The sequence below is a fragment of the Amblyraja radiata genome, chromosome 27 (genome assembly GCF_010909765.2).
Source record: "Amblyraja radiata isolate CabotCenter1 chromosome 27, sAmbRad1.1.pri, whole genome shotgun sequence".
NCBI classification, from domain to species: domain Eukaryota; kingdom Metazoa; phylum Chordata; class Chondrichthyes; order Rajiformes; family Rajidae; genus Amblyraja; species Amblyraja radiata.
This window is the reverse complement of record NC_045982.1, coordinates 27,144,876-27,433,233: the sequence shown is the minus strand read 5'-3', so window position 1 is coordinate 27,433,233 and position 288,358 is coordinate 27,144,876. Positions and strand designations below refer to the sequence as shown.

General features: G+C 47.0%; 3 protein-coding genes across 8 annotated transcripts in view; 1 reads left to right on the top strand and 2 right to left on the bottom strand.

The window, feature by feature from the left end:
* map7d1 (MAP7 domain containing 1) overlaps window positions 1-94,574 on the bottom strand; it is a 185,238-nt gene extending 90,664 nt beyond the window's left edge. For 3 of the 4 annotated variants that reach the window (XM_033045441.1, XM_033045442.1, XM_033045443.1), the window contains exon 1: window positions 94,394-94,574. In XM_033045441.1, coding sequence (XP_032901332.1) covers window positions 94,394-94,559 — 166 coding nt within the window. In that variant the 5' untranslated portion in view covers window positions 94,560-94,574. Of the gene's footprint in view, window positions 1-35,151; window positions 35,652-94,393 lie in introns of those variants that run through there. The other variant, XM_033045444.1, reaches the window with a different exon arrangement.
* A 7,208-nt stretch (window positions 94,575-101,782) lies between these two features.
* Window positions 101,783-231,783, bottom strand: LOC116988586 (mitogen-activated protein kinase kinase kinase 5-like). The gene is made up of 29 exons (XM_033045440.1): window positions 231,353-231,783; window positions 209,933-210,072; window positions 208,898-208,921; window positions 207,749-207,936; window positions 205,463-205,631; window positions 193,807-193,913; window positions 191,134-191,304; window positions 160,129-160,241; window positions 156,428-156,587; window positions 154,554-154,707; window positions 152,856-152,963; window positions 149,982-150,031; window positions 147,148-147,243; window positions 144,818-144,902; window positions 140,788-140,921; window positions 138,376-138,503; window positions 136,598-136,734; window positions 134,090-134,195; window positions 132,983-133,140; window positions 132,494-132,659; window positions 130,232-130,394; window positions 129,363-129,522; window positions 127,328-127,510; window positions 126,029-126,134; window positions 124,402-124,645; window positions 118,314-118,426; window positions 116,543-116,643; window positions 115,401-115,477; window positions 101,783-105,256 (listed from the first exon to the last, which is right to left on the bottom strand). The coding sequence occupies exons 1-29, from the start codon at window positions 231,687-231,689 to the stop codon at window positions 105,190-105,192; spliced, it is 3,945 nt and encodes a 1,314-aa protein (XP_032901331.1). The 5' UTR covers window positions 231,690-231,783; the 3' UTR covers window positions 101,783-105,189.
* Window positions 231,784-283,183: 51,400 nt separating this feature from the next.
* The window catches only part of LOC116988585 (cornifelin homolog), a 12,477-nt gene continuing 7,302 nt past the window's right edge, over window positions 283,184-288,358 (top strand). The window contains exons 1-3 of one of the 3 annotated variants that reach the window (XM_033045437.1): window positions 283,184-283,288; window positions 284,931-285,058; window positions 287,114-287,250. In XM_033045437.1, coding sequence (XP_032901328.1) covers window positions 284,950-285,058; window positions 287,114-287,250 — 246 coding nt within the window. In that variant the 5' untranslated portion in view covers window positions 283,184-283,288; window positions 284,931-284,949. Of the gene's footprint in view, window positions 283,289-284,900; window positions 285,059-287,113; window positions 287,251-288,358 lie in introns of all 3 variants that reach the window. The other 2 variants (XM_033045438.1, XM_033045439.1) reach the window with 2 other exon arrangements.

The window sequence follows — 288,358 nt, the reverse complement described above, 5'->3', positions numbered from 1 at the left end:
ATGGGATGATTGATCGCTGGATAGTAGTCAATGGTGGTCACATTTGAAGGTACCTCACCTGTTGCTGAGACAAATCCAGCCCAAGCTGGAAGCTCTTGACCTTTCTCACTACCCTCTTTCCGGGAAAGCATCCACGCCAGATCTTTTCGTGTACACTGTTTGAATGCTTCATCCCCACCATCACCCTTGCAGTGCTGCACACGGAAATCTGGATTTGCTTTCCGGCTGACATAGGATGATGGAAGAGGGCCCTCACATAAGGGCCTGTCCCACTTGGCCGTCATTTGCGCGCCATTTACGTGACCTCCAAAAATGTGGTCGTCGCGTTGTGACGCACGGGTAGCATGTGGATAGCGCGGGACGGGCGCATGGAGAGGCGTGGAGGAGTGTGGAGTTGTGCACGGTATCGCACGGCGCTCCAGGATTTCGTGCTGCATGAAATCCTCGCGTGCCACCAGCGTGACGTATCGCGTACACACACTGACACATTGGGTACGCACGCTGATGCGTTGGCGTTGCACGCTGGCGTCCCGACGTCTCACATGTATCGAATGGTGACGCATGGTTACATCACCGTGCGTAACCATGCATTGCCGCGCGCCGCAGGGTATTCTAATGACGTCACGCGCACCAGACGGCTGTGTTGACGCGTGTGGGACAAGCCCTTTACTCCAGTATTCTGCCAACAAACCCCCCCCCCCTCACCTGTATCCACCTATCACTTGCCAGCCTTCGCCCCGCCTCCTCTCTTCCAGCTTTCACCCCCCTCCTAAAGTCAGTCTGAAGAACGGTCCCGACCCGAAATGTCACCTGTCCATTCCCTCCACAGATGCTGTCTGACCCACAGAATTCCCCCAGTACTTTGTGTGCTGTCCACAAGTAAATGCAGTTTAGCCAGCACTCCTGAGGTGCCACTTTATGAAAATGATAATCTGAAATAAAAGCAGAAATCCTTGCAGGAATTATAACCTTATTAGTTTCACCAAAACTGCAGGGAGAGAGGTGAGGAAGGAGGGGAGCACATCACTACAACAATGTTAACATTAAGCAACGTCAGCACAAAACATTCCCGGTCGCTCTGTCAGCAGGGCAACTGCGTCATTGCACAAAGTATCAGAACATAGAACAGCACGGCACAGGAATAGCCCTTTTGGCCGACAATGTCTGTGCCGGTCATGATGCCAAGGCAAACTTTAACTGCTGTACATAACCCATGTCCCCCCATTCACTGCAGAGCCATGTGTCTGTCCAAAAGTCTCTTAAACACCACTATCGTGTCTGCCTCCACCACCACTCCTGGCAGCATGTCCTCGCACATCTCCTTTAAACACTGTCCCTCTCATCTTAAAGCTATGCTCTCTAATCTGACATTTCCACCCTGGGGAAAAGGTTCTGACTGTCTACCCTATCTATGTTTCTCATCGTTTTACATACGTCTCTCAGGTCTTCCCTCAACCCGTGTCGTTTTCAGAGGAAACAATCCAAGTCTGTCCAGCAATTCCTTGTAGTTAGTGCCACCTAATCCAGGCAGCATTCTGGTGACCCTCATCTGCACCTCCTCCAAAGCCCCTCCATCCTTCCTGTAACGGGGGAAAGCTGAACTACACGCAAGACTCCAGAAGCTCCTGACCAATATCCCATAAAGCTGCGTCATAACTTCTATCTTTTTATTTCTAAACACGTTTTCCGTTTACAAAACAGGCCGTTATTCGGTCCCTGTGTGGTGCAGTAAGGAGCTAATCAGATCTCATTCTCAGCTTGTCTGCACCCCCTTCCCTCCCTCCTTAACCTGCACCTTGGCCAGAGAGAAGGGATTAGCACAAATTCCTCGACAGCTATAAAACCCAGAGGTGGGAGTTGCCTGAACGAAGCCTTGGATCGTGTTCCCATCAGCGGCAGGTCTAATCTCCCCCATCTCACCAAGTCGCCACAGCCGCTGTGCTTTGAACACAGGAGTGAAGCAGTGACCGGGTGGAGAGGCGTGCAGAGCGGAAATGACTTTCCACGCTCTAATGGTTTAGGAAATTGAATCTGATTGCAGCCGGGGAAACACATCAACTGCTCCATATCAGCCTGGGTCATCATGAACTAGACAAACAGAAGCTTTTCCCATTGTGCAAATACAGACTAGAGGGCACAGCTTTAAGGTGAGAGGGCAACAGTTTAAAGGAGGTGTGAGGGGCAGGTTTTTACACGGAGGGTGGAACGTTCTGTCAACGGCGGTGATGGAGGCAGATACCATAGTGGCGTTTGAGGATTTTCGACAGGCACTTGGATTCTGCTGGTGATCTGTGGTGTTCGAACAGCCTGTGGGAATTCTGCTGGTGTCCCTGATGTAGGGTCTTGGCGTAGGTAGGTCTGCTGGTATTCTGTGGCATTGGGTCACTGTGTGGGCTTTCTGCTGGTGTTCTGTGGTGTGGGGTCATATGTGGGGGGTTCTGCTGGGATTCCCAGATGTTCTGTCACCCTGTGGGCATTCTGCTGGTGTTCTGTGGTGTGGGGTCATATGTGGGGGGTTCTGCTGGGATTCCCAGATGTTCTGTCACCCTGTGGGCTTTCTGCTGGTGTTCTGTGGTGTGGGGTCATATGTGGGGGGTTCTGCTGGGATTCCCAGATGTTCTGTCACCCTGTGGGCATTCTGCTGGTGTTCCTGTTGTGGGGTCACAGAGATGCCATTCCTCTGGCAGTCTCCGGCAATTCATTCACTTTCTCAGTCCTCAATGCCTGTGTCAGTGACGTAGACCATTTGCCGCTATAAATACACCAGCTAAATTTAAAACATTCCTCAGACTCACTGCAGAACTTGACCATGTCACCTAATCTGGAGTTACGTGGAGAGGTGACAGAGCGTTGAACACAGTTTGCAGACCAGACTTTAATGCAAGACCGTCTCTCTCGCCTCTCCACTGAACTGGAAAGATCTCTTGCCTTTCTCTGAAGAGGCGGCACGGCTGCGCAGCAGTAGAGTTGCTGCCTCACAGCTCTAGAGACCTGTGTTCGATCCTGACTACAGGCGCTTGTCTGTAACTTCTCTCCGTGACCTGCGTGGGTTTTCTCTGGGATCTCGTCCCCCCCCCCCACGCTCCAAAATCTCCGCTCCAAAGATTTGTAGGCTCATTATCTTCGGTAAAATTGTAAATAGTCCCATATGTGTGTAGGATCGTGTTAGCGTGTGGGATCGCTGGTCGGCGCGGACTTGGTGGGCCGAAGGACCTGATGCTGAGCTGTATCTCTAAACTAAACTAAAAAAAAGAGGGGGATTTCCACCCTGGTCCTACGTAAGAAACAGAAGTAGGAGGAGGCAAGGATTTGAATTGAATTGAATTGATTTTTATTAGGGACAGTGCATATTAATAAACATTTGCATGTAATATGCAAGATTGTAGCCAGTAGCTAATTTCCATCTTTAGTCCCAACACAAGGTAAACACATCCCAAACAAGGTAAAAACAAAAGACAAAAACAAAAACAAAACAAACAATAAAGTAAAAAAAGTAGCAATTTAAGAGTACCATAGGTTATTTTTTATGTAGATTATGATTGCAATTTTGATTTTGCAGTAACCATATTTTTAGATGTTTGGTAAATGAGGTAAGGGTTGGCAGATCCCGTATGACGCATGGTATCGCGTTCCAGGCCTGCGACGCTCGATATGAAAATACTGACTGCCCAAAGGCACTTTTCCTAAACGGGACTGTACAATCACCCCTGGAGGCTGCTCTTGTCGACCTATTTGTGTTTTTCTTTATGAAGTCCTTTAACGGAGGTGGGGCTAGTCCACGGAAGATTTTGTAAACCAAAATCGAGTCCGAATATTTTATTACGTTTTCCCAGCTCAGCAGATCAAATGTCTTCAGGATGCTACTGTGATGGTACATTCTGGGCTTTTTGTCAAGAGTTTTTAGGGCTTGTTTATAAGCAATTTCAACAGGCTTTAGTGTGGACTTACATGCCAGTGACCAAGTTGTTATACAGTAGGTCATGTCATAAATCTCCTCCAGTGAACCGGGATCAGTCCTGACCTCCAGTGCTGTCCATATGGAGTTCGCACGCTCTCCCAGGTTTTCCCTCACATGCCAATGATGTTGGTTGGCAGATTAACCGGTTGGCGTAAATTGCCCATTGTGTCAGTGGTTATGTGGAGAACCAGGGTGGAGATTACAGGTTGATGAGAGACACTGAGGGAACCACGTAGACAGTAGCATATACTTGATGGAACGAATGGCCTCCTGCCATTACAAATTACAAGAATATGAGAATTCATATCTCACCTGTCCGATTATTCAATAAGTTCATACATACAACACAGAACAGTACAGGAACAGACCCATTGGCCCACAATGTCCATGTCAAAGATGATGCCAAGAAATACTAGTCTCCCCTGCCTACATGTGATCCATATCCCTCCATTCCCTGCACATCCATGTGCCTATCCTAAAGCCTCTTCAATGCCCCACTATCGTATCTGCCTCCAGCGCCTTCCAGGCACCCACCATTTTCTGTGTAAAAAAACCTGCCCTGCACATTTTAGACTTTGGACTTTATAGATACAGCACAGAAACAGGCCCTTCGGCCCATCGAGTCTGCGCCGATCTGCGATCACCCTCTATATATACTAGCACTATCCTACACGCTAGGGATAATTTACAGTTTACAGAAGCTAATTAATCTACAAACTTGCACGTCTTTGGAGCATGGGAGGAAACCAGCGCACCCAGAGAAAACCCACAAGGTCACAGGGAGAACGTGCAGACTCCGTACAAACAGCACCATAGTCAGGATCAAACCCGGGTCTCTGGCGGGTTCTATACCCTGGCCAATATTCAGCCCTCTGGACTAACCCTAAAACCAGATGAGGAGGTCGCTGCAAGGTTGGCTGTACAACCATGCCTTGAACAAATGGTCAAAGTTAAAACAAGAACTACACTTCAGAAGCAACTTTGACTGCGTGTTGAGCTTTGCAATATTGTGAGACATTTTATAAATGCAATGGCATTTTCCTTTACACTCCCTCAACAGTTTCTCAATAGCCTCAAACCCACAACCATCTAGAATTCCTAACAGCTGTTAGCCTGTTTGTGCGGCATGGTGGCGCAGCATTTGAGTTGCTGCCTTACAGCACCAGAGATCCGGGTTCGATCCTGACTACAGGTGATGTCTATACGGAGCTTGTACGTTCTGCCCGCGACCGCGTGGGTTTTCTCCGAGATCTTCTATTTCCTCCCGCACCCCAAAGACGTACAGGTTTGTAGGTTAATTGGCTTGGTATAAATGTAAAAAGATTGTCCCTAGTGGGTGTAGAATGTGCGGGGATCGCTGGTCAGTGTGGACTCGGTGGGCCGAAGGGCCTGTTCCCGCGCTGTATCTCTAAAACTAAGTTTTGAACCTCCTCAGTGATACATGTTACTTTCAGACTCCAGATCAAAACCAGGCCCACAGGAGATACAGGCAGGCTATAGGAGAATGAGGAAGGTGGAATAACACAGTTAAAGTGAGCTGGGCTGGGCTGGGCTGGGCTGGGCTGGGCTGGGCTGAGCTGGGCTGAGCTGGGCTGGGCTGAGCTGGGCTGAGCTGGGCTGGGCTGGGCGTAGCAATGAGCCAGACAGTCTTTGTTCCACGCATGCCGACATTGCAGCAATATGTTCACAGACACGCTTTCGTCACAGACAGGGTGTGGAGCCTCCAGGTCTTTCCTAAGCAAGTCCTTTTAAAAGGAGCTGCCAGCAATTAGTTGGCATCAAGCCGTGGCCTGCACACTATGAATCAATGTGCAGGCCCAGTCAAAGTCAAAGCCAATCAGAACATGCTGAGATCAGCTAGCTTCCTCACACAGTCCCTCACGCTTAACTCTAAAGTGTCCTCACCAAACTACTGCAAGGCGATTAAAGGGGGAATAGTGTAGGATTAGTGAAAATGGGTGCTTGATGGGCTAGCGCAGACTCAATGGGACGAAGGGCCAGTTTCTGAGCTCTACGATATTCCTTGTTCCTTGGAGATACAATGGCCAGATACAATGACATCAATAAAAAACACTTGGACAGGAATAATTTAGAGGGATGCGGGCCAAATGGGACTAGCTTAGACAATAGACAATAGGTGCAGGAGTAGGCCATTCGGCCCCTCGAGCCAGCACATCATGGCTGATCATCCACAATCAGTACCTAGTTCCTGCCTGATCCCCATATCCCCTGACTCCGCTATCTTTAAGAGCCCTATCTAGCTCTCTCTCGAAAGTATCCAGAGTTCCGGCCCCCACCGCCCTCTAAGGCAGAGAATTCCACACTCACAACTCTGTGAAAAAGCGTTTCCTCATCTCCGTTCTAAATGGCTTAAACTGTGGCCCCTTATTCTTAAACTGTGGCCCCTGGTTCTGGACTCCCCCAACATCTGGAGCATGTTTCCTGCCTCTAGCATGTCCAAACCCTTATATGTATGTTTCAATAGGATTCCCTCTCATCCTAAATTCCAGAGTATACAAGCCCAGCCGTTCCTTTCTCTCAGCGTACGACAGTCCCGCCATCCCAGGAATTAAACTTGTGAACCTACGCTGCAATCCCTCAATAGCAACTGTCCTTCCTCAAATTTGGAGACCAAAACTGCACACAATACTCCATGTGTGGTCTCACTAGGGCCTCGTACAACTGCAGAAGGACCTCTTTGTTCTTATACTCAACTTCTCTTGTTATGAAGGCCAACATGCCATTTACTTTCTTCACTGCCAGCTGTACCTGCATGCTTACTTTCATTGACTGATGAACAAGGACCACCAGATCCTGTTGTTTAAGAAGGAACTGCAGATGCTGGAAAATCGAAGGTAGACAAAAATGCTGGAGAAACTCAGCGGGTGAGGCAGTATCTATGGAGCGAAGTTATGGCTCCATAGATGCTGCCTCACCCGCTGAGCAGATCCGTTGTACTTCCCCATTTCCTAACTTGACACCATTTAGATAATAATCTGCCTTCCGGTTTTTGCTACCAAAGTGGATAACCTCACATTTATCTACATTAAACTGCATCTGCCATGCATCTGCCCACTCACCCAACCTTAGATGGGACACAAAATGCTGGAGTAACTCAGCAGTACAGGCAGCATCTCTGGATAGGAATGGGTGATGTTTCAGTTCAATACCCTTTTTCAGACTTCAGCAGTCAGAAGAAGGATCTGGACTCAAAACTTCACCCATTCCTTCCATCCATAGATGCTGCCTGTCCCGCTGAGTTACTCCAACAATTTGTGCCTGTTTTTAGTTTAAACCAGCATCTGCAGTTCCTTCCTACACAGCTTAGATGGGACATCTTGCTTGGCATGGGTGAGTCGGGCCGTGAGTCGGGCCTGTGGCCGTGCTGTATACACTATGCAGGAATCTTGAACAAAACACAAAGTGCTGGAGAAACTCAGCGGGTCAGGCAGCAGAGGAGGAGAGAACGGACTGATGATGTTCCAGGTCGCATGTGACAGAAGTATATAAAGTTGTGAGAGGCATAAATATGGTAGACAGTCAGAACCTTTTCCCCATGGTGGAAATGTAAAAAACTAGAGGGCATAGCTTTGTTTTTACAGAGATGGGGGTGGGTGCCTGGAATGCGCTGCCAGGGGTAGTGATGGAGGCAGATACGATAGGGGCATTTGAGAGGCTTTTAGAGAGACACATGGGTATGCAGGGAATGGAGAGATGTGGGCCATGTGCTGGCACTGGAGATTAGTTTATGTTTGGCATCATATTCAGCACAGACATTGTGGGCCAAAGGGCCTTTTCCTGTGCTGTACTGTTCTATGTTGCATTGGACACAAACCAGCATTCTAGATTCAATAATGAATTAATTTAACTTGAGATCTTTCTTCCTGGTATCAGAGCTGGCCATCACAGTCAGTCATGAATATGACTCAGTTCTTCCAAGTAGTTGTAGTCTGTCCTGCTAGGCATCAGCAACATATCACTCACAGACGCTAGATATGATCTGATCTCCTCCTCCTACTGCCTCGTTCAGTTGACTGGCCTCATCCTATCCGAGATATTCCCCTTTCTCCTAACTATCCTGGCATGGTGGCACAGCTGCTAGAGCTGCTGCCTCACAGCGCCAGAAACCCCAGTTGGATCCCGACCTCGGTGCTGTCTGTGTGGAGTTTGCACGCTCTCCCCGTGACCGTGTGGGTTTCCTCCGGGTGCCCCGGTTTCCTCCAGCATCCCAAAGACGTGCAGGTTTGTAGGTTTCTCGAAATTGTCCCCAGTGTGCAGGAAGTGGATGAGAAAGTGGGATAACACAGAACTAATACGAGCGGGTGATCTAAGGTTGGCGTGGACTCTGTGGGCCGAAGGGCCTGTTCCATGCTGCATCTTTAAACTGGACCACTCCTCTATTCATTAAATACAGGCTGGTGACGGTTTCCTGTTCTGTACAGGACAGGCCAGCTGGTGGGCCCCACCACCACCGGGCAAAACCTCATGCATGGGAGCCCGAGTCAAACAGAGGTCTCAGCCACAGCAGCAGCAGAAGCAGCTCTGCGTGCACAGGGGACTAACCAGAGGAAGTAGAAACTCCATTACTCAATGTTTAATTACACTCTCTGACTGTGTGGCCAGAATCTATTCTAAAGTTCCCATTCATTCATCCCTCACTGTCATAGAGCCGTACAGCATGGAAACAGGCCCTTCAGCCCAACTTGTCCATGTTAACCGAGCTAGTGCCACGTCCCTGGCCCTCATTCCTCCAAACCTTTCCGACCCATGTACCTGTCCAAGCATCTTTTAAATTGCATAATTGTACTGGCCTCATGCACATATCCCACCCACTGTGTCAAAGAATTGCATCTCAGGTTCCTTTTAAATCTTTTTCCCCCTCGGCTTAACCTTGTGCCCGCTAGTTTTAGACCCTCCTATCCTGGGGAGATGACTGTGTCTAATCATCTTATCTATGCCCTTCATGATTTTGTTCACCTCTATAAGGTCAGCACTCTGCCTCCGACATCCAAGGGAAAAACAACCCTATCCAGCCTCTCCTTATAACAAAAACCCTAATAACTTGGGTCACATCCTCATAAATCTTTTCTGCGCACTTTTCAATTGAATGACATCTCTCCTCTAGTAGGGCAATAGGAACTGTACACAATAGCCTGAATGAGGTTCCACAGATGTCTTGTACAGCTGTAACATGACACCCCATCTCCTGTACTCAATATATGTAGTTTACATGGAAGATAGACACAAAATGCTGGAGCAACTCAGCTGCTGCACCCGCTGAGTTTCTCCAGCACTTTTGTCTACCTTCGATTTTCCAGTATCTGCAGTTCCTTCTTAAACACTGTACTTCTCTACATTCCTTCCCCCTTCTCTATATTCCTTCTCTCCAGAGATGCTGCCTGTCCCAGCATTTTGTGTCCATCTTTGGTTTAAACCAGCATCTGCAGTTTATGTTGATCTCTAACATCTGGACAGACAACGACTGACGCCATGGCAACAGTGCTGACTGTGAATCATAGCTTGTAAATTAGGAACTATAGTGAACTACTTTCAGTTCAATATTTCAAAGCAGAACCAAGGCAACAAAGAGGCTTGAATTATGCAGCGTATACGTCACGCAGCCTGCGACACGACCTAGCAAGGTTGCAGGGATGTTCACGTGATCTTACAGCGGGACACTGAAGGCCAAGCAGCTCATCAGCTGCAGCTAAAGCCCGAATATCCTGGCCTGGGACTCGGCAGCTGCTCGTCCAATTACAAGCGGCGTGACCACCCCGCGGTGCTCCTCCAATCACACGGTGAGGAACCCACGATGTTTGTCCAATCACACAGCGAGGAACCCAGTGCTCACCCACGGTCCCGACCTGAAACGTCGTGTGTGCATTCTCTCCACAGATGCTGCCTGACCCTCTGAGTTACTCCAGCACTTTGTGTCTGTCACCCAACTACCTGCTAATGCTTCAAATGGTAGATAAAAACAGCAAACACTGGAGATGCTCAGCCTGGCGGGCAGCATCTGCAGAGGGAGAACCAAAATCAACAATGGGTTTTCCTCATCCCACTGCCGCATCCTTGCCTGTTGGATATCTCCAGCACTTTGGTGTTTCCATAAGACAGCAGGCAGAGGAGAGCAGGACCTCATGGATTCTACGCTGACATACCCGTGACATTCGGGCCCCATATAGATTCTACGCTGACACACGAGTGACATACAGGGCCCATATAGAATCTACACTGACGTACCCGTGACATACGAGGCCCATACAGATTCTATGCTGACATACATGTGACATACGGGGCCCATGTAAGATTCTATGCTGACAGACATGTGACATACAGGGCCCATATTGATTCTACACTGACATACGAGTAACATACGGGCCCCATACTGATTCTATGCTGACATACATGTGACATACAGGGCCCATACCGATTCTATGCTGACATACATGTGACGTACAGGGCCCATATTCTACGCTGACATACGAGTAACATACAGGCCCCATACCGATTCTATGCTGACATACATGTGACATACAGGGCCCATATTCTACACTGACATACGTGCACATCATGCGGGTGGTTTACTAACTGCAGCTGAACCCTGAGATATTGTGGGCTTGGACACACCCCAACCTGGACATTTAATCACTGGCGGTGTGGCATCACAAGCTGATAGAAGTATATACAAGTACGAGAGGCACAGATACGATAGACAGTCAGAACCTTTTTCCCAGCATGGACATTTCAAAGACTAGAGGGCATAGCTTTAAGGTCAGAGGGGAAAAGTTTAAAGGAGATGTGCTGGGCAAGTTGTATTACACAGAGGCCGGTGAGTGCCTGGATCACACTGCCTGGGATTGTGGTTGGAGGCAGATACAATAATAATGTTTAAGAGGCTTTTAGATAAGTACATGGATATACAGGAAATGGAGGGATAAGGATCATGTGCAGCCAGAGGAGATTAGTTTAACTTGGCATCATGTTTGGCACAGACATTGTGGGCTGAAGGGCCTGTTCCTGTGCTGAACTGTCCAATGTTCTATGTAACAGAGAACTCTCTATGGGCAGATATGGCCTCAACTCTGACCATCAAGCCCTCATCTTGAGATAAATTTTCCCAGATTCACACAGCATTTAATCCCTCTAAAATATATTTAAAACCTCAGCTTTGCTCAAGCTTTCGATAACCTAATCTAAATTTCCTTAAGTGGATTAATATCAATTTCCATCTAGTTTAGATTAGTTTCTTGCGATAAGATATTCTAAAAAGACAGATCACTGTCAATTTTAAATGATACCCAAGCACTAATATCATTAGGATAAAATGAAGAGATGCCATGGCAACATCATCGATTCAGTGCCGCCTCACAGCGCCAGAACCTGGTTTGAACCTGACCTCAGCTGCTGTCTGTGTGGAGTTAGCATGGTCTCCCTGTGACTGCGTGAGTTTCGCCAGGTGCTCCGGTTTTCATACACGTCCCAAAGACATGCAGGTTAATTGCCGCTATAAACCCTGTAAATGACCCCTAGTGTGTAGACAAGTGGTTGAAGCTGTGTGGTGTGGGGTGGAGTTGGTGTGGGCATGTGAGGACAATAAAAGTACAGGGTTGATATGGATTACTGTATATTGGTGACTGGTTGCCAGTATGATCATTGATTAATACCTCGTTAGAGGACCATGGGGACTTGGTATGTCAGCAAATACTCTCTTGAGCTTTTACAGGTGTACAGTAGAGAACATGTTGACTGGTTACATCACGGCCTGGTTCGGCAACATTTTGGTCAGCCGACGTTTTGCAGCTTATGCGCAAAATTGGAACCTCAACCCTAACCCTAGTTACAGTCGCAGTGACAGAGAGACAGATGCAGAGACAGACAGAGACAAGAACATTTGAAATATGTTTTGTATCTTTCCCTTGCTCAGCCTCAATCCTCATCCATCAAATTCCCTGCTACCAGTGCGGGTTTATAGGTTAAATATTCCCTGTAAATTGTGTGCAGAGAGTGTTTAGAGAGTGATAGAATCTGGGAAGGAATGGATAATATGGAGAGGATAAAGTTGGATTAATTTGTGTGAATGGGTGATCGATGGTCAGTGTGGACTCAGTGGGTCAAAGGGCCTGTATTTCTCAATATAAGGTAAAAGGGCAAGCATTTGATAGTAACATGAGGGTTAGCTTTTTCATTCAGAGAGTGGTGGATGTATGAAACAAGATGCCAGATGAGGCAGTTGAGACAGGTACTATAACAGCATCTATGGATAGAAAAGGGATACGAGCTAAGTGAGGCTAAATGGGACTAGCTTGGATCTGCAGGGACCAGTTGGGCCTGTTTCCATGCTCTATGACTCTCTGACTCCCATATGAACAATACAGAACATTGCCTTCAATGCTACCCTGGACCTAAATTCCCTGAGGTCTGCTGCTGAGGACAGGCATCTCTCTTTCTGCTTGCCCTCATCCTCTGATATGTATTTAGACAGCAAAAAACAAGTTGCATGAGAAACTCAGAGGGGCAGACAGCATCTGTAGAGGTAGAGGGATAGTGAGTGTTTCAGGTTGAGACACTGCATCAGATTTTTGCTCCACCTGCATTGTCTCTGTATCGATACAGCTTCTTATCAAGTGCCAGAGTTCCTCAGATACAAAGTTATTTTTAAATGCCCTCACCATTGTCCAGGAGAACTAGCCATTCTGCAAAGTGGAGATAAGGGTGAGGAACATTGATCACCCACTCTCCACCAACAGACGTCAACAGTACACTTGAAGAACATGAAGATGCGAGGAGGAATTTTTTGTAAATCACTGGGTGGGGAACCTGTGGAATTAATTGCCACAGATGGCTGTGGAGGCCAAGTCATTGGGAATTTTTAAAGCAGAGATTGACTAGTAAGGATCTCGACTCTCAAAGGATATGGGCTGAAGGCAGGAGAATGGGATTGAGAGGGAAAAATAGATTGGGCATGATTGAATGGCAGAGCAGACTCAATGGACCAAATGGCCTCATTCTGTTCCTATGTCGTCTGGTCAGGGTAAATACAAGGTGCTGGGAGAACTCAGCGGGTCAATTAACCGGAGTTCCTCCAGCACTTTGTGTTTTGCTCAAGCTTCCAGCGACTGCAGTTCCTTGCGAGTCCTGAAGAACTTTGTGTAGGAGCACCATGAAGCTGCAAACCGTTCAATGGATCATGTGAATCGCTACGGTACAAGCCCTGTCCCATTGTACGAGGTCATTCAAGAGTTCTCCTGAGTTTTTGCCCTGATTCGAACTCGGAGATTTACGGTAATGACCGCTCGTAGGTACTCGGGGCTCTTGTGGACATTTTTCAACATGTTGAAAAAACTTCACGAGCTTACCGCAACCTGCCGTTATCGTTACGAGCCGCTAAGAGACGTCCCGAGCTCCGATGTACCCACTACGTACATTCTACGGACTTACCACGAGTTTGATTTTTCAGGAGAGCTCTTGGGTAAACTTGTATAGTGGGGCAGGCCCTTAATTCGCTCTCTCTCTCTCTCTCCCTTCTACCGGGGCAACAAGGCTCCGTGGCTTTCTAACCAATCCAGGGATGTACAGAGTGGAACTGGGCATCGCAATAAGTGAGGGAAATGTAGATTGTTCAGGTTAATAGACTTTAACAGTTGCATGTAAAAATGTCAAAGAATTACTGAAGCGAATGCCATTAACATTCATAAACAATGTATTGTCAGAGTCAGTGGCACCAGTCTGATGGGTGTTGCAGACTAATCATCACTGATGTGCAGCAATGCGTACACAGAGATTGCTGCAGACAATGTATTAGAAGCAGAGCCAGAACATGGCGGTATTTCCTGCAGCCTCTCTCCCCCCCCTCTCTCTCCCCCCCTCTCACACCCTCACTTCCCTGCCCCAACCCTTTCAATCTTCTGTCCCCCATTCCATCTTAACCTGATGTCGGGACAACAGACATTTCTCTCAAATATCAGCAAGACAAAGGAGATGGTGATCGACTTCAAGAAGCGAAGCGGTACACTTACACAAAATTGCAGAGAATCGTGAACACAGCCGAGCCCAGACCATCACACAAACCAGCCTCCCATCCATTGAGCGAAGGAGATAGGCATGTTTCGGGCCGAAACCCTTCTTCAGACTGAAGATGGGTTTCGACCCCAAACGTTGCCTATTTCCTTCGCTCCATAGATGCTGCCTCACCCGCTGAGTTTCTCCAGCATTTTTGTCTACCTTCGATTTTCCAGCATCTGCAGTTCCTTCTTAAACAACTCGCATCCATTGATTCCATTTACACCTCACGCTGCCTCGGCAAGGCCAGCAGCATAATCAAGGACGAGTCGCACCCTGGCCACTCCCTCTAACCCCCCTCTCCCATCGGGCAAAACGTATAGAAGTGTGAAAACACACACCTCTAGACTCGGCGACAGTTTCTTCCCAGCTGTTATCAGGCAACTGAACCATCCTACCAACAACTAGAGAGCAGTCCTGAGCTACTATCCATCTCATTGGAGACCCTCGGACTATCTTGGATCGGACTTTACTGGACTTTTTTTGCAATAAACATTATGCACGTAATTCCCTTGATCATGTATCTGTACACTGTGGATCGCTTGATTGCAATTGTACATTTCCCTCCTTAGTACACGTGACACAGGCACACTCTTGAACTGAATGGCGAGACTGACTTGGAAGACTTGAATAGGGTTGACACATTTCCCAGGTTAGCTGCCGTTGGACAAGCTCTTCTTCCCTTGTCTGGATTTTGAACCACTATCTTCTCGACTATCATCTTGCACGTGAAACCTAACAGCAGGTGTGATGTGGGCTTCCTCCAGGGTTGACAGGAGCTGCATGCCTGAGCGGGTGAGCAACTGTGCATGGGTGAGTGTGCGACCCGACATTCGCTCTCCCTTGGCAACAGGGTGGGTCCATGTCATTCCAGATGTCTGAGGCAGTTTCCAAGCCCAGGAGCAATAGGCCAGTCCTGGGTGCCACCCATTCGAGCCGGGCGTGACTAAAACTCTTTAAATACAATACGTCCGCTTTTATTTTGAGCTGTGGTTCATCAGAAAGACAGAGACTCCATTTCAGGCAATCTTTTTTTTTGCCAACTGACTCTCGTGCCCCAAGACTTTCACGGGAAAAGACACAGATATATCACGATGCATGTCCTTCAGAGACGCTGCCTGACCTGCTGAGTTCCTTCAGCAATTTATGTTTTACGCAGGGTTCCAGCATCTACAGTTTGTATGTCTGCAGTTTTCCCAGCCTTGAAATCACGTATTACAGATAATGACATATTCTTGAAATAAAGTTACTAAAAGCACAAAGTGCTGGAGTAGCAGAACAGGTCAGGCAGCAGCAGGGAACGAGGCTACGTATTAGGTCGAGACCCTTTTTGTTGTAATGAGGGAAACATGATGGGCATCTTGCACAGAGTGCGATCGAACAAACACCCGAGATAATGACCACATCAATGTGATTTTAGGGGTGGGAGATTGCAACCTAAACGTGGTCCGCCCTGTTTCGACGAATGCAATCAACCCGGCGTGCACAATCAAATAAGATCAAATAGAACAAGTTGTCCAACAACTTTAGGCTGTGCACGCCATTCGCAAGAAGAAGAAGAAGAAGAATGTGATTTTAGACGATGAACATCGTCGGGGCAGGTCCCAATCTTCTCCAAGATATCTCCTCTGGCAGCTCGTTCCATATACCTACTACCCTTTGTATAAAAACGTTGCCCCTCAGGTTCCTATTAAATGTCCTCTCGTACTTGATTCCACTGGGTTAAAGATCCTGTGTATTTACACTATTTATTCCCCTATACACCTCTATAAGGCCACCCCTCATCCTCCAGAGAATAAAGCCCCAGCCTGTCAAACCAACGAGCTCAGGCCCTCAAGTCCTGGCAACATCCTTGTAGGTTTTCTCTGCACCCTTTCCAACTTAACAAGATCTTTCCTATGACAAATTGATCAAAATAATGAGCAGATTTACAGGTTAATTGCCCGATGTAAATTGGCCCGAGTGTGTCGGGAGTGGATGAGAAACATTGAACTAGTATGAATGGGTGATCGACGGTCTCGGTGTGTGGGTGATCGGCGTGGGCTCGGTGGGCCGAAGGGCCTGCTTCCATGCTGTATCCTTTAATATAGCTGGTGTTGCAATGTGGTCTTGCCGGGATTATCTGAACATGGACGGTAAAAGGAGACTTCCCTCCCTCCGTGAGAGCAGCTGCAGAAGGGGCCCGTCACAACTGTCTGGGTAAACAGCCATGGCAACACAAGATGAGCTGCTTCCAACTGGACTGCTCGCTCCCTCTCATCCACCTCGCCCATTGGCTGCCTGAAGACCTGCCCACCACACATTACCATCTGAATGCCAGCAACACTATGCAGTGTCAATTAATAAACTCTTCTCCCGCACTGTTTGCTGTATGTCTGGCTACTGAGAGATACTGGGTGGGTTGTCGAAACATGAGGAGACGGTGCATAATCAATGAGTGTGCCTGTGTCACGTGTACCAAGGAGGGAAATGTACAATTGCAATCAAGCGATCCACAGTGTACAGATACATGATCAAGGGAATTACGTGAATAATGTTTATTGCAAGATAAAGTCCAGTAAAGTCCGATCCAAGATAGTCCGAGGGTCTCCAATGAGGTGGATAGTAGCTCAGGACTGCTATCTAGTTGTTGGTAGGATGGTTCAGTTGCCTGATAACAGCTGGGAAGAAACTGTCGCCGAGTCTAGAGGTGTGTGTTTTCACACTTCTGTACCTTTTGCCCGATGGGAGAGGGGGGTTAGAGGGAGGGGCCAGGGTGCGACTCGTTCTTGATTATGCATCTATAGAGCGAAGGAAATAGGCAACGTTTCGGCCCGAAACCCTTCTTCCTATTTCCTTCGCTCCATAGATGCTCCTGCACCCGCTGAGTTTCTCCAGCATTTTTGTGTACCTTCGATTTTCCAGCATCTGCAGTTCCTTCTCAAACACTATAATAGTCATCGGTCTGCAGTTTTATCTTCACATGGCTTCCTGGAGGCTATAATGAGAGGCGGTGAACAAGCATAATTCAGCATGAAAACATCCATCCCAAATTAGCAGCAAGAACGTTCACCAGTCCACTCTCACAGACAAGATTAGCCACTCTGTTATGCCATGACTTCAGCCGCCTTGGCTCTTCATTAACTTTGCCTGACCCTTTCTCCACAGTGGGTCATTGATATACAGTGCCGAGTCCCCACCTCAGTTACATGCAGTGGAAACCTGCAGCTCCAGACTGCAGCTCGGTGACGTTCATTAATAAAGCTCGGGCTACGTCCCAGTGAAGTTCAGACCTGCATTCTCCAAAACTGGGTCGCAGAAAAACACAGGAATCGTCCAGAAAAAGCAAGCCAAGTGCTTTTCCGAACTTCCAAGTAACAGATTTAAACGACCCGGTCGGTCCCTCAAGGCAGTCGTCTGGATCGCTGCTCAACTTCACCTCAAGTGCCTTTAACTAATGATACACAGTGATAGACGTGTATCCTCTGAGCCACAACATTGGGTCAGTGCGGCACAGTGGCGCAGGTGGAGGTAATGCTGCCTCACGCCACCAGAGACCCGGGTTCGATCCTGACCGCGGTTGCTGTTTGTGTGGAGTTTGCACGTTCTTCCTGTGACCGCGTGGGCTACCACCAGGTGCTCTGGTTTCCCAAAGACGTGCGGGTTGGGAGGTGAATTGGTTATTGTAAAATTGCCCCTCGTGTGTAGGGAGTGAATGAGAAAGTGGGATAACATAGAACTACAGTGAATGGGTGATCGATGGTCGGCGTGGACGCTATGGGCCGAAGGGCCTGCTTCTATGCTGTATCTTTCAATTCAATCATCTGCAGAGTCCCGACCCAAAACATCATCTATCCGCGTCCTCAAGAGATGCTGCCTGACCCGCTGAGTTACTCCGGTACTTTGTGTCATTTGTGTAAACTGGCACCTGCAGTTCCCTGTATCTCAAATGATCCAAAGTAACAACATACAGCGAGACTGGTGTCCCTCTCTGTTACATTCACTTGTACCCACCGCACTACACTGCAGTGATACACACTGACACATCAGTGCAGCTCAACGACATATGATAACACAGCCATAGCACACTGTGTGATCCACACCCAAACACCACACCCCAGTGAAAATCAGTGACTGTCCTGCATTCATTACCTCACACAGTGAGAATCCTGCAATGTGATATTGAGCATATAATGATATGACTTCTCTGTGGATTGTCACATTGTCGTGGTGGAGAAGCTTGTGTGGACCTGAGATCCAGAGAGCGATGCCGTCTGGAGCTTTGCTCCTGGTAGGGCCATCCATGGCGGTAAGGTCGAGGGGGAGGTCGCTGACAAAGAGCAATCCAACCAAGACCTCAACGGTGGAACAGGTGGAGGATGATGGCTGACCTTAGTGGAGCGTCACAACGGCTGGGAAGGCGGATGAAGGCTGCAGCGGAAAAGGGTCTCCGGTCGTCTTGGACTCCATGCCACTGGATCCTGACCCAGGACCGTCAAGGACCGTGGGGTGGCTGCCTGTGCACCAGTCTCCCCACGTTAAACAAAGTCACGCACTGGCATCCTCCATATAGGGAATAGCACCCTAGAGACACCCATGGTCAGCCATGACCGAAGGGGGGGTGGGCCTATGAATGATATGAGGAGTCCCGGCCCGTTACGCCACCCTTCCATGTTCTCCACAGATGCCGCCTGACCCACTGAGTTACTCCTGCACTTTGCGTCTTGCAGTGACATCCAGCAGTGGCCCTGTCCCTCCGGTCCACAACTGCCCTGATATATAGTGACAGCCCTGTCCCCTCCTGTACCACATCCCCAACACAGGGCATCACATCCTTGTTCCGTCCACACCATCTACACACTGTGACCCTCCCACACCATCCAGTCCTGCAGCCCACTTGTCCACGACTCTCCTGGGATACAGCGTGACACAGCATCACACCCCCACACTCTCCTGTACTGATTCGTAGTGTTAGATCAGACAGACTTATACCGCAGTGCAAGCCCATTGTAATGTGGCACCATTGTACCGTACTTCCTACAATGCACTCCAGTGACCCATAAATCAACATGGTAACAAAACGATAAGATAGTTACAGATGACTACCCTCCAGTAGAGCATCCCAGAGATGGGCCCAGGACATCTACTGTTGCATTCCAATGATGTACAGTAACATCCAGGGTCAATACACTGTGACAGAGCTCGGCGATATTCAGTGCCGTCACCACTCTGGTAATAAGGTGTCGTACAGTGAAATACTTCCAACACAGTGTTTTAAAATGGAAGCCTGCTGATGCCAAGTATGTAACTCAGCTTATATAACGCAGACAAGTACTCCTCTCCGCATCTTCACAGTATTGTAACCAGTGACATACCTGCACCCACGCACAAGTTACACCACCCACAGTGAAGTGTTTTTTAATTTAAAGATACAGCCTTCGGCCCACGTGTCCACACCAACCTTCGATCACCAATTCTCAATAGATCTATGTTATCCCACTTTTTCATCTGTCCCAACAATTTAGTTTAATTTATTAGTTTCGTTTATTTTAGAGAGACAACACGGAAACAGGCCTTTCTGCTCACTGGGTCCGCGCCGACCAGGGATCCCCGCATATTAACACTATCCTGAACACACTAGGGACAATTTTTACTTTTTACCAAACCAATTTACTTACATAACTGTGCGTCTTTGGAGTGTGGGAGGAAACCGAAGATCTCGGAGAAAACCCACGGGGTCACGGGGAGAACGTACAAATGGGTACAGACAGCACCCGTAGTCGGGATCGAACCCAGATCGCTTGCGCTGTAAGGCAGCAACTCTACCGCTGCGCCACCGTGCCGCCTGTGATACACTGTCACGTGTACCAAGGTACAGTGTGAAGCTTTTGTTGCGTGCCAACCAGTCAGCGGTAAGACAACACAGGATTACACTCGAGCCTTCCACACTGTACAGACACAGAAGGGAACTTCATACACACAAGGGGCAATTTACAGAGGTCAATTAACGGGGAAAAACCCGCACATCTTTGAGGTGTGGAGGAAACCCACGCTGTCACAGGGAGAACGTGCAAACTCCACACAGACAGCACCCGAGGTCAGGATGGAACCCAGGTCTCTGGCGCTGTGAGGCAGCGACACAAGCCCCAGATTGCTCTGTGCTATTGAGGTGAATGAGCCAGCACCACAGCGAGGGAGTGACGGGAAGGAGCAGAGAGAGGGAGTCGGGCAGACATCGCCCTTCTGACTCTAGTGGGATCGGCCAGCACTATCACAATGCTGCATCTTTTCAAGTCTGTCAGCTGTCACAGGCGCTGACCTTCAACTATGCTGCTCAGTGCCCTAGACCTTGGCAGCTGCAGCCCGGGCTGGCGATGGGGGAGGGGGTCAGCTCACTGCTCTGCCTGCCTGCCTCGCCCAAGTACTGACTACCATATGCACCAGTGTTCACCCCCTAAACCGCCCACAACTCTTTTACTGTGCAAGAGTTTGCTACTCAAAGAGCACGATGCATATTTAACTCCGCCCACTGCTAATTCTTTCATCCAGCACTTCAGACTTTACTTTAGAGGTACAGCATGGAAACAGGCCCTTCGACCCAACGAGACTGCGTTAACCAATGATCGCCCACTACCACTATCCTACACACACTTGGGACAATTTACAATTTTTACCGAAGCCAATTAACCTACAAACCTGTACGTCTTTGGAGCGTGGGAGGAAACCGGAGCACCCGGAGGAAACCCACGCGGTCACAGGGAGATCGTACAAACTCCATACGTCAGTGCCCATAGTCAGGATGGAACCCAAGTTTCAGGCGCTGTAAGGCAGCAATGTACCACTGCCCAACTGTGCTGCCCCGACATATTCCACTCTCTAGCATTTGCAGAGCTGGGTGTATACTGTGGCATGCGATTTGTAACAGGATCCAAGTCTAAATTGACTCATTGCAATGATCTTTGGAAAAGCCGCATTAAGCTTATATCCTATCGAGCGGTGGGGTTAATGAAATTGTGAGACTCAGCTAGAGGCTAATCACAGCTTAATGACCCCACTTTATGAATCAACACTCCTCGAGTTGCAAGGAATAACTATCCGTTGTAAACGGACTCACAAGTCCTGGGAGAAATGGCAACACAGTGCACTTGAACCCATTGGTGGTGGCTGCCATTTGCAAAGCAAAACGCTGCAGATGATGGAAATCTGATATAAACAGAAATATTCAGCAGCTCAGGCAGTACCTGTGGAGAGGGGGATAGAATTAACAAGCTCCCAATTCTGATGAAGGGCTGTTGATCCAAAACTTTCACCCTTCACAGTTGCTGCCCAACCTGCTGAATATTTTTGGCACTTCCCATATTATTACTGGTCTTATTGAGCATTGTGTTATGCTTTATATTAAAGGGGACACCCACAAGATGGCGAACGTTACATGCAACAAAATGAGTTTACGAGTCTTCACCTAAAATGACCATGGAATCTGACCCGTGATTTATACACAGAGAGGAACTGGGTAGGTCCCTCCCGGAAGCCATGCTCCTATTCAGAATCAGAAAGGGCCGAGAAAACACAAGAGACTGCAGGTACTGGAAAACACAAGGTGCTGGAGGAACTCAATGGGTTAGGTAGTATCAGTTAGATGCTGCCTGACCCACTGAGTTTACTTTAGAGATACAGCGCGTAAACAGACCCTTCGGCCACCGAGTCCACACCGACCAGCGATCACCTCTTAGACCAGCACTATCCTACACAGTGGGGATAATTTACAATATACAGAAGCCAATAAACATACAAACCTGTATGCGTGAGGAGTGTGGGAGGAAACTGGAGCACCCAGGGAAAACCTACGTAGTCACAGGGAGAATGTACAAACTGTGTACAGACAGCAATCATAGAAACTGGGTCCCTGGCTCTGCAAGAGCGTGCCACTGTGGCGCCGTACTCCAGCACTCTGTGTTCTTTCCTAATTACAATCCCTGGCTATGGTCCATTTCTCACAGTGGTTTAGTTTAAAGATACACCTTTGGAACAGGCCCTTAGGCCCACCAAGTCCATTCCAACCATCGATCACCTGTTCACATTAGTTCTATGTTATCCCTCTTAGTCATCCACTCCCTGCACACCAGAGGCAATTTCGCACAGGCCAATTAACTTACAAACCCGCACGTCTTTGGGATGTCGGGAGGAAACCTCGACAATGAGAACATGTGGCAATGAGAACATACAAACTCCACACAGACAGCACACGAGGGTCAGGATCAAACCCGGGTCTCTGGTGCCATAAGGCATCAGCTCTACCAGCTGCTCCACTATGGTTTATGACGACATTTCCCAGCTTTCAAAACCAACAACTCCTCGCTTCCATGTAGTGTCCTCAACTAAACAAAATAACATCAGGCACTTGATTGGGACTATTCTCTGACAGATATTTCACCAAATCATGGAAGATTCAGGGCGGAGATTGGCCAAAGATTGGTTTAGGCATCATCCTAAAGGACAAGTACTGAGGCCGATGGATTTATACAGAGTTTTGGATTCTTGCAGCCAATAGAAACAACTTTAGGCCCTTCCAATGTAACAAACCACCCGCACAGACTGAACGCCCAGGTACAAAGGAGATTGCAAAAACTGTTGGGACACTGCCTGGTCCATCACAGGTACTGATCTCCCCACTATCAAAGGGATCTACTGGAGGCACTGCCCCAATAAGGCAGCCAGCATCACCAAGGACTCACACCACCCTGGCCACACTCTCATTTCACTCCTGCCATTGGGAAGAATGTACAGGAATCTGAAATGTCCAGGCTCAGGAACAGTTTCTTCCCAGCAACCCTCAGGCTTCTCAACACTCCGAACACTAACGTAACTTCAAACTATGAATCGCCTTGGTTGCACTATGAAATTTGGGCTTTCACATTGTTTTTATTTATTTATTGAACTTTTTTTTGATTGTTTATTACGTTATTGAATTGAGTACCATGTTATTCTGTTATGACCCGTTATGCTGCTGCAATTAAGAATTTCATTGCTGGGCCATTCTTTGGAAAGCGAACCGAAATGTCACACACGTGACCAAATGGCATCACATAAAGTAATACATTAAAAAAATTATTGTAAAAGATTGATCTTGTTCATTGCTATTTTCCTACCTACAGAACTATAATGCATGTCTGCTAAAGACATGGACATTCTAGCTTTTTTAAATTCACAAGAGTTTGTAAGATTAAAAAGCGAGTCATGAAAAAAACGCTTCCGTGTGAGGTCACACACGTGACCAGTCATATTTGACCTCTGACCCTACACAAACATTGTCGGCCTAACATAAATATTTCACTTGATAAACTTCCAAAAAAATATGAATCATATATGCAGTACAAAACAATATACCTGTAATGCTTTTCAGAATTAGAAGCGATGTATTCCACAATTTTTCACATTTCTGGCCACACACGTGACTGAGAATGGGCCTGCTGCGTTTCAGTACATGTGACAGCCAAACACCCTTGACTCGAACAATGCTGCTTATTTTGGTCAACTAGGGTAGCCTTTTCACATCCATTCACCAAAGGGTGCACTGAAGATGCCTGAAGAAAGCTTCTGACCCAAAACATTGTCTGTCCATTCCCTCCATAGATGCTGCCTGACCACCGAGTTACTCCAGCACGTTTGTGTTTGTTTTGCTCGAGATTCCAACGCCTGCAGTTCCTTGTGTCTGCAAAAAATCAACCCACGTGTCTTTGGGACGTGGGATGAAACTGGAGCACCCAGAGGAAAGCCAGGAAGAATGCGCAATGTCCACACAGGCAGTTTGCACACACCTGTCCACAAACTCCTGATCCAGAGATCAGGATTGAAGGGGTGTCACTGGAGCTGTGAGATTGCAGATCTACCAGCTGCACTGGTGAGCCACATTTTATAGCCCACTTAAGGGCCTGTCCCACTTACGCGATTTTTTTCGGCGACTTGCCGGCACCCGTCATAGCCGCAGCAGGTCGCCGAAAATGTTCAACATGTTGAAAATCCCGCAGCGACCAGAAAAGGTACGACGCTTTGGGCGACTACTCACGACCATACAGGCGTCACACCGCGACATGTCGACACGTGACGCCTGTATGGTAGTTAGCTGTCACCCAAAGAATCGACCTGTTTCCGCCACCCACAACAACAGTAATTCGTATTTATAGAGCACCTTTAAGGGCCTGTCCCACTTACGCAATTTTTTCGGTGACTTGCCGGCACCCGTCATAGTCGCATATGGTCGACATAGTTTAGTGTCACTATGACGGGCGCCGGCAAGTCACCGAAAAAAATCGCGTAAGTGGGACAGGCCCTTAAAGGTGCTCTATAAATACGAATTACTGTTGTGGTGGCGGAAACAGGTCGATTAATGGTAGTTAAGGGGCTTTTAGAAAGGCACAAAGGTAAGCAAGGTATGGAGTGACATGGATCACATGCAGGCAGAGGAGAATAGTTTATCTTGGCTGTATGTCAGCACATTGTTGGCAACAGGGCCTGTTCCTGTGTGTTGCTCTGTTTTACATTCTATTTCAAGGTGATTCATCCTTGGTAAAACAGGATTGGGAAGCATATTCAGTGATAACTTTAAACCTGAAGAGGCCAATTCTGCAGGAAGGAACTAGGGCATGGTGATTGCTTTCAAAGAACTGTTATGGACACAAAGGCCTTAGTAACCTCTTCCTGTTCTGCACGTGATTCTACAGCATTGTCCCAATTGAGGATAATCTGTCAGTGAGACTAATGATGCACTTTAATAGACAATAGGTGCAGGAGTAGGCCATTCGGCCCTTCGAGCCAGCACCGCCATTCAAAGTGATCATGGCTGATCATCCCCAATCAGTACCCCGTTCCTTCCTTCTCCCCATATCCCCTATCTTTAAGAGCCCTATCCAGCTCTCTCTTGAAAGTATCCAGAGAACCGGCCTCCACCTCCCTCCGAGGCAGAGAATTCCACAGACTCACAACTCTGTGTGAAAAAGTGTTTCCTCATCTCCGTTCTAAATGGCTTACACCATATTCTTAAACTGTGGTCCCTGATTCTGGACTCCCCCAACATAGGGACATGTTTCCTGCCTCTAGCGTGTCCAAACCCTTAATAATCTTATAAGTTTCAATAAGATCCCCTCGCATCCTGGATTCTTCACTGTTATGCAGCAGCATGGTTACCAATAATAGAAAGGTGCCACAGGAGAAATAAGATTTAATAACACCTCACAACAAGGGCCCTTGGACTTGGTCAGTTTGGGTAACACAAATCATTAAATGTGCTTCAAAGTGAGTGGCTTCAGAGGGGGCGATTCTGTCAGTGAACCTTTAAACTTGAACCCAGGATGAAGATAGAATGGGATTGGGAGAGTAAACTCATGCAGCATGTCCTGCAGAGCTGATGGGAAGTCAGCAATACAGCAGATTAGAAGTGGCACACACTGCCTGCCACACTCCGCCAGAATCTGGGGTGCTGACCCTACACTAGGATCCCCCCCCCCTCTCTCTCTCTCTCACAGTTTCAGTTCAGTTTAGTTTACTGTCACATGTACCGAGGTACAGTAAAAAGCTTGTGTTGCCTGCTAACCAGTCAGTGGAAAGACAATACATGATTACAATCGATCCATTCACAATGTACAGATACATGATAAGGGAATAATGTTTAGTGCAAGGTAAAGTCAGTAAGATAGTACGAGGGTCTCCAATGAAGTAGATAGTTCAGGACTGCTCTCTAGTTGGTGGTAGGATGATTCAGTTGCCTGATAACAGCTGGGAAGAAACTGTCCATGAATCTGGAGGTGTGTGTTTTCACGCTTCTGTAACTTTTGCCCAATGGGAGAGGGGAGAAGGAGGAGTGGCCAGGGTGTGCCTCATCCTTGATTGTGCTGCTAGCCTTGCCGAGGCAGCGTGAGGTATAAATGGAGTCGATGGAAGGGAGGCTGGTTTTGTGTGATGGTCTCTCTCTCTCTCTCTCTCTCTCTCTCTCACAGCATTGGTAAAACAGCAGTTTGTATCGAAAGTAAACTCCCTCAATTGTGGAAAAGCCTTAATCATACTCGACAGGATGCCAGCTCCACCTCACCAGGAAGCTCGCAGTGTACAGGGCTTGAGCTCACATCCCGGCCCCGCTGAAGAACACTGATCTTGTTGCCACACTTGTTGTAACATGGTTATATTTTATTAGCAGCAGGAAAAGGATGCAGAGGGAGGAATGAGGAAAGAGATGCGGAGATGAAGAGGAAAATGAGAGGATAGTGGAGGAAAGTGAAGGGAGACGAACAGAATGGGAAAGGAAATGAAAGAAGATAAAAGGCGGTTGACTGAAAGTGTGGGGAAGGTGGTACAGGAGTCCACACTATAAAGTCTTCAGAAATTATTCTTCTAACTTATTATCTGTACAACTTTAAAATACCCCATGCAAGGCTGATCCAGAAGATTAGGATGCATGGAATCCACGGTGACTTGGTCATTTGGATTCAGAACTAGTTTACTCGTAGAAGATGGATGTGCAGAGTAGGTTTTTTTAACAGAGGGTGAAAGGTACCTGGAACACAGGGGCGGTGGTCGAGGTAGATATATGATAGAGGCGTTTAAGCAACTATTGGATAGGTTCATGGATGTGCAGGGAATGGAAGCATATGGTTCATAACTTCATGTTCATAAGTCATAGGAGCAGCATTAGGCCATTCGGCTCATCGAATCTACTCCACCATTCAATCATGGCTAATCTATCTTTCCTCTCAAACCCAATTCCTGTCTTTTCCCCATAACCCTCGACACCCTTACTAATCAAGAATCTGTCAATAACTGCCTTAGAAATAACCTGCCGGTGTAGGGCATCACATGGGGCCAGAGGACATTAGGATAACTTGGCATCATGTTCGGCATGGACATTGTGAAATGGGACACTTGGCTGCTCACTATAAGCTGTTGTGTTTCCCACTGCAGCAGTAACTCTTGACTGCCTCGAGAGATGTGAATTGTTCAGCAATTCCATCATGAGAAAGTGGCAAGTAGATAGGGGGGTAAAGAAAGCATATGATATGTCTGCCTTCTTCAGATGGGGTATTAGGTTTAAGGGTGCGCAACACAGTGGCCACATATTTAGGGCAGACGGTCAGAATCTTTTTCCCAGGGTGCAAATGCCAAAGACTAGAGGGTAGAGCTTTGAAGGAAATGTGCAAGTTAAGTTTTTGTTAAGAGGGAGCAGTGGGTGTCTGTAACACACTGCCAGGGATGGGTGGTGCAAGCAGATACGATAGTGGCATTTAAGAGATGTTTAGACAGGCACATGGAATGGAAGGATATGGATCAGATGCAGGTAGAGAATATTAGTTTAACGGCATCATGTTCAGCAGTTGTGGACCAAAGCGCCTGTTCCTGTCTCTACTGTCTATGTTAAGCAGCATCTTTCATGTCGCAAATTATCCTAAGAACTCAGCAAAGGAGGCTTGATTTTGATCATGAAAGGCAAGGCAGAAGATGAGAGGAAGCTGGACTGCAAGAATTTTCAATCTCTACATAAAAGATGGAATGGGTTAGTAAAGGTGAATGTGGGCTCCATACAGACAGAGACAGGAGGGTTCACAATAGGAGCCAAGGACGTGACAGGGGAACAGCCGTCCATGGAAGACTCACAAACCCTGCTTCATATAATCGAGTATCAAGGATCTGGTGGAAACGAGGGACCAAGGAAACTGGAGAGTTTGAATGCTGATAAATTCCTTGCATCCAAAGATCTCCATCGCAGAGGTTTGACAGAGATAGCTTCGGAGAAAGCAGATGCTCTATTTGCCAACTTCCAAACTTCCACACATTCTGGGTTTGTTTCTGTGGATTTGGAGTGTAGCAAATGTGCCTCCAATTTTTAAGAAAACAGGGAAGAGAGGGAAAACGGACAACTAGCGGCCCGTGAGCCTAATGTTAGTAGTCAGGCAAGTGCTGGAATCTATATTGAAGGATGTAATAACAGAATAGCTTGAAAAGAACAACAGGATTGAACATGGATTTATAAAGGGATTGGCTAATCTGCTGGAGTTTTTTCAAGATGTGACTCATAGATTAGATAAAAGGAAATAATAGACATGATGAACTTGGATTGTCAGAAGTTCCTACAAAGGAGGTTGTCCAACAAGCTTAGAATATGTGCAGTTGCAATATGACGTATTGTTTTCAGACGGAAAGGGTGGGAACAAATGGACCATTCCAAGATGGACGGGCTTTGACAATGAGGATCCCAGGGATCAAAGAATGGACTCAGCTCCTCACAATCTAAGGGCCAACTCCTGCCTCTATTTCTGATATTCCTATGGTCAAAACATTTAACTGCACCACAGATAAACAACATTTGTCTGGGACAATAAGGAGGCTCTGGAGAAGATGACCAAACGTTTTATTAAAAATGAAGGTTTGTAAAGAGGGGAGTTGGAGGGGTGGAGATTTAAAGAGGGATGCCCCAGATGAAAGCTTGGCTTACAAAGTTGCAGCAATCAAATCTTGGGGTAATAATGGAAAGGCTGAAGAAATGTGAGTGATAAGTGGGCCATGGGACTGTTCTCAATCATCCATCATCGGGGCACTTCCCTGCTCCATCCCCATAGTCCTCGAGTCCCATCGGTCTGTGTTCTGGATGAAGTCAATAAATGAGCCACCCTCACCCGCTGGGGCAAACACATTCAAAGGCTCACCACCCTCGCGATGAAGAGATTTCTCCCCATCTTAGTGCTAAACAGCCTATCACCTTTTGCATGATCTTCTCCCTGTTCTCACCCTCCACCCCACCTGACGTAAACTCCGCACTTAAGGGAAAAATTTCCCTCATTTACAACCTGTCAAACCCTTTCAGAATTTTGTATATTTAACAAAATCTCCTCTCAGTTTTTCCAAACTCTACAGGATCCAATCCCATTCTCGTTCACCTCTCTCCTCCACCCCAGCAACCTGTCTAATGAAGCTTCACTGCACTCCCTCTGTGCCATGTACATCCGAGATGTCCAAACTCTACACAGAACTCCAGGTATGGCATGTTTAGAGATACGACATGGAAACAGGACTTCAGCCCACCGAGTCCACACTGCCAATCACAATAGATTAATGTCATCCCACTTTCTCATCCACTCCCCACACATTAGGGGCAATTTACAGAGGTCACAGGGAGAAAGTGCAAACTCCACACAGACAGCACCCGAGGTCAGAATCGATTCCGGGTCTCTGGCATTGTGAGGCAGCCGTGCCATACTATCACCATGTACAGTACATTATTGCAGTAAGATATCTTTACTCATACATCTAAAACTTCTCATATCAAAGGCTAAAATATCATCGGTCCTCTTACTCACTGGCTCCATATGCATTTGGGCATTCAGTGACTCATGGCCCACACACCTAGATCCCTTAGAACATCAACATTACACTATTGCCCCACTGTTCTGCATTTGTGCATGAAGGTGTTTGCCTACGTTAAATCGTAGTTGTCATGTTCCCTTCCACTCTCTCAACTTGCCCCCTGATCTCCGGGTGTCTGTTTACAACTGCACCTAGTTTATCACTAGTGAACTTGGAAATATTACGGAGGAACTCAGCGGATCTGGCAACGTTTGTGGAGGGAAAAGACAGATGATGTTTCGGGTCAGGACCCTTCTTCAAACATTTTACTGCAAAATCTCCTCAAGGTATGTTGTTTTGCACAATCCTGCAGGCATTGCCACTTTCATTTCACTGCACATCTTGTATGTGTATGTGACAAATAAAGTTGACTTGATTCCTTTAAAGACTCCTCCTCTATTCTAACAGGAGCACCACGAGACCCTCTCTCACTGCTCCCCCTCTGATTCCTGCTGCTCTCCGTGTGTCCAACTATGTTCTCTGTCTGTAGAAGGACCCCCACCCAAATCGTCACCGATCCATTACCCCCACTGATACTGCCTGACCCTTTGAGTCCCTCCACCACTTTGTGTTTTGCAGCATCTGCAGTTCCTGTGTCTCCACTGGCAAGTTGACTTCTGATCCCTTCAGCCAGATCGTTGATATAGATTGTGAAAACGAGAGCTTAGCTATTTCCGTGCACATAAACAGGACAGTGGAGCAATGGTGAGAGATTGGGTACTATTGAAGTTCAAAAGCAGCAAGCTTTGCGACACACTTGTAATCACAGCCTGCCTGCCTGAACCATTTATTCCCACTCTTTGCTGGTTTATTTGGGGGAAGAAAGGTCAGAGCCGATGGCAAGACATGCAAGTGGAAGGGAGGAGAGGGACAACAGTGAAATGTCATGCTCTTGTGTCAGTGACGCTTCCAAGGAACAGTTTGCTAAGACAGGTTTAGAAGGACCAAGGGGCAGCGTGCAGCGGACATAGATATTACTGTTGAGGAGAGAAACCATTGTGGGTCACACTCTGCCCGTGCCTAGATGGGTAAACAGGTGAACTCTACCCCGCTGAGTCATGTGGGAGATGTTGGTGAAACATGGTGTGGTCTGTACTGTCAATGTGGAGATGGATAAGAGTCATAGTCAGAGTCATAACAGACTCTTTGGCCCAACATGACCATGCTGACTAAGATAGTCCCATTTAGATCTTATAACATAGAAGAGTGCGGCACAGGAACAGGCCCTTCAGCCCACAATGTCTGTGTCGACATTGATGCCTAGATATACTAATCTCATCTGCCTGCACGTAATCCATATCCATCCATTCCCTACATAATCACGTGTCTATCTAAAAGCCTCTCAAATGCCAATATCGTACCTGCATCCACCACCACCCCTGGCAACCACGTTCCAGACACCCACCGCACTCTATATGAATAACGTGCTCTGTACATCTCCTTTAAAGATTGCCCCTCTAACCTTAAAGCTTTTGCCTCTAGTTTTTGACATTTCAATCCTGGTGGGAGTTTATTCGATATAGGCCTCTCATCATTTTCAATACTTCCCCCCAATATCTGGTGTTCAGGAGAAAACAATCCGAGTTTGCCCACATTTGGCCCATATTCCTCTAAACCTTTCCCATCAATGTACTTGTCCAAATTTTACTGGCACCTGCTTCAACTACTTCTTCTGACAGCTTGTTCCATATACTCACCACCCTCTCTGTGAAAAAGTTGTCCCTCAAGTTCCTATTAAATCTTTCCCCTCTCATGTTACACCTCTGGTTATTGATCCCCTAACCCGCCTGGATTATCGGAATTATTTCATTGTTGAGGTGTGTGACTGGATCCAAACAAGGAGTAAGATGGATGTAAAATTGGGAAGCCTGCAAGTTGAAGGGTTTTGTAGATGAGAGGGGAGAGGGTAAGTGAGGAGAATCACATTTTATTGACCATGTAGCATTCTAAATCCTTGGAGACATGAGGAACTGCAGATGCTGAATTCCTGAACAAGATACAAAGTGCGGGAGGAACTCAGCGGGTTAGGCAGCATCCGTGGATGGAATTGATGGATGACGTTTCGGATCAGGACTGGAGAAAAGCCCCAACCCGAGACGTCACCAGTCTGAGACCTAAAATGTTGTCTGTCCATTCCCTCCACAGTTGCTGCCTGACCTGCTGAGTTCCACTGGCACGTTGTGTTTTTTGTTCATAAGTCTCTATTTCACTCTGCCTGCTGAGCACTTGATTGAAAGTTACCAAGTCAGGTCTTTTGTTCCCAAGGCTTGTCCAAAGCATGATGTGTCAAACAGGAGCAAGACTGAGCACTGATTTGACCCCTTGTCTAAGAAGGAACTGCTGATGCTGGAAAATTGAAGGTAGACAAAAATGCTGGAGAAACTCAACAGGTGAGGCAGCATCTATGGAGCGAAGGAAATAGGCAACGTTTCGGGTCTGAAGATGGGTTTCGACCTGAAATGTTGCCTATTTCTTTTGCTCCATAGATGCTGCCTCACCCGCTGAGTTTCTCCAGCATCTACCACTGATTTGCCCCCAGCCTGCCCACCTGTAACAAGGACCACTGGGCATCAACAGCTAGCACAGAGAGGGGATTCAGTGCACAACTGCAGCCATTCTGTGTAGGAAAGATCTGCAGATGCTGGTTTACACCGAAGATGGACACGAAATACTGGAGTAATTCAGCAGGTCAGGCAACATCCTTGGAGAAAAAGAATAGGTGATGTTTCAGGTCGAGACCCTTCTTCAAACTGTAACACAGTCTGAAGAACGGTCTCAGCCAAAATCTTGCCTATTCCTTTTCGCCAGAGATGCTGCCTGACCCACTGAGATACTCCAGTATTTTGTGTCTATCTGCAGTCATTCTGTGCCCTTTAACCATCCATGGATGAAGATAGCGGCACGTGAAAAGCAAATGGCAACATGTAATGAACCAAGTTTCAAGGACAAGGTGAGGAATTAAAGTGTGTGTGGGGAGCCCCAGGGCAAGGGTTAAACTGGAGGGGCAGGTGATGCTATCAGCAGAACAGGAAAGGACCAGCATCAGCAGTGACTCGATCAACGTCATAGCTTCAGGAGAATAAACTCACCCCTGAGTCAGAGTGCCTTACCTCAGCGGGTGCTGCACTACACAGATGCCACACTTCGGGAGAAACCATAAACCCAGACAAAACACAATGGCAGAGCTCCTGCCTCACGTGCCTGAAACCCAGGTTCATTCTTGACCTTGGGTGCTGTCTGTGTGGAGTTTGCACGTTCTCCCTGTGATTACATGGGTTTCCTCCGGGTGCTCCAGTTTCCTCACTTTTCCCAAAGATGTGCAGGTTTCAAGGTTAATTGGCCTCTAACTTGTCCCTCATGTGTAAGGAGTGGATGAGAAAATGGGATAGCATAGAACTAGCGTGAACAGGTGATTGGTCGGCATGGACTAGGTGGGCCGAAGGGCCTGTTTTCCTGCTGTATCTATAAACTAAACTCGGCGGGTCAGGCAGCAAGGAATGGACAGACGACGTTTCAGGTCAAGAACCACCTTCAGGCTGATTGCACAGCTTACTCCTCCCTACTCCAAACAGTCTGACGATGGTTCCTGCCCGAAACATCACCTGTCTATGTCCTCCAGAGATGCGGTCCTGACGCGTTGAGTTACTCCAGCACTGTGGGTTTTGCTCCAGCATCTGCAGTTCCTTGTGGCTCCATTAAATCCTGGGCCGGTCAAACCACTGATAGAACATTTCAGGGCCGAACCCCAGAGGCGGACGGGGAGTTGGTTTCTGTGTCTCGACCCCCATTGCCGGCAGATACCTGGTGACAACCATGCTGCTGGTTCTGGGACCTAGTGTACAGGTTAGTGTCTCGAATTCCAACATCACAACTATACTTCAAAAACACTGCATTGGCGGGAAAGGCTCACAACCTTGTTGAGATCGCGAGGTCAAAGTGATAGGTCAAAAAACCAACAACAACTCAGCACTAACACAGATGAATCAATCCTGAGGTCCTTGCCTCTGTGGATTCCAACCACATAGTTCGCTGCAGTCAGTCCCCACCAGATGTGGTGCAGATGTTAGGCCTCATTCAGAACAGCCGAACGAACTTCCGTGGATGGTCAATGACCTTCAGTTCACATTGAGCGACAAACATGGACTCACACCTCTGTTCACACAGTACGTGCTAAACCAGGCCTACACTGGCTCGTTCTACATCACTGTCCCACACCGCACCCCACAATAACAGCAGGCTTTGTGCTACACACATTTCTATGGGGGGAGGGGGGGGCATGGGGAGGGTCACTGAAAACCACCAGCAGGAGGAGGTACGAATTGGGGTTGGGGGAGGGAGGGAAGACTGGGGGGGGGGGGGGGGGGGGGGGAAAGAAATGGGTAAAGAGGGAGATGACGAAGGTCACGGAGGGACAGAGGGGAGTCAGGAGTAATAGAGTGGGAGAGATGAAGCGAGGCAAGCGGCGGAGAGGGGGCAGAGGGAGAAATGAAGGTTGGAGGGGGGGAATGAGGGGGTCAGAGTGGATGAAGCTCACAGGTTCAGGGATCTATACACAAGGGGCACATAGGGGTAGAGAATGGAGAGAAAGGGGAGCGGAGAAAGAGAGAGAGAGGATGGAGGAAAGCAGACGTGAGGAAAGGCTTTGGACTGAGGAGGGGGTGGGGTAGAGGAGAATGAGAGAGTGGGGAGGGGCAGTGGGAGGGGGAGAGTTGATGGGTGCTATAGATTATAGGTTGGAGAGTGGAATGAAAGGGGGGGGGGAAGAGGGGATGAGTGAGGAGGGCTGGAGGGTGGGGGAAGCAGAGCGGAAGAGGGAGGTGGGGAAGAGGGGAGAGGGTCAGAGGGAGGGGGTGCGGAGGAGGGGAGAGTTGATAGTGGCCGGTGTTTTGTGCTCCGGGGTTATGCTGGGATCAGTGTGCCGGCCCTGGGAGTTTTCACATCCTAACTGTTGGAAGTTCCGGACACACAGAATCTGTGCGGGCCGGGGGGGGGGGGGGGGGGGGGGGGGGGGGGGGGGGGGGGTGACCGCATCGTCCGCCTGGTTCTCTCCTCTCCCTTTCCCCGGCGCCTGCAGACCAGTGACCGCGGGAGCCCCGGACCCCACATCGGCCTCTAGCGGGGGCGAGGCCGGGGACTGAAGTTCGATCCCTCCCCTCCAATACACATGGGAGGAGGGGGTGGGTGCAGGGGGGAGAGGGGTCTGGATTGGGGGGGGGGGGGGGGGGGGGCCGCCACAGAATCAGCAGCCGCAGGATTCCGATGCGATGAGCGATGAAGTTTAACGAGGCGAGGGCGGCGCCTAGGGCCGGGGGGGGGGGGGGGGGGGAGCCGGCAATCTACACGGTTGAAGACCCCCGGGCCGCCGCTCCCCTCCCTCCCCCCCCGGCCCGTCCTCCCCCCTCACTGCGGTGTTTCTGCAGAGGCTGCCAATGCGCACGTCCATCACGGGCGGATGGAGGGAGGGAGGGAGGGAGAAACGATGGGAGAGAAAGGGGGTGGGGGAGGAGAGATAGAGGACAAGAGAGGGAGGGGGATAATGGGAGAGGGGGTGTGGTAGACAGGGATGAGGATTAGAGGGGTTAGAGGATAGAGGAGGGGTAGAGAGGGGGGAGGGAGGGGTAGAGAGGGGGGGAGGGAGGGGTAGAGAGGGGGGGAGGGAGGGGAGACGGTGGGAGGAAGGATAGTGGGGGAGGAGGGATAGTGGGAGGGGAGGAGAGGTGAAATCATCCCCCGCCTCTACGCACAGGACGGGCCGACAAACTTACCCTGCGCCGGGACTTGTTGGTTGTCCATGTCGAGCCGGCCGCCGGCCGTTCACAGGGTGGGCGATCTCCTCGCTGCGGGGACCGGGGTCATGCCGGACCCCTCCCTCCCTCGATGCGTCCCGGTTCCTCGCTGGCACCGACTCGGCGCGTCCCACCGACTGTCTGTCTGTCTGTCTGTCCCACACCGACCCCGCCGGCCCTCCGGAAAGTGCTGGATGACAAAAGATTCCGCAGCCCAACCAGCTCCCGGCTCCCCCACCCCCCTCTCTCCTTTCCCCTCCCTATCTCTCTCTCTCTCCCCTCTCTCTCACACACACACAGCCGGTCGCGGCTCTTCAGCGACTAGAAGCTGGGAGCGGCAGACTTCCTCACCCCTGCTTGTGTAAAATGCGCTTGGTCCGGGTGGGAGCCGACAGCAGCGGAGCAGCCGGATTCCAGCACAGGGCGAATTCCTCGCTTCCTCGCCGGCTGTCCGCTCCAGCCCAGCCCAGTACCGCCCACCTCTGGGATCTCACCCCCTCCCCTCCTCTTCGCTCCCGGTCTGGGACGTGTTACAAGGGCCGGCGGGGAGGAGAGAGAGGAGGGGGAGGGGGATGACTTGTTGACTATAAGCAAAGATCTTCTGCTCTAAGATCTTTGACTATAAGGGCAGCCGTGGGCCGCACCAAAGCTCCAGCAGAGACAGTCCCGGCCACGATTCCTCCCCCCGACACCAGAGGAAAGTGAATCTCTGAAATCCCTGAACTTTCCATTGTCTCCTCTGCTGCGGAACCACGTTCACTCCACACACACACACACGGCCCCGCACCTGCTGCTGCAGTGGAAACATGTATGGGAATGAAACTGAACCAAGCGGGGACCATGTCAGCGTGTTGCAGCCCCCCCACCCCACCCCCACCACACACACACACACACACACACACAAGCAACTGCAGATGCTGGAATCTTGGGCAAAACACAAAGTGCTGGAGGAACTCAGCGGATCAGGCAGCATCTGTGGAGGGAATTGACAGGCGATATCCCGGGTCTGGGCCCTTATTATTCACACTATTCAATGTTCACTAAATATAATTAGTTATTTATGTTCAATAGTTTCACTGCACGTTTTCAGAAAGGGACACAGAGATACGATACAATATGTACTGATAAGCTGTGCACAGTGCGACACAGCTCGGAGTGGGGGGGAAACACCATTACATCTGCATTAGATAGAAATTGAAATAAAACAGAAAATGTTGACAACCACGATCAAAGATTGCAGGTCCGAAATCTTGAGCAAAACACGAAGTGCTGGAGTAACTGAGCGAGTCGGGCAGCATCTGTGGAGGGGAATGAACAGGCGACGTTTCAGGTCCGGGCGCTTCTTCAGACTGTGTAGAAAGGAACTGCAGGTGCTGGTTTATACCGAAGATAGACAAAGTGCTGGAGTAACTCAGTGGGTCGGGCAGCATCTTTGGAGAACATGTTCCTCCAGCGACGTTTCGGGAAGAAGGAAGAAGTCGCCCATCCTTTTTCTCCAGAGATGCTGCCTGACCCGCTGAGTTACTCCAGCACTTTGTGTCCATCCGATATATAGACTTTCCACAAATCTGTCGAGTTTTTTGTTCCCCGCCGGCATTTTATCATTATCACAGCTCAGAGTATTACAGGGTGAGGCGGATTGCCTGTGTAAATAATGGTGAGTAACAGTGTTGACGGATCGTGCTTGAGATACAGAGTGACTATCAAATCAGTGAATTGCCCTGATTACGTGCATATCAAACGGCGCAGCCAGCAATAAAAACAGAACATGCCAGTAACAGTTAGCCGGGCGGGCAGCATCCGTGGAGAACGAGAAATAGAATTAGCTTTTCTGGGCTGTGACCTTTCATTAGTGGGTGAGACAGGCACTTGTGATCCCACATCAAGGCATCCGTTCCTCCACAGATGCTGGAATAGTGTGAAGATGGGTCTCCACCCGGAACGTGGTCTGTCCATTCCCTCCAGCACATTGTGTGTTGCTCAGGATTGCAGCATCTGCAGTTCCTCGTGTCGCCAGGTCAAAGCTCGGTTGTCCTTCCATGACCATCTGAGATAGATGGTTGATGGTTGGGCGGTGAACAATAAGGGAAGGAACTCAAACATCTCCAGTCAGTAGGGGTGGTGGATAATTCATCTCATCCTCCTGATGCCCCCACCCGCACACAGGGTAGCTATGGGAGTGTTGGATGCAGCAAAGGGTCAGGAGCCTTGGCAACGTCGCACTGTGGTTCTGAAGGGGTGAGGTTTAGAACAACCCTACACCTACAATCACCAGAGGTTCATGAGTTCTAGGAGCAGAATTAGGCCATTTGGCTTATCAAGTCTACTCCGTCATTCAATCACGGTTGATCTTTCTTTCTCTCTTAACCCCGTTTCCTGCCTTCTCCCCAAAACCCTTCACCCATACTAATCAAGAATCCATCAAACTCTGCCTTTAAAATTTCGATTGATTTGGCCTCCACTGCCATCAGTGGCGATTAATTCCACAGATTCACCACTAACTAAAGAAATTCCTCCTAATTTCCTTTCTAAAGGTACGACCTTTTATTCTGGTTATGGCCCCTGGTCCTAGACTCACCAACTAGTGGAAACATCATCTCCACATCCTCTATCCTGGCCTTTCACTATTTGGTAAGTATCAATGAGGTCCCCTCTCATTCTTCTAAACTCCAGCGAGTACGGGCCCAGTGCTATCAAATGCTCATCACATGTTAACCCAGTCATTCCTTGATTCATTCTCATAAACCTCCTCTGGACCCACTCCACCGCCAGCAGATCCATCCTCAGAAATCAAGTGCAAAAATGCTCACAGTACTCCAAATGCGGTCTGATCAGTGTCTTATAAAGCCTCAGCATTACATCCTTGTTTTTATATTCTAGTCATCTTGAAATCAATGCTGGCATTGCATATGGCTTCCTTAAGGACCTGGCCCACTGTACGAGGTAATTCAAGAGCTCTCCCGAGTTTAAAAAAACCAAACTCTTGGTAAGAACGTAGAATGTACGTAGCGGGTACGTCGGAGCTCGGGACGTCTCTTAACGGCTCGTAACGCGTACGGCAGGTACTCGGGAAACGCGGTAAGCTCGTGAAGATTTATCAACATGTTGAAAAGTGTGCACGAGAGCCCCGAGTACCGACGAGCGGCTATTACCATAATTCTCCGAGTTCGAATCAGGGGAAACTCGGGAGAACTCTTGAATTAGCTCGTACAGTGGGACAGGCCCTTAACTACCGATTCGACTTGCAAATTAACCTTTTGGTAATCCTGCACCAGCATATCCAAGTACCTTGGCACCTCCAATTTCTGAATTCACTTCACATTTAGAAAATAGTCTACACCTTTATTCCAACTACCAAATTACATGACTCCACACTTTGCTACGTTGTGTTCCATCTGTCACTTCTTTTCCAACACTCCCAACCTGTCCAAGTCCTTCTGCAGAGTCCCTACTTTTGCTACACTACCTGTCATTCCACCTATCTTCGTATCATCTGCAAACCTGGCCACAAAGCCTTCAATCCCCAGTGGAATTGTCAGTGTGAAAACAGAGCCTTTATCCCATTGGGACCGAGAACAATTTACAGCAGTCTACAAATTTGCATGTCTAAGGGAAGTGGGAGGAAACCAGCGTATCCACAGGAAACCCCCGCAGACACAGAGTGAAACTCCACACACACACACACACACACACAGCACTGGAGGTCAGGATTGAACCTGAGGCACTGGAGCTGTGAGACAGCTGCTCTACCAGCTGTGCCACTGTGCTGTAGAATCAAGGTGCTCCAGCAGATATACCTGGCGACGCGGAGCTCACACAGATATCCCAGTCCTGCAAAACATCAGAACAAATGAATGCCCACCAACTCCCACCCCCTCACAATAAACCAACCTTCAGCAGGGCAACGAATGTGCAAGCAACTGACATTGACCAATGATCTACATCCTTTCATCACTTTTAAATCTGCCAGTACCACCAAGCTCCACATCTCTTTACAACCTTAGAGAAAAGAAATAGGTGACATTTCAGGTCAAGATCCTTCATCTGATGAAGGGTCTTGACCCAAAAGTCACCTGTTCCTTTTCTCCAGAGTTTCTGCCCTACCCGCCAAGTTATTCCAGGACTTGTATCTATCGACGGTGTAAACCAACATCAGCAGTTCCTTTTTACACTCTTTACAACCTTAATCCAAGCATGGATACAGGTCTGAATTTCAGAAATGGAAGTCGTAGTGTCATAAGAAGGGTCTCGATCCAAAACAGCACTTATTCTTTTTCTGCAGAAATGCTGCCTGACCCGCTGAGTTCCTCCAGCAATTTGTGTCTATCTTCGATGTAAAACAGCATCTGCAGTTTCTTCCTACTCATTGAGTCATCGATCAGGGAGACAGGCCCTTCGGCCCAATTTGCCCATGCCAACCACAAATGGCCCATCATTCCCAGTCCCACCTCCCCCTGTTTGGCCCATATCCCTCTAAACAAATGAATTGTTGTCCTTGACATCATTTGACCAATGGCAACATGAAGACATCCTTGTAAATTTGATTCAATGGAAATCCTTAACAATTAAATGTGTTAGTTGGTTAATTGCCCTCTATAAATAGTCCCTAATGTGTAGGGAGTGGATGAGAATGCGGGATAACATAGAACTAGTGTGACTGGGTGATCGATGGACAGCTTAGACTCAGTGGGCTGGCAAGGGTTGTTTGGGACTTATGTGCCACATAAGAGACTATTGCTAAAAATAAAAAATTATGGGATTGGGGGTAATATATTAGCATGGGTAGAGGATTGGCTAACAAATAGGAAGCAGAGAGTGGGGATAAATGGTTCATACTCGGGATGGCAACCGGTAACTAGCGGGGTTCCGCAAGGGTCGGTGCTGGGACCCCAGTTGTTCACAATTTATATAAATGATTTGGAGGAGGGAACCAAGTGTAATATATCAAAATTTGCGGACGATACAAAAATGGGAGGAAAAGTAGGGGATGAGGAGGCTAGGAAGAGTCTGCAAAAGGATATAGATAAGTTAGGTGAGTGGGCAACAACTTGGCAGATGAAACTGTACTAATAAATGTGAAGTCATTCACTTTGGGAAAAAAAATGATAGGGCAAGTTATTTTCTAAATGAGGAGGAGCTGCGTTGTAATGCAACGCAAAGGGATCTAGGGGTAGTAGTACATGAATCACTAAAAGTTAGTACGCAGGTGCAGCAAGCAATCAGGAAGGCCAATGGAGTTTTGGCCTTTATTGCTAGGGGGATTGAGTATAAAAACACGGAGGTCTTGCTGCAGCTGTACACAGTATTAGTGAGACCACATTTGGAATACTGTGTACAGTTCTGGGGTCCATACTTAAGAAAGGATGTACTAGCCCTGGAGGCAGTGCAGCGAAGGTTTACAAGATTAATTCCTGCAATGAGGGGATTGACATATGAGGAAAGGTTAAGTAGGCTGGAACTCTACTCTTTGGAGTTTAGAAGAATGAGAGGCGATCTCATTGAAACGTATAAGATCGTGAGGGGCCTTGATCGGGTGGATGCACCGAGGATGTTCCCAATGATCGGGGAAACTAGAACTAGGGGACATAGTTGCAGAATAAGGGGGGGCTCTTTTAAAACTGAGATGAGGAAGAACTTCTTCACCCAGAGGGTGGTTAATTTATGGAATTCACTGCCCCAGGGAGCAGTGGAAGCAGAAACATTAAATATATTTAAATCTAAAATAGATGGTTTTTTAGCTGCCAAGGGGATAAGGGGCTACGGGGAGAGGGCAGGGATATGGACCTAGGTATGGTTAGTATAGTAAGACCTGAGTGATCTCCTGGACAAGTGTCGATCGCCTGGATTGGGGTCGGAGAGGAATTTCCCGGATTTTTTTCCCGAATTGGACCTGGGTTTTTATCCATTTTTTTGCCTCCCCCAGGAGATCACGCGGTTCTTGGGGTGGAGAGGGGAGATAGAGGTATAAAGGGGAGGGTAGTGTCTTGTGTTCTGTGTCTTGTGTCTACTGTTTGTGGGTAAGGGTGTCTGTTTAGTGTTCAGCCATGAGCGAATGGCGGTGCGGGCTCGACGGACCTGGTGGTCTACTCTCGCACCTACTTTCTATGATTCTATGATTCTATGATCTCAGTCCCAAAGCATCAATTACAGGAGTTCTTCAGGGCACTGTTTTGGGCCAAGATATCTTCAACATTGAACTACATTTTGTGATTCTTACATTAAACAATTTCTTTTTATTTGCACCCAATCAAAGGAATAGCTGTGGGAATGTACATGCTCTGTCCCTAGAACAGTCCTTACTACAAATCTCACTCAGCCCTCCCCCATCACCCGAGGTCAGGATCAAGCCTCGGCCTCTGGCACCATGAGCTCTGCCAGCTACCCCACAGTGCTGCCCTGGTACTTTCCGTGATGTTCACTCTGTTTCTGCCTCCACAACTTTCTATCTGATCGGCTGAGTAGTTAGCACTTTCTCTCTTTATTCTTTCCATGCTACTCAGGTTTGGCCCATTATGTTTCCTAATCGTCCATATCAATCTGATTCAAACCCACCCCCACCTCCTACAATCCAGTCACTCTAACTAACCTCCCCCCTGCCTCTTTCTCTTTTCTCCCCCACACCCCTCTCTCTTCCCCCCTTTCCTCCCCTGGACCCCACCCTGGACTCCCACCTATTTCTCCCCTCCACCACCCACCCCCCCAATCGCTGCTACTTTCCTCCCCTCAACTCTCCATACCTGTCTCACACCTACTGTTCTTATCTCTGGCCTTTGTTCTAACCATCTACCTATCAAAACCCCGCTTCTCCTGTGTCAACCTATTACCTGCCATGCTTTGTCCTGTCTTGCCTCTCTGCTTTTCCAGCCCCTCGCCCCCCCCCTCCCCCCCTCCACTCCCCTACCTTCAGTCTCTTTGTTCCCATATACCAAGATTCAAGAGAGTTTATTGTCTTGTGTCCCAGATAGGACAATGAAATTCTTGTCAAGACATAATGTACCAGACTAGTGTGAAACAACTGCGCTGCACGCCATTGTGGATCTCTGTGAAATACAGTGCCATATATTGCGATCTCACCCGCTAATGTTGGTATAGCTCTATTTAATTATATCGCAGTCTGTGCCAATAGGCAGCAAGACCTGGACAATAGTGCAGTTGAACTGATAAGAAATCATAACTGAAAAATAGCCCCAAATGTTGTGTTTATCATCGGTATAAACCAGCACCTGCAGTTCCTTCCTGCACAGAAATCTTTAACGTTTGTCTCTATGACTCCAGTAAGAGAGAGCCTGCCCACCAATTCCCTGTCATCACCTAATTCCCCACCAGTTATACGACCAGTTATACGTTCAAGGCCATCATTGATCAGTAATTTAACTGAACCAGTCACAGAGCAGATCAAAGGTTGTGTCTCCTCGAGGGGGGATTCACTACTTACTCCAACAGCTTTCCATCATCCACAAGGCACATGTCAGGAGTGTGCTGAAATAGAGGACTAATTATTGTCTAGAGGAATTAGTCCTCTATAACATTCAAGAGAGTATAAGCATGTTGACTGGTACCTAAGATACAAATTCCTCGGGGTACACATCTCGGAGGATTTGTCCTGGTCCCTCAACACCTCCAAGCTGATCAAAAAGGTACAGCAGCGCCTTTACTTCCTGAGGAGGCTCAAGAAAGCCCACCTGTCCCCCCAGATCCTGACCAACTTCTACCGGTGTACCATCGAGAGCATCCTGACCGCCTGCTTCACGGTATGGTACAGCAGCTGCACTGTTGCGGACAGGAAAGCACTACAACGGGTGGTGAAAACCGCGCAGCACATCATCAGTGCCCCGCTCCCTGCCATGGATGCCCTCCACCGAAAACGGTGTCTGAAACGAGCTGGGAAGATCATTAAAGACCCCTCCCACCCCAACCATGGACTGTTTGCCCTCCTCCCATCAGGGAGGCGGTACAGGAGCCTCAGGTCTCGTACCAGTAGGATGAGGAACAGCTTCTACAATCATACCGTCGCATTGCTGAACTCGGAGTCCCGCCGATAGATTCCTCCGGTCCCTCCGTCCCCATTGTTTAATTATTCTGTATTTTTTATTATTCTGTATCCTCTTTTTTTTTTTTAATTTCTATATTGCACTACTACGGACTGACGCAAAACTGCATTTCGTTGTACCCATACTCAGTATTTGTGCAATGACATTAAAGTTGAATTGAATTGAAAAAAAAAAAAAAAAAGATAGACACGAAATGCTGGAGTAACTCAGCGGGACAGGCAGCATCTCTGGAGAGAAGGAATGGGCGCCGTTTCAGGTCATGTCTCGACCCGAAACGTCACCCATTCCTTCTCTCCAGAGATGCTGCCTGTCTCACTGAGTTACTCCAGCATTCTGTGTCTATCTTCAGTTTAAACCAGCATCTGCAGTTCCTTCTTACACATTTTGACTGGTGTCCATAAACATTCACTCACTCTACACCAAGGCTGCAGTCTGTTCCATCCAGAAGATACATCTTCACACCTCAGTATGGGGGTTCCTTCACACTTGCAACTTCTCTCATACTCCTTGGAAAGACCCATAGAAATACCACCATCATGGTCTCCTGTGTCATACACTGCTTGTCATAGAGTAACAGAGTCATATGGCACAGAAACAGGCTCTTTGGCCCAACTCATCAATGCTGACCACGATGCTCTATGTAAGCTTGTCCTGTTTGCCTGCATTTAGCTCATATCCATCTAACCCTTTCCTATTCATGTACCTGTATAAGCGTCATTTAAATGCTGTTATCATTCCTGCCTCAACTACCATTGGTACATGCTTCAACTATGTTCGGTACACAGATATGAAAGCTTTAGAGGGATATGGGGAAATGCTGGCAGGTGGAACTAACGTAGATGGGGTATCTTGGTCAGCATCGGCAAGTTGGGCCGAAGGGCCTGTTTCAATGCTGTATTACTCAATGACTCCTATGACCTCATTTTGCAGCTCGTTCCATATTCCCATGGCCTTCTGTGTGGAAAAGTTGCCTCTCAGGTTCCTATTAAATCTTTCCCCCCTCACTTTAAACCTATGCCCCCTAGTTATTCATTCCCATACTCTGGGGGGAAAACTGTACATTCATCCTGTCAACCCCCCTCATGATTTTATACACCTCTATAAGATCACCTCATCCTCCTGTGCTCCAAGGAATAAAATCCTAGCCAGCCCAACCTCTCCCTGTCGCTCAGACCCTTGAATCCTGGCAACATTTTCTCTGCACTCTTTCCAGCTTAATCAATATAAATTGAAATAGATCTATATTGTGTCACCATCAATGGGTCAAAATCCTGGAATACATTTGATAAAGCTTCGGGAATTCTCATAGGTTCTAGAAAATACTCATGGGGCCACCTCGAGGGGAATTGGGAAAGCAGAGGAAATGCTCAATTGCAATTGGTAGCCAAAACCTGAGAGAAAAACTTTGAAAAATCATTCATTCATACAGTGATCTGTGATGTTCCAGATTATATTGATATCGTGCAGTGAATCAAAGCATTCCTGTTTTGTTTTGTAGTTCTCATATTCAACATAACAGTGCGTTCCAGATCCACATGAGACACAGTGCTGCGCTTGGTGGCTAGAATAAAACAACATGTCCCGCATCAGTGGGCTGCCACGTACTTATTGGCAACTTCATCTGCAGCGCCGCGATATGCAGAGAAACCAAATCAATGCGATAGAAATTGAGAAGCAATATTCCAAGTCAGTGAGATAGATGATGGGAACCAGTGTTGTGAATCAGGAGGAAACACTGTTGCTGCTGAGTTACTCCAGCATTTTGTGTCTACCTTCGTAATATACTGAGCCTCGCTGCTCCATATCGCCCGTGAACTGATGCAGACAAGATGTTCCAGCTCTCTGAGGCTTGACACTATGTTGCAGATCAAAGTGATGTGCAATTCCAATCAGTGCATTGCTCATTATTCAGTTTCAGTGTTGTGACACAACCTCTAATATTGTGTCAGAGTCGTGTAAATCCCTGCATTACAATCTTCTACATGACTGAGAATACAACATAGAACAGTACAGCAGATTAACAGGCCCTCCGGCCCACTCTGTCTATAGGATCATACAACATAGGAGCAGAATTAGGCCATTCAGCCCATCGAGCCTGCTCATTCAATCATGGCTGATCCATTTGTCCCTCTCACTCCATTCTCTTGCCCTCTCTCCGCAACCTTTGACACCCTTACTAATCTAGTCTCTCAATCTCTGCTTTGAAAAATACTCGCATCAAATATGATGCCAAGTTAAACTAATCTCCTCTGCCTCCACATAGAAACAGAAAATAGGTACAGGAGTAGGCCATTCAGCCCTTCAAACCAGCACCGCCATTCAATACGATCATGGCTGATCATCCAGAATCAGTACCCCGTTACCAGTTTCTCCCCATATCCCTTGATCCCCTTAGCCCTAAGAGCTCTATCTAACTCTCTCTTGAAAACATCCAGTGAATTGGCCTAGGTACACAAAATTGCTGGGGGAACTCAGCGGGTGCAGCAGCATCTATGGAGCGAAGGAAATAGGCGACGTTTCGGGCCGAAACCCTTCTTCAGACTTGGCCTCCACTGCCTTCTGTGGCAGAGAATTCCACAGTCACAATTCTCTGGGTGAAAATGTTTTTCCTCATCTCAGTCCTAAATGGCCTTCCCCTTTATTCTTAAACTGTGACCCCTGATTCTGGACTACTCCAACATCAGGAACATTTTTCCTGCATCTAGCCTGTCCAATCCTTTGAGATCCATATCCCTCCATTCCATGCATGTCCATGTGCATATATAAAAGCCTCTTAAACGCCACTACCTGAGAATGGGGTAGAGTGGGGTGGTGGTGGGGGGGTATAATAGTGATAGGGAAGTCATTGTTCCACTGTTGGTACATATGACAATTAAACACCCTTGACTCTTGATTAACCTTGTCACACTGGCCAAGATCAATGCGATATATTCACAACATAATGAACCAGGCCAGCGTGATGTTCAGCATGTTGCACTGCTCCAGCCAACATCATTTCCAATAAGACAAAATGTACTCTCAGTAAGGTAAACATTGTATCCAAGATCAGTGATAAACAGTATATAAAACACAGACAATCATTATCGTTTACACCGAAGATAGACACAAAAGGCTAGAGTAAACGGGTCAGGCAGCATCTCCAGAGAAAAGGAATAGGTGACATTTCGGGTCTAAGATTAAGGGTCGGGGCAAGGGAAATTAGAGATATAGATGGTGATATGGAGAGATGTAGAACAATGAATCACATGGTATGAATATTAATATCTCTCTTGGATAGTAACTCTTGGATTCCCTCTCTCTCTCCGTCCTGTCCCCACCCTAATTGCCATACTAGTTTGACAGTTGCCCTGTTTGTATAACTCATTCTCACATAGCCCGGAGCCAACAATGGGCTCCACATTTCCTTGATCATTGTAATTTTTTGCATATCTTTCATTCATTTGTTCGACATCTCTCTATATCGCCGTCTATATCTCTCGTTTCCCTTTACCCTGACTCTCATTATGAAGAAGGGTCTCGACCTGAAACATCACCTATTCCTTTTCTCTGGAGATGCTGCCTGACCCACTGAGTTACTCCAGCTTTCTGTGTCTATCTTCAGATTAAACCAGCATCTGCAGTTCTATGGGTTGTAGTGTACACCGTGGGTTTCAATAGTGCAGAAGTGTTCCAGTATATATGCATAGTGTTCCAGTCGCTGTGATGTGTTGCTGAATGGCACATTGTGATCCTGTAGCATAAAAAACAGGTGTGTAAACAGCCCGTCAAAGTCGTTCCCATCAACTCCATTTGTTTCTCCTCCACCCCTTCTGCAAACACGTCCCTGTGATCATTGGATAAAGCAATGGGTATATCTCTGCGAATGGGGGTGAACACGTGGCATGATGGTTATGACGTGTGCAGGTAACATGGGCTGGGTCAGACACAAAGTGCTGGAGTAACTCAGCTGGTCAGGCAGCATCTCTGGAGAAATGGAGCAGATGATAGTTTTCAGGCCTACAATGGCCTGGGGTTGGAGCCCATGGAAACAGCAGATCCTGTTTGTGGAGGTTGGTGCAAAGATGGCCTGAAGCCCAGTGGTGGTGTGGGATGTGGAGGGGGAAAGAGAACTAACACAAAGTTCAAATTTGTAGAGTAGGACAAATCTAGACTAGCACGAGCCTCACCAGTTGCTGGTTTCTTCCTGATGGTGTCACTCTAGATGGAGACTACACTATATGCAGACATTGGAAACACAGGGAACTGCAGATGCTGAAGTCATAAGTAAAATACAAAGTGCTGGAGGGACTCGGCGGGCCAGGCAGCATCTGTGGAGGGAATCAACAGGTGATACTTTGAGCAAAGACTCTTCTGAGGCTTGATAGTGTTTCGGGTCAGGACTCTTCATAAGACTCTAAAGAGGGTTCTGACCGGAAATATTTCCTATCCATTCCCTCCACAGATGCTGCCTGACCATGGAGTTATCCAGTACTTTGTGTTTTGTATATGTAGACAGCTGGCTGTGTGAGTTGACTACAGACTGCACGGGAGTGTTTCATTCACATCCCATCAAGCTCAAGGAAGTATCAGAGAGCTGGCCAAAGGTTCACCATCATCTTGTGCTTTGTGAAAGGCAAGACTTCCTTTCAATGAGCCATCACAGAGAGAATCAACAGGGTGGGATTGAAAAACCAGACACTTGTCAGAATTCCCTGTTCCAAATGCCTAGAGAGTAGACCTATTATTAATACTTACCAACTGGTGCTCAGCGGATTGAGCAGATTGTGTATTTTAAGTCCCACTCTTGGGATGATCACAAAATCCAGGCCAACAGTTCAGTGGGGTGGTGTAGAAGCGCTGTACAGTTGTGGGGAGAACATAGAACAGTACAGAAGAGAGAAAGCCCCTTCGGCCCACAATGTCCGTGCCGAACATGATACCAAGTTAAACCGATCTCCTCTGCCAGCACATGATCCATATTCCCCCATTCCCCGTATATCCATGTGCCTATCCAAAAGCCTCTTAAACACCCCTATCAGATCTGCCTCCACCACCATCCTTGCAGTACATTCCAGCCAACTGTGCAAAAATCCTACCCTCCTTTAAACCTACATCTCTCATTTAAACTTTTCCCATCTCACCTTAAAGTCTAATCTTTGATATTTCCACCCTGGGGAAAAAGGTTCCGACTGGCGACCCTATCTATGCCTCTCTTCATTTTAAATACTTCCATCAGCTCTCCCCTTAAACCAAGGTCGCACCTGCTCGAAAATCTATTTAACACCAGAAAAAGCTTGAAATACTCGGGAGATCAGGGAGCATCTGTGGGAAGAAAGACACTTGACCTGAAACATTAACTCTATTCATCTCTTCACAGATGCTGCCTGACCAGATGATTGTTTCCACCATTTTTTGTTTTTTATCTCAGATTCTCCGCATCTGCAGCATTTTGATTCTCACCAGCATTCTCCAGTTGATGTAAAATGTTGCATCTTTTAAACAGCAAAACCATTAGTGCGGGTGTCAGGGGTTATGGAGAGAAGGCAGGAGAATGGGGTTAAGAGGGAAACTGAGATCAGCCATCATTCAATGGCAGAGTAGACTTGATGGACCTGAGCTTCAAGTGAAGAGGGAGCAGGAATAAGGAACCTACAAAATGCTGGAGGAACTCAGCGGGTCGGGCAGCATCTGTGGAGAGAGTGCACAGATGATGGTTCGGGTCGGGCTTTCTTCAAATTGAGGGGGCGGGGGGAGAAAACCGGAAAAGAGAGGTGGGGGCGGGACTAAGCCTGGCAAGTGATAGGTGCATACGTGAGGGGGGGTTTGATTGGCAGATGGGTGGAGTAGGTGACAAAGGCTAGAGAACATCAGATATGAAGAGAAGGTAGACATAGAAGTAACTCAGCAGGACAGGTAGCATCTCTGGAGAGAAGGAATGGGTGACGTTTCGGGTCGAGACCCTTCTTCAGAGAAGAGGAGAGATCATTTAGGAGTGAGATGAGGAAACATTTCTTCAATCAAGGGGGTGAATCTCAGATTCAGATTCAGATTCAATTTTAATTGTCATTGTCAGTGTACAGTACTGAGACAACGAAATGCATTTAGCATCTCCCTGGGAGAGTGACATAGCAAATGATTTGAATAAATAATAATAAGTGTCCGGGGGGGGGGGGGTGATTGGCAGTCACCGAGGTACGTTGTTGAGTAGAGTGACAGCAGCCGGGAAGAAGCTGTTCCTGGACCTGCTGGTTCGGCAACGGAAAGACCTGTAGCGCCTCCCAGATGGTAGGAGGGTAAACAGTCCATGGTTGGGGTGAGAGCAGTCCTTGGCGATGCTGAGCGCCCTCCGCAGACAACGCTTGCTTTGGACAGACTCAATGGAGGGGAGCGCGGAACCGGTGATGCGTTGGGAAAACTAATCTCTGGTTAGTTTAGTTTAGTTTAGTTTAGTTTTGAGACACAGCAGGGAAACATGCCCTTCGGCCCTCTGAGTCCATGCCGACCAGCAATTACCCAGCACACTAACACTAGTACACGTACACACCAGGGATAATTTACTATTTTTACCAAAGCCAAATTAACCTGCAAACCTGCACGTCTTTGGAATGTGAGTGGAAACCGGAGCACCTGGAGAAAACCCATGTGGTCACAGGGAGGATGTACAAACTCCGGGTCTCTGGCGCTATGAGGCAGCAACCCTGCTGTGCCACCGTGCTCTATCCTGGATAGGTGTGGAGGGTAATTCAAAGGGAAGGATCGATACATTTCTGGATGTGAAGTGAATTAAGTAGTGCTGGAATGGAACGCAGGTGGGAACTAAGCCGCAACCCTCATAATGGCTGCTCTTGGTCCTGCATACTTAGGTTCATGTAAGGCTAAACCGTATGTTGTCTCGGGTTTGTTCTCACCAGAGGACTAGGGCAGCACTATGATGCAGCGATCGAGTTGCTGCCTTCCAGCGGCAGAAACCTGGGTTTGATCCGGACCACAGGTGCTACCTGTACGGAGTTTGTACATTCTCCACGTGACCGCGTGGTTTTTTTTCCGGGTGCTCCGGTTTCCTCCCACACTCCAAAGACAAACAGGTTTGCAGGTTCATTGGCTTTGGTAAATATTGTAAATTGTCCCTGGTGTGTGTAGGACAGTGCTGGTGTGCAGGGTGATTGCTGGTTGGCACGGGCTTGGCGGGCCGAAGGGCCTGTTTCCGCGCTGTCTCTCTAAACTAAACCCAACTAGACTATATCGTGGCAGTGTGATGAGAATGGCAGTCATGGTAGCAAATAGCACCGATACATTTGCAAAAGCTGTGAATGCAATTGAAAATCTTCCCCACACTATCGTAATTCTGTGTTACAAATGCCAGGGTGTTTGATCTAGAGGGGCTGTAGGAATGTTAGCAAACCACAGGCCGATTCCTGGCAATTGTTCAAACATCTCACTGGCTCTGCCAGAGAGCCTGAGCTTCATATGTGTGCAGAAGCTCCCTCATCGTCAAGCGAGTACCTCAGCTGATTTCCATGGCAACGCCCTTGCCGCTTCTCACAAATGAAACAGAGGAGCATAAGGATCGATGTTTGAAGAAACAGCTGGCCTGCCCATCCAGATGTTGAGTGAGCACACACACACACACACACACACCTGCTGAGAGTTTACTCCCGGCCTAAGGAGAAAGGCCTGGAGTGTGAGCACATCGCAGGGGTCCGGTTGCCACAAGCTCAGTCCTCAGTAAAACGTCAGGCTGGATTTAACTGTGTGAAATATTGAAATAGAAGATTCAAATGAATAACAGAGAGCAGTAATCACACTGATTTAAAGAGACAGGCCACATTTCCCTCTGTGCTTTTCCGCATTCCCAGAAGAAAGATGGAATTACCACAGCAGAATGGGGGGCTGTCCGAGGTCAATTGTTGATCAACGATTGAAATGAAAGGGCAACACAGTGGCTCAGTGGACAAGAGCCGCTGCCTCAGAGCGCCAGAAATTTGGGCTCAATCTGATCTCAGGTGAAGTTTGCACATTCTCCCCGTGACTGCGTGAGTTACCTCGAGTTCTTCTGGTTTCCAGCCACATCCCCAAGACATCAGGTTAATTAGCCTCAGTAAATTGCCTCGGGTGTGTAGGGAATGGATGCGAAAGTGGATTAACACAGAACTAGGGTGAACGGGTGATCAATGGTCGGCCTCTTTACTACATCCCCTCAAATTACTTCAGTGGCTATTCCCAGCCGAATCTCATGCTTGTACGTGATCCCATAGGTTTGTGCCATGAATTGAGGAGTTTGGTTGAATAAATGTCTCGGGAGCTATCTATTCATTTCTTATCAATGAATTCCACTGGTCAATGGTACAGACTCTGCCACTGAGCGCGGCTAACAAATAAGAATCACAGTCAGAGAGTCATAGTGCCATACAGCATGGAAACAGGCCCTTCAACCCACCTGGTCCATACCGACCAAGGGACTAATCTGCCTGCATTTGGCCCATAGCCCCTCTAAACCCTTCCTATCCATATATCTGTCCAAATGTATTTTAACTGTCATAACTGTAGTTCCGTTTCCATGAAGAATGTTCACGTTCCAAATCACAAAATAAGATTTTTAAAGATTAATTTTCAGGTTACAACCATTGCTGACAGGGCCACATTGGAGGTCCCCCCATCCTTAGTAACAGTTAGTTACAACCGGGATACTGGGAAGACTGCTCCCGAGGACAATTAAGAGTTATCTCAGTGTAGAACGGGAGTCACAGAAACCTAGACCAGGTAAAATGGAGGCACAAGGAACGGCAGATGCTAAAAATTGACACAAAGTGCCGGACTAACCTGCTTCTGAACGGTCCTTCCATAAGCTAGGGCACTGCCCTTCTTCTTGCGTATGATGTGCACAGCCTAAAGTTGTAGGTCAAGGCTAGACATCCAGGCCAGTACAGCATCAGTTACTGGGTGGATGGCTTTGATGCCACCAGGGGAAAGCCTCAGTGGGCTGTCATTCACGATGTGTGGGATGGTCTTGTCTGGATGTCCGCAGTCGCAAGCAGGGCTGTCTGTCATCCCCCACTTATGCAGGTGATGGGCTGTTCTTGCATGGAGGGTTAGGGGCACAGTCTGACTCACCTCTACTCCATTAACATCAGACTTTGTCTTTGGGACTGGTGCGCTACAATGCTGAGTACTATTTTCTTTATCTACCTATTGTATTTGAGGTTTGGTTTGATTGCATTTTATGTATAGTATGATCTGATCTGTTGGACAGCATGCAAAACAAAGCTTACCGCTGTAGCTCAGTGTACGTGACAGCAATAAGCCTAAACCTGAACCTTGTGTTCTTTGGTTACCCTTCTATCCAGCTAGGCTTTGCACTTCTGCTCATCTCCTCAAGCTGCATTTCGTATGAGGAACTGAGCTGAACCGAGCTGGATAGCTGGAGAGTTTGCAGGTCAGGTTATGCCGAGTTAGCTGCCCTCAGACAGGGTGATTGTGCGGTTGACCGCAATGCTGTTGGACTTCCAGGAATGTGGGCTAGAATGGATCAGTGCTCCATTTCTGCAGAGTGGCCAGTGCACAGGAGCACCATCCTCAAGGGAGAAAGGAACGAAGGAGCTCCATACCTTGTGTAACGTAACTGTGGGAGCTGGGGACTGAACAACTCACTTACAAAGAGCTGAGAACTTGAGGAAAATAATGTGTAATTTTTTTTATTGTGTTCTTATAGGACAGGGTAGACATTTTGTGTCTGAAGAAGTCGAGTCAAGTCAAGAGTCAAGTTTATTCATCGCATACGCATACGAGATGTGCAGAGAAATGAAAAGTGGCAATGCCTCCGGATTGTGCAAAAAAAAACTACAAAACAGAATGGAACAGAATCAGTAATTACATATTTGTGGAAAGAAAAAAGAAAAAACAGCAATTTTAAAAAGACACCACACAACAGTAAATTGGTACAGTCCCTGGTGAGATAGGAGTTTACAGTCCTAATGGCCTGTGGGAAGAAACTCCTTCTCATCCTCTCTGTTTTCACAGCATGGCAACGGAGGCGTTTGCCTGACCGTAGCAGCTGGAACAGTCCGTTGCTGGGCTGGAAGGGGTCCCGCATAATGTTGCTGGCTCTGGATCTGCACCTTCAGATGTATAGTTCCTGCAGGGGGGCGAGTGTAGTTCCCATAGTGCGTTTGGCCAAACGCACTACTCTCTGCAGAGCCTTCTTGTCCTGGACAGAGCAATTCCCAAACCAGATTGTGATGTTTCCGGACAAGATGCTTTCCACAGCCGCTGAGTAGAAGCACTGGAGGATCCTCAGAGAAACTCTGAATTTCCTCAATTGCCTGAGGTGGTAAAGGCGCTGCCTTGCCTTATTCACGAGTGCTGCAGCGTGTGATGTCTATGTCAGATCCTCTGAGATGTGGACTCCCACGTATTTAAAGCAGCTCACCCTATCCACAGTATCCCCATTTATCTTTAGTGGAGTGTACCCAACCCGAAACGTTCCTATCCATGTTCTCCAGAGATGCTGCCTGTCCCGCAAAGTTACTCCAGCACATTGTGTCTTTGTTTTTGTAAACCAATATCTGTAGTTCCGTGTTTCTACATGTTACTGCTCCACTGCAAAATCCCCTCAAGGAATGTCTACAGTCGAGCCTTTCCCCGTTCTAGTCTGAAGAAAGGGCCTGACCCAAAACATCACCGATCCATGTTCTCCCGAGATGCTGCCTGACCCGACGAGTTACTCCAGCACTCTGTGTCTTCTTTGGTAAACCAGCATTGCTGTTCTTAGTTACTACTTCTTCATCTGGACTTCCTGTGCTCTGCGTATTTGGGGCCCGGCCACTTTGATGATCTCACCAGTACTAATGCCATTGTCCTGCTAAAAGCATCAGGTGATGAATTTGTTGAAGAGGTGAGTACAAACTGTGGCAAGACCTACTTTGTCCCAATCTCATTCATGTTTGGGTCGTGGAATCATGGAAACAAAAGGGGAGACTGTCCTCCTGTCAAACCTGTGCCAGTCCGGTCATTTAATTCACATTGACCCAGCTGGCAGTGAATTTGATCCTAGCCTTGGCTCCTGTCTGTGTGCAGTTTAGCCCTTTCTCCCTGAGACCAAGTGGGTTTCCTCCGGGTGTTACGGTTTCCTTCCGCATCCCAAAGACATGCGAGTTTATAGGTTAATTGGCCTCTGTAAAATTGCACCTAATGTGTAGGGATTGGATGAGAAAGTGGGATAACATAGAACCATTGTGAATGGGCGATCAATGGTCAGCATTGATACAGTGGGCTCAAGGGCCTGTTCCCATGCTGTATCTTTCAATCAATTCAATAACGGGTCTTCAACCTGATACATTAATGCCGCTGTCCCACTTAGGTAACCTAAACGGAAACCTCTGGAGACTTTGCGCCCCACCCAAGGTTTCCGTGCGGTTCCCGGAGGTTGCAGGTGGTTGCTGGAGGTTGCAGGTAGTGGAAGCAGGTAGGGAGACTGACAAAAACCTCCGGGAAGCGCACTGAAACCTTGGGTGGAGCGCAAAGTCTCCAGAGGTTTCCGTTCAGGTTTCCTAAGTGGGGCAGGGGCATTACTGTTTCTCTTTCCGCGGATGCTGCTTGACCTCCAGAGTGTAACTGGTGTTATCTGTGTTTATTCTCCAGTATACATCATCTATACTTTTTATGTTTAAGGAGGAACTGCAGATGCTAGAAAATCGAAGGTAGACAAAAATGCTGGAGAAACTCAGCGGGTGAGGCAGCATCTATGGAGCGAAGGAACTAGGCAACGTTTTGGGCCGAAACCCATGTTTGATTTTCAGTTGTTTGATTCCCTGCTCTTTGTCTGTAATCCTGCATTTTTGCCTCTTCATTGTATCTATCCCATTCCTTGTGACAGGCTGGTGTATTCTGCCCCTCCACAGTTCTAGGGCTGGTATTCCTGACTGTACCAGCTGGCTGTGTTTCTCTTTGTCTCCACCTCACCTCTAGCTCGTTGTTCATCAACATGTCATTCCCTGCTTTGAATGGCAAAGACATTTTGGAGTCTAATTGGTGGATGATAAATGCTTGTAACTCTGATGCATTTGAATATGCTTCAAGGTGATTCACAGTACAAACACTGGCAAACCAGTCTAGAGGCACGAGCTGCTCAGGTGTATAATTTAGATTACATATGCCACTCCAACAACAGTTAAAAAGCTTATTCAAATGCAAAGTAGTCAGCATGAATCATAGTCATACAACACAGAAACTGGCCCTTCGGCCCAACATTTCCATGCCGCCCAACATGCCTCATCTAAGCTAGTCCCATTTGCCTGCATTTGGCTCACATCCCTCTAAATCTTTCCTATCCATGTGTCAGTCTGAGAGTTGGCAAAATGAGTTCTGATCATCATAACTTTGCATTAGTTGGTTATGTTTAGTTTAGTTTAGTGTAGTTTGTAGAAACAGCGTGGAAGCAGGCCCTATGGCCCACACCAACCAGCGATCACCCATACACGCTCGGGTCAGTTTACAGAAGCCAATTAACCTACAATCCTGCACATCTGGGGGGGGGGGGGGGCAGATTGAATAGAAATCACTTGCCATTTATTGGCAAAAAACAGGCTATACTTAGGTTTACTTGTTGGCACTATATTCATATTGCCTTATGGCATAGAGGGACACAATCCACTTCACGCAGTCCATGCCAGCTGTCAGAGCACTCCATTCAATGTTATTTCCCTGTAACCTGGTCTCTTTCACAAGCCCATTACCACCCTCCTGAATTTCTTGCCATCATTCTACACCAGAGGCAATTACAGCAGGCAATTAACCTACCAACCAGCACCCTTTTGGGATGTGGGAGGAATCTGGAGCACCCGGAGGAAACCCACGTAACCACTCTGCACGGAACATAGAACATAGAAAAGCACAGTATAGGAACAGGCCCTTCGGCCCACAATGTCCCTACCGAACATGATGCCAAGTTTAACTAATCTCTCAGCATGTGATCCAAAACCCTGAATATTCTTGTGCCTATCCAAAAGCCTCTTAAATACCACTATCTGCCTCCACCATCACTCCTGGCAAAGCGTTCCAGACACCCACCAACCTCTGTGTAAAAAACTTGCCCCACTATCTCCATTAAACTTTCCCCTCTCAAGTTGGAGCTGCGACCTCTAGTCTTTGATATTTCTATCCTGGGTAAAAGATTCTGACTGTCTACCCTAACTATGCCTCTCATAATTTTATCTACTTCTATCAGGTCTCCCTTCAACCTCTGACGTTGCGGAGAAAACAATCCAAGTTTATCCATCCTTTCTTTATAGTTAAAAGCCCCCTAATCCAGGCAACCTCGTGGTAAACCTCTAATGCACCCTTTCCGTAGCCTCCACATCCTTCCTGTAATGAGGCGACTAGAACTGGTTACAATACGTCACATGTGATCCATTCAAAGTCTTATTGAGCTGTTAATTACTTCCCAACCCTTATACTGAATGCCCCAACCAATGAAGACAAGCATATTGTATGCATTGACGACAATGGTCAACATTGAACCACGATGGCAGGAGCTACGAGCTACTAACTGCAGTGTTATTGTGTCATCATGTGACATTAGTGTTTTGCGCATGATCTTTTGACGATAAAGCAATTGCAGGAACAAAAATCTAACATCTACTTAAATTCTGTTGATCTGAGGACAAACCACATCAGGAACAACACCAGTCTCATGACGGTGATAGATTTTTTTTCCAAAGGGAAGAATATTAAGTTAAGAGCATCGTGGGGGGGCGGATGTAGGTAAGAGGCAGGAAAGCCATCGATCTTGTCTGGACTGCGGAACGGTCCAAAGAGATGAGTGACATCTTCCTAATGTGCGATGCTTGGTGTAATGGAGCTTGGAAATTGTCATTGAGGTGAGATGGTACACGTGTCAACCTTGGCTCTGGACAAGAGAAGATCAGGGCTGCAAACCTTGCCCGTGCACCAGGCACCCCATGTTAATAGATGTCGGGTACAGATGCCCGCAAGGAGGGAGCCCAGATAAAGGACACACCAAGAAGACAACCATACTCAACGTTGAGTGATCGCCATTGATGTTGATGGTGACATCTGACCTCTGGCACGTTCGGTACCTCTGCACAGATGCAAAAGTGAGGAACACAAACACACATGTTCACACTGAAGCTAGCGGGTGTTACTGATTGGAACTGCTAACTAGAACATGCCCATTGCAGTATCAAAGACGCCTTCTTTGTGCAAGCCATGGATATGAGGAAGCTTGCCCAGTTACTGAGAAGCACGATATTACATACTCTTTGAGAATGTTACGCATATGTCTTTTAAAAGGAATGGAGTTTCACGATGTTAGGAAAGTGAAAACGGTTTTCTACAAAGTGGAAATGCATGACACTGGAGAGAAGAGGTGAAATTAGACAACAGGGAGAGCACTTCATCCTGTTACTCTTCATCACACTCATGCTTAGCCTTGGAGAGAGTGTCTGCCATTAGAACATTCTATACAGGAAGATACCTCCCTGAACCCCTCACCCCTCTTCACACAGTCTCTAATCTGCTCCGGCCATGCCAGTATCTGTGTGAGCCAACTCTCACTTGCTCTACAAACCTCAGCAAGCTAGGAGCGAGCACAGGACATTTCTGTCTCTTCAAATCGACAAACAATATTGCAGCCAAAGGTAAATGAAGAATGGACATTTGCTTTACACCATGATCACTTTTATACCTGCGATGGACTGATGGGATTATTTGGCATTACAATCTTCAATCCTCAATCCTCCCGGTTTTGTGTGAGAAGACTGGAGATAAAATTAAAACATTTAATCCAGGCTTTAGGAAGGATCAGAATTTCTTCCGAAAATCACCATTATATATCGCCACACACTTAACTGACTAACATTACTCAATGAATGTGATCTATGTTAATAATACTAAGCAGCTTAGCGCATCCCGTGATAGCCTCTGCTGTGAATTAGAAGGTTCATGTGGCATTGTGATCTTAAGCTGAAGGTAAGGCACCACTGAGGGAATGTCGCAGGGACAGAGGGACAGGGACGTGGTTGCGTTCCATCAGATTTGCTTTGAATCAGACATTAAACTGCAGGTAATGTAAAGGATCAAACAAGGCCATCTGAGAAAGAGTTGAGATGTCTTCGTCAATTCATAACCGTCCATCTTAAAACACAGCAAAAAAACTCATTTCGACCAAATTGTTGTTGATGGGATCTGGCTGTGTAGATATTCACTGTCACTTATACATCATAAGGTCGTAAGTGATAAGAGCAGAATTGGGCCGTTCAGCCCATTAAGTCTACTCCGCCATTCAATCATGGCTGATCTATCTCTCCTTCTTAACCCTATTCTCCTGCATTCTCCCCACAACCGCTGACACCCGTACTAATCAAGAATCTATCTATCTCTGCCTTAAAAACAAACATCCATTGACGGCCTCCTGTGGCAATGAATTCCACAGATTCACCACCCTTGTTCCTTATTTTCATGTAGCAAAATGGCAACAGTCCTTCACTGCCTGAGAGACTGACAGAGATGGCATGCAAAGTGCCCCATGAATTCAAGACCTTGTATTGCTCTCAGAACCCCAGTGTTTAACAGTGGAGAGCATTTTTGACACTGCCCTTATCACTGGAAATGAAGAGAAGTCCAAAATCATCAGGGTTTCACTTATGTCCAGCGGTTAGCCCATTCACAGAGGATATGGTGACAAAACATCGCAATTTATCGCATGTTCCCGATGTTGGGGAAGTCCAGAACAAGGGGTCACAGTTTAAGGATAAGGGGGAAATCTTTTAGGACCGAGATGAGGAAAACTTTTTTCACACAGAGAGTGGTGAATCTCTGGAATTCTCTCCCGCAGAAGGTAGTTGAGGCCAGTTCATTGGCTATATTTAAGAGGGAGTTAGATGTGGCCCTTGTGGCTAAAGGGATCAGGGGGTATGGAGAGAAGGCAGGTACAGGATACTGAGTTGGATGATCAGCCATGATCATATTGAATGGCGGTGCAGGCTCGAAGGTGCTACTCCTGCACCTATTTTCTATGTTTCTATGTTTCTATGTTTACCAGAGGGATTGAGATTCAAGATTCAAGAGAGTTTATTGTCATGTGTCCCAGATAGGACAATGACATTCTTGCTTTGCTTCAGCACAATAGAACACAGTGGACATAAATAAATACAGAACAGATCAGTGTGTCCATATACCAATGAATATATAAATACACACAGATAAAGTGGAATGGGCTATTTAACGATCAGAGTTTTTTTTGAGTTGAGTTTAATAGCCTTGTACTTAAGAAGGAACTGCAGATGCTGGAAAATCAAAGGTACACAAAAATGCTGGAGAAACTCAGCGGGTGCAGCAGCATCTATGGAGCGAAGGAAATAGGCAACGTTTCGGGCCGAAACCCTTCTTCAGACATAGCCTGATGGCTGTGAGGAAGTAGCTATTCCTGAACCTGGATGTTGCAGATTTCAGGCTCCTGTACCTTCTACCTGAAGGCAGCGGGGAGATGAGTGTGTGGCCAGGATGGTGTGGGTCCTTGATGATGCTGGCAGCCTTTTTGAGGCAACGACTGCGATAGATCCCCTCGATGGTGGGATTGGAGCCAAAATCAGAAGCTCCTGCACTTGTACCAATGTGGATTGGGGGAAGGAAGATAGAACATGATTGAGTCAAAGAGAATGGAAATGGGTCCCTCAGCCCATCAAGTCTCTGCAGAACCTCAAGTGCCCATTTACTTTAAGTTGATGCCAACACATTTTATTCTCCTGCGTATAGATTTATGGTTCAATAGCCGTGATCCCATTGAAGTGGACCCTGGATGGTATGGCACTGTCATGATTCTGTGCCTCGCGTTGTGTTAGGATTGATAGCCAACAGAGCGGCTATCCAACAAAACGGATATCCCTCACTTCAGAGTAGTTAACTGGGCAGTATCGTACTCCCTGGGAGAAGGCCGAGCCGACAATACTGGCCTGTGTGCTCTCTGCACTGTCAGTGGAGAGCTCGGGCTGAGTGGACAGTTCCATCTGTACCAGAGGCATTGTCTCTTCCTGCGTGTATCTCAGAAGGTCTGGGACATGGGAGTGAGGAAGGCCTGGAGGAGAGGAGAGGCTTGGCTGTGTGAGGTAGTAACAAGGAACACAGTGATGTGGCGACACTTGCCCAGGACCAGAGAACATCTCTCATGTTCAGAGAACAAGCTGAGTGAGCAATGCCAGTGTGGGCGGACAGCTGCACTGCTGGATCCTCTCCCTGCCGGGGGACATATTCCGGGCACAGCCCACCCGTCTTTTTTGGGCGACACAAGTGACTGCGATCTTGAGCAAAACAAGCCTCACAGCCAAACTGTATCATCATTTAATTCTCCAATTTCAACTAATGTTCCTCCACCCCCAGCGCTCATTTCACCCACCATCTCCATTCACCCTGCTCCTTTTTACCTCCTTTGTCCATTCATCAGCTTTCAAGAGAGAGTTAGATTTTACTCGAGAGTTAAATTTTGTTAGAATGGTGGTGCTGGCACGAAGGGCCAAATGGCCTACCCCTGCGCCTATTTTCTATATTTCTATCTCCCATTCCCGAGTCCCCAACTCTCTTCTATCCCCTCTTTTCCCTCCCATCCCTTTCCACCCATATATCTCCCTCCGACTACATTTCACTCCTCCTCCTCTCTCCATCCCTCCCCCATCCTAGATCTCTGTCCAGTTGCACTGTCCCCCTGATTACATTTTAATGACTGTTTTCACCTTCCCCTCAGCTAACAATGATGTATACATTTTCCTTGATCAGCATCCCCTTTGATCTCTCGTTTTCACACCTTACTCTTCCATATCTCTATTTTTCCCTCTCCCCTGACTCTCAGTCTGAAGAAGGGTCGCGACCTGAAATGTCACCCATTCCTTCTCTCCAGAGATGCTGCCTGTCCCGCTGAGTTACTCCAGCATTTTGAGTCTAACCAGCATCTGCAGTTCCTTCCTCCAGTTGCCTCTGGGTCCTACACCACAATGCAAGCTGTACTGCACGGACTGAGAAGTCCTTGGGACATCCCATGGCTGTGTGAGGTTGTAAGTAAATGCACGCTCCTCCTGCATGGGTCTGCACGGTGCAGCATGGAGAGGATGCAAGGCTGTTGGCTCCTCATTCCGTCAGCTGGACCCAGCCCCACTTCACATTTACACGCACCTCCCCTCTCAGCGTGTTTGCAAAGGGATATGGCCATTGATTTTGTTTGGGTGGCCTCGGCTAAGGGAGCACATTCTTCAGCTGACAATCCTCGGCAGCGGGCTCCCTGTGTGAGACGTGTTGTCAATGCGGTCTCAACAGCAGAACAATGCCTGGATCAGCGATGAATATGCAGAGCAGCAGCTGCTGTCCCTGTGTCGGAGTGGAAGTGTTTCACCAGGGGAACGGGCAGAGCCTTGTTTACCCGGGTGGGCGGGCGGGCGGGGCAGTCCCTGGCTTTAGCTGCTTCACCCCACGTCAGATCCAGGGTTCAGCTGCTTCACCCCACGTCTACTGTTTATTATTGTTGCTGTCATTTTGGATGGCACAGTGATGCAGCGGTAGAGTTGCTGACTTACAGCGCCACAGACCCGGGTTCGATCATGACTGCGGGTGCTGTCTGTATGGAGTTTGAACGTCCCCCCGTGACAGGGTGGGTTTTCTCCGGGTGCTCCGGTTTCCTCCCACACTCCAAAGACACGCGGTTTTGTAGGTTAATTGGCTTCAGTAAAATTATAAATTGTCCTTAGTTTAGTTTAGATATATCAGAGAAACAGCACGGAAACAGGCCCTTCGGCCCACCAAGTCTGCGCTGACCAGCGAGCCCCCCACCTTAACACCATAATACACACACCAGGGGCAGTTTACATTTACGCCAAGCCAATTAATCAACAAACCTGTATGTCTTCAGGCTGTGGGAGAAAAGCAGAGATCCCGGAGAAAACCAGACAGGTCATGTACAAACTCCGTACTGACAAACACCCGTGGTCAGGATCGTATCCTGGACTCTGGCGCTGTAAGACAGCAACCCTAACACTGTGCCACTGTGCCGCCTAGTGTGTAGGATAGTGTTAGTGTACGGGGTGATCATTGATTGATCGGCGCAGACTCGGTGGTCGGATGGACCTGTTTCCGAGCTGTATCTCTAAAGTCTAAAGTGTACTGAGGTAAAGTGAAAAGCCTGTGTTTGCGTGATATCCAGTCAAAAAATAGACTTACATGATTACAATCAAAAATGCTGGAGAAACTCAGCGGGTGAGGCAGCATCTATGGAGCGAAGGAAATAGGCAACGTTTTGGCACAAAACGTTGCCTATTTCCTTCGCTCCATAGATGCTGCCTCACCCGCTGAGTTTCTCCAGCATTTTTGTCTACCTTTGATTTTCCAGCATCTGCAGTTAAACATGATTACAATCAAGCCGTCCACAGTGCAAAGATAGTGGATAAAGGGCACAACATTTAGTGCAAAGATATAACATCGAAGTCTGATAAACACCTTGTTGCATTCTGCATTATGATCACTCATGGCTGAGCCCTTCCTCCAGCTCAGCTGTCCTTCCCTCGCCCCTCGACACAAAGTTTAGAAGCCCCCACTCTGTTTCAGGATCTGCCTGCAGAGCTTTTCATAGACGAATGCAAATACCGCTTGTTCATTAGCGTAACAATCGGAGGCTGGGAAAGGCGCCCCTCGCCACCCACCAGTGCTCTGAGCGTCACCGCACACAGGGCCCTCACGCTTCACCGCACACGGCCAATGCCGCTCTCCCCACTCTGTGACCACAAGAATGGGCCCAGTGTCACCCCGCTAAAGCGAGCTCTCATAGGCCATGCCTGACACTTCTAAAGTGTATCAAGCTCCACTGTTTGAGTGTTACATCAGGATGAGCAGCCTAAGGCCAGAGGGCACAGTCTTCAGCTGGGAGGGGCGATGTTTAAAACAGATGTGTGGGGGGCACATGTGTTTTTTTTTTTGCACAGATGGGTGCCTGGAACGTGCTGCCAGGGGTGGGGGTGGAGGCGGATAGGATAGTGGCGTTTAAGTGGCAGATATGATAGTGGCGCATGGCCGTCCGAAGCGGGGGGTGCGTTGGGTGCGACCGCACCCCCCTTTTTTCCTCCAAGCCACCCCCGCTGGGCCCAAGCCACCCCCGCTGGGCCCAAGCCACCCATGCTGGGCTCACTCCACCCCCGCTGAAGTTCTCAGCTAGTGACTCTTCTTCAGTTTGGAAGCGCATGCAAGAAATCACCAGCTATAAAAGGAAAGCCCCCCGCTCTTTGGACAATCGTCAGCTGATGAACGACCTGAATGAGTTTTACTGCAGGTTTGAAAATCAGAAACGTAACTCTGGTACCCCTTCCCCAACAAACACAGCCAGACCCCAGTCTGCAAAGAATGGACCCTGCACCCTCTCCTTCCCATTCACCACCTCACACCTACTTAAGGCAAGACTCCAGTGATGAAAAGAGTGGACCCTTTCCCACCACCACCAATACTTCACACCCAATTACTCATTTTTAACCAGTACCTGCAAAGATGCACTGTCCCTGCCTGCTTCAAAGTCTCCACTATTGTCCCTGTACCCAAAAAGGTAAAGGCTACTGGTCTTAATGACTACAGGCTTGTCGCACTGACCTCTGTAGTCATGGAGACCGTTGAAAGGCTTGTGCTGGCCAAGCTGAAAAATATCACAATCCCTCTGCTGGACTCTCTGCATTTTGCATATCGGGCCAATAGATCTGTGGATGACGCAGCCTGCACTTCATCCTCCAGCACCTTGACCGCCAGGGGACCTATGCGAGGATTTTGTTTGTTGATTTTAGCTCTGCATTCAACACCATTGTGCCAGAGCTACTACGCTCCAAACTTTCTGAGTTGACTGTGCCTGAACCCCTCTGTCGGTGGATCACCAGCTTTCTGATAGACAGGAAGCAGCATGTGAGGCGGGAAAGCATATCTCGGACCCGCAAACACTCAGTATAGGAGCACCGCAAGATGTGTACTCTCCCCACTCCTCTACTCTCGCCACACCAATGACTGCACCTCCACAGACACCTCTGTCAAGCTTCTCAAGTTTGCGGACGACACAACCCAGATTGGACTGATCCAGGATGGGGATCTCTGTACTCTTTTCAATTTGACATCTTTCCTATAACATGGTGCCCAGAACTGAACACAATATTCTAAATGCGGTCTCACCAATGTCTTATACAACTGCAACATGACCTCCCAACTTCTAGACTCAATACTCTGACTGATGAAGGCCAAAGTGCCAAAATACTTTTGACCACCTGATATACCTGCGACACGACCTTCAAGGAACCATGCAACCATCAACCATTCCACTGCCCACCTGGCTAATTGATCCAGATCCTGCTGCAATCTTTCACAACCATCTTCACTATCTGCAAAACCACTCACTTCTGTATCATCAGCAAATTTGCTAATCTGTTCTGTGATGTTTCACAGAGTGCTGGAATAACTCAACGGGTCAGGCTGAGTATAGAGGTTGGGAGGTCTGTGAAACGTCGCCTATTCATATTCTCCGCAGATGCTGCCTGACCCACTGAGTTACTCCATCACTCTGTGACATGTCACCTATCCATGTTATCCAGAGATGCTGCCTGACCCACTGAGTTACTCTAGCACTTTGTGACTATTTTCCCTTCACCCATCTGCCCAAGCCACCTCCCACCTCCTTTCCTATGTTCCTTTCCACCCATAAACCTCTCTCTGCCTTTACATTTCAATCCTCTTTCAAATCTGCTCTACTTATCTACATGCATTTTTCTTCTTCGCTTTTAGTCATAGAATGATGCAGTGTGAAACAAGCCCTTCAGCCCAACTTGCCCACACCGACCAACATGTCCCATCTAAACTAGTCCCACTCACACGCGTTTGGCCCATATATCCATCTAAATCTGTCCTATTCATGTACGTGTCCAAATGTCTCTTAAACAGTAGGATAGTCCCAGCCTTAACTACCTCCTCTGGCAGCTCGTTACATACACCCAGCACCCTTTGTGTGAAAAAGTTACCTCTCAGATTCCTGTTAATTTCTGAAATATTGGTCATAAATTTGGTGCAAAAATGCTCCAAAATAAGGCTCAGAATGCATCAGAGAGCATCTAAAACCCCTAAGCTTCCAGGGCCCTTAAGCAGGCCCTGGACCCTGGCATCGAGGAACTTCACGCTTCGCGCTTGTGATGTGCACAGCGCGCACACTATTTCACATTACATTTTTTGTAATCCTGTCATGCCACTCCCCTTTTTGGAAAGCTTCGTACGGGCCTGTGGCGTTTAAGAGGCTTTTGGACAGGCACATGGATATGCAGGGAATGGAGGGATGTGGATAGACATTAGGTGCAGGAGTAGGCCATTCAGCCCTTTGAGCCAGCACCGCCATTCAATGTGATCATTGATACAGAGTGACATCCCCAATCAGCACCCCGTTCCTGCCTTCTCCCCATAATCCCCTGACTTTGCTATCTTTAAGAGCCCTATCTAGCTCTCTCTTGAAAGTATCCAGAGAACCTGCCTCCACCCCCCCCCCCCCCCCCCCCCCCCCCCCCCCCCGGCAGAGAATTCCACAGACTTCCACAGATCATGTACAGACAGAGGAGAATGATTTAACCTAGCATCATGTTCGGCACAGACATCGTGGGCTGAAGGGCCTGTTCCTGTGCTACACTGTTCGATGTGTAGGAAGGAACTGCAGATGCTGGTTTACACCGAAGATGGACACAAAATGCTGGAGTAACTCAGCAGGTCAGACAGCATCTCTGGAGAAAAGGAATGGGTAGATACAATTAAAAAGCTGCAAGTTGGGTTAATGACCACTGCTGTGTACGTGAGTGCTAGAATCTGGGGGCAATGATGAGGGTGTTGGGAGTATAACATGGTGTAAATCAATACTAGGGTCAGCACAGACATGGTGGGCCGAATGGCCTGTGTAACTTTTAAGACTCTACGTGTGAAATGCTGTAATGTCCAAAACAGCCCACAAAACAAGGAGCACCAATTCTAAAATGATGAGATAAATTGTTAAATGATCAACATAGTGCAGGACACCACAGATACTGTAACTCCCTTGTGCTCCTTTGAACGAACAGGGAGGAATCCTTAATGTGCCTTTGGGAACTGACTATGAGAGAGAGCCTTGGTTTATCTTCAACAGGAGAATACACCTCCAGTGTTCCAGTGATGGGTTATGTGTGCAAAAATAGAGGGACTTGATCTATTAACTGTAATCTCAGGGCTACAGACTGAAGCTACATTAAGCGCCTGTCCCACTTTCACAACCTAATTCACGACCTCTGCCAAGTTTGCTCTTGATTCATACTCGCAGCATGGTCGTCACGAGGTCGTGGGAGGCCGTAGGAGGTCGTAGGTCGCAGGTAAGTCATAGGTAGGTCGTGGCATCAAGTAGGTCGGGGCGTTTTTCTAGCCCGATGAAAAATGTCCACTAGTAAAAAAGGTCATGAATTAGGTCGTGAAAGTGGGGCAGGCCCTTTATAACCCATCAAATATATATATATAACATAGAACAGTACAGCACAGGAACAGGTACTTCTACCCACAATGTTTGTGCCCAACATGATGCCCAGCTAAACTGGTCTCATCTGCCTGTACATGATTCATATCCCTCCATTCCCTGTCCTATCATGCGCCTGTTATACACTCTTATACACCACTATCGTACCTGCCTCCATCACCACCCCTGGCAATGCGTTCCAGGCCCCCATCACTCTGTGTAAAAAACTTGCCCCCGCATATCTCCACTAAACTTTCCCACTCTGACCTTATTGATGTGCCCTCTAGTGTTGGACATCTCCACCCTGGGTAAAAGATTCTGACTGTCCACCATATGTCTCTCATGCATCAAAGTTAGTTGTAATAGAAATATAATATAATGGAAGTCAATAAAAGTGTGTATGCTGGAAAGGTGAACTATAACATTCAGGTAATATTCAGCAGGGCAGGCAGCATGTGTGGAAAGGGAAACATGTCAGTGTGGGTCGGATACAAAGTAAAGGCTCTTCTATGTAATCTCATGAAAATACTTAATAGAGCAAAAACATCACCTTGTGCAGAGATTAAATACACAGTACACCCTCCTCTCCCATCAGTATGATGTACAGTATGATGATGAGCGGTCCTTAAATCTTCACCTGCCATCGGCACAACGGTAGAGTAGATGCGTAACAACGGCAGAGACCCAGGTTCAATCCTGACCACGGGTGCTGTCTGTACTGAGTTTGTACGTTCCACCAAGCTTGCGGTTTATCCACTCTAACTTTCATTATTTCATCAATGACATTATTCTTGCAACCTCCTTCAAATCTCCTGCCGTGTTATGCTGGGATCACTGAACCAAGTAACATGAGAACAAGACAAGCAACACACGCACAAGGCATGATTAGTACATTTGCAAATGACATTTAAATGGATGTTGCCCTAGATAGTGGAGATAGTTATCAAGAATGACAGCAGCTTCTTGATCAGGCGACGGTGTGAGGCAGGCCAGTGACATAAGGCAGGGAGACCTGACAGACGTTTATAAAATAATGAGAGGCATAGATACGATAGACAGTCAGAACCTTTTTCCCAGCGTGGAAATATCAAATACTAGAGGGCATAGCTTTAAGGAGAGAGGAGCAAAGGTGGAGAGCAGGAGATGTGTGGAGCAAGTTGTTTACACAGAGGGTGGTGAGTGCCTGGATGGTGATGCCGGGGGTGGTGGTAGAGGCAGATATGATGGTGGTTTGTAAGAAACTGTTAACAGACCCATGGATAGGCAGGGATTGGACGGATATAGGTTTTGTGCAGGTGGGTAGAGTTGGTCTTGGAATCATGTTCCTGTGTTGAACTGTTCCATATTCTACAGTAAGTTCTATATATCATGCACTATAATGGAGGCATTCACAGCACTGGGTATTTCTTGCCCTTGGATTGCCAGATATGGAGCTACATGGTGTGTTGTGCTTGGGCAGTCACGGTGGCGCAGCGGTAGAGTTGCTGACTTACAACGAATGCAGCGCCGTTGACCCGGGTTCGATCCCGATTATGGGGGCTGTCTGTACGGAGTTTGCACGTTCTCCCCGTGACCTGCCTGGGTTTTCTCCGAGATCTTCTGTTTCCTCCCACATTCCAAAGACGTACAGGTTTGTAGGTTAATTGGCTTGGTAAATGTAAAAATAGTCCCTAGTGGGTGTAGGATTGTGTTAATGTGCAGGGATCGCTGGTCAGGGATCGCTGAGGGAGTTAGATGTGGCCCTTGTGGCTAAAGGGATCAGGGGGTGTGGAGAGAAGGCAGGTACAGGATACTGAGTTGGATGATCAGCCATGATCATATTGAATGGCGGTGCAGGCTCGAAGGGCCGAATGGCCTACTCCTGCACCTATTTTCTATGTTTCCATGTAATGTTTCATGACTGCCTCTTGCCATGGAGAATAAACAACTGAAGTCACTTAATTCCACACTGGTGTACATGCCATATATTATAGTGGGAACATCAGGTGGGACGTTCATAAAAACCTCCCAGCAGTAAACAGCGTGTGATTTTGATCCCACCCCATCACTTGCCCTGCACGTGTTGTGCCTGTCCCTGAGCCACCTCTTCCTCCTCAGCTTTATCCTATTCATTAAGCCCAGTGGCTCAGCAGTTAGTTCTGTCGCCTCACAGCTCCAGAGACCCCGGTTCAATCCTGACCTCGGGTGCTGTCGGTGTGGAATTTGCATGCTCTCCCTGTGACCACATAGGTCCCACACGCTCCGGTTTCCTCCCGCATCCCGGATCGCACACAAACTCAGCGTTTCACTGTACCTTGGTACGTGTGGCAATAACTAATGCCCCTGAATGAGGGTTGGAATCCAGGGAGAGTTGATGGGAAAGTGGGAGATGAGGTAACAGAGAAAAAATAGAGGGGAATGGGATTGCCCCGTGGGCCGGCACAGACTCGATGGACAAAAATGATCCTTCCATGTTGTACGCAAACATGGCAATTATTTTGGTTTACTTGACACAGAACATAGAACAATACAGCACAGGAATGGGCCCTTCGGCCCACAATCTTTGTACCGTAAATGATCCAATCTGCCTGTACATGATTTATATTCCTCTATTTCCAGCACTTCCATGTGCCTATAAAAGCCTCTCAAATGCCACTATCGTCTCTGCCTCCACCACCACCCTTGGCAATGTGCTCCCCTCAAACTTCCACACTCATACCCCGCACACTTTCATGGAACTTTCTGTTTCTCACCTCACAGCCATGTGTTGGCCATTTCCACCCTGTCCACCTTTTCTATGCCTCTCATAATTTTTACATTGATACATTAATAATGAATCCTTCTGGGCGTTACAGCGCCAGAGACCTGGGGTCAATCCTGACTATCGGCGCTGTCTGTACAGAGTTTGCACGTTCTCCCCGTAACCTGCGTGGGTTTACAGAGAGTGCTCCGGTTTCCTCCCACACTCCAAAGACGTACATGTTTGTAGGTTAATTGGCTTTGGTGAAATTGTAAATTGTCCCTGCTGTGTAGGATTGTGTTAGTGTGCGGGGATCGGTGGTCGGTGCGGACTCGGTGGGCCGAAGGGCCTGTTTCCGCGCTGTATCTCTAAACTAAACTACTAAGTTTTATATACTTCTATCAAGTCTCCCCGCAACATTCCGCAGAAAACAGTTCATATTTATCCAACCTCTCTTTGTAGTTCAAATCCTCTAATCCAGGTAACATTTTGGTAAACTTCCTCTGCACCCTCTCCAAAGCTTCCTCATCCTTCCTGCAATGGGATGACCACAACTGCGCGGCCTAACCAAATGCTTCTAGAGCTACTTCATGATATTAATCTGCCATTTCTCTGCCCATTTCTGCAGCTGATCTATATCCCGCTGTACCTTCAGACAGCGTTCCTCACTGTCTGCAACTCCTCCAATACTGATGTCATCAGCAATCTCACTCACCAACCCATCTACATTTACATCCAAGTCATTTATATGAAACAGGCTTTCTAATTAACTTTTATATGTGCAAAATATAAAAGTTCATCAAATACTGCCTCAGCAACCTCTTTAATCTCTTTTGAGTTTAAGTGCATACATTTCCAGCTGCTCATCCACTCTACTCTAATTATTCCATCAATTTTATTATTCTTGATCACTTGTTTCGAATCTTGGCCTCACTGCGTTAGTTTCCCAGTAACCACTGAGGCAAGGAGGCGATTTATTATTTCTGCCACTCTCCTGTTATTACCTCTGAGTTTAGCATTAAATCGATGCTGCTCCTATCCATATCACCATTTTCCTTTTGTTAGTCGTGTGTCTCTGACATCAAGATGGCGGATGTGCGGGAGTGGGCGCCGTCTGTGTATGGCAGCCTGCCCGCAGTCCGTCTCTTCACCTTTTTTTTATTTTAAGTCCTGTCCAAAATGTTAGTGGAGGTCTTCTATGTGGTGGGTGGGGGTGGGGAAGGGGGAAACTTTAATTCTTAGTCACCTACCTGGTCGGAGAGGCAGCATCCCTCCGAGCTGCTTCTTCGCCCCGTCCTCGCGGCCTACCATCGAGAATGGAGCAGCGTTTCCTGTCGGGACCGGCCGGGACTACAGCTTCGGCGGCGGCGCAGCGCAAGGACATCATCATGGAGCGGAGCCACGGAGCGGGCGATGCCTTACCGGGTCGCCGTGCGGTAAGCCCCGGAGCGCTGTGGCCGCCGACTCCCAACATCGCGGAGCTGTGGCTGCGGGCGTCCGGCCGCGGGCGGCGCTGGATTTGGAGCGCCGCAGAACCTGGGATCGAGTTCGCCGGGGTTGGAGCTCCAACCGGCGCGGCCTGAAGTCTACAAGTGCCCCGGTCTCCGGTCTCCGGTCTCGAGGCAGCCGCTCCAGACTTTCCAAGCCGCTTGAGGAATTGTTTCACCCGACGCCAGAGCTCCATCTTCACGGCAAGAGGGCCCTGAAAATCATCGGACTGGTTGCAAGGCCACAAATGGGCCCCGACCTCGGGTGTTTCAGAGGAAGAGGACTTAACTTTCTGTTGCCTTTCCGCACAGTGGAAAATTTTGATTCTGTTGTGGGGGGATGTTTGTGTTGAACTCTATAATGTGTTGTGTCCATTTTCTTTCTTTATTTATTTTTAACCTTTTTCTATGGTTTGTATGGAAACTTATTATTTAATTATGTAAAGCACTTTGGTGTCAATGCAAGTTGACTTAAAACGTGCTATATGAATAAAACTTACTTACATAGCTGACTATTCGCTTTAACTTGGAGTTCCATCTTGCTTTCCTAAATGTGTTTTGATGTCTTTTTGGTGTCTCTATAAAATGTCTCTATATATGTAGTATTTGCTTTTCCTCTTTAGTTTATATTTTTGCCAGTCATCCACATTAATTATTTACCAATTTATTCATGCTTTTTGTGATATTTAGTGTCAGTTTTCAAAATGCAGGCCCTTCCACCGAACGTCGATCACCCCGTTCACACTAGATCTACGTTTTCCATTTTCTCATCCACTCCTGACACACTAGGGACAATTTACGGGAGGCCAATTAATCTACAAACTTGCGAACCTTTTGGGATGCGGGAGGAAAAACGGGGCAACCGGAGGAAACCCACGCGGTGGCAGACAGGACGTGCAAACTCCACAAAGGCAGCATCCGAGGTCAGGATCGAACCTGGGTCTCTGGCACTGTGAGGCAGTGACTCTACCAGTTGCGCCAGTGTGCTGCCCTTGCTCCTACATTCAGTTGTTTAAATTCACTGATTTAAGTATTTTCTGCTGATGTTTGTATCTTTATCAATATTTTAATCCTGTTTATTTCCATTTTATCCCCATAAAAATAATGCCTTTACCAATTCAGTACGTTAGGCTTGAGGCTGTATGGAGGCAATCCTCCTCAAAGTCACTGGGCCTTGCCCGTTTTATTCCTGTCCACGACACTTCTTCAGCAAATGATCAAATGTGAATAGATTAGGCACGGCCCAAATGAATGTGGAGGAGGGACTGAGAGCATCGAGCTACCAGTTTATCCACTCTAACTTCCATTATTTTACCAGTTATATTATTCCTGAGACCTCCTTTAAATCTCCCGCGCTGCTATGTTGGGGTCACTGAGCCAAGTAACACCAATACAAGGCAACATTAAATGGATGCATGTTGTCATAGATAGTGAAGATGGTTGTCAAGAATTACAGCAGCTTCTTGATCAGCTGAGCAAGTGGGCTCAAGGCAAATGGAATTCAGATAAGGGAGAGGTGCCCGAGTCAAAATATCAACTGTCCATTCCATTCCCTCCACAGAAGCTGCCTGACTCACTGAGTTCCTCCAGCACTTTTGTGCTTTGATCAAGATTCCAGCACTGTCTGCATTGTGGAAGCCTGTGGCTGAGGATTCCCATCGTGAGCTGAACGACTGAGGCATAACTTCGACCAAACCAGCAGTGACACAGGGTCTCCCTGGCCTGGTTTTATTCCCTGGGGATGGCGCCCAGCCTGAGGTATGTGGTGACCTTGCTCATTATTGGAACTATCTGGAGCCACCTTGCTCCACGGCAGCTGAGCTGGATTTATAACGGGGCTAAATATAATTGGGACGACAGATGGCACAATGGGCTAAGTGGAAGGTAGCCGGTTCGAATCCCGCTTGGAGTGCATACTGTCGTTGTGTCCTTGGGCAAGACACTTCACCCACCTTTGCCTGTGTGTGAATGTGTGTGAATGTGTGTGAGTGATTGGTGGTGGTCGGAGGGGCCGTAGGTGCAGATTGGCAGCCACGCTTCCGTCAGTCTGCCCCAGGGCAGCTGTGGCTACAGAAGTAGCTTACCACCACCGAGTGTGACTGAGGAGTGAATGAATAATGCGATGTAAAGCGCCTTGAGTATTAGAAAGGCGCTATATAAATCCCATCCATCCATTATAACCAGGAGACGACTGCCTGCTGTGTTAACGACTTCGCTCGTGTAGGGACGGATGAGGTCCATCATGAGCTGCCTGGCAGGGTTCAGGGCACAGAGATACAGAGCATCCATATCCCTTCTCTAAACTTCACAGACTGAATCCAGAAGAAAGGCAGAGCCCTCAAATATCCATCGCCAATGTTAGACGGCAGAGGAGGTTGCAGGCTGTGGAAAAGTGAGAATAATTCTGCAGGGTCCTGTTAATCCGTTCAGATGTCGGAATGTTAAGGGCGGCAAGGTTGCAGAGCGGGAGAGTGGCAGCCTAAAGGGCCTGTCCCACTTTCCCGAGTTATTCACGAATTCTCCCGAGTTTTCAAACTCGCAGAATGTTCGTAAGGAGTCCGTAGGAGTCCATGGATATTTCGTAGCGGCTCGTTATGTTAGCCGTAGGTACTCGGGGCATCAGGTAAGTCGGGACGTTTTTTCCAGCCTGATGAAAAATGTCCACGAGTAACAAAATAGCCCTGAGTACCTATGGCTGGCATAACGAGCCGCTACGATATATCCACGGACTCTTTACGAACATTCTGCGAGTTTGAAAACTCGGGAGAATTCGTGAATAACTCGGGAAAGTGGGGCAGGTCCTTTACGGATAACTAGGTCTGATCCCGACTACGGGTGCTGTCTGTACTGAGTTTGTACATTCTCCCCGTGACAGCATGGGCTTTCTCCAAGCTATTCTGCAGTAACTTGGCCAGCCACGTTCTTGAGGCTCTGACTCCAACTCATCAACTCCCCTCCGGTTCAAGAGTCAAGAGTCAAGCCAAGAGTGTTTCATAGTCATATGTCCCAAAACGGAACAATGAAATGCTTCAAGTCCCTCGGGTTCCCTCAGTTCATTGTGATCCATCGTGAGCAACAGATGTGGTCAGCCTGGATCACAATGGCTTTCCCCAGCTCACATCCACTGCATCTGCAACACATCCCATGCTGTCCATCGCCTGCCCTGATGTCATTTGATCAGATAGGGTTGTCATTCTTTCAATACAATGCTGCCCTGATTCTCCTCCCTTGGCCAGGCCTCAAACACAGAGCAGCCACACTCCATGTCCTCTGTACCCAGCAGGCACGGCACACTGTGCACAGGCCCCCCCCCCCCGTAGGGCTGCTGCCCGACCCGACCCGATCTCAGTGAGCGGAAGGAGAAGCCGCAGGGCAGACAGTCTGACTGCCTTTTCTAAAATGGGAATCGGTTTTACATTGCCGTACATAATTACGGGCGATTGGTGTAATTAGGGCCGAGTTTAATTCTCTGTGTGTTGTGAAACAAAATGATGTTATTTTGCTGGCAATTCTGTTTCCAGGTTATTTAGAGTTTTCCAAATTGCGATGTTTCTTAACTGCCCACAACTTGCGTAATTATTATTTTGCTTGGGTAGTTTACACCCCAGTGGTATGAACATTGACTTCTCTAACTTCAGGTAGCCCTTGTTCTCTCTCTTTATTCTACCTCCCCTTCCCAGTTCTCCCTACACTCCGCCTACATTCTTTCTTTGTGCTACCCCCTCCCCTGACATCAGTCTGAAGAAGGGTCTCGACCCGAAACATCGCCAATTCCTTCTCTCCACAGATGCTGCCTCACCTGCTGGGTTTCTCCAGCATTTTGTGTCGACCTTATTATTATGCCGGCTCATTGCACCAGGTCCCAGTGTAGGGGTGTCCCAAGCGGCAGAGAGGGGTTTGAGGGAGGAGCGCTTCAGTCTCATGCCGTCAACTAATAATTAAGAGTATTAGGTACAAGGAGAGATTGGACAAAGTTGAATTGTTTTCTCTTGATCGATGGAGGTTGAAGGGAGACCTGATAGAAGTATATAACATGAGAGCAATAGATAGCGTAGACAGTCAGCACCTTTACCACAGGTGGAAATGTCAAAGACTAGAGGGCATGGCTTTAAGGTGAGAGGGGCAAAGTGTAAAGGACACCAAGAAAACATTTTTTACAGAGAGTGGTGGGTGCCTGGAGCACCCTTGCAGGGGTGGTGGTGAAGGCAGATACGTTAGTGGTATTTAGGAGGCTTTTAAATAGGCACATAGATATGCAGGGAATGGGGATGTATGGGTCACATGCAGGCAGATGAGATAAGTTTAAGTTGTTGTCACATGCAGGCATTGGACATGTTAAGCCAGTGGGCCTGTTTATGTAGACAAAAGTGCTGGAGAAACTCAGTGGATGAGGCAGCATCTATGGAGCAAAGGAAATAGGCAATGTTTCGGGCCAAAACCCTGTTTATGTGCTGTTCTATGTTCTACAGTAGCATAAGGAAGTGGTTGCATTGAGAACTGGTCCTGTGGCTGGGGACAATTGACACCTGAACAACATTCAGACTGGGTCGATGGGTTTAGTTTAGTTTACAGATACAGCACGGAAACAGACCCTACGGCCCACCAGGTCCGCGCCGAGCAGCAGTACTCGCATATTAACACTATCCGACTCACACAGGGGACAATTTTTATATTAACCAATTTAATTAACCTACAAACCTGTACGTCTTTGGAGGAAACCGAAGATCTCAGAGAAAACCCATGCAGGTCACAGGGAGAACTTACAAACTCCGTACATAAAGCACCCATAGCCGGGATCGAACCCTCCGATGCTGCAAGCGCTGTAAGGCAGCAACTCTACCGCTGCGCCACCGTGCCGTTGGAGATGTGCCAGGCATTGCTCTGCTCCTACAAGGGATCCCCACCCCCTACACTGACATTGTTGTGTATCCCACCATCGACATCCCAGGAGGCACCAGCACAGCAGACCATATCAACACTATGGCCAAGCACGGGAACTGCATATCTCACCTCCTCACACCTTGGGGCATTCATTCCCACCTCCTCACACCTTGGAGCATTAATTCCCACCTCCTGCACCACAAGCATGGAGTGGGAGGATACTCTCTTCTCCAGAAACTTTGGAATTCTATGCCCCAGAGACTTGCAGAGGCTAGACCAATAGAAGCAATTAAAGTTGGGCAAGATAATTTTATGAATATTGGCCTCTGTAAATTGCCCCTGGTGTGTCGGGAGTGAATACGAAAATGGGATAATACAGAACCAGTATGAACGGGTGATCAGGAGCAGCTTCTTCCCTAAACCATCAATGCAACAAAAACCTTTTTATTTGCAATTTAGTAATAGGGTTATCAATTTATTGATTTTTTTGTTAATTATATTGATTGATTGAATGATCGATTGAATGACCGATTGAAAAATACAGCATGGAAACAGGCCCTTCAGCCCACTGAGTCTACGCCAAGCACCGATCACCCTTTTACACTAGCTCCATGTTATCCCACTTCCTCTTCCACTCCATCCATATTATCTATGTGTATTATGTCCACGGGCCCTCGATGCTGCTGCAAGTAAGAATTTCATTGTGCCGTTGTTGGTACACGTGATCCTTAAACACTCGGGACTCTTGCCTCCAAGCAAGAAGATGGAGATTGAGCTGTACATGTACAAACACACCATGCCTGTCTGAGTCATTGCCTCACAGAAATTCCTGAATTGTTGTCAATGTGGAGGATCTCTATCGTCCTGGGCAGAAGGAACCCTTCAGTTCTTTGAACTAATCAAATGTAATGCTTTGGTAGAGAAACACAGCATTCTTATTTTATCTCCTCTACCTCAGCTGCTGAGGAAGCTCTCGCCCGGCTCACTGGCTCCACACAACAGACTAACAGGGCGGTATAGAAATTACATCATCTTGCTGTGTGTGGTCCAGATTTAACCCACCATCTATTTCCAATCTCTTTACATAACGTATTATTTAACCAGATTGCTTTGATACAATTTGGTCTCGGTCACACCTAATTAAAGTCGTCGAAAGTTGGAACACAACCAGTAAGTCACAATGCAGAGTAGGAGAAATGGGTGGCTGCGAAAACGTTTTTCTTACAAAACACAAAGTGCTGGAGGAACTCAGCAGGTCAGGCAGCAACTGTGAAGGGAATGGACAGACAATGTTTCGGGTCGTGACAGAGGGAAGGAATTAGATGGAAGAGGACAGTGGGGGGGGGGGGGGGGGGGGGGAGGGATAGTGGGAGAAATATATGAGCACCAGAGAGGGGGGTGGGGGGTTGTGGGAAGGGAGGAGGTTGTTAGGCCACAGGAAAGAGCGGGGGAAGGGGGAGTTCGGCTGTGATTTAAAATTGGAGAATAAAATGTTCACATTTTTGGGTTGTAAACTACCCAAATGAAATAAGAGGCTCTTACACCAGACGCCATTTTTATTTGTTACCTTGAAAATTCAGTTTTAAGATCTCTGCAAAAATGTTATTTTTCTCTGGAACGTCAGAGATTGGCTAGGTTGGTACATCTGCAGGTAGAATGTAGAACAACACAGCACAGGGACTTTAGCCCACAATATCTGTGCCGAACATGATGCCAATTTAAGCTAATCCCCTCTGTCTGTCCATCCTCTCCTTGTCGCTAATACCCAGTAATCCAGATTGCATTCTGATGTGGGTTTGAAGCTCTGTCTATAAAGTGGAGGATAAACTTTAAGATGATGCTACTGTGTTCCAAAACTTTAAGATGATGCTACTGTGCTCCAAAATTCAGTTGGTGGTGCTAAATACACATGTATAGCATCAGCTGCATGTTATACTTTGGTGTTTAAGAAGGAACTGCAGATGCTGGAAAATCGAAGGTAGACAAAAGTGCTGGAGAAACTCAGCGGGTGCAGCAGCATCTATGGAGCGAAGGAAATAGGCAACGTTTCGTGCCGAAACATTGCCTATTTCCTTCGCTCCATAGATGCTGCTGCACCCGCTGAGTTTCTCCAGCACTTTTGTCTACCTGTTATACTTTGGTGATTTAGTTCCATTTAATTCAGTGGAGTTGAAGTCCGTAGGCAGTCACTTGCAGTTAGATGGCTGATGTGCATTTAGAACTTCAGCCTGGTACAAATGTCAGCAAGAGTGCAGGAGGCGCAGTGGTGCAGCTGCTGCCAGACAGCAGCAGAGGTTCAATCCTGCCCTCGAGCTCTGTCTGTGTGGAGTTTGCACGTACTTCCCGTGACTGCGTGAGTACGTGATCTGGATGCTCCGATTTCCTCCCACATCGCAGGCACTTGCAATTCGAAGACTTTGGGCCTGTACTCATTGGACTTTGGATGAGGGGGGTTCTCATTGAAACCTACTGAATAATGAGGCCTAGATGGAGAGGATGTTTCCACCAGTAGAGTAGAGGACCAATCGGCACAACCTCAGAATAAAACAACCTGCCTTACGAATGAAGACGAGGAGGAATCTATTTAGACAGAGGGTCGTGAATCTGTGGAATTCATTGCACAAGTGGATGTGGAGGCCAAGTCATTTGCTATTTTTAATGTCAAGATTGCTAGGTTCTTGATTAGTAAGGACATCAAAGGTTACGGAGAGAAGGCAGGAGAATGGGTTTGAGAGGGACAATTAGAGCTGCCATGATCGAATGGTGGAGCAGACTTGATGGGCCGAATGGCCAAATTCTGCTTCTCTGTCTCATGTCTATGTCTTATGATAATATATGTTAATTAGCCTCTGTAAATTGCCACGAGTATGTGATCGAGTGTCTGGAATAATAGCCGGCAAATGTCACTTAATTTTTAATTGATATGTGTATCGGCTTCTTTTAGTCGACAAGAAGGAAATTGATACATTTAACTCATGGCAAACCACACAAAACAAATCACTGTGTAGCATTTTGGAGCCTGTCCTGCAACATGTACTGTAGAGGGGCCGAGAGCCACTTCCCCATGGCACCGCTCTTTCAGCAAAAGAATTGGATGCTTATCCTCAGCTTTGACAATTTCTACCCGAGTATTTTATGAATGAGGATATTCTAAAGCACACACTCACATCGCAACATTATCCAACAAGAAGTGGGATGGCAGAGGGATTGGTGAAATCCTCCAGAAACAAACTTACCTGGGTGTTATAGAGTCTTACAGCCCTGCAGCCCAACTTGCCCACACCGGCCAACATGTCCCATCTACACTAGTCCCACCTACACTAGTCCCACCTACCTGCTTTTGGTCCATATCCCTCTAAACTTGTCTTATCCATGTATCTGTCTAAATGTTTCTTAAACGTTACGATAGTACCTGCCTCAACTAACTCCTCTGGCAGCTCGTTCAATACACTTATCACCCTTTTCATGAAAAAGTTATCCCTCAGACTCTTATTAAGTCTTTTCCCCCCTCATCTTAAACTTATGACCACTGGTTCTTGATTCCCCTACTCTGGGCAAGAGTCTCTGTGTCTATCCAATTTATTCCTCATGATTTTGTACACCTCTATAAGATCACCCCTCATTACTCCTGCGCTCCAAGGAATAGAGTCCCAGCCGACTCAAACTCTCCCTGTTGCTCATGCTTTGAGTCCTGGCAACATCCTTGTAAATCTTCTCTGCACCCTGTCCAGCTTGACAAAATCTTTCCTGCTACATGGTGCACAAAACTGAACACGACACTCTTAATGCGGCTTCACCAACGTCCTATACAAGTGCAACATGACCTTTATACTCTATGCTCTGACTGATGAAAGCCAACATGCCAAAAGCCTTTTTCCCCCCACTTTCAATGAACTATGTAGCTGTCGTCCTAGATCCCTCTGCTCTATAACACTCCCCAGAGCCCGACCGTTCGTTGTGTTTTTTAAACATTTAGTTTAATAAGCTGACATCAGCATGAAGCCACATTGGCAAACCGTTCACTCTGCTGCTGAATAATGAATGTGTGGAGACTCATGACATGAACTTGCTTCACTTGCATCTTGAGAGGGAAATGGAAGAGAAGTTAAGGCTAAAATGAGATAATGATCAAAGCTAGAGAGAGAAATACGTAAGCAGCACAATAGTGTTTGCATGTAAACATCATCTAACAAATGCAGCACTTAGTGTGATTGTGGATGTGCTACAATGCGATAACATGAAGATGGGAGATACCATTAGAAGATAACATAGAACATAGAACAGTCCAGCACAGGAACAGGCCCATCAGCCACCAATAACTGTGCTGAACAAAGGTTTCAAAGGTATTTTATTGTAACGTGTACCAATTAAGGTACAGTGTTACGCGAATTACCGCACAGCCATACGAAAAAACAAGCAACAAGACACACAACTACATAAAAGTTAACATAAACATCCACCACAGCGGATTCCCTACATTCCTCACTGTGATGGAAGGCAAAAAAGTCCAATCTTCTTCCTCTTTATTCTCCCGCGGTCGGGGCAGTCGAACCATCCGTCGGGGCAATCGCAGCTCCAGCGTTGGGGTGGTTGAAACTCCCACATCGGGGCGGTCGAAACTCCCGCGGTTTGGAGTTCCCGATGTCAGTCTCTGACCTGAGACATGATGCCAGGTTACCTCCATTCCCTGAATATCCATTTCCCTCTATTCCTTGAATATATATATATGCCTATCTAAAAGCCTCCACCACCACTGTGGTATCTGCCTCCACCACCACGCCTGGCACCCCACCCTCTGTGTGAATACTTGCCCCGCACATCTCCTTTAAACATTGCCCCTCTCACCAGTCAAGTTGATGCCCCAGAGTGCCTGGGGTATCAATTTAAAAAAAAGTTTTACACAAGCCAATTATCCTGCAAACCTGTACATCTTTTGGTGTGGGAGGAAACTGGAGTAACCGGAGAAAACCCACGTAGTCACGGGGAGAACATGGAAACATTGCACAGACAGCACCCGTAGTCGGGATCGAAGCCAGGTCTCTGGCATTGAAAAGCAGCAACTCTACCACTGCACCATCATGCTGCCCACCAGCTGTGGTCCAATCAATGTTTTATATTCCATACCCTAGCTGTTTTCATGTTCTATGGCCTAACTAATGGACCCAAGTCCATTTCAGAAATGCCTTCTTGAACACTTCATCCATCTGCGCTGCTGCTTCAGGGGTTCTTGGTTCACCAAGTTTAAGGTTCCTCTGTTCCTCAATATTCTCAAGGCTCCTACCATTCATTGTGTAGATTGTAGTTTTATTTGCCTTTGTAAATCAGATTAACTCACATTTTACAGGATTAAAATCATCTCTCTGCCCACCTTATCAACTGCGCAATATTGTTTTACCCACAACACCACCACGTTTCACAAAAGGACATCAAGTGCTGGAGTAACCCTACCGGTCAGGCAGCATCTCTGCAGAACATGTATAGGTAACGTTTCAGGTCGAGACCCTTCTTAAGACAGAAGATGGCTCTCCACCCCAAAAGTCACCTCTCCATGTTCTCCAAAGATGGTCCAGCACTGTGTGTTCTTTTGTGCATGAACCAGCATCTGCACCTCTTTATTTCTATCACCTGAAAACCTACTAGTCACAGTATTCATATTCTCATCCAGATCACATATAAGTAACAAACATTAACATCCCATCAGTTATCTGTGAGGTTCCTCACTGATCACTATACAATCAACCTGGTTTTGTATCTGATTTGCCAAATTTCCTTGGCTACCTTGACAAGGGCCAAACAAGGTTCCAGACCCAAAACATTTCTGTCAAGTTCATGTTCATATGTTATAGGAGCAGAATTAGGCCTTTTGGCCCATCAAGTCTACTCCTCCATTAAATCATGGCTAAAGTTAGACACAAAATGCTGGAGTAATTTAGCGGAACAGGCAGCATCTCTGGAGCAAAGGAATGGTTGACATTTCGAGTCAAGACCCTTCTTCAGACGTCCGAAGAAAGGTTTCGACCCGAAACATCACCCATTCCTTCTCTCCAGATATGCTGCCTGTCCCGCTAAATTACTCCAGCATTTTGTGTCTATCTTTGGTTTAAACCAGCATCTGCAGTTCCTTCCTACACATTCAATCATGGCTGATCTATTTTCCCCTTTCAACCCCATTCTTCTGCCTTCTCCCCATAACACCGTGAAAGTACTGAAGAACAAAGATCTTTGTATGCATATCCAAGGATCACTGGAAGATCAACACAAATGTTGAGAGTGTTTAAGAAGGCATAGTAGATACTTCCCTCCATTTGCTTGGGCTTGGAGCAAGTGAAGGCAGTGGACAGACGATGTTTCGGGTTGGGACTCTTCCCAGACTGTAGATATTTTCTGGGATGCAAGATGTATCCCAGGCTGACGTGGAAGATAAGGGAGGCGATTGTTGGGATTCAACGAGAACCTTTCACATAAGAGGTGCCAGACAAATGGAGGCCAATCAGGCCGAGGTCCCAGTGTGCCTCCAACTGGTTGTTTAAGAAGGAACTGCAGATGCTGGAAAATCGAAGGTACACAAAAATGCTGGAGAAGCTCAGCGGGTGCAGCAGCATCTATGGAGCGAAGGAAATAGGCAACGTTTCGGCCCGAAACATTGCCTATTTCCTTTGCTCCATAGATGCTGCTGCACCTGCTGAGTTTCTCCAGCATTTTTGTGTACCTGCCTCCAGCTGGTGTTCAAGATCTGAAACCTTGCTACCAATCTCACCACAAGGACCATCTTGGAATTCCCACAGGAAGACCTTACAACACATGGGAATGAGCTCCTGACAAACACATAATTTATAAAACCACCCCTGTGCTTAAAAGATAATAGAAAAGTACAAAATAGCTTAACCTCCCTGTTTTTATAGTCCGTGCCTTGGTTAATAAATGAACCATTGCGCCTGCTTTCTTAACTCTATAATTGAGCTATTATGCTACCTTTTATACATAGATACATACATAGAAAATAGGTGCAGGAGTAGGCCATTCGGCCCTTCGAGCCTGCACTGCCATTCAATATGATCATGGCTGATCATCTAACTCAGTATCCCGTACCTGCCTTCTCTCCATACCCCCTGATCCCTTTAGCCACAAGGACCACATCAAACACTAAGGGGCAGAAAACGCTGGTGGGTGTTGTGTACAGGCAACCTAACAGTAGTAGTGAAGTTGGAGATGGTATCAAGCAGGAAATTAGAAATGCGTGCGACAAAGGCAAAACCGTTATAATGGGTGACTTCAATCTACATATAGATTGGGTGAATCAAATTGGCAGGGGTGCTGAGGAAGAGGATTTTTTGGAATGTATGCGGGATAGTTATCTAAATCAACATGTAGAGGAACCAACGAGAGAGCAGGCTATTTTAGACTGGGTATTGAGTAATGAGGAAGGGTTAGTTAGCAGTCTTGTTGTACGTGCCCCCTTGGGCAAGAGTGACCATAATATGGTTGAGTTCTTCATTAGGATGGAGAGTGACATTGTTAATTCAGAAACAATGGTTCTGAACTTAAAGAAAGGTAACTTTGAGGGTATGAGACGTGAATTGGCCAAGATTGACTGGCAATTAATTCTAAAAGGGTTGACGGTGGATATGCAATGGAAGACATTTAAAGACTGCATGGATGAACTACAAAAATTGTTCATCCCAGTTTGGCAAAAGAATAAATCAGGGAAGGTAGTGCATCCGTGGATAACAAGGGAAATCAGGGATAGTATCAAAGCGAAGGATGATGCGTACAAATTAGCCAGAAAAAGCAGCATACCGGAGGACTGGGAGAAATTCAGAGACCAGCAGAGGAGGACAAAGGGCTTAATTAGGAAAGGAAAAATAGATTATGAAAGAAAACTGGCAGGGAACATAAAAACTGACTGCAAAAGTTTTTATAGATATGTGAAAAAAAAGAGATTAGTTAAAACAAATGTAGGTCCCTTGCAGTCAGAAACGGGTGAGTTGATCATGGGGAACAAGGATATGGCGGACCAATTGAATAACTACTTTGGTTCCGTCTTCACTAAGGAAGACATAAATAATCTGCCGGAAATAGCAGGGGACCGCGGGTCAAAGGAGTTGGAGGAATTGAGTGAAATCCAGGTTAGCCGGGAAGTGGTGTTGGGTAAATTAAATGGATTAAAGGCCGATAAATCCCCAGGGCCAGATAGGCTGCATCCCAGAGTACTTAAGGAAGTAGCTCCAGAAATAGTGGATGCATTAGTAATAATCTTTCAAAACTCTTTAGATTCTGGAGTAGTTCCTGAGGATTGGCGGGTAGCAAACGTAACCCCACTTTTTAAGAAGGGAGGGAGAGAGAAAACGGGGAATTACAGACCAGTTAGTCTAACATCGGTAGTGGGGAAACTGCTAGAGTCAGTTATTAAAGATGGGATAGCAGCACATTTGGAAAGTGGTGAAATCATTGGACAAAGTCAGCATGGATTTACAAAAGGTAAATCATGTCTGACGAATCTTATAGAATTTTTCGAGGATGTAACTAGTAGCGTGGATAGGGGAGAACCAGTGGATGTGGTGTATCTGGACTTCCAGAAGGCTTTCGACAAGGTCCCACATAAGAGATTAGTTTACAAACTTAAAGCACACGGCATTGGGGGTTCAGTATTGATGTGGATAGAGAACTGGCTGGCAAACAGGAAGCAAAGAGTAGGAGTAAACGGGTCCTTTTCACAATGGCAGGCAGTGACTAGTGGGGTACCGCAAGGCTCAGTGCTGGGACCCCAGCTATTTACAATATATATTAATGATCTGGATGAGGGAATTGAAGGCAATATCTCCAAGTTTGCGGATGACACTAAGCTGGGGGGCAGTGTTAGCTGTGAGGAGGATGCTAGGAGACTGCAAGGTGACTTGGATAGGCTGGGTGAGTGGGCAAATGTTTGGCAGATGCAGTATAATGTGGATAAATGTGAGGTTATCCATTTTGGTGGCAAAAACAGGAAAACAGACTATTATCTAAATGGTGGCCGACTAGGAAAAGGGGAGATGCAGCGAGACCTGGGTGTCATGGTACACCAGTCATTGAAAGTGGGCATGCAGGTGCAGCAGGCAGTGAAGAAAGCGAATGGTATGTTAGCTTTCATAGCAAAAGGATTTGAGTATAGGAGCAGGGAGGTTCTACTGCAGTTGTACAGGGTCTTGGTGAGACCACACCTGGAGTATTGCGTACAGTTTTGGTCTCCAAATCTGAGGAAGGACATTATTGCCATAGAGGGAGTGCAGAGAAGGTTCACCAGACTGATTCCTGGGATGTCAGGACTGTCTTATGAAGAAAGACTGGATAGACTTGGTTTATACTCTCTAGAATTTAGGAGATTGAGAGGGGATCTTATAGAAACTTACAAAATTCTTAAGGGGTTGGACAGGCTAGATGCAGGAAGATTGCTCCCGATGTTGGGGAAGTCCAGGACAAGGGGTCACTGCTTAAGGATAAGGGGGAAATCCTTTAAAACCGAGATGAGAAGAACTTTTTTCACACAGAGAGTGGTGAATCTCTGGAACTCCCTGCCAGAGGGTAGTCGAGGCCAGTTCATTGGTTATTTTTAAGAGGGAGTTAGATGTGGCCCTTGTGGCTAAGGGGATCAGAGGGTATGGAGAGAAGGCAGGTACGGGATACTGAGTTGGATGATCAGCCATGATCATATTGAATGGCGGTGCAGGCTCGAAGGGCCGAATGGCCTACTCCTGCACCTAATTTCTATGTTTCTATGTTTCCATGTTTAAATATAGCCAATGAACTGGCCTCAACTACCCTCTGTGGCAGAGAGTTCCAGAGATTCACCACTCTCTGTGTGAAAAATGTTATTCTCATCTCGGTCTTAAAGGATTTCCCCCTTATCCTTAAGCTGTGACCCCTTGTCCTGGACTTCCCCAACATCGGGAACAATCTTCCTGCATCTAGCTTGTCCAACCCCTTAAGAATTTTGTAAGTATACATCCACTGACATACTCTCCAAGGTTATGCACCAATCAATATCCTGCCATTTATTGCAGATTTCCTTGCCCTATTGCACCTTCTGAAAGGCATCACCTCACAATTCCAGTTCCTATTTTCCTTCTCCACTGACCACACTACTCCACCTCCGCCAGTTTTTGTATCACCAGCAAACCTCTTCATTGTGTTCCCCACATTTCTGCCGAAATCATTTGTCAGAGGATTCACACTGCACGGAAACAGGCCCTTCAGCCCAACGCCCATGCTGACAAAGATGCCTCATTTAGGCTAGTCCCATTTACCCATATCCCTCTAAACTTTTACCATCCAAGTACCTGTCCAAGTGTCTTTTACATGTTGTTATTGTACCTGCCTCAACTACCTCCTCTGATAGTTCGTTCCATACACCCACCACCCTATGTGTGAAAAAGTTGCCCCTCAGGATCCTATTGAATATTTCCACTTTCACGTTAAACCTATGTCCTCTAATTCCTGATTCCCGATTCCCCTACCCTGGGTAAAAGACTGTGCATTCACTCCAACTATTCCCCTCATGTTTTTACACCTCTATAAGATCACACCTCAGCCTCCTGACCTCAGAGGAATCAAATACTAACCTGCCCAACCTCTCCCTATAGCTCAGGCCCTTGTTCCAGGCAACATTCCTGTAAATCGTCTCTGCACTCTTTCCAGCTTAATGCCAGTATTTCCGTGGAATGGTACCAAATCTCCAAGAGCGCCCACACCAACTTATCGTACGACTGTGGCACAACATCCCAACTTCTGCACTCAATTCCCTGACTGATGAAAGCCAGGATGCCCAAAGCCTCCTTCATCAGCCGATGTTGATCATGGCTGACCTCCTCCAGCTCCTCCTCTGCCCCAGTTCCCCAGGGCCCTCACTTCCTCGATCTTTCAAAAATATATCAACCTCCACTTTAAATTCCTCGAATAATCCAGAATGACGCAAGTGCTAAACAAGCAATCTCGAAGCTTCCAACACATGCTCTGATCCCATGTGGGTGGCATTGTTTGACAATGAGCCACAGGATTTGAGACTATTTATTTTGCTGTTGTTTTTTTCCTTTAGCTTCCTGTTCTCCTCACGCCCTTTTCTGTTCTCTTCTTAATCTGATGCCCACTCATGATGCCCTGCTATGTAAATCTTCTTCTCACTTTATCCATGCTCCTCCACAAAGCAAATGCTTAGTCTATTTCCCAGGGTAGAAGATTCGAAATGTAGGGGGCATAGGCTTAAGGTGAGAGGGGAGAGATTTAAGAAGGAATTGAGCGAGAACTGTATTCACTAAGGGGATAGACACAAAAAACTGGAGTAAACTCAGCTGGACAGGCAGTATCTCTGGAGAGAAGGAATGGGTGACGTTTCGGGTTGAGACCCTTCTTCAGAAACGTCACCCATTCCTTCTCACCAGAGATGCTGCCTGTCCCCTGAGTTACTCCAGATTTTTGTGTCTATCTTCAGTTTAAACCTGCATCTGCAGTTCCTTCCTTCATCGAGGGGATAGTACATATCTGGAATTAGCTTCCAAAGGAAGCTATGGAAGTGGAAACAATTATGACTTTTAACAGACATTTCAACAAGTATATGGTTAAGAAGGGTTTAGAGGGCTATGGGTCAAATGAAGGCAAATAGGACTTGACCAATGTGCGATACTTGCAATGTGGAATAATCAGGATGGTGGTATGGACAAGGTGGGCTGAGGACCCATTTCTGTGTTGTACAGCTTTATGACTATGACTTTGTTTTCTCTCACTCTCTCTGTCCCTCACTCTCTCCGTCTCTCACTCTCTGTCTGTCTCTCACTCTCTCCGTCTCTCACTCTCTGTCTGTCTCTCACTCCCACCGTCTCTCTCTTGTTCTCTCTGTCTCTCACTCTCCCTCTCTCCCTCTCTCTCTCTCTCTCTCTCGCTCTCTGTCTCTCCCTCTCTGTCTGTTTCTCACTCTCTCTCATTCTCTCTCTCCCACCATCGGCCCAGACTCTCAGTCTTTACGTTGGCCTTGAGCAGAGCCTGAAGTGATTACAGAGGCAGGAAGGGGCAGAGCAAGTCGGCAGCAGGATGTGGTTGGTCCAGGTTGTCCGTGGGGCAAGGGGGCGGACGGGGACGTGCTGTGAGATTTTGATCATGCACTGCTTCATACAATGAAGGCAAGCTGAGAGTGCAGGCGCAAGAAATCTATGATGTAAACAGATGATTTAACCGAGAAAGTGTAAGCACAAAACCAACACCTAGATGTGGCACTTTGGTGTGAGATAAATAAGTCACAGCACACACAGAGTTCTGCTATCAATCGGTGTTATAATGGAAATATAAAGACCATCTTCCCAATGCATTATATATAAGCAGACCCCTGATACAATGCTGTCCCCATCCTATTGTAAGTATGTGACAGCTTCTACCTGTCATGTTACTCATAGCATTAATGTGCACGTGTCAGATGCTTTTCCAGAACAAAGTCCAGCAATGTTGATTCATATTTCCTCTCCTATTTGTGCAGGAATTATTCAAGTTAAATATAGTGTGGGTTTGCAGGTTAATTGGCCTCTGCAACTTGCCCCTAGTATACAGGGAGTGGATGAGAAAGTGGGATAGCATAGAACCAGTGTGAATAGGTATAGACACAAAGTAACTCAGCGGGTCGGACAGCATCTCTGAAGGAAAAGGATGGATGACGTTTCGGGTCAGAACCATTTAGTGTGAATGGGTGATTGATGTTCAGTGTGGACTCAGTAGGCCGAAGAGCCTGTTTCCATGCTGTATCTCTCAAAAACAGTAAATTGGAGGAGCAGGCCCTATTATATGCCTTTAGACTTTAGACTTTAGAGACACAGCATGGAAGCAGGCCCTTCAGCCCATTGAGTCTAGGCCAACCAGTGATCACTCCGTACACTAACACTATCCTGCACATTAGAGACAATTTACAATTTACATAAGCCAATTAAACCTACAAACCTATACGTCTTCGGAGTGTGGAAGGAAACCGGAGCACCCGGAGAAAACCCGCACAGTCAAAGGGAGAGCGTACAAACTCCGTAAAGGCAGCACCCATATTCGGGATTGAACCCGGCTCTCTGGCACTGCAAGGCAGCAAATCTAACGCTGCGCCACCGTGCCACCCTTCCCACTCTCCTTCCCATCTGGTTGTCCTATCATCCTACTTATCTAGTTTTTGTTAAATCAACCTATGACATTCACAGTCACAAACAGATGCCCTTCAGACCATCGTGACGCCTGTATGGTGTTGAGTAGTCGCCCAAAGAGTCGTACCTTTTTCTGGTTGCCGCCGGATTTTCAACATGTTGACATTTTTCAGCAAGCTTCTGCGACTATGGCAGGTGCCGGCAAGCCGACGAAAAAAATCGCGCAAGTGGGACAGACCCTTTACTATCATTGTGGGGTACACTAAACTCGACTTGATCTCACATAATGATACTGGAGAAATATCATGAAGATTTCTTGAAGACCCCATACATCCAAGGCGGAGAGTGCTGCACAAAAATGTCACCATCCCCACTGTAGCCATTGTCACCCGTACTGAGGCAATGAACTCCATGTACCAACACTGGTGTCCGTCAGAATCTCGTCTCCCTCCTGAAAGAAACTGCGTTCCTTAGCTCACCCATGGTCAGTGATTCCCTTGGTACTCAGGAGATACAAGATTTAGTTTAGTTTAGATAGACATCATGAAAACAGGCCCTTCGGCCCATCGAGTTCACGCTGACCACTAATCACTCCGTACACTACACAATAGGGACAATTTACCATTTTACCAAAGCTAATTAACCTACAAACCTGCACGCGTGGGAGGAAACCGGAACAACCGGAGCAACCGGAGAAAACCCACTCCGTACATCCAGCACCCATAGTCAGGATTGAACCCGGTTCTCTGGCGCGGCAAGGCAGTGACTCTACTGCTTCGCCACCGTGCCACCCCTCTCCTCTCAACGCTTATGCCTGGGTTAGGTTTAGGCTTATTATTGTCAAATGTAACAAGGCGCAGTGAAAAGCTTTGCTTGCTATCAAATCGAAGCAGATAATACTGTACATGAATATAATCGTCAAACTCAATAGAAAAGAGCAAAGGGAAAGATACAGCGTGTAGGATGTAACTTTCAGCGGCGTAACCTATCATTTGTCAGGTGCTGGCACAGATTAATCGCCGGTTACCAGGTGAATTGTTTCAACAGATCGGTTGGTCTTCTGTTGCCAAAGTGCGGCAGGTTCTGAACGGATATCTAACCTGCCTTAAAGCCCTGTCCCACTGTACGAGTTCATTCAAGAGTTCTCCCGAGTTTGCCCTGATTCGAACTCGGAGATTTATGGTAATGGCCGCTCGTAGGTACTCAGGGCTCTCGTGGACATTTTTCAACGTTGGAAAATCTTCACGAGTCTTCCTGAGCTTACCGCGTTTTCCGAGTACCTGCTGTTAGTGTTACGAGCCGCTACGAGACGTCCCCGAGCTCCGACGTACCCGTTACGTACATTCTACGTACATCCACGAGTTCGATTTAAAAAAAAACTTGGGCGAGCTCTTGAATGAACTCGTACAGTGGGACAGGGCTATTAGTATGACACAAAAAGCTGGAGTAACTCAGCGGGACAGGCAGCATCTCTGGAGAGAAGGAATGGGTGACGTTTCGGGTTGCGACTGTTCTTCATACAGGCTCTCTCCAGCCCCTGATCCTGAGGAAGGATAAAAGGTCCCTTCTCAGGAAGATTGCTTGAGGACTGTGCTGTGTTAGCTCTGCCATTGAGCCATGGATGGACCCATAATGCAACTGGGCTAGACGGGGGGGGGGGGGGGGGGGGGGGTGAGTGGGCGATGACCAGATGCTGGGGAGTTGTGTAGGTATGTCACTAGCTTGGCCTGGAGCTGAGCTATGCTCCCAACTCTGAATCAGACACAGGGATTGAATATGTTTAAGAAGGAACTGCAGATGCTGGAAAAATCGAAGGGAGACAAAAATGCTGGGGAAACTCAGCGGGTGAGGCAGCATCTATGGAGCGAAGGAATAGGTGACGTTTCGGGTCTCGACCCGAAACGTCACCTATTCCTTCGCTCCATAGATGCTGCCTCACCCGCTGAGTTTCTCCAGCATTTTTGTCCACCAGGGATTGAATATGGTCTCCAAACACGGGACTGATGTCCACTGCAGTACATCTGGATAAAGTGACCCCCACCCCCCGCCACGCCTCTGGCTGGATCAGGTGCCTGGTCTCTACTCTCACCCGGCCAGTCCCAACAAGTGTAACCCAGAGCACTGGCCCTAATACCCAGTATTGACCCTGCATCCTGTCAGTACAGATGCCCAACATCGTAGAGGATTGGAGAGCTTCAGCTGCAGCCTACGGCAAAGATAAACCGGATACCATCAGACACTGATCCCTGCCTTCTCCTCTTCCCCGGGAAGTTGGGGCGTGCGAGAGGCAGTGACAGTCTATGCTGGGGTAGCCCTGCAGCTCTTGCCTTATTGTGGGATGTAGCAACCCTTCACGTTGGACCCCCTCCCCCCCCCCCCCCACCCACCACAAAAAACTCAGCAACTGCAGCAAAAACAATATTTGTGCAAACTCTGGCAATTAGAGCAGTGGCTTGGAAGATCTGTCAGCTCATGTACTACACCAGAACAGTCAGTGCTCACACAAACTGTGTACAGGCTGTGCCGAGAGATGACATGATGCTCGCCAGATGGAGGGCCTGAGCGCAGTCTGTTGACACACAAGGACTTCTGCAACAGCTTTCACATGGTTTACTCAGTTTCATTTTCTAGAGCACCATTTGGTGAATTTTTATTTTGCAACATTCCCACAACCTCCAACACACCGCCTCACCCACACCAATCCCCAGCCCCCTGCACAATCCCTGTGCCCTCATATAAAGTACCCCAATCGGTAATGCACTGCATAGTTCCCCTAAAGCCCAGTGCCCTCCCGAGTCACTGTACCGACCAAGGCAGGCCATTGCCAGCCTGGTCATTCTCCATCACACACAAGCCTACCTCAACACCAACAGTTACACCATCATCCGTCCCATCACCACCCGTCCCATTACCACCTGTCCCACCGATGCCCACTTACACACACCCACCAACACACACACCCACCAACACACACACCCACCAACGCACACGCACCCACCAACACACACGCACCCACCGACACACGCACCCACCAACACACACACCCACCAACACACACACCCACCGACACACACACCCACCGACACACACACCCACCGACACACACACACCCACCGACACACACACCCACCGACACACACACCCACCGACACACACACCCACCGACACACGCACCCACCGACACACACACCCACCGACACACACACCCACCGACACACACACACCCACCGACGCACACACACCCACCGACACACACCCACCCACCAATACCCGTCTCACATGACCCACGCCATTAGCACCCATCCCACCTCCGCCAGTCCTCCTCCCCTCAGGACATCCACACCCACTGAATGCCCATCCACTCACTCAGCACAATAAGACGGATCACAGTGCGGGCTGTAATTGTGAGCCTCACACCAGGGGGTTTAGAATAACTGAGCCATCGACAGAGGAGTTTATCGCTTCCATCCAGTCCCACCTCCCTGCCCGCACTCCACTTCCTCAGCAATCGTTCCTCCGGCATGGCCTATTTCTGAATGGCAGCCCTTGACAGAGACAAGGAGATCCCATCGAAATAAGACCTGCATTTGTAAAGCATCTTCCAAGCTGCAGGGCATTCCAAAGTCTGTACAGCTCACCAATACTGTGAAAGAAGTTACCACAGGAGTAAACATCACAGGCAGTGGACACCCAGCTCATTTTCTCCCTTAGAAATGTGATAATGGCCAGCTAATCTGTCCTTGTGACGCCACTGATTGCTGCAAGAATTGATTGTCCTGTTCATCACAAATGCATTGGCATAACAGGGAGAGAGGACTTCATTTTAATGTGTTGTTTGAAACCCTCAGTCCAAGTCTCCCTCGGTTCCAGACTGCAGAGACAGCTGAGATGTTATGTTCAAACTCTCCTGGGATAAATAAAGTTCCATCATATCGTAAACCATGTCAGTGTGGACATGGTGATTTGAACCCACAACCCTCTAGCTAAGAGGCAATAGCTCTGCCAATGAACCATGGCTGAGACCTCACACACTCCCTGTTTTGGAGCGAGCCTTGTAGTAGTGGCTAACCACCAGTTCTCCAACTCAAGCGGAAGTAAAGCCAGCACCTGTACACACACAGGGCAGCCGAGGCCAGCTGTGGTGTTGCACCCTACCAACAATCTCTGGTTTCCTCTGGATTGTGTTCTCTGGAACTCCAGAGGTTGAGAGAAGACGAGGTGGAGGATAGAAAGTCATAAGAGGCATAGATGGGGCAGACAGCCAGAACCTTTGTTCCCCAGGGTGGAAATGTCGATGACCAGAGGCACAGCTTGAATAATAATAAGAATAATATATTTTATTGTCATTGCACATAAACACAACGAGATTTGGTTTGCAGCTTCCATCCGATGTCATAACATAAATAACTAATAACATTTAGATTTAGATACCCCGAGAACATGGATTGTAAAAAGAACAGTAAAATAGTCAAAACAGTTCAAACAGACTAAAGTGCAGATGTGTCTGTGCGACATGACCATCCGAGGGAGACAGTCCAGGGGGGGGGTGGGGGGCACTCAGCAGGGCCGGTTCAGAGCCGCTATAGCTCTGGGAATGAAGCTGTTCCTGAGTCTGGAGGTTCGGGCGTAGAAGGCCTTGTAACGTCTAGGTGAGAGAAGGTGAGAGGGACAAAGTTAAAGGAGATTTGTTTTTTACACAGAGGGTGGTGGGTGCCTGGAATGAGCTGCCAGGGATGGTGGTGGAGGCACATACAATAGTGGCATTTAAGAGGCATTTATAGATAGGCACATGGTTATGCAGGGATTGGAGGGATATGGATCACGTGCTGGCAAGGGGGATAAGTACAGCTTGGCATCATGTACAAACGAGAAACTGCAAATGCGCTTGTTTACAATAAAAAACACAAAGTGCTGGAGTGATTCAGCAGGTCAGGCAGAATCTCTGGAGAACATGGATAGGTGACATAAATGCTGGAGAAACTCAGCGGGTGAGGCAGCATCTATGGAGCGGAGGAAATAGGCAACGTTTCGGGTCGAAACCCTTCTTCAGACTCTCTCGGTTCCAGACTGAAGAAGGGTCTTTTTAGTTTGGCATCATGGCCTGTTCCTGTACCGTACTCTTCTGTGTTCTAAATCTTTCCAGGGGAGATCTTGTCTGAAAACTTCCAGGGAATGTACAGAGACCCGGCCTTTTACTCTGAATATATTGATTGAATTGAAAGATAAACAATGGAAACAGGCCCTTTGGCCCACCATGTCTACACTGACCATCAATGCCCTGTTCACACTAGTTCTATGCTGTACCACTTTCTCATCCACACTCTATACACCAGGGGCAATATACTGAGTCTTGCTCCCACCTCATGCCATGCAGCTAACGTGAGTTATGCTGTAGAATAGTCAGTGAAGGTTTTTCTGCCCCCGCTGCGTTTACTCACCACTCATCCTCCTGAGGGCTGCGTCTCTCCATCGCTCTTCCTCCTCGCTGATAGTGAACAGGCCCCTGAGACTCGGGGTGGAGAGGCAGTACCTGTCGGACGTCCTCTTCAGCCGCTTCCCCTGCCGGCCCCCAGCAGCCGCCGCCGCCGACCGCGGGCGAGGCATCCCCGGCAGAACAGGAGCGAGCGAGGGGGCGGCTCAACCATCAGCCTCCAGCTCCAGCGGGGGCCGCACAAAAGAACTCATTGCAAGAGAGGAATAAATAATAGAAGCAGAGAGCCGTCTCCCCGAGTGTTGCAGACAGAGAGAGAGAGAGAGAGACGTCAATGCTGCTCTTTAAACATTCACCCGCCCGCCCGTTATGGTGGGTTCAGCTGACAACAAACGGTGGCAACACAGTCCACACCTCATGCTACACAGACTGCTGCCAGCCTCAGACTGCCTCTACTGCTCACACACAGGCAGTACCACTGTCTGTACCTCATGCCAACCTCAGACTGCCTCTACAGCTCATGCTGCAGCTACAGGCACTGCAGAAGGTTACTTTACTCCACTGGTTTCCCTGGCAACACCCGGAGCAAACAGCACACTTCATGTCTGAAGAAGTTGTCTCGAACCAGAAATGTCACCCATTCCTTCCCTCCAGTGATGCTGCCAGTCTCGCTGAGTTTACTCCAGCTTTTTGTGTACACCTCATCAGATCTTTAGCTGTATCACTGACTCTGGAATGCTCCACTGCGGATTGAGGTTTGCCTGCCCTGCCCAGCATCACACTGCAACCCCGCTTTGGGGATTCCTCTGTGGGATGTGTGTTGGCCTGGGGAGAGGGAGTTCACCAGGGGCCAGGGGGGAGGTGGGAAAGTCTCACTAGATGCCAGGAACGTCCCACACCAAGGGTTAATGCAGCTGGTTACAGGTTAAAGATGCCCCTCCCTGTTTTAGACTTTAGAGATACAGCGTGGAAACAGGCCCTTCGGCCCACCGAGTCCGTGCTGACCAGCGATCCCCACTCTCCTGCACACTAGGGACAATTTACAATTTTACTGAAGCCAATTAACCTACAAATCTTTGGGATGTGGGAGGAATCCGGAGCACCCGGAGAAAACCCACACAGTCACAGGGAGAACGTAGAAACTCCATACAGGCAGCACCCGTAGTCAGGATCGAACCTGGGTCTCTGGCGTTGTAAGGCAGCAGCTCTACCGCTCCACCACAGTGCTGCCCTTTATTAAAAGAAGTCGACCTGTCCACCAGTCTGACTCACCCACGCTCCCCGATCACTGGGACTAATGGCAGAAACCGTGTTGCCGTGCACATCAGGACCAGGGCAGGAAGCAACGAGACGTGGGGAAGGTAGCGGAGAAAATGGCATCTTAAGAAAACACAAAGTGCTGGAGTAACTCAGTGGGTCAGGCAGCATCTCCGGAGAACATGGGTAGACAACGTTTTGAGTCGGAACCCTTCTTTAGACTGACTGTAGGAGGGGGATGGCAGATGGTTGGATAAAGGACAGAGATGAAAAGACAAAAGGTGGTGAGAAGAGGCATGAAATGTGAAGCTAGAGGGGGCTCCTCCCACCTTTATTCCTTCATCTGGAATATGGGAATGGGAAGGGGAGTTAAGTGGTTAGCAACCTGGAGATCCAGTGGGCCGTGGCAGCCTGTGCGTAAATGTTGGGCCTGATCTAGTCTACAAAATCATGGCCTAGTCTCCGCTTGATCACGTACTGTTCTAGCTTCTATATTCTAGGATCTGAGGAAGTGTTTTTTCTACCTCCACATGGGGACATTACCATGGGCCAATTATGTTCCAGACAAAATGTGCAACCTTACACAATCGAGGCAACGTTGACAATACGAACAGCGACTGCTACAGGTCAGCACTTGGTTATGGAAGAGACGTGACTGACCTGCCACTTCCCTCAACTCCCACTGGCTGATCGCACCTGCGACAGATGGAAACGCCTGATTCACGCGTGTTCATTTACAACATTGCAGCTTGGTCTCAGCGCCAGTTTTACATCATCCCTCGCCGCTGTGACCAAGTGGAGCGTTGTTTATGTTGATGACTGCATCCCTGAGAAGAACAGCGGGCCAGGTTAGTCCCACCAAACATCTGGCTGGCAGCAGCCGCTGAGTGGTGGTCCCCACCTCTGCCACTCACTCTGTGCCACTCGACAATGATGTGCAGGACGCAGGTCACATCTTTAACCTGTTACCAGCTGCATCCAGGGAGAGGTTGGATAGTCTCGGGTTGCTTTCTCCAGATTGTCACAGGGCTGAGGGGCGGCCTGGTAGATATGTAAAATTATGAGGTATAGATAGGGTAGACAGTCAGAACCTTTGCCCTAAGGTGGAAATGTTGTTTCTTTAACCTGCTTTTAATACCATTATCCCATCCAAGTTCATCTCCAAACTCATGGTACTTGGCGTCAGCTCCACCCTCTGCAACCCACCCCCTGCGGCACGGTGGTGCAGCGGTAGAGTTGCTGCTCTACAGCTCTGGCAGCGCGGGAGACCCGGGTTCGATCCCAACTACAGCCAGGTGCTGTCTGTACGGAGTTTGTACGTTCGCCCCATGACCGCGTGGGTTTTCTCCGAGATCTTCAGTTTCCTCACACACTCCAAAGACGTATGCAGGCTTGGTAAAATGTAAAAATGTCCCTAGTGTGTGTAGGATAGTGTGTGTAGGATAGGCCCTTTGAGGAGGAAACCAATGATCTCGGCGGAAACCCACATGGTCATGGGGAGAACGTACAAACTCCGTATAGACAGCATCTGTAGTCGGGATTGAACCCGGGTCTCTGGCGCTGTGCCACCTGGATTTGTATTTTATTTTGACATGGAAAGATATAGCGTGGAAACAGGCCCACAGATTCCACACCGACCATTGATCACCCGTTCACGTTAGTTCAATGTTATCCCATTTTCTCATCCACTCCCTACACACGGGGAAATTTACAGAGGCCACTTAACCTACAACCTTGCATATATTTGGGATGAAGGAGGAAAACCACGCAGCCTTATTTGAGGAGCCATCCAGGATATCCTCTCACAATACTAATTAAAGCTCAAAGTCGGAAGGATTATGTTTTGACTTATTTTGACCTCACAGTCAAGCATCAAGCTGATTGAGAGATAGATTCAAATTCACACATATGCCCGGAAATTCAATTGTATAAAACTGCTTTGTTCAGCAGTTTGGAACCAGTGATTGATTTGCTTTATGTGTAATATGATAATGGCCATCTCATTGCTGCCTCTTTGGAAATTCAGACACCTCTACTTCCGTCTTTGGACCCTACTGTGACCAGGTACGATCGCCATGGCAAGGTGCTTGGGAAATGCTTGGTGAATTTGGACAACCAAGGCTATGTTGGGCAGGACTACGGTCGAGGGCCCTGCCTCCACTTGACACTGAGGGGTCAGACTCCCTGTAACAGCCTCTCAAATGCTTCACACATTCATTATTTAAACAGGAAACATGAGTGGTGTTGGCACTTTGTAAGGGAATGCACTGAATTGTTGCGACAGCTCATATGTTCAAAAGTTCTAGTAGAATTAGACCATTCTGCCCATCAAGTCTACTGCCATTCAATCATGGCTGATCTATCTTTCCCTCTAAACTCCATTCTCCTGCCTTCTCCCCATGACCCCTGAGACACGTACTAATCAAGAATCTATCTATCTCTGCCTTAAAAATATCTATTGCCACAGAAGGCCCTCAATGAATTCCACAGATTTACCACCCTCTGACTAAAGAAATTCCTCTTCATCTCCTTCCTAAAGGATCGTTGTTTAATTCTGAGGCTATGCCGCCCGGTCCTAGACTCTCCCACTAGTGGAAACATCCACTATACTGATAGTGAAAGTGATGAAAAGTATCCCAATTGTAATTACTATTTGTGACGTACAGTGTATTGTGAACAAAATATATTTTTGAACAAAAGTGTATTTGTTTTACTAGATGTGTGGTCACTGTGCAGGCCTGGAGCAATCTAATTCTACCAGACTGAGATGCACCAGATTAGTTCATTACTATCTCCATCTTCATTACAGGTGCTGACCTCCCCACCATCGATGGGATCTATAGGAGGCGCTGCCTCAAAATGACAGTCAATATCATCCAGGCACACCACAGGCTATGCTCTCATTTTGCTCCTCCCATTGGGAAAAGGGTGTCGGAGTGTCGGAGTGTCGGAGTCTGACAACCATGACCTCCAGGTTTAAGAGCAGCTTCTTTCCAATAACCACCAGACTCAACTCCTCTTCCCAATCCCACACTGGCCTTTCTGTCCCGGGTCTCCTCCATAGCCAGTGTGAGGCCACACACAGAGTGGAGGCACAGCACCTCATATTCCGCTTGGGCAGGTTACAACCCAATGGTGTGAACATTGCATTCACCAATTTTGGGTAAACTCTACAAAATATTCCCCTCTCCTCTCACCTTGAGCCATGGCTGACCTTGCACCTATCTCTCCCTCCCCCTCCCCCTCCCCCTACAATCCTAAACAATTCACTCCCTCATCAATCCACTCGGGGACCGTCTCTTCCCAGCTGTTATCAGGCAACCGAACCATCCTACCGCAACCAGAGAGGCGTCCTGAACTACTATCGAACTATCTTTGATCGGAAATTGCTGGCTTTACCTTGCACTATTCCCTTACCATACATCTGTACACTCTGAATGGCTCAATTGTAATCATGTATTGTCTTTTCCGCTGGCTGGTTAGCACGCAACAAAAGCTTATCTCTGTACTTTAGTACACGTGACAATGAACGAAACTGAACTCTAGCTATTCAGTAAATCGCAACTCTCAAATTATTTTGTCTCACACCTTGTATGTGTTCATCGCTGGCCTTTATCCAACCATTAAAACCCCTCCTCCCGTGTCCACCTATCACCTGCCATGCTTTGTCCTGCCCCTCCACTAGGGAGTATAGTAGTTGGGAGGTCATTTTGGTGAGGCCGCATTTAGAGTACGATGTTCCGTTTTGGGCACCATGTTGTGGGAAAGATGTTGTTAAGTTGGAAAGGGTCCAGAGAAGATTTATGAGGATGTTGCCAAGACTAGAGGGTGTGAGCTATAGGCAGATGTTGAGCAGGCTGGGGCTCTATTCCCTGGAGTGCAGGAGGATGAGGGGTGATCTTATAGAAGTGTATATGATCATGAGAGGAATAGATCGGGTAGATGCGCAGAGTCTCCTGCCCAGAGTAGGTGAATCGAGGACAAGAGGACATAGGTTTAAGGTGAAGGGGAAAAGATTTAATAGGAATCTGAGGGGCAACATTTTCACACAAAGGGTGGTAGATGTATGGAACAAGCTGCCAGAGGAGGTCGTTGAGGCAGGGACTATCCCAACACTCAAGAAACAGTTAGACAGGTACATGGATAGGACAGGTTTGGAGGAATATGGACCAAATGCAGGCAGGTGGGACTAGTGTAGTTGGGACATATTGTGTGGGCAAGTTGGGCCAAAGGGCTTGTTTCCACACTGTATCACTTTATGATTCTATGAGTTGCTCTGATAAAGAGCTGAGATGGAGACAACGGGCCAAAGGGCCTCCGTTTGTGCTATAACTTATCTAGGTTTCTTTGAATGGACTCTTTTTAGATTTCATCGAGTGGTGCCATAGTTGCTGCCTCGCCAACAGTCTGTCTTGTCCTGTTCTTCTTTGTTGTTTTTTAATATATGTTAAATGTATGTTTTAGTGTTCTATAACTTTGTTTTATGTGGTGGTGTTACCTAGACGGAGATGCAATTTTTTCCGTATGGTATCTCCGTCCGCACTGCGGCCTAACATCACGGAGCTGGCAGTCTCTTGCTGGGGATCGACTTTGGGAGCTCCAACCTCGGGAGCCTGCAGACTTTAACATCGTGGAGCACGCGCTCCCTGGTTAGGGACCGACTTCGGGAGCTCCAACCGCAGGAACATCGACCGTACCGATCGCGGGGGCTTCGACCGCCCCGACTGCGGATTGTTCGACTGCCCCGTCCGCGGAAGAATAAGGAGTGAAGATTAGACTTTATTGCCTTCCATCACAGTGGGGAATGTGGGGAATCCGTTGTGGTGGATGTTTATGTTAACTTTGATGTAGTTGTGTGTCTGGTTGCTCTTTTTAGTAATGCTGTAATGGCAAATCGAGTATCACTGTACCTTAATTGCTACACGTGACAATAAAATGCTCTTTGAACCCTTTGAAAATAATTGTTTTCATTTAAAAAAAAGTTTTAAGTTTGATGGCCCTCAATCATTAGCCATTGACCATTGGCCTGAAATGTCACCCATACATGTTCTCCTGAGATGCTACTTGACCTGTTGAGTTACTCCAGCACTTTGTGTCTATCTTTGTTATAAACTGGCGTCAAATTAATTCTTGTTACCAAGACTTCACCGTCAAGACCAGTCTTTATTGATCATCCTTGCTGGAAACACATCAGACAGATGCTTCGGTTAATGGTCAAAGAATGCTGTAGATTGGAGGCATGATCCAGATGGGCCTGGGCCAGAAAGGCATCCTTTCCTAACCACATCAGAGATATTGGTCATTTTATTGACAATCGAATAGCTTGGGAGGCACAGTGGGACAGCTGGTAGAGCTGCTGCCTTACAGTGTAAGAGACCTGGGTTTGATCCTGACCTCGGCTGCTCTCTGTGTGGTGTTTGCACGTTCTCCCTTGACCACGTAAGCTTCCTCTGGCTGCTCCAGTTTCCTTTCACATCACAAAGACGGGTGAGTTTGTAGCTTAACTGGCCTCTAAATTGCTTAGTATAGGAAGTGGATGCGAAAATGGGATAACATAGAACAGGTGTGAACGGGTGATCAATGGGTGGGGTAGACTTGGTTGGTGGGCCGAACGGCCTGTTTCCATGCTGTATCTTTCAATTCAATCAATTAATTCCAGACCACGTTTGCTGACAGCAGTATTTTATTTCCTCCTTGTCGAATTACTCATAGTATATAGTACAGGAACAGGCCCTTCAGCCCACAATGTCCATGCTGAACATGATGCCAAGTTATACTAATCTCCTCTGCCTGCATGAGATGCATATCCCTCCATTCCCTGCATGCTCATATGTCTGTCTAAAAGTCTCTTAAGCGTCCATTCAATCTAAATGCACATATTCAAGCTTCTGTGTTGCCGTCTGAAGTAATATTCAACTTCATTGTTAGCCCCGTCTAGTAAATTATTAGCCAGGGGAGGGGAACTTGTGTGCTGTTTACCAGACCACTCAATTAGACAGGGACCTGCTTCACAAGGTCCCCACACGCCGGCAACTGCTCTGGGTGGTTATGCTCGGACACGACAGACAGGAGAGCAACTTGGTGGCACTGACTCCACCGAAATAGTGTCTGGTCTTAGAAATCCCACAAGACCAAAGGCTGAAGAAAAATAATTTTATTTACAATAAGTTCAATGAGAAAAATGTGATATTACTACAGTGAGGGAAAAAGTAAGTGACATTAGCAACTATCGTTTGAGGAGATAGAACTGGGGCTTTCATCCCCAGTTTTCATACAAAAAATGTACATACAAATTAGAAGCCATGTAGGTTATCAGCCCTTTGAACTGCCCCAGCGTTCCTCTACCCCGCCTTACTGCCAACTCTTGGGGTTGTAAGTCCAGGGTTTTTCAGTGCCAACAAGCTAATTTTAGTATCAGTCGCTGACACGGAGAAACACAGCGCTCAGTTCGTGCATAGTACGATCCAAGCAGTAGTGAGATAGCAATGATAGTGTGTTCAATGTGGACAAGGAATGGGGAACGTTCCCCTGTTCTTGTTCAAGTAGCAGTGTGAGATTTGTCACATTGTTGTGAAAGATCAGGTATAAAAAGTCAGGGGAGCAAATGATGCATTTGGTGCCCCATTTCTGGGACTGGGTTGTAAAATGTTCAAACGAGTTTGATTAGATGCCCCATTCGAGGGACTGCGCCTGTAATAGACAATGCAGACTACCTTTCCGACTGTGTTAACAAAGTGGGCCTGGATTATGTCTTCAAATCTAGCTTGAACTCACAACACAATCAGTGGGGCTTGTACTCACAACTACAATCATTGTTCTGAACACAAATAGATACCTCCCTCCAGTCCCCCAACGCTTCTCCCTCAGTCCAGTTATTAAATGGTGGAACGAGCCATTTATTTCACTATGTCGTGAGATCCCACAGTGCATTCTTCTAGAATCAAGGCAAGAATTGACTTGATATTCTCACTGATGCTATCAACCAGCAACGGGTCACTGGTATTGAAAGGGATACCTGGCCATATGGATGGGTTGCTGCGCTTCATAATAGGACATTAAATTAGTGTTGCGATTCTTGCATAGGTGTTCAGAAGAAAAATGAGAGGAAATGAAAATTCTTCATAGAAAACGTTTAAAAAATGTATATGTCGCAGTTCCTGTGATAATGGATTTGGAATCAACTGAGATGTTTAGAAACAAAATGTAGATTTAACCTGGGAAAAGTGAGTCATCCCCCCCAAAAAATTAATCGCAACCATAAAAGGAACCTGACTCTATATCTGTGTAGGAAAGAACTGCAGATGCTGTGCTACCATACTCTACAGTATATCCCACTGGCAGTGAAGTACAGACGTGTTAAGGTGATGCTGTGTTTGCACCAGGCTTTGGTCAGACACATTAGGCTGGCACAGTGCAATCACCTGGAATACATCCCTCCAGAAGGGTCTCCGCACCCTGGCTTGGGTAGAATGGAGATTCACCAGAATGTTACAAAGGCAAAGAAAGCAACATCACTAACGGCTACATCAACCTGCTTTGATTTGGTTTCAGTTTTGAATCTGAAGATCTGATTGAGGTGCAGATAATATTGTACATGAATACAGGCAAAGCAAACACAAGTACAAAAGCTAGAAAGATACCAGAGTGCAGAGTATAGTTTCTCAACATTGTAGTGTAATAGTTCCAGAGAAAAGGTCCAATGTCCACAATGAGGTAGATTGGAGAATCGGCACCCTGTTTATGGAAGTACCATTCAGAAGTTCGATGACAGACTGATAGGGTGGATGGGGAGATTTCATCAGAAAGAGGGATCTAGTACAAGAGAATGCAATATTAATATCTAGAGCTGGATCAATTTGACGTAAGAGGAGGATAAAAGGTTGGGATAATCCCAGAATTACAGAGAGTGGTGGACACTGCCCGGTTTATAACATTCCCACCATTGAAGGGAATTATAAGTGGCATTGCCCCAAAAAGGCAGTCAGCATCATCAAAGACCCACACCACCCAAGCCACACTCTCATTTCACTCCTATCATCGGGAAGAAGGTGCACGAGTCTAAAATCCGTGACCACCCGGCTCAAGAATAGGTTTTCCCGAGCAACAATCAGGCTCTTGAACGCTACGCATCACGAACCTCAGCAACTATGAACTTCTGTGGACCGTCTCGTTGGTTGCAATACGGACCAGTTATTTTGCACTAGTATTATTGTTATTTATTTATTACATTTTTTTTTACTGTATCTCATCTGAGTATATTGCAATTATCAACCTGTTAAACAGAGACTTCCTGTGCTCAAGAAGAGCCGACTCCCCCTGGTGACACGGTGGGGTAAGACAATCTACCAGTTTACTCCAGACCAAAGATCCTATAGCGGAGCATAGGATCTTTGCTCCAGACACCATCGAGGTCAAAGGCAGCACTTCTTCCAGGACTGTTAATCAACCCCACCTCATCTGTATCTACCTATCACCCCCCCTATAATAATCAGTCTGATGAAGGGTCCCGACCCAAAATGTCGTCTGTCCATTCCCTCCATAAATGCTGCCTGTTCCGCTAAGTTCCTCCAGAACTTTATATTTTAACATTTAAGTAACAGGCAACTCGCTATCATGGCAGGAAGACAAATGCTATTGTCATGTGTCAATGCCATTAACAAATATTTATTCATTTATAAAGTATAGGCATGTAATGTTTTATATATTTACCAAAAATAATTCTCACTTCTACTGATGTATCTCGCTGTGAGGAGTATCAGTGCAAGATAGTCTAGAGTTAGATTACTCTCCCAAACATTGGAGGCTGCAGCCCTGGAAAAGAACAATCAAAGATGATCACTTGTCTTTCCAATTCCTTTGAACTCTCTAGTCTATTAATTATGAAACAGGCAAAGGTGCTGACAAAGGCACAAAGGATGACTAGGAAACCTCTGATAAAATCTGTGGGAACGCATCCTTGCAAAACCAGGCTGAAGCAAGGAAATGAGTGATCCAATCTCGTAGGAAATGACTTCCCTGTGAAACCAAATGAGGATATAGTTTTCCTTCACCCACCATGTTGTGGAGAGCGTGGCTGTAAATATTCCAGCCCAGCGATGCTCTCGGGCTGCACGGACCCACGGTTGGTTCATAGCCAACGTAAACGCCTGCACCAATATTACACAAGTGTGTCGGCTGGTGAGCCTTGTATCGAGTGTCACACGTGAGCATAAACTGTGAACATGGTATATCATATGTCAGTTGTGAACATTTGCGTCCTTAGAGGTTGCACACCAAACTCATCCGGTGTGTGACCGAGAGTTACACTTGCAGCAATCCCAGATGCACAATTCCTGGTGATGGGAGACAGGCCAGAGTTGAAGCTGCTGGAGATGCAGACTGTCACTGCCCCATAATCTCTCCACAGCTGTCACCCCGTAGCCCCTGGTGCTCCCAGCAGCACAGGTTTCTGTCCATTCTGCATTGTGCCCTTTAAATTTGTAGCCAATGGTAGATGGTGTCCTTGTTTCAGAAGCACAGCGCGTCTGTCCAGCCAGTGCCTGCTTCCTACTGTGCCTCCTGGACCCCCCTGTGGGCACTGATGGCAGCCCAGAGTCTGCACAGCATTCCGCCCCTGGAATAGCAAGAAAATGTTAGCGACTTACAGGACACAGTACAGTACAGCACTTTTTCTCCAGCGGGGACACAGTTTGTAAAATATAAATGCATGCACATTTTTTTTTAAACTGCTAAAAGACTAAAGTGGAAAAACAGAAATTGCTGGAAGCACTCAGCAGCCCAGGCAGTATCAGCAGAAAGAGAAACAAAGCTAAAGTTTTAGATAAAAAACATATCGTCAAGACATACATACGCACTCCATACACATTGACCCAGGGCAGGTCAGCCTTCCCACCATGTCCTTCAGCTAGGACACCCTTGCATCACTTCAACAGCACAACTTACAGGGTTATTTGTCCCTGAATAACAATGCCCACGTTCAACCATCTTGTACATTACATTAGTTCCCATCATCTACCTCACAGAGCTAACGGCCCGCGTTCAATCCTAACCACAGCTGCTGTCTGTGTGGAGTTTGCACATTCATTCTGTGACTGTGTGGGTTTCCTCCAGGTGCTCTGGTTTCCCCCCACCCCCCACACCCAATAGTCATGCGGGTTTGTAGGTTGATTGGCCCGAGTGTGTTGGGGGTGGATGAGAAAGTGGGATACCAGAATTAGTGTGCACAGTGATCGATGGTTGGCATGGACTCGATGGGCCAGTTTCCATGCTGTATCTTTCAATCAATTATAACGATGCACACATTTAACTAGTCCCCCCCCCCCCGCACCTTATAATGGAACCCCCTCCCCAACATTCCAGACAATCGCTTGTAACGCACTACTGATGCCGGCTGCTTGTCACTGGAATGGCTACTAATGACAAGTGCACCTCAAGCAGGAAGGAGCTGACTTGTTTCATGTGGTTCCAGCAGCTGCACAGCTCTGGTTAACACGTAACCACCTGGCATGTAGTCCCTTCTCCGCACCCTGAGGTTCCTGCAGCTTCTGGCGCTGCTGGAGGCAATTTTAAAATTGCACAGCAGCTCCCCAGAAGTTGAAACCTCTGCTCTTTCATTACTATCAGTTGTCCTGTTCAGAATCTTGGACTTCAGCACGACTCCTTTTCCTCAAATCAGACCAGCGGTGAACACTACAATTTCTGTTTCATCCTCAATCACTGGTGTCCGTTCGGAGTTTTGTCTCAATAGGGTGATTTCACGAAAGGTCACTGGAGCGTAAATCCCCACTCACGTGACCGAAAATTTTAACTGGGGGACAAGCGTCACTTCCGGTACATGTTAGTGGATGGGAAAACACGCACTTTCACACCCGTTAAAAACATCGAAAACGGCCAGGTTTTGAGCTGCAATTAAGTGAGCCAGTCGGGGTGACCGTGAGGAACAGCTATCTAAATTTACAGTCCAAAAAAATGATGGAAACTAAGGTAAATACAAGAGGGAGCTGAAGGTGTAAAAACGGCGGAAGTTGATTGCCGACATTTTTCGTGGAGATTTAAAGATCCAAAACATCGGGAATTATCGCGTTTGCTCGCTGCATTTCATCAAAAGTGGCATTATTGACTTTGTTATCTTTATTCATTTGTTAGATGAAAAGTATTAAAAGTTAGAAACCCGTCAGTAAAATTGCAAAATCGCCCATGGTTCTCGGGTGGGTTTTAACATGCAAAATGAAAACGCTTCTGAAGCTCCATTCACCATTTAAATAATCGTAAACTCTCAATGCGTTTGGAAATCAATTTTACTGAGATGCAAGTTTACGATTATTTAAATGGTAAATGGAGCTTCAGAAGCGTTTTCATTTTGCATGTTAAAACCCACCCGAGAACCATGGGCGATTTTGCAATTTTACTGACGGGTTTCTAACTTTTAATACTTTTCATCTAACAAATGAATAAAGATAAAAAGTCAATAATGCCACTTTTGATGAAATGCAGCGAGAAAACGCGATAATTCCCGATATTTTGGATCTTTAAATCTCCACGAAAAAATGTCGGCAATCAACTTCCGCCGTTTTTACACCTTCAGCTCCCTCTTGTATTTACCTTAGTTTCCATCTTTTCTTTGGACTGTAAATTTAGGTAGCTGTTCCTCACGGTCACCCCGACTGGCTCACTTAATTGCAGCTCAAAAACGGGCCGTTTTCGATGTTTTTAACGGGTGTGAAAGTGCGTGTTTTCCCATCCACTAAACATGTACCGGAAGTGACGCTTGTCCCCCAGTTAAAAATTTCGGTCACGTGAGTGGGGATTTACGCTCCAGTGACCTTTCGTGAAATCACCCTATTGCTGCTTGCAAAAAACATTATGGGCGGCACGGTGGAGCAGCGGGTAGAGTTGCTGCCTTACAGCGCCACAGACCCGGGTTCTATCCCGACTACGGGCGCTGTGTGTACGGAGTTTATACGTTCTCCCCGTGACCTGCACGGGTTTTCTCCAGGATCTCCGGTTTTCTCCCACATTCCAAAGACGCACAGGTTTGTAGGTTAATTGGCTTGGTATAAGTGTTAATTGTCCCTAGTGTGTGTAGGATAGTGCTAACGTGCAGGGATCGCTGGTCGGCGCAGACTCGGCGGGCCGGAGGGTCTATCCTAAACTAAACTAATCTACACATATATTATTACCAGTCGTTAGCCTCCACAATTGTAACTCGGAGGTTGAGAGGGGACCTGGTAGAAATGTATAAAGTTATGATGGGTTAACAGAGAGAACCTCTATCCTAGGATGGACGTGTCAAAGGGCAGAGCTTTAAAGTGAATGGGGCAAAGTTGAAGGGAGATGTGCACGTTGAATATTTTTCACACAGAGTGTAGTGGGTGCCTGGATCGTGCTGCATGGGGTGGTGGTGGAGGCAGATACAATAGTGGTGTTCGAGGCTTTTAGATTGGTACGTGGATATACAGGGAATGGAGGGATATGGATCACGTGCAGGCAGAGGAGATTAGTTTATCTCGGCATCGTGTTTGACATGGACATTATGAAGCAAAGGGGTCTATTCCTGTGCTGTTGTTCTCTGCTCTATATTCTATGTTTCAGTTCCAAATTTAATTTTATTTATACAAGTATACAAGAAATACTAAAAGTGCACGACTCCCCTTACATTTATAGTTGTTCAGCCTACACATGGATTTGATCAATTCTATACATTTGTATTGTTAGCAATTTCTACGTTGCCTCTCATGAATCCTCCTTGGTCCATTCAAGCGGCTGGTGTTTGAGAGGCCCTGGGCCCCAGCTCCTCAATGGCCAGTGGCATCAGGACCACACACTGTGTTCCTTCCCCACAGCATTTGAAAGTCACCCACATCACACTTGGCTGCGTCCCTCAGCGCGTACTGCTGCAGCACAGAATGTGCCCACACCTCCTGGCACCGCCAGCCCTCTTATGCCCGCGTCCCTTCTGATGGGTTCAGCGAAGAGTTCTCTGCAATAAATCCACAAGACGGGAGAGTGGGCGACCCTGCCTGAGCCCAGACTTGATGGGGAAGCTTGCTCTCCCACCCATTGATTTGGACAGCGCTGCTGTAGTCTGTGTAGAGCAGGCAGACCCACTTCCTCATTCCCTCCCCAAGTCCCTTCTTGGAGAGGACTTGCACCATGTACGTGTGCAATCTCCTGTCAATGGACTTCTCCTGGACCATGCTGACCAGGCAAGTGTCCATCCCCATCCCACACATGGCCGGCAGTATCCATGTGCAGCGCAACATCGCACTTTAGAATAAATTTCAAGACAATGAATTCATGGGATAGTTTTCTGATCTAAGTGTGCGGACAAGGCAAGATGGGTTTGCAGGAATGTGCACTGTGGTTCCAATGTCAGAATGAGGGCACAGTTGGCAAGGCCAACACTTGCTGCCCATATGATGGTGGTATTGACGGGCCTATTCCTTGAACCCTTGGTGTTGACAGTTCCCAATGCAGTGAGGTTGGGGATTCACCATAACACAGTGGCAGGGAGGGTATAAATCCCAGCGTCTGACACACTTCAGCGATTCACAGGCTGCTGGGCCAGCAGTTGCCCACACTTGACTCATCCTGTTTTTGGTGGATAGAGCAGGCCCTGGGCAGCGCTCCACGTCAGCGAGCAGACGCCAGCCAGGAGGGTTGGCTTCATCACAAATGTCTGGTGCTTCTGGGAGGATCTAAATGTCCTCATTCCTGCGGAATTGCACAGTTTACATACACATTGACACATTCGCTATCAGTTGTCGCTCAGCTGGTAACACACTGAACACTGCGAGTGTGTTACTGACGGAGTCACTGCACGCACACTACGCATACACACACTCACCCCGCACAAACATACATGTTCATGTGTGTACCCTTCCTCAAGGTGTGCAAGTTGTGCCAGTGAGTGCTGCACTATCTGCTGGGTCGGCTGAGTCCCTGCTTTCACCCCTCTCTGCTGGCTCCATTAAGAGCAGAGACTATTCCTGGAGTCCTGGCCACCGTTTATCCGCAGTGATGTAAGTGAGGCAGCCGTGATTCCAGCAGCAACAGACTGACCGGACATCAGAGGTATTTCATTCACCAGAATGGACTTTGGAAGATCCAGCCATTGTAAAATGACAGATATTTCTCATTTTAAATCAGCAAAATGTACAAGTACTGATTAATCGATTTAAAAAAGGCATTATTTCAAGATCTCATAGTGCCACAGTGGTGTAGCAATCAGAGCTGCTGCCTCCCAGGGCCAGAGACACGGATTTGATCCTGTGTGGAGTTTACACATTCTCTCTGTGTAGAGTTTACACCTTCTCCCTGTGACTGTGTGGGTTTTCTCCGGGTGCTCCGGTTTCCTCCTACATCCCAAAGACGTGCGGGTTGTGGGTTAATTAGCCTCCGCAAATTGTGCAGTGTGTAAGGAGTGGATGCGAAAGTGGGATAACATCGAATTAGCGTGAATGGGTGATCGATGGTCAGCGTGGGCCGAAGGGCCTGTTTTCATGCTGTCTCTTGAGAGATTCAATTCAATCGGGACGTTGAACATTGTGGATGGTCACACACACACGCGCACGCACACGCACACACACATGGTTGCACACGCACTCCCACGCACTCACACGCTCGCACATGCATGCACATAGTGTATATTCCTAAATGTACTCACACATGAACACACCACACGCTGTGTGGCACATACATGAATTAGTTCAATTACCCTGGGTGCAAATGTCAAAGACTAGAGGGCACAGGTTAAAGGTAAGAGGTGCAAGGTTTAAAGGAGATGTGCAAGGCAAATCTTTTTACACAGACGGTGGTGACACCGGCAGCAGATACGATGGCGACGTTTAAGCGGCTTCTAGATGGATATGTAGGGAAGGAATGATATGGATCGCCTGTAAGCAGAGGGGGCATCATATATGGCACAGACATTGTGAGCCAAAGAGCCCTCTCTTGTCCTGTTCCGTTCCATGTCCCACATGTAAATATATAATCCACGGTGCAGATGGCACGTACAAAGGTTTGGCAGTGTGAGGGTTAAGCTGCCCGTCCACCAGATTGTGATCTGGACCTTGATTGCGAGACATGAGCGTAAATTTCAGGACGGCAGCTGCGGAATTTGATCACGTGTTGAGCAAATCTGGAATAATGCTGGCGTCTGTCCGAAACTCGGGGGGGAAAACACATCAGGCTCACCGATATTCCTCAGGGGGAGAAATCTTCCACCCTGTCCCAGTCCCTAGAAGCTACCAATGAAGGTGACTCCAAAATGCCTCCTCAGTTCAAGGGAGGCAGAATGCATGTTGTCAGTTTCCCCTATGCTATGAATAAAAACAAAGAACAGACTCTTTACACACACTGCATGTCGGTGCATGCATATATAGAGCATAGAACAGTGCAGCACAGGAACAGAACCTTTGGCCCACAATGTCCATGCGCCACATGGTGTAAAGATAAACTAATCTCCTCTGCCTGCACGTGATCTGTCTCCCTCCATTCCCTGCATATCCATGTGCCTATCAAAGAGCCTCTTAAATGCCTATCGTATCTGCCTCCACCACCACCTGTGGTAGCATGTTCCAGACTCCCACCACCCTCTGTGTAAAACACTTGCCCCACACATCTCCTTTAAACGTTATCCCTTTCTCCTTAAACCTCCTCCCTCTAGTCGTTGACATTTCCACCCTGGAAAAAGATTCCGACTGTCCACTCTATCGATGCCTGCCATAATTTTTATAGACTTTTATCAGCGTCTGATGGTCCAGAGAATACAATCCAAGTTTGTCCAACCTCTTCTTATAGCTAAAACCCTCTAATCCCGGCAACATTCTGGTCAACCTCTACTGCACCCTCTCCAAAGCCTGCACATCCTTCCTGTAAGGGGTGACCAGAGCTGCACGCTATACTCCAGTCTACCTTTATACAAATTGCACAAACCTACATCTTAACACGCACTCACAGTCTGCAGAATGTATTAACAGAATGTATATTTGCTGACACTGTAAATTAAAGAGTCTTGCCCAACAATTTTCTCAACAGGCACAGCAGCTAAACTGGTGCAGCAATGAACAAATTACCACTTGCAGTTAATTCAGCGCAGCATTTAATAACAGTGCATGTTGCAGTTAATTCAGCGCAGCATTTAATAACAGTGCATGTTGCTATTTAGTGAGCAGCCCGTCATAGCTTTGCATTGTCTCTCTGACAACCTCAGATTCCAGGCTGCTTCGTAATCTAAAGGACCAAGAAAAATCAGAGGGAAGCTATGGGAATCAGTGTAAGGAGGAAGGATGTATCTGGCAAACTCCACAAGTACACTTCAAATTTACACCTTTCTTCAAGGAAGGGGCACAAACAGCGGAAGATGGTGGGGGGGGTGGGGGGGGGGGGGGGGTGGGGGGGAGATCACCGCGTGGGGTCGACATTCTACTCTAAATCCCAGCAACTCTTCCGATTGTCCCACCATGTCCGTGTGGCTGCCTCTCTTGCTCCTATTCAGTCATACAGCATGGATACAGGCCCTTCGGCCCAACTAGACCATGCTGACTATGATGGCATACCAAAGTCAGTCATATTTGCCCTTGTTTGGCCCATATATCCCTCTAAATCTTTCCCATCCCTGTACCTTTTAAATGCCCTCATGGTACCTGCCTCAACTACCTCCTCTGGCAGTTCGTCCCATAAACTCATCACCCGCAGTGTGGTCAAAGGGAGCATCACTGTTGTGGAGAAAGGAACTGCAGATGCTGGTTTATATCAAAGATGGATAGAATGAACGTTGATTTCTCTAATTTGAAGTAACTCCTGTATTCCCTCTCGCCCCCTCACCTCCCCTCCCCCACCCTAGGCATCCTACTAGTTCCACTGTTCGCATTCATATATATCCCACCCCCAGCCAACAATGGGCCATTGTGGGCTCCACCCTTCCTTGGTCATCTGTTGCCGGCCTCGATTAGTTCTAGCCTTCTCCTACCTCTACTTCCCTCCCCTCTACTTTCAGTCTGAAGAAGGATCCCGACCCAAAACGTCACCCATCTGTTTTCTCCACAGATGCTTCATAAAAGAGAAAGAGGTGAGATCAAGATGATCGTAGTGGTGTGAGATGGATGGAGCAGATATGTTCTGAGCTCACATTGCACCTTCCTTCAGTCACTGCCGTGAGGGTTCTGAACTTCACTCCACAGTGTGTTGCCTTTGCAGAGTTCCTGTTACTGTGGATGGTTTGGTTTAGTTTAGAGTTAGAACATGGAAGCATACCCTTTGGCCCACCGAGTCTGCACCGACCAATGATCACCCTGTAAACTAGTTCTATCCCACACTCTAGGGACAATTTACAGAAATAAGTCAATTAACCTGCAACCCCGCATACCTTTGGAATGTGCGAGGAAACTGGAGCACCCAGAGAAAACCCACGCGGTAACAGGGAGAACGTGCAAACTCCACACAGACAGCACCCATAGTCACAGTCAAACCCAGGTCTCTGGCGCAGTGGCTCTACCATTGTACGGCACAGCTCTATCACTGTGTTGTACATCAGCTTCCACACAGTGCAAGGCCCTGACTCACTGGCAGAGGGAAGAGTCTGAGACGGCTGGAGACCATGTCCTTCTACACTGACAATGACACTCACTCCCTGACGTGTGGGCCCAGCCACAAACGCCTCTGACCACTGCCCCCCTCCTCTACAGCCAGCTGAGGGCTGAGGTTCAACAGAAAACCTGTGATCCAAAGAACATGCGATGGGTGGACAGAGTGCAGGAAGTCCAACAACTCACTGGCGGCCAAGGCACTACACAGTGCCGCAGCGTTAGAGTTGCTGCCTTACAGTGCCACAGACGCGGGTTCAATCCTGACTATGGGTGCTTGTCTGTACAGAGTTTGTACATTTACCCTGTGACCCGTGTGCTTTTTCACCAGTTTCCCCCCACACTCCAAAGACGTACAGGTTTGTCGGTTAATTGGCTTGGTATTATTGTAAATTGTCCCCAGTGTGTGTAGGACAGTGTTGGTGTGTGGGGGATTGCTGGTAGGCACGGACTCGGTGGGCCAAAGGGCCTGTTTCGGCACTGTATCTCTAAACTAAACTGTACTACAACCTGCACGGATTCTTAAGAGTCGCCGGGAGCCACTGGCAGCCCAAACACCCTGGGCCCACTGCAAGTCAAGTCAAGAGTGTTTATTGTCATGTGTCCCAGATAGGACAATGAAATTCTTGCTTTGCTTCAGCACAACAGAATATAGTAGGAATGAATACAGAACAGATCAGTGTGTCCATATACCATTGTATAAATATATACACACATCAATAAATAAACTGATAAAGTGCAAATAATTTAGATGGATTGGGTGGGAAGGGTTTAGAGGGCTATGGGATAAATGCAGGCAAATGGGACAAGCCTAATATGACAACTTGGTCAGCATGGACAGAGTGGGCCGAAGGGCCTGTTTCCATGCTGTACTACTCTATGACTGTACTACTGGACTTTATCTTACACAAAATGTTATTCATGTTATTCTCTTGGATCATGGATCTGTACCGCACTGTGGACGGCTCGATTGTAATCACGAACAGTCTTTCCGCTGACTAGTTAGCACACAACAAAAGCTTGTCACTGTACCTCAGTATACGAGTGAATAAACTAAACTGAAATACAAGTGTCGGCATGCTGCAGCCCGACAGCTGAGACTTGCTAAATGATAAACCAGTTTAGCTCTATTATTTCCTGAGCCATTGCCAACATGTTGTGCTGTACAACGAGCAGAAAGAACTGGAATGTCAACACAAAATGCCAGAGTAACTCAGCGGGACAGATAGCATCACTGGCGAGAAGGAATGGGTGATGTTTCGGGTCGAGACCCTCATTCAGACCCTTCTTCAGAGAAGAGAGAACTTCCGTATTTACCCTATTTCTCGTCCGCAAGTGCCTTACAACAAACTAATTACTTTTTTGAGGGTGAAATAATTGATGTGGTGAAAAGAGTGCTGTCAATGTTCACACACAATGGGATGTGACAATCAGCTGGGCGGTAAATGACCAGGCGATCTGCTTCTGACGTTATGTGTTTGGGAATACATATTGTGCCGAGGCACTGAGTGAATTCTGCCCCCTTCAGATAACGCTGCAGGATATATAATGTCAATCTAAGCAAAGAGTTTAGACACAATGAACTGCAGATGCTGGGTTACAAAATAAGGCACAAAGTGTTGGAGCGTGTCTGAGGAAGGGTCCCGACCTGAAACATCACGTCTCCATATTGTATAGAGGTTCTGCCGGACCCACTGGGTTAATCCAGCACTTTGGTCTAAACCAAAGAATTGAATGTAAAGATAGGCACAAAGTGCTGGAGTAACTCAGCGGGTCAGGCAGTATATCTGGAGAAAACAGATGGGTGACGTTTCGGGTCGGGGCGTGAAGAAGGCGTAAAGAAGGGTCCCAACCTGAAATGTCACCCATCCTTTTACTCCAGAGATGCTGCCTGACCCGCTGAGTTACTCCAGCACTTTGTGTCTATCTTTGGTATAAACCAGTATCCGCAGTTCTTCGTTTCTACAAAGAGTTTGATGTCGCAGCTGAAAGATGGCAAGAGTTCTTGGCTTCATTAGTAATGCGCAGAAATCGCAGCATGAATCACACGATCAAGTCTCTGCGCTGACCCACAGACGGGCAGCCACGGAGCCACTGCTGACCGGGGAGGCTTCTTCAAAACACATGGCGAATGCAGGATCAATACAGAGAGCAGAATCCCACCGCAATTACCTTATCTGGCTGTACCTCAGGTCATCCTTTGTTACATCAGTCTGTAGATCCTCAAGTGTGTAACCGTTGGCAAGAATCTGTAACAGAAACAGAGCAGACATATTGAGGACCTTTATGTAACCTTACAGTTCATTTTAAACTGTGTGCACACGTCCATTCCCCTTCTATCCTGAATGTATCGTCTTTGCTTTGGTTTGGATTAGTCCAGGACATCCTGGTGTTTTCATTCTCAACTAGTGGGTTAAGTAAGCAGCGGCAGTGGCTGGTTGAGGACAAAGCTGAGGCCAAGACCTCCCCTGACACCTGTCTACCCCCAACCAGTGTGGCCCCACTGTCTACCCCCAACCAGTGTGGCCCCACTGTCTACCCCCAACCAGTGTGGCCCCACTGTCTACCCCCAACCAGTGTGGCCCCACTGTCTACCCCCAACCAGTGTGGCCCCACTGTCTACCCCCAACCAGTGTGGCCCCACTGTCTACCGACAACCATCAGTTGGATCAAAACTTTGTTGGAACTTTCCGTTTACGGCTAACTGTGGGAGCTCAATTGTGTCCATGGCTGAGATGCATTGGGTCAGGAGATGGGTTGGGTTAGAGGAGAGGGGGGCAGCCTCTATATATTCACAGAGACACAGGGCAATCTGCCTGTGATGTTATCCTGCGGACATCACAAAGTGCTGGAATAAGTCAGCAGGTCAGGCAGTAACTGTGAGGGAATGGACAAGAGACACAAGAGACGGCAGATGCTAGAACCTGGAGGGAAACAAAACAAAGCTGCTGCACTCCATGGGCTGCACTACGTCGGGACGGGTGAAGCAGGGCCAGGCACGGCGCTCTGACCCGACAGTCCCCTTCGACCCGAGTAATAGCAGTCAACTACGGGACAAGGGCAGTCCCGTACGGGACAAATCACTAGCCCAATATACGGGATATCCCGGCTAATGCGGGACAGTTGGCAACCCTAGCCGGCCCTCTTGATTTACTGGGTAACTTACAAATACAAGCATCTCCACAGAAGATCGCCATTTGTCCCCTGCCCCTCACTAAGGTTCTTAGGGCACCACATTGCAATCAATATTCTCACTCCCAGTGGCGCCCTCTATAAGGCCACAGCACTGTACAGACCCCGGCACTTGATCTCACCTTGCCAACTGTCCGCTGGTCAACGTGTGTTGTTAGCAGCCACTGTGTGAGTTCTTCAGTTTGGGAATCCACAAGAGTTGACTGGAAGCTGAGATTATCATCTATGCATGGACATTAAAGAGAAGGTTAACCAGCGGTCATTGAAGGAATGTTGCCTTCACACTCAACACACACTAATATAATATTCCTCTAAATTGGAACAGGAAAATAGTTAGCAAGCCCAGTCTCGCTAACAACACGTATCTCATTCTAATCTCACTCCAGGTATTTGTTTGGTGTTATTTAATATACCTCACATTTGGAAGCTCACTACTGTATTGCACCTTATGTAAAAACAAATTCTGCAAATGTATTTTCCTCCTCATGTCTCCTGGATCTGAAGCCTTGTCACCAGAGAACACTGTCTTCAATCCAGTCACTGGAAATCTCTTCCATGGTGAAACATAGAAAATAGGTGCAGGAGGTGGCCATTCGGCCCTTCGAGTCAGCACCGCCATTCATTGTGATCATGGCTGATCGTACCCTATCAATAACCCGTGCCTGCCTTCTCCCCATATCCCTTGACTCCACTACCTCCTAGAGCTCTATCTAACTCTCTCTTAAATCCATCCAGTGACTTGGCCTCCACTGCCCTCTGTGGCAGGGAATTCCATAAATTCACAGTGAGCAAGTCCAACTCCTCATATCTCAGATTCCCAATATTTGGAATTTAGTGAGATGCCAGCACCTTCCTCTCGTTATAAAGGACAGTATTACACTCAATCATCCTTCTCTTGGTCCAATATGCAGCATTCCTAAAGGAATGATCTTTATTTATTTGTCTTTGAAGATATAGCATGGAAACAGGCCACTGGTTTAAGGCGACTATCAAACACCCATCACATTAGTTCCAAGTTATCCCACTTTCTCATCCACCCGATATACTAAAGTAATTTGCAGAAGGCCAATTCACCTACAAGCCTGCACAACTTTGGGATATGGGAGGAAACTGGAGCACGCAGAGAAAATCCAGGGAGAACGTGCAAACTCCACACAGGCAACATCCGAGTTCAGGCTCGAACCGTGACGCTGTGAGGCAGCAGCTCGACCAGCTGTGCCACTATAAGATAGAACATGATAGCACCAAGGTTTGTCAGATGAGGAAGATATTGAAACATTATCCCTCAGGTCCAACCTATATTCACTTTCTGTGGATATTACTGACTGGGTAAATGCTGAGGAAGGAACTGCGGATGCTGGCTTAAACCGAAGATAGACACAAAATGCTGGAGTAACTCAGCGGGACAGGCAACCTCTGGAGAGAGGGATGGGTGACATTTCAGGTCGAGACCCAAAGTCTGTAAAAGGGTCTCGACCCGAAAGGATTTAGAAACTGACCATGGTTGGACTCACTGAAACATGGAAAGAAAAGGTTGCTGATGAGGCAAGAATGATACTTTGCCATGGGTAAGGGGGCAGTGATGTTGGGCATGGCTAGTCTTGTCTGCCCAGTACAGCTGGCAAGATTGCCTGAATCTATGATACCATGCCAGGCAACATATTCAAAATCACAACCATCCATTGACAGCTGTTTGACATAACACAACTGTATCAACATTGATTTCTAACCATCTTACAGTCACAATCACCGCAGTGGAGGATTGGGGTCCAATTTGAAGATTGACGAGCAACTACAAACCCATCTTGGAATGGAGAAGGTCCAAAGCTTTTCATCCCCTTGATATTCCTGTCATCTGTGTTTCAATCATCTAATGTTGACTCCCTAACTTACCCATGGATCCTGATCTGTTCCGCAGCAGCACAATGTCGTTGTTTTTCTGTTGAAGGGTGTGCAACAGTAGCTCATGGCATTCTCTCTCCCTCTCTGCAAGGTCCTCCTGAAGGCTGCAAATGAGATGTTTAATACAGATGACATGTCCTTATTTCTCAACCCCTCCCCTCTTCATCTCTCTGTAGCTCGTATTCTGCACCTGATAAGAGCACCCTGACCATACGTCAGGCATCGAGTACAAGAGTCAGCAACTCGTGTTGCAGCTCTGTAGGACTTTGGTTAGGCTGTGTTTGGAGTATTGCGTGCAGTTCTGGTTGCCTCATTGCAGGAAGGATGTGCCGCTTTGGAGAGGATGCAGAAGAGGTTTACCAGCATGTTGCCTGGTTTAGAGAGCTTTAGCTATAGGGAGTGGTTGGACTCATTTGGATGATATTCTCTGGAATACCGGTTGAGGGGAAACCTGTTGGAAGTATCTAAAATTATGAGAGGCACAGAGAGGGTAGACGGTCAGAACCTTTATCCCCCACGGTGGAAGTGTCAAAGATTAGAGTGCATATCTGAAGGGTGAGAAGGGGAAAAGTTCAAAGGAAATGTCCGGGGCAAATTTATTACATGGAGGGTCTTGGGAACCTGGAATGCATTAAGGAATGGGGAGGCAGATATAATAATGGCATCTGAGATGCTTTTAGAAAGGTGCTTGGATATGCAAGGAATGGAGAATCATAGAGTGATACAGTGTGGAAACAGGCCCTTCAGCCCAACTTGCCCACACCGGCCAACATGTCCAAGCTACACTAGTCCCACCTGCCTGTGTTTGGTCCATATCCCTCCAAACCTGTCCTATCCAGGTACCTTTCTAACTGTCTCTTAAATGTTAGGATAGTCGCTGTGTCAACTACCTCCTCTGGCAGCTTGTTCCATACACCCACCACCCTCTGTGTGAAGAGGCAATTAGTTTATCTTGGCGTCGTGATAGACATGGGCATTGTGGGCCGAAGGGCCTCATCCTGTGTTGTACTGTTCTATGTTCTCTGTTCTTGGCCCAGCTCAAAGGTGAGTGCACATCCATATTCAGCTCTTGCAGGTAGGAATTTGCATGCATATAGCCAAACGGACAGAGCAAAATGTCCCGATGTAGTTTCACAGATGCGTTGTCAGCAAAATTAGACTCCGAGACAAAGTAGACATTAGGGAAAATTGTCACAGAGTTGGTCAAAGAAGCAATGTGTATGAAGTATCTTAAAGCACAAAGGCAGGAAAGGGAAATATAAAGGGCCTGAGGAAATGAAATTTGAAAACTTGGTTAATATTTAGAATAAAGAACAGTACAGCACTGGAACAGGCCATTCGGCCCACAATGTCCGTGCCGAACATGATGCTAAGTTAAACTAATCTCCTCTTCATGCACGCGATTCATATACCTCCATTCCCTGCATATACATGTGCCCAGCTAAATGCAATGGTGTGATCAAAATTAGTAGTGTGATTAAAATTAAGAAGGAGTGCAGAGATCTCAGAGTGTTGGAAGAAGTCAGAGATGGGATGAGAGTGGAGAAAGCTGAACTCAGGAGCAGCGACGTGTTCAAAGTGTTTAAAATTCAGATTAGCCCCCACTTTTCACAGTCCAGCCCCAGTCAAGGAAATGGGAAGTGTGAGGTTAGAAACATCAGCGATTGCCTGAGGTTGTGACTGAAGTATCTCCTGGGCGGTGGAAACTGAATATTACATCAAACTTGACATTGCTACAAGGAGCTGCAGATGCTAGTTTACAAAAAAAACTACAGTAAGTGCTGGAGTAACTCAGCAGATCAAGCAAGGGTCCCGTCTGAGCAAGGGTCCCGAGTTGAGACGTCACCCATTCATGTTCTCCAGAGATGATGGCCAACCCGCTGAGTTACTCCAGCACTTTGTGTCGTTTATTTTCATCGAGTGTAATAGTGGATTTGATCCTGAAACAAAGAAATAGGGATTTCACACCGGCCATTGCAACTGGAAATTGTCAGTTCACTTAAAAATTGTAAAGCTTTATCTCTGGCCTTTACGCAGATGTAGGTATTTGTTGAGTCAAATCTAACGTGTGTTTACAATAACTGGTTTAGCGAAACTTGAGGCTTTTGGAATTCCCAACCTGATGTGTATGTGTGTCACTGTGCATTCTACATGTGAATCACTACCTGATGTACATAGGAATTCACAATCACACTTCCTGCACACATGTACTGTCGCCTGATGTAGACACCATTCACCTCCCATTGTACACGCAATTACTGCCTTGTGTATACATAAATTATAGAAACATATAAAAATTCTTATGGGATTGGACAGGGTTGATGCAGGAAAAATGTTCCCGATGTTGGGGTGGTCCAGAACCAGGGGGTCACAGTTTAAGAATAAGGGGGTAGGTCATTTAGGACTGAGTTGAGGAAAAACTTTTGCACCCAGAGAGTTGTGAATCTTTTTGCCACAGAAGGCAGTGGAGGCCAATTCACTGGATATATTTAAGAAAGAGTTAGAGATAGCTCTTAGCGCTAATGGAATCAAGAGATATGGGGAGAAAGCAGGAACTGATTTTGGATGATCAGCCATGATCATATTGAATGGCGGTGCTGGTTCGAAGGGCTGAATGGCCTACTCCTGCACCTATTGTCTATGTTGCTATGTAACTTGGTGCCTCATTCTCTGGTAAACATATGAATCATTGGCAAAGGTGCAAATCTCTTGCAAACTGCAAAAATAAAACTCCAGATGCTGAAAATCTTAAATGAAAACAAAAGTTGTTCTTACGACCAAAACTTTTACAACTAATAAGCAAATCTGTTCAGAGAAAATTATAACTTTCATCCCGACTATTGCCAAGGCCAGATTTATCTAGGTCAGTACAGCACTGTCTGGGAAATTAATCTTCAGTTCCTGGCATCTCCATGGTCTGCAGCCTTCCGGAATCTCCAAGCCTCACTGCCAGACCTGTTTCAAAGCCTGATGTCTGGCCTTAACTAGGGCAACGTATGAAACCCTCTATGTCCTTAGTGGAGACATATGAGATTGCAGATGCTGGAGTCTTGAGCTAAACACAAAGTGCTGGTGGAACTCAGCTAGGTCAGGCAGCATCCGTGGAGGGAGTGGACAGAAGATGTGTTGGGTCGGGTCCCTTCTTCAGTTCTGACTTAAAACGTTGCCTGTCCATTCTCTCCGCAGATGCTGCCTGGCCTGCTGGGTTCCTCCAGCACTTTGTGTTTTACTGTGTCCTCACTGGCATGGATTACCTCATGGGAATATTGTTCCTGGAGTAATCCCACATTAAACACACTGCTTTGGGATAGTCTCACATGTCAGATTCAAATGGCTGGGTTACTTTACCAGTGATATTCTTTAGATAGGTTATTTGTTAGAAAAGGCGGCAAAGGTTACGTGGAGAAGGCAGGGGAATGGGGTTGAGAGGGAAAAGTTGATCAGCTGTGATCGAATGGCGGAACAGACTCAATGGGCCGAATGGCCTAAATCTGCTCCTATTCTTAAGATTTTATAGATGAGTGTTCTTTTGTGGACAAAAAGGTGCTGTAATATACTAAGCTATGGCCACAATGCTATCGTCTCCTGAACATCTATCGAGTTTTTTACTTTTCACAGGTGGCAGTAAACGGTCACAAAAACACCACTTCATGAATTATTTACAATCCAATCCACACACAGAGCCCGACAGTCGCCATGCCAACTGCTTCAACGAAGCATTCAAATTCTTAAATTTTGACACAAGGAACGGTAGATGCTGCAATGCATAAAACAGAAGGGTCCCCAATCCAAGACATCACCAATCCATGTTCTCCAGAGTTGTTGCCTGATCCGCTGAGTTACACCTGCATTTTATATTCTATGCAAGATCTTTAGATGATCGTTGATCAAACTCGAACATTTACTCTGTAACTTTGGTTCAGGTTCAAAGCCAACAGAAATTGTCCCAGTGATTCAAGTATCTGTAGCCGATTGGACAAGTCTGGAGCTAAAGGGCATGTCCCACGTTCACGACCTAATTCACAACCTTTTTTACTCGTGGACATTTTTCATCAGGCTAGAAAAACGCCCCGACCTACTTGATGCCACGATACCTACAACTACATCACAACCTACCTACGACCTACCTATAACCTCGTGACGACCATGCTGCGAGTATGAGTCAAGGGCAAACTCGGCAGAGGTCGTGAATTAGGTCGTGAAAGTGGGACAGGCCCTTTAGGCTTTGCTGTTGTAGGGGTCACTCCAGGTCATCTCATTCTTCCTGAGATTCTTCCCCTCACCCCTGACTAACTCCTCCCACCACCCCTCATCCTCATCCCCATCATTCATCCCCCCCACCAACTCCAGCTAACTCACTGCCTTAGCTAACAGGCTTCCAACTGCCTGGGTCAAATTACAGACAGGTGTGATCATTTTAGCCCACATACCAGCGATTGAAGGGTTGATCCCAACTGGGTTGTTTAAGATGTTGAAAAGGGCAGGCATGGAAAACATATTTCTCCCAATGTGGAATCAAATATAAGGAGAGATAATCATAGTCAAACAGCAGGAAAGCAAGCCCTTCATCCCACGATGACCAAGAAGCCCATCTAAGCTAGTTCTATTTACCCGTGCCTGGTCCATATTCCTTTAAACCTTTCCTGTCCATGTACCTTGCCAATGGTGTTATAGTACCTGCCTCAACTATCTCCTCTGGCAGTTTGTTCCATACACCCACCACCCTCAACGTAAACAAGGTGCCCCTCAAGTTTCCATTAAAATTTCCCCCTCTCACCTTAAACCTATGCCCCTTACTATTTACCTGCACCCCTAGATCCCTCTGCTCTACAACACTTCCCAGATCCCCACCATTCTCTGTGAAGGCCCTGCCCCGATTCGACTTCCCAAAATGTAACATCCCACATTTATCTGCCATTAAACCCAATTTGCCATTCCTCAGCCAACTTGGCCAACTGGTCAAGATCCTGCTCGAATTCCCAATAACATTTCACTGTTAATGGCACCGCCTATGTTTGTGCCGTCTGCAAACTTACTAACCATGCCTTGTACATTCTCATCCAAATTGTTGATGTAGATGACAAACATCTATGAGCCCAGCTCTGATCCTGGAGGGACACCACCAGGCACAGGCCTCCAGTCTGTAAAACACCATCCCAAAAAACCTCAGCTTCCTTCCATGATGCCAATTCTGCATCTACTTAGCTGGCTCTTCCTGAATCCAATGCAATCTAGTCTAAATAATTGAGCCTGATCACACACACAATGCAATCTGGACGATGTGGTCCATGCTGGAGGAAAACTGAAACCTTCCCCCCGGTTAAGATTGAAACTAAGGCTGAAGGTTCAGTGGGCTGAAGCTGAGTAAACAGAAGCAAGTGGCGATGGGCCTTGATTTGACATGGTGGTGCCCACTCAAAGGGCTCACTGCAGAAGTCATGTTGCAGTTACATAGAACCTTGGTTAGGTCACGTCTGGAGTACTTTGTGCAGTCCTGGTTGCCCCATTACAGGAAGGATGTGGAAGCTTTGAAGAGGGTGCGGAGGAGGCTGCCCAGAATGTTGCCTGTGTTAGAGGGTATAGGCTCTGAGGAGAGGTCGGACAAACTTGGGTAGACACAAAATGCTGGAATAACTCAGCAGGTGAGGCAGCATCTCTGGAGAGAAGGAATGGGCGACGTTTCGGGTCGAGACCCTTGAGGGACACACTTGGATTGTTTTCTCTGTATTGCCAGAGTTTGAGGGGAGACCCGATAAAAGTATTTAATATGATGGGAGGCAGCGATAAGGTAGACAGTCAGAACCTTTTTACAATGATGCAAATGTCAAAAGACTAGAGTGCATAGCTTTAAGCTGACAGGGGCTAAGTTTAAAGCTGATATGCAGGGCAAGTTTTTTGGTGGGTGCCAGGGGTGGTGGTGGAAGCTGATATGATAGTGGTGTTTAGATCGGCACATGGATATGCAGGGAATGGCTCCCCGCTGCTCCCGTGGTCAGGCAGCAACCCAACACAGTTCAGGTTTATGATGGGGAGCTAGCTGTGTATTTTCCCCACCCACGTTCCTTCCACTGCCTCGTACCGATTAGTTTCAGCCCGTAGTCGGCTGAGCTGTGTGATGAGAGGGGAGATGTTCTGCTGGGAGTCGTACGAGACCGAGCGGCTGAGTGTGCTCACGCCCGAGGTACCAGCGCCGTCATTCTGCAGCTCCAGTTCGTCCGTCTCCCGCACGTCTCCCAGGCTCCCCCTCCATTTGCCCGGGTGGTCCTCGGTGCCTCGATCATCCTTGTCCTGGTCAGACGTGGTCTCCATCTGTAGCTTCAGCTCTGGAGGAAGGAAGTCAGAGACGCTTGCTGGGAAACAAAATACAAACTGCAGACACTGGAAACCCGAAATAAAAACACAACTCAGCCGGTCAGGCAGCATTTGGAACAGTTCATTTTTTCTCTCTCCACACAGATGCTACATGACCTGCTGAGTTTTTAAATTGTCTCTCTCTGTATCATGTTTTTGTGCAGTTTAGCTGATTCGGTAGATCAGGCCTGCTGGGCAAGCCCCATCATCTCAACATTCACAACACACAACACCGCTCAAGAAGCTTAATGTGCTGGTACAGGCCCGTACAGTGGAGCTGCTGGTAGAGCTGCTGCCTCACAGGACCACACATCTGGGTTCCATCCTGCAATTCCTCGTGTCCCCACCAGCTCTGATCCTCTCGGCTCCCTCCCCAATTCCCCACTGCCATGGATACCCACCTTTGATTAATTTGTCTCACTCTGTATGATCCTGACATGCAGCTGTGGGCACTGGGTACAGTAAAGGCTGTGACCCCCCCACAGCGTCTGATGTATCGCTGAATGTTTCTGCTCCAGATCCAGCCTCATCTCGGGCCGAGTGGCCACAGGAACGCTGAACACCTACGCAGGGACTCTCCCCCTCTACATCGGGGACCTGGGGTGGAGGGTACTGCACCAAGGAGTCCCGTGCAACCCATTTCTCTCGCGGTTCACAGACTCGGCAGCCGCCTGCCGCTTTTGCGGGCTGGAAGAATCTGTGGATATGGAGTGTGTGAGGTTGCAGCCCACGTTCCTATACCTAAAGGGGCTGCTCCTTGCCCTCTGGCTGAACTTCACACCCACCATCCTCATCTATCCTTAAACATATAAGATTATTAAGGGTTTGGCAACGCTAGAGGCAGGAAACATGTTCCCGATGTTGGGGGAATCCACAACCAGGGGCCACAGTTTAAGAATAAGGGGTAAGCCATTTAGAACGAAGATGAGGAAACACTTTTTCACACAGAGAGTTGTGAGTCTGTGGAATTCTCTGCCTCAGAGGGCGGTGGAGGCCGGTTCTCTGGTTACTTTGAAGAGAGAGCTAGATAGGCCTAAAAATAGGGGAGTCAGGGGATATGGGGAGAAGGCATGAACCGGGTACTGATTGTTGATGATCAGCCATGATCACATTGAATGGCGGTGCTGGCTCCAAGGGCCGAATGGCCTACTCCTGCACCTATTGTCTATTGTTGGACACCCTGTGCGTAGGGGAGAGTGCGAGGATGAAGATGTCCTGGGTGGGTTGCTCCTGCTCACCTGCTCTTGGCTATCCATGGGAGGCTACAAAATAAGCTCCAATACGCCATTGGAAAATAACTGCTTGCAATGGAGATCCTGGTTGTGGGTACAATGAGCATTCGGCCTCTCACATACCTGGCATTAGAACAGTAAAGGCTATCTGCATGGCCTTACAAATGATATTGTCCAGAGCAAACATCCAGTGTGGTTTTATCTGATGCAATCGAAGAACTTTTCTCACCTAGAAAAAAGAATGCTATTATTAAGGGATAAATAACATCCCTGTGAGAAGATTCCACCTCCAGCCATTCTTATTTCAAGGACCATTCAATGGCCAAAAAATAAATCAGATTCCTACATTCCCCTCCGTAAAATGCTGATGGCCATAACTTTTAGATTAATTTAGTTTATTGTCACGTGTACTGAGGTACAGTGAAAGCTTTTTAGTAATGTGCTTTCCAGTCAAGGGAAAGACTGTACATGATTACAATCAAGCCACCCACAGTGTACAGATACAGGGTGAAAGGGGATGACGTTTAGTGCAAGATAAAGTCCAGTAAAGTCCGACAAACACTGACCAAGAAATTAAATCGTAAAGTGCTGTTTTTCCATCGCATCTTATAATTGAAATTGTTCCCATTCTGGAGTGCAACATGATACTGCCATTTTAGAACAGAGTACATGAGAAATAAGATCAAGAGGTGGTCATTCAGCCCTTCAGGCCGACTGGCGGGCTAACACTGGGAAAGGTCTGACAGGAACAGTGCAGATATAAGCTAGTGATGGCATTACAATGGACTCCGGGACCGGTAGTAAAACATGGCAGCTCTTTGACCACACTTGTCTCTTCCAGTTTCTACTGATGTCGGAGTGGAGGACATTGCTGGAATGCCAGGCTTCTGCCACGGCCAGTGCTGCCTTCCATTATCATTGACCACTTCAGTGGAGAAATTAAAGCCAACGCACTGTGCGGGTCCACAAATAGGCTCAGGTTAGCCTCGGGATAGGAGGTGTAACGGACAAAAGTGAACCAGATGGATACCATGAGAGCACTAACAATTACACAACTATAATGGTCATACACCAGTTCTATACACAGCTGCAGAAGGGGGTTAAATGCACAGTAACCCACCACACAGCAATCCCCTTGTTACAGGGTCTCACTATGATCGCCCAACCTGCACAGAACCACACCATCACACCCACAAACCATAACCCCTCTCCCACCCTGGCACGTCACTCCCTCTCCCACCCCTACAGACGTTACCCCCTCTCCCACCCAATTCCTCAGCAAACCGCTCTAGTTCCTTACTCATTGAACCAAAAAGAACTTTCAGAAGTCACTGCAGATCACCAGGGGGGAAGGACCCATTGGCTCCAGAGAGGCAACTCCAACCACATGCCAGGAGTATTTATAATCATGTTCCAACTCACAGCATCCTGGAAGCTGAACAGGACAATCTGGATCTCACTGAGCGCCCCCTTGTTGATGTGCAGCTCAGCCTTCAGGCTGGACAGGGCTTTCCCTATGAACGCACGGTCCGGGGAGCGAATGTAGTTCTTCAGGCAGGTCACCAGGTGCCTGATGTGTTCGCTCGTCAACTTGCGCTCGGAGCTCTGGTTTCAAAGGAAAAGGAAGAATTGTGTGGGAACAATACAAGAGACAACACAAGGGGGCGGCACAACTCGCAGTGCCAGAGACGCAGGTTCCATCCTGACCTCAGGTGCTATCTGTGTGGAGTTTGCACGGCCGCAGGGAGAACGTGCCGGGTTTCTTCCCACATCCCAGACGTGTGGGTTTATAGGTTAATTGGCCTCTGTAAACAGCCCCTAGTGTGTAAGGAGTGGGCGGGACAGTGGGAAAACATAGAACTAGTGAGAATGGGTGACCGATGGTCGGTGTGGACTCGGTAGGCCAAAGGGCCAGTTTCTATGCACTGAAACTAATAAAGGCCATGGAACAATTTTTTCATCAGAAGAAGCAAATAGAGAGTTAACATATTCCAATGCTCAAATACCTTGGCCAAAGGCATCATTACAGCTGGTAGATCATACACATTGGAGCACAAAACAATGGGTGATGGGAGAATCCCGTGGCAGGGGTTACTCAGCTACAGCTGCACTGTGGGCTGTGGGAGAGTGAGTGGACAGGCTTTGTTCCACATCTAATCCAAGGTGGACTTTAGTTGCTGAGCTGATGCTAAAAATGGGTTGGGTTCTCCTCCCTTTAAGCCCTCTCCTACAAGATAAATAGTACAAGTGTATAAAAGAGAAAACAAACTGATACAAACAGAGGCTGTGTGATCCACTGAGTTCCTCCAACACTCTGTGCTTTGCTCCATATTCCAGCATCTGCAGTTATTTGGTGGGCACTATGGAACAAGGGACTGCTTCACATAACCCAATGGAAACACCGGCAGAGGTGAATGGGGTAATGGGGCATGTGAGGTGTCCTGGATGTAGGGGGGGGGGGGAGGTACTGGACAGGAGGGAAGGGGGGACAAGGCAGAGTTGAGCCCTGAGGAGATAGCTTCAGTGGGATGAGAGCAGGCAGAAACAATGGGCTTGCCTGGACAGTCCTGTTTCAGGACACGCTAGAGGCAGGAAACATGTTCCCGATGTTGGGGGAGTCCAGAACCAGGGGCCACAGTTTAAGAATAAGGCGTAAGCCATTTAGAACAGAGACGAGGAAACACTTTTTCTCACAGAGTGGTGAGTCTGTGGAATTCTCTGCCTCAGAGGGTGGTGGAGGCAGGTTCTCTGGATGCTTTCAAGAGAGAGCTAGATAGGGGATATGGGGAGAAGGCAGGAACGGGGTACTGATTGGGGATGATCAGCCATGATCACATTGAATGGCAAATGGCCTATTCCTGCACCTATTGTCTATTGTCTAGGATCTTGGGTTGGAGGCAGAAGTGGAGGTGTGGGGTCGGGGCACTCTGAGGTTGGAGGCTGAGGACGGGGAGTTCTCCTGATGTGGGGAGATCTGTGACAGTGTGGGATCCAGTGGGCTGGCCATCGTTGGTGGGGTCCCGGGTCTAGGGGAGGGAGGTATGAGGAGAGGTCTAGCTGCCATCTGACGTCCACAAGGTAGAGGCCAACCAGCAGACGACAACGGCAGCCTAATGGTCAGAACGCACAGCGTTCCACTCGTTCCGCATCAATCCCAGCCGTGACATCGTGAAGGTGAAGATGGAGTGAGTGGGGACGGGCAGAGAGAGGAGGCAATTGATATCACAGCAGCAATTGGGAATGAACAGGTCCCGAGAGAGTAAAAGGCCTGAAAGGGTGTCCGAGAGGTGGGAGAGTGTTGAAGACACAAGGAGGGGTCATCGGTGGTGGGCGAGGACTCCTTGCCAGGGAAAGAGGCACAAGGCAGGGGCAAAGGAAGGGGGGGGAGCGCTTCATCACCACGGGCACGGGGCATGCTGCGGTGCGGAAAGGCGAGGCCTGTGAATGGTTTGTGTACCTGAGCCTGAGCTTCTAGAATATTCCAGACCACGGTCTCGCAGTCGTCCGTCAGTATCTTGAAGAGTGTGTCCCGACACTCGCTGTCCTTCTTCAGCAGGAAGAGAGCGGCGTTGTCTTCTGGCGAGGAGGGGATGTCATCCACCTGCTCCTCAAGCACGCTGGGGGGGGGGGGGGGGGGGGGGGGCAGGGACACGCGTTAGATCAAGCCCAGTGGAACAAACCACTGAGAATAAACACTGAAGGGCGGTCATGGTGGGGCAGCGCTCGCAGCGCCGGAGACCCGGGTTCCATCCTGACTACGGGCGCTGTCTGTACGGAGTTTGTATGTTCTCCCCGTGACCAGGGGGAGGGGGGGAAGAGGGGGGGGGAGAGGGGGGGGGGGGAGGGGGGGGGAGAGGGGGGGGGAGAGGAGGGGGGGAGAGGAGGGGGGGGGAGAGGGGGAGAGGGGGGGGAGAGGGGGGGGGAGGGGGGGGGGGGGGGGGGGAGGGGGGGCGGGGGAGAGAGGGGGAGAGAGGGGGAGGGAGAGAGGGGGGAAGGGGGGGGGGAGAGGGGGGGGAGAGGGGGGGGAGAGGGGGGGGAGAGGGGGGGGAGAGGGGGGGGGAGAGGGGGGGGGAGAGGGGGGGGGAGAGGGGGGGGGAGAGGGGGGGGGAGAGGGGGGGGGAGAGGGTTTTCTCCAGGTGCTCCGGTTTCCTCCTACTCTCCAAAGACGTACAGGTTTGCAGGTTAACTGGCTTGGTATAAATGTAAAAATTGTCCCTAGTGTAGGACAGGGTCGGAGTGCGGGGATCGCTGGTCGGCGCAGACTCGGTGAACGAAGGGCCTGTCTTTGCACTGTGTCTCTAAACTAAACAAAAAAGGTGCCATTACCTTAGAAACTCCTGCGGGGAGCCACAGTCGATGGGCAGCACTGGGATCGAGCAGCTTCTTGACAGCACTGGCTGGGTATGCTTGAAATCCAAGGGATGACGGCTCTCAGCCTCGTTCTTGCGGTGGGCCAAGGCAGGCACAGACAGGCTGTGATGAAATTCACCTGGAGAGAGGGAGAGGGAGAGGGAGAGGGAGAGGGAGAGGGACAGGGAGAGGGAGAGGGAGAGGGAGAGGGAGAGGGAGAGGGAGAGGGAGAGGGAGAGGGAGAGGGAGAGGGAGAGGGAGAGGGAGAGGGAGAGGGAGAGGGAGAGGGAGAGGGAGAGGGAGAGGGAGAGGGAGAGGGAGAGGGAGAGGGAGAGGGAGAGGGAGAGGGAGAGGGAGAGGGACAGGGACAGGGACAGGGACAGGGACAGGGACAGGGACAGGGACAGGGACAGGGACAGGGACAGGGACAGGGACAGGGACAGGGACAGGGACAGGGACAGGGACAGGGACAGGGACAGGGACAGGGACAGGGACAGGGAGAGGGAGAGGGACAGGGACAGGGACAGGGACAGGGACAGGGACAGGGACAGGGAGAGGGAGAGGGAGAGGGAGAGGGAGAGGGAGAGGGACAGGGAGAGAAGGAGAGGGAGAGGGAGAGAAGGAGAGGGACAGGGAGAGAAGGAGAGGGAGAGGGAGAGGGGGAGAGGGACAGGGAGAGAAGGAGAGGGACAGGGAGAGGGAGAGGGACAGGGACAGGGACAGGGACAGGGACAGGGAGGGAGGGGAGATCATCAATGCAGGAATGGCTTCTCTGTTGCAAGAGCAGGGGCTGAAAGGCCAAAGGTGGGGAAAGCACATCAAGATCTGACCCCAAAGTGTCTGGATGTTGGTTGGGACCTGAGTGTAGTGTGGTGGTGACAAGTGAGGAAGGATTTCCATCCAGTTAGCACCTATTGTCTCAATACATTACTGTGGGAGGCATGGTTGGCCCAGTGGCTCAGCTACTGGAGCTGCTGCCTCAATGCTCCTGTGACCAGCATTCGATCCTGACCCTATGTGGGGTTTGTACGTTTTTGTTGTGACTATGCAGCTTTCCTCGTGGTCAGTCATCAGTTATCTACAGAAACATAGGCCATTCAGGGCCCGTCCCACTTGGCTGTCATTTACGCGACAGGCCGGTAGTGACATCATCATGCGCCCGCACAGACGTCTGGAGCGCGTGACGTCATTTGAATATAGACACAAAATGCTGGAGTAACTCAGCGGGACCGGCAGCATCTCTGGAGAGAAGGAATGGGTGATGTTTCAGGTCACGACTCTTCAGTCTGAAGAAGGGTCTTGACTCGAAACGTCACCCATTGCTTCTCTCCAGAGATGCTGCTGGTCCCGCTGAGTTGCTCCAGCATTTTGTGTCTATCTTCAATCATCTTGGCCCCGCTCTGGGAGTAGGAGTGGGGGCGGATCCGGATTCGCAATGGCCGTGAGCCCCAGGTCGAGCTCGGCGATCGTTTGCCTGCTTCTGCTGCTGTTGGAGGTGAGACGTTGCGCCACACCAGGGACTTGGGCCTGTCCCACTTTGGCCATCAGTTACACAACAGGCCGGTGGCACGACAAAGTCCACACTGCTCCACGCCACTCCATGCGCCCGTCCCGCGCTACCCACACGCTAGCAGTTCACGTAAATGGCGCGCGAATGGTGGCCAAGTGGGACAGGCCCTTTCAGCCCACCATGTCCATGCCAACCATCCAGACCAATCCCATGCAATCCCTTTCACCAACACTTTCCTGTTTGTCTAACCCCCCGCCACCCGCATCACTTCCCAATCATCATGCCGCCTCCCCAGGTTATTTCCCATTGGGTCCATTGCCTGCTTTCTAATTCTGTTCACTCCCACTACGCCACTTTTCATCAAAGACACAAAGTGCTAGAGTAGCTCAGCAGCTCAGGCAGCATCTCTGGAGAACATGGATAGGCGATGTTTCAGGTTGGGACCTTTCTTCAGTTCCCTTTGTGCACGACACCATTCCTTCAATTCCCATTCTGCGATTCACTTTCATACTTGTTTCCATCGACTGATTGCTTCTCTTTCCGATTCAGTCCAATTCCTCCCCATTCCTTCCAACTATGTCAACTGCATCCCATTCCAACGCCCCCCAATTCCACGGCCTCCCCTTAAACATTCTTCCACTTAGTCCTCTCTGCCACCGGACCTGACTGCCACTGCCAGTTACATCCCACTCAGCTCCGTGTCCCTGGCACCCAGTTCATGCTCATACCTGGCTTTGGGGGCGGTTTTTTCTTCCGACTGAGGAAGGTGTCCTTGAGGAGCTCGGCAGCCGTGGCCCTTTGATCAGGATTGGGCTCAAAGCCGTGGAGAAGGAAGGTCTTTGCCTCCATGGACATGGACTCTGGGATCTCCGGGTGGATCTTAAACATTCCCACCTGCAGCCAAACAAGCAGCAAGTCAAGACACGCGAGCCGGTGGGCACTGGAATCCGCAGCTACAAACACGCTGCTGGTGGAACTCAGTGGGTCGAGCAGCATCTGCGGGGGGGGAAGTGAACAGGCGACGTTTTGGGTCTGGACAGGAATTGGAAGCTGGTCAGCTTCAGTCTGAAGTAGGGTCCTGACCCGAAACACTGCCCATCCACACCCTCCACAGATGCTGCCCGATTGGCTGAGTTCCTCCAACCTTCTGCTTTTGTCCCAAATCCATCTGCTTTCCTTGTTTCTGTACAACTGGGTCACATCATCAGTCAGGTTACCTTAAACATAGCAGCCTGCGGCTCTCCCAATTCAAAGAAAGGTGGTTTTCCTGTGGCCATTTCAATGACAGTGCAGGCCAGAGACCAGATATCTGCAGGCATCCCGTAGCCTCTTGGTCCTTTGTCAATGATCTCTGGGGCCATGTACTGAAGGGTTCCTGCAGGATGAAGGATGCGTGGAAATGAAACAGTGACCAACGTAAACCCAGTTCTGTCACACCCAGTGTGGTTAGTCCAGCCCATGCCACTGAACCCAGCCACGCCACTGCGAGCGCATCACATCACATCACATCCAGCACACAGGTAGACCTTCACACTTCACCGCAAGCGCCATCACAACCCACGCCACCAAACCACACCCTGACACGCCCAAGATGCCCGGTCTAGTGCTGTAGCACCCCATGCCCTCACACCCAGCGGCACACCCTCACGCAGGCAATGCCACCGGCACCAGGCCATTGGACACCAAAGGTACATCACGAGTACTCACCTCCCCACCAGCAAAGGGATCTACAGGAGGATTTGCCACAAAAGGGCAACCGTTGTCATTAAAGACTCACACCACCCTGGCCACACTCACATTTCACTCTTCCCATCAGGAAGAAGGTACAGGAGTCTAAACACCATGACCACCAGGCTCTTGAATAGCTTCTTCCCAACAACCATCAGGCTCTTGAACACCGCACAACACTAACCTCAATGATGAACTTCTGTGGACTTCCTTTGGCTGTACTAAGGACCCTACGCTTTTCACACTAGTATTTTGATTTATGGATGCTATTATATATTGCCGTTGTGTGTTGTGTTTACAGGCCTGTTCTGCTGCTCCGAGCAAGAATTTGATTGTTCTGTTGTCGCACATTTGACAATGAAACACTCCCGACTCTGGATAGTGTAACCCCGGCTCAGACACCAACTTTCACCAACACATGGAATAACACCACTGCCAAACTTGGAAATGCCTAACTACCAATGGGCAGCCCCAAGGAACCAAGCCTACATGTACCAAACCCAGCCACACATTCACTGGTGCTACGGCACTGAGGAGCTGGGTAGAGGGGGCAGGACACTGAGACCAACCCCCCTCACCGACCTCAAGTCAGTCACCTGTGAACGTTTCCGTGCAGGGATTGATTCCCGCAAGCCTCTTCGATGTCCCGAAGTCGGAGATTTTCAGCACTCCGCTGTAGGTGTTTATCAGTACGTTGTCTCCCTGTGGAGAGAGATTTTATTCAAATTAAAATGTCAGTGCGGAACACGGCCGAGAACTACTGTCAGCAAGTCACAGGTGAGGACAAGGAACTGAGCACCAGAAGCGATGGCCAAGCACCTGGCTGGCTGGTTGTCCACTCCCTCCCTGCTCATTGTAATCCTCCTAATTATCACTGTAGCCCATTGCCTGATAGGTTGGGGAGATAAGCTAATAGGACAAAGAAGCACTGATGTGCTTGGTGCCATGATGAGTCTCATTGTCTATAACTCGTTTTCACCCAAACCACAGCTAACAATGTCTCCTTTATCAGCAAATAAGAATTTAATTGTCCATATCCCTCCAAACCTGTCCTATCCATGTACCTGTCTAACTGTTTCTTAAACAATGGGATAGTCCCAGCCTCAACTACCTCCTCTGGCAGCTTGTTCTATACACCCACCACCCTCTGTATGAAAAACTTACCCCTCGAATTCATATTAAATCTTTTCCACTTCACCTTGAACCTATGTCCTCTGGTCCTCGATTCCCCTACTCTGGGTAAAAGACTCTGTGCATCTACCCGATCTATTCCTCTCATGATTTTGTATATCTCTATAAGATCACCCCTCATCCTCCTGCGCTCCATGGAATAAAGACCCAGCCTATGCAACCTCTCCCTATAGCTCACACCCTCTAGTCCTGGCAACATCCTTGTAAATCTTTCCTGAACCCTTTCAAGCTTGACAACATCTTTCCTTGTTTGGCCCATATCACTCTAAACCGTTCCTATCCATGTACTTGTCCAAACATCTTTTATATATTGTTTATAGTACATGCCTCGACTACCTCCACTGGCTGCTCATTCCATATACTCATCATGTATAAACGAGCAAGTCCCAGACTTGCTGCAATTGTCCCCAGGGTGTATCTGACTGCACTCTGACACGGGATGGAACCCAATGGCAACGTAATAATGGGCAGCGATTCCCCTATCTTACGTTGTGGGAATCCCCCCCAGCATGTTGTGCCACGGTGGGCCTGCTACTGTAACCATGGCTGTGCCACGGTGGGCCTGCTACTGTAACCATGGCTGTGCCATGGTGGGCCTGCTACTGTAACAATGGCTGTGCCATGGTGGGCCTGCTACTGTAACCATGGTTGTGCCATGGTGGGCCTGCTACTGTAACCATGGTTGTGCCACGGTGGGCCTGCTACTGTAACCATGGCTGTGCCACGGTGGGCCTGCTACTGTAACCATGGCTGTGCCACGATGGGCCTGCTACTGTAACCATGGTTGTGCCACGGTGGGCCTGCTACTGTAACCATGGCTGTGCCACGGTGGGCCTGCTACTGTAACCATGGCTGTGCCACGGTGGGCCTGCTACTGTAACCATGGCTGTGCCACGGTGGGCCTGCTACTGTAACCATGGCTGTGCCACGGTGGGCCTGCTACTGTAACCATGGCTGTGCCACGGTGGGCCTGCTACTGTAACCATGGCTGTGCCACGGTGGGCCTGCTACTGTAACCATGGCTGTGCCACGGTGGGCCTGCTACTGTAACCATGGCTGTGCCACGGTGGGCCTGCTACTGTAACCATGGCTACCTGCCAGAGAGCTACGGTCGCGTCACTTCTTCACATATGTTGTCATTCGATTATTTTTGCAATCCTTCAAGTGTAATTCTTAATCAGTTAAAAATTCTAATAGTATTATTTATCTCAGCACTTCTATTGGAAGCTTTTGCTCTGGTCCTCCTGCGTGAGATGCATTAATGCCACAAGACTTCCGGCACTTTGCTCAAACTTCCCACGGGGAGGTGCCCGGAGTAGGTGCGAGCTCTTTCCATTGGTACCGATGCCTCACACCTGACTATTTTATCGATAATGGGGCGGCACAGTGGCGCAGCGGGTAGAGCTGCTGCTTCACAGCGTCAAGAGACCCAGGTTCAAGCCAGACTATAGGTGCTGTCCTTGTGGAGTTTGCACGTCCTCCCTGTGCCAACGTGAGTTTCCTCTGGGTGCTCCAGCTTCCTCCCCCATCCAAAAGACGTGTGAGTTTGCAGGTTAATTGGCCTCTGTAAATTGCCCTTAGTGTGTAAGGCGTGGATTTAAAAATGATATAACATAGAACTAGTGTGGTTGGCATGGACTGGATGGGCCAAAGGGCCTGTTTCCATGCTGTATCTTTCAATCAATCAAATTCTATATATAAATAATCCTCCAGACTTTTACTACCCGCGGGCAGTACCATTGAGCTCCTACCCTCTCCAGTTGGTAGGTCCTGTAAGCATGCTGGTCGCCAAGACCCTGTCCCCTTTAACATGAAGAACGTTACCCCACCCTGCGGTTTGTGTTGGGATCTGAGGGATGGCTGGGTTTAACAACACTCTCCCAATCCCACCCACCCCCAAGTTTCCCCATTACCTTAATGTCTCTGTGTACAATCTGATTCTCATGCAGATACTTCAGCCCTTCCAGTATCTGCCTGGTGTAGAAGACGATGGTGGCTTCATTGTCTTTCAGGGGCCCCCACTTGGAGTGCAGCAGGGCGGAGAGACTTCCTGTGTACAGAGGGTCCATGCGGTCCATCACTTTATCATTGCTCAATGAAAGAGAAAGACTACAGACTACGGGCAGCGGAAAAGACCCAGCGAGTGTGCACAGCCTGAGGGAAATGTGAGCGCTCGGATCTGGAGGGAAACTCTGGGAAGATCAAGAGTTGTGGGAAAGCACTGAATGAACATCACACATGTAGTTTTGGAGAGGGTGCAGAAGAGGGTAACCAAGATGTGGCCTGGATTCAGGAGTATTAGCTCAAAGGAGAGGTTGAACACATTTAGATTGTTTTCTCTGAAGCATTGGCAGTGGAGGGGAGACTTGATAGAAATATATAACATGAAAGACACATATAGGGGAGGCAGTCAGAACCATTTTTCCAGAGTGGAGATATCAAAGACTAAAGGGTTTAACTTTAAAGTGAGAGGTGCAAAGTTTAAAGGAAATGTGCACGGCATTTTATTTTACATACAGAGTCGGGAACACGCTGCCCCGGCTAGTGATGGTAGAGGACTACAGATGCTGGCTAATATACAACAGAACACAAAGTGCCGGAGTAACTCAAGGGCCTGTCCCACTTACGCAACTTTTTCGGCGACTGCCGGCACCTGTTATAGGTCATCACAGGTCGCCGAAAATCCAGCGGCGACCAGAACAAGGTACGATTCTTTCGGCGACTACTCACGACCATACAGGCTTCACCCCGCGACATGTCGCCTGTATGATCGTGAGTAGGCTCCTCCATCGCCCAATGAGTCGTAGCGTCTTTCTGGTCACCGCTGGATTTTCAACATGTTGAAATTTTTCAGCGGCCTATGACAGGTGCCGGCAGTCGCCGAAAAAGTCGCGTAAGTGGGACAGGCCCTTCAGCAGGTCACTTACCAACTCTGTAGGTGTAAACTATCCATGTTCTCCAGAGATGCTGCCTGACCCGCTGAGTTATTCCAGAACTCCGAGTCCTCTCAGATCATATATCAGTCCTTCCATAAGCTAGGGTACAGTCCCGATACTCCAACCTACCTCATTGTGGACACTGGACTTTTCTCTTGAACTGTTATGCTACATTGCTGATAACGGATATTCTGCACTCTTCATTCTATCTCTGGTGCTTGTGTTTCACCTGATTATATTATGTACAGTATTGCCTGACTGGAATGGATAGCATGGAAACAAAAGCTTTTCACTGTATCTGTTCACGTGAGCATAAGCACAAGCCATTACACATATATGTTACAGATTTGCAGCTGATTCATCAGCAGGAGGCCGGCACACTGCCACACGTCCAGGAGCACAGGAATTACTTGATGGAAAGAAGGTTAACACCGCTTCTGATAGTCAAAATGGAGTTACTGCCTAATCCCAATAACTAATCTCAATGGCCCTGCTGTGAGGAAGGGAATCTCCAAATTGTGGATAGTTTCGGGAACCATGGATCTGGAGTTTCCCAAGATCTGACATATGCATCCTTTCCACTCCTTTCCCCAATCCTTTCCACTCGTCACTTTAATTTCATGTTCCATGTATCTTGGTTGGCCGATCAATTTCCCTCCTGGGATAAGGTTCTATGGTATGGTATCGTATGTATTGCATTCTGAATTACCCACACGTTGTTCCCCAAAGCGCCACTTTCTGAAAGAAGGACTCACCTCCCGGGACCTCCTCCATGAAGATTTTGATGAAGCCGTCCTGGCTAACCGATCCCAGGTACTGGACAATGTTGCGGTGTTTCAGGCGCTTGTGGAGAGCGATTTCTTCATGAAGTGGTTGCGAGTATCTGAGTGGGGCGGAGGAAAGGTCACAGAGTCATGAGAGCCAGGATCGAACCCCAGTGCGCTGCAGATGATGTCGGAAGCACAATCTTTCCCTTCTCATGATCTACTGCATCCATCCACTGCAACCCAGACATTACACGCTGGATGTAACAGGGGGTACAGCATACAGTGGTGCAGCCAGTAGAGCTGCTGCCTCACAGTGCCAGTGACCCTGGTTCAAGCCTGACCTCAGGGATGTGGGAGGAAACCAGAGCACCCGGAGGAAACCCAGGCAGTCAAAGGGAGAATGTGTAAACTGCACACCGATAGCAAACGAGGTCAGGATGGAACCCAGGTCTCTGGTGCGGTTAAGCAGCAGCTCAACCTGCCGCATCGCTGTGCTGCAAATATCCCTGGTGCGCATTCCTGCGGGAAGTGCGTCCAGCCGCAGCTGGTGTCCGACTGCATAGGACAGCTGGAGCCAGAGGGCAGGACTGGCTGCTTGGTGGTCTTGGAGGGGAGGATGCTCCTCAAACTGCAGAGCATCTCGGACAATACAGCTCAACCCCCTCCGTGACACTGGTCAACCTGAGGAGCACCTTCAGCAACAGACTGGTTCCACCAAGATGCAGGACAGAACGCCACAGGAGATCCTTCTTCCCTGTGGCTATCAAACTGTACAACCCTACCTCCCTCTGTCGTGGGGCAGACTGACCCCCCCCCCTCCCCATTCTTTGCACATCCCCAATCCTTTCCACTTGTCACTTTAATTTCATGTTTCATGTATCTTGGAATCACGTATCATGGAACAGGAGATAAAACTTAGCACAAACATAATTCAGTTTAAAAAGATGTAAAAAACACTTTTTTAAAAGGATATTGGGATGAGGATAGGTGATTGTGTGGGATATTTGTTATACTGATCATATTGGGAAGGGTGATTATAGGGTGATGGGTTGTATATATGACTAAGAGATACTGTATAGTATATGAGGGGTTTTTCTTTTCTTTTTTCTTTTTTTCTCTCTTTTTTCGTATGGCAGTAAATATTTGATTAGTGTATAAATGTAAATAATTTGGTGTACATATAGCTGCTGGTGTACATATAGCTGCTAAATTTGTATAAGATAATTATAAGCAGTTGAATAAGGGGTGGGAATTAATAAGCTTTGGCTTCTTCCTGCTCCTTTTCGGACACATACGATTTCATTTATTTTATAGATATTGTTTATGACACTTTATAAATATTCTTGTTTTGTATTTTTGTTTTTTGTATGCTGTTTCACACTTGCTTTTGATTCTTTTATTCTGTTCAAAATAAAGAATTTTTAAAAAAATTAAAAAATTAAAATCTTGTGTTTTATGACTGTTGGCAGATTAATTTCCCTCCTGGGATAAATAAAGTTTATCATATTGTTCTGGGGCACAGGTGAGAAGGGGTGGGATACAAAGAGGTGGTGGTTCGGGTCACACACCAGATTAAAGAGAGCATCAGTGCAATATGTAGAGGGATATCCCAGAGGGCTTGGCCGTCAAGGCCATGTGCGCAGTGTTTAGGAATAAGAGAAGGGCGATCACTTTGCTGGGGTTACATTCGAGTCCTCTCAAAAATAAGCAGGAACAGACACATGGGTAAATGACAGAAACACATAAAAGCGATAGAGATTTAAGGGCCTGTCCCACGGGCGTTATTTGGCGGAATCTACGCGACATCATTTACGCGTCACGACGCATTACGCGCGCACGGTGCGTAGTGACATAGGCAGTGATGCGCGGTCACGTGTGGCGCCCCAGGATTTTGGGATGTACAAAATCTTTGCGCGTCATCTGCGTGATGCGCAAATGACGCCCAAGTGGGGCAGGCCCTTTAGTAGTCAGGGATATTAGCATCCCATCATTGATTGCCTCAATCGATTCCCTCATAAATCTAAGCTTACAGATCTCCATGTTTGATACACCCACAGAGTTCCTATCCCCATCCCAGCATCTCCCCTCCTGATCTCCAAGATCTCTTCCAGGACAGCAAACCTCTGAGATCTCGGGACTCCTCCAATTCTGCCCTCTCTGTCTTGATCCTCAGCTCTGTAACTCCCTCACTCTGCCTCTCTTCATCTTTCTGACACACTTGTTCGATCCAAGTGCCTGATCATCCACCCTGATCTCTCCTTGCATAGCTTGAAGCCGGAAGAATCCTGCAAGCATTTGGGAATGGTTTACGGTGATGAAGACACGTTGTGAATAAAACTTGTTCGTACACTGGGGTTGCACGGGCTGCCCCGGCCCAGAGTCAGCAGTGTTGGTTATTACCTGTTGTCTCTCTCTGGAATCTCTTTGATTGCAATGCGGACTTGGTTGTTGATGTCCCGGCCAGCATAGACCACACCATACGTTCCCTTCCCGAGGATCAGCCGCTCCCCGTTCTCAATGTACTCATAGCTGTACTGTGCAGGAAGCAGGAAAGGTTCATTTACATGGACTTTCCGCAGTCAGGATGGTAGTCCCTCCCCTCCCCCTCCACACACCACGAGAAATATGAAATACTATGAAATATGAATTCTGAAATACCTCGGTAGGACAGGCACAGTTAAAATGACAGCCTGTCTGCTGCACACAGCAAGATCCCACAAAAAACAATGTGCAATATAGTCTTATCACTGACTCTAGCTCAATGAGATCCATTATAGGGATGATGTGGAGGTTTAGGACAGGGCACAGAAGATATTCACCAGAATGTTGCCTGCATCAGGGGATGTTACCTATAAGGTGAGATTGGACAAACTGGGATTGTTTTCTCTGGAATATCGGAGGTTCGGGAGAAGTGTATAAAATTGTAAGCGGCATAGATAGGGTCGACAGTCAGAACCTTTCTCCCAGGGTGGAAATGTCCAAGACTAGAGGGCACAAGTTTAAGGTGAAAGGGGCAAGGTTTAACGGAGATGTGCAAGGCACATTTTTTACATATAGGGTGATGTGTACCTGGAACACGCTGTCAGCTGTGGGGTGGAGGCAGATATGATAATGGGGTATTGAGAGGCTTTTAGATAGGCACATGGCTATGAGGAGATTGGAGGGATATGGATCACGTGCAGGCAGTGGAGATTAATTTAACTTGCAACAATGTTCATTGGGGACATTATGGGTCAGAGTACCTGTTCTTGTGCTGTACTGTTCTATGTTCTATGAGACCCAACTACATGCATCAGATCAGTACCCTTAAAGTTACACATACTCTGCGGACAGGATGGGTTTTAATTATGAAGCAGTAAATCTCCAATATATTCAGGTAACCCACTTTCCTTGATGAAAACACAAGGAATTGCGAGCAAAATACAAAGTATATTTAATAAATTAAAAAGTACTTTATCTCTGAGGGGACTGTTCGCCTCCAAATGATATTAATGTGAGAACTCTTTGCATTAAATGTAACAAAAAATGTTTTGAACTACAAAAAATATTAAACTTTAGAATGCCTGCAGGATACATAGATGGCCAAAGGGAATGTACAACACAAAAATATTGGTTAAGACAGTAGATGCCATTTACAAGACTGCAACAAGGTTTTTAAACCAACATTTATTACAGCAAATAACCCGCTGAGTTACTCCAGCACTTGCTGAGTTACTCCAGCACTTAGTGTTTTGCCGTCTCCATTGATAATGGTTGTTAAGGGCCTGTCCCACTTACGCAACTTTTTCGGCGACTGCGATCACCCGCCATAGGTCGTTGCAGGTCGCCAAAAACTTTCAACATGCTGAAAATCCAGCGGCGACCAGAACAAGGTACGACTTTTTGGGCGACAACTCACAACCGTACAGGCTTCACCCCGCAACATGTCGCCAGGGTGTCGCCTGTAGGTCGTGAGTCGTCTCCTCAGTTGCCCAAAGAGTCGTAGCGTCTTTCTGGGCGCCGCTGGATTTGCTTTTTTTAAATATTAAAAAAAAAAATTTCCATTAATAAATCAACACAAAAATGAAAAAAGACATGTTAATAAGAAACACTCAAATAATACACAAAAGAAAAATACAAAAATATACAGATACATAAAAGAAATAGAAATAATAAAATAAAAAAATATATATATACAAAACATAATTTTTTTTTTAGATATAAATTTTTTTCATATAATGCAACCATACCATCAGTCACACACCCCACCCACCCCACCCTGGCTAATTAAGAGTGAACATGTTGAACATTTTCGGCGGCCTGCAATGACCTATGACGGGTGCTGGCAGTTGCCGAAAAAGTTGGGTAAGTGGGATAGGCCCATTAGTTAAACAGTGCTGCCACCAGGGAGAATTCCCCTTCTCTCTTTCAAAACAATGCCATGGGGTTTTTTTTCAGCCTTACGGAGTGACCCCCATGTGAACATCTCATTGGAAAGGCTGCCCCACTGACATAGAGCTGCCTCTCAGGACAGCAAGGGAGAGTTCACCTGGTTACACACTCGCCTCTGCAATGGGAGCTTCACCCCGCACCCTTCTGAAGTAGCCGAGCTCAGGCCAACAAAGCAACAGCTTAATCACAGAGGCACAAGGAACTGCAGATGCTGGGATATTGGGCAAAATAAAAAATTGCTGGAGGAATTCAGTGGACCATCTGTGGAGGGTGTGGGGTCCCGATCTGAAAGGTCGTCTGTCCATTCCCTCCGCAGATGCTGCCCGACCCGTGCAGTCTCCCGGCACTTTGTGTATTGCATCGGCTTCATAATTTGTGCACCTCCAGCCAATCGATTCACTTCTCCCTTCGACCCCACTCCCTTCTTCCACCCCCTTCCCCTCACCCTCTGAGCTGTCCTGTCCGCCATGACCCCACTCTATCTATTTCCCCCCCCCCCCCCCAGAAACGTCCAAGATCTATTCCTTGGTGCCAGTGACTACTGATGAGATGTTTTTATCTCTCTGTCGCTCTCCCCTCAACATATCTGCTCCTCCTCCTTGGCCCAGCTCCCAGTCATCTCTCCTTATCTCTAATGTGTCTGTCTATCAAGTTTAGCTTGATAAATCATCCTGTGAACCATACACTAAAGATGTCGCGGAACCAGTGCTTTTTCTGTGACGGTGGAGCAACTCCTCTATAAAGTCTAAATGTAAAGTTATGTACAGTATCCGTAGCTTTGTGAGAGCTCTTCAATGCATACTAGCATCTTTTTTGTCAGCAAAAATAGCACCAAGTATATCTGGAGGCACAAGGAACTGCAGATGCTGGAATCCTGAGTAAAACACAAAGTGCTGGAGGAACTTAGCAAGTTAGCAGCATCTGTGGAGGGAAATGGATTGGCAATGTTTCAGGTCAGACTGTCAAAGAGCCATGCAGCACGGAAACAGACCCTCCAGTCCAACCCACACATGCCAACCAAGACGCCTGTCCATGCCTGGCTCACCTGCCCACATCCAGTCCAAATCCATCCATGTACACATCCAAATGTCCTCCAAAGTTTGTTGTAGCTTTGCCACAGCCACTTCCCCTGGCAGTTCGCTCCACACACCCACCACCCTCTGCATGAAAAAGTTGTCCCTCAGGTTCATACCATATCCTTCCCCTCTCAGGCCAAATCCACGCCCTCTGGTTCATAACCCTACCCCCCACCCCCCCTCCCCTACTCCAAGCATTCCCCCCATGATTCTACACACTTCTACAAGTTCCCATCCTAGCCTCCTGTCCTCCAAGCAATAAAGTCCCAGTCTGCCAAACCTCTCCCCACAACTCAGGCCCCTCAAGTCCTGGCAACATCCCCGCAAATCCTCTGTGCACTCCCTCCACCCAGCTCAATGACATCCCTCCTGCAACACGGTGACCAGAACTCAATACCACACTCCACATGAGGCCCCACCAACATCCTGCAACGCAACATCCCAACTTCCATGTTCAATACCCTGACTGATGAAGGTCAATGTACCGACGGCCTTATCCCTTGTGACACCACCTTCAGGGAACTATGCGTTCCTAGATCCCGCTACTCTACAAACACACCCTGAGCCCTGCCATTCACCGTGAAAGTAAGGCCCTGGTTCGACGTCTAAAGATGCAACACCTATCTGCATTAATCTCCATTAACCATTCCTCAGCCCACTTGCCCAACTGAGCAAGATTCGGCTGTAGTTTGGTGACATTTGCAATTTTTAAAGTGGCAAATTAAATCATCCCATTAAATGGAGGTAGCGATTGTGTTTAACTACAAATTGCTGTTGTGTTTGGGTTTGCTGCCCTTCTGTAATGAAACATACAAATGATTTCTAGATCTAGTTCTTCGGGTTCTGGTGGCACAGGAGTTGGCGGCCTGTTAATGTTGGTCAACACTGCGGGCTGTGCCCCACCCACTCTGTGCCCCACTCACCTCCAACTGCTCCTCTGCCGGTCTCAGCCCATCATCGGCGGCCAGCTTGGTTTTGTCAGTGAAAGAATTCAGCAGCTCGCAGAACCTGACGAGAGAAGAACAAGCACGTCACCAGGGACATCTGTGACCAAAGAGGGTCCACCTGCGTCAGATCCCATCTCAGCAGAAGTAGATTTTACCCTCGCTCCTGCTGGATTACCTGGAAGATCGCAGTGGAGCACCATAATGTTTGGGACACAGCAATGTCATGTAAATGAAAGTAGTCATGTTTAGTATTTTGTTGCATATCCTTTGCATGCAATGACTGTTTGAAGTCTGCGATTCATGGACATCACCAGTTGCTGGGTGTCTTCTCTGGTGATGCTCTGCCAGACCTGTATTGCAGCCATCTTTAGCTTATGCTTGTTTTGGGGGCTAGTCCCCTTCAGTTTTCTCTTCAGCATATAAAAGGCATGCTCAATTTGGTTCAGATCTCGGTAATTGACTTGGCCACTCAAGAATTTACCATTTTTTAAGCTTTGAAAAACTCCTTTGGTTCTTTAGCAGTATGTTTGGGATCATCGTCTTGCTGTAGAATGAACCACCGGCCAATGAGTTTGGAGGCATTTGTTTGAACTTGAGCAGATAGGATGTGTCTATACACTTCAGAATTCATTATGCTACTACCATCAACAGTTGTATCATCAATGAAGATAAGTGAGCCAGTACCTTCAGCAGCCATACATGCCCAGGCCATAACACTGTGTTTCACAGATGGGGTGGTATGCTTTGGATCTTGGGCAGTTCCTTCTCTCCTCCATACTTTGTTCTTGCCATCATTCTGATACAAGTTAATCTTCGTCTCATCTGTCCACAAGACCTTTTTCCAGAACTGTGGTTGCTCTTTTAAGTACTTCTTGGCAAACTGTAACATGGCCATCCTATTTTTGTGGCCCAGTGTAGCCTCTGTATTTCTGTTCATGAAGTCTTCTGTGGACAGTGGTCATTGACAAATCCACACCTGACTCCTGAATGTTTCTGATCTGCCAGACAGGTGTTTGAGGATTTTTCTTTATTATAGAGAGAATTCTTCTGTCATCAGCTGTGGAGGTCTTCCTTGGCCTGCCAGTCCCTTTGCAGTTAGTAAGCTCACCAGTGCTCTCTTTCTTCTTAATGATGTTCCAAACAGTTGATTTTGGTAAGCCTAAGGTTTGGATGATGTCTCTAACAGTTTTATTCTTGTTTCTCAGTCTCATAATGACTTCTTTGACTTTCATTGGCACAACTTTGGTCCTCATGTTGATAAACAGCAATAAAAGTTTCCAAAGGTGATGGAAGACTAGGTGCTGAGAGCTCTCTTATACCTGCATTAAGGAGGCAATTAAACACACCTGAGCAATTACAAACACCTGTGAAGCCATGTGTCCCAAACATTATGGTGCCCTGAAATGGGGGGGACTATGTATAAACACAGCTGTAATTTCTACATGGTGAAACCAAAATGTATAAAAATACCATTTAATAAAATCTGACAATGTGCACTTTAACCACATGTGTTTTTTTTCTATTACAAATCTCAAATTGTGGAGTACAGAGGCAAATAAATAAATGATGGGTCTTTGTACCAAACATTATGGAGGGCTCCATGTATGTTATGTGTGTATATTATATTTACGAGCCTAATCAGCTGCTGCAGGTTAGAATTTGATTGTTCTGTTGTCGGTACATATAAGCATGAAATACTCTTGACTTTGATCGGAAGCACTTTCTTTGCACAAAGCGTGTCGGAGATCTGCATCAATGGGTCCGAGCTACTCGGAGGTAATGACAGTTTTAAATGCGAGAGAGTTACTACTACTACTTAATGTGAGCTGTTGGGGAAGGAAATCAGGCGATTATGAAGTTAAGACTCAGACAGGACAAGTTCAACTGAAGGGCAGAACTACAGCAAGGAGTTAGAGTGCCCGGTCTTGTCCCAGTGAATCATGCATGACCTGTTGAAAGAGTGGAGTCTCAGCTGCGGTACCAGAGGTGGACGACAGGTGGCAACAATGCCAACCACCTGCAAAGCCTTCTGAGCCACCCTGATAAATGTCACGTAATACCTGATGTGGCAGCAAGCCATGGTTAACATTATTTAAAACTTCTAACCAATAAATAATAACTGTTTATTTTCCTGGGAAAGTGCAAATGAAATGAGGAACACCATGCACGCCAATTTGTAAATTCCGTTGAGTAACTCAGCGGGACAGGCAGCATCTTTGGGGAGAAGGAATGGGTGACGTTTCGGGTTGAGACCCTTATTCAGTCGGGCAACACTGTGTAAACCTTCAGCACCCACTCACTCTTACCTTTTGCAGTGCAATTCTGTTGGAAAGTAGAGCTGAAAATCATCTGAGTTGTGCAAGACGTACAGGAAGCAGCAACGCTCATCAAACTTTGACACACTGGAAGAGAAGAGATATCATGTCTCCCGCATTCCTGACAGCGAATCACAGCCACCACTGTTCCAGTCCGCCTGAAGGAAGGCTGAGACATTTTAGTGGTGGACTGAGTGATCACAAGTTAAGACCAATTGGCCAGCAGGGTTTGTGTAAAGTCAAGGGCCTGTCCCACGAGCATGCGACCTGCATGCGGCAAGCGCGACCAAACCGGAAGCGGGGGCCGCGCGGAGGTCAAGTGATCCCCAAACAGGGCCGGTCCCACCAGAATGCGCCTGCATGTGGCGAGCGCGACCAAACTGGAAGCGGGCGCCGCGCGGAGGTCGAGTGAGTGAAGTTCGAGCTAAGTCCGCGGGAAGTTCGCGCGTGACGTACGGCGTCAAGACGTTGCGTACGGCGTCGAGACGCTGCGTATGGCGTCGAGACGCTGCGCACGCCCGTCGAGGCGGTGCATACGGTGTCGAGGCGGCTGCGGGCTGGCAGGCCGTTGCCGCGCGGTATTTTTGAACACGGTCAATCTTTCGGAGCCCCGCGCGATGTCGGGACCAGCTCCGCACAACTCCATACGGCTCCGGCGATTGAAGTGGGACCGGCTCCGCGAGGCCGTACGGCTCAAACGACCACGTTAGGTCGCGCTTGCCGCATGGAGTCACATGCTGGTGGAACAGGCCCTTCAGGTGCTAATACCACTGAGTAAGTATATTGCATGTTGCGGCACTAAAAATGTATGAGGAGTTTCTCGACAATTTGTATATATTTTTTATTCTGAATAAAGGTTCTGACCGAGGATAGACACAAAAAGCTGGAGTAACTCAGCGGGACAGGCAGCATCTCTGGAGAGAAGGAATGGGTGACGTTTCGGGTCGAGACCTTTCCTCACACTCGAAACATCACCCATTCCTTCTCTCCAGAGATGCTGCCTGTCCCGCTGAGTTATTCCAGCTTTTTGTGTCTATCTACGGTTTAAACCAACATCTGCAGTTCCTTCCTACACAAAGGTTCCGAACGTCTACCTTATCGATAGGTCTCTTTTGAAATTAATTTTTGAAATTTAAAAAGATAAAACAAATTAGGTGCTGACAACATATGGAGACACAAACAAGGCCTGTCCCTCCCCCATCATAATTGCTTATGGATTCTACACTGAATCAAATATTGACCATATTCTTCCTCCCTTCAAGACCAGCTCCTTGCTTCTGCTTTATCTGCCAGCAAGCTGTTGACAAAGCTCCAATTAAAATGCAGTTTGCAAGATGCACTTCCAATTCCGAGGGTGAGCGTCACAGCCAGGAGTAATCGCTGGCTCTTGTTTGACATTTCACGGGTTCCCAGCGCTTATCTCCCATTCAAGGACAAAATGCCTCGAACAATCACATTCTTTGCAAAAGTCTGGATCTTTTCCAAACTCGACTAATTAATGACGATCATGATGAATTATTAATCTGCCAGACTTGGCTGCGAGCAATCCTGAGAGAAAGGTCAGGGAGCCAATTAAATACTATGTGCTTCTTAATCCCAATTTGGAAAAAATGCTCATTAAGTATGAACATTTTGTAAACAGGCTCTTTATCGCATGGAGGTTGTGGAGACTGGTGGTCACATGATGAGACCACCAGGAATAGACACAAGTAGGATTGGTAACTTCACCTGAAGTGTTCTCATTGCAAGGCCACAGCCTAGCTGTTGCAACAAAAGCTTCCATTTACATAGCACCTTTCCAAGCACAACATCCCAGGCGTTCCACAGGGCACATTATCAAAAGGGAGAGCAATCCATGTGGAGTCACATGAGAGCACATGTGTCCAAAGTAGCTCCCAAAGGGCCTGTCCCACTTAGGTGACTCTTTAGGCGACTGCCAGGGACTAGTTTTAATGGCATTCACCTACGACACCTGGCGACAACCTACGACAGCAAAAATTGTCACCACTGTCGCCCAAAAACTTTCAACATGTTGAAAATGTTGCGGCAGTCGCCTGTAGTCGTCCAAAAAAAAAAAAGCCTGTGGGACAGGCCCATAAGGGGCATATTAAAGGCAATAAATGAATTAGAGAGAGGGGGAGAGGGGGGGGCACTTTCTCTGAAGCATCAGAGGTCCAGGGAAATCCTGACAGAAGTCTATAAAGTTATGAGAGGCAGAGATAAGGCAGACAGACAACCTTTTTCCCAGGATGTAAATGTTAATGACCAGGGGGCAGAGCTTCAAGGCGGGAGGGGCAAAGTTTAAAGATGGGCAGGGTAAGTTTTGTATACAGAGGGTGGAGGGCGGTGGATGCCTGGAGCGAGCTGCCGGGGGTGGTGGTGGGGACAGATACGATATTGGGGGTTTAAGAGATTTTTAGGCAGGCACATGGACATGCAAAGAATGGAGGGATTTGGATCACATGCAGGCAGGGATTAGTTTAATTTGGTATCACGTCCAGGCTGGACATGGTAGGCAGACGGCCTGTTCTTGTGTTGCACTGTTCCATGTTCCATGCAGATATCTGAGAGGATTATAAGGCAGGCGGACATCATGACGAAAGAGAAGGTAGGGATTTTAACAGCAGGGTATGGTAATGTAAGCCGTGGGCACTGGGGTGGCAGGCGAATAGGATTTGGTGTTGGAACATTGAGTGCAGAGTCTATTGGAGAGGAGAATGGGAGAGGGTGCCCAGGGCTATGCTGAGGTGGCCTCCACTGTTAGCTAAGCCAAGCATGAACAAGTATATCCAAGTCCACGCCAGTCACCATCACCTCTCACTTACCTCACACCACGGATGGAGGAGGCGCTGAAGGTCCACGTATAGATCCCATTCTGTCAATAAAGCAAACGTCATGAGTGGCCCTGCTCACACTGACCCAATGCCATCCCTCATCACACTCAACTGCTTCACAAGTGAGACATCGGAACGAACTATCAAAATGAAATCTGTTCATTGTTCGGCCCCAAAGAGGAAAATTAAATGGAGGGACAAAGAAAACTGTAGTGCAGGTGACTCGCTCCTCAAAGCCCTGCAAAGGCATGATGGGTCAACTGACATTGTTCATTGGTGGTGTAAAGAACTTTCTAGAACATTGCCATGATCCCCCATCCTAGTCGTTGTACTAGTTTCACTAACGTCCTGTTGAGTTTCACCGTTGGTATAACTCGTTATCACCTACTACACAGCCAACAATGGACCATTGTGGGCTCCACCTTTCCTCGATTATCGTTGCTTTTATTCATTAGTTCTATTTACTGTCTATATCTCTCGTTTCCCTTTCCCCTGACCCTCAGTCTGACGAAGGGTCTCGATCAGAAACATCACCTATTTCTTTTCTCCAGAGATGCCGCCTGGCCTGCTGAGTTACTGCAGCTTTTTGTGTCTAGCTCAGATGACAACATGTCCCAAAACCGTTTATAACCAACATATTTATGATGTTATAGATGGGACAGTTTATTGTTGAAGTTTCTGTTAAAAATGTTGAAGGTTATTTTGCATTGGCTGCAGTTGGTGCATTAATAGAGTCATAGAGTGATACAGTGTGGAAACAGGCCCTTCGGCCCAACTTGCCCACACTGGCCAACATGTCCCAGCTACACTAGTCCCACTTGCCTGCGCTTGGTCCATATCCCTACAAACCTGTCCTATCCATGTACTTGTCTAACTGCTTCTTAAACGTTGGGACAGCCCCAGCCTCAACTACCTCCTCTGGCAGCTTGTTCTATACAACCCACCAACCTTTGTGTGAAAAAGTTACCCCTCAGTTTCTTAAGGGAATATCTTTTCCCTTCATCTTCAACCTATGTCCTCTGCTCCTCGATTCCCCTACTCTGGGCAAGAGATTATGTGCATCTATCCGATCTATTCCTCTCATGATTTTATACACCTCTATAAGATCACCCCTCATCCTCCTGTGCTCCAAGTAATAGAGACCCAGCCTACGCAACCTCTCCCTGTAGCTCACACCCTCTAGTCCTGGCAACATCCTCATAAATCTTCTCCTAAACCCTTTTAAGCTTGACAATATCTTTCCTAGAACACAGTGCCCAGAACTGAATACGATATTCTAAATGCGGTCTCACCAACATCTCATACAACTGCAACATGAACTCCCAATTAGACCTCCTAATCTGCATTCATAGCAAATCCACCCTCTCCAGACAATTTACAGAGACCAATTAACCTATCAAGCTGTCTGAAGAAGGGCCTCGACCCGAAGCATAATCAAGGACTATTTACAAGCCGGTCATTCCTTCTTCTCGCCTCTCTCATCGAGCAAAAGATACAAAAGCCTGAAAGCATGGACCACAGGATTCAGGACCAGCCTCTTCCTCGCTGTTATTAGACTGCTGAACGGACCTCTCATAAGCTAAGGGTGCAATCACGACCTCCCTACCTATCTCATTGCGGCCTTTGCACTTGTTTTAACCTGCACTTTCTCTACAACTGCAACACGTAATACTGTGGCAATTTTATTCTATACACTACTGGTACTTCTTTATGTCCTGATTGTACACATGCAAAGTATGATTTGACTGTATAGCATGCAAACAAAGCTATTCACTGTGTACTGGTACTGATTGAACCTGACACGGTGAGACGGTGCTTCGACCAGTTGTGCCACCGTGCCACCCATTTTCTGCTTAAAGTATGTGGGAACACAATCTTTCACCCAATTTCTTTACTCAATGAAAGCTCCAGGCCAGTTTCCAACAATGGCGGTGGCTTGCATTACCCATCAGTTAGACCCGAGCAATGAAAACTGCGACCACCAGCTTCAAGGACAGCTTCTTGCCGACAGCTATCAGGCTCTTGAACACTTCACAGCACTAACCTCAACTATCAATATGGACTGTCTTTGGTTTCACTAACGACTTTGGGCTTTTATACACTAGTATTGAGGTTATTGAGTTATTGAGGGGGTTTTTTGTTTACTACAGTATATGTTATCTGTATGTATTGTGTTTAGGCGTGTTATGTTACCGCAGGTAAGAATATCATTGCTCCATTGTCTGCAGATATCTCTCATGTAAGCTCATAAGTTCATGTGATAGGAGTAGAAATAGGCTATTCAGCCCATCAAGTCTACTCCATGACTGATCTATCTTTCCCTCCTAATCCCATTCTCCTGCCTTCTCCCCATCACCCTTGACACCCGTACTAATCAAGAATCTATCTATTTCTATCTTCAAAATATCCATTCTTGGCCTCCACAGCCTTCTGTAGCAATTCCACAGATTCACCACGCTTCGACTAAAGAAATTCCTCCTCATTTCCTTCCTAAAGGAACATCCTTTTATTCCAAGGCTATGACCTCGGGTCCTAGATTCCCCCACTAGTGGAAACATCCTCTCCACATCCACTTTATCCAGGCCTGACAATATCTGACATTTAATCGCTTTTGATTCTTTATTCTCGAAATAGGAAAGAAAGTAAGACTGAGGCAAGATGAAGCCACCCAGTCACAGTCAAGTCAGCTGTGACATAGAATGGCTGATGGTCACGTGGTCAAACCGAGCTCCTATTTCTCACGTACAGATTAGCTTCTGACTGACCCGTAAAGCATGACTCACGATCCACCAATATTTCATAAAATTTATTCTGCTTCTTGCAGTCAGTGATGGAGGGAAGAGCGTGGATTTGATGTTCAGATACCTTCTCCTTGGGTGAGACGTGGCACATCTTCACAGCCTTGTCTGTGTCACTCTCGTTCACAAGGATCCGGGTGGGTTGGAAGATCTTGGTTGGCTCCAGGATGAGGACCTGTTGGTAAAAGTAATGGGGAATAGATGAGTTGAAACAGGCCCTTCAACCCGCCACTGACCATCGATCACCCGTTCACACTAGTTCTATGTTATCCCACCTGTTGCATCAACTCCCTACACACTTGGGGCAATTTTACAGATGCCAATTAACCTACAAACCCGCATGTCTCTGGGACGTGGCGGAAACCCAGGGCGCCCAGAGAAAACTCACGCAGTCACAGGGAGAACATTCGAACTCCACACAGACAGCACCCAAAATGAAGATCGAACCTGGGTCCGTGGCGCTGTGAGGCAGCATCTCTACCAGCTGCACCACCATGCCAACCTTTATTTATTTACCAAATTCTCCCCCTCCCCTACACCCACTGGGGGTTGCAATGCATGCGGCCGATTAACCCACCGACCCCACAACGACCTCATCAGGTCCTAGGGATTTATTAACCCTTATCTTCTTCTTATCGAGTCCACACACAAGATTAGAAGTTGTTCAGCCAGAGATGAACACACATCTCGGTATCTACACACAATGGTGTCTGTCTTTTCGCTTCTTGTGCTTCGTGTGCGTGATGGTGGAAAGATTGGTGGAAACAGGGACGCAATGTGAACGCTCTTTCCTTGACCCCATCAACCCTTATGATCCCACTACATCTAACACCATCTCCCACTGACTTGCTCCAGTTCATTCAAGTACACCTCCCCTAACCCACTATCACCCATGCCCTTCTCCTTAGAAATAGGAATGAAAAGTATTCACTTGGGATTTTGCACCCATCCCCCGATTCCACTCTTTCCCTACCTAACCTCCTGTTTCTGATATACTTATAGAAACACTCGGAAGTCACAACCTAACTTGCCACGGGTATTTCATTATCCCTTTTTGCCCTCTAATTTCTTTCTTATATTCTCTCCTGCACACTCTATATTCCTCAAGAGACTCCCTCAGTTCCAGTTGCCTACATCTATCATATGCTTCCTGTTATTGTTCTAATCAATCCTTCAATAACCTTTCTCATCCAAGGCTTCCTGACCTTGCCTTCGTTGCCTTTCACCTTTACTGGAACAAATTATCCCTAAGCTGATACTAACTCTTTTTTTCAAAGGTGCTTGCTTGTCAGGTGTCATTTTACCAGCACGCATCTGCTCCGAATCTACTTTCACCAGGTCCTCTCTCAAGTTATTTAAATCACCCTTCACCCCCAATCTTAACTTGAGGTGCAACAAATCCCGTCCCAAAACTCCATGAAACTTCTAAATTATGCATTATTATGATACTATTCCCAAAGTGCTCTCCCATTAACATTTCCACCACTTGCCCAGGTTAGATTCCTAAGATAAGGTCAAGTATTGAGCCATCTCCAGTGGGAATATGGTGGAAGACTGCCCAGTTGCTAATGGAATGCAGTAACGTCCAGGAGGAAGTGCGTTACCAATCATAGAGTCATAGACTCACACAGCACGGAAACGGGCCCTTCAGCCCAACTTGTCCAAGATTCTCCATCCAAGCCTCCCATTTTCCTGCGTTTGGTCCATGTCCCCCTCAGCCTATCCTAACCAAGGAGAGTAGGTTGTGTGCTGTGGGTGGCCTCACCAGGAATTTGTCAGTGGGTGCTTTGTTCCTGCAGATTGAGAGAAGGAATTCCATCCAGAAATCCACCAGCTCCTGTCGGGCAGAAGGCTGCTCACTGACGTCGGTCTTGAAGCGTTTGTAGAGCAAGTAGGTTTCCATCGCTGATGCCAGGTACCTGCGGGGCAACAGAAAGGTGGAAGATAGGACGATTGAGATCACAAGTGTACACTGGGTTTTATTAGATCATGAAACTCTTTCACACATTGTGGGAATTGAACAAGTTATTAGGTTGCACAATAAGGGAATGGGACTAGTTATTAGATCACACAAAGGAGAGTGACCCGTTATTCAGCCACAGTGAGGCATTGGGGACTAGTTTTTAGGTTACACTGTTAGGGAGTGGGGACTAGTTATTAGGTTACACTGTGAGGGTGTGGGGACTAATTATTAGGTTACACAATGAGGGAGGGGGACTAGTTATTAGGTTACACTGTTAGGGAGGGGGACTAGTTATCAAAGACCCTATAGCGAGCAAGATAGACCACTCGACGAAAAAAATGTAGTACGGTCATGGGCAAATTCATGGGTAATCTTCGGCCCCATTTCAGTAACCGGCTTCTGCCTCCGCACCAAAGATCCCATAGGATGATAGTGCGGAGACGGAAGCCGGTTACGGAAACATCCTCGTAAAAATAAATATTATTTGGTAAAAATCTTCTCCTCATTTTCAGAATTATAATTTATTAACACAAACTGTTCCCCCGCCACGTTGATTGCACTGCGAGTCGGGTCCGGTTACGGAAATGGATGAAAAAAAGGCTCACGTTACGCTCCGTTGCGTACTACACGTCAGCCCATTGCATTTAGCAGGAGTGGTCTATCTTGCTCCGCTATAGGATCTTTGGTGGGGTCTAGTTATTAGGTTACACAATGAGGGAGTGGGGACTAGTTAAGAAAGTGTTTACTCATTCTCGGTTGTTGGTGCAGGACTTGGACCACGTTGCTCTGGGACATCCAAGGGGTGGACAGGATAGTGCTTCATTGCGGTGCTTCCTGGGTGTGCTGTGCAGTGTGTCACATGCGCCTCTAGTGCAGAAATACATGGGATCACTGGGGCTTCTTAGTCAGACTGGATGTAAATGTAACTTACCCCGGTTACAGTCAAAGTTCTAGCCACAATTGAATGACGCATCTGCCAGACTAAGACAATGACAACAGGCCCTTCAGCCCATCGTGTCTATGCTGACCATGATGCCAAGATAAATAATCGCCTCCATCTGCACACGATCCATATCCCTCCATTCTCCGCATATCTATGTGCCTATCAGAAAGCCTCATGAACGCCTCTATCATGTTTGCCTCCATCTCCACCTGTGGCAGCACGTTCCAGGCACCCACCAACCTCTGTGTAATAAAAACTTGCCCCCGCACATCCCCGTTAAGCTTTGCCCCTCATACCTTAAAGCCACACCCTCTTGTCATTGACATTTCCACTCGTGGAATAGGTTCCCATCTACCCAACTGATGAAGGCAAGTTTAGCATCCGCCTACTTTACCACTCTACCCACTTGTGTTGCCACCTTCAGGGAAGTTATTTGCTTGGACCCCAAGATCCCACTGTTAGAGGTCTACCATAAACAGTATATACTTTCCCCTTACATTTGACCTCCCAAGTACAACACCCACACTTGCTCGGGTCAAACTCCACCTCTGCAGCTAATCTTTCTCCCGCTGGATACTTTGATCGCCTTTCTACAGTATACAGTTGCATACAAATATTTATTAAATACTCCACACGAGGCAATGGTGTGGACAGAATTCATCTGCTTTCTAAATGACACAATGGGCAACTTTGAAACACAGCAGGCGTCTGTTGGATCGAGGCACTGACTTACCAGACAGGGGCGTTCAGACGGTACAGCTTCTCCGAGCCCTGGATCATTTTGAGTTGGTCATTGAACAAGATGCAAGTCCCAAAGTAAAAGCCCACGTCCCAGTAAAAGTGCATCTTCTCCAGGCTCCCCTGCCGTCCCAGCAAGCTGCTCAGCTTGATTCCTGTGCACACCCAAAACAATGGTTTGTTAAGGAAACCCCAGCATAATAGACATCCCTAGAATACATGTACAGACGGAGGCGTGAGAGACTGCAGATGCAGGAACCTGCAGCAAATAACAACCTGCTGGAGGAGCTCGGCAGGTCAGGCAGCATCTGTGGAGTCGACCCCAAAAACACTGACGATTCCTCTGCCTCCACAGATGCTGCCTGGCCCGCTGAGTTCCTCCTTGGGAGGTCAAATTTAGGTTTAGGTTCTTGGTTTATTATTGTCACGGGCACCAAGGTACAGGGAAAAGCTTTGTTGTCATGTTATCCAAACAGATCAGATACACCATACAATCGTCAAACTCGGGTACAATAGATGGAGCAAAGGGGAAGATACAGAGTGCAGAATATAGTTCTCAGCAGCACCATCAGTTCCCATAGACAAAGTCCAATGTCCGCAATGTGGTAGAGTACCACAGCTTAGTCAGACAGCACCCTAGCTTGTAGAAGGACCATTCAGAAGCCTGAAAACAGAGGGGAAGAAGCTCTTTGTGAGTCCCGTTGTGTGCGCTTTCAAGCTTCTGTGGATCTTCGATGTTAATAGCTGCCTTCTCGAGGTAGTGCTTCCTGTAGGTCTCTTCCACAGTGCGGAGGTCAGTAGCCTTGATGTCCACCACATTCTGCAGACCCGTCGTTCTTGGTCACTAGAGTTGCCAAACCAGACGGTGAAGCACTCAGCCAGTATTCTCTTTACTGTGCATCTGTACAAGTTTGATGGCGTATTTGGTGATATGTCGAATCTCCTCAAACTTCTAAGGAAGTAGAGGCATTGATGTGGTTTCCTTGCGATTGCCTCAATGTGTTGGGCCCAGGACAGATCTTCAGAGTTACGATGACCCAGGTGACTTGAGGCTGTTGAGCTCTCTCCACCACGACCCCTGTGATGGAGGCAAGGTTTGTGGATCCCCGGCTTTCTCTTCCTGAGGTCAACTGACAGGAAGTCATCTTGGTCTTGCTAACGTTGAGAGGAAGCTCGTTGTTCTGGTACCACTCAACCAGATCATCGATCTCTCTCCTGCACTCTGACTCATCGTTACCTGTTAGCAGTCCACCAGTGGTGGAATCATCGGCGAATTGAAAGGAAGCGTTGGAGTGGTTTCTGGCAACACAGTGTAGAGAGCATCTTGTCCGGAAACATCACAATCTGGTTTGGGAACTGCTCAGCCCAGGACAAGAAGGCTCTGCAGAGAGTAGTGCGTTCGGCCGAACGCACTATGGGAACTACACTCGCCCCCCTGCAGGAACTATACATCAGGAGGTGCAACTCCAGAGCCAACAAGATCATGGGAGACCCCTTCCACCCCAGCAATGGACTGTTCCAGCTGCTAGGGTCAGGCAAACGCCTCCGTTGCCATGCTATGAGAACGGAGAGGTTGAGAAGGAGTTTCTTCCCAGAGGCCATTAGGACTGTAAACTCCTATCTCACCAGGGACTAACTTTACTGAACCACTCTACTGTTGTGTCTTTTAAAATTGCTGTTTTCTTTTCTTTTTTTCCTTCCACAAATATGCAATATGTGAATATGTGTTTCTGTTCCATTCTGTTTTGTCGATTTTTTTTGAACAATCCGCAAGCATTGCCACTTTTCATTTCACTGCACATCTCATATGTGTATGTGACGAATAAACTTGACTTTGACTTTTTGAGAGTAGCAGGGGGCTGAGCACACAGTCTGGAGATACTGAAGGCCGGGAGGGTGGGGAGGTGGTTGTGCCAAATCGTACTGATCTGACTCTGCCGATGAGGAAGGTATGGCCTCTTCAAAATTGCCAATCGGTACTCTTACAATGGTCCAAGGGTTGAATAACAGTCACACGATTCATACAAGATGCTGGAATAACTCAACGGGGCAGGCTGCCTGCATTTTGTGTCCATCTTCAGTTTAAACCAGCATCTGCACTTCCTTTCAACACAGTCACACTATTATATTCATGGCCTATAAATGCCGGGCTGTGATCTAGTCTACTCCGTCAGATGGATATAAAATGGCAGAATACAGAAGAGCAGGACTATTAGCTTTCAGTTTATTATTGGCGAGACACAGAGAAAAGCTTTTGTTTGCATGGTATCCAATCAAAGCAGATAACACTGTACATAAATAATTCTGCAGCAAAAACACACAAAGTGCTGGAGAAACCAAGCAGATCAGGCAGCATCCCTGGTGACCATGGATAGGTGATTTCAGGTGGGGACCCTTCTTCAGACTGAAGAAAGGTCACCTATCCATGGTCTCCAGGGATACTGCCTGACATGCTGAGTTGGAGTCATGGAGTTATACAGCGTGGACAATGCCCTTCGGCCCTAATTGACCATGCCAACCAACATGCCCCATCTACCTACTAGTCCCACCTGCCTGAATTTGCCCATATCCCTCCAGCACTTTCTTCTTCTTTTTTTGTAAACCAGCACCTCCAGTTCCTTGCTTCTATAGTCAATCTGCAGAGTCAATTTTCCTTTGGTAATGTCATGCAAACAAGTTTCTGTTCAAAGAAAGTTTGTGTAGAGGCACTTCAAGGAAAGAACATTGAATATTTCCACCATTGGAGGGAGCGTATCAGGGAGAAAGGAGGGGTGTGGGCAGGGACCTCATGATACACTTGTGCATTGCAAAGGCCAGGACTAACAGGGCTGCCGACCCAGACTAGGTGACGTTTCCTTCGCTCCATAGATGCTGCCTCACCTGCTGAGTTTCTCCAGCATATTTATCTGCCTTCGATTTTTCCAGCATCTGCAGTTCCTTCTTAAACAGAGATTAGACTAGGTATATGTGTAGGAAGGAACTGCAAATGCAGATTTAAACCAAAGATAGACACAAAAAGCTGGAGTAACTCAGATAGACAGGCAGCATCTCTCTCGAGAGAAGGAATGGGTGACGTTTCGGGTCGAGACCCTTCTTCAGACTGGATCCTTTGACTGGCACCACAGGCTGAATGGCCAACTTATCCTTTGCCAATTTTCAATGATTGTGTAAAAGGGATATGAATTTTTTTAGCTACAAATAAATGTTCTCGTTTCTTTTACACTCCTTGGGAGCAAAATGGTAAGAAGGAAGAAAGCTATTGTAACAGGTTTGAGTCATTCTCAAAATTCAATCAAACAGCATCATAAGAATAATGCTGGAGTAACTCAGCAGGTAGTGTCTGGAGAGAATAGGACAGGACGTTTGGGGTGGGGACCCTTCACACTGAAAGAGGGTTGGGGGCAGGACAAAGCCCAGCAAGTGATAGGTGGATACAGGTGATGGAGGTTGATTGGGAGATGGGTGGAGTGGATCCTGCTCATTCCCTCCACAGATGCTGCCTGACCTACTGAGTTCCTCCAGCACTTTGTGTTTTGTCTCAAGATTCCAGCATCTGCTATTTCTTGCGTCAGCATTGTATCAACGCTGCCTTTGCCTTCAACAAATTCAGAGCCCGGGCGGTCGAGCTCATTCAATATTAATGTTCGTTACTGATACAACCTGTCCCACGGAGATGATTAGCGCAGGAAATGGTACCTATTTTCCGGAGATCAGATGACGTGTCGAAGCGATGTCCGGCGGCCATGAGGAATACGGCAACATTGATGCCCGAGTGCAGGGTGGGTTCGTGCTCGAAGGCCATCCGGTACCTGCAGCCGAAAGGAACCATCTTATTCACAGGAGTTTACACTCTCTGGCCGTTTTACTGATTGATTGAAACATACAGCACGGAAACAGGCCCTTCGGCCCACCGAGCCCATACGACCATCGATCACCCATTCACACTAGTTCTATGTCATCCCACTTTCTCATCCACTCCCGACACGCTAGGTGCCATTTAACCCACAAACCCGCACGTCTTTGGGACGTGGGAGGAACCACGAGTACCCGATGGAATCCCTCAGGGTCACAGGGAGAACGTGCAAACTCCACACAGACTGGACTCGAGGTCAGGGTCTCTTTGCTTTGCAAGCAGCTGCTCTTCCAGATGCATCACTGTGCCACCCTTTATTCCATTGGAGCAAACTAGGCATTCATTTTGTAGACTTTGAGATATAAATGTAAGGGCGTGATTAAGAAAATGATAGATGATAATCTGGCCTTGGTTGTGACAGTGAGCAACAGTTGCATGCTGGAAGCTATCATTAGACTAGTTGGGAGAATAGAAATGAGGGAAGTACAATTCTAGCCAGAGAACCGTTAGTCCGGGGAATAGATGATAAAGAGGAAGTACAGAGGGAAAAGGGAACGTTGGAAATGGAGACCACGTTCCCTTAAGGTAGACCTGGTGGATAAAATAGCTCATGCAGCAGATGTGATGGGCAGATTTATTTGGCCTCTGTGACATTGTTCACTTTCCTTTAAATCAGTTCAGTTCAGTTCATTGTCACGTGTACCAAGCTACAGTGTAAAGCTTTTTGTTGCGTGCTAACCAGTCAGCAGAAAGACAATACATGATTACAATCCATCCATTTGCAGTGTATAGGTACATGATAGGGGAATGTGTAGGAAGGAACAGCAGATGCGGGTTTAAACCGAATATCGACACAGAAAGCTGGAGTAACTCAGCGGGGCTGGCAGCATCTCTGGAGAGAAGACATGGGTGACGTTTCAACTCGAGACCCTTCTTCAGACTGGTCAGGGAAAAGGGAAACGAAAGATATAGACGATGATATCGAGAGATAAAGAACAATCAATGAAAGATATGTAAAAAAGTAATGATGATAATGGAAACAGGCCATTGTTAGCTGTTTGTTGAGTGAAAACGAGAAGCTGGTGCAACTTGAGTGGGGGAGGGATAGAGAGAGAGAGGGAACGCCGGGGTTACTTGAAGTTAGAGAAATCAATATTCATACCACTGGGCTGTAAGTTGCCCAAGCAAAATATGAGAAGCTGTTCCTCCAATTTGCATTTAGCCTCACTCCGACAATGGAGAAGACCGAGGACTGAAAGGTCTGTGTAGGAATGGGAAGGAGAATTAATGTGGTTAGCAACCAGGAGATCAGGTTGGTTCACGCGGACTGGGCGAAGGTGTTCAACGAAACAATCGCCCATCCGATGTATAATAGTCCCCATCTTGAACAACGGATACAGTAGGTGAGGTTGGAAGAGGTACAAGTGAACCTCTGCCTAACACGAAAGGACTGTTGGGGTCCCTGAACAGAGTTGAGGGAGGAGGTATCGGGACAGGTGTATCTCCTGTGGTTGAAGGGGAAAATAGCTAGGAAGGGGGTGGTTTGGGTGAGAAGGGATGAGTTTACCAGAGAGTTGCGGACGAAACGGATAAGGGATTAAAATTTAATCCAAGATAAAGCCATCAAAGTCTGGTCAAGGATAGTCTGAGGGACATCAAAGAGGTAGATAGTCACCTCTCTCTGGTTGTGGTAGGACGATTTAGTTGCCTGATAACAGCTGGGAAGAAACTGTCTCTCATTCTGGTGGTGAGCATTTTCACACTTCTGTACCTTTTGCCTGATGAGAGAGGGGAGAAGAGGGAGTGGCCAGGGAGCGACTTGTCCCTGATTATGCTGCTGGCCTTGACGTGGCAGGCAGCGTGAGGTATAAATGGAATCAATGGATATTACTCCATTCATGAACATGATCCCCGAGACAGTGATGACAGTGGATTCCTCAGCCTACGGAACATTCCGCATCCAGTCATTCTAGTCTCGTCAGAAATTCTTACAGGCCCTGTCCCACTTACACGACTTTTTCGGCGACTGCCGGCACCTGTCATAGGTCGCCGAAAATTTTCAACATGTTGAAAATTCAGCGGCGACCAGAAAGACGCTACGACTCTTTGGGTGATGAGGAGACTACTCGCGACCATATTGGTGGCATGTCGCAGGGTGAAGCCAAAATGGTCGTGAGTAGTCGCCCAAAGAGGCGTACCTTGTTCTGGTCACCGCTGGATTTTCAACATTTTGAAAATTTTCGGTGACCTGTAACGACCTATGACGGGTGCCGGCAGTCGCCGAAAAAGTTGCGTAAGTGGGACTGGCCCTTAACTTCCGATTACATCACCTCTCGTAAACCCTAATAAACACAAAGCAAGCCAACTTCATATCTTCTAATACAACAATACAGCTGTTCCAGGAATCAGCCTGGTGAACGTTGCTCTCTCTAGTTAGTAGGCGTATCCTTTCTTAGTTACGGAGACCAAAACTGCACACAATGGAACATGGAGGACAGAATAATACAGCACAGGAATGGGCCCTTCAGCTCACAATGTTGTGCTGAACATGATGCCAAGTTAAACTGATCTCATCCCCCTGTACATGATCCATATCCCTCCACTCCCTGCACTTCCATGCCCGATCTGCAAACCTCTTTAATGCCACTACGGTATCTGCCCCCACCATCACCCCTGGCAATGTTGGCTGTGGACGAGGTGATAACAAAGGGATCCGAACAGTGAAACTAACAGGATGACTAGGGTGGGGGCGGGAGGGATGGAGAAAGAGAAAGAATGCAAGAGAATTCAAGAGCTACTTGAAATTAGAGAAATCAATGTTATATCGCTAGGTTGTAAGCTGCCCAAGTGAAATATGAGGTGCTGTTCCTCCAATGTGCTTTGACAGTGGAGGAGGCCCAGGACAGAAAGGTGAATGTGGGACTGGGAAGGTGTTCAGTGTATTTTTAACTGATTCAGTGGCTGGTGTACAAACACAACCAAGAATGCCTGTGCTTCCACACTTGCCAATTCCATAATACACTCCCTTTCTCTCGTTTCAACTGAATTGGGTAACGTCACATTTATCTACATTTCACTGCATCTGCCAAGTTCCCGCCCACTCACCAAATCTGTTTATGTCCTTTTGAAGCCGCCGTGCATCTAACCTCACTATTCTCACCCAGTTCAAGGAAGTGGGATTAGTCTGGATGGCACATTTTGTCCGTGATTCCCCGCTGTGCCCCCTTACTCTGTGTTACAAATGTGTTGTGTGTGAAAGTCAGGGCAGCCTGTTGGCATGAAGGAGCACTGTCACTGTCAGAGTGACATTGTCATGTGTTTGTTACAGGAAACCTTGGGAAGGTTCCAATTATCAAGCTTGGCGGTAACCTGACAACATTTAAGAAGGATCTAGAATAGTCTATCAAACTTCTTTAAGTGAACAGTAAAAAAATGGTCGCATCACCGCCTTGTTTGGCAACTTGAATACCCAAAAACGAAGGGGACTTCAGAGAGTGGTGGACACTGCCCAGTCTATCACGGGTACTGACCTGCCCACCATCGAAGGGATCTACTAGAAGTGCTGCCTCATTAAAGGCAGCTAGCATCATCAGGGACCCACACCACCCTGGCCATGCTCTCAAGTCGCTGTTAGAAGAGGCAGGGTACAGAGATGATTTACGAGGATGTCGCCAGAACTAGAGGGTCTGAGCTACAGGCAGTGGTTGCGTTTGGCTGGGTCTCTACTCCTTGGAGTGCAGGAGGATGAGGAGTGATCTTCTCGAGGTGCATGAAATCATGAATAAAACGAGTAGATGCACAGAGTCTCTTGCCCAGAGTCGGGGAATCGAGGACCAAAGGACATTGGTTTAACGTGAAGGAGAAAAGATTTAATAGGAACCTGAGGGGTAACTTTTTCACACAAAGGGTGGTGGATGGAACAAGCTGCCAGAGGAGGTCGTTGAGGCAGGGCCTATCACAACATTTAAGAAGCAGTTAGACAGGTAATGGATAGGACAGGTTTAGAGGCAGGGTGGGAAGATATGTAATCTAGATAGCTGTGGGAGTCAGTGGTTGTCAGTTGATAGTCTGTCTCCTGTGATGGAGACAGTGAGATCAAGAAATGGCAGGGAGATGTCAGAGATGGTCCAAGTGAATTTGAGTGCAGGATGGAAATTAGTAGTAAAATTAATGAAGTCAGTGGGTGCAGGAGGTAGCACTGATGCAGTCACCAATATAACAGAGGTAGAGTTTGGGGATAGGGCCAGTGTATGCCTGGAACAGTGATTGTTCGATGTACCCAACAAAGAGGCAGGAATAGCTGGGGCTCATGTGGGTGCCCATAGCCACGCCTTAGATTTGGAGGAAGTGGGAGGAGTCGAAGGAGAAGTTGTTGAGGGTAAGGACCAGCTCTGCTAGGCGGGGGAGAGTATTAGTCGACAGAAATGAGATGGTTCTGCGGTCGAGGAAGAAACGGAGGGTTTAAGACCTTCATGGTGGGGGGTGGAGGTGTAGAGTGACTGGACATCCATAGTAAAGATGAGGGAGTGGGGGCCTGGAAAACGGAAGTTATTGAAGAAACAAAGTGCGTGTGAGGTGTCTTGGACATAGGTAGGGAGGGATTGGACCAGGGGAGATAGGATGGAGTTGAGGAATGTGGAAATTGATTCAGTGGGACACGAACAAGCAGAAACAATGGGTCTGCCTTATTGAGTTACTCCAGCATTTTGTGTCTATCTTCGATTTAAACCAGCATGTGCAGTTCCTTCCGGCACAAAAGGTTAATTGGCCACCTTCCACTCAGTGTGTTTGTAGTTATGAAGACTCGTAAAAGAACAAAGGGCAAAGGTAAACAATGACAACAGTGGGAGATATGGCTCTGGTTCACAGCATGCAGTAGGTTACTCTTATGTAATGTTGGCCTTAGAGAGCAAGCAAGGGAGAGAAGGGGAGTGAGGGAGTGAGGGGGGAGAGAGAGGAAGAGAGAGAGAGACGGGAGAGAGGGAGAGAGGGAGAGAGAGAGAGAGAGGGAGGGAGAGGGGGAGAGGGGGAGAGGGAGAGAGGGGGAGAGGAGGGAGGGGGGGGAGAGGGGGGGGGAGGGAGGGGGGGAGAGAGAGAGAGGGAGGGAGAAAGAGAGAGAGAGAGAGAGAGGGAGGGAGGGAGAGAGGGAGAGAGGGAGGGGGAGAGAGAGGGAGAGAGAGGGAGAGGGAGAGGGAGAGGGAGAGAGAGAGAGGGAGAGAGAGGGAGAGGGGGAGAGGGAGAGGGAGAGAGAGAGAGAGAGAGAGAGAGAGAGAGAGAGGGAGATGGTTGAGAGGGGTACGAGAGGGGAAGTGGGGGAGAGGGAGAGAGGGAGGCAGAGAGCAGGGAATGAAGGAGAAAGGGGGCAAGGAAGGGGGAGAGGGAGAGAAAGAGTGAGAGAGGGAGGGAGGAGAGAGGTGGAGAGAGGGCGGATAGAAGGAAAGTGTGTGTAATCATGCAGAAGGCTCTCCAACATGTCTACTTTGATAAAAGTTTAGATTCGGCATGCCGCTGAAACTCTAACAAACTCCCACGATGTATTGTACGAGGCATCCTGAATGGTTGCATCAAGGCCTGGCGTGGCAATTGCAATGCCCAGAAATGCAAGAGGCTGCAGAGAGTGCTGGGTTCATTCTTTGACCATGACGGACACAGCCGTGTCCACCATTGACAGTATCTCTGTCGGGCATAACTCTGCTCCCTGCTATCATCGGGCAGGAGGGACAGAAGCCTGAAGTTCCACACTATCAGGTTCAGGAACAGATACTTTCCTCCAATTATCTGGTTCATGAACCAACCTGCACAACCCGGCTTCTTGGAGAGTGTGGTACAAGGGTGATTTTGCGAGTGGTGGCCTGTGACGACTAGTGTGCCTCAGAGCCAATTGCTTGTGGCTCATATCAATGACTTGCATGAGAATGTACAAGACACGACAGGTACGTTTTCAGATGACATTAGAGCGAGTGGCATTGTAGATTGTGAAGATGGTAATCAAAATTTACAGCAGGCTCTTGACCAGCTGAACAAGTGGGCCGAGGAATGACAAATGGAGTTTAATTCAATAAGTGCAAGGTGTTGTATTTATCTGAATGTCCCGGAGGGCCACACGCGCGGCGGGAGCATCCCGGGGAGTACAGGAAAATAGCATCACAGGTAGATCGGCTTTTGGTTCATTGTCCTTCATCAAGAAGGCTTCTGGTACACTGGACTTCGTCAGTCGGGTACTGAGTGTAGAAGTTGGGGATGTGATGTTACAGATGGAGAAGACACTGGTGAAGCCGCATTTGGGGTATTGTGTTCAATTTTGGTTACCCTGTAATATGTAGGATGTCATTCAGCTGGAAAGATTTACGAGGATGTTGCCAGGACTTGGGGGGGTTGAACTATAGGGAGAGGTTGAGCAGGAGTAGCTTTATTCCTTGGAGCTCAGGAGGATGAGGAGTGATCTTATAGAGGTGTGTACAATAATGAGGGGAATAAATAGGGTGAGTGCACACAATCATTTAATGCAGGGAAGGGGAATCAAGACATTTATATATGGTGAGAGGCAACAGTTAATACCAACCCGATGGGCAACCTTTTCAGCTCGAGGGTGGTAGATATACGGAACGAGCTGCCACAGGAGGTAGTTGAGAGGTCATTTAAAGGACAATTGGACAGGTACATAGATAGGAACGGTTTTGAGGGATATGGGCCCAACGCAGGTAAATGGGACTAGCTTAGCTGGGTCATCTTGTTCAGCATGGACAAGTTGGGCCGAAGGGCCTGTTTCCGTGCTGCATGAATCTCCGACTCTGCCTTGAACCCCACTCCAGCAAAGGAACTATATGAAGCAGCTCTTGCACTTGGGTTTGTGTTTCTCAGATTATGTTTTGCATTAATATCTTGTGTTTTCTGCAGTTCGCTTTAATTTCACTACCTTGCATAACGTCTGAGTAATTTGTGTACAATTGATATTTTTGCATGGTCTGGGGCTGCGCCTGTGATGCTGCTGAAAGCAAGATTTTCATTGTACCCATATCTCACTGTGCATTTATGCTGAAGATCAGACACAAAAAGCTGGAGTTACGGGCCTGTGCCACTTTCACGACCTAATTCACGACCTTTTTTACTCGTGGACATTTTTCATCATGCTAGAAAAACGCCCCGACCTACTTGATGCCACGAGTACCTACGACTAGCATCACGACCTGCTATGACCTACCTACGACCTCGTGACGACCATGCTGCGAGCATGAGTCAAGGGTCTTGAATTAGGTCGTGAAAGTGGGACAGGCCCTTAACAAAGCGGGTCAGACAACATCTCTGGATCTTGACAATAAATTCGACACAAGCTGAATAGCCTCTGACATCAGCCTCAGACATCCAGGGAAGATGTGTCACTATTTATGCGATGCTGATCTGGGCCAGAGATGTGATATGTTTATATTAAGGAGTGATTGCTGGTGATGTAATTCATCACATAACCAAGTTACATCATCTACTGTGTTGAGTAACTAAGTGAAAGTGTAGATACAAGAACTCCAGACACAAGGTGTTGGAGTAACTCAGCGGTCAGGCGACATCTCTGGAGAACATGGATACGTGATGTTTTGGGTCAGAACCCTACTTCAGACTGATTGTAGGAGGGGAAAGAAAGGTGGGAGGGGGAGGACAAAGCCTATCAGTTAATAGGTTGATACAGGATAGGACAGGTTTAGAGAGATGTGGGCCAAACGCAGGCAGGTGGGACTAGTGTCGATGGGCATGTTGGTCGGTGTGGGCAATTTGGGCCGAAGGGTCTGTTTCCACACTGTATGACTCTACGAAGTGAGGGGGGGGGGAGTTGATAGGCAGATGGTGGATAGATAGAAGGTGTGATACATAAATATTGAAGCGTTGGGGTGGGAGATTGCAACTTTCACATGGTCCACCCTGTTTCGACGAATGCAATCAAATAGAACAAGTTGCCTTACAACTTTAGGCTGTGCACGCCATACGCAAGAAGAAGATTGAAGCGATGTGAATTGTGAATCGAGAGAAAGGAATGTAGTTGGAAGTGGAGGGGGAGGGGAGAAATTGCCAGTTGTGATATCTCTTAAAAAATGCAATAATTTGTTTATTTTGTCATTGCAATTCCCTTCAGCTGGATATTGCATTTCCATCTTCCATTGGTAATAAAACAGTGTTCAGATTCTTCCAAAGTTCAGCCAATGCATCAGTTCATGAGTGCGTGCAGCTCGACCCGCTCCAGGGAAGGTGTGGGCTGAACATACGCTCCCCACAAAGTACCACCAACGAGTGAGACTCCCACCTGTGACATCCAAAGGCAGTACATCTCCACGTCCTCTTGAGGCCACCGGCGACTAGAAACTAAACTAGGCCAGTTCATCTTACAGCTGCAAGAGCAGGTCAGAGGCTAGCTATCCTTCTACAGCGGATTCTCCTCCCGACACCTCAAAGCCTTTCCACCATCTGCAGTGCATAATGTAGGAGTGTGATAGGACACTCTCCATTTAGTTTAGAGATACAGCACGGAAACGGGCCCTTCGGCCCACCGGGTCTGTGCCGACCAGCAGTCCCCGCACATTAACACTATCCTACACCCACCAGGGACAATTTTTACATTTACCAAGCCAATTAACTTACAAACCTGCACGTCTTTGGAATGTGGGAGGAAACCGAAGATCTCTGAGAAAACCCACGCAGGTCACGGGGAGAACGTACAATCTCCGTACAGACAGCGCCCGTATTGGGGATCAAGCCCGGGTCTCCGGCGCTGCATTCGCTGCAAGGCAGCAAATCTACAGCTGCGCCACCGTGACTGCCCTGGGACCTTATTCCTTGGAACACAGGAAGCTGAGGGGTGATCTTATAGAGGTGTACAAAATCACGAGGGGAATAGATTGAGTGAATGCACGGCGTCTTTTACACGTGTATTCCTTCCTCTAGTTTCACAATTCGCAACTCCTTTTGTCTCACACCTTCCGGTTTATCATCTCTAGCCTTTATCTACCATCTGCCTATAATAGAGGGCCGAAGGGTCTATATCCATGCTGTACCTCTGAACTGGGAACTGAATCTCCACTTGCAGAGCTCCCTTTCGAAGATGCTCATTATTCCGATTTGGGAACACAACAGTGATCCTTCATTGTCTCAGGGTCAAACACTGGCACTCCCTCCGAACAGTACAGTGGAAATACCTTCACTAGGAGGACTGCAGAGGTTCAAGAGGTGTCTTGCAGCCAGTTTTACAAGGGAATTAAGGATGAACAATAAATAATGCCTTGTCAGTGATGCCTAGATTTTTATTGAAGAAAATGAATAAAAAATCATATTAAAAGTGTTTCCTGTGTCCGAGCTCTAGCTAGGCGAGGCTTTCATTCCCACTCACTGTTGCAACACTGTCCAGGGTCCCTGCGGCACTGAATGACTAGCGTCTATTCAACACAGCAGCCAGGGCCCAGAAACTCTGCAGATCAAAGGGCCACATCAAACGAAGGGGATCAGCTAACGGAAGCTTTAGCCATCCTTGCACAGCCCCAAAAACCAGTCATTCATTACAACAGGTAGACTCAAAATGCTGGAGTAACTGCAGTCTGAAGAAGCATCACCCATTCCTTCTCTCCAGAAATGCTGCCTGTCCCGCTGAGTCACTCCAGCATTTTGTGTTTACCTTCGATTTAAACCAGCATCTGCAGTTCTTTCCTATTCTTTACAGCAGGATCAGCTTTCTGAAAGCAACACTGCTCTGTGCTTGTAATGTGTGGATCTCAATTAATCTGGAGCGTGGGTGGTTGGGGGCGGAGGAGATGAGTCAGTTAAAAAATATTTATGTGATATCAAATTCTACTTAGTTATACCACAGTGTAGAAATTAACAGCAGATACCATTGATATTAAATCAGATTCACAATGATAACTTCCAGAATGACTGCAAAGTCAACATGCAATTCGGCACATTTAGCCCAAAGTTGGCCCACGCCAAAATAACAAGTTGTACGCTGGATTTGTGTAAACACATTAACAATGTGGATTAGCCCCATTTATCAATTGCAACAAACCTCCAGATGACAGTTTTTTGATAGCGCTCTCTCCTGCGTCAGAAGGTAGCTGGTTCAATTCCCACTCCAGGAACTTGAGCCTAAGACCAGGCTGCTGCCTCACAGCGCCAGTGAGCCGGGTTCGATCCTGACCTAGGGTGCTGTCTGTCGTGGAGTTTGCACGTTCTCACTGCGACCACGTGGGTTTCCTCCGGGTGCCCCGGTTTCCTCGCACATCCCAAAAACGTGCGAGTTTGCAGGTTAATTTATCTCTGTAAACGGCCCCAGATGTGTAGGGAGTGTGATGTACGCTGGGCATTGGCCTGAAGGGCCTGTTGCCATGAACTGTCTTTCAATCAATTGATCAGTCAAGGTCAACATCCTACACTGCGCCACCAAGCAAGTGGACACAGAAGTAACCAGAGTGTTAACTTAGAGAAAAGTACCGATAGTCTCCCTGATATCTTGTCAGTATTTGTCCCTCAACCAGCAGCAATGAGTAGGAACAGATAATCTGATGATAATCTGTGCTTTTGGTTGCATTTTGGAGCCTGTGTCACAACAGAGGTTATTTTCAAAACTAAGGTAGACAAAAATGCTGGAGAAACTCAGCGGGTGAGGCAGCATCTATGGAGCGAAGGAAATAGGCAACGTTTCGTCCCGAAACGTTGCCTATTTCCTTCGCTCCATAGATGCTGCCTCGCCCGCTGAGTTTCTCCAGCATTTTTGTCTACCTTCGATTTTCCAGCATCTGCAGTTCCTTCTTAAACTTATTTTCAAAACTATTTGGCTCCTGGTGCAAGCTGTGGAACATTCAATGATTGTGAAAGGGACTTGGCAAAAAAATCTCATTCCTTGCTTCCACTGTGGCGGGTTCCAGTGGATCAAATTATTTTCTCAGTCATTTCTAAACTATACTGCATAGCGAATCAAAATAATTCCCACCGATTTCAACTGTACATTTTCCACCATATAACTTCAATAGATGGGGTGGCAGAGTGGAGCTGCTGCCTCAATTGACAATAGGTGCAGGAGTAGGCCATTCGGCCCTTCGAGCCAGCACCGCCATTCAATGTGATCATGGCTGATCATCACAGCGCCAGAGCCCAGTATGATCCAGACCACGGGTGCTATCTATGTGGTCTTTGCACATGTTTAAGGTAAGAGTTAGGAGGGGGGGGGGGGGTGGGGGGGGAAGGGGGAAGGGGTCTGATGGGCATGTTTTCACAGTGATAGGTATCTGGAGCAAGCTGCCTGGCAAGGTGATGGAGGCAGGTATTCTCACAGGAGTTAAAGAGCATTTTGACAAACAGCAGATGTCAAAGGCTGCAACTCAAATGCGTATAAAGTGGACTAATAGAGACAATAAAGTGGCACAGTATTGCCATGTCACCCCCCCCCCCCCCCCCAACACTCCTAATTCTCACATTATACCAGCTACATTATCTGCCCCCTTCACAATTGTGAAGACCTCTATCGAGTCACCCCTGCCTCCTCCACGCCAGGGAAACACAAACACAGCCTATTCAATCAATTTCTTTTCACCTCTAACTTGGTCACTAACTCCACCAATCTGCCATACACCTATCACTTGCCACGCCACTTCTTTCCCAGCTTTCTCCCTCAGACTGTATCAGACTGAACTGTAAAGGGCCTGTCCCACTTGGCCGTCATTTGCGCGCCATTTACGCGACCTCCAAAAATGTGGTCGTCGCGTTGTGACGCACGGGTAGCGTGTGGGTAGCGCGGGACGGGCGCATGGAGAGGCGTGGGGGAGTGTGGAGTTGTGCGCGGTATCGCGCGGCGCTCCAGGATTTCGTGCTGCACGAAATCCTCGCGCGCCACTTGCGTGATGTATCGCGTACGCACGCTGACGCATTGGGTACGCACGCTGGCGTCCCGACGTCTCACGTGTATGGAATGGTGATGCATGGTTACCGGTCACCGCCCGCCGCAGGGTATTCTAATGACGTCACGCACACCAGACGGCATGATGACACGTGATTTGTGCGCGACGTTACACGTAACGACGCGTCGACCTATGTTACATATGATGCGTAAATGAGGCGCAAATGACGGCCAAGTGGGACAGGCCCTTAACAGAACACCTCTATTCTCGATAGCTTGACTGATAAAAGCCAAAAACCTTCTTGACCTCCCTATCTACCTCTGAATTCAAAGGGAAATTCCAAAGTTGCATCACAAAATAAAACCATTGTTTTGATAATTATTGTCCTAAACCACAGTGTACACAGAACAGCTAATGAACTTACGCAATAGGATTAATATTTGCTTTAGAAACAATTTTATCTGCCGGGGTATCCATTTGGTCAAATGTGGGTTGGAATCATGTGGTGCCAATCTGTATGAAGAGTTCTTTATAGGCTGTGGGCCGAGCATCAAAAATGTGTCTAGAAATGGGATTTCGTGACCCAAGTCACCAAACTACATGAAATTTTCACATATTGTGTAAAATATTTATATAAATCACCCCTGAAACTCGATATGAAGAAGGCTTGCACATTTTTATTAAATTAGAGAAAAACCTGAAAATTTTCGGGTAATTTTTAGTCCAATCAAAGCACGTTTAACATTGAGTTGTCGCCAGTTGGCCAATCACGCGCTTTGTTTCAGGCTAGCACACAACATGGCTAAGGGGGCTTCACAGATGCCTGTTTTACTGGAGATTCCGATTTGTTGTTCTGTGGAATAAATGTCGTGGAAACTTGCAGCAGGTAATTGTATTTAGTGGGAAAAGCATTAAAAAGGCGGAAGAAAGTGCTGCGAAGTGGATTAAAGTGCAAGAAAGCCTTGAAAGCAAAGTCCCTGCTGAGGTCCTGGAACACAAAGATTTAGACAGCCAGGGACCAACTCTAACTAAAAGGTAAGATCTAAAGTCTGAATTTATGAAAATCTATCTATGGAGTTTAATTAATTTAATTGCACCCTTTTATAATGTGAATAAATTCATTCATTCATTCACTTACTTCATTCATTCACTTACTTCATTCATTCACTTACTTCATTCATTCACTTACTTCATTCATTCATGAAATTGAGGGCCTAAACTATATGTATCCATAAGACAGTCAATTAAACATTGTCACTAATGCCAGCCTATTGTAGAGTAATAAGTCTTTAACAGCTAATCTCGGAGCTGCCTGCGAAAACTTACCGGGAAAAAGTGCTCCGATCGCGGGACATAGGTACTCGCGGTAAAGTGAAGCCGCGGTCTCAATTAATAAGCGGCCGATTCGCGAACGCGGAGCCGCGGATCATCTCCGCAGGCGGGCGGGGGCGGGGGGAGGGAGGCTGTACATAGTGCCGTCTGTAGCGGTCGTTTTCAGACCCCGACAACGGGGGAAAAACGGAGGGATATCGATCGCTATTTATAGGCTTCCATTGCAGTGAGAAATGGTCAGATATTCCTCCGTTTTTTTCCCGTTGTCGGGGTCTGAAAACGACCGCTACAGACGGCACTATGTACAACCTCCCCCCCCCCCCCGCCTGCGGAGATGATCCGCGGAGATGATCCGCGGCTCCGCGTTCGCGAATCGGCCGCTTATTAATTGAGACCGCGGCCTCACTTTACCGCGAGTACCTATGTCCCGCGATCGGAGCACTTTTTCCCGGTAAGTTTTCGCAGGCAGCTCCGAGATTAGCTGTTAAAGACTTATTACTCTACAATAGGCTGGCATTAGTGACAATGTTTAATTGACTGTCTTATGGATACATATAGTTTAGGCCCTCAATTTCATGAATGAATGAAGTAAGTGAATGAATGAAGTAAGTGAATGAATGAATGAATTTATTCACATTATAAAAGGGTGCAATTAAATTAATTAAACTCCATAGATAGATTTTCATAAATTCAGACTTTAGATCTTACCTTTTAGTTAGAGTTGGTCCCTGGCTGTCTAAATCTTTGTGTTCCAGGACCTCAGCAGGGACTTTGCTTTCAAGGCTTTCTTGCACTTTAATCCACTTCGCAGCACTTTCTTCAGCCTTTTTAATGCTTTTCCCACTAAATACATTTACCTGCTGCAAGTTTCCACGACATTTATTCCACAGAACAACAAATCGGAATCTCCAGTAAAACAGGCATCTGTGAAGCCCCCTTAGCCATGTTGTGTGCTAGCCTGAAACAAAGCGCGTGATTGGCCAACTGGCGACAACTCAATGTTAAACGTGCTTTGATTGGACTAAAAATTACCGGAAAATTTTCAGGTTTTTCTCTAATTTAATAAAAAAATGTGCAAGCCTTCTTCATATCGAGTTTCAGGGGTGATTTATATAAATATTTTACACAATATGTGAAAATTTCATGTAGTTTGGTGACTTGGGTCACGAAACTGCAGAATAAAGCACCTCGGCCCACAGCCTATTATCGGTAAACACAGATAAACTATTTATTATAAAACAAAACTGCTCTGTGGTTCTGTCACTGTGGAAACTGCTCTGTGGAACTGCAGATGCTTGTTTAGTGGGAAGTGTTGGAGTAACTCAGCGGGTCACGTACACCATGTCTGATGAACATGGGGATAGATGACATTTTCAGCCTGAAGTCCCGAAATGTCACCTATACATGTTCTCCAGAGATGCTGCTGAACTGTGGAATCAAGGGCCTGTCCCACGTATGCGATTGCATGCGTTTGGCGCGACCAAACATGGTCGCTTGAGGCGTACGGGCATCGTATGGCCGCGAGGGGCCGGTCCCACTTAGAAGCGCGGAGTTTCTAAGTTGTCCAAAATCTCCGCGCGCCAACGGCCTGTCGGCATGCAGGCGCATTGTGGTCGTAAGCAGCGTCTTGACGGCGTACGCAGCATCTTGGCGGCGTACGCCTAGCGCGTGGCGTTGTGTGATGACGTCACCGCCCGATGCCGTGCGACGCCCAAATTCGGTCGACCCGCCTCCTGCCCAGCTGATTGGTAAGTATGACGCAAATGACGTCACGCGCGTACTTAGCGCGAACTTCGCGTGAACTCCGCTTCCGTTTGGTCGCGCCAAATGCATGCAATCGCACGCAAGTGGGACATGCCCTTTACTCCAGCACTTTGTGTCTGTCTTCCTTTAGTTTAGTTTAGTTTTTAAGTTTAGTTTATAGTCACATGTAACGTGATACAGTGAAAAGCATTTGTTGGTGGCCGATTAGGAAAAGGGGAGATGCAACGAGACCTGGGTGTCATGTCAAAGTAGGCATGCAGGTGCAGCAGGCAGTGAAGAAAGCAAATGGTATGTTAGCATTCATAGCAAAAGGATTTGAGTATAGGAGCAGGGAGGTTCTACTGCAGTTGTACAGGGTCTTGGTGAGACCACACCTGGAGTATTGCGTACAGTTTTGGTCTCCTAATCTGAGGAAAGACATTCTTGCCATAGAGGGAGTACAGAGAAGGTTCACCAGACTGATTCCTGGGATGGCAGGACTTTCATATGAAGAAAGACTGGATAGACTAGGCTTGTACTCGCTAGAATTTAGAAGATTGAGGGGGGATCTTATAGAAACTTACAAAATTCTTAAGGGGTTGGACAGGCTAGATGCAGGAAGATTATTCCCGATGTTGGGGAAGTCCAGAACTAGGGGTCACAGTTTAAGGATAAGAGGGAAGTCTTTTAGGACCGAGATGAGAAAATCATTTTTCACACAGAGAGTGGTTAATCTCTGGAATTCTCTGCCACAGAAGGTAGTTGAGGCCAGTTCATTGGCTATATTTAAGAGGGAGTTAGATGTGGCCCTTGTGGCTAAAGGGATCAGGGGGTATGGAGAGAAGGCAGGGATGGGATACTGAGTTGGATGATCAGCCATGATCATATTGAATCGAAGGGCCGAATGGCCTACTTCTGCACCTATTTTCTATGTTTCTATGTTCTATGTTGCGTGCTAACTAGTCAGCAGAAAGACAATACATGATTACAATCGAGCCATCCACAGTGTACAGATACATGTTAAAGGGAATAATGTGAATAACGTTTAGTGCAAGATAAAGTCAAAGATAGCCCGAGGGTCTCCAATGAGGAAGATAGTAGCTCAGGACTGCCCTCCAGTAGGGTGATTCAGTTGCCTGGTGACAGCTGGGAAGAAACTGTCCTGAATCCGGCGGTGTGGATTTTCACACTTCTGTACCTTTGGCCCGATGGGAGAGGGGAGAAGAGGGAGTGGCCAGGGTGCACCTCATCCTTGATTATGCTGCTGGCCTTGCCGAGGCAGTGTGAGGTATAAATGGAGTCAATGGAAGGGAGGTCGGTTTGCGTGATGGTCTGGGCTGCGTCCAGTGTTTGACCGGAACCTCTGTGGTTCCGACTGGTAAATAATAAACAAAAGTAAACCAAGTGCCACAGATGTCAGTGTGTGAAGAACTAGTGGAACCTGTCCATCGGATGATATTGCTCAGTCAGTACAGGAAAAGTAATGTTACTCTGGCGTTAAGTAAGTGCATAAGTGTAGTGTGTGATTCGGAAAGAACCATTAAATAGAGTCCTCGAGATCCACCAAAGAGCAAGAAAACAAGTGACTTACTCGCCAGAAGACATCCTGGCTCGTGTTTTATGAGTTGCTGGTTTGAGCCCCACAGCTGTTGTTTCATGATCTTGCAGCAAAATCTCATTCCAACAAAACAAGTGCGGTGCAGAGTAATGAAATATAATGTAGTGGGATGAGCAAGTTGATCAACTTAACATTCACCGTTGACTCCCAATGAAATTCACTGTCTACTTCTTATCGCAATTTTGGGATGACATCAGGTTTACAAATCTTTAATAGACCTCTTCAATCCTTCGGTACCTCGTTTCCACATCCACTCCCTCTGGGATAGTTGGCATGTACAATTAGGACTGAACGGCCTGTTTAAGTGCTGTGCGACTCTATGACTCTCCCAATTCTTATTTCCTTTAATCAAGGTGAACAGCTCGCAATTGTGATTGAGAAATCGCTCCCCCGCCATGTCTAATCATGGAATCAGCACGGGGGTTATCGGAGTAAACTGCAAAAACAGAGAGAGCTTAAAGCAGCGGGGCTGATGGAACAATCACGGTCGGAGTCTCAAAGATGGAGTCCCGAAGTCGGGCCAAGGTGGACGGGCTGTGTTGTCAAAAACAAAGGGGGACCCAGTGGGGGGGGGGGGGGGGTGCAGAGAACAAAGGGGTACCCAGCGAGAATTAAAGGGGACCTGGCGTGGAGGGGGCCACCGAGAAAAAAGGGGGGCCCAGTCGGGAGGTACAGAAAAGGGATGAGTGCTTCTTGTAACTTTGTCAGCATCTTTATGGCGACTCTTCTGTGTGATTTGTATGCAAGAACAGAATTTCACTGCTTCTAGCGAGGTACAAGTGACAATAAAGTATCTTCATCATCAATCCTGTCCTGGAGTGTATTAACCATGGAGATTAGACAAACTTGGTAGACAAAAATGCTGGAGACCCGGAACGTTGCCTATTCCTTCACTCCATAGATGCTGCCTCACCCGCTGAGTTCTCCAGAATTTTTGTCTACCTTCGATTTTCCAGCATCTGCAATTCCTTCTTAGACAAACTTGGATTGTTTTCTCTGAAGTATCAGAGACAGGAGAAGTCTGGTAGAAGTATATAAAAGATAGGAGATATATAGATAGAGTGGACAGGTAGAACCTTTTTCTCAGAATGAAAATGTTAAATACTAGAAGGCGTAGGTTTAAGGTGTGAGGGTTAAACAAGATGTGCGGAGGCACGGTCGGTGGTGGAAGCCGATATGATAGTGTCAATGTAAGAGGCTGTTAGATATACACGTGATCTTGCAGGCCGTAGAGGGGTATGGGCCTTGTGCAGGCAGGAAAGAGCAGTTTAGGTTGGCATTATGGTCAGCAGGGTTATATGGGCTCAAAGTCCGTTCCTGTGCTGTACTGTGTTCTATTACATCCAGATCCCACCTCTGCCAAACCCAGCACTCTCACCCTCCTTCCCTCTGCCCCACCCCACTGAGTGTGAGATGACACCCTGAGCCACCACTCAGTAATCCAGGTCTTCGAAGCACCTCGAAGAACGTGGACCAGTGTACGCCGAGGTCTCCCACCAATGGCCAGGAGATTGTTTGTTGGCAGTGGTACAACGAGGGGCAGCGGGAAGATCAACGGTTAGGCAAGCAACACTCTACCAATCCAAGTACCTTTCAAAGAAACTGCCGGCCTGAAGAAACAAACCCATTCAAGATTTCAGTTCTGTTTGTTAATCTACAGTATGTGGCATGGACGACACAAAGTGGCGGAGTAGCTCAGCGGGTCAGCCGGCATCTCAGGAGGACATGGATAGGCAACGTTTGGGTCCGAGGCCCTTCTTCAGATCAATTGGCATGTAGCATGGATTGGCTGGAAATTCCATTTGGGATTTGAGATTCAGTTTTGACACTTTGCCTTGTCCTCTCAACAAACAGTTTGAAAGCATCTGCTGATTTACAGTTCAGTCAAGAAACAGACAGAAGCGCAGGCATCTATTCATCATGTTTAGAGTTGCGCTGCACGGCTATTACACAGCCCAATCACACACACTATCTTGCCAAGCCTGCTTCAGTACACGGGTGATCTGAATGCTGACAGTCTCTTTATCATCGGGAAGAAGGTACAAGGAGCCTGAAAACTTTTGCCATCATTTCTATCGAACAACCATCAGGCTCTTGAACACTACACCACATTAACCTCAACAACTATGAACTTGTTTTTGGTTGCAGGCAGTAGAGGGATAAACGTTTTGCACTGGTATTGTGGTCACAATTTTTTTTTTTTTTTTTAAAAGGTCTTATGCATTGAGTCTGAAGAAGGTCTTATGCATTGAGTCTGGAGATCACCTATCTGTGATCTCCAGATATGTTGCCTGACCTGCCGAGATAAAGCCCTATCCCACGGTACGATTTCATTCAAGAGCTCTACCGAGTTTTAAAAAATCAAACTCGTGGTAAGCACGTAGAATGAACGTAGCGGGTACGTCGGAGCTCGAGGACGTCTCTTAGCAGCTCGTAACGCTAACGGCAGGTACTCGGGAAGACTCGCTAACGGTAGATAAGCTCGGGAAGACTTGTGAAGATTTTTCAACATGGTGAAAAAAGTCCACGAGAGCCCTGAGTACTTACGAGCGGCCATTACTGTAAATCTCCAAGTTCGAATCAGGGCAAACTCGGGAGAACTCTTTGAATGAACTCGTACAGTGGGACAGGGCTTTTTATTCCTGCACTTCTATTATATATTATCTGTGTTTATTGCATTTATGTCTGTTAAGTTGATGCAAGTAAGAATTTTATTATTTAATTGCCGAGGCATATGACAACTAAACACTTTTGACTCTTGACACAGGGGCCGGCCGAAGCAGGAACTGTTGTACTGTTGGAGCTGACTGACTGGTAACTGCAGCTGTTTGGTAAGTGTAAAGGGCCTGTCCCACTTACGGGACCTTTACAGGCGACTGCCAGCACCCGTGGGAGGTCGCCGAAATTTTCAACATGTTGAAAATTCAGCGACGACCAGAAAGACGCTATGACTCTTTGGAGACCTCTCACGACCATAGGAGACCTCTCACGACCATAGGAGACCTCTCACGACCATAGGAGACCTCTCACGGCCATAGGAGACCTCTCACGACCATAGGAGACCTCTCACGACCATAGGAGACCTCTCACGGCCATAGGAGACCTCTCACGACCATATAGGCTGTATGGGCGTGAGAGGTCTCCAAAGAGTCGTAGCGTCTTTCTGGTCGCCGCTGAATTTTCAACATGTTGAGAATTTCGGTGACTTATCACAGGTGCCGGCAGTCGCCTGTAAAGGTCCCGTAAGTGGGACAGGTCCTTGAAACAGACAACACCGATGCACAGTGTCAGCTGGCAGGAGTAATGCAACGTAATACCTGCAAACTAACAGGTTGTCTAATGACAGGTCTGGACATGCTTGGCTTGTGCCCACTGGAGCATTAAGAGCGACAGGCAACATGATCGAAACAGAAAAGAAAGAAAGGATTCTCAATAAGCCGGATGTGGAGAGTGCTTGTGGGAGTATCTAAAACCAGGGAGTCGTGGTTTAAAAATAACCATTTAGAACACAGAACAGCACAGTACAGGAGCAGGTCCTTCAGCCCACAATATCCATGCCGAACATGATACAAGATAAACTAATCTCCTCTGTCAGCATGTGATCCATATCCCTCCATTCTCTGCATGTCCATATGCCTTTCTAAAAGCCTCTTAAATACCAGTGCTCCACCACCACCCCTGACAGTATGTTCCAGGCACCCACTGCCCTCTGTGTACATCTCCTTTAAACATTGCCACTCTCACCTTAAAAAGCTATGGCCTCTAGTCTTTGACATTTCCACACCGCAAAAAGGATTCTTACTGTCTACCCTATCTATGCCTTTCATATATTTAGATGCTTCTTTCAGCTCTCCCCTCAGCCTCTCATGCTCCAGAGAAAATAGTCCAAGTTTGTCCAACTTCTCTTTGTGACAAATACCCTCTAATCCAGGCAGCATTCAGGCAAACCACTTCTGCATCTGATCCAAAGCCTCCACATACTTCCTGCAAAGGGCAGCCAGAACTGCACACAATACTCATATTGTGGCCTAACCGCTATAAAGCCACAACATGACTTCCTGACTCTTATACTCAATGCCGCGACTGATGTAGGCAAGCATACCACACACCTTCGTTACCACTCTGGCGCAGCGGATAGTGCTGCTGCTTCTCAGCTCCAGACACCCAGATATGATCCTACACTACCCGCACTGTCCGTGTGGAGTTTGCACGTTCTCCCTGTGATTGTGCAACTTTACAGTTTCCGCACACATTCCAAAGACATTCACGTCGGTAGGTTTAAGAAAGAACTGCAGATGCTGGAAAAATCGAAGGTAGACAACAAATGCTGGAGAAACTCAGCGGGTGAGGCAGCATCCATGGAGAGAAGAAATTGGCGACGTTTCGGGTCTCGACCTAAAACGTCGTCAATTCCTTCTCTCCATCGATGCTGCCTCACCCGCTGAGTTTCTCCAGCATTTGTTGTCTACATGTCGGTCGGTTGATTGGCTGCCGAGTGCAGAAGGGTGCTATTTGGAGAATCGGGATGGGGGATTGGGAGGGGGTTGGGGTGGGGAAGGGGCGGCATGCCCGAGGGAATAGGCTAAGGGTGGATAATTAAAGGAATAGGGTTTCATTCATGGATCCAATTATCTAAATGGGCTCCTTTATAAGAAGATACAGTTTGTGAAATGGGAAATAGCATGTTGAGGGAGTGATACCTACACATGCTCCCTATGTATGTGCTTGTATCAGTAATGGGCGATTGAAAAAGTCATGCTTCTGGAGCTGGGGAAGGGTTATTGTTATAAATCCACCTGATCTTCTGTTGTAGTTTCAATCAGCTGAAGGGATCTGAATGAAATTTTAAAACATTTAAAATTTTTAAATCATTTTCGAGATATAGCATGGAAACGGACCGTTCAGTCCACCAAGTCCTACTGACCATAGATCACCCCTTCACGCTAGTTCTGTTATCCCACTTACTCATCCACTCCCTGCTAGGGGCCATTTACTGAGGCCAATTAACCTACATGCCCGCACGTCTTTGGGGTGTGGGAGGAAACCGAAGCACTGGGAGGAAACATAGAAAACAGGTGCAGGAGTAGGCCATTCGGCCCTTCAAGCCATTCAATATGATCATGGCTGATCATCCAAAATCAGTACCCTGTTCTGGCTTCTTCCCCATAATTCCTTGATTCCTTTAGCTAAATCTAACTCTCTCTTGAAAACATCCAGCGAATTAGCCTCCACTGCCTTCTGTGGCAAGGAATTCCAGACTCACAACTCTCTGGGGGGATTTTTTTTTCCCTTATCTCAGTCCTAAATGGCCTACCCCTTATTCTTAAACTGTGACCCCCGGTTCTGCACTCCCCCAACATCGGGAACATTTTTTCTGCAACTACCCTGTCCCATCCTCTAAGAATTTTATATGTTTCTATAAGATATCCTCTCATCCTTCTAAATGCCAGCGAATACAAGACCAGTCGACACATTCTTTTATCATACGTCAGTCACGCCATCCCGGGAATTAACCTGGTGAACCTACGCTGCACTCCCTCAGTAGCAATAATGTCCTTCCACAAATTAGGAGACCAAAACGGCATACAATACTCCAGGTGCGGTCTCACCAGGGCCCTGTTCAACTGCAGTAGGACCTCCTTGCTCCTATACTCAAATCCTCTCGCTATGAAGGCCAACATGCCATTTGCTTTCTTCACTGCCTGCTGTACCTGCATGCTTACTTTCAGTGACTGCACACCTAGGTCTCGTTGCACCCCTTTTCCTAATCTGACACCATTCAGATAATAATCTGCCTTCCCGTTCTTGCCACCAAAGTGGATAACTTCACATTTATCCACATGATACTGCATCTGCCATGCATCTGCCCACTCACCCAACCTATCCAAGTCACCCTGCAGCCTCATAGCATCTTCATCGCAGCTCACACTGCCACCCAGCTTTGTGTCATCCGCAAACTTAGAGATATTACATTTAATTCCCTCCTCTAAACCGTTAATATATATATTGTAAACAACTGGGGTCCCAGCACTGAGTCTTGCGGCACCCCACTAGTCACTGCCTGCCATTCTGTAAATGACTCGTTAATTCCTACTCTTTGCTTCCTGTCTGCCAACCAGTCCTCTATCTATGTCAATACCCTACCCCCAATACCATGTGCTCTAATTTTGCACACTAATCTCTTGTGTGGGACCTTGTCAAAGGCTTTTTGAAAGTCCAGATACATCACATCCACTGGCTCTCCTTATCCATTCTACTTGTTCCATCCTCAAAAAATTCCCGATTAGTCAAGCATGATTTCCCCTTCATAAATCCATGCTGACTTTGATCAATCCTGTCACTGCTTTCCAAATGCACTGCTAATTTAAAGCTCATTTTGTTCGTCAACAACACTCTTTCTAGTGAGAATCACTTCTGCCCAGCTATGTCGCAAAACCCTCATGATTTTGAAACGTCCAGTACATTTACTTTTAACTCTCCTCTTCCTGTGAGGAACCGACTCTTTCTCCAAAGTGCTTCCAACGTTTGTTAAAGGACCTCCTCTGTTATCTCTGCCAATGCAAAGTAACTAAACCATTCAAACACAAACCTGGTGCTTATCATTAAGGAGGGGCAAGTCTGTCATTAAAATAGCTCAGTACTAATCTAACAAGAGTGGAAATTCAAAATGGTACGGCATACAGGGGTGACCTGTACAAAAGAGACGGGTTGCACCTTAATTGGAAGGGGACTGACATTCTGGCAGCAGGTTTGTTTGTGCTTCACTGGTGGGTTTAAACTAAACAGGGGGGGGGGGTGGAGTCAACAACGTGGAAGCGTATGCGTGCAGTTAACGGGAAAGAGAGTGTAGGAAAGGTCACGTTTAAACTAACAGGGCAGGGGGATGGGAACCAATGCAAGGAGACAGAGGGCCATACAAGGAGGACAGAAGCAAAAGGTAGAAGGGAGAAAAGAAAAACCAACCTGAAAGCTTTGTGCCAATGTGAGGAGCCTTCATAATAAGGTGGATGAATTGAATGCGCAGTTAGTAGTTAAGGGATATGATATAGTTGGGATAACGAAGACATGGCTCCAGGGTGACCAACGCTGGGAGCTAAACATGCAGGGGTATTCGATATTCAGGAAGGATAGACAGAAAGGAAGAGGAGGTGGGGTGGAATTGCTGGTTAAAGAGGAGATTAATGCAAAAGCAAGTAGAGACATTAGTGTGGATGCTGTAGAGTCGGTATGGGTAGATCTGCAAAATAACCAAGGGCGGAAAACGCTTGTTGGAGCTGTATACAGACCGCCAAAGAGTAGGAATTAACCGGTTATTTTCAGAATGGCAGGCAGTGACTGGTGGGGTGCCGCAAGGCTCGGTGCCGGGGCCCCAGTTATTTACAATATATATTAACGATTTAGACGAGGGAATTAAATGTGACATGTCCAAGTTTGCAGATAACACAAAGCTGGGTGGCAGTGTGGGCTGCGATGAGGATGCTATGAGGCTGCAGGGTGATTTAGATAGGTTGGGTGAGTGGGCAGATGCATGGCAGATGTAGTATAATGTGAACAAATGTGAAGTTATCCACTTTGGTGGCAAGAACAGGAAGGCAGATTATTATCTGAATGGTGTCAGATTAGAAAAAGGGAAGGTGCAACGAGACCTGTGTGTGCTTGTACATCAGTCACTGAAAGTAAGCATACAGGTACAGCAGGCAGTAAAGAAAGCTAATGGCATGTTAGCCTTCATTGCGAGAGGATTTGAGTTTAGAAGCAAAGAGGTCCTACTGCAGTTGTGCAGGGCCCTGGTGTGACCGCACCTGGAGTATTGTGTGCAATTTTGGTCTCCTAATTTGAGGAGGGACATTCTTGCTATTGAGGGAGTGCAGCGTAGATTCACCAGGTTAATTCCCAGGATGGTGGGACTGTCATATGATGAAAGAATGGGTCGACTGGGCTTGCATTCACTGGAATTTAGAGGGATGAGAGGGGATCTTATAGAAACATATAAAATTCTTAAGGGATTGAGGAAAAATGTTCCCGATGTTAGGGGAGTACAGAACCAGGGATCACAGTTTAAGAATAAGGGGCAGGCCATTTAGGACAGAGATGAGGATTTTTGTTTTTGTTTTCACACAGAGAGTTGTGAATCTGTGGATTTCTCTGCCACAGAAGACAGTGGAGGCCAATTCACTGGATGTTTTCAAGAGAGAGTTAGATTTAGCTCTTAGGGCTAAAGGAATCAAGGGATATGGGGGGAAAAGCAGGAATGGGGTATTGATTTTAGATGATCAGCCATGGTCATATTGAATGGCGATGCTGGCTCGAAGGGCTGAATGGCATCCTACTGCACCTATTTTCTATGCTTCTATATATGATTAATGTCATATCATTGCGCAGCTCATCAGAGTGCCCTCTTGCACCAGCACTTGCTCTGCGACAACAAGACAGTCATCGGACTTGGCAAAGCCTCACTCCATCCTGGGAACAACATGCCTTCATGCCTTCCAAGTGAAGCAATGATCCACAGAGATTCAAGATTCATAGAATCATAAACAGCATGGAAACAGGCCTTTCGGCCCAACGTCCATGCTGACCAAGATTCCTACCTAAGCCAATCCTATTTGCCTGTAATCGACCCATTTACATCTAAACTCTTATTTTCCTTGTATCAGTCCAAATGTTTTTTAAGCATTGTAATTGCACGTCTCTAACACCTCCTCTCCAGCTCCTTCCATTTCCACACTCTCCTCTGTGTGGAAAAAACACTTCCACTGATGCCCTTTAAACCTTGACCTCTCACCTTAAACCCATGCCCTCCTGCTTTAGACTCCCCTACCCTGTGTCTGTCAACCCTCTCGATATCCCATATATTGTTGTAAACCTCTGTAAGGTCACCCATCAGCCTCCTTTTATAGCAGGGAGAACAGTCCCAGCCGATCCAATCACTCTTCATCTCAGGCCCACCAGTCCATACAAGACCCTTGCACATATTCCAGTCGAGTTGTACTATGTTGTGGTCTCCTCCACATTCGAGCAATGCAGTGCACATCAGGCATCATGGAGCACTTGTGTTTAGTCCGCAGGGGTGACTCTAATTTTCCATCCCTCTCCTAACTCTTACTTCTGCTGTCTTACGATGTGGCCCAATGCTAGAAACCCTCGGCATGTCAGACAGTGTCTTGTGAAGAAAAGTAGACTTCACGTTTCAGGTGGAAATATTTTGTCTGTGAGCAGCGGGCAGAGTATCTCACAGCGCCAGAGACCCGAGTTCAATCCTGACCCCCGCTGCTGTCTGTGTAGAGTTTGCACGTTCTCCCTGTGACCACGTGGCTTTCCTCCAGGTGCTCCGGTTTCCTCCCACATCCCAAAGACATGCGGGTTTGTAGGTTAATTGGCCTCTGTAAATTGCCCCTCATGTGTAGGGAGTGGATGAGAAAGTGGGATAACAGAACCAGTGTGAACGGACCATCGATGCTCGGTACGGATCAGTGGGCCAAAGGGCCTGTTTCCATGCTGGATCTGTTTAAGCAATTCAATTAATCAACTTGGGAAACAAAAGAAAACGGGCTATTTTCAAGCTGAAGACAGGGTTGTGAAGGGATGGATAGAACAAAGAGAATATATATGATAGGGTGAGCTGATGATTGTAATGAGGATAAACTGGTGATGAAGTTATCTGCTTTATAAGAGAGAGGTTGAGATGCTTTTTCCGATTTACAGCATCTGTAATTCTTTTTAGCTTCTGGGTCCTGCAAGACTGAATGAGATGGAATAAAGTAGACAAAAAATGCTGGAGAAACTCAGTGGGTGAGAAAAGGAGTAGGTGACGTTTTGGGTCGAAACCCTTCCTTCCTGTCTGAGAAAGTCATTATTTCTTCATGAAACTTGGAAGGTGTCCATCCACTTAAATCTCTATGCCACCGCATTGGTTAGCAATAGGAACAAAGCCAGGTCACAAGAGGAATCAAAGTCCGCCATTCATGTCAACACTGTGCTATCAACACCCAGTCTCCACTCAGGCATATGTTCCATTCTTCGACACACAAAACACCTTACAGGAAGGTGTGTCAATATTGATGTTAGCAACATAGACACAAGGAACTGCAGATGCTGGTTTACAAAGCAAAAAGATACAAAGAGCTGGAATAACTCAGTGGGTCAGGCAGCGTCTCTGGAGGACATGGATAGGCAATGTTTTGGGTCCTTCTTCAGACCCAGAATTTCTCCTAGGCACGTTCGTCAGGAGTGCTGCCTTGTTCTGAATTGTGTCAGAATGAAACGCCACATGTAAGTTCAATAAAAATATCAATGTGACTGAGTTAGGATCCAGTTAGATCACCTCACTGAGTGCAACGCACAGCTGAAGCTCAGACACAGGGAAGTGTGGCTCAACCTACAGATGAAGTCAACTGTCCAATATAGAACACCATTGTACCAGTTCCAGGATGTCCCAAAGTCCCCCTCATCAGTCTTAGCTCTGCTCCCTTCTCCCTCCAGCTTACATTCTATTCTATCACTGGGGATTCCATTTTGACATCCAAGATGGTAGATGCAGTATAATGGTGTCAATTCAGAAGATGCCTCCTAACTTATTGATAGTTGAGTGCAAACTTTTTTGTTGATATCTTGAAAAAGAGGGAAATTTACTGAATGGTCAATGATTTATAACAATGTATTATGCCTGTATTTAAAAATAATAGCAACCCCTGTGAATTTCCATAAATAAAATTAGCTTATCTTCCTCTTCCAAGGATTTCTAGACATTAACCCACAGATTTTGCTATAAGTAAGTAAGTAAGTAAGTAAGTAAGTAAGTAAGTAAGTAAGTAAGTAAGTAAGTAAGTAAGTAAGTAAGTAAGTAAGTAAGTAAGTAAGTAAGTAAGTAAGTAAGTAAGTAAGTAAGTAAGTAAGTTTTTTGGCCATGTATTCACATACAAGGAATTTGCCTTGGTGCTCCACCCACAAGTAACAACGTGACATACAGTGACAGTTAGGAATGACTCCGAAAACACTAAACATTAATAATAATAAAACATTAATGATAAAACACCATTATGGAACTACCCAAATGTGGTAACAATGATTCTATATTTCCCTATTTTGTGAGAAATAGGAAAGAAAACCATTACTTTCCAAGATGGCGTCTGAAGAGAACTTCATGCAGTCAGATCAAGTCTTCCACTCACTGTTTTAAAGCACGTCCTATATCAATGTCCATCTGATTTAGAGACAGGTACAGTTGCAACATTTAGAAGACATACATTGGTGCAGAAACAGGAAAGATTTACATGGATACAGGTAAAAGCGGGCACATGGGATCAATGTAGATGTCAGTTTGGATGATTTGGACTGAAGGGCCTGTTTCCACGCTGTATAACACTGTCTAGGATTTATTAACTGCTGTTCTGCAACAGTTAGACATTGAGTGCCGAGGTCTCTTCGAAACATAGTTACTCCAACAACATTTACACAATACGCCAGCGCTGTTGCTGATAAGAGATGGGATGGTCACTACGTTACATTTGCTTTGTACCAACTTTCTGCTGCTGTTATCCTACCTGATCGCATATACAATGAAACATGCAAATAACATGTAAATCATCAGCTATCCAACTACACAATGATTAGAGTTGTGAATCTGTGGAATTCTCTGCCTCAGAAGGCAGTGGAGGCCAATTCTCTGGATGCTTTCAAGAGAGAGTTAGATAGAGCTCTTAAAGATAGCAGAGTCAAGGGATATGATGAGAAGGCAGGAACGGGGTACTGATTGTGGATGATCAGCCATGATCACAGTGAATGCCGGTGCCGACTCGAAGGGCTGAATGGCCTACCCCTGCACCTATTGTCTATTAGCATCTACACATGAGGTGATGTTTCCAGCACTCCCTTTTATCAGAGCTGCCAAGTTTTGTCAGAGCATTTCAGTATTCTAGTACCTGAAAATCAGTATTTTGCTCAGGAGCAGTATTTTTACGCTGTGCCATTTGGCTGAATTTTTTTTTTTTTAATCTGCAGTCATACCCATGTAAGAGTACAAGAATGCATAACTTTGCTCCCAATTGACATGTCTTCTACGCACCTTACTTGACAGTGCACTCATTGCCATCTCTTTGATATTGCTGTTTGAACGGCTGCTTCCTGCTTTTTGCACCAGATGATGATGTAGAAGCCATTTTGGAAAACTCCCTCTCCCTCCCTCGCTCCCTCTCTCTCCCTTTTTCCTCTCTCCCCCTCCCTCTCTCCATCCCTCTCACCCTCCCTCCCTCTCTCTCTCTCCCTCCCCTTCCCCCTTTCTCTCCCTCCCTCCCCCTTTCCCTCCCACCCACCCTCCCTCTCTCCTCCTTCCTTTTTTTCTCCCTCCCTCTCTTATTCCCTTCCTCTCTCTCTCCCTCCCTCCTTCTCCCTCTCTCCCCTCTCCATCCTGTCCCTCTCTCCACCCTCCCTGTGACCTATAGCGCTGTGGCCATAGCGCTATGTGTAAAGCCCATTGCGCTCCAGCTGGTAACGCTATTTATAGAACCCATAGCACTGTAGCCGACAGCTCTTCATTTAAATTCCCACACGTTAAACTGGCAACGCTCTGTTTAAACCTGGAGCGGGACAGGCAACGAGAAGGAGAGAAGGAATGGGTGACATTTCTGGTCGAGACCCTTCTTCAGACTGAACTGAACTCCATATTTAAAATCCGTATTCAATAACATAAAACCATACATCGGTATTCTAATCGCATTTCCATACAAAATACGGAAAATCCGTACTACTTGGCAGATCTGCTTTATCCTCACCAGTGCCAATTCCTATACTATATATAAACCCACTGGGATCTCATCCCAACACTGCACTGCTCTCATGCTCCTAAACTTGCCGGGTCCCTGTTCCCACAGTCCTAAACTCACTACAGCTCAGTTTCCCATGCTCCTTATTAACTCACTGGTTTCTGCTCTCTCTTTAAACCAATAGATTCATTGATATGTACCATCTTAAACATAAGGAGCATTAAAAGCATGGTGCGGTATTAGTTGGATAACATCTAATAGTCCTGTAAATCTGCCACTGCACCACTACCACATTGATGAGGCCAATGATTTGAAGGATTGGGTTCAGTTTCGGTCACCGTGCTATGGGCAGGATGCCGTTAAGCTGGGAAGAGGGCAGGGAAGATTTATGAGGATGGTGCCAGGGCTTGAAGGCCGGGGCAACATCCTCCTACATCTTCTCTGCACCTCTCTCCCGCTGAACGGCTTCCTTCCTTTACAAGGATGACCAACACTGAACACCATACTCCAAAAGCGGCCTCACCGACATCTTGTACAACTTCTATACTCAATACCATGACCGACGAAGGCCAATGTGCTGAAAGCCTTCTTGACCACCCTATCTACTTGTGACACCAGTTTCAAGGAACTTAATACCTGTACTCCTAGATCCCTCTGCTCTACAACACTCCCAGGGCCCTGCCATTCACTATGAAGGTCCTGCCCGGGTTTAACTTCCCCAAATGCAACATTTCTCACTTCTGTATGGTCTATATTCTATATCGGTCCTATATATCCTCAATCCTCTCATGACTCCAGCTGAATCTCAGGTCCCTCCGCTCCAATGCTGGACACCTCTGGAATTCAGCCGTGCAGTCTGGACTCTCTGGGACTCTCAGGAATTCTGCTGTGGGAACTCTGCCTGTGATAGCCAGACAGGCAAAGGACCAGACACTCTCTCCATTTAGTTCCCAACATGGACACAAGGAACATTCACAAGATAGACAAAAATGCTGGGAAACTCAGTGGGTGAGGCAGCATCTATGGAGCGAAGGAAATAGGCAACGTTTCGGGCTGAAACCCTTCTTCAGACTGATGGTTGGTTTAGTTGTTTATTTCTCAGATGCTAGATATGTATATTTTTAATAGCTTATGACCATTTAAATGTAGTTTTAATAATTTGACTTTAATTTGTAAAATTATAAATATCTTTTAATTTCTGAATCATGTAGTTATAATATTTTAGATTAATATCAGGCACATTTATGTAGTGTTACCAGCTACATAAAGTTCTGTGTGTATAATGTTGTCCGTGAGGAGACTGTACAAGCCCTGGGACACCAATGACATAAAGGCCCTTCTCAACCAGGAGAAGTGGGACTTCAGGAAAGTCTGACAAAACTGTGCACCTCCTCCTTCTTTTGTCATGGGGAATGGATGTGGGTCCCGGAGAAACACCACCTGAAGGTTGAAGTGGTTTTAGACAATTGCTGCTGTCAGTGCATTTAGTCCACAGCGCCGAATACAACCAAAACATTTGCTTCTTACCAGTAACAGGACTTGTCTCGACTCTCGCTGGCGATGAAGTTGGAGCTGATGAAGATATCTTTGTATATGCGCCCGCAAAGGCAGTAGAGGTCAGAGGAGATCTGCGCTCCCGTCTCCATCATTGGCAAGATCACCGACAGGGCCTTCTCTCGATCTCCAGGCAGGTTCCGCCTGTTACAAAGTAAAGTCAGAATTAAAGGACGTTCTTGTCGGAAGGAGATGAGGAGAATTTTCTTTCGTCAGCGGGTGGTGAATCTGTGGAATTCTTTGCCACAGAAGGCTGTGGAGGCCAAGTCAGCGGATATTTGTAACGCAGAGATAGGTAGATTCTTGATTGGTACAGGTGTCAGAGTTTATGGGGAGAAGGCAGGAGAATGGGGTTAGGATGGAAAGATAGATCAGCCATGATTAAATGGCCGAATGGCCTAATTCTACTCCTTTTCCTTATGACCTTAAAACCTTCTAACGGTGGACAAGAAAGAAATGGTTCACAAAAGTCTTGTAGGCAGAGGATGGAGAAATTGTGACAGTGATCAGGGATAACTTCTCCCTCGATGCAACCACCATACTAAGGTGTCCATTGTGGGCCATCCCTGTGCCTCCTTGTGACCCTTTTCCACCACAGATATCTGCTAAAGCTAACTGGGTGTCTCTTGCCATCCACTAACATACATACTAACATGGATGAATGTGCCTGCTTTTCCATCAAACAAGTGTGTCTTTGTTCTAATGGACTTTGGACCAGTCACTTATACCTGATTATCTTTGTGGAGATCTCAGCAATTCGATACAAGGTAAACATTATCCATACTTTAACCAAGGCAAGTAATACTTGACTAATTTTGTGCAAGGTGGTTCACCAAAGAGCATCATGGGGTCTCCAGGAATTAAATACTGACGTCCACAGTTTGAGCAAGCCCGGAGAACAACCATGGGACTATTGAAATAAGAACGTATAATTTTCAATTTTCCCTTGAATATTTGCCTGAATCCTTTATTCGATAGTTTTACGAGTACAGTCCTGGAGACGTACAGAAATGATGTTTGACGAGAAGTGGAGTAGAACGTGATAATATCTCTTGATGCACAACTATACAGAGTTGCCAAGCTGACACTTGTACTTGGCTTCTCATGTGTAAACAGAATGTTTCACTGGTAATGGATAGCAAGACACACTGGGCTAGGTTCTGCAGGGATCTGTGTTGGAAAAGGGCAAGAAGGAGACACAGATATGGTCCACAAGGAACATCTCAATAAGATGGTGGCCTTCAGGGAGGAAAGTTCTAAAGATTGGTTTCAGAAGGATGGCCTAACATTGTTGGGCTTGGGAATCAGATGGAACACACAAGTGCAGGTTCTTGTATATTATCAGGGAGGCAAGCTTGGATCCAAATCCATGGGTTGTTCTGTACCACCAGTGATGGTCCATCGCAGTAGTGAATGAAAGGTAACTTAAAGAAAGCTACTCAGCCATGGAGTTGCCAAGTCAGGTGTTCGCTAGAGCAATCCAAGTCAAGTCCGGGGGGTGATTTTCCTCCGTCCCTTCCAGAGAGTGGTGGGTGCCTGGGATGCACTGCCAGGGGTGGTGGTGGGAGCGGAGAGACTGTTGGATAAGCACATGGGTGTGTGGGGAGTGGTGGAATATGGATCATGCACAGGCAGAGGAGATTAGTTTAACTTTAGTTTAACTAAAATGTTTGGCAGTGACATAGTGGGCCGAAGGATCTGCTCCTCCATTGTACAGCTCTATGATCTTTGTAAGTTCACGTTAATGTCAAACGCACAAGTTTGGGGAGGTTCGGGTACAATGAATGCAGCAGCATCACCAGCACATAGACCCAGACAACACACATCAATTAGGGGAGGGGGGATTTATAATTGCCAAAAGTGCTTTAACATCATATGTTCTGAAACTGGGAGCGGCACAACAGATATGTAAACATAGCATTCTGTAAAAACCATAGTAAACAGAGAATGTGTATACACAAACACACATTATATAGTGTGTGTGTGTGTGTGTGCGTGTGTGTGTGTGCGTGCATGTATGTGTGCGTGCATTTGTGTGTGTGTGTGTGCGTGCTTGTGTGTATATATATATTCTGGATCAGAGGGATCTTGCTGTGCAAGTCGAAATATCCTTGCAAGTGGCAGTACTGTGGATAACGTGGTGAAGAAGGTTTATAGAATAATTACCTCCATTAGCTGGATCATGAATACATGAGCAAAGAGTTTATGCAACAACTTTATAAATCATTGTTTGACTTCAGCTCTAGTATAAGGTAGACCAGGTGACTGTTGGTAGAGCACCTTACTCTGTCCACAATGGCCATCTCGGAATACCAACTCCGCAACATTTTAACTCTCCATCCCACCTCCACATTAACTTGTCTGTCCACCGTCTTCTCGGGTTGCCAAGGAGAGGTCAAAACGGATTGGAAGAACAACATCTCAGGTTGGAATTGTATTCACTACTGTAACATCCACTGGCAGCCTGCTCCAGATGTGGACTGCCATCTGAGTGGAAGCATTTCCCCAAAGTCCCTCTCCCCTCTCACGTTAAGCATATACCCTCTATTCTGGGAGCCCTCCACCCTGGGATGTGATTGGGAGTGTTCATGACACCACTGTGCTGTACGGAGCACCGTGGGGGACCAGCTGCTCCACTCCTCCTACCTGTTCAGTGCAAAGCAGTAATGGAACTTGATGATGGGGAGCTCGGCCACGCTACAGGTCGGCAGCTTCTGCAACGTCTCCACCAGCTTGACCGTCCCATCAAAATCCTTTGAAGAAAAAGCACCAGACTCAAAAATCCTCAAATTATCCGCCACCTACCACTAGCTGTGAAATCAGAGTGAGAATACCTTTTCCAAATTTGCAGCGTGGCTCCAATGTAGGAACATTGCTTGGAAGTTTCCTAGAATGAATTTCAATCTTCATAAGTGATAGGAGCAGAATTAGGTCATTCGGTCCATCGAGTATACTCCGCCATTCAATCTTGGCTGATCTATCTTTCTCTCTTAACCCTATTCTCCGGCCTTCTCCCCATAACCCCTGACACCTATACTAATCAATCAATCTCTCTCTCTTTCTCTCTCTGTCTCTCTCTCTCTCATCCCCCTGTTCCAACCCCTCACCCCACATCCCCTCTTTACATTAAAAGCATTTGGAAAGGTTTTTTGTTTTTTTTTACACAGAGGGTGGTGCTGGAATGTGCTGCCAAGGTTGGTAGTGCAGGCAGATACGATGGTGATGTTCAAGAGGTTTTTAGATGGGCATGTGGATATTGATCACAAATAGGCAGAGGATATTAGCTTATCTTGGCATCATTATCTGTCCCCACCTCTTCTCATTCTCTCCACAGATGCTGCCTGAACCGCTGAGTTCCTCCGGCACTTTGTGTTTTGCTCAAGAATCCAGCACCTGCTTTGTTTCTTCCCTTTTGTCTTATCGGACCTATGATTCCAGATGGCAGTGGGTGGTAATTTGGAAACCGATGTGCATGGAAGACAGAATACTGCCTGCTGGGGTCTCGGCCCATCTGGTCATGCTTCACTGAAGGCAGGAGCCAAATGAGAAACATCTTTGTTTATCAAAAAGTGAGAGAATAGCAGAAGGTGAGAAAAGAGATGTCACGTTGAAACGTAGTTACATTGCACTTTGGAAAACGTTAACATATCTGGTCTCCTTCCTACAAGAAGGATATGGAGAGTGCAACGAGATTTACACAATGTTTTTAAGAAGGAACTGCAGATGCTGGAAAATCGAAGGTACACAAAAATGCTGGAGGAACTCAGCGGGTGCAGCAGCATCTATGGAGCGAAGGAAATAGGCAACGTTTCGGCCCGAAACGTTGCCTATTTCCTTCGCTCCATAGATGCTGCTGCACCCGCTGAGTTTCTCCAGCATTTTCGTGTACCTTCGATTTACACAATGATGTCATAACCAAGATGCGTGAATGGGAAAACATGTCTAGACTAGTGCTCCCTTCCAGGAAAGAGAAGGCTGAGGGTGAAAGACCGATTTTATTTATTTATTTATTATATAACACTGAAAGCCATTCAGCCCATCAAATCCTTACTGGCTACCATTGCTGGGGTCATACCATTGCGAGGAGTATCCAGTGGGATACAGATCAGCGACAGAATAGGGCAGAGAAATAGCAGATGGGAGAATAATCCGAGCAAGTGTGAGATGTTGCTCTTTGGGAGGTCAAATATACGGGGAAATGTATGATTAAAGGCATGCCCATTGATATAGAGAGTGGCCTTGGGATCTTAGTCCATACCTCCGTGAAAGGGGCAGCACAAGTAGCTAGAGTGGTAAAGAAGGGATATGGTATGGTCCTCATATTCATAGGTCAAGGCATTGATTATAAGCGACAGGAATGAGGAAGTCACGATACAGCATGTTGGGACTTTGGTTTTAGGCAGCATTTAGTGCGTTGCCCGCAGTTTTGGTCGCCCCATTGCAGGAAGGATGGAGAGGTTTTGAATAGGGTGCATAGTAGGTTTATCAGAATGATGCCTGGATTAAGAGGCATTAGCTACAGGGAGAGGTTGGGCAGTCTGGCATTGTTTTCTCTGAAATGCAGCAGGTTATGGGAAGATCTGATAATATAGTATATAAAATTATGAAAAGCATAGATAGGGTAGACAGTCAAAATCTTTATCCCAGGATAGAAAAATCAAATGCTAGAGGACAGAGCTGTAAAGTGAGAGGGCAGCGTTTAAAGGAGATGTGCGGGGCAAGTTTTGATACGCAGAGGGTAGTGCGTGCCTGGAATGCGCTGCCTGGCATGGTGGTGGAGGCAGATGGGATAATGAGATTTAAGCAACTTTTGGAGATGCACGTGAATATGCAGGGATTGGAGGAAAATGGCTGACGTGCAGATGGATAGGAGTCGGTCTAGGTATCATGTTTGGCGTGCATATTGTGGACTGAAGGGTCTGTTCATGGGCTGCACTGTTCTATGTTCCATAGCAATCCCATCAGTCCCACCCCGGATCCATTCCCTCCACAGATGCTGCCTGGCTCGCTGGGTTGGTCCAGCACTTTGCATTTAGCTCATCATTAAGCATCTGCAGTTTCTTGCGTCTCCCCTTTTGTCTTCCTCTGCCACTGGAACCTCCCTCAGATCCCTCACCCAGGGCGGCACGGTGGCACGGCAGTAAAGTTGCTGCCTCAAAGCACCAGAGACCCGGGTTCGATCCTGACTACAGGCACTGTCAGCATGGAGTTTGTACGTTCTCCCTGTGACCACGTGGGCTTTCTCTGGATGCTCCGGTTTCCTCCCACATTCCAAAGACGTGCAGGTTTGTAAGTTAATTACCTTCTGTAAATTGTTCCTAGTCTGTCGGATGCAAGTAATGTAGGGAGATCGCTGGTCGGCGTGGACTATGGTGGACCGAAGGGCCTGTTTCCACTCGAAACCAGAGCTGCTAGTGTTACTTTGAGGCATGATTGCTTCAGAAAGCTTACAAACTGGTTGAGCAGGAGTACAGGATCATGTAATGACAGCTGGCCTGCCGACATGACATTATTACTCAACATTGCAGACTATGTTTCACTGAACTTCCCAATGAACCACGCAATGTGTTCAAACAGGAAATAACAGCAAACCACAATCACCAGGAAAGAAAACCGACATCAATGAAGGAAAGAAGTGACTTTCGCAATCCCAGAATGTCCCAGTGTTTATAACCAAATTTCTGAGTCTATTCACTGCCATGATATATGCAAAACAGATCATTCACACAGAGCTGATGCCACCAATATAATATCAGCAGCACAGTGGCGCAGCAGGTAGAGCCTCTGCCTCACAGCACCAGAGACTCGGGTTCAATCCTGACCTCGGGTGCTGTCTGCGTGGAGTTTGCACGTTCTCCCTGTGACCACGTGGGATTCCTCCCGGTGCTCCGGTTTCCACCCACATCCCAAAGACGTGCAGGTTTGCGGGTTAATTGGTCTCTGTACGCTTCCCCCAGTGCGTATGGAATGAATGAGGAAAAGGGAAAACATAAAACTAGTGTGTGCACAGCTGATCAATGGTTGGCGTGGACTAGATGGGCTGAAGGGCCCATGTCTTTCAATCAATCAGTCAAATCCAGAGGGGGATGGAATCCTCTTATTCGGTGTCGTAATGAAACAGATATGTTAATGCCCACCTCAGGCCTCTGTTTAATGTACTGCCTGAGAGAGACATTGCCAACAGTCCACCATACCAAGACTGTGTACATAGATCTCAGCCCTGACTGTGGTCATTTAGACAGAGATTGGCATCCAAAGCTTCATTTGCTGCAAGGCAGAATACAGGCTGCTGGGTTTCCAACCAGTCCAGTCAAGTCTCACTGAAGGCAGGAAGCAAATGAGGAACTTCTTCATTTAAAAAATAATGTTGCAGAAAGGCTAAGTTCGTCAGAACCTTGCTAACACTGCACGTAGGAATACTTTAATATTTCCAGTCTCCTTACTACAAATTGAATATGGAGAGCATGCAAAATGATGCAAAAGGCTGTGCGTGCATAATTTACTTATTTACATGCTTAATTTCCTTATTATACTACTCTGGAGAAGGCCATTCAGCCCATCGCCAAACTCAGACCCTCTCTCACATCGCCTGCTGCTGAAAGACTCATCCATGCCTTCATCTCCTCCCGACTGGACTATTGCAACTCACTTCTCCTTGGCATCAGCTCCACCTACATTAACCGACTCCAACTGGTCCAGAACGCAGCCGCCCGACTCATCACCCACACCAAATCCTGGCATCACATCACTCCAGTCCTCAAACAACTTCACTGGCTTCCCATCTCCCACCGGATCACCTACAAAATCCTGGTCCTCACCTACAAAGCCCTCCACCATCTGGCCCCCCCATATCTCACTGACCTCCTCTCCCCTACCAACCCTCACGGTCCCTCAGATCCACATCAGCCGGTCTCCTCTCCATCCACAAGTCCAACCTCCGCAGTTTTGGGGACAGAGCCTTCTCCAGGGCAGCTCCCAGGCTCTGGAACTCCCTCCCCCAACTGATCCGCAATTCCGTGTCCCTCACCATCTTCCAGTCCCGCCTCAAGACCCATCTCTTCACCTCTGCCTATCCTTAGCCCCACGTCCCCGTCCCTTTTCATCTGTGCATTAATTGCCTCATACTGTGTTTTGTATTGAATTCTGTCTTTACTTTGTGTACTAGTCATGTCTCTACTATTTATTTCATTCCCCTTACATGTTTTTCCTCTACATGCTCAATTTTTGTAAAGTGTCCTTGAGACTCTTGAAAGGCGCCCATAAATAAAAAAAAATAAAATTAAAATAAATTAAAATACATTTATTATTATTCTGGCTACCCTAGTAATTCAGCAGTTCCACTCCCTCTTTGGTCCTGTATTTTACTTTCCCTCGTAGGCCCATGGACTCCACCTGCCGCAGTCATACACTGCATAGTAACTTACGGAAGCCAAGTAACCCAGTGGCCTTTCTGTGGGATGTGACGAGGAAGCCGGAGAAATCCCCCAGGAAGAGCCAGCAAACTCCACACGGGTGCTGGGAAAACCCATGAGGATGATCAGATTGTACGATTCACTGAGGAGTGAGAGGTGCTGACGTGGAAGGAGGTTATAATGCAGCACGGAGCAATAGACGATAGGTGCAGGAGTAGGCCATTCGGCCCTTCGAGCCAGCACCGCCATTCACAGTGATCGTGGCTGATCATCCACAATCAGTACCCCGTTCCTGCCTTCTCCCCATATCCCCTATCTTTAAGAGCTCTATCTTAGAGCTCTATCTTAGAACTGGTGGGCCAAATGGTCTTTTTCCTACACTGATTATTTTAGGTACAGCCACGTAGTCAGTAAATGTACAAACATTGATCATCCTTTCAAAATCGCCTCTTATGCAAATCACCTCATAACATGCAATTGTTGCAAAAACAGAGCAATTCATCAAAAATACTTCAAACAAGCGATTGAAAGACACAGCAGGAAAACAGGCCCTTCAGCCCACCGAGTCCATGCTCACCATTAATCACCCATTCACACAAATTCTATCCCACTTTCACATCCACTCCGTACACACTAGGGTGCAATTTAGAGGCCAATTAACCTGCAAACCTGCACAAATTTGGGCTGTGGGAGGGAACTGGAACACTCACGGTCACAGGGAAAACGTGCAAACTCCACACAGACAGCAGTTTAGGACAAGATCGAACCCGGGTCACTGGTGCTGTGAGGCAGCTGCTCTCAAATCTGCACCTTTGTGCCACCAGAAAATTAGTTTTTTTTAAATCAGGTCACATTAGGTTTTTGTGAAAGGAGTTCCAGAGCCGGGACTGCAAAATATAAACTGTGTTTCATGATTATGATCAATTAGATACCATTTCTAAAGCTAAGAATAGACAAAGTAAAACATAACATTTAATAAATTAAATATCAAGATTGCATATTTGTGTTTATATTCATGCTTCGGGTGTGGTCTTTGCTGGACAGACCATTTGCTACAGCAATTTACTGTGAAGATGTCCACAGATGTTTGCCTTGGACAGGTTGCTAGAGATCTACAGTGACAGTGTGGTGCTGCTGACACAGAGGGGCCAGATGTGACAGATTCTAGTCCCCGCTACATCAGCTGAGGCTTTTTTGACATCGACAGCTTCATGGTAAAACATACTGCTACTAGTTCCATAACTTCTGAACATCAATCATTGATAAACCATCTTAATATGCTTTCAATTCTCAGCTTGTAATGGCTGATACTCTCAGCCTCCGGATTTCGAGTATACTCATTTAACCTCTGCATTCCCTTAGTTCCAGCCTTAAATTCACTTCTATGTTTACATTCAGTATTCTTATCGGCTTTGAAGAACATTAATACTGTCTTGTCTAACTCCCTGCATGTTCTGTTCATGGCAATGATGTTCTACAAGGATTGGACATGTAGGCTTTTTTGGACAGGATTACTCACCCATGGAAGGTTTACGGGAATGTGGAGGAGGAATTGAATCTAAACAAGTCGGTTTCAATGAGGTGATATTGCGGCTTGCACCATTGAGGTGACTTGCACCATTGAAACGGACTCATTCCCAGTAGAATGACCTTGATATAGATTACAATCAGGAATGAATGGAGAGAACAGACACATTAAGTACAGGAGAAGGTCCAGCCCATCGATGAGACCAGGACCTATCTGCATTACAAGACCATTTGCCAACGTTGATTCTGCAGATACCAGTTACAACCATGAGGTTTTCAACTGGGCAACTACTAAGTAAAATTGAGTATAGATGTGTCCGGGAGCCACACAGCAGCTCTATAAAACTGGGCCGGCTGCATTGGGAGTAATATGTATAGTTCCTGTCGTCCCAATACAGGAAGGATGTGGGGGCTTTGGAGGGGGACGCAGAACAGGTTTACCGGAATGCTGTTTAAGAAGGAACTGCAGATGCTGGAAAATCGAAGGTACACAAAAATGCTGGAGAAACTCAGCGGGTGCAGCAGCATCTATGGAGCGAAGGAAATAGGCAACGTTTCGGCACGAAACGTTGCCTATTTCCTTCGCTCCATAGATGCTGCTGCACCCGCTGAGTTTCTCCAGCACTTTTGTCTACCATAGTGAGAAGGACAACATTTAATGGAGGTTTGCAGGTCAAGTGTTTTACACTTGGTGGTGGGTGCCTGTAATATGGTGGTAGAGGCAGATATCATAGCGGCATTTAAGAGGCTTTTAGATAATGGATATTCAGCGGGTGCCTATTTACATTTACATGCTGCCTGGATTAGAGGCTATTGGATATAAGGGGAGGTTGGACAAACTTGGGTATTTTCTCTGGAATGCCAGAGTTTGAGGGGAGACTGATAGAAGTGTATAAAATGATGAGTGGCATAGACAGTCACAACTTTTTTTTCTCAGGGTGGAAATATCAAAGACTAGCGGGCGCAGCTTGAAGCCGAGGAAGGCCAAGTTGTTTGGGGCAAGTATTTTACCACAGAGAGTGGTGGGTGCCTGTAAGGTGCTGACAGGGGTGGGTGGAGGCAGATCCAATAGAGGCATTTAAGAGGTTTTCACATAGGCACATGGACATGCAAACAATGGAAGGATAGAGTCCAGAACCAGGGGCCACAGTTTAAGAATAAGCAGTTAGCCATTTAGAACGGAGACGAGGAAACACGTTTTCTCACAGAGAGTGGTGAGTCTGTGGAATTCTCTGCCTCAGAGGGCGATGGAGGCAGGTTGTCTGGATGCTTTCAAGAGAGAGATAGATAGGGCTCTTAAAAATAGCGGAGTCAGGGGGTATGGGGAGGCAGGAACGGGGTACTTATTAGGAGTGATCAGCCATGATCACATTGAATGGCGGTGCTGGCTCGAAGGGCCAAATGGCACCTATTGTCTATTGTCTATTGTCTATTGATATAGATCATGTTTAGAGATACACCATGGAAACGGGCCCGTCAGCCCGCCAAGTCCGAGCCCGCGCCGACCAACAATCAGCCATATATTAGTTCTACCCTACACACTAGGGACCATTTACAGAAGCCAATTAACCTACAAACCTGCATGTCTTTGTGGGAGGAAACTGGAGCACCAGGAGAAAACACAGTCATAGAGAGAAAGTACAAACTCCATACAGACTGCACCTCTTGGTCATGGTCGAACCCGGATCTCTGGCGCTGTAAGACAGCAGCTCTACCACTCCACCACCGTGCTCAACAACAGACAGAGTGCAAGCAGAGGAGATTAGTAGATTAGTTTATCTTGACACCATGTTCAGCATGGACATTGTGGGCCGAAGGGCCTTTTCCTATGCTGTAAAGTTCTATGTTCTTTGAGGCACTGGAAGAGTGAGTTCCAGGTTTCAGGCAGGATCACAAGCTTGATCACACCACAGGCAATGCAAACATGGAACTCATGTACGAAGGAACTTTGGTGCTGGTTCACACCAAAGATACACACAAAATGCTGGAGTAACTCAGAGGGTCAGGCAGCATCTCTGGAGAAAAGGAATAGGTGATGTTTAGGGTCGAGACCCTTCTTCAGACTTCAGGGTCTCAACTCATCATTGAAGCTTAAAGAATAATGAAAGACATAGATAGAGTGGGTGAGGAAAGGATGTTTCCACTGGTGGGAGAGTCTAGGACCAGAGGTCGTAGCCTCAGGATTAAAGGGCGTTCTTTTGGAAAGGAGGTGAGAGGGTAGTTAATCTGTGGAACTCATTGCCACAGAGGGCCGTGGTGGCCAAGTCAGTGGATATTTTTAAGGTAGAGATAGACACATTCTTGATTAGAACGGGGGTCAGAGGTTATGGGGAAAAGGCAGGAAAATTGGCAGAGATCAGCCATGATTGAATGGTGGAGTAGACTCGATGGGCCGAATGGCATAATTCTACTCCTATAACTGAAGAAGAGTCTCAACCTAAAACATCACCTATTCCTTTTCTACAGAGATGCTGCCTGACCCTCTGAGTTACTCCAGCATTTTGTGTCTATCTTTGGTGTAAACCAGCACTAAGGTTCCTTCGTAAAGGAGTTCCGGGTTTTCATTGCATGTGATGTGATCCCAGAATCAAGCACAAGATTAATAGTTTTGCTTCTTCAGCTCCATCAAACTCTCATCATCTTAAAGCTCTCCCATGGGAATGCACTTTAATCTTAGTCGACACGGAGAAAAATAAATGGTGGGAGAAACTTGGCGAATGTGGACTGATACATGATCTTTGCTGGCAGTAGATGGAATGGGGAACTGGTCAGGGACTGGGGATTGGGACTGAAGCCAATTAACAATTTACACAGTGTATCCACTACTAATAGTTAGTACTGATCTGGTTGCAATTGTCAGATCATTTCCCCTTTATGAAGTAAAGTGCTGCTCACTATCTGAACTGTGAAAAAGCATCATCTCAGTATTTAGACCTGGATGGGTATTAGAAGTGGAACATGTTTCCCTGTCTGTGGGGTGGATTTGCCTCTGAGCAATGTGGTTCCCTAAACTCTGTACAAACCTCAAACCAGGGTCTGGGGGGAAGAGAGAGGAGGGGGGGGTGAGAGAGGGGGGAGAAAGAGAGAAGAGAGAGGAGGGGGAAGAGAGGGAGGGGGGTGAGAGAGGGGGGAGAAAGAGAGAAGAGGGGGGGAGAGAGAGGAGGGGGGGAAGAGAGAGAGGGGGGGGGAGAGAGGGAGGGGAAGAGAGAGGGAGGGGGAAGGGAGAGGGAAGAGAGAGGAGGGGGAAGAGAGAGGAGGGGGAAGAGAGAGGAGGGGGAAGAGAGAGGAGGGGGAAGAGAGAGGAGGGGGGGGAAGAGAGAGAGAGGTGGGGGAAGAGAAAGGAGGGGGGAAGAGAGAGGAGGGGGGGAAGAGAGAGGGGGGGGAAGAGAGAGGAGGGGGAAGAGAGAGAGGGGGGGGAAGAGAGAGGAGGGGGGGAAGAGAGAGGAGAGGGTGGGGGAAGAGAGAGGAGGGGGGAAAGAGAGAGGAGGGGGGAAAGAGAGAGGAGGGGGGGAAGAGAGAGGAGGGGGGGAAGAGAGAGGAGGGGGGAAGAGAGGGAGGGGGGAAGAGAGAGGGGGGGAAGAGAGAGGGGGGAAGAAAGGAGGGGGGAGAGAGTTAGAGAGAGGGGGAGGGGGAAGATAGGGGGGGTAAAAGAGAGAGGGGTAGAAATTTCATAGTGAATTACTCACTTTTTAAGGTGCAGTCATTTTTGTAAATTCAGCAGCTGCATTTACAACTCTCAAGCACCACAATGTAATAACAACCAGATAATTTGTTTGAGTTTGTCCTGTGAGGCCAAACAACAGGGAGGAGCCAATTCTTCCTTTCCAACAATGTCTGAGAGCATTGACCAGAGTCTTGCTTTAATGTTATACCACGTCTAGCACTCCCTGGGTCCAAACAGGTTTGGCAAATTAAATCCTGTTTCACGTTCCCCAGAGAGGAACTTGACCTTGGAAGCTCCAGTTACTGCTGGAGTCGACAGGCGTAAATGTCCCCGGTAAGGCAGGCAGCAGCAATGCATTGATTACACAGGTAATTCAAAAGTACATTGACATCTGGGGAATTAATTCTCAGGTGGAATGGGCTATGTTTGTTATCAGACTGCATTATCCAGTCTGTAGGTCTGGTTTAGCAGTTAAAACACAAACAGGCAAAGAACATGCTGTGTTTGCTGATCCTCCTTTTCTGAATATTTAGCTCGCATCCATCAGACGATTAACGTGCTGGGGTGGGGTGGGGTGTGGGGGTTGGGGCATTGCTGTGCTAAGGGAGCTTTGCACCATTCCTTGGAACATCTATTGCAAACCCACACCAATATGCAGAATGGAGACCCAACAGTTTGATCACTGAGTGTTTAAGAAGGAACTGCAGATGCTGTAAAATCGAAGGTAGACAAAAATGCTGGAGGAACTCAGCAGATGAGGCAGCATCTATTGAGCGAAGTAAATAGGCAACATTTTGGGCCGAAACCCTTCTTCAGACTGAATTCTCCAATTTTAGGTCATCTCTAAAGCCTCCCCCTCCCCCCCCCATAGTTGCTCCCCTCTCCCCTCCCCCCCATAGTTGCTCCCCTCTCCCCTCCCCCCCCCATAGTTGCTCCCCTCTCCCCTCCCCCCCATAGTTGCTCCCCTCTCCCCTCCCCCCCATAGTTGCTCCCCCTCTCCCTCCCCCCCCCCATAGTTGCTCCCTCTCCCCTCCCCCCCCATCGTTGCTCCCCTCTCCCCTCCCCCCCCATAGTTGCTCCCCTCTCCCCCCCCCCCATAGTTGCTCCCCTCTCCCCTCCCCCCCCCATAGTTGCTCCCCTCCCCCCCCCCCCATAGTTGCTCCCCTCTCCCCTCCCCCCCCATAGTTGCTCCCCTCTCCCCCACCCCCCCATAGTTGCTCCCCTCCCCCCCCCCCCCATAGTTGCTCCCCTCTCCCCCCCCCCCCACACCTGGACTCACACCTATTTCTCCCCTTCCTCCCCTCTACCCCTTACATTCTCTGGCTTCACAATTCGCAACTATTCAATCCTTTTGTCACACACATTTTGTTTTGTTCATCTCTGGCCTTTGACCCCCTCCAGTGTTTTTATGCCCCTGTCCAACTTAGGAAACCTGAACGGAAACCTCTGGAGACTTTGCGCCCCACCCAAGGTTTCCGTGCGGTTCCCGGAGGTTGCAGGTGGTTGTCAGAGGTTGCAGGTAGTGGAAGCAGGTAGGGAGACTGACAAAAACCTCCGGAAACCTCCGGGAACCACACGGAAACCTTGGGTGGGGCGCAAAGTCTCCAGAGGTTTCCGTTCAGGTTTCCTAAGTGGGACAGGGGCATTATTAGAGCCATGAGCCTGTGGTGTTCGCAGTTTGTCCCGGTAAGTCACACACCTGTACGTCTCGGTAGGACAGCAGCAGGTTCACCACAATGTCCGCACTCAGAAGCTCAACGCTGTCGAGGCGCTGCTGGATCCGTGCTAGTGCTTCCCGCAGCTCCTGCCCGTTGTACATCTCCCTCGCTTTGCGAATGTCATTCCGAATGGTTTCCCGAAAATACTCACTGCAGAAGGAAAAGAGAAAGGAATGGTCTTTCAAGAGTCAAGTCAAAGGAGTTGTGTCCCAGATAGGACAATGGAATGCTTGCTTTCAGCAGCACGACGGAATATTGTAGGCATAAATACAGATCAGATCAGTGTGACCATATACCATAGAATACACACACACACACACACACACACACACACACACACACACACACACACACACACACACACACACACACACACACACACACACACACACACACACACACACACACAGATAAAGTGCAATAGTGTTATAGTTCATAGTTTGTTTGAAGTTGAGTTTAATAATCTGATGGCTGTGGGGAAGTACCTATTCCTGAACCTGGATGTTGCAGATTTCAGGCTCCTGTACCTTCTACCTGATGGCAACGAGGAGATGAGTGTGTGGCCAGGATGGTATGGGTCCTTGATGATGCTGGCAGCCTTTTTGAGGCAGTGCCTGCAATAGATGCCCTCGATGGCAGGGAGGTCAGAGCTGATGATGGACTGGGCAGTGGTCACATCTTTTTGCAGCCTTTTCCACTCCTGGACACTCAGGTTACCGTCCCAGGCCACGATGCAGCCAGTCAGTATGCTCTCTACTGTGCACCTGTAGAAGTTCGGGAGAGTCCTCTTTGACAAACCGACTCTCCGTAATCTTCCTCAATAATCGCCAGCAAACACAACCAATTCCAATGCTGCCGCTCTGATGATTCCTCACATCCTCGTCCTTTTGTCAATGGAGCTGTACTAATCCTTCAATGGTTTCTCCGGTTTGACAACATCTGGCCAGTGGTTAGGCTTTAAATGTCCCAAGCGCTTCTGCCTTTACTTTGAGGGCTTTCCACTATCCCAGGGGTTTTGCAGTGTTTTGGGGAGCTCAGTTGGGTTGATGCTCGGGCAAGTCAGCGTTGTCCGATAACACTGCCCGAATACTGCCGCAAGGAAACGTCACAGCTGGGACGGCAGATGGAATGTTGGCCTCTGTTTTATGTGTTTTTACATGCCCTCTGTTGTCCAACAAGTATTGGCCAATTTGGACAAATCTTCACATGTGTGGCCCTCCGGATCTTCCTATCACCGTTTAGTTACCTGGGCTCGGATGGATGAGTTTGAGCAGCTGAACAGGCAGATGCTAACAGAAACATAATGAACATAGAACAGTACAGCTTCCGAACACACAATGTTCAACACACATTGGCCCACAATGTCCGTGCCAAACATGATGCCAAGTTAAACTAATCTCCTCTGCTTGCACACGATCCATATCCCACTATTCCCTTCGTATCCATGAGTCTATCAAAACACTCTTAAATGCCACTATCATTTCAAATACATTTATGAGTTCTCCTTTAATCGACCCTGCTTGTTACATCCTCAAAGAACTCCTATAAACTGGTCAAGCACTTACTAAAACCATCTGCATAATTGTATCATTTTGTAAATGTCTCCAACAGCAAGCATGAGGTTAACCAGCCGGGTTCCCTGCTCCCTGTTCCCATATTTCCTTGCGCAAAAATGCAACACTTGAGGTTTTCAAAAATATTGGAACCATTCCAGAATCAAGTGAAGATCCATGGATCTATGCTCCATGGATATCTATTTCTACTAGACACAAGAAACTGCAGATGCTGGTTTACAAAAAAAAAGGCACATAGTGCTGGAGTAACTCAACGAGTCAGGCAGCATCTCTAGAGGACATCAATAGGGTCTGAAGAAGCCTCGACTTGAAATGTCGCCTATCCATGTCCTCCAGAGATGTTGCTCGACCCACTGAGTTACTCAGCACTTTGTGTCTTTTATTTATGTCTCCTAATTCTTTTTGTACCTATTTCCGCCTTTCCAAAGTTAGCTTCTCCAGTCAAATTAGTTTAAACCTCCCCTCAGTACAAGTGACCTTCCCAGTGGTACATGACTCTGCCAACGTGTAGCCTTACCAGCCTGTGCAAATGTCAGAAATCTAACCCCCCTCCAGCACCTTCTCGACAGCCAAGCACTATAACTGCACTATCCTCCAGGGGGAACTCCAGAAATTACAGCCTTTGGGGGTCTTGCTTCTTAATCCATTTACTCTCTCCTTCAAAGTTATTCCCCACAGGAGCGAGTATCTCACCAAGAATTAATCTGGGTCTCCTCCAGTAATTTTGTGAGGTGATCTATCAAGGGCACCAGCAGAGTCTCCAGGTTGAAGTGTGGCTGGAACATTTCCGTCAGACCCTTCATCATGCTGGCTTCACAGCAGAAGAGCTTCCCGCTCGGTGTCACAATGTACGGGATGAAGGTGTAGTTTCCACTAGAGTCCTGGAAGGGAGAGAGGGGCAGAGGGAGAGGGGAGGGGGGAGAGAGAGGGGGGGGAGAGAGAGGGGGGGGAGAGAGAGGGGGGGAGAGAGAGGGGGGGAGAGAGAGGGGGGGGGAGGAGAGGAGGGAGGGAGGGAGGGAGGGAGGGAGGGAGGGAGGGAGGGAGGGAGGGAGGGAGGGAGGGAGGGAGGGAGGGAGGGAGGGAGGGAGGGAGAGAGGGAAGGAGGGAGGGAGGGAGTGAGGCTCTAACAATTACAACACCATCCGTGACAACATCCAACGAAAGACATTCCAAACTGCCCTGTCAGAAAACTATACTTGGAGACAACAGTGTTATATAGAACACAGCCATCAACAGGACCTGATTTAGACATAGATCGAAGCTCTTGTTCTGCTGATGATAGTCAATAGTTCTACACAGCTTTGGTAGATTTAAGTAGAAACATGGAACTGTAGATGCTGATCAACACACATAAGGACAAAAGTAATTCAGCGGGTCGGACAGCATCTCTGGGGAACATGAATAGGTGATGTTTAGGACCTTTCTTCAATCAGTCTGAAGAAGAGTACGTCACACATGGATGTTCTCCAGAGACGCTGCCTGACCCGCTGAGTTCCTCCAGCACCTTGTCTACTCCGGTGGATTTAACACGGCCTCCGTTTCACTTCCAGAGCAGTTGCAGCACATTTGATGAAGAGTGAATCGCACACTCCGTTCCCCAATCCAGAGCAACGACAGGATTGCTCCAACAAAAACTCTCAATCAAGTTTGGTGAAGTGGCCATTCAGAATTACCAAGTGCGGCTCACATTGGATTTAATTCCATCATCAGAGTGTAATCCACCGAACATTAATTCATCAGCTAACGCTCATTGAAACTTACAGAGTAACTTGTGAATTTGTGAGCGTGAATTGTTGCAACCTGCACACATACTCATCTTTAATAGTTGTCAAGCAAACGTACCATATTTTTCTGGCAAACGATATCCTGTAAACAAAACAGAAAACAATCAGTAAAATATCAATCTGGACATATTTACAAAGCACAAATTGTGGAAGGGAATCTGAGTTAGTTACTCATTCATATCAGGGGGGAAACAATATCTGTTACCAGAATGCTGCCTTGATTAGACTGTATTATCTTAAAGGAAAGGTTAGACAAATCTGGATTGCTTTCTCCAGAATGTTAGAATTTGAGGCGGGACCTGATAGAAGTATATACAACTGAGAGGCATAGATAGGGTAGACAGTCAGAACCTTTCCACCCACCCAAGATGGAAAGGTCAAGTACTGGAGGGCATAGCTTTTAAATGAGAGGGACAATGTTTAAAAGTGATGTTTGGTGCAACTTCTTTTGCACAGAGGGTGGTGGGTGCCTGGAACACACTGCTGGGGTTGGTGGTTGAGGCAGATACGATAGTGGCGTTTAAGAGACTTTTGGATAGGTCTATGTCGGGAATAGAGGGACACAGATTATGTGCAGGCAGATCAGAGATGGTCTTGGCATCATGTTCGGCACAGACATTGTGGGCCGAAGGGCCTGTTCTTGTGCTGTACTGTTCTATGTTCTATGATCAGCATGTAAGAATCCTCACCGGGTAAGGGAGGTAGTTTGATGTGTCGTTCACTCGCTGGATTATGAGGCTCTTCATTTATTTGTCAGTAAGAATTATTCCCACAGCACAGGGGGGGACCTCATCCAATGAAGAACATTGCAAAAGGACACCAAGTGCTCCAGTAACCCGACGGACTGCAATGCCATTCTTTCCCACGGGTCCCTTGCCCACAGGGATGGAACATAGAGAATCAAATAAAAATAGAAAATGCCAGAAACACTGGCGGCTGCATCGGTGGGAAACAGAGTCGATGTTTCAGGGTGTCAGACACTTCACCGGGATTACAGAGACACCCAGATCAGGCTGAAGCTAGAAGGCAGTGCTGAGGCAGGGTGTGGGGGTCTCCCAGCTTGTTGCGGGTACCTGGTTGCGGGCTTCCTTACCTGCAGTGACTGCAGCGTGGTTATGTTGCTGTTGCTGCATAGGATCACATTGTTCGTCATGCTGAAGCTCTCCCGGACACCAAGGTGATAGAAGAGTGACGAGTGGTAGCACGGGTCGGTCAACTCCACCACTGCAACATCTGTAAACAGCAGCACTGTTAATGGAGGGCCCCACAAATCACCAGGCAAGGGGATGTTTAAATGCCATGTGTACCAGCAACAGAACAATCAAATTCTTATTTGCTGCTGCCTAAAGGGCCTGTCCCAGTTTCCCGAGTTATTCACGGATTCTCCCGAGTTCTCAAACTCGCAGAATGTTCGTAACGAGTCCGTAGGAGTCCGTGGATAGAAACATAGAAACATAGAAAATAGGTGCAGGAGGAGGCCATTCGGCCCTTCGGCCCATTCAATATGATCATGGCTGATCATCCAACTCAGTATCCCGTACCTGCCTTCTCTCCATACCCCCTGATCCCTTTAGCCACAAGGGCCACATCTAACTCCCTCTTAAATATAGCCAATGAACTGGCCTCAACTACCTTCTGTGGCAGAGAATTCCAGAGATTCACCACTCTCTGTGTGAAAAATGGTTTTTGTATATATCGTAGCGGCTCGTTATGCCAGCCGTAGGTACTCGGGGCTATTTTTTTTACTCGTGGACATTTTTCATCAGGCTGGAATAAACGTCCCGACTTACTTGATGCCCCGAGTACCTATGGCTGGCTTAACGAGCCGCTACGATGTATCCACGGACTCCTACGGACTCCTTACGAACATTCTGCGAGTTTGAAAACTCGGGAGAATTCGTGAATAACTCAGGAGAGTTCGTGAATAACTCGGGAACGTGGGACAGGCCCTTTACAGGCCCATTGATGTAGAACATAGAACTGTACAGCACAAGAACAGGCCCTTCAATGTCCGTGTCAAGCATGACGCCAAGTTAAACTAATCTCCTCTGTCTGCATGTGATCTATATCCCACCCTTCCCTGCACATCCATGTGCCTGCCTAAAAGCCTCTTAAACCACTATTGTATCTGCCCCCAGTACCAGCCCTGGCAGTGTGTTCCAGGCTCCAATCAGCATCTGTGCAAAAAGAAAACTTGCATGGCATATCTCCTTTAAACTTGGCCCCTCTCACCTTAAAGCTGTGCACTCTAGTCTTTGACATTTCCACCCTGGGAAATAAAGGTTCAGTCTAACACACTAATAAATAACACAGTAAATTCATAATCAGTAATACTGGGTAACCAGACCATAATAGTGAAAAAAACAAAATCTACAGTGTAACCAAATTAAAGTCCAGAATAGATCATGGTTGGTTATAGTTAATAGGTAGACAAAAATGCTGGAGAAACTCAGCGGGTGCAGCAGCATCTATGGAGCGAAGGAATTTCCTTTGCTCCATAGATGCTGCTGCACCCGCTGAGTTTCTCCAGCATTTTTGTGTACCTTCAATTTTCAGTTCCTTCTTAAACACAGTGGTTATGGTTAATGTTGTGCAGTCTTCACAAGCCTGGACTCTGCCTTGTGACATAAAGTGAGAATGAAAATGAATTGTTAATGAATTAATTGAAGTATTAATTGATAAACCCAACAATTCATTAAAAGTTCATTTCTGCCACATTCTTCACCTTGTGTAAAATCATAGTCGAATGCTCCCAGAAGTTTGCCCAATTAGTCTCATTCCCTGGCGTAGAGAGATAAAGAGCAAACCAAAGGAATAAAGTGACATACGGCGTCAAGATGCTGCGTACGGCGTTGAGACGCTTCGCACGCCCATCGAGGCGGTGCGTAGGGCATCGAGGCGGCTGCGGGCCGGCAGGCCGTTGCCGCGTGGAATTTGTGAACACGGTCAGTTTTACGGAGCCCCGTGCGATGTCGGGACCAGCTCCGCACAACTCCATATGGCTCCGGCGATCGAAGTGGGACCGCATGGAGTCGCATGCTCGTGGGACAGGCCCTTTAGTCTTTAAAACAAGTCCAATTTGCTGGCAAGTCCATTCAAACCAGTGTGTTTCAAGTTCTACTAGCTTACGCACTTCAAAAAACAATCTCATCTGAAAACTAAGCCATTGGATGCAAAGCTCCCAGACCAAAGGAGTTGGTGAATTTGTAATTGGTGCTAACATGTTGAGGAATCAGAAGCTGTTTTGTAAAATGTAATTTTGTTTTTACATATGAAATAGTACAATATGTTGGAATCATTTCTCAAATGGGATGTTAATTATTACATTTAACTAACATTTATTGGGGAAATGAGGAAAATAACAAGGAATAAAACCTGATAGAGGAATATAAAATTGTGAGAGGCACAGACAGGGTAGACAGTCAGAATCTTTATCCCCAGGGTGGAAATGTCAAAGACTGGAGGACACAGCTTGCAGTCGAACTGACAAACATAGTGAGAAGGACTTAGTGTTTAAGAAGGAACTGCAGATGCTGGAAAATCGAAGGTAGACAAAAGTGCTGGAGAAACTCAGTGGGTGCAGCAGCATCTATGGTGCGAAGGAAATAGGCAACGTTTCGGCCCGAAACGTTGCCTATTTCCTTTGCTCCATAGATGCTGCTACACCTGCTGAGTTTCTCCAGCACTTTTGTCTACCATAGTGAGAAGGACAACATTTAATGGAGGTTTGCAGGTCAAGTATTTTACTTGGTGGTGGGTGCCTGTAATATGGTGGTAGAGGCAGGTATCATAGCGGCATTTAAGAGGCTTTTAGATAAGCACATGGATATTCAGGGAATGGAGAGATATTGACCATGTGCATACAATGCATCATTTTCGACATGGATATTGTGGGCCAAAGGCCTGTTCTTGTACTGTACTGTTCTATCTTCACAAGTTCAAATCTTGCATCTGAAATGTTGCCATTTAAAACTCTGTAGTTAGTGATACAAAATTATTCGAACCACAGTATTTAATAACAACCAGGAGGAATGCAACTTTGGAATGAATTATGTCATTAATCAACTTTGAAGGAGACTCAGACAAAAATCCCAGCTAGTTATCCATTCAGTTATTGCCAGCTGGCTGCGCAGTAGGAAATGATTTGTTGATTGCATACAGATCAAACTAAAAAACAGCAGAGGTTGGAAATCTGAAATAAAACAGAAAATGACTGAAACATTCAGTGTATCAGGCAGCATCTCTGAAGAACAAGTTCTGGTTGAAGATTGCTCATCAGTTTGCGACGAGCATTTGATGCCACTGGGCCTCTACTCATGGAGTTTAGAAGGATGGGGGGGACCTCATTGAAACAAACCGAATAGTGAAAGGCCTGGATATAGTGGATGTGGAGGGGATGTTTCCACTAGTGGGAGAGTCTAGGACTGGAGGTTAAAGCCTCAGAATTAAATGACGTTCCTTCAGGAAGGGGATGAGGAGGAATTTCTTTAGTCAGAGGGTGGTGAATCTGCAGAATTCATTAGTGCATTACGCTGTGGAGGCCAAGTCAATGGATATTTGTAAGGCATATATAGATAGATTCTTGATTAATACACGTGTCAGGGTTTATGGGGAGAAGGCAGGAGAATGAGGTTAAGAGGGATCAGCCATGATTGAATGGTGGAGAAGACTTGATGGGCCGAATGGCCTAATTCTGCTCCTAGCATTTATGAACTTATGGTTAAGCAGTAAATGTGAACCAATCCAGAAAATCTGAAATCAACTATTTGAGTAAGACACAAAGTGCTGGAATAAGTCAGCAAGTCAGGCAGCATCTGTGAAGGGAATGCACAGACAATATTTCTTCTAACTGATTGTAGTATGGGGGAGAGGGCTGGAAAATAGAGGAGGGGGCAGGACAAAGACTGGCAAGCAATCGTTGGATACAGGTGAGGGGGGGGATTTGATTGGCATATGGGTGGACAAAAGTTAAAGATGAAAAGACAAAACGGTGCCAGATAAGGAGAGAAGAGGGGATAAAGGCAGAGGGGTATACAGGGGTAGGGGAACGCGGATGGGGCGGAGAAAGGAGGGAGGCGGGAATGAGTCATGTGAACGCAAACCATTGGGAGGGAGGGACAGGAAAAAGCGGGGGAGGAAAATGGGGGGGGGGGGCTTACTTAAAATGCGAGAATTCAATGTTCATATAGTTGGGTTGTAAGCTGTCCAAGTGGAATATGAGATGTTCCTCCAGTAGCAGAAACAGCAGTAATTCACTTTCTGTGCAATAGATCTAGTCACTTCTGCTGCAGATGCTCCATCTGTAAACCTTTCTCTCTCCACTATCACTAACTGACCTGACAGCATTTCCTCCATCCCACAGTTTCTGCATGGTTTTTTTCATTCTCCAGCTACTGTTAGGGAGTAGCAAACATAGTTGGAGGGTGTAAATATATAAAATGCAGTAGCCATTAATACAAGCACAAACCAGCCGTCAAACTGCTTCCCAATGTTAATGGCAAGGACACTTGCAGGAACTAACATGGCTCTCTATGGAGGGAGCAGAGTTACAGCTTACAGCAGGAGCTTTGGAAACTAACATACTGTAACAACATCTCAACTGATACATGCATGAAGATAATCCGTTAAATAACATGACGTTCATTAATACTGTGAGACAACAAGTGAAATTCCAGGCATTAGACAATAGAAGGATGAAGCAAGTGTAGATACTGAACCAGGAAACGATAGACAATAAACTATAGACAATAGGTGTAGGAGTAGGCCATTCGGCCCTTCATTCACTGTGATCATGGCTGATCATCCACAATGAGTACCCCGTTCCTGCCTTCTCCCCATATCCCTTGACTCCGCTATCTTTAAGAGCTCTATCAGAAGTGAGACTGTTGCATCCATTTGTCACTGTAGGCGGATGCGGATGCGGGAGGACCTCCAGCAGCCGGGTGAGTGGTCGGATCGAGCGTGGTTGCACGGGGCGGTGGCGGAAGGCGTTGACAGCATCACACTGGGCCAGGCCGACCACTATTTCATCAAGCCAGTGCCACTAGGGCACCGGGCCTTAGCGTGAGAATATAAGAAATTGTGCAGAACCTTGGGTCAGGATCGGACTTTTCAGATTTGGAAGTTGCAAGATAATGTAGCAACTCTATAGTTGCTGTTCCAGATGCATTGTATTCACGGATAGTGTGATTTAGCCGTACATCTGTAGTGAGGAAGATACTGGTCAATTATTAAAGATGTTACAGCAGCACATTTGGAAAGCAGTGACGGAATCGGTCAAAGTCAGCATGGATTTATGAATGGGGAATTCATGCCTGATTAATCTTTTGGAATTTTTTGAGGATGTAATAAGTAGAATGGATAAGGGAGAGCCAGTGGATGTGGTGTATCTGGGCTTTCAAAAAGTCTTTGACAAGGTCCCACACAAGAGATTAGTGTGCAAAATTAGAGGACATGATATTGGGGGGTAGGGTATTGACATGGATAGAAAACTGGTTGGCAGACAGGAAGCAAAGAGTAGGAATTAACGGGTCCTTTTCAGAATGGCCTGCAGTGACTAGTGGGGTGCCGCAAGGCTCGGTGCTGGGACCATTGTTTCTTACAATATATATTAACGATTTAGACGAGGGAATTAAATGTAACATCTCCAAGTTTATGGATAACACAAAGCTGGGTGGCAGTGTGAGCTGCGATGGGGATGCTATGAGGCTGCAGGGTGATTTGGATAGGTTGGGTGAGTGGGCAGATGCATGGCAGATGCAGTACAATGTGGATAAATGTGAGGTTATCCACTTTGGTGGCAAGTACAGGAAGGCAGATTATTATCTGAATGGTGTCAGATTAGGAGAAGGGGAGGTGCAACAAGACCTGGGTGTGCTAGTACATCAGTTACTGAAAGATGTCATGCAGGTACAGCAGGCAGTGAAGAAGTTTTCCTTCATGGTGAGAGGATTTGAGTGTAGGAGCAAGGAGGTCTTACTGTAGTTGTACAGGGCCCTAGTGAGACCGCACCTGGAGTATCGTGTGCAATTTTGGTCTCCTAATTTGAGGAAGGCCATTATTGCTGTTGAGGGAGTGCAGTGTAGGTTCACCAGGTTAATTCCCAGCATGGCGGGACTGACATATGATGAAAGAATGGGTCGACTGGGCTTATATTCGTTGGAATTTAGAAGGATGAGAGGATATCTTATAGAAACATATACATTTCTTAGAGGATTGGACAGGGTAGATGCAGGAATTTAAAAAAACAATGTTGGGGGAGTCCAGAACCAGGGGTCACAGTTTAAGAATAAGGGGTAGCCCATTTAGGATTGATACAAGGAAAAACCTTTTCACCCAGAAAGTTGTGAATCTGTGGAATTCTCTGCCACAGAAGGCAGTGGAGGCCATTTCACTGGATGTTTTCAAGAGAGAGTTAGATTTAGTTCTTAGGGCTAAGGGGATCAAGGGATATGTAGAAAAAGCCGAAATGGGGTACTGATTTTAGATGATCAGCCATGATCACATGGCATGGTGGTGCTGGCTCGAAGGGCTGAATGGACTATTTCTGCACCTATTTTCTATGTTTCTATGTTTGTGCCTTTGAATATTCAGAGTTGGTTTTGTCAGAATGCGTTCCCATGGTAAAGGAAGAATTCTTTGGAACATTTGTCCACACCCGAATATGTAAGTAAACTGGAATTGTAACTATTGAGATTGCATTTAATCCCTGCGGTTATGTTTGGATTGAAGGGTATTCAAACCGTGTACTTTGTGAGTTGGTGAGGAATCCACCAGGTCTCCTCTGTGTGTCTGCCTGTGCTGTGTGAAAGCCTGTTATATGCACAGCTCCTGATTCCATGAAGCTCTGTTAAAGTCACATCGATCACCATGCCGATATGCGGCCTCCCACTTTCTGAGATTCCCATTCTCCTATCTCAATTCTTGGCAAGTTACAAACTTTCTTTTTCTTTTACAGTTCTGACAAAAAAACGTTCAACCTGATTCCATTTCTCTATCCACAACTGCTGCCTGGCCTTCTGATCCTTCTGAATTTGAAGTCGGCAGGGCAGTACTCTGCATATCGCCAACTTGCACAAGGCCTGTTGAGTGTTTCCAGTATTATCGGTTTTTATTTCAGACTTTCACCATCTGCACATTTGAACGATTTTCATTTCCCTTCCAGTTGTTTATAACTCAATGCCCTGCATCATATTGACTGACCCTGCTCTCCATAATCCATCAACTGACCAAGCTTGAGTAATGTCTTCAACATTGCAGTAACTGACACACTTTGAAGGTTTTTGAAATGTCTTGAGAAAAGACAAACATGGCACGTTTATCAGCCACCTGGCCAGTGCATAAAACAGAAGATAGAATATGGGTCTCACTGCACAGAAACGGCACTTCAGGCCACCCCATCAATGCAATCATTTTGCCCATCTATACTAATCCCAGTTGCCAGATTAGGACCGTATGTTTTGCCTCTTCAGGTATCTATCTAAATGCCTCTTAAACATTATAATTGTATCTGATTCCACCACCTCCTCTGGCAGCATATCCCAGCTGTCCAGCAGGTCTGGGCATACATGCTGTAAGAGAGTTTTAGTCACGTGTTCTGGTAAACCACTGCATCCCTTCCAGAGCTTCCACATCCTTCCTGCATTGAGGCGAGCGGTATTGCATGCAATACCAGACACAGCTTCCATCTACTCATGTTGCCATCGTCAGGGAACTACGGACCTAGACTCCAATATACTTCTGGACATTGATGCTGATAAGGGTCTTCCATCAACCGTACATTTTTCCCTTACATTTTCTAGGAATCAACTAAAGCAAAACATATAAACACACAAATCGGAACTGGAGTTTGCTCTGCCACTGAAGATGATCACAGGTGAGACGGCTGTGACCTCAACTCCACATTCCATGCACCCATGGTACCTGCAGCCTTATCGTCAATCTATTTACCTCTGTCTTTAAAACATTCAAAGACTCTGCTTCCACTGTCATTTGTCAAAATGAGTTCTAACTCTCTGAGAGAAAAAGTCGTGTGTCTTATATGAGATACACTTTAATTGTAAACAGTGTCTTCCCCTCTCGATTCTAGATTCTCCCACCATAGGAACCACCTCTACATTCACCTTCCCAACTCCTGCGGAATCTTAAGTTTCAATCAAGTCCTCTCTCACTCTCTATAAATGAGAGTGGATAAAGGCCTAACCTGCCCAACCTTCGTTAATCAATGGGCCATTTCCAGGTATTAGTCTCATAAACGTTATCTGAACTGCATTCGCTATCTTCCTTCAATGAGGAGATTAATACTGTCCAGTGTTCAAACATTCAATTATCAACTCAACTATGCCCTACAAAACTGACACATAACCAGCCTGTTTAGCTTAGAGTTTAAAGATACAGCATAGAAACAGGTCCTTCGTCCCACTGAACATTGATCACCTGTTCACAATAGTTCCATGTTATCCATGGACGGCAATCCTGGGGGGGGGGGGGGGGGCACAACCCCCCCCCCCCCCCCCCCCTATGCTTTGAGAGGTGGGGGACAATCCCCCCCATGTTTTGTAATCCGGACTTTATCAGACGCTTTCTAAGGGCTGAATCGGCCCGTTCGCGCGGCCTTTCAGCGCCCGGCACTGCTTAAAATCAAACTGCTGCATTGAGGCGATTGAAGCCCCCGATGTTGAAACCCCCGCCGTCCGATTCAAGCCCCGCAAACGGGCCGATTCAAGCCCCATGATTCGGGGTGGACGAATCTGCTGCAGCTGGAGTTCGGAGTCGGTCACCGGTCAGCTCCCGATGTTACCGTCCACAGGGCCCACAGCCTGGCGACCTCTCACGACCATACAGGCGACCCCCTGGCCACACCCCGTGACATGTTGCCAGGGGGTCGCCTGTATGGTCATGAGTAGTCTCCTAATCACCCAAACAGTCATGGCGTCTTTCTGGTTGCTGCTGAATTTTCAACATGTTGAACATTTTCGGCGACCTATGACGGGTGCCGGCAGTTGCCGAAAAGGTCACGTAAGTGGGACAGGGCCTTTAAGATGTTCATCTATTACCTCACAGACAAGGTATTGAGAAATTATTTCCAATTTAAAGGTGTAGCCATGGGCATTCACATGAGCCCCTTTAAAGGTGTAGCCATGGGCATTCACATGAGCCCCTTTAAAGGTGTAGCCATGGGCATTCACATCTGCCTGCCTTTATGTTGGTTACATTGGACAGTCCTTGCGTAACTGGCACCATCCCCCAACTCTTCCTCTGCCTCATCAACGAATGCATCGTGGCTGCCTCCTGCACCCGTGCAGAACTTGGTGATTTCATGAACTTTACCACTAACCCACCCTGCCCACAAATCCAATTGGACTATCTCTGGGCCACTTCCCTCCCCTTTTTTGATCTCACTGTCTCCATCTTTGCAGACAGACTATCGACTGATGTCTACGACAAACCTAACAACTCCTAGAATTATCTGAACTACACTTCCTCTCACCCTGCCTCTGGCAAAGAGCCAACCCTTGCTCTCAATTCCTCCGACTGCCACATCAATAGACAATAGGTGCAGGAGTAGGCCATTCGGCCCTTCGAGCCATTTTTAAGAGCCCTATCTAGCCCCCTTGAAAGCATCCAGAGATCCTGCCTCCACCACCCTCTGAGGCAGAGAATTCCACACTCACCACTCTCTGTGAGAAAAAGTGTTTCCTCGTCTCCGTTCTAAATGGCTTACTCCTTATTCTTAAACTGTGGCCCCTGGTTCTGGACTCCCCCAACATCAGGAACATGTTTCCTGTCTCTAGCGTGTTCAAGCCCTTAACAATCTTGCTGCCAAGAAGATGCCTCTCCGTTCCAGGACATCCGCGATGTCCTCTTTCAAAGTCAAAGTAGCCTTTATTGTCATTCAGACCTTTCGGTCTGAACGAAATTTCGTTGCCTTGCAGTCATACATATAATAAAAATGACAAAAACACACTTTTCCCCTGCTGTCATAGATGGATCCCTCACCCGTGTCTCCTCGGTGGGCCTGTGTTCCCTTCTATCACAGATGGATCGCTCTATGTCCCATATTCCTGCCCTTCCTTGCTCCCGCCCCAGATGGAATAAGGATAGTTTCCCTGGTGATCACCTTTCACCTCACCAGCCTCCGCATCCAACACATCTTCCAACACTCCCATCACCTCCAATGTGATCCCACCACCAGTCATATCTACCCATCTCCACCGGTTTGTGCCCGCCACAGAGACCGCTCCCCCACAACTACATTGTTCACTCATCCCTTCCCACCCAACGACCCCCTCCCCACGTACTTTCCCCTGGAACAGCAGATGTATTATATTCTCCCTATACCTCCTCTCTCACCTCCATCCAGGGGCACCAGCAATCCTTCCAGGTGAGACAGAGGTTCACATGCATCTCCTCTAACCTCACCTACTATATCTGTTGTTCCCAATGTGGCCTCCTGTACATCGGCGAGACCACACATAGACTCGGCGACCATTTCGCCGATCTCTTGCACTCGGTCCACCAACCCCTGCAGGATCTCCCGGTTGCAAGCCATTTTAACTCCCCTTCCCATTCCCACACTGACCTTTCTGTCCTGGGTCTCCTCCATTGCCAGAGTGAGGCAAATTTGAAGAACAACACCTCACATTCGGTTTGGGTAGGAATGTACGTTTCATGAATCAAAGTAGTTGTGGAGGTATGAACAAAGAATGCTCTAATTGTAGATAACCTCTCAACCCCTCCCCTTCCTCCCCCACACCCACTTTCCCTCCTACTCCCCCCTCCCCCCCCCCCCCCCCCCCCCCCCCCCCGCCCTTCCTTGTGCCCCACCTAGACTCACACCTATTTCTCCCCTTATCTTCCATCTACATTCCTTCCTCTGGCTTTACAATTCACAACGCTTCAAGCCTTTTGTCTCCTATCGTTTTATTTCCATCTCTGGCATTTCTCCAAACATCTACCTTTCAAAACCTCCCTTGCCTCTGTTCACCTATTACCTGTCATGCTTTGTCCTTCCCCTCCTCTTTTCCAGCTTCCCCCCACCCTTCACTCAGTGTAAAGAAGGGTCCCGGCCTGAATGTCATCTATCTATGTTCCCCAGGGATGCTGCCTGACCCGCTGAGTTACTTGTGTCCTTTCCTCTTGTAAATCAACGTCTACAGTCCCTTGTTTCTCGGTCTTAGAGAAGATGGATCAGACATTGCAGCTGGCAGTAAAACCAATAATACAAATTAGCAAAAATATAACACCTGCATTTAATGTATTTAGCTTTTACCGTCCACAATAATGTTTGATACAGCACTTCATTATGGCCTCTTGAAATTCTGCACATTCAGCAGTTGCCGTTATCACTTTATTTCTTCAAAGATTTTCTTCCAATTAACCCCTGGAAAGCTCAAGGAACAGCAACCCATCATCCAGAACGGATCAGTTCCAATGTTAGGTCGGAGATACCAGACACTGCACATGTAGGAGGCTTGAGCAGACCACAAAGTGCTGGAAGAACTCAGTAGGTCAGGCAGCATCTGAGGAGGGAATGGACAATTGGCGTTCCGGATCTGGACCCTTTTTCAGACTGATCTCCAATCACCCCGGCTTTCCAGATTTCTCCCCCTTATGTCAATCTCAAGAATGACCACCAACCCAAAATGTCGTCTGTCTATTCCTTCCGCAGATGCTGCCTGACTTGCTGAGTTTCTCCAGCACTTTGTGTTTTGATCAAGATCCCAGCACCTGCAGTTCCTTGTGTCTCCAATGGAGAGCATTGACCTTCATAAAGTCCCTCTGAATACCAAGTCCCTCTGAATACCATTGATTGATTATACCTTTAATAATCCTTTACAGGAAATTACAGTGCCACGACAGCTTCAAGACAGACATAACACCACACATTTCCTCAAATAGCTTCCATACTTAACAAGTTAAAATACAAGTTAAAATACAAGTTAAAATCCAATGAATGAAAAAAAAGTGGAGTTATTTATGCGCATTATATAACCTTATAGCAGCTGGTATACAAGACTTCCTATGTCTCTCAGTTTTGCACTTTGGTGCAATCAGTCTCTCTCGCTGCTCTTGATCACCTTCAGGGCATGGAGTGGGTGAGTGGGGTTGGTCATTATTGAACCCAGTTTGTTCAGAGTTCTGGCCTCTGCCACCTGCTGGACCGTTCGTTGCTCAGCCCCGACCACTGAGCCGGCCTTCCTGATCAGCTTGTCCAGTCTGTTTTTGTCCGCTATGCGGGCGCCATCTCCCCAACAGGCCACAGCAAAAAACAGAGCACTGGCCGCCACTGAATGGTAGACACTGCACAGCAGGGGTTGGCAGATGTTAAATGACCTCAGCCTCCTTAAAAAATACAGTCGACTTTGTCCCTTCCTGTACACCGCCTCCATATGACCCTTCCAGTCCAGCTCACCGTCAAGCTGCACACCAAGGTACCTGTGGTTAGTGGCCACCTCCACCTCAGTGCCCTTAATGGTGATTGATGTTGGTTGAGTCCTCCTCCTCCCCCTCCTGAAGTCCACAACTATCTCCTTGGTTTTTGTGGTGTTAAGATGGAGGTTATTGTGTGCACTCCACTCCACAAAGTTGCTTATTATGTCTCTATACTCCTAATTGCCCCCTTTGATGAGGCCGACAACAGCTGTGTCACCCGAAAATTTCTGCAAAAAGCATCAAACATCTTGCCTGGTGCCTGGAGATTTACCACCAGTGCAAACAAACTCTGAAGCAGGTGCACAGACTTTACCCAAATTATCGTAATGCCTTCAGTATCTAAAATGGAATTGCACAGAAGCCACTGATTCAGCAAAAGCAAGTCTAGATTCAGGATGCGATAAATCATCGCAATATTTGGAAACTATATGAATGCTCAAAGGTGTCAAGTGTGTGTGTTCATTGTCAGTCTGGTCAGAGATGAAAGCTGTTAATCTCTGTGAATAACTTTATTATTGTTGTTGCAGGAAACCTTCTCTTTGTGTGTGCTTCCTTTGTGTGCTTTGGATGCGTTTTAATTTGGATGGAAGTGATTTAAATGGTATGATTCATCGGCTCATGATTGCAACAGTTTGTAAAGTTTGGCAAATGTTTTGTGATCCTGAACCATTTCATTAATTTGTGTTTTTAAGTTCTCTGAAGGAATATTTTCTTTTTTAAATTTATTTTTGCATTTAAAGTCATGCGAGATATCGTGATTGATTGAAAGATACAGCATGGAAACAGGCCCTTCGACCCACTGAGGGAAGGGTTTCGGCCCGAAACGTTGCCTATTTCCTTCGCTCCATAGATGCTGCTGCACCCGCTGAGTTTCTCCAGCTTTTTTGTGTACCCTCGTTGACCATCAATCACTTGTTCACACTAGTTCTATGTTATCCCACTTTCGCATCCACTCCCTACACTCAATGAGCAATTTTCAGAGGCCAATTAACCTAAAAACCTGCGTGTCTTTCGGATGTGGGAGGAAACTGTAGCACCTGGAGAAAACCAACTCAGTCACAGGGGGAACGTGCAAACTCCACACAGACAGCACCCAAGGTCAGGATCAAATCCACGTCCCTGGCACCGTGAGACAGCAGCTCTACCAGCTGCGTCACTGTGCTATCCTGATGTAAGTGGGTGGTACAGTGATGCAAGGTAAAGTTCCGGCCTTACAGCTCCGGAGACCCGGGTTTGATCCTGACTGCAGGTGTACGGAGTTTGTACGTTCTCCCCGTGACCTGCGTGGGTTTTCTCCGGAAGCTCCGGTTTCCTCCCACACTCCAAAGACATACAGTTTTCTCAGCTACTTGGCTTGGTAAAATTGTAAAAATTATCCTTAGAGTATAGGATGGTGTTAGTGTGCGGGGATCACCGGATGGCACGGATTCGATGGCCGAGGGGCCTGTTTCCATGCTGAATATCTAAACTAAACTAAAAAGCTAAAATCTTTCATTGCAGGTAGTGTCAGGCTTTTTTTGTCAACAAGGAACTTCTAGACAGCTGTGAAGAATTATAAGATTTTGGAGATTAGATGTAGCTTTGGAAAAGGTCAGATTTCAAAGTAATTGTTTCAACGCTAAATGTTTTTCCCATCTCCAGCTCTTCAAATTACAAGTCATGGTGGTTAATTTCCTCCAGCTTTCCTCAGTTATCCACCATAACCCAAGGCAGCTGTAGAAAGTTGCAGCTTACTGCATTTGTTTACAAGCAAGTGATCAGTCGCTCTGAGTCAATGTTTCATTCATGTGTCCTTTTGTCAGATTATAAATATTAAACTGAATTAAACGTGGGAGTTTATGAAATACACATTGGTTTTGTATAGTTACAGTTACTGCTACAAGTTATGCAGGAATTTCCAATTCCGGGTGACTAATTAAGAAATAATAAATATTTAAAAACCAGATATAACATGTTGGAATAGTTGATGGTTTTACTCATTCTTAAGTTGAGAAAAAAACAATAAAAAAATTGCAAAGAATTAATGTTTTTCTTTGGTGACAAATTCTAAACAGGGCCACGACAAATATCGTTTTTTTTAATAAGGTCTTAAGGCATTAATGAACTGGAAACACAAGAGGTGAGGCAAGAGAACTGCTCTACAGGTGTCATATGACAAGGCAATTTGAATTGAAGAATTTTCCTTCAAGAGTTTTGGTCTAAACACATGCTGGATTGTATGTTGTTTTCCAAAACAAGTTCCAGCAAGAAAATTATCAAGCTTTGATCAGAAAAGAGAGTGTTGTTCAAAGAGTTACTGTACACAAAAGAATGGAGTTTCAACTGAATTGCGCCAAAACCAGGAAGTTTTTATATTTGGATGTTCCTTTCCTATCCGGTCGGTTTCTTTCCTCTGTGGTCTGTTTCCCACAATATTCCGGTAGCTGGTGTGGAAAATGAAGGCAAGCGATCAAGGTCAACATACAGAGGAAACGTGGAAAGAGAAAAATATGCAATGCGAAGCCCAGAGTAGAACCTCGTGACAGGGACACTCAAAAAACACAACTCCTCCAAGAAACACTTTGATCAGGACAACCTACATTTTGATTAGGATATCTCAATAGAATGAAAAGATTACAAAAGATAGGAAACCAGGAGAAGTGTAAAGGACCTGTCCCACTTACGCAATTTTTCCGCCGACTTGCCGGCACCCATCGTAGACGCAGGCGGTGAAAAATGTCAAAATGTTTAAAATCCAGCGGCACCCAGAAAAAGTGCACCTACACACGACCATACAGGCGTCACCCCGCTTCGCCCAAAGAGTCGTACCTTTTTCTGGTCGCCGCTGGATGTTCAACATGTTGAACATTTTCGGCGACCTGCTGCGACTATGACGGGTGCCAGCAAGTCGCCGAAAATAAAAAAACGCGTTAAGTGGGACAGGCCTTTAAAGGTTTGAATTATTGCACATGTTGATCAAACTAGGTAGTTACGGATGTCGGCACCACACTTCATTGTCGCCTGAGTACTTGACTTAATCGTTGTAACAATTCCAGTGTGTAATTTAGGGTGCCTGATTATGAAGCTGGAGGTAACAGCACAAAACCCAGATATGCCTAAATTGGCCAATGAAAACACGAGTTATAACTAATAATATCAAGTTCAAGTTACATTTATTGTCACAGAAGGGTCTCAACCTGAAACGTCACCCATAGATGCTCTCACCCGCTGAGTTTCTCCGGCATTTTTGTCTACCTACGATTTTTCCAGCATCTGCAGTTCTTTCTTAAACATGTACCAATTGGTACAGTGAGATTTGAGATACCACACAGCCACGAATAAAAAAAAGAACACAGTACACGATAGAATTTAACATGTTTTCACGTTCTCAAGGTGGAGAAAATTATAAAATTAGGTACGAGATGAAAATGTTGAATAGGTTATAGATTTATTCTATCTCGTTTTACAATCTATCTCTGTCCCGCCCTCTCCCCTGACATCAGTCTGAATAAGGGTCACGACCCAACACGTCACCCATTCCTTTTACTCCAGAGGTGCTGCTTGTCCTGCTGAGTCACTCCAGCATTTTGTATCTATCATAGATTTAAACATACAGTGGGTCAGGCAGCATCTGTGGAGGGAATGGGTCCCAACCCGAAAAGTCACCTGTCCTTCTTCAGATTTATTGTAGTAAGGGGAGGAAAAGTGGAAAGAGAGATGAGGGCAGAGAAAAGCCTCACAAATAATACTTCTGCTACCCCCTATCCCTTCCCTGTGCCCACACCGCTCGCCCCTCTTGTGCACACCCATTTTTGCCACCACCCTTCCTCATTTTCTCCCACCTCTTTACCTACACATCATCCTCTTCTCTCCTTATCCTTATGTTTCAATTCCACTTCTAGCCTTCGATACTTACACCACTCATCTGCCAATCGAACTCCCCTCACCTGTATCCCCGCCTACTACGATCAGTCTGAACACTGGTCCCGACCCAAAACACCGCCTATACATTCCTTCCACAGATGCTGCCTGACCCGCTGAGTTACTCCAGTAGTTTGTGTGTTTCACTCAATATTGCAGCATCTGCAGTTCCTTGTGTGTAGTTTATACAATAATTGGTAGTGGTTAGAAAAGTTAACATATTCATTGTATTGGAATATTATCTACACAAGGTAATAGTAATGATCAAGGTGTTACCAGGGAAATAAGAGCACGTCATATCCCTCTGGGTATGTGTGATAAACATCTCGTGCTAGCTGGGATACAGCTAAAGAAAAACACAGCTGTGTTTTAGACAGTTAAGGAGTTCAAGTCAATGGTGCCCAGAGTGAGATTAGTTTAGGTAGGACACGCAGAGGAAACTTGAGGAAAGCAGAGCAGAGGAAAGGTGGCAACCACAGAACCTAATCAAAGAGAACAGTTTCATTTGTGAGTATAGCCCCTGTCCCACTTTCCCGAGTTACTCACGAACTCTTCCGAGTTTTCCCCTTGATTCGAACTCGGGGAATATCAGGGAATGTCGGTAGCGAGCTCGTAGGAGTCCGTAGACATTTCGTAGCGGCTCGTAATGCCAGCCGTAGCCGTTGAACTTGGGGCATCAGGTAAGTCGGGACATTTTTTCAACATGTTGAAAAATGTCCACAAGTTAAAAAAAATACCCCGAGTACCTACGAATGGCTATTACCGTAATTCTCCGGGTTCAAATCAAGGGGAAAACACGGGAGAGTTCGTGAGTAACTCGGAAAAGTGGGAAAGGGGCTTTATGGGTAGAAGTGATAGGACAGGGAGGGTCTGCCAAGCCCCTGAAATGGGATAAGTTTGTTTGTACACGTGGGGTAAAAGACAGACCTTTAACCAAGAGTTCCTGAAGGAGGAATTACAACGCTACCTGCCCTCAGCTGAGCACCTTGAATATCTTGGAAAGAATTTTAATTTAATCTTTGAATGGTGAAAAGGCCCTACCTAATCAGTGCCAAAGTATCTCACTCTTTCACTGTTTGTTTGAAGTATCACAGCAGATAATATATCTGGCTTGTGTTATTGTACAGTGGCAAACAACGTCATTCTTTGTGAAGCAATAAATCAGCTCTGCTTTTTGACGTTTCGGGTGACCTTTGAAGATGGTTGGAACTTTTCGTGATCAAATCCATCACTCACCCTGACAACTGCCTGAAAGGGAACTGGACATGAAAGCGTGTCAAGTATCTTGGGAACGCAGAACTGCGACGTCATTACAGTTATTGATCTCCTTGTAATGTCATCCTACCTCACCTCTGCTGTTGAAATCCACAAAGTATCTCTGTTAACCACGGACTTGTGCAGTCCTCCCAATCACCCCTTCTGTGCTGCCGTGTCCTCATTTGCAACATCTTGAAGCCTGTGCTGACACATCTGTGTCTGTAGGGTCCCCGACCGAAACAGCACCCATTCCTTCTCTCCAGTTGCTGCCTGTCCTGCTGAGTTACTCCAGCATGTTGTGTCTATCTGACACATCTACAGTTGTATACCATTAAAGCAACACCTACTTTACATAATAACACAGAGAAATACCTTTTGCAAAAAAGTGGTGAACACTGCCCAGTCCATCACAGGTACTGACCTCCCCACTATCGATGGGATCTAAGGTCAAAGGTTGATTTATTGTCACATACACCTAGATGTAGTGAAATTCCTTTTGCCAATGCAGCACATAAGAAAGAATACAAACATAACAATAATAAATAGCTTTAACATAAAAACAGCCCCCCACAATGGTTCCCATTATGGGGGAAGGCACAAAGTCCAGTCCCATCCCCAATGTCCACCCATAGTCGGGCCTATTGAGGCCTCCACAGTTGCCTCTACGGAGGCCCGATGTTCCAAGCCGTCCTCGCCGGGTGATGATGTTCCGGCGTCGGGAGAGTCCTCTCAGTGGCATGGGAACCCTGGAACGGCCGCCTCCCTACTTGAGACCGTGGCTTCCGGAGCCGACAAGGCCGCGCCGAATGGAGCTCAACTAGCGATCTCGTCGCGAGATCCCAGGCTCCCGATGGAAAGTTCAGCGCCGCCGCCCGCAGCTCCGCGATGTTTTTAACGCCGGTCCCAGCTCACCGGAGTTCCAGCGCGGCGACTCAGGCAAGGCACCGCCCGCCCCGCAATGGCGCTCCAGCGCTGCACCGCCGTCCTCACACCCGCAGCTCCGCCGCCACCGGTGCCGATGCCGAGGCTCCGGGCGGTCCCCTCGCTCCTCGGACCCGCAGCTCCGCAGCTGCCGCCGATGCTGCTGCTGCTCCGGGCGGTCCCCTCAGGAAATGCCGCTCCAGGCCCGCTGGTAGGCCGCGAGGGCGGGTCGAAAGTGCAGCCCGGAGAAAAGCTGCATCTCCGACCAGGTAGGGACCCTGAAAATTAGTTTCCCCCTTCCCCCCCCCCCTCCCCCACACATAAAAAAGCTAGAACTCCTTAAAAACAAAACACTAAACTAACTAAAAATAAGAAAAAAGAAATGAAAAACAGACAGCTGCAGGCTAGGCAGCCATACCCGCTACAGGTCGGCGCCACGTCGGATCTACAGGAGTCACTGCCTCAAAAAGGCAGCCAGCATCATCAGAGACCCACGCCACCCTGGCCACACTCTCATTTCACCCCTGCCATCAGGAAGAAGTTACAGGAGTCTGAAAACTGTCACATCCGGGTTCAGGAGCAGCTTTTTCCCAGCAACCATCAAGCAATTAAAAACTACAACCTCCAAATAAGCTTCAAACGACTTTAGAAGGATGAGAGGCGACCTTATTGAAACATGTAAGATTATTAAGGGTTTGGACACACTAGAGGCAGGAAACATGTTCGCGATGTTGGGGGAGTCCAGAACCGGAGGCCACAGTTTAAGAATAAGGGGTAAGCCATTTAGAACGGAGACGAGGAAACACTTTTTCTCACTCAGACTTGCGCGTCTGGGGAGGCCGGTTCTCTGGATACTTTCAAGAGAGAGCTAGATAGGACTCTTAAAGATAGCGGAGTCAGGGGATTATGGGGAAAGGCAGGACAGGGCACTGATTGGGCATGATCAGCCATGATCACATTGAATGGCGGTGCAAAGAAGCACCCAGTGTGTGGGAACCGGTGTGAGGGGGGAGGGGAGAACAAAGGAGGACCTGCCGTGGATACGTTCTAACTATGTCGGTGCCCTTTACGTGGCAACTATTTGCATACCTTTAGCAAAGAATTTCATTGTGACATGCCACATGTGACAATAAAGTATTCAAGTAATAAAGTAATAAAGTATTCAAATCCATACGAAACATCACCTATCCATGTTTTCCAGAGTTGTTGCCTAACCTGCTGAGTTACTCCAGCACTTTGTGTGCTTTTGTTTAAGAACTTCGTTCTTGCGTTTCGGGACAGGGGCTAGTGGAATCAAGGGATATGGGGAGAAGGCAGGCACGGGTTATTGATTGGGGACGATCAGCCATGATCACAATGAATGGCGGTGCTGGCTCAAAGGGCCGAATGTCCTCCTCCTGCACCTATTTTCTATGTTTCTATATGGGAATAAAATATCCCTGACTCTGGACTCTCTCCCCCTCCACCTTCGCTCTGGCTTCTCACTGCACTCCTCCTCTTCTCTCCTCATCTGACACCCTTATGTCTAGAACTCTATCATTGGTCTCTAACGCCACACATCTGCCTATCAACCCCTCCTCACCTGTATCCACCTATCACTTGTCAGGTTTTCTCCTCCCCCCCAATCACTTTTCTAGCTTCCCCCACCCTTCTACAATCAGTCTGAAGCGTCCCCACCCAAAACATTTTCTGTGCATTCTGCATTCTCTCCACAGATGCAACCTGACCCGCTGAGTTCCTTCAACACTGTGTGTTTTGCTCAAAATTCCAGCATCTGCGGTTCGTTGAGTCTCCACCTTCTTTGCAGAATTATTTGTCCTTTTTCCAAATCCCCCACAATCATGTGCTTCCAGATCTCTGGTCCTACAACCAGCCAACGTATTTGCAATTCTTAATTCTGGCTTCCACACATTCCCAGATATAATTGCTCCGTTTTGGACAGCGATGAATGACCAGTGAGATTCAAAACACTGGAATTCTCCTCTTAAAGAGTCCCCCAAATTTATTTCCTACTTTAAGATGTCCTTTGGTCACCTGCAGCCAATATGCTAACCTCAAAGCTGCAACACGAGGGAAGGGGGGGGGTGGTGGGGTGGTGGAGGGATTTGTTGCTGTTCACCTTGCTGCTGCAGCGTTCCTACAGACTACCTCATGGAGGTATCGCCCTTTGCACAGCAGTGACTGGGGACTCTACCATCTCTCCCCTCTATAACAGCAATTATGCAGAGTAGCCAAGGTTGTGGAGAGAGGAGCATTTGCCACCTCCATCTCACGGTAAGCTACAGCCACAAAAATAATGCTTCTTTGCTTCAATATATGTTGTGCAAAACATTTCGTAATGAGGCAGCACGTTGGGAGTACCTGATAGAACACAAACAAACCTGTACGAGAGGCCATTGACAGAGCATGCAACATCCAGAAAACCAATGATAGAGCATCCACCAGTCAAAGGAGCAATTAGTGGAACACTGGCCTGAAGGAGAGGTAATAGAAAATATGCCAAATGGTAGAGTTGGGGCTAGGAAGAGGGGCTACTGGCAGAACATGGGGCAATGGCACGGGGAACTGATAGAATCTGGATCCGCAAGGGGGCATTTGGAAAAAGTCTTATCAGTAAGGTGGAGGCAATGGGTAGAACATGGGGCATTAGGAGGGGTCCTAACAATGTGGGCCTCTAAAGGGGGAAATTAGTAGAATGTACAAGAGGGGCATTTGGTAGAACATGGAGCATTAAGAGGGGAACGGTTAGAATGTGTAGCATAAAGACGGACAATTGGCAGAATATGGGGCATTAAGAGGGGAACTGAGAATCTACGGAGCTAAAGGGGATAATTAGTACAACTTGTACCAGTAAGACAGGTAATCGGTTGAACGTGGGGTATGGAGCTGATAGAATATGTGGTTTGAGAAAAACTTGTTCAAGTAAGAGTAACAACTTGAAGGAGTATCCCTAACCCTAATGCAACTGACAGGACAGGTGAGGGGAGGACAGGACACTGACCTGCGTTGTAGAAGCAGTCCAGAGTTCCCGTCTCGCCCAGCACCAGGCGGCCGATGGGCACAGTGTCGAGCACGGCGCCGGCATCCACACACGCCTCCCGGAGGCAGCGCAGGTGGAGGCTTTCCTCGGACTGCGGGCTCGCCGTCTCGCTGACCACATAGACGGCTTGGACCGCCCGGCTGCGGACCTTGGGGGCGGGCAGGGCGCAGCGGCTAATGTCGATGGCCAGCGGGTCCTGCCAGTAGCTGCCGGCGGACACCGACTGCTCCCGGCCGGCCGGGATCGCACCCGGGTCGGCGCTGCCCCGCCGGCTGGAGCCCCGCTGCTCGCCGCTCATCGCCGCCACTCTCAGCAACTCGGTGCTGCCCGCACTGCACTACCCCTCTCTCTCTCCCTCCTCACACTCTCTCTCCCTCTCTCCTTCCACTCTCTCCCTCCCTCCTTCCCTCCCTCCTTCCTCCCACTGTCCCAGGCGCGCCTCTTGCACCGCCTCCTGTCCCAGGAGGGGAAGGCAGCGGGAGACTTGGCCGCACCTCTCTCTCTCAACGCACCGTGCACCCTCACTCCCAGCCCTTCAACTGCACCCTCTACTCCGTCCCTTCCCTCAACCCCTTCTCCACCCCCATCCCCTCCCTCGATAGCCCACCCAGTGCTACGGACCCCATCATCAACCCTTCCTCCCTTAATGCACCCCAACACCTCCCCTCGACCGGATCGGTCAAAGTCTGCATGGATTTATGAAGGGGGAATCATGCTTGACTAATCTGCTGGAACTTTTTGACGATGTAACAAGTAGAATGGATACGAGCGAGCTAGTGGATGTGATGTATCTGGACTTTCAATAAGCCTTTGACAAGGTCCCACACAAGAGATAAGTGTGCAAAAGTAGAGCACATGGTATTGGGGGCAGGGTTTGACCAGGCACCTGCAGTGAGTCATTAATCAGGGTAAGCAGTCAGTCAACTTTTTAAAATCTTGGAAACTGCGCATGCGCATATTGTTCTCTCCGGTCGGCAGTCAGTCAACTTTTATAAAGTAATTTGACACGAAGCTGAGAGGCAGCGTTAGCTGTGAGGAGGATGCTAGGAGGCTGCAAGGTGACTTGGATAGGCTGGGTGAGTGGGCAAATGCATGGCAGATGCAGTATAATGTGGATAATTGTGAGGTTATCCCACTTTGGTGGCAAAAACAGGAAAGTAGATTTATAATCTGAATGGTGGCCGATTAGGAAAAGGGGAGATGCAACGAGTCCTCGGTGTCATGGTCCACCAGTCATTGAAAGTAGGCATGCAGGTGCAGCAGGCAGTGAAGAAAGCGAATGGTACGTTAGCATTCATAGCAAAAGGATTTGAGTATAGGAGCAGGGAGGTTCTACTGCAGTTGTACAGGGTCTTGGTGAGACCACACCTGCAGTATTGCGTACAGTTTTGGTCTCCTAATCTGAGGAAGGACATTCTTGCCATAGAGGGACTGCAGAGAAGGTTCACCAGACTGATTCACTGGGATGTCAGGACTTTCATATGAAGAAAGGCTGGATAGACTCGGCTTGTACTCGCTAGAATTCAGAAGATTGAGGGGGGATCTTATAGAAACTTACAAAATTCTTAAGGGGTTGGACAGGCTAGATGCAGGAACATTGTTCCCGATGTTGGGGAAGTCCAGAACAAGGGGTCACAGTTTATGGATAAGGGGGAAATCTTTTAGGACCGAGATGAGAAAAATATTTTTCACGCAGAGAGTGGTGAATCTCTGGAATTCTCTGCCACAGAAGGTAGTTGAGGCCAGTTCATTGGCTATATTTAAGAGGGAGTTAGATGTGACCCTTGTGGCTAAAGGTATCAGGGGGTATGGAGAGAAGGCAGGTACAGGATACTGAGTTGGATGATCAGCCATGATCATATTGAATGGCGGTGCAGGCTCGAAGGGCCGAATGGCCTACTCCTGCACCTATTTTCTATGTTTCTATGTAATTTGTCTTCAAAAGCCTTATCTCTTAATAAAGTATTTAAAAACATATACTGTATTTCCCGGCAATGAAGACGCACCCCAATTTTGAGTTGCTAAATTTTGGAAAAATGCTGGTGGGACATAGAATTTCTCACGCTCAAAAAAAACATAAAAAATAAAAATAAAGAAAATAGCAATTCAATTTGCCCAAGGCTTCCAGATCTCCTCCATTCTGAATAACTGACTGGGTGGGGGGTGGAGGGTGACGGCAGGTGGAGAGATGGTGGGAAAAACGGGAGCACACCGGGACAAGTTGAATCTGTTTTGATCTTATTGAATGACACTAGTTCAAGGGGCCAATTGAGGTTACTTGCGCTGACACAGGAGTAAGCTCCACCTCCTGTTATCCATCGCCCGCTGACCCGCTCCGCTCCATGACCTTTGCTCTTGAGCTGGTCCCCTCATTGTCCTGTCTCCGAGCCAGGCCAAAAATACCCTTGGTTCCAGTTCCCAGGTCGGCTTGCTTGCCCCAGATCTGGCTGTGACACCCAGGTCGGCTGCGTTCTCCGCGAATGGCTGCAGTTCCCAGGTCAGCTCGCTTGGGTTCGTTTGAGTTCAGGTTACAGGCCGGATCCGGGCCTTAGGTTGCCGACCCCTGTGTTAGGCCTCATTGTGTCCCCCCCCCCCCCCCCCCCCCAATGTTTAAAAAGCGATTTGGCCCAAGTCTATCTTTCTTGGCTAACAATGTAGGCTTCGGCCTCCAAGATGCAGGTAAATTTTCAGGCCTTATTTTAGGGTAAAAAATAACGTTTTCATTGCCATGAAATACGGTAGAACATTACTTGTAGGCGAACTCCATTCTTCTCTCTTTGTTTCTTAAGATACTCTTAAGATAATGACAATCCATGTTTGAAAAACCCGCCAAGAAATCTGCGCTGCGCATGCGCAGTACGATGCTGCACATAACGCTGTGTAGGACATGCACGCAGTCCACGGTGCTAGGCAGAATTTCAGCGGCCTTTATAGACCGTTGTCATTGACGGCTTGAAGCAGCGTCAACAGCACGTGAGTTGCATATACCTTCGCCTGTTTCATGTACTGCTGATGAAAGGCACGGTGGATTATGCCGACATCAGAGATCGATCGCTGAGATAGGCATAATTCTCCCGTGCCTTTACTATTTCTATTTAATAATCACCATTTTACAATTTTATTCAGGGTCAGCCTTGCCTACCCTGACGGCACGTGCCTGGTATCGACATGGATAGAGAACTAGTTGGCGGACAGGAATTAACGGGTCCTTTTCAGAATGGCGGGCAGTGGGGTGCCACAAGGCTCAGTGCTGGGATCCCAGTTATTTACAATACTGTATATATTTAGATGAGGGAATTAAATGTAACATCTCCAAGTTTGTGGATGGCACAAAGCTGAGTGGCAGTGTGAGTTTCAAGGGGGATGCTATGAGGTTGCAGGGTGACTTGGATAGGTTAGGTGAGTGGGTAGATGCATGTCAGATGCATTATAATGTGGATAAATGTGAGGTTAACCACTTTGGTGGCAAGAACAGGAAGGCAGATTATTATCTGAATGGTGTCAGATTAAGAAAAGGGGAGGTGCAATGAGACCTGTGTGTGCTTGTACACCAGTCACTGAAAGTAAGCAATGCAGGTACAGAAAACATAGAAACATAGAAATTAGGTGCAGGAGTAGGCCATTCGGCCCTTCGAGCCTGCACCGCCATTCAAATGATCATGGCTGAAGGTAGTAAAGAAGGTAGTAAAGAAAGCTAATGGCATGTTGGCCTTCATAGCGAGAGGATTTGAGTACAGGAGCAAGGAGGTCCTACTGCAGTTGTACATGGCCCTGGTTAGACCACACCTGGAGTATTGTGTGCAATTTTGGTCTCCTAATTTGAGGAAGGACATTATTGTTATTGAGGGAGTGCAGCGTAGGTGCACTAGATTAATTCCCGGGATGGCGGGACTGACATACAGTATGATGAAAGAATGGGTCGACTGGGCTTGTATTCACTGGAATTTAGAAGGATGGGAGGGGTTCCTATAGAAACATAAAATTCTTAAAGGATTGGACGGGCTAGATGCAGGACAAATGTTCCTGATGTTGGGGGAGTCCAGAACCATGGGTCACATTTTAAGAATAAGGGGTATGCCATTTGGGGCTGAGATGAGAAAAAAAAATTCAACCATTGAGTTGCGAATCTGTGGAAATCTCTGCCGCTGAATGCAGTGGAGGCCAATTCACTAGATATTTTCAAGAGAGAGTTAGATTTAGCTCTTAAGGCTAAAGGAATCAAGGGATATGGGGAAAAAGCAGGAACGGGGTACTGATTTTAGATGATCAGCCATGATCATATTGATGGCGTTGCTGGCTCGAAGGGCCGAATGGCCTACTGCACCTATATTTTTATGTTTCTATGACCCAAACTCACCTTGACCTCTAACCCACTCTCACACCCTTAACCCACTTCCGATCCTCACCAGCCAACTTTCATTACTGCCTGTTCAACTATTCACCATTAATGTGTCTTACCCACTGCCCCAACGCATTGACCCACTACACCCTACGCACAGCATCACCAACTAACCCGCAAGTACGCCCACTATTCCCTGCGCACTCCCTTTCACCCACAACCCTCCATCACCTACCCAGAGACCTGTACAACCACTGACCTCCGTCCCATACATGCCATTCACCAGGCAACCCACATCCTTGCACCCACCACCCTCATTCCCTTTCATACACCACCCATCAGACTGTTTTTCCCACCACCCCTCAATACCAACCACCTTACCAACCTATGCATTCACCATGAAAGAGTGCACCCCTTCATCCATTAACTTTGCTGTGGGACACTTCGAGCACATTTAATGTCTCTACTTCCTTAAACGTTTGAGGCAATTCAGCATGTCAGCAAACACCTGCATACGATGCAGTGCATTCTGACTGGTTGCATCACGGTCTGGTTCGATAGCACGAACACTCTAGAACAAAAATGGCTGCAGAAATCTGGTGGACATTGTCCACTCCTTCACAGGTATTGATCGCAAAGGGATCAACAGGAAACACTGCCTCAAGGAGGCAGTCAATATCATCAGACGCACGCCACCCACTGACCACCTCATCTCACAGCTACCAAGGGAAAGATTAGTACACGAGCCTCAGAATCGATCCCTCCATAACTCCAATCACAACACTACTACTACTACGCACTGGTGCATCAGCACCAAACTACTATGAACCTTGCACTATAGGACCCAAGGACGCACTACACACTTTGTCTTGCACAATGGCGAGTTTACCTCAAATAATTAGTTAGTGTATCATTTTATTTGCCTATAAACCTGCAGCAAGTAAGAATTTCATTTTTTCGGTCCCGGCACACATGACAATTAAATACTTGACTCGATATCCTTGAATGTTTTTCACATCTACCTGGTACGTAAGAACACCAGAAAATAGGAGCAGGCAAAACGCAAAGTGCTGGAGTAAGTCAGAGGTTCAGGAAGCACCTGTGGATAAATGGACAGACAACATTTTAGGTCAGGGTCCTTCTTTAGCTGTCCAGTCCCTCCACACATCCCCATGGTCGAGGGGAGGTATGAGGAGGGGTCAGAGAGCTGCCATCTCGCCCGTGCATGGTACAAGTGCGTTCATTGGTGGGGTCAAAGATCTACAGCGTCTCGTCTCTATACGATAAGACAACCCTCTCATCCCAGGACTTATCCAGGTGAATCTCTTTGAATTTCCCCAAGTGCTACTCAAATGGGAATCTCTTCCCATCAGAGTGCAGAGCTTTTAAATCCTTAACATTTAAAGGGGCTTTTAACAGCGAGAAGAGTGCATGGGGCGTGTGGTGGAGGTACCTGATGATGGATGCTGCCTCATTTAGGCATAGTTTAGATGTTTACAATGGTGGGGATGGCTGGACCAGTGATGGACCACTCCCTGCAGACTCCTGCATTCTGTGCATTGGTGGTGCTGTACAAGCCATGATGCAAGCAGTCAAGTTACTTTCTACAGTGTACCTGTAGAATGACATTGTGGTCACTGGCTAGTGGTATCACCTGTAGTCCTGGCCACCTGGAAATGAAGCCTGCCTCTTTAGAAAGCTCTTTTCCCATTTTCTATTTGCCCCACTGAAGGAGAATTAATTTCTCTCCCTCTCTCTCTCTCTCTCTCTCTCTCTGATTTCCGCTGTTCAGCAAGACTTACTGCTGGAGGCACAAGAGACTGAAGATGCTTTGAATCTTGGGCATCTGTGGAGGGAAAAGGACAGATGATGTTTTGGGTCAGGTGAAACCCATGTTTATTCCAGTCCCTTAGCTTTTTAGCTGAACAAATCATTTGCATTTTCAAGACAGTAGCATGTGAACAGAGGTAAGAGAAAACAAATCCATTTTGTCTTTCAGAACCTTCACAAATAACTGGAAACAGTTAACTTCCACACGGATGTAAATCTAAGAAATGCTCCAAAGAATGAAGAAAAACTGAAGGGTGGCTCCTCAGAATTCATGCATTCCTACGTCTTTTTTTAAGAAGATACTTCCTCTTAAAACATGAGGTACTGCAAATATATTTGACATTTAGTAACGCACTTTCCATGGACACAACTGCAGTGAAGGATGAATTCAAACATTCTTCCCACACAGAGTTATCGAACACCCAACGCTTTTAATTTCCTCGTTCATCAGCCATGAATGCTCTCTCTCCCTCCTAGTCTCATGCAAATCCGAGCGAGCACACAAGTTACCACGCCTAACGCAACATTTCAAATGTCACAAACTGTTCACACTTTAATCTAGCACAGAAACGACTTACTCTCACAAGGCTCTCAACAATTAACAAAAAATGCTATCACACACATTAAATTTTAAGTTTTTAATTTTAAGGATTTAAAAGGAAGGAATGCTGGAAGTTTTTAGGCATGGGCAAGCAAACACTTAGTCCCCACATCCGCCTTCTCCAATGAAAACATCAAATGCTGCCAAGCTGTCTTCCATTCCAAGCTCTGATCTACGAGTAGTTTTGTCATCTAGAAATATAGAAACAATGAAAGATAGAAACATAGAAAATAGGTCCAGGAGGAGGCCATTCGGCCCTTCGAGCCAGCACCACCATTCATTGTGATCATGGCTGATTGTCCCCAATCAATAACCTGCCTTCTCCCCATATCCTCTGTGCCTCATTTTACAACAATTAAATCCTTTCCTTCCAGGACCATCCTTCATTTCCCACATCGCCTCCATTTATACACGGGGTATTCATCTAGGAGAAACAAGGAACTGCAGATGCTAAGCATAAAACCAAAAAAGACACAAAGTGCTGGAGTAACTCAGCGGGTCAGGCAGCATCTCTGGAGAACATGGATAGTGACTTTTTGTGTTGAAACCTTTCTTCCCATTGAAGAACAGTCCCATCCCAAAAGGTTCCCATCCCAACTCAGGCTAAAGATGGGTCCTGACCCAAAATGTCACCTATCCATGTTCTCCAGAGAAGTTGCCTGACCAACTGAGTTACTCCAGCACTCCGTGTCAATCCAACGGGGTCTCTACAAATGGCCTCAAACCATGGAGGGTAAAACCTGAAACAAGTTGAGTTTGTTGTCATTTGCATTGGTGTGGTGAGACACAGGTACAATGAAAATCCTGCCTGTAGCAACATCGCAGGCACATAGACTTAGACAAAGCAAATTGTACATAAATTGTACAGAAAAATCTTAAAGGAAAAATACCGTAAAGAAAAAGACATTAGTGCAAAACATAATTAGAAGCACTAGTGCGTTGTAGTGCATGAAGTGATCAGTAGTGTTCTGTTGCCAAGGTAGGATTATGGATGTGCAGGTCGATTCAAGAACTTGATGGTTGTCGGAAAGCAGCTGACCCTGAACCTGTTGGTGTGGGACCTCAGGCTTCTGTACCTCCTGCCCGATGGTAGCAAAAATACCACCAGGGGGCGCCATACGATTGGCAGCCTCGACAACAGTCTGTCTGTTTTTTCGTCTTTTTTTGTTATTTTTAGTGTGTTTTAAAAGTTTGTGTAAATGTTCTTTGGTTTGTTTTATGTGGGGGGGAGGGGGGAGGGGGAAACTTTTTCTCAATCTCTTACCTTGCCGTAGATGCGATTGTTTTCCGGATCGTGTCTCCGGTCGCTCTGCGGCCTAACATCACGGAGCTGGAGGCCTTGCTCGGGACTGACTTTGAGCCCCACCGCGGGGCGTGGACTTACCATCGGAGCTGCTCCCTTGCCTGTGATCGACGCTCCAACCACGGCCTGTGGATTTCACCATCAAGGAGCTTGCAGTCTCGGGAGAGACCGGGTCGGGAGCTCCAACGACACAGAGGTGCGACCAGCCCTGACTCGGGGTCCAATCGCTCGGCACGGGGAGGGGGGCTGAGATCCCCCCCCAATGCAGGAGCTGATCGCCCCAACAAGGAAGGTACGACTGCCGGCCATGGGAGTAAGATCGCCCCGTCAACAGAAGGCTCGAGGCCACCAACCACGGGAGGACAAAGAAGGGAAGAGATTGAACTTTTTTTTTTCACCTTCCATCACAGTGAGGAATGTGGAGGAGTCACTGTGGTGGATGTTTATGTTAAAATGTGTTTTGTGTGTTCTGATGATTTTATTTGTATAACTGTCTTGGCAAATGAAATTCCTCGTATGTTGCAAAACATACTTGGCTGATGAAGTATTATTGTATTGTATTATATTGTACTGTGAGAAGAGGCAATGGAACGGATGGATGATGGGGATCCTTGATGAGAGCTGTCACCTTGAGGCAGTAGAGGACCGTGCCCACGATAGACCGGGCTATCCACCATCATCACTAACATCAGGAAAGCCAGGCGACACCACTCCTGCGACCATCCTGTTCTACCTGCCACGTATCATCACAGCACAACTTTGTCCATGCAAACGGCAAGTTAGCAACACTGACAGTTGAACAAACTAACATCTGCTTTTGAGCAAAGCCAGTTTATTTTTTATAACATCGTGTGAACACTAGAGGGAGTTGATAACAAGCTCATCATCAAATCACTTACAGGATCAAATCCACTTACAGTAATAATATGAAACTCCATCTACACTTTCTCATCAAACTCCCATGGCACGGGTAACACTGTATCCATCCTGAGTAAAGATTTTTTAGTGCAGTCCCATCAAACATTCCCACAGCTAATAAAGGAGTCATTTAAATGCAAGTCTGACAAATACATTATTGAACTTTTACAGGTGTACGGCTGCAGGGAGCAGACTGACTGGTTGCATGACAGCCTGTGATGCCAATTTAAATGGCCAGTAACAAAGAAGCTTACAAAAAGCGGCCAACACTGCCCCGCTCCATCAAGGGTACTGACCTCCCCACCATCGAAGGGATCTATAAGAGGAGCTGTCTCAAAAAGGCAGCCAATGTCAAAGACCCACACCACCCTGGACACACTCCCATTTCACTCCCACCATCAGAAGAAGGTACAGGAGTCTGAAAACCATAAGCATCAGATTCAAGAACAGCCTCTTCCTAACAGCCATCAAGCTCTTGAACACTTCATCACACTAACCTCAGCAACTATGAACTTCTAAGGACGGTGTCCTTAGAAGTTCATATGGAATTTGCTTTTTGCCCTGGTCTTAAGGTTATTGGTTTATTAAGTTTTTGATTATCATATTTATCTGCACATATTGCATTTTACAGGTCTATTAAGTTGCTACAAGTAAGAATATCATTGTTCCGATGTCAGTACATATAACAATGAAACATTATTGACTCTAGATTGAGACACCACTTCACATACAGTACGCTCACTCCCCTTCACATCACTGACACCTCTACCTCCCAGTTCTAGAGACAGTCTGCCAAACCAACACCAAATAGCTTTTAAAATAAGGCTTGATACGACAAAGTGAGATTCAAGGTTCTGGAAGCAGAAACTTCAAAGGAATGTTCTTTTCTACTATTTTTTAATTCCTTTTTTAACAATTGTTTTAAACTTCAGGTTATCGCCACAAAATGGCAATTTACACAGGCCGAAAGGAAGAGGCAATAGAGCAATTAACAACCCTCTCAAGACAGATCACTGCAAATGGCATCGCTCTGTCAGGCTCTCACCTCTCTTGTCCAGCTTTCTCCCCAACTACAATCCGTCTGAACAAACGTCCCAACCCAAAACGTTACCTGTCCATTCCCTCCACAGATGCTGCCTGACCCGCTAAGTTCCACCAGCACCATGTGTTTTGTTCTGAACCGCCCTAGCCACACTGGTTGGCCACTGAACCACTTCTGCCTATACAACAGTTCAACCTGCAGAACCCGATCCAAAACAATCTGTCCATTTTCCTTTATCAGATGCTGCCTAACCTGCTGAGTTCCTCCAGCAGTTTGTTTTCTCAGTCATAGTTGTAGATATCAAAGTACAAACGCAAATTACTTATTCTGTAATGATCTTCCATGGAGGAATTACAATAACTCAATGTAATGGTTGGCACTGCAACCTCTCTCTAAATCTATTTATTTATTTATTTGTTTAATTCTTTATTTTGAACAGAATAAAAGAATAAAAAGCAAGTGTGAAACAGCATACAAAAACAAAACAAGAATATTTATAAAGTGTCATAAACAATATCTATAAATAAATGAAATCATATGTATCTATAAATAAATGAATTTAGTAGTTTAACCTAGGAGGGCAGCACAATGGTGTAGCGGTAGAGTTGCTGCCTTATGCCCCTGTCCCACTTAGGAAACCTGAACGGAAACCTCTGGAGACTTTGCGCCCTACCCAAGGTTTCCGTGTGGTTCCCGGAGGTTGCAGGTGGTTGCCGGAGGTTGCAGGTAGTGGAAGCAGGTAGGGAGACTGACAAAAACCTCTGGGAACTGCACGGAAACCTTGGGTGGGGCACAAAGTCTCCAGAGGTTTCTGTTCAGGTTTCCTAAGTGGGACAGGGGCATTACAGTGCCAGAGACCCGGGTTTGATCGTGACTATGGATGATGTCTGTACGTTCTCCCCGTGACCGCGTGGGTTTTCCCCGGATGCTCCAATTTCGTCCCACATTCCAAAGACGTATAGGTTTGTAGGTTAATTGGCTTCTGTAAATATTGTCAATGATCCCGAGGGTGTCGGATGGTGATAGTGTACTGGAACGCCGGTCAGCGCGGATTTGGTGGGTCGAAGGGCCTGTTTCCGCGCTGTATCTCTAAAATGAACTAAAGTAAATCCACCAATATGCTGTTGATCCTCTGGGAACAAACTGGTTCACCACTTCTGGGACTTGGTTGCTGAGAGTCTACTTGTTGAATGTTTTCCTCTGCTGCCTGTGGTCATGATGGATTGAGAGACAGTGAGAAATTGTTCCACTGGAGGACAGATCAAAACTAAGGGACATATGATCTATGTGATTGATAAAATAATTAGAAGTGACCTGAGAAAACTCTTTGCACAGCAAGCAATGGAGTCTAGAATCAAAGGGGAACTAGCTGTATGTACTTTAACTCAAAAGCAAAATCCTGCAATTGGGAAACCAGGAACAAAACAGGACACATTGGAAACACACAGTAGAACCAGCAGCATCTGTGGAGAGTACTGTGAGTACTTCCAGCATTTATTCTTTTCGGTCAGCAGGGTGATGCAGCAGTTAGTGCCGCTGTCAAATAGCACCAATACTCCCATGCTGTCTGTGTGGTGTTTGCAGTTCATTCGGATGTACTGACATCCTCCCACGACCCAAAGGCGAGCTTGTAGATTACTCGCCTACATTAAATGTTCCCATTGCAGTGGTGTGGCACAAAAAAAAATCAGAAGTGAGCTGACAGAGATATGATTAAGAAAGAACTGCAGATGCTGGAAAAATCGAAGGTCGACAAAAATGATGGAGGAACTCATTGAGTGAGGGAGCATCTATGGAGAGAAGGAATAGGTGACGTTTTGGGTCGAGACCCTTCTTCAGACTGATGACGGAGATATGAGGTTACAGGAAATAAATAGAGAAGTGGGGCTAATCTTATGATCCATAAGAGCATAGGAAGAATAACATGAGATATTTCACATGATATGCTTCAGATGATATGTGGAGGGGCCTATATTCCTCCTCACATTACTGTACACACCCGACCCCTCGACTGAAGTACATTGCATTCACTTTCCCACAGTGGAATCATAAGTGTGGAATTCAGACAGTGGCCCATTGGCTCTTAGCATCCATCCTCTATGTCTCCCGTTCTAAAATATTAACGATTGAGGAAATTTTTTCAAGATGAATCCCATTCTGAGTTCAGAGATATAAAGATACAGCATGGACACAGGCCCTTGGGCCCACTGAGTCTGCGTCAACCATCCTGTTGTATGTTATCTCACTTTCACTTCCCACACTCCAGGAGCAATTTACAGAAGCCAATTAACCTACAAACATTCATATCTTTGGAATGTGGGAGAAAACCAGAATACTCAAGTGAAAACCCATGCGGTCATAGGGAGAATGCACAAACTCCACACATCATAGTCAGGATTGCACCCATGTCTCTGGTGCTATGAGGCAGCAGCTCTACCACTGTGCCATTGTTTCCACTCTGATGAATTTGCGGTGGTGAGTGGATTACAAGCCACAGTCACAACAGATCCATGTTGCTAATGGAGACATAAGAAACTGCAGATGCTGGAATCTAGCAAAACAAAAAGCACTGGAGTAACTTAGCATGTCAGGCAGCATCTGTGGAGTGAATTGATAGGCAATGTTTTGTGTCGCAACACTTCTTCAGACTAGGTCCCAACCCGAAACATCACCTATCCATTCCATTCAGAGATACTGCCTGACCCACTGAGTTATTCCAGTACTTTGTGTTTTATGTTGCTGATGCGTAGCTAAATAGTTAAGTAATATCTCCTTTGATTTAAAGCATGCACAGCCCCCTTTTGATTCTACATTCCAACCACTTGGTGTGCAAATCATTTTCTCCTGTCTTTGATTCTTTTACAATCACATGTGTTCTGTCTCCGTAAATTACTTTTCATATCTTCTTATGAATAGAGAAGGAAACCATTGACCCTGCTGAGTTTATACTTCATTTTCCATCAAGCTTATGTACATCACGAAGATCAAGTAAGATGCTGTATTGGAAATACTTTATTTACTGTTCATGTTTGAATTTAATCAACAAAGTAAAATTGGCAATAAGGTAAAAAAATGTTGGCATTCAAAATTGCTAGAGTTAAAACATGTTTCCAATGAGAATGGAAAGAATGTAGCAGACAGTTCACTGTATGAATAAACTACTAATGGCCCTGTCCCACTGTAAGAGCTAATTCAAGAGCTCTCACGAGTTAAAAAAAATAATCAAACTCGTGATAAGCACGTAGAATGTACATAACGGGTACGTCGGAGCTCGGGGCGTCTCTTAGCGGCTCGTAACGCTAATGGCAGGTACTTGGGAAATGCGGTAAGCTCGGGAAGACTCGTGAAGATTTTCCAACATGTTGAAAAATGTCCACAAGAGTCCCGAGTACCTACGAGCGGCTATTACCGTAATTCTCAGAGTTCGAATCAGAGTTCGAATCGAAGAAAAGCTAGGTGACGTGCCTCAATGACTATCGACCAGCGGTACTAACGCCGGTGGTGATGAAGTGCTTTGAGAGGTTGATCATGGAGCAAATCAACTCCTACCTCAACAAAAACCTGGTCCCACTGCAGTTCGCTTACCGCCACAACAGATCAACGGTTGATGCGATCTCTCTGGCCCTCCACTCCGCTCTGGACCACTTGGACAACAAAAACTCATATGTCAGGCTGTTATTCATCGATTACAGCTCGGCATTTAACACAATCATCCCCTCCAAACTGGTTATCAAACTCACAGAACTGGGTTTCTGCGCATTCCTCTGCAATTGGATCCTCGACTTCCTCATTCACAGACCACAGTCTGTTCGTATTGGTGGAAATGTGTCAGCCTCGATAACAATCAGCACGGGAGCACCTCAAGGCTACGTGCTCAGCCCCCTGCTGTACTCCCTCTATACTCATGATTGCGTAGCCGGTCACAGTGCGAACTCCATCATCAAGTTCGCTGACGACACCACTGTTGTGGGACGTATCACTGATGGGGATGAGTCAGAGTATAGAAGAGAGATCGAGCAACTGTCCATATGGTGCCAGCGCAATAACATGGCCCTCAACACCAGCAAAACCAAGGAACTGATTGTGGACTTTGGAAGGAGTAGGATGGGGACCCACAGTCCCTTTTATATCAACGGGTCGATGGTTGAAAGGGTCAAGAGCTTCAAATTCCTGGGCGTGCACATCTCTGAAGGTCTTTCCTGATCCGAGAACACTGATGCAAGTATCAGGAAAGCTCATCAGCGCCTCTACTTCCTGAGAAGATTACGGAGAGTCGGTTTGTCAAGGAGGACTCTCTCTAACTTCTACAGGTGCACAGTAGAGAGCATGCTGACTGGTTGCATCATGGCTTGGTATGGCAACTTGAGCGCCCTGGAGAGGAAAAGACTACAAAAAGTAGTAAACACTGCCCAGTCCATCATCGGCTCTGACCTTCCTTCCATCGAGGGGATTTATCGCAGTCGCTGCCTCAAAAAGGCTGGCAGTATCATCAAAGACCCACACCATCCTGGCCACACACTCATCTCCCTGTTACCTTCAGGTAGAAGGTACAGGAGCCTGAAGATTGCAACAACCAGGTTCAGGAATAGCAACTTCCCCTCAGCCATCAGGCTATTAAACCTGGATCGGACAAAACTTTGATTATTAATAACCAATTATCTGTTAATTGCACTTTATCATTTTATTTATTCATGTGGGTATATATTTATATTATAGTATATGGACACATTGATCTGTTTTGTAGTAAATGCCTACTATGTTCTGTGTGCTGAAGCAAAGCAAGAATTTCACTGTCCTATACAGGGACACATGACAATAAACTCACTTGAACTTGAACTTGAGGTAACGCCTGAGAACTCTTGAATTAGCTCGTACAGTGGGACAGCCCCATAAGTTTCTGAAGATAATCTAACTAAATAAGCAGCAGTGACAAGGGATTGCACAGATGGGCACAGAGGAGTTACCATTCCCATATTGTTCTGGCCTTTTCTTACCTCCAGTTCCCTCCCCTCTACTTTCCATCTGAAGAAGGGTTCCGACCCGAAACGTAACCCATCTTTTTTCTCCAGAGATGCTGCCTGACCCGCTGAGTTACTCCAGCACTTTGTGTCTATCTTGAGTTTAGTTCAGTTTAATTTAGTTTAGAGATACACCACGGAAACAGGCCCTTCGGCCCATCGAGTCCGTGCCGACCAGCGATCCCCACACACCAACACTGTCCTACACACACTAGGGACAATTTAAAATTTACCAAGCCAATTAACCTACAAACCTGTATGTCTTTGGACTGTGGGAGGAAACCCATGCGGTCACGTGGAGAATATACAAACTCCGAACAGACAGAACCCGTTGTCTGGATCGAACCCAGGTCTCCAGCTCTGTAAAGCAGCAACTTTACCACCGTGCCACTGTGTAGTCGCACAGATGAAGCGGCTACACTTTGAAACAGATGCGGCTTTTTGTTTTGCCAACAAGCAGGGAGACCTGGAAATGAGAACAAGCACAAAATGATTTTGTAAAGCACATCTGTCACGGCCAGGTGTTACTGGAAAGGCCAGTATCCATTGCCTTTGAACTCAGCAGCCTGTTCAGCCATCTAAGAGTGAACTAGAGTCAAGAGTCATATTAAGGTCAAACCAGGCAAGAGCAGCAGGTCCACTTCCCTGTTCTGTTTTGGGGAACTAAATGCATTTTTACAGTAATCGAGTGGTTTTATGGGTTCCGTAAAAATGTACGTTTTTTAATCATGAACTGATTTAAAATTTCACAGATGCTGAGATGGAATTTGAATTCAATTTTTTTGGTGCAGATGTCTGGATTACTAGTCCTGTGCCTTAACCACTGCACTGTTCAGTCTCAGAATATGAGGATGTCAGCAAATGATGGGATAACCTTTGGAAAATAAGTGCGTATAACAGATACATATGTGTTTATGTGTTTTAGCAAGTAAAGGTGTTAAATCCAAGGGCAGCACAGAGGCGCAGCAGTAGAGTTGCTGCCTTGCAGCGTCAGAGACCTAGGTTCGATCCTAACCACGAGTGTTGCCTGTACGGAGTTTGTACGTTCTCCCTGTGACTGCGTGGGTTTTCCACAGGTGCTCCGGTTTCCTCCCACATTCCAAAGACGAACAGGTTCGTAGTTTAATCGGCCTCTGTAAATTGTCCCTGGTGTGTGGGATAGAACTAGTGTACGGGTAATTGCTGTTCGGCGTGGAATAGATGGGCCAAATGGCCTGTTTTCATGATGTATCTCTAAATTAAATTAAACTAAGCTGAACTAAACTATCCAAGAATGCTGTTTTAAAGAATATTGGAGTCCATCCTGGCCGAAATCTCAGAATCAGAGGATCGGCAGTGATTTCTGTCTCCATTCCGATGTCACAGCAGAAACTACACTGCATTGTTATTTCATTCGTTTTGAGAAACGTTGCAACAATTGTCTTGCCATCTTTCCCATCTGTCCCAGCTATAAATACACATCAATTATTTCTTTATTCTTTGCTTTTTTATTACATATTGACTATTTTCTTATCTATTTTTCTGATCTAGTTATTTGGTTGCGAACTATGGCTACATGTGGTTGTGTCCATCCATCCATCTGACCAGACCTGAAATATCCCACATTCTCTAGTTTTCATGTCTTTCTTCATGGTAAAAATAAACTTCATTGAAGACCTTGCCCATGAGGAAGATGCTTTATAACTATGTGATATCCTAGTCTCTACTGAATGTGCCTGAACTCCGGAGACCAACAACACAGGAGGGCATCTGGCAGTACATTAGTAAATGCAGCAGGTCACTTATCCAAACAGTAACTGATGCTGATGTAATGCTGTGGGAAATTGCATTCTGTTTTTAGTAAATCAAAAAGATCAGGAAGATCAGATTAAGAAAGTAGCAGAAATATAATTGAAAATATAAAAAGAAATGACATACGTCTCGAAACCAGTGACAGAATGGGCAAGGGTGTGCTACCTAGAGAAGTCACATTGTGGAAGAAACAATTACAATCCTTTCTTACGTAATTTTGACCGGAATTGAACAAGGTAACGAAAGGGTGGGTGTGTGAGATACAAAATCAATCACAAACTCTTCAGAGACAAGGTCAAGAAACAAGTTTTCCTTTATTACATTTCTGCGCAGAAAAGGGTGTCTCTCCTCTATCATCCTCTAGAGACACACAAAAATGGAGATTGTATCTATCTTTTATACCTTTCTTCACTATGGTCACCACCTCATGTCTCCCCATCGAGCTTCGTCCAATCATAACATAAAGCCCACATTCCCATGAGAATGTCCAGGAACGTCTCGGAACATCTCCTAACGTCAAAGGCTTCTGCTGGAGTTTTTATCTTTGTTACTTTCTTTATCTAGAATTACCCTCTGTCCTGTATATTGTTCCTTTATTCTACCAGCAGTCTGGCTACTGCTGACAGCTCATTTCTTTCTAAGTTATATTTTTCAGAGTTCTAGTATAAATCAACCATCCCTATTAACCCTTTTCTCACAATCCACCATTTTTCTTTTTGCTACGCATCTTTTGATTTATACTATATCTTCCTTTTCTAGTGCTAGCAGCAGATTCTTCGCCTCCCTATCCTCCTCTCGCTGGTCATACTGTGTTCTGAAGGCCATCATGACGGCGCTGTTCTTTGTCAGGGCTGTCTCTATCAATCGCTGAGCCAGATCCCGTGCGCAGGGAATGATACAACATCCGAATAGGCACAAAGTCAATGGTTCCTTCCCTTCACGCACAGTCCATGGGCTGATATTGTCCGGTGGGGCCTCCATAGGACCCTTAAATCTGCTTGCGTGTGTCCACCCTTTTTCTTTTGTTCGTACTGCTGTCTCTGTGATTAATAACACAAGGTAGGGTCCAGTCCACCTAGGTTGCAGCTTTTCTTCCTTCCATGATTTTACAAGATCCCAGTTCTCTGCTTTCACAGAATGGATTGGCAAGTCGAGATGGGGACTCTGTGCCAGCAGCCCCTTGGTTTTTAATTCTGTAATAGAACGAGATACGGCCAGTAAATAGTTCCTTAAGAAAACATCACTACCCTCTATGGTGGGTATTCCTTCTCTCTTTCCCCAAATATCTAACTCGTTCAACCTTTCTCTTATAATTATGCCTACCAAAATTATACACCATACTCCACAATTGACCTCACCAATACCTTGTACAATTTAACATTACAACCCAACTTCTATACACAATGCTCTGATTTATAAAGGCCAACACACCAAAATCTTTCTTTACCATCCTATCTACATGAGATTCCACCTTCAGGGAACTATGCACAATTATTCCTAGATCCCTCTGTTCAACTTCATTCCTCAATTCACAATCATTTACCATGTACGTCTAATTTGAATTGTCCTGCCAAGATGTATCACACTTATCAACATTAAATCCATCTGTCATGTTTCAACCCACTCTTCCAAATGACCTAAATCTCTCTGTACACTTTTAAAATCTACTTCATTATTCACAACACCACCTATCTTAGTATCATCTACATACTTCTTAATCTATCTTACCACACCAACATCCATATTATTGATTCACATGACAAACAACAGTGGACCCAACACACATCCCCGAGGTACCCCTCTAGTCATTGACCACTAACCTGACAAACATCCATCCACCATTACTCTCTGACATTTCCCAACAGTCACTTTTTAATCCATCTTGCTATTCCTTACTAACCTCTTCTTAACCAACCTTATTTCCTTATTGAAGCTTGTCAAAGGCCTTACCGAAGTTCACCACTTTAACCTCATCAATTTTCCTAATAACCTCTTTTAAGAAAAATCAAGATTAGTCAAATGTCACAATCACAAATCCATGCTAATTCTTCCTAATCCTACCCTATTTATCCAAATTCCTATAATATTGTCTTTAGTATCCTTTCCATTATTTCCCACCACTGATGTCAAACAAGTTCTTGTTAAAACTCTACTCTTCTTTGTCCTCCTGTTCACTTACCTCAGGGCTATTATCTATTCGTACCTGCGGGACAGCCCTCATGTAATTATTGAAATGGTACTAGGTATATCAACCTTCTAAACGAACATCGGTTGGTGATTTAGAAAACTCATACATACACCTTGTCTTCAGGTTTAAAGGGTCCTTCCTCCTGGTCCATCTCCGACAGCTTTTACTTTACCTGTTCATAAATAGACTTGTATATCATTATTAACTGTTTCATATACTTTTAAAATTCTATCTGTAACTGTTCCAAACTCGGTCCCTTGCAGGGACTTCTCCATTGTGCCACCCACGGCTGGTTAGTTTGCATGCAACATTTCTTCAGTGCCAATGGCAGAGCATTACACAAATCTTATTTATTTTAACCTTCAATGTTCCATTTATTCTTTTCATCAAATGAAAACAATCCGTTGTCAAAGCTGATTTCTGTAGGTTTACCAAACCTCTTAATTACCTTATTCAGCATAAACGACACTACAGTGTTTATACCTAAATCGATTCAGACTTACCCTGGACATCTCTTCCAGATGCTGTTTCAGCTGCTTTGTCTGCATTTTAATTTAACTTCTTTGACATGTACTTTTTCCGTTTCACCATACAATTTCAACATTTATTCCGATCTAGTCTGAACTATATCCTGCCTTTCCCAAGGTCATCATCTGCTGTCTTATATTCTGAAGTATTTCTCTCTCTCTCTCTCTTTACTTGTGGAACAAACCAACAAATTGTCCACATCAGCAAATACTTTCTAAGGGTAAACCATATAACCATATAACCATTACAACACGGAAACAGGCCATCTCGACCCTTCTAGTCCGTGCCAAACACGTATTCTCCCCTAGTCCCATATACCTGCGCTCAGACCATAACCCTCCATTCTTTTCCCGTCCATTTAACTATCCAATTTTTTTTTTTTAAATGATAAAATCGAACCTGCCTCCACCACCTTCATTGGAAGCTCATTCCACACAGCTACCACTCTCTGAGTAAAGAAGTTCCCCCTCAACTTTCAACTCTGCCTTTCCCATCTAATTAAAAAAACCTACCTCATCCTAGCCTTTCTTGACATCCTTCCTTAAATCCCTTCCTCTCTCTTGGGGACCCCAGTCCTGTTAGGGCTTATAATCTCCAGATTAATTTCACTCCTGATAGGACTTTGAGGAAAAGTTCCCCAAGACATGTATTATTGGCATGTAATTCTCTGGCCCCGCTTGGTTCCGTCATAGGACTCACTTGTGTCAGTTCATCACTTATTTCAGTCTTTTCAACCAGGGGCTTTGTTCATTGACATTGACCGCAGAGACCAACTGTTTACTGATTCTGCTTGACTTTAAGAAGAATGGCTTCCACCACAATAGTTCATAATATAATGTTCATCAACTGGTTGCCTTCTATTTCTTGTTCATTTTCAACTCTCCACCTTTTCATTCCCCTTTGTTCCTTGGGATTCACCTTAAGTGGGTAACATTTGCTGAGGGGCTTGCATACCCTCGGTCATGACGGCATCCAACCAGAGGTTGGCGCTGTGGCCGGTAGTCATGCTGCAGTGACGGCATCCAACCAGAAGATGGCGCTGTGGCCGGTAGTCAGGCTGCAGTAACAGCAGCTGACCTAACGGTGGCGCGGTTGCCGGTAAGTTTGTGAGCGGCGGCCATGTTTGTAGTCTATTGCCAGTCATTGTAACAATTTACATAGTGATTCCCACCACTTCACCAATGGTGCCTTCAAATCTTCCATGGCCAACAATAGTAAGATTAAACGAGAACTTACCAGTTTGAAGTTTGATCTGTATTTTATGAGGAGGAACGTTGAGGGAATACGTGAAGAACCCGCTTCCAACGCATGCGTGTCATTCTTCAAAGCAGCGGTGTGAGGTCACAGAAACTATAATGACCTAACATAGTAAGATTATCAAAGAGATACCAGTTTTTGATATGATCATAGGAGGGTGGGAGCGGAGGGCACGTATTCCCTCAACGTTCCTCCTCATAAAATACAGATCAAACTTCAAACTGGTAAGTTCTCGTTTAATCTTACTATTTTACTTCGGAGTCACGTGAGTGACTACGTGAAGATTTCAAAGCTCTGTGTCCTCATGCTGTGGAAACGAGTCCATGCTTCACAACTGCCTTGGGTATTGGGAGAAGGTATCATTAGTAATTTTAAACACACTCATACAAGACTTGTGTGATATAACGAAAAATAAATTTATTAAATTGAAATCATAGCCCTGTAACCTTTCGGGCAAATTATATTATAGAACGTAAAATGTTTTCAGAAAACGATGATGGCTCCAAAACTGGTTTGTTATAAAACCTTTGGAAAATCCTTTCCGATGACCATCCTGCCATTCTGAGGATTTGGTCTGTTGGCACCTCCAGAATTTTTGCTGCGGATGTTGCTGCAGCCCTGGTGGAATGAGCTTTAAAAACATTAGTGTCTATTCCTGCCATCTTTAGGACACATTTGAGCCACCTTGAGATAGTTTGGGTCGTGACCCTTTTGTGCGGTTTCTTGTAAGAAATTAACAGAGCCATTTCCTGACCTCGAATGCTCTTAGTATATTCCATGTATAATTGGATATGTCTGGCTATACACAGGCGTTCGTCATTTGGATATGCCATAAATTCAATCACTTGACCCGATGAACCTGGTCTGTTTTGTATTATTAAATCATGTATAACAAACACCAGTTTCTCGGGTGAGATGATCAAGCAGTCCAGGCTCAGTTTGTTTAACGACTGGACTCGTTGTGCGGTAACTAACGCCATGAGCACAACCATCTTCATGGTCAGTTTCCGAAGTGATAATGCTGTTATGGGCGACCAGCTCCTCAGCATGTTCAAAACGACACCCACATCCCAGATTCTGGAGTACCTGGTTTTAGGGGGTTTCGCATTGAATATGCCCCTCATACGTTTTGTTACCAGGGGGTGCGTTCCCACCGTGTGCCGCTCCGTTCCTTGCGATAGGTAATTGGAGAGTGCACTTCTGGCACTATTGATGGCACTGTAGCCTAATCGTTTATCACAATGGAGGCTTGTTAGAAATTCCAATACGGCCGGAATGTTCTTGACTCTTTGGTCTAGGTTGTTGTCAAAGCAGTATTTGCCCCATTTCTTGATATGTCCGAGGTACTGCTTTTGTGTTGACAGTCTTTGTGCTGATGTGATGGGATTCATAGTCCTGTCTGACAGCCCCATGCCGTGTAGTGGGTCTTTCAGACTCTACAAATCAACAAATCCATATTCTTATGGCATGGGTGACTGCCCTCAGTCACTGGATGAATTAGTAAATTCGGGCTATGTCCAATAAGGAAACATGGTTCTAACACCATCCCCTGTATAACCGAAACCACGGTTGAGTTGGCCAATCGGGTACTATGAGAATCCCAGATGCCGAATCTTGTTGAATTTCCCTTAGTATCCGATTGATGAGGTAGAACGGAGGAAATGCATAAAAACACCATTTCCCCCAATGCAGTGAGAAAGCATCTGTAGCTTCTGCCTCAGGATCTGGTTCCCAGGACACATACCTTGGTAGTTGGTGATTCAACCTGGATGCAAAAAAAAATCAATATCTGGCGTACCATATTTTGCTGTAATTTCAGCAAATACTTTTTTATTTAACATCCATTCCGTGTTTTCGTTAAATTTGCGTGACCTGGTGTCTGCCACTGAATTTAGCTTCCCTGGTAGGTATGTTGCCGATATCCAAATGTTTCTTTGGATACACCATTACCAAATTAATTTTGCCAATTGATCACAAGATGTCGATATATTTCCACCCATATAATTAATATATATGCCACCTCCACTGTCTTTCAATTATAGCTTCTGTAGGTAGCTCCATAGGCCTATCAAAATGACCCTTGTTAAATTTGAGCGCTCTAATTTTTGCTCTTTGCAAACTTTGATAATGTAATGGCCCAAATTGTGTGGCCAGGAATGTAGCCACAATCTTCCCCATTTATCCGGGCTACCCGTCTAATGGAGGGTCTGTTGGTGTTAAGAAGCTTGCTGCAGTCCTCCTGTAGGGTTGCGGTTTTATCTCTTGGTAAAGTTACTAACATATTGACCGTGTTAATGGTGAATGTATGTTCCACCTTTTAGTACCATGGTGGCCTCTGTTGGTTGCTTCATTGGTCTGTCAGAATGATCCATAAATTATTGAGTGACGCGTGTTAGCGCTCAGTAATTTGATTATGTAAAGGTCACGATATCATGTGGCTGGCACACACAGCCCCTAATGCCAATATTCTACTCCCAGTCTGGTGGATGGTTTAGTTCCATGCAAGCATCCCTTAAGGCTGTACCCTTCCTGACGGCAAAGTCACTGCCATGTGAACCAACCTTCTTCCTGCCTTAGGTACACAAAATTGCTGGGGAAACTCAGCGGGTGCAGCAGCATCTATGGAGCGAAGGAAATAGGCGACGTTTCGGGCCGAAACCCTTCTTCAGACTGATAGGGGGTGGGGAAAGAAAGAAGGACAAAGGGAGGAGGAGGAGGAGCCCGAGGGCGGGCGGATGGGAGGAGACAGCTAGAGGGTGAAGGAAGGGGAGGGGGGGAGGGGACAGCACGGGCTAGCCAAATTGGGAGAATTCAATGTTGATGCCAAGGGGACGCAAGGACCCCAGACGGAATATGAGGTGCTGTTCCTCCAATTTCCGCTGTTGCTCACTCTGGCAATGGAGGAGACCCAGGACAGAGAGGTCGGATTGGGAATGGGAGGGGGAGTTGAAGTGCTGAGCCACCGGGAGGTCAGGTAGGTTATTGCGGACTGAGCGGAGGTGTTCGGCGAAACGATCGCCCAACCTACATCGGTGAGACCAAGCGTAGGTTGGGCGACCGTTTCGCCGAACACCTCCGCTCAGTCCGCAATAACCTACCTGATCTCCCGGTGGCTCAGCACTTCAACTCCCCCTCCCATTCCCAATCCGACCTCTCTGTCCTGGGTCTCCTCCATTGCCAGAGTGAGCAACAGCGGAAATTGGAGGAACAGCACCTCATATTCCGTTTGGGGTCCTTGCGTCCCCTTGGCATCAACATTGAATTCTCCCAATTTGGCTAGCCCGTGCTGTCCCCTCCCCCCCTCCCCTTCCTTCACCCTCTAGCTGTCTCCTCCCATCCGCCCGCCCTCGGGCTCCTCCTCCTCCTCCCTTTGTCCTTCTTTCTTTCCCCACCCCCTATCAGTCTGAAGAAGGGTTTCGGCCCGAAACGTCGCCTATTTCCTTCGCTCCATAGATGCTGCTGCACCCGCTGAGTTTCCCCAGCAATTTTGTGTACCTTCGATATTCCAGCATCTGCAGTTCCCTTTTGAACACTTCTTCCTGCCTTAATTTAGTAAGAACCAGACTTCCTTAGTTACCAGTGGGTTTCTGTTTCCTTCTGGATCCCCGAGGCCGTGTGTTGTGGGTGTATACATCTTCCAGCATAAGGTGATACCTTTGAGGACGATGTTTGGACGTCTAGGTGAGCTCCAGATTGGCTTCATCGTCCAACTCCTTGACCTTCTAGCTGGGTCACCTCCAAATAAAGGGTTTTGCTTGGAGGTTTGGGGTTAACGCAGGCCCGCGTCAATCCCGGTTGGATGTTCCAGGAGCATAAATAAATGGTTAGCACATTCATGGATTTACAATCCTCGGTGGCCAGCGACAGCTATGGCTAATGTTAGCCCCACCAGTTGATAGCAAGCCACGTGGTCTATGCTAGCTTCTAATCTGGTTAATAGATCTTCCCCAGTTAGCTTTAACTTATCCCTGTTGATTTCCCCTGAAACATAAAACAGACACTCCCTTGTGACTGCCAGATGAGGATGGAATATGCCATCAATTTTGGCCTGCTAAATCCTTCATCTCAACATATAATTCCTGTATTTCTATCAGGAAATGACCAATAATGCACTCTATGACTTGGTGACTAAGAATGGCATCACCTCATAGTTACAACACTATATTTATTACCTGTCCATGACTTGACCCCAGCATTCTTCTGATAGAAGAGTCTGCTGGGGAGGGAGAAAGCATGATATAGCCCTATAGAAGGTGCTGCTTTCATCTCCTGGATCTGTCATTCCCTCAAGCACTTCCCTGTAGTAATAGAAGTGAGCTACAGCCCTGTAAAAAGGTGCTGTCACGGGACGTACCCACTAGAGGCTTTCTTCTTGGACCTGCATCCCTCCAACGAGGTATGTTCTCCCAGGTGTAGGTCCTGCAGTGCCAACGCGGTGCAGTGTTCACGGCCCCTGTGCCGTCAGTACTTCCCTGCGGCGCTGCAACTGCAATTCCAGCGCGGTGCAGTGCTCACGGGCACTGTGCCGCCCGCACACCGTTGGCCTGAGCGTCCCTCAGGGAGTTCCAACATGTTTCCTTTCACCCCAGACTCACTGGAGGTGAGTAGTTCTGCGGCCCGTTCAGGGTCTGCCCAGAACTGATCCTCCGTGTTCTCCTCTGATGAGGAAGAGACACTGTGCAGCCCCTGAGGGGTACCGCTGTGGGGCTTATTGGTTGCCCACTGTGGCAGCCTCCATCTCCCGGAGTCTGCCACGGAGGATCTTCTTGAGCAACCGCCGACCCCGGTGCTCACGGGCACTGGTCGCTTGGGGTTGTTCTCCAGCCGGTCAAACCAGCTCCAATGCACGTTAGCTCCAACCGCTCGGGCCGACCCCGGTGCTTACGGCTCTGGTCCCTCGCGGTAGTTCCGCAGCCGGTCAAACCGGCTCCAATGCCCTCAGCACTGGCCGCTCCCGGCTGTGCGTTAATCTTAAACCGCTGGGACCGACCCCGGTGCTCACGGCACTGGTCCCTCTGCGGTCGTTTTGCAGCCGGTCAGACCGACTCCAATGCCCTCAGCACTGGCCGCTCCCGGCTGCCGTAGGGACCCCTCGGACCAACCCCGGTACTTACAGCACTGGTCCCTCGTGGTTGTTCCCTGTCCTCGAGCTGCTTCAACCGGCCCCAGTAATCTCGGCACTGGCCGCTAGCGACTGCTCCAAGGCAGACTCGCTTGAGACTGGCATATGGGACGTCTTTTGCTTCGCTTCCCGCCCGGCCGAGAAGTGAATTTTGCCGGTGCGGGAACGAAGTCGGGCACAGCTGTTTCCTCTCCGGAAGTTTCGCGTGCCGTTGCTGCTGCTGCCGGCTGCCCGCCAGTTTTCCGCAGCCTTCATGGATCCGGTCCATGTCTCCACCTAAAAGGTAAGTGGAAGGAACGCAGAGTCTCTTACCTGCTGCTCCCGACTTTCAAATTCTCCACTCACGTGACTCCGAAGTAAAATCGTCCCACGTTCTCCTCCAAAGCCCTAATCCATTAAAAAAAAAAAATGTTTTTAATTTTAGCCCTCTCAGTTCATGGGTGCTCCAAGGGATAATCTGTCGTCTCTTACTTCTGTTTCTCTGTCTGTCTCTCTCTCTCTCTTTCTGTCTGTGTCTGTGTGTCTCTCTCTCTCTGTCTCTCTCTCTCTCTCTCTCTCGACACTGAATAGATTCAGGACTGGACATGGCCCCTGCTTGGCCAGCCTTCACAAATGGGGCAGCAGCCCAACACCACGGTGTGCTTGTGGAGAACAGCAAACAATGCAACACATTATTGAAGCATGCCCTCAACAAAGACTCAAAGGAGGACTTGTCACCCTTCATACAGCAGATCAAGAGGCAACTGCTTGGCTAAAGGACTTTGCATTCGCTAAATAAATAAAATCTCTCTCTATCTGTCTGGCTATCTCTGTGTCTGTCTCCCTCTCTGTCTGTGTTTCTCAACTTGAATGTCTACCATAACACAACATAAAAGCTGGTCATGTTTCATCAATTAACTTATTTCCAATTATATCAATCCATATTCACCATTATTTTAAATGTCCAATTCCTAGCACTAGTAAGAATTTTCAAAGTTAACTTTACTGACAAGAAATCTACAAGAACATCAAGAAACGATTTTTACAACTTCTCTTTTTCAGGTTACCAGGATACAAAGAGTTAATTTTTGCAGCTTGTTCGCAATCCCCCACGGCCCAAACACAGTGGGAATTCCCACCTCCGCCACGGGGGCGTCTGTGTTCAATTTTACAACTTGCTCATTTCAACCATTTGTTCCAAACCGGTTTTCAAACAAATCACTTCGTTTCATTCTTACTTCAAATAGATTATTCAATTTATATTTTCTCCCTGCCTGCACTCTTGTCCCCGGCCTTTGCCATCTTCGATCACATCCCTCTTTCGCGGCCTCTGCCGTCTTCTTATCTGCTACTTTCGGGAGTAAATCCCTTATCATGATCCTGTCTCATGAATTGATCTAACTGTTCTTGTCAGACCTAATCGATCTTCAAGGAGGCTATTCAACAAACTCCCTTCCCCCTCAGGGTCCTCTCCTAGGTACCTCCCTCAGGGGTCTAATTTCTACCGAACTTCTTATCTTCCCCTTCTGCCCTTTGACTCCCCGTCCTGTTGGCCGGGTGATCTTCGTCCACCCCGGCCCCTGTCTTCTCTTTCCCTTGGGTATTTTGGCCCCCTCCGGCTCTGCATTTTCCGTGGGTATCTCCTGCCCATATGCAGCTCTGCATTTTCCGTGGGTACTTCCTGCTCATATGCAGCTCTGCATTTTCCCCAACTGACTATAACTTCTCCAACCCCTTGGTATTTCCTGCCCTCCAGGGTCCAACATTTACCCCAACGGACTATTGGGCAGAATGCGGGGATTTGGCCCACAGCCTTTTCCCCTCCTTTCTGGGTTTGCCTTGCAGCCCCCTGAATCCTTCAGGGCGTCAACCACAAGGTCTTTACAATCGCCCAGGAAGTACTTCATTAGTCATTGTTCCTACCTGGGTCTGTGCACAGAAATTGCTCGATTGACTTTTCGCGATTTGCAACCACTCCCACACTTGCTATCACTTGTTTCTCGTGTCTCTCTGTGTGGTCCTGGATACCACTGCTCAAACAGCTGGCGGCAAGCAAGGAGTCTGAGACTGCTGAACTCAGCAGGGTGCACCTTCCCTTCGTCCGTCTACTCCCGTCAGCTGGTTGGAGTAATTGATCCCGGAACCGAGCCCCCATTTGTGAGATACAAAATCAATCACAAACTCTTCAGAGACAAGGTCAAGAAACAAGTTTTCCTTTATTACATTTCTGCGCAGAAAAGGGTGTCTCTCCTCTATCATCCTCTAGAGACACACAAAAATGGAGATTGTATCTATCTTTTATACCTTTCTTCACTATGGTCACTACCTCATGTCTCCCCATCGAGCTTCGTCCAATCATAACATAAAGCCCACATTCCCACGAGAATGTCCAGGAACGTCTCGGAACATCTCCTGACGTCAAAGGCTTCTGCTGGAGTTTTTATCTTTGCTACTTTCTTTATCTAGAATTACCCTCTGTCCTGTATATTGTTACTTTATTCTACCAGCAATCTGGCTTCTGCTGACAGCTCATTTCTTTCTAAGTTACATTTTTCAGAGTTCTAGTATAAATCAACCATCCCTATTAACCCTTTTCTCACAAGTTCAAGTGAGTTTATTGTCATGTGTCCCTGTATAGGACAATGAATACCCTGGTATTATGTTTGACGTATTAACCATCTGTTGTTGAATAAGATTAACATAAATACAAAGTATATTATGACTAATGAAATGGATGGCAGTTATAGGAAAAACTTTAGCCAAGGATGAAGAATATTTTTGTATAGTTGTATCTAACAAAAGATAAAAGTTGTTTACTGCATAGTATAACTGTCGGCTAATTCTGCTGTGGAGTCAGAGAACTGGTGAGCGGTTAACTGTGGCCATCTCTCCGTGATATCGTGCAATAAGGTCCCTTGAAGCAAACCTCAAAGTCTCCACTTTTACTTTTACTTTCATTTCCCTCCAAGTTAATTACTTCCACACACATTCTGCGTGGTTCTGTTTCACCATTAGTGACCTAAAATGCCTTCTGATTCTTCCTCTAGGAAAATCAGCCTTCTGTGAGATAACAATAATCGCTACTTAAAAGAGGAACATGGGTCTTATTGCAAAGCAAAGCAATATACTGTGGACAGGGCAGCAACCTTCTTAGTTCCTTCCTCAAATAAAAATAAACTCATGAGAAACAGTCCTACGCACAAAGTCATGCTGACTACCACTAATCAGCCCTTGTCTTTCCAAATACACATATATCTCATTACTCAGAATCCCTCCCTATAACTTACATACCACGGATGTCAGGCTAATTGGTCTGTGGATTTTCACATTAACTATAGATGTATGGACACAATTCCCCCTTTGTCATTCTTCTTCCTTTAACATAAATAACAACTCTTTGGATTTTGCTTAATCTTCTCTGTCAAAGGCATCTCATATCCATTTTTTAGCCCCCTGATAACATTTGTAAGTGTACTCCATCCATTATACTCCTCCAAGGATTCATTTAATCTCAGCCGCTTATACCTGACCCTCCTGTACTAATATTCTTTTATATTTTAATCCATCGTAACTTTTGTTGGCCTAACGTTTAATAGTAATCCTGTTCACACTATTAGTTCATACTAATTCTGTTTCATTTTCATTTGGCAGCAACAGTGTGTGTTAACGTTCATTTAGTAATTAGGAAACAGATAGTTTGGACATTTCTGTTGTGCGTTCTCAAAAGCACATGTTTGTTCTCACTTCCACATTTCCTTGCTTGAATGATCTGTTTGTAAAGTATGTAAGACTCTAAGTAACACCTGCTTCAAAGGGTTCGTCATTTTATATCCTCCTCCTCTCCACCACTATTTGTTTAACTCGATTAAACAATGCTTATTTTAACCTTTGGGGAAACATGCTTTATTTTGAGCAAACCTGTCAGAGTAGAAACAGGGTAGTAAACCAGTCAGAATAGAAAGATCAGTTTAAGATGATAGCTTGTTCTCATCATGAGTTATCAGCTGTATAATTTGAAATACATTTTATTTCTAGCTGTCGTTACAGTTGTATCATCTTCTGGAAAATGAAAGTGACTTTTGGTGTACAAAATGTTTTATCGAGCACTTCATCTTGTTGATCAATGCTAGTATTTATCAGTGTAAATCACTGCTCTCTTTTACAAAAAAAGATACAAAATGCGGAGTAAAGGGCCTGTCCCACTTTCACGACCGAATTCACGACCTTTTCTACTCGTGGACATTTTTCATCATGCTAGAAAAACGCCCCGACCTACTTGATGCCACGAGTACCTACGACTAACATCACGACCTGCTACGACCTACCTACGACCTCCTACGACATCATATGACCTCGTGACGGCCATGCTGCGAGTATGAGTCAAGGGCAAACTCGGCGGAGGTCGTGAATTAGGTCGTGAAAGTGGGACAGGCCTTTAACTCAGCGAGTCAGGCAGCAGCTCTGGAGGCCATGGATAGGTCACGTTTTGGGTGAAGAAGGAGCCAGACCCGAAACATCACCTATCTATGTTCCCCAGAGATACTGCCTGACCTGCTGAGTTACTCCAGTACTTGTGTCTTCTTTTGTAAACCAGCATCTGCAGTTTCTTGTGTGCAAATTGATATTGGTATTGGTTTATTATTATTGATACACTAAAAAACTTTGTTTGTGTCCTCTCCAGTCAAAACTAGTGAATCCACTTCATGCCAAACACAACTACAACAGATTGTGCAGAGAGAAAAATACCAGTGTGGAATGTAGTGTTTCAACATTATAGCATTGCAATTAAAGAGGATTGCAGTTAAGTAAAGGGCAAAGGCCACAATGAGGTAGGTTGGGAGATTGGGATTACACCCTTAGCTCATTGGAGCACCGTTCAGTAATCTGGTAACAGTGGGGCAATAGCTATTCCGGAGTCTGACAGTGTGAGCTTGCAGCTTTTTTATCTTCTGCACGACGGGAGAGGGGAGAAGAGGGAATGAGTGGGTTGCAAATAGTCCTTTATCATGTTGGTTGTAGAGGCAACATGAGGTGTAGAATAGTGGGGAGGGGGGGGAGTGGATTGTGATGTGCTGGGCTGGTCACTCTGTACTCACAGTCACCTGATTCCTCGGATTTGCACTGACATTTTAATAACTCTGGCACTGGCCACTCAAATCAGCTGCCCTGGACATTTTAATGATTGTTTTTACTGTATTTTAATGTTGCTGTTTTACCTGCTTTTAACTATTTATACAGTTTCATCAGGGACTGGATTGTTTTTATTGTTATTATGTGTGAAATGTTTTAAGTTTCATGTGCGATGCTCCGGTATTCCCTGGGAAACGTCTTCTCATTTTGCACTGTACAACTGTTGCCTTGCAAGATGACAATAAAGGTTGATTTGATACATGCACAAGTTTCTACAATTTCTGGAGGTCTTAAGGGCCTGTCCCACTAACGCGACTTTTCAATGACTGTCTTCGACCTTCAAGCTCAAGGGCACTCGTCTGAAAAACCTCGAGCTGGACCGACCGTCAGCGATGAAACTGCGAGCCGGATCGACCGTCTGCACACACACACGCACACGCGCACACAAACACATCGCAAAGGCGGGGGCCAGGGAAAGCAGGGGAGCGCTGTCTGAAATCACACCTGCGATGAAGAGGAAGGTAAAAGACGGCTGGCACAGTTACGGTAAGTCCTTTAGAGAATGCGGAGAGTGGGGGGGGGGGAGAAGTGGGGAGAGGGGGAGAGAAGGGGAGAGGAGAGGAGAGAAGAGGAGAGAAGGTGGGGGAGAAGGAGTGGCGATACTTTTTAGAAGCCAGACAACTTTTAATAAAGTTTAGCGGGCAGTTAACATTACCGGTCAGTTTACTTACCTTTTTTTTCTCAACGAGCTTCGACTACCTTTGATTACCTTCGATTGCCTTCGATTATCTAGGATAGCATTACGACCTACTACGACCTACCTCGACTAAACCTACGAGTAAAAAAATATTGATTTTTTCCATGGCGACCATTTTTAACTCGCAGGCATTTTTCAGCTTGCTGAATAAAACGCCACGACCTAAAGGGGCTGTCCCACTTGGGAGACCTAATCCGCAAATGTAGAAGAGTTTAGGCGAGTTAAAAAAAAGTGTCATTGTCGTGTGGACTTGCCGAAGTAGAACACCTCTTACGACCTTCCTCGATTATGTTGAAGACCTCCTTCGACTATGTAGAAGACCTCCTTCGATATTCTTCGACCTCCTTCGACTATGTTGAAGACCAGCTTCGACTATGTATGATTTACTCGAGGGTGGTCTCTGGCAAATTGGACCCTGAATAGTGGAGAATGAGGACGACCCCCTTCGACCTCAGTCAACTGCACCGAAAACCAACTAGGAATAGCGACGAGTGGCTACAGCTCAAATGATCACCTGAGAAAATGACGTCATGTTTGCATTTTTTTTCCCTATAAAATGCCTGCCAGATTTTTTTTTAAATCATTCTGAGCCATGCGTGCAAGGAAGGAACTGGTGAGGAGGATGTTGGCAGTAAAAATACAATTCCTGCTGTTTGCAGCAGCCCTTTTGGTTCTGCAGCCTATAGGCAGAAGGGCAAGAACAAGGGTGAAGAGGAAGCACAAGAAGAGGTTTCAGTGGGTGAAGCCCCTCTTGCAAAGAAGATTCAGGCTTGGACAGCATGAGAACCTGATAAATGTGCTGCATGAGGAGGATTTGTCTGCTTTTAAAAACTTCACAATAATGACCTGTTTAATGAGCTGAAGACAAACGTGGGCCCTCTGCTGATAAAAAAGAACACCTATATGAGAAAGGCACTGGAACCAGGCCTGCGCCTAGCCATCACCCTCCGCTACTTGGCATCAGGGGACTCGTACAAGAGCCTCTCCTGCAACTTTCTTGTTGCCCACAACACCATCAGCAAGATAGTACCCGTGAGGCCATTATTATGGTATATGAAGATAAGGTGATGAACTGCCCTAGTAAAGAGAGTGGCGCATGGCTTTGACAAAAGATGGAACTTTTGTGCATACATGTGGGGCAGTGGATGGCAAGCATGTCGCCATCCACCGGGAGGGTCAACCCAAGGGAGGGTCAAAATTATAAGAGGTGCAGCAGCAGCATCAGCAACAGCCATGGAGGAGGGTGACTTGGTGGACAACTGTACAGGAAACATAACACCAGGTGCGTGGAGGACTGGTGTACACGCTGCACCTATGGTGTCACTGCAGCCAGTGCCGGTCTTAGTAGTTGCGGGCCCCAATTGGGAACAATTTTGATGAGCCCCAGGTTCCCAGCCAAGGTCTGTAGAATCATAGAAATATAAATAAAGTTTATTATAGACTTTATAACTCTATGGTAGAATGGAAAGTAATCAAAATGTGCGCTTAAAAAGTGCATACGAGTTAATGGGCCAAACAGATCTAAGCTACATCTATATATATAAAACAAAGAAGTCTGTCTGTCTGTCTGTGTGTTCACACGAGAATCCCGGAAACTACTTTACCGATCTGGACCCAACTTGGCATGGATAGCAAGTGTCATGTGGGGATCTCAAAAAAACTCCAACCAACCCGATCTGACACACCCAACCCGACCCGACCCCGCACGCGTGAGAGAAAGAGGCAGAGACTGATGGTCAGTATGGACACACACACGTAGAAAAGTCGTATACCCTCCTGGGATTTACAGCTATTTTGATCCTTAGCTTCTCTTTCATTATGGCTTACTTTTCTCTGCATCTAACCTCCCTCCGTTACACCACACAGAGTTTGAAAAGTCGTATCCCATCCCAAGTATTATAGCTATTTTTATCCTTATACTCACTCTCTCATTACAGCTTACTTTTCTTTGATTGTTCGTTGTTGTGTGTATTTGACGAGCCGAGAGTCGATTACTCTAGCGCGGGGCCCCCTTGGGCGCGGGGCCCAATTGGGCACAATTGGTCCAATTGGTTACAATTGGTCCAATTGGTTAAGGTCGGCCCTGACTGCAGCGATTGCCAGGTAACACCGGGAGAAAGAGTGCCAAAGAGCAGAGAGACCATCTCTGCTCTTACTACAACTCAACACTGGGCAGTGTGCCATGGCAGAACAAAGTTATTTGAGGAACAGCAGCGAAAATCACACAGCATAAAGTGAGGTCCACCACTCCAGGAGGAGAGCCCACTGCAGACAAGAAAATGTATTATTCAGGACAATTGAAATCCTGTAGATCCTTATGCTCTCTCATTACACCTTACATTTCTTTGATTGAAATGAAATTCCAGGTGAAGTGAACATTGAATTTCTTATTATCTTTAAGTTAAAATGACATTTTTGCAGATGTCTGTTCTAAAACATGTCTGTTCTAAAAGCAGTGCTTATCCTGCCTCTGTTTGTTTGATTAATGTAGATAAATCTAAAAAATATATGCTTTTGAAAGCATTGCATTGTTCGTTTTATTGTTTTAATCTAATGTTTTATTGCTCAGGTTAATCTGAAGATTTACGGAAAAAAGTTCCTTGTGTTTTCTTTGTATTTTTAGATTCATTGAAATGTATGAGAAATCCCATTATAATTCATTGTTTTGCTTGCTGTGGTGTTACATTTATCAAGATGTGTAAAAATGTTCTTTTAAATTCAGTGTATTTTTTGTTTCAGTGACATTTAACGAGATGTATAAACACTTTGTTTTACATTTAGTGCTGCTTGTTTTATTTTCAGATTTATCGAGAGGTGCAATAAATATTCCTTTAAAATGCAGAGCATTTGAAGCGCTTGTGTCTGTTTTCACTCGTAAAAATAATTGTGAGAAGTTAAAATGGGAATACATTGCATTCCTTCCATGATTTGCTGCGTGTTTCAATTATCTAAATATATGATAAATGAAATATGAGATTTAAGTGATGACATGTTGAACTAATATAAAAATAATGGTTTTCAGACATCAATTCAATAGACAATAGACAACAGGTGGAGGAGCAGGCCATTTGGCCCTTCGAGCCAGCACCGCCATTCAACGTGATCATGGCTGATCATCCCCAATCAGTAACCCGTTCCTGCCTTCTCCCCTTATCCCCTGATTCTGGTATTTTTAAGAGCCCTATCTAGCACTCTCTTGAAAGCCTCCAGAGTACCTGCCTCCACCGCCCTCTGAGGCAGAGAATTCGAGTTTGAAAAAACAAGAATTTCCTTTATTGTGCATTAAAGGTAACGAATTGCGATAAGTAAATAAATTTTGAAAAAAGTCTTTAACAAGAAATTTTAATTAACCTTAAAGTTAAAAAATCTCACTGAGGAATTCTGTGACAAAGGACTGCAAACATCAAAGCGTTTATTATATATTTGATACCTGCTTTAAAAGGGCATCAATTATACCGATGCCCAAGAAGAGTAAGGTGACGTGCCTCAATGACTATCGACCAGTGGCACTAACGCCGGTGGTGTTGAAGAGCTTTGAGAGGTTGATCATGCGCAAATCAACTCCTACCTCGACAAAAACCTGGACCTTCTGCAGTTCGCGTACTGCCACAACAGATCAACGGTGATGCGATCTCGTTGGCTGTCCACTCCGCTCTGGACCACTTGGACAACAAAAACTCATATGTCAGGCTGTTATTCATTGATTAAAGCTCGGCATTTAATACAATCATCCCCTCCAAACTGGTTACCAAACTCGCAGAACTGGGTCTCTGCGCATCCCTCTGCAATTGGATCCTCGACTTCCTCATTCACAGATCACAGTCTGTTCGTATTGGTGGAAATGTGTCAGCCTCGATAACAATCAGCATGGGAGCACCTCAAGGCTGCGTGCTCAGCCCCCTGCTGTACTCACTGTATACTCATGACTGCGTAATCGGTCATAGTGCGAACTCCATCATCAAGTTCGCTGACGATACCACTGTTGTGGGACGTATCACTGATGGTGACGAGTCAGAGTACAGAAGTGAGATCAACCAACTGACCAAACGGTGCCAGCACAATAACCTGGCTCTCAACACCAGCAAAACCAAGGAACTGATTGTGGACTTTGGAAGGGGTAGGATGGGGACCCACAGTCCCGTTTATATCAATGGGTCGATGGTGGAAAGGGTCAAGAGCTTCAAATTCTTGGGTGTGCATATCTCTGAAGATCTTTCCTGGTCCGAGAACACTGTTGCAATCATAAAGAAATCACATCAGCGCCTCTACTTCCTGTGAAGATTACGGAGAGTCGGTATGTCAAGGAGGATTCTCTCTAACTTCTACAGGTGCACAGTAGAGAGCATGCTGACCGGTTGCATCGTGGCTTGGTTCGGAAACTTGAGCGCCCTGGAGCGGAAAAGACTACAAAAAGTAGTAAACACTGCCCAGTCCATCATCAGCTCTGACCTCCCTTCCATCGAGGGGATTTACCACAGTCGCTGCCTCAAAAAGGCTGGCAGTATCATCAAAGACCCACACCATCTGGACCATACACTCATCTACCCACTACCTTCAGGTAGAAGGTACAGGAGCCTGAAGACTGCAACGTCCAGGTTCAGAAATATCTACTTCCCCACAGCCATCAGGCTATTAAACTCGGCTCGGACATTAATGGCCCATAATCTGTTTATTTGCACTTGATCAGTTTATTTATTCATGTGTGTATATATTTATACAATAGTATATGGACACACTGATCTGTTCTGTATTCGTGCCTACTATGTTCTGGTGTGCTGAAGCAAAGCAAGAATTTCATTGTCTTATCAGGGACACATGACAATAAACTCTCTTGAACTCTCTTGATCTTGAACTCTTGAACTGCTCAGAATAATACGACAGATGCGCCATTGGAAATATGTGACGTGGTGCCAGCTGTTCACGACCCACTTGTGGCATCGGCTGCACAAACTCCAACACACATCAAATCATTGTGATTATCTCATCTAAGAAATTAATTTTAAGGACAGATATTGCAGCCAAACGATCACAGAATGACAGAGAAATGAAATGACCTATTGACCTTATTGGCATGATTCAGAAGGATTCTCGTGAAAGACATCGTGTCTTCTGAAGGTTTACTGTTAACCATTGAGGTAACAAAATCTGTCATTTTGAGGATATACTCCTCCTGTGGTGTGTTGGCCTTGCATTCACCTTCTAACATTTATATAGCCTCTTTTACCTGTTCAATGAGCTAAAACATAAATAACCATGTATACAGCACAATGGTGGATGGATGCATTGATGAATGAGAAGTTAAATGTGCAGATTTGTTTATACCATGGACTTACAATCCTGAACTGTTCTTTCTGGCCGTCTGTGTCTTCATTGTCACCAGTGAGGAGTCTCCGCTCTAGCTGCCATGTGAATCCTCCTCTTGGAGTCCTGGTAACTGGTGGAGGGGGTCATCGCTGATGTCCCCTCATGTGGATCTTCCACCTCTGCACCAGGCGCACTGGGCAGTTGATCCAACTGTCGAAACTGGAAGAAATAAAATTTGTTTCACAATGTGTCAACAACATCAGACTTACTATGTTTGAAGAATTACCTTCTTGCCGCTCTCTCTGCTCTTCACTCGCACAATGTGCCATGTCATGAAACCCCACTTTTCATGGATCCACTCCTGCCTCTTGGTTAATTTGGTCCCAGCAGCCCCAGATTTGGTGCCCATTGTTGTCAGTTTACCAAAGATTGTCCTCTGGTTTTTAAACCATTGACTGAGCTGATCATCTGTATAAAATGTTAAAAAATGAGTGTTAAAATGCCCTCTGAAAGCTGCCTGCATGTCTTCCAAGAGAATGGATTAACTGCTGCAGAAAGTAAACAAACATGCACTTAAAAACCATTGAGGCCTGTGTTAATTGCCGGCCTGCAAGGAAATTAATAGAAGAAGAACAGAAGATAAACAAGGTAGGAACTTTAAAACAAATATAACATGTGCTCATTGCCTGCCTTCACGCATATTTAATGTAGGAGCTTTTGGAGACAAGATTCGAACTTCAAACACATAACCTGTGAAAGGTGTCTGCAAGAGAATGGAAAAGGTGCTGCAGAATATCATTAACAACTTGATTGCCTGCTAGAGAATTACACAGATCTAAAGGGTTATTGCAGGAAAGATTATGAACTTTTACATCAAAATGAACCTGTCCAAATTGTAATCATGGCTAAAAGAAAATGGTTGAGCTACTGAAGTTAAGAAATAAGCAGGTACTCACAAGTGCAGTCAGGATACTCCTTTTCCTCGAACAATCTGCGCTTCTTGTCCCTGTACAGGTGCACAACCTTTTATCCGAAAGCCTTGGGACCAGACACTTTTCGTAATTCAGAATTTGTCGGTCTTCGGAATGGAATTTTTTTAGCGTAGATTTTAATGGCTGGCTCGGTGGTAGAGTGCTCGGCTCATATCCGCAAGGTCGCGAGTTTGCGCCTTGATCCCGGCAGTAAACTCGGTCGCGAGTTTGAGTCTTCAATGTAGTTTTTTCTTGCAGAATAAATGTTTGTATGAAATGCAGTGTAGGAGAGGTGCACTGACTGTGTGGGCAGAACTTTGGAAGTGATTGCCCACCAGTCTAAAAAGCCGCTGTGTCTCCCTGTCCCTGGGATAGCAGGGGGCGATCAAACAGCACAATACCTCCCTCCCCCTCCAACTCCAGAGGAATCCGCTCCCTAATGGGCCGCTACGGCGACAAATGGCAGTTTGCCCACAACCCGAGCTGCGCCCCCTCATCCGCCACCCCAAGAACAAGACGTACCTTGCACACCATCAGCTTCTGCCCCTACGTGTTCCTCTGGAGTTGGAGCGGGGCTGGGCTGGAGTTGCTGCTGGCTGTGCGTCTCTGGGATCTCCGTGCTTGCAGTGGGCCTGGGGGTCGGTGTCCCGTTGGTCCTGACGTCTCCGGCCACCCCCCTGGACTGGAGCTGAGACTGGAAACTGTACCGCCCTTGCCCCCTCCCTCTGCAACTGCAAACAACCCCACTCTCCTGCAAGGGCGGTACGGTTCCCGGAGGATGGCAGGTGGCCGGAGACGTCAAGACCAACAGGAACCCGCTCCCCGATGGGCCCCTACGACGCCCCGAGCTGCGCCCCGTCATCCGCAACCCAGGTTCCTCTGTAGTTGGAGCGGGGCTGGGCTGGGCTGCTGTTGGCTGTGGGTCTCTGGGATCTCCGTGCTTGCAGTGGGCCTGGGGGTCGGTGTCCCGATGAGGGGGCGCAGCTCGGGGAACGGCTTCTGGTGGTCCTGACGTCTCCGGCCAGTTTGCAGTTTTCCTCTGGAGTTGGAACGGGGCTGGGCTGAGCTGCTGCTGGCTGTGGGTCTCTGGGATCTCCGTGCTTGCGGTGGTCGGTGTCCCGTTGGTCCTGACGTCTCCGGTGACAGTGCAAAGCCCCCGCGCCGGTGCAATGGGCGGGGAGCTGGAGAGGGGAGGGAAGGGGTCACACACATGGCCGGGAAGCAGAGGGGTGTAGGTGGGGTGAAACTGAAGGGAGCGACAATCTGCTGCTGCCTGCCCCGCTGAGTTAAAAAGTTCCCACGCAAGACTCACGAAACACTGTGTATCGTGAGTCTACCGTGGGAACTTTTTAACTCAGCGGGCAGGCAGCAGCATATTGTCAATTATTAACCCTCCCGCGCAATATACCCTCACCTTCTCTTTTATGAATGGGGATTTAGTTCCCCTTTCTTCGAGGACCGACCGGAGGTTCCGCTGTCACCTCTGCGGGCCGCCCTCGGTGAACGTTTTCAAGGACCTTTCTTCAAGGACCGAAAAAATGGCCGCTATTCGGAGGTTTTCGTTATTTGGATCTTCGGATAAAAGGTTGTGCACCTGTACTCGTTTTCTTTATCGTACAGGATGGTATTCTGTTGGAACTATTCCACAAGGTCTCCTTCCAGCTGCCTGGTGAAGGTAGGGGGCATAACCTTCCCCCAACCCTCCCTCACCACCAATGGGGCATCTGCCTCTGATGCTGTGTCAGACACAGCAGAAGGGGCTGTTTTGCTGCCTTCAAATCAGGCAGTGAAGGATGGGGTGGTGGTGGGGACATTGCCTACCTCCCAGGTCTCCTCCTCCAGGGAGCTCTCATGCAGGGCTACCTCCTCCTGCACTCTCACCTCCTGTGGTATCTCCTCCTGCCACTCCTCCTCCTGGGTGGGCAACACCTGCATGGCAGATTTTTTTGAGGGTTGTGCCCTGTCCCTATGCTGCTGCCTTTTTGATGCCATCTCTAAACAAGTGTCTCCACCAAAAAACACTCCAGCTATGAATGAACATGGCCTGGAATAACAGGGCATCACATGCTGCTGTTTACATTACCTTTTTTTCCTACTCACCTTTTTTTTCTCAAGGAGCCATTACCTTCGACTACCTTCGATTACCTACGATGGCATTACGACCTACTACGACCTACCTCGACTAAACCTACAAATAAAAAAATATTGATTTTTTCCATGGCAACCTTTTTTTACTCGCGGGCATTTTTCAACATGTTGAAAAATACACCGCGACCTAGCTGAGGCCTCGAGTACGCGGTGACCACTCTCGAGAATGAAGGAGAGTTACAAAGACCTCCTAGGACGGGATAATAGTTGTAACAAGTCTGTAAGTCAGACAGAACCATCCAGGAGATCGAAGATAGACACAAAAAGCTGGGACAGGCAGCATCTCTGCAGAGAAGGAATGGGTGACGTTTTGGGTCGAAACCCTTCTTCAGGAGACCCCTGGTTGTTCTGATGCATCAGTTGAACTCAAGAATAAACCATTTTACTATGCGGTGTCAATTTCTGAATCGCTCCAACAATTGAATGCACATCAGTGACTGACAGGGATTCATTTTGAATGTGGTAAAGGCCAAGGGTGCAAAACTAGTGGTAACATTTACCGTTAACACCACTTCCTTCGGTTGCAATCAGCATCATAGCTTGCACAGGGGTGTGGTATTAGAACAGCCAAGTGTTTCAGCTGCCAACATTTAGGACCCACTAGACCAAGTGCAGACCCGTTGGGTCTGTTCCCCCAACGTGCGATTGTGGGGGGGAGGCGGCATGCAGCATCACACACACTAACTATCCCCCCCCCCCCCCCGCACACGCTAATTACCCCCATTGATATTATATTAATATTATTAATTTGCTCCTTTTACCCCATAACCACTCTATCTACAGACGCATAGCCCGCAACTTGCAGTCACATCTAGAGAGGGGGGGGGGGGGCGGGGGTAGAGAGTTAGGGCAGAGAGATAAGGGGCTGAGACAGAGAGAGAGACAGAGACACAGAGAGAGGGGCAAGATGGAGAGGGGGGTGGAGAGGAGGAGAAGAGGGAGGGTGGGTGAGAGGGGAAAGGTGGGGGAGGAGGGGAGGAGAGAGGGTGAGAGTGTGGAGGAGAGAGAGGGGGTGCTGAGAGGGGGGTGAGTGGGAGAGGTGGGGAGCAGGGAGGGGGAGGGAGGGTGGAGGGAAGAGGGTAGGGGGTGTGGTGGGGAGGGGGAGAGGGGGAGAGAGGGGGGGAGAGAGGGAGAGAGGGGGAGAGAGAGGGTGCTGAGAGGGGGGTGAGGTGAGGGGAGGGGGAGAGCTGGGGAGCAGGGAGGGGGAGGGAGGGTGGAGATAAGGGGGTAGGGGTGTGTGGAGGGGAGGGGGGTTTAGGGGAGGGATGGAGGGGAGAAAAAGAGGGGAGAGAGAGAGGGAGAGGGAGAGGGAGAGAAGGGGGGGAGAGGAGAGGGGGGGAGAGGAGAGGGGGGAGAGGAGAGGGGTGGGAGGAGAGGTGGGGAGGATGAGAGGTTGGGGGAGTAGAGGAGGGGAGGAGGAGAGGGGGAGAGGAGAGGGGGGGAGAGGGGGGGAGGAGGAGAGGAAGGGGAGGAGAGGGGGGAGGGAGGGGGAGAGGAGAGGGAGGGGGTAGGAGAGAGGGAGAGGGGGGAGAGGAGAGGAGGGGGGGAGAGGAGAGGGGGGGAGAGGAGAGGGGGGGAGAACAGGGGGGGAGAACAGAGGGGGGGAGAACAGAGGGGGGAGGAGAGGGGGGGAGGAGAGGGAGGGGGGGGAGAGGAGAGGGGGGGAGGAGAGGGAGGGGGGGAGAGGAGAGGGGGGGAGAGGAGAGGGAGGGGGAGTGGAGAGGGGGGGAGAGGAGAGGGGGGAGAGGAGATAGGGGGGTAGGAGAGGGGGGAGAGGAGAGGAGGGGGGAGAGGAGAGGGGGGAGAGGAGAGAGGGGGGAGAGGAGGGGGGGGGGAGAGAGAGTGCCTTTTTACTTCAACCCAAACCCAAACAACCATTTGCAGGCAGTGCTTTTTTACTTCAAACTAACCATATTTTCATTTTCAAACCACATTAAGGGCGGCATGCTGCATCACACACTAACTACACCCCCCCCCCCCCCTCCCGCACTCACGCTAATGGAGGGGAGGAGGGGGGGGGGAGGAGGGGGGGGGGAGGAGAGAGGGGGGAGAGAGAGGGGGGAGAGAGGGGGGAGTGCTGAGAGGGGGGTGAGATGAGGGGCGGAGGAGAGGTGGGGAGCAGGGAGGGGGTAGGGGTGTGTGGAGGGGAGGTGGGTTTAGGTGGGGGAGTGGATGGAGGGGGGAGGAGGGGGGGAGGAGGGGGGGAGGAGAGGGGGGGAGAGGGGGAGGAGAGGGGGGGAGAAGGAGAGGGGGGGAGGAGAGGAGAGGGGGGAGGAGAGGAAGGGGGAGGAGAGGGGGGGAGAGGAGAGGGGGGGAGAGGAGAGGAGAGGAGAGGGAGGGGGGGAGAGGAGAGGGGGGGAGAGGAGGGGGGGAGAGGGGGAGGAGAGGGGGGGAGAGGAGAGGGGGGGAGAGGAGGAGAGGGGGGAGAGGAGGAGAGGGGGAGAGGGGGGAGAGGAGAGGGAGGGGGAGAGGAGAGGGAGGGGGGAGGAGAGGAGATGGAGGAGGGGGGGGAGAGGAGAGGGAGGGGGGAGAGGAGAGGGAGGGAGGGAGGAGAGGAGATGGAGGAGGGGGGGAGAGGAGAGGGAGGGGGGAGAGGAGAGGGAGGGGGGAGAGGAGAGGGAGGGGGGGAGAGAGAGTGCCTTTTTACTTCAACCCAAACCCAAACAACCATTTGCAGGCAGTGCTTTTTTACCTCTAACCATATTTTCATTTTCAAACCAAATTAAGGGTACTCACAGTGCTGTAGACATTTGTCAGTGTCATTCAAAGCTCTGATTGAGGCACACCACTTGCAGAGACTGATTGAGGCACACCACTTCCTGGTTTTATAGTCCCTCTCCCTCCCTCCAGCGGGGGCAGCAGAGAGAATGGGGAATGTTGTAAAAACATTAATATCTCTGTCAATTTTCATCGACGGGAAAAATCCTCGGCACACATGCGGCGGAGGGGGGCTCTGAGCGGAGTGGCCAAAAATGACGGCCGTAGGTGGCGGCGTATTCTCGGAAACCGCAGCACAGAAAGCCAAAACCGGTCAAGAACAGAGTTTTAGTAATATAGATAGATTTCAACATTCTGCAAATCTAAAAATAAGACAAAAACAAATAGTGATTCAAAAGTAGAATAGACAGGTAGGTTTCATAGTTCATGCATAGTTTGCATTTACTAATCTCATGTATTTATTCTTGTTTTTAACAAATAAAATAATTTTTCAGAGATGTACATTTGACCCAAAGCATATTTTATTAGACAGTAAGTTTTGCAAAAATTGCAAATAATTCCTTTATAGTTATGCAATTTTGCTCAGGGCATTGCATAACTTGTTAAAATAGGATGTGAAATGGTTCGCGAGCCAAGAGGAACACAAGAGTGTTTGGTGAATGCAAGGAAAGATTAGCAAGTGAAACTCCTTATCAATCATGATCCACATGAATTTAAACAAATGGTCAATAGGAATTCCCATTAAAACCTTCGGGATTCTTCAATAAACGTGTAAAATTCATTTGAACTCGACATCTCACATTTTGATGGCTGTATAGTCGTACAGTTATACAGCATGGAGGTAGGCCTTTCGGCCCAGCTCATCGATGTCAACCCAGATGCCCCATCAATACCAGTCTCATTTGCCACGTTTGGCCAATATCCCTCTAAACCTTTCCTGGCCATGTACTTGCCCAAAATGTATTTTATATACTGTTATTGCACCTCCCTCAACTACCTCCTCTGGAAGCTGCTCCATATACCCACCTCCCTCTGTGTAAAACGAGTTGCCCCTCAGGTTTCTATTAAATCCTTTCCCTCTCATCTTAAACCGATGTCCTCTGGTTCTTGATTCCCCTTCCCTGGGAAAATGACTGTGCATTATTCTATAATGGATTGTGTTAGAGGTTGGGATCCTTTGCACACGTTTTCTTTGCAGAGAAGGAAAGAGAGTTGTCCATATTTAGAGCGTTGATAGGTGGTTGTACCCGATCAGTGGAAGGGCGGCCACTCACATCGCACTCCGAAGATAGGGCACAACCCCACCATCATATTCAATGCTCTAAATATGGGCAATAGTTCTTTCCTTCTCTTTATGACTCCATGATTGATGACCAATAGTCTATCCACACTGTCTTAAAATATTCTGCTTCCATTGCCCTTTGAAGAATTAAGCCTCAAAGAAGCAGCCCCCTCTTCATTGGCTTCAATGGTTTCTATATTATTACCTATTCCACAGTACAGCAAAATACTTTTTTTGTCTACTGAACAGCATGATTGTCACCATGTACAATCCCTCGGTTAGTACCGAATGTACAGAACAGCCCACCGAGTCAAAATGCAAGAGTCGCCATTCTGGCGTCATATTCCATCTGGCCACAAAGCTGACCACAAGGCCCATTGCAGCCATCATCTCCATTCCGCCCATCCCATGACCCATCATTCCTCTACTTGCCTGGCCTTCATCAGCCCTTGTTCCCCAGGAAGCACCTCCTGCAACCGACCTTGGTTGAAGGTAAGACCTTGGCAGAGGGTAAGAAGGTAACCTAAAATGTCACCTATAGTGTTCCTTTTCTCCAGAGATGCTGTCTGACCCATTGAGTTACTTCAGCTTTTGGTGTCTATCTTCAGTTAAGACCCCCCCCCCCCCCCCCCCCCCCCCCCCCCCCCCCCCCCCCCCCCCCCCCCCCCCCCCCCCCCGTTCTTCTTATTGAGCCTTTTGTCCAGGGTCCAATGCCAACTCTCTTCAATCTACTCTCCTGTTCTTAGTCTTCAGGAGCGAGCAGGAGCCAGGCTCGGCAGCTGCCCACTCTGGGCGGGTTCCGGGTACCATGGTGGGCAAGCCTGGCCTGCTGCTGGGATATGGCCACAGCTTGCGGGAGACCTTCTCGCACGCACAGCTCGCAACGCACGCAAGGCCTTCTTGAAGAAAAGCAGAACATTCAAGTGCTAAACTCTGAGGTAATAAACAGGAAGTACCTGAAATAACATGGTTCTTCATTTGCATGTTGCAGTTGATTGTGGTTATTGTGGACCAAAGAATGATTAATCAGATTTAACTGCATTTGATCTAGTCTTTCTCATTTTGCCTTCTATGCTCATACCTAGGGAAATTATCAAAGTCAAGAATGCATAAAGGTTTCCAAATTGGCATGATAACTCTCCTACCAAAGTCTAACCAACCAGGACCAACTTCCTCACTAACATTTACAAATCTCAGACCGATCTCATTTATCAGAGTCCTGCATCTAGTTTCCCAGCTCTCTCACCACAACATCTCCTCCATCAAAGATGATCTCAGTGTGCCAGCATTGGGCTTCACACAATTAATAATAAATTGTTTCAAAGATTTCAAATCCGGCACAACATCTCTGATCCTACCCTGCATGCTTCAAAGAGTCTCACTGGCTACAGCAGACACCACAAGGCACTGGAACAATACTATCTCAGCTGCCTCTGCAAACTACCTCTTCTTCTTCTTTCATGTGGCATGCACAGCCTAAAGTTGTTGGACAACTTGTTCTATTTGATCTTCTGTTTGTGCACGTCGAGTTGATTGCATTAGTCGAAACAGGGCAGAGCACATGAAGGTTGCAATCTTCCACCCCTGCAAACTACCTCAATTCCACTGGAAGAATAAGCAAATCCAGGTGAATGCTCTCTCTCAGACCAATATCCAATCATGATGGCCTTAGCCACTCAGTCAACTCCGTTGGGTGACCAACTTTGGTTACATGCTTAGCACAAACTGCTAAAACAAACACTCTCTTTCGTACTCTGCCATGGGAAGAAATTACCAAATAGAAAGAGGATGTTCTCGCAACCTCCCTGAAAAAATGTCAATATTCCACTGACTCCTGGAAACTTTAGCCCTTGACTGCACAAAGTGAACAAGGAACAGAGGCAGCAGAGTGGTGCAGCTGGTATGGCTGCTGCCTCACAGCACCAGACACCCGGGTGCAATTCTGTCCTTGGGTGCTGTCTGTGTGGAGTTTGCACGTTCTCCGTGACCACTTGGGTTTCTTCCGGTTTCCTCCCACATCCCAAAGCTGTGTGGATTTGTAGGTTATTTGGCCTCTGTAAATTGCCCCTAGGGAATAGTGTGGGGAGTAGATGAGAAAGAGGGATAAGATAGAACTAGTATGAACGGGTGACGATGGCTGATGTGAAATCGGCAGACCAATATTTCCACGTTGTATCTTTCAATCAATCTACAATGTGAACCACAAGCCTGTACATCTTGGAGTGGGCATGAGCCTTGCTTATATGGCAAGTGGACTGTACCATCTCACAAACTATCTGCCTCCCTGTCCTGTCAGGCTTTTCCTAACTCATCCATGGAAAAGTCCGTGGTTCACCCATTAAACGTATTCACAATCTCAAAGCCCCCAGGATCCCCAATCCTGAAAGAATTTCTAAGATGATAATAACCAACTGTGTCTTGAATGTCTTATATCTTTCTGCTACATCCACAACTTTCTTTTCTCATCCTTTCTTTCATTTTGAATGTTGGAAAGAAGAGATAAGATTGGCAATACTGAGATGGAAAGAGGGGTGCTTAATAATGGTACTTTGGAGCGATGGACCCATCTAACTTTCACTCAAATGAAAATACTTTCTGTTGATGCAGTTGAGGCCCCAGATCTTTTTCTCCTCTACGCCCAGATCAATACAGGGTGAGAACAAGACAACACTCAATAATGAGTAAAGAGCATCATCTCATATAAGCGTATCCTGTCATTTCCCCTCCAGCTTGTATCTAGTAGACAGTAGCTTTGAGGTGGCAGGAGGCAAATTGATTGATTGATTGAAAGACACGACGTGTAAACAGGCCCTTCGGTCCACCGAGTCCATGCTGACCATCGATCACCCGCTCATACTCGTTCTGTAATCCCACATTCGCATCCACTCCCTATGGATTTGGGGCAATTTCTAGATGTCAATCAACCTACACACCCACACGACTTTTGGATGTGGGAGGAAACCAGAGCACCCGGAGGAAACTCAGAGGCACAGGGAAAACATGCAAATCCACACAGACATCACACAAGGTCAGAATCGAACCCGGGTCTCAGGCACTGTGAAGCAACAGCACTACCACTGAGCTGCCCTTCATTTCTTGTATTTTCTGATTAGCTTGGTGTTTTCAATTATTAAATATTTCACATATCTCCTCCATCTCAGGGCAACCATGGACTCTCAAATATTCTCAGACCATACTGAGCAGCTTCTTCTATTTCTGTGGTAGAGAACATGCTGTTAATTTCCTCTGTGCATACCTGTGGCTTGGGTTGTTCCAGATCACAGAAGTTCCTCTTTCAATTATAAGCCTCTACATCCTCTGGTACCTATGGTTGCTACATCATCTTGAGCTAGATATGATGCTGGGAATTTTGTTTTCTTTCACAGCTTTCAGATTGACTTTCATTTTTAATTTCTATTATCCAGCTCCACATCCTTTACAAGTCTGGTCTAGAGACTGACTTACTGAATAGTAAAGATTCCTGGCTGACTTTATAGCCTCTGCTGTAGGGAGTTCACCGTCTGCACATCAGGGGTGTAAATTAATCCCCAAATAATGCTCCTTAATCATTCATCTATTCCCTTCAGTTTGCTCTCACTGGTTGTGTCTCTAAGCCTTGTGTGGAGGTTGCCAACAGACGCACTTGACTCCTGCCTTGGGCTTTGGAACTGACATCTATGAACCCAGTGCTTCGACTCAAGACCTGTGATCAATTTTTAAGATCTCGTCAGTGTTTTTATTCTCTTATAACCCACGTAATTTCCAGCTGCCAAAAATATTTCCTTCGCTCTTTTCCATGCACATCGGGAAATTGTTGGAAGTTGATTTACATTTTTCCAAATGGTTTCACAACATCACTAGGTCCCCAGTTCATGGTGGGCATGAATTGTGCAGCCTTTGCCTGTGTCTTTCACCCATTCGGTACACAGTAGCATCACCAGGTACCAATGTCTGATCTGCTCAACCCCAGCCACGTTGCATCTGAGCAATGCTGCAGGGCCAACTACCTCGCCTGTTCAGGATGCTGTTCCATTCACTGGATTACTTTGGGACTTGTTTCCAGAGCTCTCTTTCTTAATGGGATTTGATGACTTAAATCTGTGGATTACATAACCTTCTGAACCTTCTGAATTTTGTAGTCGGCAGGGCAGTACTCTGCATATCGCCAACTTGGACAATTTTACATTTTTATCAAGCCAATTAACCAAGCCAATTAACCTACAAACCTGTACGTCTTTGGAGTGTGGGAGGAAACCGAAGATCTCGGAGAAAACCCACGCAGATCACGGGGAGAACGTTCAAACTCCGTACAGACAGCACCCATAATCGGGATCGAACCCGGGTCTCTGGTGCTGCATTTTGCTGTAAGGCAGCAACTCTACCGTTGTGCCACCGTGACTGCCCGTGACATAAAGTTTATTATGACTGTACACCATGTGCTGCAGAGAATTCCAACCAAATATAGTTTGGGCTAAGTACAACTTGGCTAGTAAGCCATCATTTTCTGGAGTTTTAGTCAGCACAAGAAAGCAGATAAAGCCAGTCAGCTCCTCCTGGGTCAGTGGCTGGTCCAGACTCTCCCACCTGTTATCATCTATGACCTGCATGATAGAGGACAGGTACATCCAGGACGCTGTGCTGTCTATGGCCTTTCTGACACAGACCATTTACAGATCCACAATCAGTCCATCTGTGAGGCTGTTGCTAAACCATCCTCTTCCTTAAGGTTGTGGATCACAGAGCTCCCTTCATTGGAAGGGAACACATTGGAAGAAGTAACATGGTTGAGCACATCTCATCCTGCTCCATGGAGCAGACTCTGGGTCGGAAGATGATCTTGGAGGATCCCAAGGCAAAGAAAGATGCTTGCTGGCTTTTCACCTCATGGAGTTCCACTCTCATATCCACTCTCATCAACTGCAGAAGGAGGAGATTTTGCAAGCTTGTCTGTAGTTGACTCAGTTCCTTCTGACTTGGTCTCACTTTCTGAACCTCAATGAGGATGCAGGCCTCCTGATGTTCTCCTTAATTCAAACTATCTTTGATTGGACTTTACTGGTTTCATATTGCACTAAGCATTATTGCACTAATGTTATTCACATTATTACTTATATCTATACACTGTGAATAACTTGATTGTAATCATGCATTGTCATTCCGTTGAATAGTTAGCACACAACAAAAGCTTTTCTCATACCTTGGTACAGGTGACAATAAACTAATCTCAAACTGAAACCAATTGCTTCAAAGACCAGCTTCATGGTTCTCCAACCTGAGTAATCCCACTTTCACTCCACAATGGTTTTATAGACTCAGCAGCTTGGTGTTCAATTTCTATATTTTCTAGTCTCCCGGGCAGTGAGATAAGGTGTGGTCAGAGATGAACACCTTTGTGGATCTGACATTGAGTGAGTTGGACATGAAGTGGATGATCGCTACGAGTTGGTCTATTCGAGCCTCATGGGCGCCAAGAGTGGAGCCTTGAAGTTGAACAGCCCTGCACATCCAAGCCAGTATATCCTCAGGTTCGGAACTGGGAGGGCCAAGCCTCCGGTCGGGCTGATCAGAATTGCCTGCCGAGTCCATGCTGGCCGACTAATCTGTCAGAAGGGCCCAAAATGGAAAGGACTTGAATGCAGGCTCATCGAGAAGTACTGAAGAAAACCCAAATCCAGACGTGAATGGAACCGAAAGATATAAAACAGGAACCGAAAGAACTCAGAACTGAGTAGTTGGCCCCAATTGGTGATGATCACAGGTATTTATATCAAGTGATAGATTAGGGGAGCAGATTAGTGTTCCCTTAATCCCCTAAAGTGTTGGGTAGACTGAAGGCTGGTAAATCCCCAGGGGCTGATGGTCTGCATCCCAGGTTAGGTAAGTAAGTGGCTCTAGAAATCGTAGACACATTGGTGATCATTTTCCAATGTTCTATAGATTCAGGATCAATTCCTGTGGATTGGAGGGTAGTTAATGGTATCCCACTTTTTAAGAAAGGCGGGAGAGAGAAAATGGGGAATTATAGACCAGTTAGCCTGACATCGGTATTGGGGAAGATGCTGGAGTCAATTATAAAAGATGAAATAGCTGCACATTTGGATAGCAGTAACAGGATCGGTCCAAGTCAGTATGGATTTACAAAGGGGAAATCATGCTTGACTAATCTTCTGGAATTTTTTGAGGATGTAACTAGGAAAATGGACAAAGGAGAGCCAGTGGATGTAGTGTACCTGGACTTTCACAAAGCATTTGATAAGGTCCCACATAGGAGATTAGTGGGCAAAATTAAGGCACATGGTATTGGGGGTAGAGTGCTGACATGGATAGAAAATTGGTTGGCAGACTGGAAACAAAGAGTAGGGATTAACGGGTCCCTTTAAGAATGGCAGGCAGTGACTAGTGGGGTACCACAAGGCTCAGTGATGGGACCGCAGCTATTTACAATATACATCAATGATTTAGATGAAGGGATTCAAAGTAACACTGGCAAATTTGCAGATGACACAAAGCAAGGTGTCAGTGTGAACTGTGAGGGGGATATTATGAGGATGCAGGGTACTTGGACAGGTTGGGGGAGGGGGCAGATGCATGGCAGATGCAGTTTAATGTGGATAAATCTGAGGTTATCCACTTTGGTAGCAAAAACAGGAAGGCAGATTATTATCTAAATGGTGTCAAGTTGGGAAAAGGAGAAGTACAACAGGATCTGGTGGTCCTTGTTCATCAGTCACTGAAAGTAAGCATGCAGGTACAGCAGCAGTGAAGAAAGCGAATGGCATGTTGGCTTTCATAACAAGAGGAGTTGAGTATAGGAACAAAGAGGTCCTTCTGCAGTTGTACAGGGCCACAGTGAGACCACACCTGGAGTATTGTGTGCAGTTTTGGTCTCCAAATTTGAGGAAGGACATTCTTGCTATTGAAGGAGTGCACCTTAGGTTCTTTCCCGGGATGGCGGGATTGTCATATGCTGAGAGAATGGAGCAGCTGGGCTTGTATACTTTGGAATGTGAAAGGATGAGAGGGTATCTTATTGAAACATATAAGATTATTAAGGGTTTGGACACACTAGAGACAGGAAACATGTTCCCGATGTTGGGGGAGTCCAGAACCAGGGGCCACTGTTTAAGAATAAGGGGTAATCCATTTAGAACGGAGATGAGGAAACATTTTTTCACAAAGAGAGTTGTGAGTCTGTGGAATTGTCTGCCTCAGAGGGTGGTGGAGGCCGGTTCTCTGGATACTTTCAAGAGAGAGTTAGATAGGGCGCTTAAAGATAGCTGTCAGGGACGGGGTACTGATTGGGGATGATCAGCCATGATCACATTGAATGGCGGTGCTGGCTCGAAGAGCCGAATGGCCTACTCCTGCACCTATTGTCCATTGTCTGTCAAATGCAGGTGTAACTCAATAGCTCAAGGGAGGAGTGTGAAAGTGTCTCAAGTGTTTGGAGGCGTAGCAAGGGTGACAATTAAAAATTACGGTACAGAAAGTTGAGCAGACAATGAGCTATTACTCGTTGATCGCGTGTATTGTGGGTGTGACTAAAGTTTGCCGCTTCAGCTAGGAGTATAATTAGTGGTCACAGTTTGTAAGCGAACACTGTGTGCCGTTAATAATTAAGGAAGCGCTACTTTCGATCTTCAAAAAGTTCATAATTTGTGAAAGTTGGGTGTAAGTAGTTTTTTTTTTTTAATCAGTGCTATTGTGATTATTATAAGTGTGTATATAAAAAAGATCTTCACCCAAGTGGTCTGCAAAGGGTCCCGTCCCGAAACGTCACGTATTCATGTCCTTCGGAGATGCTGCCTGACCCGCTGAGTTACTCCAGCACATTGTGAATATTTGTGTAAACCAGCATCTGCAGTTCTTTGTATCTACCTGATGACCATGAAGTATACGGTCAAACGTCCCAAGAATCCTACATTGGTTAAAATAAATGCGTTAATTATTCACAATGTGTTGCCCGTGCCAGCATTTACCAATTCCCTTCCCCATAATCTCTGGCTATGGAATCAACAGTTCAGGACTGAGCTGTGGAAAGTAATGTTTAAGAAGGAACTGCAGATGCTGGAAAATCGAAGGTACACAAAAATGCTGGAGAAACTCAGCGGGTGCAGCAGCATCTATGGAGCGAAGGTTCCTTCGCTCCATAGATGCTGCTGCACCCGCTGAGTTTCTCCAGCATTTTTGTGTACCTCCTGTGGAAAGTAATGTATCGTTGGAGCTCCGTTTGTTTAGTTAGCGGACATATTCAAGAATGAGAGCAATAGACTTTTGGATACCAAGTGAATTGAGGGATATTGTTAGAAAATGGGACTCTTGGAAACTCAACCCAAAAATCAATAAAACGTCGGAGAAAGATCAAATATTTTATTTCTTATACATGTAGATCTACCCAATGCCTCATCGCCATTTAAAAGTGCCGTTGCTGAATGCAGGACAATATTTGGTGGTCAGTAGGTTTGTGGGGAAATCTGCTGCGAGGTCACTTGCTTTGGTTAAAGGATGCAAATGAATCCGGCTGGAAAAAAGACGGAATTGACTTTAGCCTTTTTGGTCTGAGTGAAATCCACTCAATTTTTAAGCCTTGTAAAAATGTTGACATGAGAAGGGCAGCATTGCTGACGAAAAAATAGTCATGCGATTTATGATCGGAATAAAGACCGAAGAAGCCAGATGTGGTTACCAAAGACGAAACAATACCTACCCAACTGTTACTGCGGTTCAGGCAAGATTCCATTTGAGTCGAGGCTGTAAGTTTGCAATCATTCTCACCAGCCCACTCTCGCCATAAATATTCCCAGTTCGAAAGCAACATTGTCCCTTTCTGCCTCTGGAAGAGATAAAAGCAGGCGCCCTCCTCCCCCCTCTCCTCCCCCCTCTCCTCCCCACTGATTGAGCCGAAAACCTCTGCTAACACCCCGCACTTCAACGTGAGCCCGAGCTGCCGTGGTTGATGAGCTACTTGAGCTTGTGCACCATAATGGGTTTGCTTGGATCTTTGCCAAACAGTGAAGTGTAAAAAACAGAGTCAAGAGACCTAGCAGAACCAAGAGATCAGAATGAACATTTTTGCCAAGCCCAAGGAAGTTACATTGATTTTTACAGTATGAAATAATCCTCACACAGGTTTAGTCGGCGTTTATAATTCTTTTGAGGCTTAGACCTAGCCAAGATAATAACACACAAAAAGTCAATTCTGTGATATTCTATTCAGTAGCAAATTTTGGTTGTCTTAATGAGATTTGGTTGTAGTTTTGTAACTTATGCAATCACTCATAAGGTCCAGTCTTTCTGTCTCTTCTTCTGAAAGGCATCAATCAGTCCTATTAATGGCAAGCACGACAACGACAGTGGTTGTTCATCAGCCCGTAGCTGTGGGGAACAGGAATGGCCAATGGAGCAGCGGACAGTGCAGTGTTTGTGACGATATGACCATCTGTAAGTTCATCAATCATTTATTTATTTGCGATTGGGCGGACATGTTTTGAGAGGTGGTGGACACCCCCCCCCCCCCCCCCCTCCCCCCTCCCCCCTATTTTGTGAAACATGGAGCAGCAAAACGGCCACCACAGCCTCCGAAGTCAGCCAGGAGCCCTCAGGTCGATTCCAGTTGGAGGCCACCAGCTCCTAGAATCTAGCAGCCCGGGACAAGCTGCAGTTCCCAGGTCGGCTCACTTGCCCCAGGTCTGTGTGCCCCGGACTGGCTGCAGTTCCCAGGTCGCGAAAACTAATTGGAAAAAAAAACGCCTGCGGACCGGATCTGGCCCATGGGCCGTAAGTTGCCGACCTCTGTCCTAGATGTTAGTCCTTATTGTGTCCACCCCCCCCCCCCCATGTTTTAAAAGCGATTTCCGCCCATGCAAGCTAAATTGATGTATTTATAAATCACTATTCCGAGAAGTAACAGATATAGGTATTGAACTTTCAGTTTCAAAGGACACTCTTTAGAGGCTCCATGGTGTAACCCCAAACAGTTCATAAAGGGACCCAAATTAAGTTATAGAAAGCCAGAAGCATCAAGCCCCATGAGAAAATAATGGCCTGGACTTTAACCTGATACAATGCCCCACATGCCTCAGACTAAACAAGTTTACATTTACAACAAACCCTTCCAACCTCCGAAAAGGACACAATACGGCAGGTTCTTAAGACTGAATGCCAAATGTTGCACAGGTGCAAGCAAATATGAGTTTTTCCACTATTTTCTCTAGCCTGGTTGAACAAGATAAAGATACAAGTTGGTCATCATTGCCACCTTCTCTTTCAAGGTGTGGCTAATTAAACTGTGGCAATAGAAAATCTTTTTCAAAGAGGCATTTTGAAAGAACTTAATAAGGACTTCCTCTTTATATCTTAGATGTGAAAGCATAAATAGTTTAGTTAAAACCCTGCACTTCTGGACCAGTACATAGCATGGACTAAGAATCAGAGGAAAAGCCACATGCAGCTGGACATCCCTTGTTCCCACCATGCTAATAAGAATGCTCCATCTTGCACCATCAACTTCTCCAGTTAGGTCTTCATTTGAATCACCAGGGATGAGTCCAGGTTCAGTAGTGACCACACCGACATTCGCAGTAGGGTGAACTCACGTGATATTACGAGGGTCAGATGGGCCCTCATCTGATGTCATCTAATTGGACTCGGCTATTACCATCGATACTGGGGACTGGCCTCTCCTGGCCAGTCAGCATGTAATAGGGATCAGTGCGGCATCCAAGAGGGGCACTGTCACAATGGTCAATTGATTCTGATACAATTGAGTAGTTTGCTAAATAGTTTTTGAAAAAGTATTGGAGGAACTCAGTGGGACATGCAACCTCTGTGGAGAGAAATGGACAAGTTTCAGGTTGAAACCCTTGCTCTGTGCTGATGCTGTCTGACCTGCAGACTCAAATAAGAGAAGACTTGTGGAAGAAACTGTTAGAGGAGCTGAGTGGGCCAGGCAGCATCAGTGGAGGGAAAAGCACATTAGATGTTTTGGGTTTGGTTTAGTTTAGAGATACAGTGCAGAAACAGGCCCTTCAGCCCACCGGGTCTGTACCAACCTGTAATCCACGCATAATAACACTATCCTACATCCACTCGGGACAACGTTTACATTTAGCAAGTCAATTAACCTCCAAACCTGCACGTCTTTGTATGGGACCATTCTTCAGACTAAAGTCTGGATCACTTCCAAACAAAAGTTCAGGTTTGGCCCCATGTCCCCACACTGGCTGAGTCTGGGATCACAGAGAGAGTATGAGATCACAAGTGCTGTACTTTCCTAAAGTACCTTTGCCTAACGTTGTGAGTGAATAGGTTCTGACAGCTTTGTGGTCATTTTTCGTTGCATTTCCACTTCTCCAGCTGATTTCAAATCCTCAAGCTCTCAAATGGGATCTGATCTAGGGCTCATCTGGATTAGCAAATACCAACAACACATTACACCACGACAGCTGATGTGTTGGGATGCAATAAAGTACACTAAAAGTAATGTTTATTTCATAGGCATGTTGGGTTTTTTCTGCCCAATGTTTATGGGATGTTACTTGGCCAACAATTATGGAGAGAACTGCTGTGTGGCCGTGCTGCCTGGAGGCATGGTGGCATTGAGAACACACATGCGCCTTTCATACGGTATCCAGGTAGGTGAAAGATCAGTTGTCACCATTACCATCGCTTTTTATCCCACACAAGGATTATCCATTACTTAGGATATTTAGTTATATATTGGTTTGCCACCAATAAGTCTTCTATGGGGTGGGAGATTGCAACCTTAACGTGATCCACCCTGTTTCGACTAATGCAATCAACCCGATGTGCACAAACAAATAGATCAAATAGAACAAGTTGACCTACAACTTTAGGCTGTGCACGCCATACGCAAGATGAAGTCTTCTATTTCAGCAACTTTTGCTTCAATTAGTGATTTTGGGGAATATTCTATTGCTTCTACTATTCCTAATTAGTCACACTAGGGACTTTGGGCTTTTGTTATGTTTTGCACTAATACTGAGCTTTTTGTTTATTGAATTTGTTTTTTTTTATTATGTTATGCACTGTAAGACATGGCCGTGATGACTGTCCCCAATAAGCCCTACATGTCAATAGTCAATCAAAAGTCAATAGTACTTTATTGTCACGTATCTAGATACAGTGAAATTCAGATTATACATAATCCCAGTCACACATAAGTACACGATCGCAACAATTGTAGTGTAAAAATTGTAGATTTTGTCTGAGTAGGCAAGAGTCACCAGTTCTGGCTCCATTTGTACCTTTCAACGTCTCAAAAATATAGAGTATTATCTTAGACCTTGAGGCCCGTTGTCTTGGAGGTGGCACTGTAGTGAAGTATGGGTCAGCCTGGTTCTGATGTGGGTGCGTGCTGCTGCAGGCCACAAGTGATCTGCACACTTGTTACAGTGGCCTACTCCGCCGACACCTCGACCCACAAACGCGCCATCCTCTCACCTCCCGCAGCCACGCTTCCACTTCCATGTGCTGGGTCGCCTACCGTGGTTGACTTTGGAACCCCTGGGATGTATCTGAGGATGCAGGAAGCGAGCCCACAGCCCGCTCATCGGCACTGATCTCCTCCTCCATCTACCACTGCTGCGGCCTTAAAGATGCTGTCCTCAACATCATTAACCACAAAATGGATTCACATATACTGCCATGGTTTGTAACACTACATCTCCACGATCTTCCAATCACTCCACTGCCTCTCAACTTTCAAAGACCCATGTCTGA

Excerpts from the sequence above, each read along its gene's own strand:
- LOC116988586 (XM_033045440.1), bottom strand. The coding sequence starts at position 231,689 with ATGAGCGGCGAGCAGCGGGGCTCCAGCCGGCGGGGCAGCGCCGACCCG. Across the intron at positions 156,588-160,128 it reads ATCTGATCTCCGGAAAATAG|GAATCAAGCTGAGCAGCTTG; the intron begins GTACCATTTCCT and ends GGGTGTGCACAG. Across the intron at positions 127,511-129,362 it reads TTCTAGAAGCTCAGGCTCAG|AGCTCCGAGCGCAAGTTGAC; the intron begins GTACACAAACCA and ends CTTTGAAACCAG.